Consider the following 288,358-nt stretch of genomic DNA (forward strand, 5'->3'; position numbering starts at 1 on the left):
AGGGAGCTGGCTTTGGAGGAAAGATAATGTGTTCACTGCCACATCTGTTGCTTGTGGTAGGGCCATCCAAATAGAAATGCTAAATTAGAAAAGCCTTAGAAATCAAGGTTGCACCTCATGAGAGGGAGGGATCCAGAGAGACAGATCTGTCTGAATGTACACAGAGGTGCAGGTTGAAGCAATGAGAGATAAGAAGAGCCCTAATGGAAATCAGCTGCTGGGGGAGAGAAAGAATAGAGGGTTTTTAAAGTTCAGATATGAAAAAAAAATGAGAGTTTCAAAAAGGAAAGGAGTGGTCAGTAGAATCAAAAGCTGCAAAGAGTACTAGGATGATACACGTGTTGAATTTGGCAATTAGATCTTTAGCAAGCGTTTTGGAATGACTGGAGCAAGGATCAAAGAGGCAAGATTTCAGAGACTAAGAAAAAGTGAAAGAAGGGGAAGAGGTTTGTGTAGACTGTCATCCAGACAACTATGCTTCAGTGATTGTGTGCAGAGGGAAAGAAAAAGTGTATATTTTACAATGAGAAGGCCAGCTATAAAGGAACCCAAGTCTTTTGTTATCCACTATTCACTCTGTATGAGAATTTAATTTGCTTATAAAGATAAAAACATAAGTAAGAACAAGCAAAGCTTGTCACATTATACAAACTGTATTTTACAATGGACATTTTTGTTTTCCTCTCAACTAGAGTTTTTTTTCCCTTTTTAAAAAAGAAGTTAATCACTGTTTCTTTCTTTGCCAAGAATATTAAACCATGATTTATTTCATTTTCAGCCTGGAATATAGTTTCAAGGGTCTTTGTTAATAGGGGTAATAAAGGAAGAGAAACCTTTAAAAGAAGAACACATTTTGCTTAGCCTTCGTGACTGAATCTTCCTGCATCAGCCAACTTTCACCAAATCTGTAGTTTGCTGCACTGTACTACCATTAAATATCTCCTGTTACAGATTTGGCAAGGAGATGGCAGGTTTTCTTTTCTTTTTTGAGGTGGCTGTATTTTTCTCTCTTTCTTCTGTAACTCATTAGACAAGTAGTTCACATGAGTCAATGAGTCACAAGGCCAAGCTTCCAGAGGTTTGACATGTTTCCAAGTAATGTGGGGGAAAAAATTGGCATCTATAAGAAGAAACGTTTAAAAAAAAAATACTCCCACATTTCTGAGAAGTTGACATATGATTCCAGATGGTTGCTCCTAAACTGTACCAATACAATTTTATTTATTATTTTGTTATAATTATTTAGCACTGCAGGCAAATGGATAGACAGCTAGAGTTCTCTAGTTCTCGTGTCTAAGGGGCAGTGACATGGATCTGGATTCAAGCACACTGGAGTTTGAATTTCTGCTTCATCACTTGCTAACTATGCCAGAGACTACTAACTACCCTAGTGTTCATTGTTACCATATGTTTACTACTTAATAGAATATCCTCAGTTTTAGCTGAGCACATGGCTGCCCAGACATAGGCTACATTTCTAGCCTCTCTTGTAGCTAGATGTGGCCACAAGACTAAGTTCAAGTCAGTTGGATGTGAGTAGAAAGGAGTTCCATGATTTCTAGGCATACTCCTTTAGGACAAAGCTACTTGCCTGGAATATTATCTTTCCTCTTCCCTATAGGCTGGAACTTGGATATGGTAGTGATTTAGCTTTGGCCGTGCAGGAGATGGAAGTGGCAAGAGGAAGGGAATTTGGGTTCCACGATGACCTTATGGAGTAGAGCTGCTCCAACAGCTTGAAATACTCACACAGGCCTGTTAAGAGGGATAGAAACAAGCATTAATTAAGTCACTATCTTTTGTGATCTCTTTATTACTGCAGTTCAGACTGTAACCTTGAAAATACACTTAAGTGTCCTTTGTGTTTAACCCCTCTGAACCTGTTTCCTCTTATGTCAACTGGAGATAATTCCTACGTCACATCCATGTTGTGAAGATTAAATGAGAAAATGCACAGGAGGACCAGAGCCTCACACGTGAGAGGTGCATGATGAACATTTGTTGTCTTCCCTTAGGCTATCTAGGAATATGTGATTCACCTACCTTTTCAATGAATCCAGAAAATAGAGACTGAATATGAATAGCTGAATAAGATGATTTTCACGGTATAAGAGACATTCCAAGTGTCATTTGCCTGGACTCAGGAAATAACCATATTAACCAGATGAAGTCCAGTTTCTCCACCAAGATTTCCCACAAAATAGCCAGTGTCTAGCACAATGCCTGGCACATAGTATGTCCTAAATAAATGTTTACTGAAAGAACAGTTACTCAGCCACAGACCATTTGGAGTGGAGGTTGTGAGTGTCCAGGAATCTTGAGTGATAACACGCCTGTTGTGAGGATTGATTGATGCTATGCATGTGAAATTCCCCAGCAAAAACATGACACATACACAGCAGGCACTCACATGTTTTTATCAGACTATAAGCTCCGTGAGGGCCAGTCTGTGTCCTATTCACTGCTGTATCCCAAGTGTACAGCACAAGGTGAGACTACGTAAATATTTGTTGCTTAAGAAGAACACTGATATAAAATATATCAGCTATTTTTATCTCCATCCCTTCTCTCCTCTCCCACTCAGCCAAAAAAGGAAACTAACATACCAAAATGAAGCAACTTGCCCAAATTGACACAGTGTATAAGTCTCAGAGTCAAGACTTGAGCTAAACCCAGGCCTTACTATAATAGTTCACATTTTGAGGTTGTCTCATTTTCAATCCAGGTAGATACTCTTGTTTCAGAGTGGACTTTGAGACAAGACATTACCAGTGGAAGAAGAGAAGCAACTTGAAAGAGAAAAGGGAAGTTGGGTTGGAATATTTTCTTCTGTTTTACATATTTGCTGATTTGTAACGCCGTTTACACTTTCGTCATAAATACCAGCACAACAGATGAGTCACTGATCCTAAACAAGTACATCACTGCTCTACAGCAACGGAATAAGCAGAACTAGTTCCCCTGTGGCTACAATGGCTGAAGAGTTGACTATGAAGTTTGATTAGGGCTGCCTCAAGATGAAATTCTGAAGGGGGCAAGGTCCTTCTTTCTAGCATATCTTCCCTCCTACCTTATCTACTTTATAAACCATCACTATTTTGCAACTATCTGATAATGAAGATATTGGTAGGTTAGGTTTTAAGGTAAATGCCTTTGCAGAGATATTTATAAATTTTAAAAAGCAGGTAAGGATGAAAAGTTCTAGATGAGAAAAATGGCCCTTTTGTAGCCTTTTTTTCTGTTTAGATTCAAAAATGCTATCTCTGTGGCATCTCTGGAATACTGACTGACTTTTGAAAAGTGGAAACCTACAATTGATCATCCTTCCATATTTCTTATCAGGACCCACTCACCCCCCCCCCCAACAAAATAAATTAACATTTATTTGTATTATATATTACATGTATGTGTGTGTTTGTGTGTGTGTATGTGTTCCCAGGTTTACAAAGTTTTCATAAGTATTATCTGTAACTATTGTATTTGGTCTGAGATGTTTATAAGGATATTTAATATTTTTTCTGCCATCTTTCTTTCCTTTTAACCCCTTTCTTCTCTTACCACTTGTCCTTCTTTTTTTCTGAAGCACAAAAGTGGACACGGTTCAGTGTGGGCATTTGTAAACCATGTTAGCTCCCTTGAATACCCTCTGTTCTGTCCCATAGATATGGAGAAGAAAGAGGCTCTCAAGGTTTGCCATACTGGATCTAAATTTATGGACACTCTTTTGTGAAAAGCTGTAGCCATGAAGGACAGTAGTAGGATCAGCCTTCAATCCAAAGTGACTCTCTGGGGCCATAGCTGCTTCTCTGCATAGATGCTTCACACCTATGAAGAAATCAAGGCCACCCCATATTTACCCCAGTGGTGGTGAAATATACAGGTGAGGAAGACCTCTGCTCCATACAAGCTTCCCTTACCTGAGCTTTCTGTGTCTTCTGAGGTTTGGATTAGATCCTTATAGAAAGAAATCTTTCTCAAATTAGAACATGTAAGGAAAAATAATAGGGAAACAAAAATGCATTTAGAGAGAGAGAGAGAATTTGGAGATGGATCAGGGTTGAAATTGTTGACTTAGTGAACAAAAGGGAAAAATATCATGAAGCCAGGGACATTTTCTGAAATTTCCAGACCTTTTGTAAAAACCCTAAGCCTCTATTCTATGTTCTTGCCACCTCATATATGAGGGACTGGAGGGGAGTCCAGTCCCCTGAAGGGAGGGTAGAGAGGGCAGGTGGATGCAGCCAGGGAGAGAAGAGTGAAGGGGTGCAGACTTAGGTCAGAGAAGTTCCTTGTGGATAAGAAACTATGAAACTTCTTCTCACAGCCAGTTTTTTAAATATAGCCAGTCTTCTATGTCTGTGATCCCCAACCCCCAGGCTGCAGACTGGTACCAGCCTGTGGCATGTTAGAAACCTGGTTGCACAGCAGGAGGTGAGTGGTGGGTGAGCAACCAAAGCTTCATCTGTATTTACAGTCGCTCCCCATCGCTCACATGCTCACATCACCGCCTGAGCTCTGCCTCCTGTCAGATCAGCAGCAGCATTAGTTGCAGGAAAACAAGCTCAGGGCTCCCGCCGATTCTCCATTATGGTGAGTTGTATCATTATTTCATTATATATTACAATGTAATAATAATAGACATAAGGTGCACAATAAATGTAATGGGCTTGAATCATCCCTCCTACCTGTCTGTGGAAAAATTGTCTTCCATGAAACCAGTCCCTGGTGCCAAAAAGGTTGGGGACTGCTGTTCTATGTGGAGGGTGGAGGAACTGTGATAGTACCAATGGCTCGTAAAACCTAACCAGTCTAAACATGGTATAATATGGATTTACAATCAACTTCCTTAGTAGTAATTACAATCCACACATAGAAAAGGAATGGCTATTCTCAAAAGTCATTCAAAAGTATGTTTTTATAACAGCACTTGGGGTAGAAAAATAGTGCATTAGCGGTGACCTCCTGGCTCTCTGCTCCCAGAGAAGGAGGTGAAGAACTTGGATGGCTACACACGAGTGGATTGCTCCCCCCCAAGAATGGCGCTGTGAATCTGCAGAGAAGCAGTGTGGGACAAGCGGCACAGGGTGGGGGGGGGGGTGAAAAATGAGGTGAATAAGAGATACAATCACAAAGCCTGGAGAGTGCGAGATACACAGTAGGGAATAGAGCCTGGGACGCTTGCCCGGACAGCCCGTGCCGTGTGATCTGACCCACAGGAGGACACCCAGTTCCTCCACTGACCTCAACACCCACTCAGACAAGGACAGGCCTGAAGTCAGTGCAAAGTTGTGGCATAGGACAACAGACTCTGTGGAGAAGAGACAATAGCAGGAAACACTTTGAACTCCCTGGTGCCCTGTCCTAGGACAGCACTGGGCGGGAGAGAGGCTGGTCTGAGTGGACACTTCCCGTGACCCTGTGAGGAAGTTTGGAGATAGGCATCTGGCCTCTGGTGGTCAGCAGGACCAGAACAAAGGAGGTGAATGCTGAAAGGGGGCTCTGCCCCTGGAAACTGCCAAAGATTCCAGTAGATTGCGTCTACGAAACAGACGTGAGACAGCAGGACAATGATGCAGGGAGGGCAGCTGGTGGCCTGTTGATTCAGCCTGCCGAACTGGCATCTGCCAACCCCTGAGCAGTCACCCCCAGTGCTAGCTCTCTGTGGGTGGGCAGCCTCTAGGGGGTCCACAGCCCAGAGACGCTGAGGCGCGCTGCAGTTTTGGGCAGCACCCCTCCCCCAGCCCAGGAACTTTCGTGCCAGGGCACTGCGGGCTCTGCCCTTGGAGCTGGGGAGAAACAAGAAAACCCACTTTCTCTGTGCGGTTGGTGTGAATCTGTGGGATATTGGTGCTAAAAAATAGTCCAAGATCTGTATGATTCAGCTAGCGTAGCTGGTGTCAGAGGGCAAAGCTTGAGCTCCTCGCCCCAACACTAGTGCTCCAGGCATGGGAGGCTGCCATCTGTGGGATCCCCAGACTCTGGGGCACTCGCTGGTCTTGGGCAACACCCCTCCCCCAGCTCAGCCACTTTCACACTGGGCGTGGCGGGCTCCGCCCTTAGAGGTGGGGAGAAGCGAGAAAAGCCGCTTTCTCTGTGCAACGGGTGTCAATCTGCGGGGCCTTGATGCTGAGCAATAGTGGGAAACCTGTTGATTCGGCCCACTGGACCGGTTTGGGTCATCTAATAAGAACATAACTCTAGGGCTTGCTCTCCATGTCCGTCTGGATGGCTGCTAGCTTTGGGGTTTATGGACAGGGAAGGAAAATCCTGGCCAGAGACCTCAGCAATTGCAACAATCGACCCCTCCCATCAGGAGCAGCCTCCCAAGTGTGGCAAAAGAATCTGGAAAAACATATTAGCAGTTCGTCGTAGGAGCAAATCAAGCAACCATAGAAGCACACAGACTCAGGTTTGCAGGCACCAGTTGCGATCTGTCTTGCCCCTACCTCCACCTTAAGGGGGAACAGGTTCCAAGTAACCCTCAGGAGGGGCAAGACCCTTCCCAAAGATTGGGACATTCATCTACCCCAACCCGGGTACCAGAGCCCAACACAGAAGCATCAGAATACCATGATAACTGCCTCTTCCATGCAAAGTACAATCAACAACAGGGTAACCACATAGCTTAACACAGTATCTTCCATCTCAAGCTATTAGAGGGCAGTGGAGTCTTACATACAAGTGTGATCAACCAACTGAGAGCTTAAGCTGGGAGACCAAACTCACTAATCTCCATTGGCATGAGGTGAAGACAACAGGTCAGAGGTAACCCAACTTGCTAAAGTACCTCTAAGGCAATACAGAACCAGTGCACCCCTTCTCAGCACTGTCAAGGAACGTCCCTTTGGGGACTTGGAGATAGGGCCATAAACCAGTCCTAGCACCCCCAGTGCTCAACCAAGTAGCCTGATGAGAAAGAATCATCGAAAGAACAAAGGAAATGTGAAAGATGAGAAAGAAAAGCCACCCCCAAAAGAAATCATTAGATCCTCAACAACAAATACTAACTTAACAAAATGATTAAAATGATGGAGGAAGAATTCCAAATATGGATTGTAAGAAAACTCAGTAGAATTGAAGAGAAAATAGAAACCCAATACAAAGAAGCCACAAGAACAATACAGGAAATGAATGAAAAATTCTCTAAAGAAATTGAAATATTGTGAAAGAATCAAACAGAAATACTAGAAATGAAAGAAGTATTTAAGGAACTACAAAACACAGTGGAAAGCCTTAAGAATTGAACGGATCACGCAGAAGATAGAATCTCAGAGCTTGAAGATAATGCCTATGTGCTAAACAAATCAGATGAAGAAAAAGAACACAGAAGCAAGAAATAAGAACAAAACATAAAAGAAATGTGGGATTATGTAAAGAAACCAAATATAAGAATTATAGCTATCCCAGAGAAAGAAGAAGAAAATACACAAGGGCCAGAAAATCTATATCTTGGAATACTGGAGGAAAATTTGCCTGGCCTGGTCAGAAATCTAGATATCCAGATACAAAAAGCACACAGAACTCCTGGGAGACTCAGTGTGAAAAGGCAATCACCATATCACATAGTTATTAGGGTGACCAAAGTAAACACAAAAGAAGCAATCCTTTGAGTAGTAAGATAAAAACAGCAGATAACCTACAATGGAAAACCTGGCAGACTAACTGCAGACTTCTCAACTGAAACCTTACAAGCCAGAAGGGACTGGGCACCTATCCTCAACCATCTAAAACAGAATACTGGCCAGCCTAGAATTCTTTACCTGGCAAAACTAAGCTTCATCTATGAGGGAGAAATAAAGACTTTCCCAGACAAGCAATCACTGATGGAATTTGTGAAGACCAGACCTGCATTATACACTGAACAGTGCAATAGACACCCACCAAAGTAAAATCACTCAAGAGTTAAAGTCCAGAACCAAAATTCCACAATGGCTTGAGCGGTAAAACAAAATAAGAATTTATCCAACAGTATGAACAGAAATCTGCCCAAAATATCAAACCTCACAATAAATGTGAATGGCTTGAATTGTCCTCTGAAGAGACACAGACTGGCTGAGTAGATAAAAATTCATAAGCCAAGTATCTGCTGTCTCCAGGAAATGCATCTACCCCACAAAGACACTTTCAGACTCAGGCTCAAGAGTTGGAAAACATACTTCCAGGTAAATGAAAGCCAAAAGAAAGTGGGGGTAGCTATTCTTATTTCAGATAACATAAATTTTAAAATAGCAAAAGTAAAGAAAGATAAAGATGGTCACCATATAATGGTGAAAGGAAAAATCCAACAAGAAGACTTAATAATTCTTAATATTTATGCACCCAACACAGGAGCACCTAGATACATAAAGCAAACCCTGCTTGATCTAAATAGCATGATAAATAGTAATGCCATAGTAGCTGGGGATTTCAACACCCAACTGACTGAACTGGACAGATTCTCCAAGCAGAAATAAGCAAAGAAACAATGGACTTAAACAGAGCTCTAGAACAAATGGGTCTAACAGACATCTACAGAACATTCCACCCAAATAAAGCCAAATATACATTCTTCTCATCAGCTCATGGAACTTTCTCCAAAATCAATCACATTCTAGGCCACAAATCAGACCTTAACAAATTTTAAAAAATAGAAATTATACCGCATATATTCTCAGACCGCAGTGGTAGAAAATTAGAGATAAATTCCAACAGAAACATTCACCACTTCACAAAGTCATGGAAATTAAACAATCTATTGCTGAACAACTATTGGGTCAAGGAGGAGATCCAGATGGACATCAAAAGATTCTTTGAGCTAAATGATAATGGGGACACAAGTTATCAAAATCTGTGGAATACAGCAAAAGCATTCCTGAGAGGAAAACTAATAGCATTAAATGTTCACATCCAAAAGACAGAAAGCTCACAAATCAACAAACTAATAAACCATCTCAAGGAACTGGAAAAGGAAGAGCAAATTAATTCTAAACCTAGCAGAAGAAAAGAAATAACTAAGATCAGAGCAGAACTAAGTGAAATTGAGAATAAAAGAGCTATACAGAATATCAACAAAACCAAAAGTTGGTTTTTCAAAACGATAAACAAGATTGATAGCCCTCCTGCTACATTGACAAGAACCAGAAAGGAAAGGACTCTAATAAACTTAATTAGAAATGGAAAAGGAGAGGTCACCACAAACATCACAGAAATACAAAACATTATCTTTGAATACTGTAAAAATCTATATGCCCAAAAACTACAAAATGTGGAGGAAATGGACAAATTCTTGGAAACACACAGCCTCCCTAAGCTCAAACAGGAGGAAATAGAATTCCTGAACAGATCAATATCAAGCACAGAAATTGGAGCAGCAGTTAAAAACCTTCCAACAAGAAAAGTCCCAGACCAGATGGATTCACACCCGAATTTTACCAAACCTACAAAGAAGAACTCATACCTATACTGCAAAAATTATTCCACAACATTGAGAAGGATGGTATCCTCCCCAGCTTATTCTATGAAGCCAGTATCACCTTTTTACCAAAGCCATGAAAGGACACAACAAAAAAAAAGAAAAGTACAGACCAATATCCCTCATAAATATAGATGCAAAAATCCTCAACAAAATCTTAGCAAATTGAATCCAACGGCATATCAAAAAAATAATTCATCATGACCAGGTGGGCTTTATCCCAGAGATGCAAGGCTGGTTCAACATATGCAAATCTACAAATGCAATTCACCACATGAATAAAACCAAGAACAAAGACCATATGATTCTCTCAATAGATGCAGAAAAACCATTTAAGAAAATCCAGCGCACTTTTATGATAAAAACTCTTAACAAAACAGGCATAGATGGGACATAGCTTAAAAGTATTAAGACCATATACAATAAACCCACAGCCAACATCATACTCAACAGGGAAAAATTGAAAGCATTCCCATTTAGAACTGAAACCAGACAAGGTTGCCCACTATCTCCACTTCTATTCAACATAGTGCTGGAAGTCCTTGCCAGAGCAATCAGATAAGAAAGGGGAATTAAGGGAATCCGAATGGGGGCAGAAGAGATCAAACTCTCACTCTTTGCTGACGATATGATAGTATATCTAGAAAATCCCAAGGATTCAACCAAGAGACTCCTGGAATTTATAAATGAATTCAGTGAAGTCTCAGGATATAAAATTAATGCATACAAATCAGTGGCATTCATATATGCCAATAACAGTCAAGCCAAAAATCAAATCAAAGACACAACATCTTTCACAATAGCATCAAAGAAAATTAAATATCTAGGAATATATTTATTGAAGGAGGTGAGGGACATATATAGGGAGAACTATGAAACACTGAGAAAAGAAACTGTAGAAGATGTAAACAGATGGAAAAACCTACCGTGCTCATGGATTGGCAGGATCAATGTCTTTAAAATGTCCATACTGCCTAAAGTAATGTACAGAATTGATGCAATCTCTATCAAAATCCTATCATTCTTTACAGATCTAGAAAAAATAATTCTACGCTTTGTATGAAACCAGAGAAGCCTTATATAGCCAAAGCAATCTTAAGTAAAAAGAACAAATTGGGAGGCATCAGTCTACCAGACTGCAATCTTTACTACAAGGCTATCGTAACCAAAACAGCATGATACTGGCACAAGAACAGAGATATAGACCTTTGGAACAGTACTGAGAACCCAGAAATGAAACCATCTGCATATTGTCATCTAACCTTTGACAAAGCAGACAAAAATATACACTGAGGAAAAGAATCTCTATTCAATAAATGGTGCTGGGAAACTGGATAATCACATGCAGAAGATTGAAACTGGATCCCCACCTCTCACCTCTCACCTCTCACAAAAATCAACTCATGATATGGGCAATGGACTTAAACCTAAAGCATGAAACCTTAAGAATTCTAGAAGGAAATGTTGGGAAAACTCCTATAGACATCGGCTTAGGCAAAGAATTTATTAAGAAGACCCCAAAGCAATCATAGCAGCAACAAAAATAAATGGGACCTGATCAAATTAAAAAGCTTCTGCACAGCCAAGGAAACTATCATTAGAGTGAATAGACAGCCTCCAGAATGTGAGAAAATATTTGCTTTCTACACATCTGATAAAGGGCTGATAACAAGATTCTATATAGAACTTAAGAAAATCAACAAGAAAAAAATGAAACAACCCCATCAACAAATGGGCAAAGGATATGGGCTGGGCGCGGTGGCTCACGCCTGTAATCCTAGCACTCTGGGAGGCCGAGGCGGGAGGATTGCTCAAGGTCAGGAGTTCGAGACCCAGCCTGAGCAAGAGTGAGACCCCGTCTCTACTAAAAATAGAAAGAAATTAGCTGGACAGCTATATATAAAAAAACAAACAAAAAAAAAAAAAAAAAAAAACAAAAAACAAACAAACAAACAAAAAAACAAATGGGCAAAGGATATGAACAGAAACTTTTCAAAAGAAGACAGAATTATGGACAGCAAACATATAAAAAAGTGCTCAACATCTCTAATCATTAGGGAAATGCAAATCAAAACCACAGTGAGACATCACCTAACTCCAGTGAGAGTGGCCTTTGTCAAAAAGTCCCAAAACAACAAATGCTGGCAAGGATGTAGAGAGATAGGAACACTCATACACTGCTGGTGGGACTGCAAACTAGTACAACCCCTATGGAATATAATTTGGAGATAACTTCAAAGAGCTAAAAACAGAACTACCATTTGTTTCAGCAATCCCACTACTAGGCATCTACCCAAAGGAAAAAAAGACATTCTATAATAACATCTGCACTTGGATGTTTACGGCAGCACAATTCACAATTGCAAAGATGTGGAAACAACCCAAATGCCCATCAATACATGAGTGGATTAATAAAATGTGGTATATGTATACCATGGAAGACTACTCAATTACAAAAAGCAATGGTGATTTAGCACCTCTTATATTATCCTGGATAGAGCTCGAGCCCATCCTTCAAAGTTAGCTATCACAAGAATGGAAAAACAAGCACCACATGTACTCGCCATCAAATTTAGTCAGTTCATGTCAAAGAACTAGAATTCCAAGCAGGAAACTGAAAGTCTTCTTAGAGGCTCAGTATTTCATTAAGTCAACAAATGTTTATGAAGTCAGACAGACAGACAGCAGTACTTAATAAGCACCTAGTATGCATCAGATGCTGTCCTAGCTGTTGAGTATGGGTGTCAGAAGAGACTGTGAGTCCTTGCCCTCAGTAAGCTCAGATTTACTGAAGAAAGATAGGCAAGAAAGAAGTAAGTAAATAAGAGAGTCTCACAGTGCAATGGAAAAAAAATTAAAAGCCTAACGTGACCCATTTGAGCTGAGAGCTGAATGAGGAGTGAGAGCCTTGTGAAGACTGGGAGGAATCTTTTGAGGAAAGAGGAATGGGAGATGCAAAGAAAGACCTTGAGCTGGAAACCCATTTGGCATGTTCATAGAAGTGAAAATGGATGAGGCTAGCTGGAGAGCTGAGAACAAGAGGAGAGTGAAGGGAAGGGAAGGCAGGAGACAGGAGGGCCAGGAGTGGGTGTCAAGCTAGACCCAGCAGGAGGCCACTGGAACCTATTGCTTTGGCTTTGTTTGTTTTTTACTTTTTATTTTAAAGTACTTTCAACGTTTCAGAGAAGATGCAAGAATATACACACAACTCCCCTATGCCTTCCACCCACATTCCCCAGGTTCTCCTACAAATCCACAGGATAGCCACCCAAACAAGGAAATGGATATTGACATAACCCTATCATCTAAGAGATCCCACTGAATTTCTATAATTATCCTAGTAATATCCTTTGTGGTGATTTTTTTCTTTTGGCCCAGGATCCAATCTAGAATCATGGGTTGCCGGTGTCATATCTCTTCAATCTACTTCAATCTGGAACAGTTCTCAGTCTTTCCTTGTCTTCCAAGACCTAGACATTTTTTTTTAAGATAGCAGGCTAATTATTTTGTAGAATACCCCTCAGTTTGGGTTTCTTTGATGTCTCCTCATGAGTATATTCAGGTTATGCCTTTTTGGTAGAGACAGGTCTCACTATGTTGCTCAGGCTGGTCTCAAACTCCTGGGCTCAAACAATCCTCCCACCTTGGCTTCCCAGAGTGCTGGGATTATAGGCATGAGCCACTGTGCTTGGCCTAATTTATTTAAAAAAAAAAAAATAAAGGAATAAAATAGGAAGAAAAAAAGACAGACACTGAAGGATTCTTTTCCTCTCTTTATTGTGTAAAATTTAAAACATACAAAAATAAAGCTAGTTGTATATAGACCCCTTCCCATCACCTAGAATCAACAATTATTAGCTCCTGACTAGCTTTCTTTGATCAATACCCCTATCCATTCTTCCTCATTGTGGATTATTTTGAAACAATCCAAGGATTCACATCATTCATCTATAAAAGTTTCTGTATGCATATAAAATATTTTAAAAACTATGATAGTATCATCATACATTAAAAATTCACAGCGATTTCTTAAAAAACCATCAGACATCCTCCAGGCAATGTTCAATTGTCCTTAATTGTGAGGGTTTTAACAGAGAAGGGACGGTTCAGATAGATACTTTCAAAGGATCTCTTTGGCCACTGAATGGAGAACGGGCTGTAGAAGACAATAAGGAAAGTCAGGAAGATCAATTAGGAATGTGCTGCTGCTTTAGCCATAGATGGCGGTTACTTGGATCAGGGTGTATCACGGGAAATAAGAAGTGGTTGATGCTTGATGTGTTTTGGAGATAAGTGAACCAGATTTGTTGAAGGGATTAGATGTGGATATGAGAGAAAAAGAGGGATAAAGAATTACCCCTGAATTTTTGGCCCAAGCAACTGACTAGCTGTTATACTATATAAATTACCTAGTACTGTCTAACAGATTACTCCAGAGCATAATCATTCATAATCTCTTCTGGTTTCTGTGGGTCAGGAATTCAAACAGGTTACAGCAGCGATGGCTTGTTTCTGTTCTGTGTCTGGAGCCCCAGCTGGAAGGCTCAAAGGCTGGAGGCTGGAATCCACTAACGGCCCATTCAACTATATGTCTGATGGCTAATGATGACTTAGCCCTTACCTGTGGCTATCAGCTGAAATATGTACAAAGTGGCCTCTCGCTGCGGCCTGAGCGTTTTCACAGCATGGTGACTATTCCAAAGTGAGCATCCAGAGAGAGAGAGAGCCAAGCAGAGGAAGCTTTATCCTTTCTGAGGTCTAGTCTCAGAAGCCACATGATATCACTTCCTCTGTGTTCTGTTAGTCAGGGCAGTCACAAGCCCTGCCTAGATCCAAGGAGAGAGAACACGGATCCCACATTTCAGTGGGGACAGTGTTAGTTACATTGTAAGAAGAGCATGAGGAATGGGGTGAGTGAATTGGTGCAGCCATCCTTAGCAAATACAATCTGGCATAGGTGCTATATGCTAAATGGGGACAATGTGAGTAATGGAGTTTTGGTGATAGTGAAAAATCGGTTTTCACAAAGCAGGAATAGACAGTTGGATATCAGACTCTAGAGCACCCAAGAGATGTCCGTGTTAGAGATATAGGTTTAGGGGTCATGAAGATATTGATGATATTTTACAATCATGAGACTAGACAAAATAAATAAAATAATATTTATAATCTAATAAATAATAGTGGGTAGATAGAAATAGTGGGAGATAGCCACAGGGTGACTTCTCTGGTCACCCAGGCAGTGCATACATGTTGGGGTTTCCTTTACCTTGTTTATAAGTTATACCAAAAACATCCACTTAAGCTCTTTGTACTGTTCCTTCAAATAAAGAAATTTGGTACCCTAAAAAAGAAAAAAAAAGGGCTAGAGGTCTGGTAGAGGAGGACTGGTCATCAGACATGGATAAAATCAGGTGAGTGAGATGTCCTGGAAGCTTAGAGAAGAATTATTTCCAGCAGGAAATAGGATCACTTTCATAAAGCACCTACTATATGCTAGAATTTTACTATTGAAATTAAACACCAGAAACTCTTAGGTGATTCATATATTGGGTGAACAATTCATACAGGGTCCCTCTCCTCAACAGAAAAGGTAATTAAAATATAAGAAACAATTAATGAAGCATTAACAGTAAACTGTGTTACTTGCTAGCATGGAAAAATACAGGATACTTTGTAAGTATGTATCGGGGTATTCAATTTAAACTTGGGAAGATCAAGGGAGGCTTATAGGAGGAAGTAAAATGTAATCTGAGACTTGATGGATAAGTGAAAGCCAAGTCAGAGATGGAGAGAAGCAGTCCAAGCAGAATAACAGCGTGTGCAATATCCTGGAGGTATGATAATGTATAAAGCTCTAAACAACTGCAGGTGCTGGAGGTATTAAAGATGTTGAGGAACGATGAGAATAAGGCTTGGGATAGAGACAGGAGCTCGAGTCTTGAGAAGGTTTAGCCACTATCCACAGTGCAATGGAAGCTACTGAGGAGTTCAAAAGGAGTGATTCCACCTGTTTCCACGTCAGGAGGATCATGCTTACCACAGCAGGGAGAATTGCTTGGAGACAGCAAGAAAATTAGTAAGGTTTCAGCAGTAATCCAGATGAAAAATAACTCCAACAATTCCACAGCACAAGAATATACAATTTACTGATCTTTTTCACTCACGTCCTCACTGTTCTACCTTGTGGATCCTATACTACATCAGTAAAAGCTTTCCTTTGCTTACACCCTCGACTCCCTCCCCCTCTTCCCCTCTGTTGAACTCGCCTAGCCAAACCCAACCCTAGTTATATCCAACTGTTTGTCTACTCAAAACATGCAGAATGTGCTTGGAAAAAAAAAATACATGACCATGCTAACAGGCTTCACTTCAAATTCATGACCGCATGTGGCTCTTTGGTGTGATCCTTTGCCATTTCCTACCCCATTTGCTTTCCAGCTGTCCTAGATATATATTTCACACCTTTTTGCTTAAACCTTCTACCACATTCTCACTCTTGCTAATGATATTATTGTCTATTCTACTGAGAAAATAGAAATTGCCAAAAGATACCTTCTGGGCCTCAAGGACATTATCTAAGTGAAATAAGCCAGTCATAAAAAGACAAATATGTATGATTCCATTTATATGAGGCATCTAAAGTAGTCAAAACTCAGAAACAGAAAGCAGAATGGTAACCGGGGGAAGGGGAAATGGAGAGTGGCTCAATGGGTATAGGGTGTCAGTTTTGCAAGATGAAAAATTCAAGAGATCTGTTGCACAATATGGTAAATTTTTGTTACTTTTTTTACTATAATTTATTTAAAAAAAAATCCAAACCTTCCTGGTCTTCTCTCAGCTAGGTGCATCATGCCCACGCTAGGTCTCTGGTCTTGCCTACGCCCATGGTCATGTGGCATTGGGGATCTGGGCCAAGAAGGGCATTGACTTCATTGATTTCGCCAATGGAGGTGGTGCTCCAGGCCTGGGATGTGGTGTGGGACCAGGTAGCTGAGTAACCGTAGCAGGCCAAAGGCCTGACCCTGTGCTTGCACAGCTGCACATGGACAGCACACTGAACACGACTTCTGCTGCTGAAAGAACCAGGCTCTACATGCCAGTCAACAACGTGAGCATCACCTGCCATTTTGATACCACACCTTGTCATGTTCAAGCAGATATGTCAATGAAAACAAACCAGAAATGTCTACATAGAGTTACTGCCTCCAATAAAACCCAAGGCAGAAAGATGAACATGTCCAGCATGAAGAGTCTCAAAGTTATTGAAGACTGGAGCCGAGAACTGCAGCAGAAGGTTCCAAGTAAGACCATCATTGAGGAGAACAAGTTTGTGGAAGATACAAAGAATGGAATGTACCAGAAGGAGGACTAGCCATTACAGCATATGGAGGGGCAAGGATTGGCATCACTGACCAGAATCTACTCCAGGAAACTGAGTGAGCAGAGGAAAGGTGACAAGATCCTCCTGAATACATGCTGCCCTGGGTGGTGAGAACCAACTTGACAGGACCCAATGCCACCAAAGGCCAGGAAGAAGGAGTGGAGACAGCCAAGTATTTGGCCCTTTTGCCCCGGGATATTGAGGGGGCCTCATGGACTGTTTGTTTGGAAGGAAAAAGTTAATGTTGAGCTCAACTCATCACTCCATTCTTGGGGTGTTTGTTCCTTTTCCTGATTCAACCTAAAGGACATCTAACACTTGTCCAAAACAGCCCACACTTTGAGTTGCCTCCTAATTCTATGAAGTCTTTTTGAGTTCTTTCATGATAATCTATAGGGAAAATGTGTAATTGGTGAAAATAATGAAAGTCAACACATAAATAAGTAGCTCTTTATAAATATTCATTTTTTTCAGATTGTTTACAAGCTGAAACAGCTCAAATGAATAATATACCTTCTAAAAAGTAAGTCAAGGAGAGAGTATAACCCAGGAGTTGACAAACTTTTCTGTAAAGGGCCAGATAGCAGATATTTTCAGATTTGCAGGCCATACAATCTCAGTAAATGAGACAAAAGGTTGCAAGAGGGCTTAGGTAATTCTGTGCGTTGAATATGGTCATAAAAACATGCTCCTTCTGTCAAGTACAAAAAATATCTAGCAATGTTCTAGAAAAGGAAATTTCACTTTGCATTTAACTCACAAAAGTATGTGTGAATTAAATACCAGAGAAAATGAAGACTATATGGCAAGTCGATAAAGTGCCATAGGGAATCAGGCCATCATGTGTTTTTTCCGCTTATCTAAACCATTGCTGTAATTGTTGCAGGGCTTATTTCTGATCTCTTTGTAAGTGTAAGCTCCTCATGTCATTTTTTTCCTGAAATCTTACCTCACATTTCAAAGTATCATATATTTTAAAAATTAATTTAAATCAAAACAATTTTGAGATTGTCTTATATAAACTTCCCCCTCCTCCCAGTGATGACAATGACTTAGCTTGCAAAGTATTAAACCAGGCATGTGGCCTTTTTGGAGTATTTCATATTCTTCATCCTGTATGGCAGTTGAGGACCAGCTATGGACAAAGCTGTGGCCTCCACTCAACTTAAGTAACCCAAAGAACCAAGTAGGAAAGTATCTCCTTAAAACAAGGCATGCTGCCCACTAACCTAGTGGTTCTAATCTAATCCAGTGTAATGAGTAGTTTTAATCCTAATTTTTGTCATGATCCTTCTGTCAAAGCAAGAAGCTAAAGTAGCCTCACATTAGGACTTTTGGGACTGTTGTGGGAAGGGGCACTTTATTTACTTTTTTCCTAAACTCTTCAATTGGAGTTTGTTTGCCAACCTTGCCTAGCAAAACAAGAACAAAAAGACCTAACTCTGAAAATGTAGTAATCAAAAAATTATCTGTATTAGTTCATTATTTATAAGCAAGGTTATGGGTAATCTGGCTGAAATCATCTCCTTCTAAAAAAATTTAAACTCAAATTTCTGCCATCCCAATATTAGAACACTCTCTCCTGAGAACCCAGGTTATCATAGAATCAAAGAGATTAATGCCCACATGAAAGACCACTTCCCCACCTCATTTACTGATTGTTCTGTGCAGAAGAAAGGTGGATCTTGGGGAATTAATTGAAATAGAAACTGGAAAATTAGCTGCAATCTGAGCTATTTCTTTACTGCAACAAATCAGCCCAGTCCTTGGTATTTGGTAAGCAGCTATTAAGTTGATAAATGCATTTTTTTTCTTTCCTAACAGAGAACATGAGAAGAAGGAGTTTGCTTTCACCAGGAAGGTACAACAAATTCCAAGAGTCATTTTTTAAGACCCTAAACTGATAAGGCATTTTCATGTAGTGAGAGGAAGAATTAGCTTTGGGGGGTCCTGCATTTGAATTCTAGCCGAGCTGCTTATGTATGTGCTCTTGGATCTGGAGCCTTGTGCTCTTACCCAAAGAGGCAATATAGCAAAGTGGTTAGAGATCAGCGTAGAAAATTTATTCAAAGAAATAACAGATAACTTCCCAAACCTAGAGAAAGATATCAATATTCAGGTACAAGGTCATAGAATACCATGCAAATTCAACCCAAATAAGACTACCTCAAGGCATTTAATAATTAAACTCTCAAAGGTCAAGGATAAAAAAAGAATCCTAAAAGCAGTAGGAGAAAAGAAACAAGCAACATATAAAGGAGCTCCAATATGCCTGGCAGCAGACTTCTTAAAAGAAACCTTACAGGCCAGGAGAGTGTGGCATGACATATTCAAATTGCTGAAGGAAAAAAAAAAAACAACTTTCACCCTAGAATATTATATCAAGCAAAAACATTCTTCAAATATGACGGAGAAATAATGACTTTTTCAAACAAATGAAAGCTGAGGGACTTCATTAACACCACACCTGCCCTACAAGAATTGCTAAAGGGAATTCTTCAATCTGAAAGAAAAGGATGTTAGTGAACAATAAGAAACCACCTAAAGGTATAAAACACACTGATAATGGTAAGTTCACAGAGAAATGCAGAATCCTCTAACACTAATGGTGGTATCTAAACCACTCTATCTTGAGTTGGAAGACTAAAAGATAAACCTATTAAAAATAATAATTATAATAACTTTTTAAGACATAGTATAAAAAGATATAAGTTGAAACAATAAAAAGTCAAAAAGCAGAAGGGATGGAATTAAAGTGTAGAGTTTTTCTTAGTTTTCTCTTTGCTCATTTGTTTGGTTTTTTGTAATCATAGTTAAGTTGTCATCAGTTTAACATAATTGGTTATAAGATATTACTTGCAAGCCTCATGGTAACCTCAAATCAAAACCTACAACAGATACACACAAAATAAAAAGCAACAAATTAAAACATACGACCAGAGAAAATCACTTTTACACAAAGGAAGACAGGAAGGAAAGAAGAAAGAGAAGACAATAAAACAACCAGAAAACAAACAACAAAATAATAGTAGCAAATCCTTACCTATTGGTAAGGATTTACATTGAATGTAAATGGACTATACTATCCAATCAAAAGCATAGAGTGGCTGAATGGATAAAAAAAACAAGACCCAACTATATGCTTCCTATAAGAAACTCACTTCACCTATAAAGACATGAATAGACTGAAAATCAAGGGATAGAAAAAGATATTCCATGCAAATGGAAACCAAAAAAGAACAGAGTAGCTATACTTGATCAAATAAATTTCAAGATGAAGACTGTAAAAAGAAACAAAGAAGGTCATTATATAATGATAAAGGGGTCAATTCAGCAAGAGGATATAACAATTGTAAATATATATGCACCCAACACAGGAGCACCATGATACATAAAGCAAATATTATTAGAGATAATGAGAGAGATAGACTCCAATAAAAATAATAGCTAGAGACCGCAACACCCAACTTTCAGCACTGGACAAAGAAACAGTGGACTTAGTCTACATTGAAGGGCAACTGTACCTAATAGATATTTACAGAACATTTCACTTAATGGTTACAGTATATGCATTCTTCTCCTCAGCACATGGATCATTCTCAAGCATAGACCATATGTTAGGCCACAGAACAAGCCTTAAAAAATTCAAAAAAATGGAAATCATATCAAGTATTTTTTTAACATAATGAAATAAAACTAGAAATCAATAACAAGAGGAACATTGGAAACTATACAAACACATAGAAATTAAACAAGATGCCCCTGAATGACCACTGAGTCAATGAAAAAATTAAGAAGAAAATGACAAAATTTCTTGAACCACACAAAAATGGAAACACAACATACCAAAACCTATAGGATATGGAAAAAGTAGTACTAAGAGGGAAGTTTGTAGCAACAAACACCTATATGAAGGATGTAGAAAAAACTTGAAGTAAACAACCTAACCATCCATCTTAAAGGCCGGGTGCGATGGCTCATGCCTGTAATCCTAGCACTCTGGGAGGCTGAGGTGGGAGGATTGCTTGAGGTCAGGAGTTCGAGACCAGCCTGAGCAAGAGCAAGACTCCGTCTCTACTAAAAATAGAAAGAAATTATATGAACAACTAAAAATATATATAGAAAAATTAGCCAGGCATGATGACGCATGCCTGTAGTCCCAGCTACTCAGGAGGCTGAGGCAGAAGGATTGCTTGAGCCCAGGAGTTGGAGGTTGCTGTGAGCTAGGCTGATGCCACGGCACTCTAACCAGGGCAAAAGACCAAGACTCTGTCTCCAAAAAAAAAAAAAAGAGCAGAAATACTTGAAATTGAAACAAAAAATATAAAAGATTAATGAAATGAAAAGGTTTTTTTTGAAAAGATAAACGAAATTGATAAAACTTTAGACAGGCTAAGAAAAAAAAGAGAGAAGACCCAAATAAATAAAATAAGATATGAAAAAGAAGACATTACCACTGATGCCACAGAAATTCAAAGGATCATTAGAGAGTATTATGAACAACTATATGCCAATAAATTGGAAAATCTAGAAGAAATCAACAAATTCCTAGATGCATACAACCTACTGAGACTGAACCATGAAGAAATCTAAAACCTGAAGAAACCAATATTAAGTAATGAGATAGAAGCAGTAATAAAGTCTCCCATCAAAAAAAAAAAAAAAAAAAATCCCAGGACCCGATGGCTTCACTGCTGAATTCTACCAAACATTTAAAGAACTAATATCAATCCTACTCAAACTAATCCAAAAAACTGAGGAAGAGGGAGTACTTCTAAATTCATTCTATGAGGCCGGTATCATCCGGAAACCAAACCAGACAAAGACATGACAAAAAAAAGAAAACTACAGGCTAATATCTCTGATGAACAAAAATCCTCAAAAAGATACTAGCAAACCAAACTTGACAAAACATTAAAAAGATTATTATAATCAAGTGGGATTCATACCAGGGATGCAAGGATAGTTGAGCATATGCAAATCAGTGGTGACACATCATATCAACAGATATGATCATTTTAATGGATGCTGAAAAAGCATTTGATAAAATTCAACATCCCTTCATGATAAAAACTCTCAAAAAACCGGGTAGGGAGTTTTCCTTTTGTCAATGTTGTATAGTTTTCATTGTAGAGATCTTTCGCTTCTTTGATTAAGTTTATTTTTAGGTATTTTATTTTATTTGGAGCTATTATAAATGGAATTACTTTCTTTTTCAGATTGTTTGCTGTTGACATATAGATATGTTATTGATTATTGTATGTTGATTTTGTATCATGCAACTTTACTAAATATTTCAATACCATAAAAGCCATATCTGACAGATCCACAAATAGTATAATACTGAACAGGGAAAAACTGAAAGCCTTTCCTCTAAGATCTGGAACAAGACAAGAATGTCCACTTTCACCACTGTTATTCAACTAGTACTGGAAATCCTAGCTAGAGTCCTAGTAAGAGAAATATGTAAAATGCATCCAAATTGAAAAGGAAGAAGTCAAACTATCCTTGTTTGCAGATGATATGATACTATATTTAGAAAAATCTAAAGACTCCACAACAAACTGAGAACTGATAAACAAATTCAGTTAAGTTGCAGGATACACATCTACAGTGAAGTCATTTTTTGACAAAGGTGCTTAGAAAATACAATGGGGAAAGGACTATTTCTTCAATAAATGGTGCTGGGAAAAGTGGACATCCATATGCAGAAGAATGAAACTAAGCTGCTATCTCTTGCCATACATAAGAATCAAAGCAAAATGGATTAAAGACTTAAATCTAAGACCTGAAACTATGAAATTACTAAAAGGAAACTTTGAGGAAACTCTCCAGGACGTTGGTCTGGGCAAAGACTTCTGTAAAACCTCAAAAACACAGGCAACCAAAGCAAAAGTGGACAAATCAGATCACATCAAGCTAAAAAGCTTCTGCACAACAAAGGAAACAATCAACAAAGTGAAGAGACACCCACAGAACAACTCATTTGATGAGGGATTAATAACCAGAATATATAAGAAGCTCAAACAACTCAATAGGAAAAAATAAAATACTTCAATTTAAAAATAGGCAAAAGATATGAATAGACATTTCTCAAAAGGAGACATACAAGTGAATAACAGGTATATGAAAAAATGCTCAACATCATTAGTCATCAGAGAAACACAAATCAAAACTACAATGAGATCATCCCACTCCAGTTAAAATGGCTTTTATCAAAAAGACAGATAATAATGAACACTGGAGAGGATGTGGAGAAAGGGGAACCCTCATACATTGTTGGTGGGAATGTAAATTAGTGCAACCACTATGGAAAACAGTATGGTAGTTCCTCAAAAAACTGAAAATGGAACTACAATATGGTCCAGCAATCCTACTAGCTGGGTATATATCCAAAGGAAAGGCAATCAGTATATTGAAGAGATATCTGCACTCCCATGTTTGTTGCAGCAATATTCACAATAGCCAAGATTTGAAATCAACCTAAGTGCCCATCAACAGATGAATGGATAAAGAAAATAAGGTACGTATACATAATGGGAAGTAGCTACAGGAAAATAGCCACTTTTCACAAAGCTACCCTATCAGCTTCATTTGACACAGGATATCATTTCCTTCTTTTTGGAAGAAATTTTAACTTGGCTTCTAGAACCTCACCCTTTCCTGTTCCTCATTCCTCACTGTCCACTCCTTTTCTGTCTCCTTTGCTGGTTATTCCTCATTTTCCCAAAGCATGTGTTGAAGAGAGTATCCTAGAGCTCAACCCTCAGACATTCTTCCTTTATAGAAACTCATTTTCCAAGTGATCTTATCCAGTCCTAAGTTTGTATCTCCAGTGCAGACCTCTTCTCCCAATTCCAGACTCATGCCTACTGGACACCTCCATGTGGATGTCTAATATCATATTCAAACTTAAGGATCCAAAATCAAACACCTTTTCTCCCATTCCCTTGCTCTCCTGCAGTCTCCACAACTCAGACACGATAACTCCATGCTTCTCATTATGCAGACAAAATTAATCATTCCTGACTCCCTGTTTTTTCCCCTCAAACCCATATCCACTACATCAGACACTCTTTTCAGATCTACTTCAAAACACATCTACCGATACAACACTGTCCAAGACAAACATCTCTTGTCTGAACTATAGAACTAGTCTCCTAACTGGTTTTCCTGCTATTACACTTGCTAGTCTATAGTCTATAGTCTATTTCCCACAAAGCAGTCAGAAAGATCATTTTAAAATACAAGTTAAACCATGCCACCCATCTACTGAAAGCTTTTTATATTATTTAGAGTAAAAGCACAAGTCCTTCTGTTAGCCCATGTGATCCAAAGTGATTTGTAGCACTCCCCTCCCCCACCAGCCTTGATCCCATCTCCTCGCACTCTCCCCTTCCATCACTATGTGCTATGGTTTGAATGTATCCACCAAAGTCATGTGTTGGAAACTTGATCCTCAATGCTGTGGTGTTGGGAGGCGGGGCCTAATGGGAAGTATTAGAGTCATGGGGGCACCTCCCTAATGAATAGATTAATGCCATTATCTCGGGATTGGGTTTATTATAGAAGGATGAGCCGCCCCTCCCCCACCTGTCTTCTCTTGCCCTCCCACCTTCCACCATGGGATAACATAGCAAGAAGGCTCTCAACAGATGCTGGCCCCTCAACCTTGGATTTCTCAACCTCCAAAACCATGAGCCAATAAATTTATGTTCATTATAAATTACCCAATCTTTGGTATTCTGTTATAGCAGCACAAAATGGACTCAGACACTATGCTACAGTCACCGTGGCCTCTCTGCTTTTCTTAAAGACACTAAGCAGGTTTGTCCTCAAGGCTTTTGCCCTTGCATTTCTCTCTTCTTAAAACCCTGTTCCCTCAGGTACTTACATGTCCTTCAGGTCTCTGCTAAAATGCCACCTTACCAGAGAGGCTTCCCTTGACCCCCCAAATAGAGTCCTGCACAAACCATGCTTCTCTGTCATTCTTGCCTGCTTCATTTTTCCCACTACTGTCCATCATCTCCTGGCATGTACTTATTTATTTGTCTCTATCCACTAGAATGGAATGTCATGAGGACAGGGATGTGGTTTGATTTTATTTTTTGTTTTTACTATTGAATCCCCAACACCCAGGAAAGTGGCCAGTGTGTAGTGAGTTCTCAGTAAATATTTGTTGGATGAATAAACACATGGATGAAGAATGACGGCAGTATGTATCACAACAGTGACAGTGGAGATGTGTGGCAGCCAGCCTCCAAGATGGTCCCAGTGGTCCCTGCCTCTGGAATTCATGCTCTTGCATAAGCCCCTCCTACAGTTTACAGGGCTGACCAATATGTGCAACCAATAGCAGAAATGACAATATGTGACTTCCAAGGCAAGGTCACAGAGGTCATTCTGGCTTCTACCTTGCCCACTCTCTTAGATTGCATCATGTCATGAGGACACTTAAGCAGCCTGTGGAGAGGCCCATGCAGGAAGAAACAGGCTCCTGCTAAGGAGCAGCACCATGAGGGTGAATTCCCATGGAAGCAGGTCTTGAATCCTAGCCAAGCCTTCAGGTGAGTGCAGCCCTGGCCAACATCCTGACCATAACTTCATGAGAGAACCCAAGCCAGAACCCTCTGACTGTGCTGCTCCCAAATCCCTGAGCCACAGTAACTGTGTGAGATAAAACAAAACATGTTTATTATTGCTGTAAGCCACTAAATTTCTGGGTATTCTGTTACGCCACAGTCACCATGGCCTCTTTGTTGGTTCTTCTTGGAACTTTTGCACTTGCTTTTCCTTCTGTGTAAATCTTTGTTTCCTTAGACAGTTACATGCCTTAATCTCTTTCTTCAAATCTTTGCTAAAATGTCATGCTATGCAGCAGTAGATAACAAATACAGGATGTATTTGAGATATCCAGGAGGTAGATGCAACAGGATTTAGCAATTGATTGGCTATGAGGGATAAGAGACAGAGGAAAGAGTTAAAATGATTCTTAAATTATTGGCTTGTGTAACTAGCTTGTGACATTCTATGATTTAGGGAAACAGGTTTGGGGCAGAGATTATATTAATAAGTCTGGTTTTGGACCTGCTAAATTTGTAATGTCTAAGACATAACTAAGTCATGTCCAGCATGCAGGCAAATATGCCATCTGTAACACAGAAGAGATCTGGGTGGGAAAAAAAGATCTTGAAATCAGGGCCAGCTATACCATTTTCAGGGTCCAGTGCAAAATGAAAATATAGGGTCTTTTTTGCAAAGAGCACATGAGGCCCACCAGCTGCCAGGTCACTCCGCAGCTAGTTCCAGGATTGACAAACCATGCTCTGGCTGGGGGCAGGAAAGTTGAGCCAGGTATTTCCCCTTCCCACTGGCTTTCTGCTGCAACCCACATTGGAGGGACAACCTCCAACAGATTAGAACTTCTGTGCCAGCATGCACTTGCATAGGGCTTGGGCAAAAGGCTCTCCCCACTGAGTCTCCCACTGGGAGAATTTCAAGATGGCAACCAGACCATTAAAACCCTAAATGTTAGGCCTTCCTGAGTCTAGGACCCTGTGTGAATGCACTGTTTGAATGCCCATGAAACTGGCCCTGATTGGAACAGATGGTAAAAGTTACAGGACTGAATGAGTTCTATATGGAAAGATAAGAAGAAAAGAGACCCAAGGACTGAAGCTAGAGAAGCACCAACATTTACGGGATAAACAGAGTAGCCTGGTGGCCAAAGGTTGTAGTTAATCAGAAGATAAATGAATGAGAAAGTATTTCTTCTGTGACCCCTGACTTCGAAAAGCTTTGCAAATGCAAATAACCTGGCTATACATTGTTAAGAACATTTTATTTCACAAAGTATTTTTGATATGGATGATAATTCTTCAGGGGCAATGGTGTGGTTCTTACACAGGCCAATTACCTTGATTATTTTTGAGGCATATATTGCTCAATTGAAAAGAAAAATGTATGAGAGAAGCTGTAGGGAATTAAATGGATTAGAGGAAAGAATGGAACTTACTAATAATAGACTCATAGCTAACCTAAGTAAATAATTCATTTCCCTTCTAGCAACAGTTACCTTTACATATAAGATCAGCAATGTCTCTTTGTAACATTTATCAAGCAAGAAAAATGTAAACTCTAGTCTTTCTAAATGACTCATTGAAACTTGTTGCAAAATCAACCACAATAATTTTCTAACTACAAATTAACTTTGAGCAAAGGCTTAGTACATAAAAATCAGAACATTTGGTAAGAGAACTGTGGCAGTGAGTTGATGAGACACTCAGAGTTTGAAATCGGTGAAGAAAAATATTTAAAAAATGGATTTGAAATGTCTCTGGAGGGGGTTTACCAAGTGGATAAGAACACAGATTCTGGAACAAGCTGCTTGGGTTTGAATCCCAGCTCTATCACTTACTCTGTCCCCTGTGTGATTTTGGACAAGCTACCCAATCACCTGGTGCCTGAATAAAAGGGTGATAACAACACCAACTCTGAGGGTTGTTATGAAGATTAAATGACTGAATGTAAAAACATTTAGACCTGTACCTAGCACATAAAAAGCACCATATAAGCATTTGTTAAATAAGAATTGTGAAAACTGATCAGGTAACCAAAATACCTCTGGAGTTTCTACTTTAGTAAGTTTCACAAGCTCAGGGAAGAGAGTTCAGTGAAAGAAAACAATCTCCTCTCCTCATCAGAGTACTGTATTGTTTTCTCTTTACAAGTAAAACAATTCTCTTTATTCAAAAAAGTACCTTAAGAAGCAAGTATAGTATTTCCTGGATATTTTCTTAAAAGTAATTTCATCATGTCTTTTAATGCACATTCATGGCTATTTTCCCACTTAATATCGGTCTTAATGTTTTCTTTCTTTCATATAGAACATTAAAATATGTATATAGGGGAGAATAAAATGCACAGATTTCGTGTTACTGTAATAATCGTGGTACTTCAGTGGAAAAAACAATTTCAATGAGCAGTGTTAGACAATAATAAACACAACAAAGATTTCAAACACACCTTTTAGCCACTTTGAGAAGCCAAAATTGACTCAGCTGAATTCACCACCTTTTTTGAAAAAAGTTCTGTAGACACATAATCGAAGGAACCTGCAGTTTAAACTCCGCCAAGGGTCTTAAAAAATATTAAATACCTTTGTATTTGTCCCATTGCTTCTTTTGGTCTCTAGAAATGCATTTTTTAAAAACTCTGCCTTAATTTTGTTTCCTCTTACTATAGTTTTCCACATTGCTTTAGAAAAGAATTTACATCTAACTATACTGGTCTTCCGCTTTTTGCCTCTGACACGGAGGACTGATTTCCATTGTCCAAATGGGCTGCCCGCTCGGCGACTATCTTGCGACCACTCCCTGCGTGTGCCCGCGAGGGCGGGGTAGAGGGCGCTTCTCTCGTCTCCGCAACCTCAATTTATGCGGAAGTCCTGCCTTTGTGCACACGTTTTCTTTACAAGATTCTCTCTCTCTCTCTCCTATCACTAATTCTTTACGAGTTTTGCCTCCTTTTCGCCCCTGTGATCTTTCTCTTCTGTAATCTTACAACCTTGCCCTACAGATTACACTTTACCCCACTCCGGAGTTAGTAATTTACTTAAAGATCCCCTTTTATTAGCTCCAGGTTGCCTCTAAACGCCCTTCAAACGTGGTCGCCTTCAGCGTTCTTCATGCGAGCTGAAACTGCATTTTTCCCTCTCCAGTATCAGATGTCAGAGAAAGCAAGCCCCAGTGTGCGTCCATATGTGACCTTAGAACCCAAAGCTGCCCGGTTTGGGGGCGACGTTTGGGGAACCCCGGCCACCCCAACCCTCGCGCGTGCCCGCCTTCCCCTTGTGCGAGTTCCCCCGCGAGCAGGACGCAATCGCTAACTACTCCCTCTCGCCTCCCGACTTCCTTCTGGGCGCCTAATAAAACCCGGGGAAGTTTAATCATTCCGCAGCGAGCTCCCGGGCTCACTGGGCATGCTCAGTCGCCGGCCGCGCTGGGCGGGCGACAGGCTTTCTCGGGCGCCGGGCGCGGGTCTGCGGCCGCCTTGGCTCGGCTTCCCCGGGCGCGGGCTGGGCAGAGCGGCCCCTGAGCCGAGCGACACGCGCCCCGCCGGCCCCCGCCCCGGTCCCCGGGAGCGGTGTCTCGCTCCGGAGCCCGGGAGCCCCCAACCTCGCGCCAAGTGCGGAGCCGCCTTCTGGGGGAGACATGAAGAAGATAACCAGGAACGTTCTGCTAGACATGGAGGAGGAGGAGGAGGACGAGGACGATGGGGATATTCGTGAGTAAGGGGGTCCCCGCGTCTCCATCCGATCGCCCGAGCCAATGCGGCAAGGAGTTCGGGGACTGCGCGGGGGCGCTAGACTCTCTGCGGGGGAGATTGGCCGGGACCCTCGGCCGCGCCGGGAAGGGGCGCAGGGAACCCGCCAGTGCGGCCCGCCCGGCGGCTCAGGCCAGGCTGCGGCCCCGGGGGGCGCGGGAGCGGATCGCCCCGAGGACAGTCTCTGGACGGGAAAGGGGTACAGCCTCTGAAAAGTCACGGCGGATACGGGGGCGCCTCCGCGGGTGGAAGTCTCCACTCAGAAGCAACTTTTGGGTCATTTCCTCCGCCTCCCTCTAGGCTGGGTATTGCAGAGATTCCGGGCGCAGGGGCGAGCCCATAGGCGGATCTCGGGGAGCGGGCCCGAGTTTGGCGAGCAGGGTGTGACCCACCAGAATCCTCCTTAAAGTAAAAGCAAACCGACGGTCTGGGAGGGTTGGGGCGGGGCGGGCGGCCCTGGAAAGTGATTTGTGTCCGGTAGGCGCGGGCTGGGTACCTTTTTCCCTCTGCAGAGCCTGCAGGAGAAGTGATCAGATAGGAATGCCTCCGGCAAGGTGGACCGCAGAGCATTTTCTACTCCTCCTGACGGGCCCTGGAGCTTGGGGAGCCAGTCTGGGGTACCCCATTTCTAGTTGGAGTTAAAAATGCATAGAAGTGGTAGGCGGAACCCAGGAACAGCTGCTTACGAGTGAAAAAGCAAACAAAAGGGGTGGGAGGAATTGAAGGGGAAACGAATGGGAGGAGTAGGGAGAAAATCGGATCCCTAAAGAGAACACTGACTAGGAATGATGACATATTAGGTCCCTCCAGAAGACTAATTAAATTACCATGCCGGTCTGTTGTGCCGACTCCAGCTCAGTTGCCACAGCTGGATGGCTAATCGATTTTAAAACAGAACAGTTCCTGCCCATGACCTGAGGCCCTGTTCTTCTCTGATAACTTTAAAAGTAACTTAATTTAAGGAGTCGGGTGTGGTTTTTCTTTCACATTTTAGATACTGATCATTTAAATCGGAAGACTTCGATAACTTCCTGGTTGTCCTGGTACGAATTGAACATAGGGGATTACACCCCATGGCTTAGTTTTACCTTTCATTTGTTTGAGAACAATTTCTTAGGTATTCATCCTTAAGGAGGGAGCAAATACTGAAGCTCACGGGTTAATCTGCCTGGCTTCTCACACTTTCAAAGCCAGGTTTTCTGACTTGCAAGACCAGTGCAAATTAATACCCTTTCCACCTGGTCACTCTGGCTGTCAGGTAATAGATAATATATGATACTCCTCTTTAGCAAGATTTAGTAGTAAGGGATGATTATATAAAAATAGAAATCATAGTAAAGTTAAAGTTATAATAAAATTAGTACAGGCTGTTTCCTAGGAAAATATTCTTGTCTGTTATAGTGAGGCGTCACTGTTTATATTGAGAATTGTAAATAAATGAGGGTAAAAGCGCACATGGAAATTGAAGTAAGCAAGAGGTTCTGAGCTTTATTTGTTCCACTGTGCCATCAACAGATCTCAGTTTAGAAAGAACTAATTTGGTCTAGTGTGTGTTTACCCTGATGAGGCATTATAAAAATTCATCTTAAGTTTCCAGCAATAGCTCTTTTTATTTTTAATGACAAATATAATTCATGCTTGTTCTATCAACTCAAACAGTGTGGATATATAAGAAAAACTTAAATATCTCTACCTTTCCTCACCCCACTCCTCAGAAACTACTAATATTAATACTTTAGTGTGTATAGGGTTCAACTCAACATGTTTTATGTCAACCGATATCATTTAAACATATCTCAGCAATTTTTGGTGGTTCATTTTGGGTATAAAAATTTAAAGTGGGTTGCAATGACTTTATATCAGAAAATGTTTTACCATGCCAGTGGAAAGTTATGCCATTATAAAATAATAAGCCTTTTTAAATGTTACCAGAAGTAGGCTGACAGTGGTGCAGAGCCTTTTACAAAATAATTATAATTTCCAACTGGGGAAGAGGCTATTGGGGAAATGAAGATCATAGTTTTAACCTCTGCTCTAGTTTTGTAATACAGGGCTATGTTAAAGCTATTGACTAATACATTTCTCCAACTACTTGATTGTCACTGCCAATAGCGTATAATAGCTTAACACCCACTTGGGTACTGAAGATCTCTGTAAAATCCCTCTGTAAGTATTAACTTTATAATTCAGTGCAGGAGAATTATTTTGACACAGGTTCCTGGATGTACCAACTGACATTATCTTGGCCTAATTTACAAGAGACAAAAGAAAAACTTTTCTGACTAGATGTGGTCCCTGATTACCTCACGGAGATGTTTTATGTACTATATAGAAGTGTGCCTTCTAGTAGGCTGGGATTGAGGGCCTTTTTAATGGTGGGTTCCTGCTTACTTTTGAAGCACTGTTCAGTACATTAAGTGTCAGGGTTGTCTCCTAGTTTAGATAAACTGACCTGGAGAATCAAAGATAGTAAATCTCACCGTGGGTGTCTTTCCCTTGTTTGCTCAAAAGTTTCCTCATGAGGCAACCTGTTGGCATGAAAACATTTTTGCAAACGGCCACTTATTTTCTAATGCAACTCCAACAACCAACCACAGAGGTTACATCCAGGCAGGAGTGTCAGGAAATCTGTGGCTTGTAGCCCTTGTTGTGCTGGTGGAAACCACGAGTCTTTGCCAGCCTCTGGGAGGCAGGCTGTGTACTCCACTGCCTAGTGTGCAGAAGAGTGTCCTTGACTGCTTTGTCTCTAATCCCCCCCCAATTAATCAATGCATTAAATTCATCTCTTCCTGTTGATGTAGAAAGTGATAGAAACATCTTTTATGGCAGAATGTAGAAATCAGATTAGTATGCTGTTTATTTTGTTTCTTGCATTCTCTATGGTTGAACTTTGCTGACGAAGGAAAAGTGGTTCCAAAAAAGAAGGGAACTATCAGGGACTACTCAGATTGTTCAGACAAAAAGGTTTTGTTTACATGGTTGGTTGGTTGCTTTGGGTTCTCAGTCTGTTCATGGTACAGCTTATTCTCTGATTCCTATCACTAATGGTCATGTCATTGGGGGTGGACAGAGGCCATGGTCTATTATCTCTGAGAGGCAGTGGTCCAACTGTAACTCTCAGGTGCATTTATTGGCTCCCTTTTCACTGTCACATTTTGAGATAGACTTATCTTCACGTACCACTTCACTTCATTACCTACTTCACGTTTAATCACCTGCAAATGTGGTCCTAACCCCAGATTTGCCTCATCAACATCAATTAAGCAATCCTTCTGTGTGCTAGGTGTAAGATTAGTTGCTGGGTTAGCTGTTGGAAGACTAAGAATGAGTAAGACATACCTGTGTCCTCCAGGAGGAGAGTTCCTTGGAACCAGACTATGATATTGTGACATACATGTGGTATTTGGTCTTCATTGCAGTTTTCTGGCATACAACTCCTTGGAATTTTCAAAGTGATCAGTGTCATCTTATATGCCAATAAATTGACTGGTGGCTGGCAACCCCTACCTAAGTAGCTTCAGGATTGGCGCTGGTCACTAGAAAGACCAAGGCAGGATTAGAGGGTGGGAACTTTCAGCCCCACCCTCCAAACTCCAGGGAGGGGAGAAAAGAGCTGAAGGTTAAGTTGATCACCAGGGGCCGGCGATTTAATCAATCATGCCTGTGTAAGGAAGCCTCCATAAAAACCCAAAAGTTCTGTGAGCCTCTCTACCAAATCAGTAGAAACTATGGAGAGGGTTATAGAAACCTCGATTTATAGGTGGTTGCTCACAAGCACAGACAAAACAACCTGGGTTTGTAATTAGCATTGGAAGGTGGGGGGCAGTATTTTGGGACTGAGCCCTCAACTTATGGGATCTGATACTACCCTCAGGTAGGTGGGATCAGAATTGAATTGATTTAGGGGACACCCAGCTGGTTTCCATTGCTGATGTCACAGCTTTACCAGGTTCATTGCCCAGTGCTCTAGAGGAAGCCAATGCACCGAGACAGCAGGGCTTACAGCAGAGAAAGAGTTTAATATCACAGGTGCCATTTGAGGAGACGGGAAGAAGTTCTCAAATCCGTCTCCCCAAGAATTTGGGAGAAAGGGTTTTTAAAGATAGTTTGGTGGATAAAAGACTAGGCAATTGGGTTTGCTAATTGGCTTGCTTCTGGGAGGAGCCATAGGGGTGTAGAAATTGTCTTCTTCGCTGAGTCAGTTCTTAGATGGGGATCACAAGACCAGTTGAGTCAGTTCCTTGGTATAGGCCACTGGTCTGGATGGGTCAATCGTCCCACTGGAATGCAAGGCCTGGAAGATATCTCAAAAACTAGCCTCAGGTTTCACAAGGGTGATGTTATCTATGGGAGCAGTGAAGAAAGCTAAGAATCTTTATGACCATTAGCTATATGACTCCTGAGTAGTAAGCAATTACAGGACAGCAAGCTAGGGAAGAATGGCTGGTCGTATATACATTTCCTCTACCACAGTTCCCACCTTGTGGCCCTTTATTTTATAAAGGGCAGTTTCACCAAAGGACTACTTGCTTGATTTATGGGGGGAAAACCCTACACATCTGGTCACAGAAGTATTCAGTGTGGATTGTGTTGCGAGAGTATAGCAGGATAAACTGAATTTGTTTTCTTGTATTAAATATATCATCAGACAGACATTTTCAGTAAGTGCCATTATTGAAGTACACACAACGTGGGAGGAGGATGGGAGAGAGTTTCACAGAAGAGATTGTTGGGCCAAGTGTTGAAGGACCAGGCAGGTACAATGGACGGAGTGCCTGAGGACAGTCGGGAGTTCTGAGCAGTTGCCTATGGTGGAAGGCTGGGGAGAAGGGTGCGGCTACACCATGAAGAATTCTCCACACACTTTAAGGATTTTGAATTTTATCTTGTATATGGTTTGGAGCTCCTGAAAGATTTTAAGGAAAGGGGTGATAGGATTGGCTTTGCTTTTGGAAAGGTCTCCCTGGCAGCGTATTCTAAAATGGATAGGAGAAGGTAGAGGGAAGCCCTTGCAGGAGTTGGGCTGGGGGATGCCCACAGAGGCCAAGGGGATGGAGAGGAATGGGTCTGAGAGTTTTATGAAAGAGGCAGCATCGGTACGGTCTGAGAAACTGATTCTTTCCAGCAGGCAGAGAAGAGCCCACAATGACTCCTGGACTTGAGCTGAGTGATTAGATGGAAAGTGGCAGCTGGAGGGGAGAATTTTCTATTGTTCCAACAACAACAATTCTTACATAATAATTTTCTCCTCTGCTTTGGCTCAGACCATTCCCCTTCTCAGTAATTTCAGCCTTACCTCCTCTTTTTCTCAGTGAGTGGCTGCCTGTGATATTATGAGATATATATATATTCACATATTGGTTTTCATCCATGGTTCCTGACTCATAACTCCCATAGACCTTGTTATAATGTTGAGGTGCTCTAGACTTCGGGAGCAGGCATCAGAAAACAGAATCTGTCTCTGTGACCCTTTCCTGCCTGCCTTTCACCTGCTCCGTTTTCTCCACAAGGCAGACCTTAGAAACTAAAAGTATGATCTCTCTGTACGAGCTGGCCATAATGAAATTCTTTGACCTACCTTGTCTGAGGGGTCCTGCCCCATACCCTGGAGGATGGAATGCTGCACAGAGAGGCCAACCAGAATGTGGACAGACAGACCTTGTCGGGTTTCTCCACTCCGTCTTTTAGTGTTAGATCATGCCCTTTTTGTTCAATCACATTTCCACATGGTTGTTCATGCTTCAGTCATGCCTATCCAATGAAGTCTCCATGAAAGGTCCAAGAGAACAGGGTTTGGGGAGCTTCCGGATAGCTGAACAGTGGAGGTGCTTGAGAGAGGGCATGGAAGCTCCCCACCACTTCTCACATGCCTTGCCCTATGCATCTCTTCATCCATATCCCTTGAAATATCCTTTAGAATAAATTGGTGAGTGGAAGTGTTTCCCTGAGTTCTGTGAGCTGCTTTGGCAAATTGATGGAACCCAAAGAGGGGGTCATGGGATCCTCAGTCTCACTCTGTCACCCCACCTGGAGTGCAGAGGCGTCTTCATAGCTCACAGCAACCTCCAACCCCTGGGCTCAAGCAATCCTTCTGCCTCAGCCTGCTGAGTAGCTAGGACCACAGGCTCATACCACTGCACCCCGCTAATTTTTTCTATTTTTTAGTAGAGACGGAGTTTCGCTCAGGGTGGTCTTAAATTCCTGAGCTCAAGTGATCAATCAAGCTCAATCCTAGCCTCCCAGAGTGCTAGGATTATAGGCTATGAGCTGCTACATCCAGCCCAGAAAATTATTATTGACCCTCCTAGCCCAAAGTGCTCACCAGTGAACTCTCGCACTTATTTTTCTGTTCTATGCAATTAGCGTCAGTTATGTTTTGTCTTTGTTGTTCTTATCTTTTTGTTTATTATTCCCACAATTAGAGTGTAAATTTCTTGGTGACTAGGTCTAGGTCATTTGGGTCTTTTAGAGATCATGCAAAATATTCTAAATGTTGTAGACATTCCATTGTTACAATTTTACAAAATTGCCTGTCTTCCTCACCCTCCTCTAAAGTGTAAGCTCACTGAAGGCAGGTGCCTTGTTGTGTTTTGTGTTTAAACTACAGCCCTCATAGCGCTCTGGTAGGAGCCAACCAAGTAATTGTTGAAAGAATGAAGGTTTATTCTTTTAAAATAATTTGATTAACATAATGCTTAGTTGTTTTATGGCCCTGGTACAATTCTCTTCTTCTCTGGCATTTTGAGATATCCCCGGTTATCTGTTCTAAAAATGTTGAGTGTGCGTGTTCTGCCAGGCACTGTGCTGGGTCCATGGGTCCCTGCCATGCAGTATCTCACTGTGTAGAAAGGAGACAGATATGGAAAGAGGTAATTGCAGTCACTTGTGATTAATGCTGTAATCAAGATGTGTACCAGGTTCAGCGGTGGCATCAAGGAGAAAGTATATAACCTTGCTTAGGAGAATCCAGGACAGGTCTACAGAGGTAGTACTTGAGCCAGCCCTGGAGGGACAAGAAGACAGGTGCAGGAATAGGGCTAAGACAGCACAGTACCGTGGGTATTCTCCTTAAAGGCACGATGGTTTCTCAAAAGATAAACCTTGATACTACCCTCACCTTATTCGGTATGGCAAGGGGATCATATATTATGTACATATCATACATATACACACACTCTCTACCAAGGAGATGATAGATAAAAAAAACAAAGCAAAGCAAACTGTCCTTAAAGTCTCTTTTAGCATAGTCAGTCTTGCCCTTTTCATAAACCTTTTATTAGTTTCAAATCCAGACTCATGATTTATCTTCTGTGTTCTAACTCTCAAGTAAAATAATTGCTTTCCAGAAGGTTCCTCAGTCTCCTCTTATAATACTCATTGTTCTTTGGATCTGAGACAAATATAGCTCTAAAAGAGTAAGAGTTACACACACACTCCTTTCTGTTTTCTCAAGGGGTTGCAACAGTCTTGTTGATTGCACTACACTTATTATTTTTTTCCTTTTAAAAATGTAGAAGTTTAGACCAAAAATGCCTTTGAAGACTTCTATCAGATGTATGATTTTAATTCTGATATTCTTGAGGGGAGACTATAAAGTATTATTAAGAATTGCATAAGCTAGCCATGAGTTAAAGGATGATATTGAATTCTGAAAGTGGTATTTGTAGCAATTCAGATTAAAATGATTATATTTTAATAAGTTTCCACTGTAGCTAGTACTTTAGGTTTTCTTCTGGTATACTGTACTTAGTTTGTATTTTGTAGTCTAGCTGATTCAGTGCATCTTAACCAAAAGCTATAGTCTTATAGGGAGAAGCTCTATCTTACTCATCTTTGGATCCTACAGCCTGAATGTCATAATGTTTATCATATAGTAGATGCTCAACAAAACATTTGTTACAGGACTGTTTTTTAGATTTTAATGGAAGCTTTGTATGCTATATGATTTGAGATGCCTGATCTGCTTTTGATTTATGCGTTCAGGGCTGGGTCTGTGCAAAAATGGCTATTTTTAGAACAGAAAACATCATTTCCAATTACCTTTAACCAAGGAAATGTACTACTTGACTGATTGGTAAATCATATATAAAGATAGAAATTACGGGAATTTAATACAATCAAATGATTGTCTTATGTAACTTTTTTTTTTTACTTTTTGTGTTTTTAGTAGTACAACTAAAATTAATTAGCATCCATCCTAAGAAGCAGCCAGTTTGAAGAATAGTAGATGAATATGTCAACAATAGAATATTTTGGACATGGACCAACGAGCAATTCAGCTACTATTCAGCCAAAGCATATCAGATGGAACATTTGTGTATAAGACAAGTTGAAGGGTTAATAGGCAACTTTCTCTGCCATGGTATTTATTACTGCTCTGGCTACATGTCTGAATACTAATCGAAAGATCTTGCTGCAGTCAGTTATTCAACAGCCAAAAATACAAATGAAAGAAAATATATTCTTTTGTGAAATCCAGATGTTGCTTTTATATTTAATGCTTTCATTCTAGGGCATTAAAATTCTACCATTTCCCACATTATTTTAAAATACAAATACTTGAAATTGGGGGGAAAAAAGGATATTGGTCTTTAAAATTCACTTTTCTATAATGTTTATTCTAACTTTGGCAGGACTTTAGCCGTAGGTCAAAGTCATGTAAATAGATTTTTTTTTTTACAAAGTACAATTATGCAAATTATAGGCTTGTTTATAAAGCTTGTTTTATATAAACTGGGGTTGTGTTTATGTAATTAAATTTGTCATGATTTCTCCAGACATTCTATCTAGATGTTTGAAAAATAATCTTTGGCTTTCCACAGACAAAATGATGGCTCAGTTTTTCTTATGGCATCACATGGACACAATCTTAAGCATGTTTCTTTTTTTCTAAGTTGTACTAAGTTTTAAAGAAAAATTATTTCCCACTAAATTCTAAACAGGGAGAATACATCCTCCCTGAATATAAAACTCAGTCAGATCCTTAACGTTTATTGATTAATTGATTGATTGATTAACAGAGTCTTGCTCTGTTGCCTGGGCTAGAGTGCCATTGTGTCAGCCTAGCTCATAGCAACCTCAAACTCCTGGGCTCAAGCAATCCTTCAGCCTCCTGAGTAAGCTGGGACTATAGGCCAGCACCATCACGCCTGTCTAATTTTTTCTATTTTTAGTAGAGACAAGGTCTTGCTCTTGCTCAGGTTGGTCTTGAACTCCTGAGCCAGAGTGATCCTCCTGCCGTGGCTTCTCAGAGTGCTAGGATTACAGGTGTGAGCCACACTGTGCCCGGCCCCTTAACATTATTTTTAAAGTTTTGTTATAATTTATATTATGATTTGAAATAATTGCATTCATTGTTACTTTGTTTCCTTCTACTGTTACTTACTACGAAAGCCCAGAATGCTTTAGTTGTGTAAGACATTATACTTTCTCTTTTAAAAAAACATGAAAAAGCAAAATCCATCATTATTTTCTGAGTGATAAAAATGGTAAAGAAACAATGTATAATAAATTTACTGATCTTAGATGCTGCTTAGGAAGAAAGAAAAGTGTACTTTAAAGAGGGCTTCTTGGTTTCTTTGAGGGGAAATTAATCCCTGAAAAGGTCAGAAAAATGATCATAAGGAAGAAAGAGGATCCTGTAAAGGTAATTGGCTGTTCATGTAGAGTGGTAAGAAGGGAAGAGAAAAGTCTTGTTGGTCAGATGACCTGAATTTTTGGTCACCTAGAACCTTGTGCTATGTCACCTAGAATCTGTCACCTGGGGCAAGTTTATCAGCCTCTCTAAGCCTGTTTCTTTAGTCCTGAGTCATTGCTGAGAAGATGCCAGTTGGTATGTAGGGTACTGGGAAGGGGCCCTTTTCACTTGGATACTTACAAGTATTAGTTGCAATATCACTCTCAAAGATAATTATTTTTGAAAGCAGTCATGGGAACTGCTACTCTAACCTCAGAGCACTAAGTCCTTTCCCCTCAAACATTGCTGTCTGCTTTGTGCTGCGCGGTGTCGTGTTATGCATGCAGGGACTGCTCAATAAGTGTCCGGTTAAGGATAATCCTGACAGTGGCTGTGCTGCAGACACATGTATTTAAAGATAAAGGAGTTGAAAAACAGCATGTGGTTTCTACAAAGAGATAATTATTGTGTGTGTTTTTCCCTATACTCTCACAGATCATCTGATAATGTTTTCCAAATTCCAGGAAACCTATTTCAGGGGGAATCCCTTTCCGGGAATCTTAGCAAAAGACCCTAGTAGCTGACACATGAGAGGCTCCCAATAAATGGCTCATGAGTGTAGAAATTGTGGTTCCATCAGTGGCCCCTATGGCCTGTCCCCTTCTCCCGTTTGCTGTTAGGCAATTCTAACTAAAGTGAGCATATTCCTTTGTGTCATCATATAATTGAATGCACAAGAAGTGATGAAGGAGTCACTTAGGAAAGAAATAAATAGCTTTTATTACAACTTGAGCCTTTGAAATGTCACAGGAGAACAGAGGAGAGAGAAATTAGCAGTGAGATCCCCAGTGGTCATGGGTCTATGCGATTCCGTTCTTAGTACTGGAAATGCGGAAACAGGGAGGAATTTTTTTGGTGGAGGGAGGGCAGGCAGGCAGGCAGGCAGCACATAATGGGGAAGGGCTTGATGACTTGATGTTTAAAACCTGTTTGATCTCTGCATCTTTCCCACTCTCCACCTTCCCAGTTTATGATCATTGTGTATTCAAGCAGCATCAGTTTCTGCCCCTCATTTCTCTAAATGTCTTTCTTCTAAGATCAGAGACCCTGTTCTCTCTGCACACTTTCAGAGGGCTGTGGGCCTGCCTTGGGAATCTGCATCCACTTGGATGTGGCAGAGAGGAGAGAACAGGCCATGTGCTGGAGGAGATATGCCCTCCTTCCCCCCAAAACCCTGGCTTAAGTGTAGATATTAGAGATCAGGTGAAATGATCCTTACTCAAGGTCTGGATTTGAAGGTGAAAACCTGAATTAGATTACAGGTATCTTTCTGGAGATTAAAAGAAAAGGATGACTCTTCCCTGGGGTGAGAGATTATTTCTTCTGTTTGTTATGGATATAGTAGCCTCACCTTAATTTGGTCAGGGGTGTGGAGTGGCATCCTATTGTACTGCAAGGAAGAAAGGGGCCACCGTGCTGATCTGTGGTCCTTGTGATGACCCCCTGTCAGCTCCTTTTCCTGCTCCTTTGTTGCCCCCCAGGCCCCTCAGAGCCCTTTACCCTACCTCTGACTCAGTATTTTCACCAGACAGCAGCCTGGTTCTGCCCAGAATTGGAGACCCACCACTCCTTAACCTTTAGTTTTAGACAGATGTGTGTTCAAATTCTGACACAGACATTCATCAGCCATGTGACTTTGAATGATTAACACAACTTTCCCCTCCTCTGTAAAACGGAGCTAATATTAGAGCCTACTTCATATAAAATGGTTGTATCAAAGGAAGAATGCCATTTAAAAATATTACTTTCCACGATGGTGGTGCCTGATACCCTAAAAGCCCTCCATAATAATAAGCTAATGTTATTAATATTAACGGGCAGCTGTTTTTACCAAAATCTTAACCCAGATATACTTTTTTTTTTTTTTTTTAGTACGAAACAAGGTTTATTGAGGACAGAAAGAAAGGATTATAGAGCAAGAGCAAGACACATTCACCACAGATAACGATTGGACACTTTGTTGTAACAAAAAGGCCCTCTTTTGTTTTTTTATTAGAGATTTCACCTTTATCCCAAGGCTGCACCTTCCAGTTATACAGCTCATTGTCACTTTTTGTCTTTTTCATTAAACTGGGAGTATCGTGGGAATTTTTGCCTCAGTGAGCAGCATAGTGCCTGACATGTAGTAGGTGATCAATAAGTTTTTGTTGGCCGGGCACGGTGGCTCACGCCTGTAATCCTAGCACTCTGGGAGGCCCAGGCGGGTGGATCGCTCAAGGTCAGGAGTTCTAGACCAGCCTGAGCAAGAGCGAGACCCTGTCTCTACTAAAAATAGAAAGAAATTATATGGACAACTAAAATATATATAGAAAAAATTAGCTGGGTATGGTGGCGCATGCCTGTAGTCCCAGCTACTCGGGAGGCTGAGGCAGTAGGATCGCTTGAGCCCAGGAGTCTGAGGTTGCTGTGAGCTAGGCTGACGCCATGGCACTCACTCTAGCCAGGGCAACAAAGCGACACTCTGTCTCAAAAAAAAAAAATAAATAAGTTTTTGTTAACTGAATAAGTAAATAAATGAAAGATATTGATTATTGAAGAGCTATGTGGTATGACTGGAAAGAAAGGCCCTTTGGATATTGATCAGTCCTTGGGCAGGTTCTTATAACTTTGGAGTCTTGATTTCCATATCAGAAAAATGTAGAGATAATATAGAAGAGGTAATGATACTCACTTTACTGGATTTTTATAAGGGTTAATATGTTAATATATACAAAACATGAGGTACAGTTCCTGGCGCATAGTAGGCTAATCAATAATGAGCCAGGCATGGTGGCTCACGCCTGTAATCCTAGCACTCTGGGAGGCCGAGGTGGGAGGATTGCTTGAGGCCAGGAATTTGAGAGCAGCCTGAGCAAGAGCAAGACCTCATCTCTACTAAAAATAGAAAAATTAGCCGGGCACAGTGGCATGAGCCTATAGTCCCAGCTACTCGGGAGGCTGAGGCAGGGGGATTGCTTGAGCCCAGGAGTTGGAGGTTGCAATGAGCTATGGTGACGCCACTGTACTCTAGCCCAGGCGACAGACTGAGACCCTGTCTCAAAAAAAAAACACCACCAAAAAAATGCAGTAATTATAAAACAACTATGAAACAGAGAAATATCAGTGATTGGAATAATATCAAGTTGCACTTTTCAGTAGATGCATTTCACAACAGAATTGTATCATCACTTCTAATATATAATTTTAGTAAGGAAGGTAAGAGAATATAGTGTAAAAATTCATAATGGAATATCAGATGGCATTTTGACAGCCTTCATTCTAAAGAAAACGTAAAAAGTAGGAGCACTTCTTAATTAAGCAAATGTAAATGTTAGAAGTGTTTTTGATATTGATCATGTGAACTTTCAATAAAGGCATATTTATAGTTTTTACTCATTCAGTGGTTCATTATTTTAAAAGGAAAAATTGTAAAATGTTTATTTTGCCCACAAGATGAAAATTTCTGTTCATTGAGTATTATTGAAAAGTTTAAGGTCAAATAAAACCTGTTAAAATAGATGAATGTGACACAAGGCAAAACGGTAAGACTGAAGACATGAACGCATGAGTAGTTTGAGCCATTTTGAATTTAATGATGTAAATAATCTAATTTGCAAAATAGGATATGAAATGACACTTCTCATTCTGTACTCTTGAAAGTTGAGGGTGATTCAGCCTACAACCAACTGTGAGAACTTGAACACTGGCAGGCCTCTCCACCAGCATCAAACCTAAGAAAAGTTTGAACATTCCATTCCATTTCGGTGGGTGAGAGCAAGAGGAAAGAAAGAAAGCTATTTTTATCCCCAAATAGAGTAGAGTTTAGGATTATTTGCTTTATAATTTAAGCCTTTCGTAGAAGTGACTTTCTCAATAAAAGCCAAAATTCCATCTTTCCATTACTGCACTTAGAATTGCAGTTCTTCTTGTCCACTGGATTTCTGCCTATATCCTGCCAGAAGATTGCCAGACCACCTCATATTTTGTGCTTTCATTTAACTTTAAATAGTATTTAGTGCCCACTGGGTGCATGCTTCTATAACAGGCATAGTGCAGCCTACAAATCATAGAGGAGACGTGAGCATTTCCAAACAGCCCTTTCATCCCTTCTAAGGGTAAGCAAACACAGCAGCAGGCTTTTGAGCAATGGGGTAATCATGGTTTTCCTGAGAGTTACTGTGGCTAGTGGCTTGTTTTATATTTCAAAATACTTATTTTGCAGAGTTCAATCACAATCTTGGATAACTTATTTAGCATAAAAAAAAAATCCCTCTGAAAACTATGTGATTTACTAGCAGTGAGTCTTCTTTATATATCAGGCCCACTGCTTTTTAAAGTCACGTGCATACAGATTTCATTTAGCCCAGAGCACTGGATTGATCTCCGTTTACAATCTTTATTAATTCAGTAAATATTTACCAAAAACCTCCTATGGGTTATGTGCAGAATATTTAGGATGTGGAAATATAGTAGCAGATAGAGGATCCCATCTTTAGTGGCACTTATATTCTTATATGTGATAAAGTAAAAACCAAAAATGCACACAGAAACCCATACATTTACCTAATGTCTATTCAGCACCATCTATTTGCCCGGCATTGTGCGAGGTACTGGGAACTGAGCAACAAAAAAGACAGAAATGTCCCTTGACCTCAGAGTAGGCAGCCTGGCAGGGAAGACAGACATACCAACAGAGTACTAGCAGATTATATTTAAAGATTGTGAAAAAAGAGACCCAGGATAGCTGAGAACAGAACTTGGGTGTATCCAAAGCTAGTGCAAGGGGATGGGCCTCACTGGGGGATGGCTGACAAGTGCAGCTGTTATTTTTATAATTCTAAAAATAACGTGGCCTTAGATTACCATCTCTTTAAAAAGCAGGTCTATGAGAATGCTCAAGATGTGCATTAGATTAATGTGTAAAACATCACAAATGCTTTCAGGCTCACAAGTCCAGATGTACTGGGGGAATTCCCCGGGCAGAGGTTTTGTTTATATTGATTTCTATAGCTGTTAATGCACCTTGCAAGGCAGTGCTGTTGCTCATGGTACTACTATGCCGCTTTATTCCTTGGCAGATTGGCTAAAACAATAGCACTGGTTTGGAAAGTAACAAAACTTGGTAACCCCTAGTTCACTTCATTCTTGCTCTGCAGTTCATTTAGCATAATTGTCTTCCTTCCTTATGTTAAAGCAGACGCTGCTGAGAACTTGGACCTCAACAATTCCGTGTAGCTTCCCTCAGTTGACATAGGACGAGGAAAGAGAGAGAGAGCAGGTACATTTGTTCCCCACACTCCATCTTTTCCTCTCCTGACCTAAAGAGGCAGGGAACTGGAAGACATCTGGCCTGGATTCTCAGCCAGAAACTTGTTCTCTAGGCTTCCTGCCCTGCTAGGTGAGGGGGTGTGACTCATTCCTGCCTGGAGGAAGGGTAGCTTGACTGGGAGTCATAACCAAGCCCTTGGGGCATGGATCAGAATTCTTGTGAGGGTGGAAAATCCCCAGGTAAGGCTGATGTGCTCCTTTCAAGGTTATACCCCTTGAGAAATCCTAATAACTAGAGAATCACTACGCGGAATTTCCCTGTGAATGGCCACAGCACCCTCCTGATAGAGCAGTTATCTAAGAGGCAGATTAAGGCTTTCTTTGTTTTCAGTTCATAAGGCAAAAAGAAATGGATGCAAATCCTGTTTTTATTTGCCATTAAACAGTCCTGTTATTTATTTATTTTTTGTTAGTATCTTTCGTACATGCCTGAAAATATGACTGTATTATTAAATTTATTAGTATATCTAATGGCTCTAATTCCTTCCAAATTGGTAATATTTTCTTTATAAATGCCGTTGAGATCAAGGAAAAAAGATACTGCTATTGCCTTTCCCCATGCTTTTGTCTGAACCCTCTATCCCTAGTAATGTTTACTAGTCACGTGGCATTTTTGTTAACATTTTATAAGCACATCTTACAGTAAAATACACTGTTAACTGCTCAGTTTAAGTTACTTCAGTTGTATAACCACCACCCAAAATGAGAGATGGAGGACGTTCCATTACCCTGTTCCCCTTTAAGCCAACCTCCCCCTCCCTAGTCCAGGCAAACACTTAATGATTTCTACCTTAAATGGGTTTTGCCCATCTTTAAACTTCATGTAAATGGAATCATGTAGAATGCAGTCTTCTGTGCCTGGCTTCTTTCATTTAGCATAACATTTTAGTAGATTCATCCTTGTTGTAGGTATCAGTGGTATTCTAGTATATTTGAACTATAGGAATATCTGGAAAAAGCATTTTGAATTAAATCTTGAAGTATTACATTCTGATAGATAGCAAACTAACAATACTTAACCTTCTAATTCTGTTTTTACTTTAATGTCAAGTATTTTTTTGGTCTTAGTTATTTTTGTAATTTCTTTAGCAGCTCACGCAATGCCTTGCCTATTATGGGAAATTAGCAAATGTTTTCTTACGTTGGAAGGGAATGTGTGAGAAAAATTAACTCATCTCTCATTTTTATAGAAATTCAGATTTTAATTGCCCTGCTGTGACTGTAAAAGCAAACTGCACATTCGTTCTGAGTATTATTCCGCTGATGAGTTTACCGATGAGTATGATACTGGTGCGGAGTGAACTGTTTGTGGACACTTGCCTTCCGTATGAGGAGTTCAAGTGGAGTAAGTCATTTTTCCAGAAGGTCAGCTCTTAATTGATTTTTATTTGTTTTTGTTTTTAACTGGTAAAAATATTTTAAAGAATATTATTAGCCTCATTTGATAACTGAAGAGCTCTGAGGAATGGAAATGTGCGACCTATCCAAAATGAAGGAGCAATTCAGTGTTGGGCAAGATATTAGATTCTAAAATATTTGTTCAACCACATGTGTTCCAAGTTCCCAGAGAAGTTATTGACACTGACGTTGGTTTCCCTTCAGGATGACTCAGGATTTCTTGAGTCATTTCCACTGTTAGTCATTTTCACTGCCTGGGTTGAAGCAGGCTTTGGGCTCTACCTGGATTCCATCCTTCACAGACTCACACTCCCCCCAGCTGCTGCCCCTCCGCCCGCAATTCCTGCTTCCTAGCTCAGCCGCAAGCCAGTCTCCAGAACCAACTCTGACTTCTGGCAGGAAGGATTAAAGCAGTCAGTCACCTTTTACTGTCATCAGTCCAGCTTTAACCTTGTGTTTCAGTTCTGATACTTTGCTTGTCCTTTTCCTCCCTAGTTGTCTAAACTCCTTTCTCAAAAACATGCCTAGGATCCCAGTCTCTTTAATTCTTCAGATTCTGTCTTGTTCTTGTCAATGTCTCCTAATTATCATCTTGCCCTGGAAATAATCCTCCTAGGTTGTGGTGCTCCATGCCTCCTGCCTGTAGCAGATGATGGTGGCCTGCCTGCATCTGTAGATTTCATAACGTGAGCTACATACTTCTCCCTTCTTTAGCTTTTGTACTGGTGGTACCTTAAATCTTGGGTCCTAAATTGTGATCTGAGTGTCGTATTTATTTTCCCTAGACTTCCTTAGTTATACTGTGCTGGCTGTTGTAAGTAGGACTGTGAATAAAAGTGGGGTTCGGTTTCCTGCAGTAAGAGATAGGAGGCTTAACTTTAGCCTGGCACCTGAAAAAGATCAAGTGTTTACTGAAATGTGGGAAAAACCACCTCCTTGGCATAGTGGAAATCCGCCTGGCAGTCAACAGCTCTATTCAGAAGCAGCTCCCCAGTGCTGAGCAGTGACCTAGTTGAGCAGTGTGGTATCTGAGCAGAGGTAGCAAGGAGTGCTCATGGCTTGGTGTTGTGGGGACTTTTAGTCTCACCTGTGACTGGCAAGTACTCTCCCCATTCTTCAGGATGGAAAATGCACATTTTCTCAGTCTTGTGCAAATATAGCTTAGAGGAAAGTCCTCTAGTCAGAAATTCCAGTATCTGAAAATGTACCAGGAATCCAAAAAGTTGAGAATCACTCTTGGCTTTTTCCATCCCTCCCTGATGCTCATGGCATTCCTGAACTGGTATGCCTGTTTGTCTATATGCTTCTTGGTGACCACATCCTCTCAGGTGGCCTTCCTCCTGGCTGTGCACTGGGTTTGTCCCTAGGCACCTGATCTACCATCAGGGCAGCCTTGTTCCTTCCAGGCAGCTTCCAATGCCCCATCCTGGATCCTTGCTGGGCCAGGCTGGCTGTCCTTGGGAGTGAAAGAGGCTGTGTGTGAGGGGAAGAAGCATCTTATCTCTCTTAGGAGGCGGAAATTAGCTATATGCCAGTGCACAGGCAAAGGAGTCCTAACCCTTTGTGATAGAACTTGGAAAATATCTGGTTCAAGTTTTGATTAAAAAAGTGATAAATTCTGTGGACAGGTAAACTGTAGGGTTTATTGTCAGACTTCCACTGGAGCTACTGTGTGTGCCACTGTCATTCGTTTTATGAACTCTCATGTATATAGTTTAAAATGGATTGAGAAAGGCTCTCTTCTGAGTTTTTTTTTCTATAAAATAGGAACCATTACAACTTTTCACATGCCTTTGAAAAGAAGGTGATTGTGATTACTGACTTTAACTAGAATAGAAAAGTATATATCAATCATTATTTTACAAATATATATAGAAAATCTGTCATCGGTAATTTCTGTTGTATACCATGTTAACTTATTTGATACTTTTTTTTGAGTCATGAGAGATTACTTGGATAATGGTAATTGTGATAAATTGCTTTGTAGCTTTTTGAAGTCTAAATGAGTTTATTATACATAGGGGTCACCTTGGCCTTTCATTCTGAACTTTTAAAAGCACCACTTTCTTAGTATTGTCCACCTATGACAATATGGAATAAAGCATTTAGTTTTTCTACCTTTCTCAGTTTCCTGATATATAATGCAGTGATTGAATCTACCTGTTTTTTGGTCTTATGAGAGATGTTTATAGATAAATTTTTTAGTGTAATTACTGCAGAGCAGATTAAATGGGAGAGATTCAGACATAGTACAGATGGCCTTCTCATTTATAGCAAGTTACTTCCTGGTACTGAGCAGTTTGGAAAACATTAAATTGAAGCTCGTTTTCTGATGGGAACAATGTATAAAGGGAAATTATACTAAGGGTCATTTGCCTTGTGTTTTATAGAAATAATACCAAATACTTTAATCAAATATAAATGCTACATAAAACTTTCCCAATAAGTTAAAAATTGTCCATTAGGAAAAGATAGTAATAATATAAAATCATATTTGACTTTTGTTGACAGAATAGTAAAAGTTTTGTTATTGTTCTTATGTTTGTGACTGCTGCCTTGTTGTAACCAATAGAAGATGAATGAATGAAAGCCTTGACAGTTCGGTGGGATTCAGACAGGCTTTTTAAAGGAGAATATCTGCTGGGCATCTTTGCGACTTGGGCAAGTCTCAGGGATGGTGGATAACCTTTCTAAGAAACTGAACAGGAAGATGCTGGTTGCTCCAATACTTCTTGCGTAAGCAACTGGTACTCTCTCCATAGGGGTTCTTAACATGGGGTGATGGATCTACATGAGTGGGCTTGGGGGACAGGAGTTCTTAAACCCCCTAAATTGTTTGGGAAATGTGTTTATTTGCATATTTGCGGATCTCTGGTGAAGGGAATTCATAGCTTTCATCAGATTCTTAAGGGGATCCTTGATCCAAAAGGACTGGATTGCCAGTTCTATAAAACTGGTGTAATTATGATACAAAACTGGTGAGTTAAGGTTTATTAACTACATGATACTAAAAAGTTGTTAGCCAACACTGCTGCCTTTTAAACTGTGAAAGGCTGGTTTTCCTGTGCTGTCATCATCAGCTTCCATATTGCTGTTTCGCAGGGTCCACCTGCTTTAAACTGTGTGCGCTACAGTGGATTCCCTTAGGTAGTGGTATTGGGAAAAGAAGGAATGGAGGATTTTTTTAAACTTCTTAACTTTTGAATTTCTATTTTAATTAGGAACATTTGGTCATGCGGATGGAAAATCCAAATCAAATGGCCTGAAAAATAAAGGAAATTTATTAGCGTAATAATGGAAAGGTTCAGAGATAGCTGTACCTTCAGGAGCCAGCCTTGCTCTCAGGGGGTCCTCAGAGTCCCCATGAAAGGGACTCTCAGAAGCTCCAGCTCTTGCCTTGTGGCAGAGTGGCAGTGGTAGTTTCTCACCAGAAAATACCCTTTCACCATGTCATCCCCTGGAAGAAAAAATTCTGTTAGCTTTTCTTCTCTAGAAATACCAGCAAATGGCTCTGGTGGGATTATGTATCCATTCCTGAAGCCGTCTTTGTGGACCCGCGTTCTCCAGTATGTTAATCAGCATTGGCTGGTGTGGAGTTACTTAAGCCACATAAATAAAAATGGGGAATGGTTTGAATTTTTGTGTTATTTCCTTCTAAAGTACTAAATTTGTGGAGAAATCATTTGCCAATTGAGTATACTGAAATATTTCTAGTATTCATAATAATGTAATAGTTTTATGTTTGTTTTTCTTAATATAAAAATTGGAGGCATAAGACATTTTCTATTCTGTCTTTAAAAAAACCAAAAAATTAAAAACTATTTTTGGAGGGCACCCTCAATAACCCTCCTTGGGTTGGTAGTGTTGAGAGCTCTTTGTAGAAAATTTATTTCCTTGCCTTAATCTGCTTTTTCATTGTTTTACCAGCAAATGTTTTCCAAATCTCTATCTCGTATAAAGCAGTAGAAAAGGCTCATTAGGAGAGGTTTTTCTGATGTTAGAATGCCTGAATTAAAATCATTACTCCACTGTTTACTGGTTGTGCAACCTTAAGTAAATTGTTGAATCTCTCTGGCCTTTTTTTTCTCGTTGTAAAATTAAAATGAGATGATGTACTAAAAGTCTTGGTATCTATCATGTGTGGTGCTAATAGCTGTTTATATTAAGCAAATAATGTAAATCGCATAATTTCACATAAAATTATTGTAATATGTAAAATAACTTAATTACAGGCGTTCATGAATGGGCCCATGGCTAATTCCTATGCCTATACAATGAATGTTAATTGTACTTTTGCATAGATTCTCTTGGGTAGGATTCTAGAAGTTAGATTGACACTTTAGTAAAAAAAAAAAAAAAACCCAAGAAGATTATTAAGTTGACAGAGATAGCATAAGGTACATTATTAATATTATTAATAAGCATTACTTGCATTACTGATTAGGTTCTGCAAATACCAAGAGAGAAATTAGCTTAAAGCACTGAAATTCCAAGTCTGTCTGAGTGTAAGTACACAGTATGTCTTTAATTGATTTTGTTCCTCTGGTGACTTTATTCAGTTTGTACTGGGGTTCATTTTTCATAATATTTTAATAGGAATGAATAAAAATGAATATATTCATTTACCTTCTATAATAAATAATTCTGATCAGAATCATTCATCAGCAAAATAGTTTGGAGCCAATGAGTAAAGACTGAAGCCTAGTGAAAGTTTATTTTGTGGTTTTTGGTTTTCTTGCACTTTTCAGTGTAATCCTTTTTGAGTTCTTCAGGATTTTTATAACCTCGGTCAATAGAGTTCCTGAACTATTTCTACATTTGGGAATTCAAGTCAAAATAAACTTTACTAACTGTGAGGAAAGAGCAATGGAACTGTAGTTGCTGGGATTTGAAAGAGAAAGCTGACCAGTAGCCTATAATAATGCACAGGCTCCAGCTGTAGAAATGGATATAGCCGAATCCTACTGGATTTAGCGAATTAATTTTTAACCTAATGATATAGATTGTTAAACACTTAATGAGGTCCAAATATAGACATTCCCTGAGAATGTTTTCTAGTGAACAAGGGGTAATTGTCGGATCATTTTGATGTATCCCTGCTTCAAAAAGGAGTAGACCAGATGATTTTACATGGGCCAGTTTCATCCTACTTTCTGATGAAATCCATCACCCCAGAATTTTATTAAGTGTCTGGTGTATATCTGGCAGTGTTAAAGACTAAGAAGGTGCATAAAAAGAGCAAATATATATTAAGTGCCAGGCCTAATTGTAAGTATTTTATATGTATTAACACACTGAATAGCCATACCAATGTTATTAAGTAGGTGTTATTATTATAATACCCATTTTATGGATGATAAAATTAAGGATCAGGAAAGTTAAGTAATTTGCTTAAAGTCACACAAGCAAGCAGATGGTTAAGGTAGGATTGGAATTTAGGCTGAATCCCTAAGGGGATTCCTGGTGAGATTGTCTTAGTCTGCTCGGGCTGCGATAACAAAATACCACAGTCTGGGTGGCTTAAACAACAGAAATTTATTTTCTCACAGATCTGGAGGCTGGGAATGTGAGATTAGGGGGCCAGCGTGGTTGTTTTTGGTGAGGGCTCTTTTCCTGGCTTGTAGACGACCACTTTCTCCCCATATTTTCACATAATGGAAAGAGAGAGCACTGTTAAAATAAAGGGACTAATCTTATCATGAGGGTCCCACCTTCATGACCTCATCTAATCCTAATGATCTTCCAGTCCTTCTCCCAGTCCCATCATCACACTGGGGGTTAGAACTTCAACATATCCATTTTGGGGGTAACAATTCAGTCCATAGCATCTAGTTATGGATACAAGCATGAATAAAATAAGAACAGTATAAACATTTGATTAATGTACTGGGGGATTATGAATTTTATTTCTGTTAATTTTGTTTCATTCACTTGAACACCCTGCTAGTATCTCCCTAGGTAGAAGGCTGGTCTGGATATGACAGTGAATCCTTGGAGATAATGGAAGGAAAAACTTTGATAAATACTGCTGTAAAGTCACTGGCATTTCCTGGCATATACATATGTGAGGGTAACAACTCCATTTTGTGTAGCTGTCGCCCTTCACAGTTAACAAAGCACTTGTATCTCACTTGATTCTTAAAAGAGTCACATAAAGTTAGCAGGACATCCATTTTATGGGTGAGGAAACTGAGGTACAAAGTCAGCCTGCGCTTTTGCCATTATGGTGTCCTGCTACTCAGTAAGAAACCTTCCTCCAAGTAGTAAACCTGAATTTTCTTTTGTGTCTATAGGGACTGTAGAGGTAGTAAAGAAAATGTATTTTATGAGAAGTAAACTTTTTTAGAAAAACAAAACAAAAATGGGACTTTGGAGTCAATTGGCCAGAAGGAATATGGAGGAAGAAAGACCCTGCCAAAAGTCATTTTAACAAAGGATTCTGCCACTAAGTAGTAGGTGTGTCCCCGCTGAGTCAATCTTAGAATTCTGCAATTCAAGGATATCTGGTCTGGGCCCATTTGGCCGGCCTTAGGCAAAAGTAAGACTGCCATTTATTATTTAATGCGTTGTCTTTTGAGGATAAATCTGCTGTGGTAATGGAAGCTGTTACCCTGAGTCAGGATTGTGTGCTCCAGTGATGTAGCATGTTACTCAGCCTCTGGTCCTCAAGGTGTCCTAAAAGCATCATATCTATCGGGTGGCACCATGTAGGACCTTTTGTGGGGATGAAATGATAGAGTAAATGTTAAGTTACTTTGAAAGATTTTGAATTGCAAGCTGATCTAGAGCATTGTCCTGACTGCTGTAATGTCCTGGCCAAAATGCCTTGTAAATACAGTAACTTAGTTTGAACTAAAACTGCAGTTTCCACATCAGACATCACAAAATGCATGATTAAAAACTATTATCTAGGAAATAGTGTGTTACACAAGAAATTTAACTAATTGTATCATGTTCATAAAATATTTGCAAATATTTTTTTAAAGTTGTGATTAGTATTTCATCTTGAGTAATTCTTCTGTGATATTTATTCCTTTGGGTTACTGCCTTTTTGAATTTGGTTTATTAAGCTTTTAAACTTTGCAAGTTTAAAAAGGTTTACAAATTCAAAAAATCCTTTTTTGTGTAATAGAACTCTTCTGATTCTCAAAGGCGCTTTCATGCATTCGAAAATCAGTATGTTTAACTGAGAACTAATTCATTGGCAGGGCAAAGTGTTCTGATCTCGAGGCATTGCAGGGATCTCTTTTCTTGTGTTCAGGATAGAATATGGAGGATGCAGGTTTATTGAGGGAAGAAGAGCATATCCATCAGATAATAAACTTGATTTTCAAAAATCTTGATAACATTTCATGTAAATTTAGAAGAAAGTGTCTTTTGGATGAAAATGTTAGACATCGATGATTTCCCAAATCATTCAATCTTTTGTAGGCCTGTGATCTCTAGTTATTTCCAATGTGCTAGTTTCTGCAGAGGCTGATATCTTATCTACCTTTTCTTTTTAAACAGCTGCCAGAACTTGTTTCTTTATCTTTAGAATTGTCTTTTCTTTACTAAGTAGCAGTTTAATGAACACAGTATCCAAAAGACTACAGTACTTAATGAGAAAGCTTCTTACTGAGCAGATCATTAATCTGCAATTTCAGGTTCATATGGAGCCTAAAGAGCACCTGAAATGTTTCCGGTAAACTGTGCCCACTGAAGGCTAACCTTGGGAAGCTCAATATTGCCTTTTAATAAGTATTTCAGCTAACTGAAAAAATAACTCAAGAACTGTGTTACTGCATCTAATAAAATGGTCAGAGATTGTCTTAACTAGTTGGAACAAAATACTGGCTGTGTAAGTACTAGAAAAAAGTAACACTGATGTTGACCTGAAGATATTTCATGTGAAGTGAGAGTGAAGAGGTGAAATTTTAGGTGTACTATTTGAAGCGCTAGCACTGCTATCTGTATTGCTGAGGCAAATTTTGATCAGAAGTTTTATTCCATGCTTTCTAAATAGTAATTCTTTCCCAATTTCACCCAAGGAAAATGTTTAAGATAAAGACATAAGAAAGAAAATATATCAGAGTTATTCTTAACTTTTAAAAATAGAGAGAGGATATGACTTCTAAGAACATGCCCTGGTACTTTTTGAGTTCACATAATAACAAAAAAAATGGTGAACAAGTAGAGATGGGATGTAATGAAACCAAGATGGGCTCTTTGAAAGAACAGAGCTGGGACCCTAGAGACCTGGGTTGTACTTTTAACCTGATACTAACTTGTGTCCTTGGGCATGCACTTAACTAGTCTGGGTCTCAGTTTCCTCAAAAAACAGTATTTCTTTAGCAGATCTTTAAAGTCCCTTCCAAATTCTGTGATTCTCTATTGCTGCATAGCAAACTATCCTAGAGCTTAGTTAGTGACTTAAGACAGCAGCTGTTTTATTGTATCTCATGATTTTGCACAGGGATTCAGCCAGGGTTTGGCTGTGTGGTGTTCAGCTGGCAGGTGGTCTGGTCCAAGATGGCTTCACTCATGTTTCTCTCACCTTGGCAAGGATGTCTGGAAGGCTGGGCTCAGATGGGGCTGTTCATCACAGTGCCTACCCGTGGGCTCTCCAACATGGCAGCCCCAGGGTATTGGGACTTACTGTGTGACTACTCAGGGCCCAGAGACTCCTGTTCCGATGGATGAGATGAGATGCATGGCCTCTTGAGGTTTGGCCTTTCCAGTCACAAGTACCCTTTCCATCATATGCTATTGGATGAAGCAGTCACAAGCCTGCTTAGATTCAAGGGAAGGGGACAGAGTCTCCATCATCTAATGAGAGGAGTTTTATATTTAAAGAATTAATGGCCATGTTTTAAAGTTGATGTTGTATCATTCACTGTGCATGGTAAAGTTTGTTCAACTGTGATAAAACATGCTGTTTTTTAAAATTTTCAAACCTTTATTTTCTGAGACAGGGTCTCACTCTGTCCCCCAAGCTGGGGAGTGTAGTGGCATCATCACAGCTCACTGCAGCCTCAAACTCCTAGGCTCAAGCCATCCTCCTGCCTCAGCCTCCCGAGTAGCTGGGACTACAGGCATGTACCACCACGCCCAGCTAATTTTTCTATTTTTTATAGAGATAGTGTCTTGTGATGTTGCTCAGGCTGGTCTTAAACTCCTGGGCTCAATCAATCTTCCTGCCTCAGCCTCCCAAAGTGCTAGGATTATAGGCATGAGCCGCCGCGCGCAGCCACAACTTGCTATTTTAAACTTAGCCTTCCGGAACCCTTAACCAAGTTAAGAAGCCAGCCTTGTGCCCTATAAGAGAATGCTAATGATCAAAATTAACACCCTGTACTCCACTCCTTCTTTCCTGTCCATTTTTCTGTAGTATTTGTGTATTCATTTAATTTTTTAAACTTACATTTCATTTGTTCAGCCTACATGTCATGGTTCCTTACCACTGCTTAAACTTTTATTTTTTATTGTTGTTATTCAGTGTATGGAATACCTTGATCTTGAAAAGTAGAGTTTGAGAGCATTTACCGTGGGCTTGACTTGGAGTGAAGGACAGAGAATATTCCCAACCTTTTCATTTTCAACAAATAGTTCCTTGAAGTAAAGATCTCATAATAGTGCAGCTTCACCTGGCAGAGCACACAGACAATCACAAGAAATCATTTCAGCAGGTGGGAAACAGCAATTTATGATTAAACCACCAAACTGCCTGATTCGATGCATTGTGTTTCTGCAATTTTGAAGTTAAGTGAAATAATTTGAACTCATCTCTCCTGGAGGTCTGTACCCATCTTGAATATAACAGGTGGTGTTGTAAAGGGTTTAAAGAAATTATTTAAGGAAATATTACAGAAAAGTGGCCAGAAAACTCTAAACACAAACATATCTGTATCTCCAAAGAAGCATGATCATTTTAAAAAGCATAGGTGATTTTTTTTTAACTACTGTTTTTATTACCTACTATTTATAAGAAATGATGTACCTCTGTTGTTTCTTAGACAGGGCACATGCTGAAATTTGGCTGACAATCAGTGTTCTCATTAAATACTCATTTCACCCCTGTGAAGTAGTTTTGTTACCCAGGGCCCATAAAGCTTAGTATTGTTGGAACAGTTTACCCTTCTATTGAGCCAAAACAATTCTCGCATTTTTCTGAGGCTCGAAGTTAACAGCATGGAGGTATTGGGGAGAAGCATTTATTTTAATTTTTGTAGTATTTCATTATATTATATTTTGTTTATAATAATCTGGTCATCAACATACTTAAGTATAAATATAAATATTGGCTCTGTGGAGCAAACTGTGGTAACAATATGTCCTTAAATTAATCTCATTCTCTAAGTCAGCTTTGGGGATTTGTGAAAACCTTCATACAACAAGGAATTGTCATGGTTCCTGGCTCGTTTGGGTGTCGATGTCTTTCTTTTGAGAATTTATCGGGGAGAAAAATCACCCCTGAATTTTTCTTGCTTACTCCTTGCAGATGCCACCATAACACTATTTTGTTAAAGGCTTATTGTATCCACTTTTTAAACTGTCCACCCTTCCTTATTCTGCTGAAGGATTGCTTTGTTGATAGTGAGATATATATCAAGATCCTTGTGGGAACGTTCCATAATTCAGGCTAATATCATGTTTGTTTAATTGTGTAAATATTACATTGTCACTGAAAGAAAATGAGAATACACAGTGGGAGAAAAACTTGATAGTGCTTAATATCTGTTAACATTTAAGTTTTGAGTGAAATAGAGGATATTCAACAGCCAATATGGCGCAGGCACCAACTAATCAGAATGGACCCTGGCCTAACACAACACATAGCTTCTGGTTGAAGTTGCTGTTGGGTTATATCCCTCTGGATATTTTCCCATATGTGTACAGATACGCTGTGTGTTTTGAACAATTAGCTTTATTATCTTGGCCTCTCCTAAAGTATCTGAAAGGTCTCTTAGGCTGGTTCCATTAACTCATTTACGTATGAGACACAGAGGGTTGAGTACACAGATTTAGAAAAGATTATTTACTGGTTTGTTTTTGAATTTATTTTTTACTTAGCTTAGTTTTTTTTTTTGGAGGGGGGCAGTGGGGCAGCAACAGGGTCTTGGTCTCTTGCCCAGGCTAGAGTGCAGGGGCACTATCACAGCTCACTGCAGCCTCGAACTTCTAGACTCAAGTGATCCTCCTGCCTCAGCCTCCTAAGTAGCTAAGACTACAGGTGTGCACCACCATGCCCAGCTAACTGAGCATGTTAAACATATAATAAGACTTCCATGTAGTAAATGTGTCCGTCTTTTTAAAAGAAGAGCACATCCTGGGAAAGAAGTCTAGCCTTAATGATTACCCTCATCTTGCCCGTTCGAACCAGGCTTTCCCATTCAAAGGCCACAGGAGTCCGGAGCTTGCTTTTCTCATCTCTCTCCAAGCCCCCTGCCACAGATCCAGTTACAGAGAAGAGAAAATTGAATTCAGAACTCTTAAACACATAAAGTTATTCATGGTTTTAAATAGGTTAAGAGATGCCATTAATGACAATGAAATGTGAAATCGGGGTCTGTGGAAGCAGCACAGGACTTAAAAATTTTAAATATTATCTCTAAATCTGCACATGGTTATAGATTAGAAGATATATGATATCATTAAGAACCTGGATTTAAATGAATAACCTTTTCCAATAGGGATTTAAGGCCTCTAAACATGAAACTATATACTTAAGATGTTCACTGAAGTTGTAGGTATGTGTTAGGATACTTTGAGTCAGTTATTGTTTTGGATATAGGTGATCACCAGTATCATAGTTCCCTCATCTGTAAAATGAGGAGTTTGGACTACATGCAAGATTCCTCCCAGCTTGTGGATTATAATGAGGCTAGGAATATTGGTTCATGCTTTAGATTTGCAAAAGCTCTTCAGAACTCTCCATGTAGTAATCCCAGAAAGTTCGCCCATCTTTTGAATGAGGAGCTGATGGATGTTGGGTGGTACAGAAAGGAGAATACAATAGGGAAAGACCTTACGAGTTTAGTTTGGAGGGCCAGGGGAAGGTTGCTGTAGGATTCTGAAAGCCAACTTTGTAACCCGGTTGTCCATACCTCCTGCAGGTAGGCCGAGAAAGAGAGGAGGATGGGGGTGTTGTTGGTGAGCATTGCCTGGGGAGGCAGTACCCACTACATCCATGATTTTGGCCCAGTGAGGATAACCTTTCCCGTTGTGATTTTACATGGCTATCACAGACCAAAGAATTTAGGTTACAAAATATGCAATTGGATGTTTTGAATAATATCCCATTTGTTTTTCTTGTGATCTCAGGGCACACTTGGTGGGTTATTTATTGATGGACTATTTTTGTGCCTGTTGCTGTAGTTTACTGAAAACTTGCCAGGATTCAAGGCCACTCTGAGAAGGAAGAATGTCACCATGTGTCAGAAGACTTGAGTCCAGTCCTACTTCTGCCCCTCACTAACTTTTGAGTAGTGATGGGTTTTTATATTTTACCAAAAGCATGTGCAGTTCTTAAATTTTAATTGTGGTATGCTGAAAATATGGTGGTATATGAGCAATTATTAATAGGCCTGAGCACTTAGACCTAAGTTGATTTCTGTTTCATAGAAAGCCCACAAGATAGACGACAGTTATAATGATAATGGTGATAATTATAATAAGCCATTTCTGACTTATTGCCTATGTGCTGTATGCCAGGTGTTCTTTAAGTGCTTAGCATTAAATCATTTACTCCTCACAACAACCTTAGTAGGTAGGTACTAATATGATCCCATTTTTACAGGTGAAAAAACTGAGGCATAGAAAGTCTAAGTAACATGTCAAGGTCAGATAATTAGCAAGAGGCTGAGCTGGGAATCGAACTGAGGCTGTCTGGCTCTATCTAGAGTCCCCGTCCTTAACCACTACACACCACTCTGTTCCAGAAGAGGGGACTGCAGTTTGTTGAAGGGCAGTTTATTGAAGCTTCCTAGATACTAACATCTTGTACTTCTAGGACCAACTGTTTACTCTCACAGTTCAAGTTGGTTTTTGGAAAACAAGTTAAATACAGTTTAGTTTCAGTCATTTGGTTGAATTAATTTATTTTTATTTTATTTTATTTTTTTTGAGACAGAGTCTCGATTTGTTGCCCGGGCTAGAGTGAGTGCTGTGGCGTCAGCCTAGCTCACAGCAACCTCAAACTCCTGGGCTTAAGCAATCCTTCTGCCTCAGCCTGCCGAGTAGCTGGGACTACAGGCATGTGCCACCATACCCGGCTAATTTTTTCTGTATATATTTTAGTTGGCCAGATAATTTCTTTCTATTTATAGTAGAGACGGGGTCTCGCTCTTGCTCAGGCTGGTCTCGAACTCCTGACCTCGAGCGATCCACCCACCTCGGCCTCCCAGAATGCTAGGATTACAGGCGTGAGCCACCGCGCCCGGCCTGGTTGAATTTTTTTAGATTTGGCTAATCAAATGTTTATTACACTTTGGTGGAATGGACATAAAATGGTGATATTTAACTTGTTCACTAGATACACTTGTGATTAAATGTATTGTGAAAATTTCCCAGAATTACAAATATAAAAGATTAGACCTTATTAGTTGAAAATAAATAGAAATATGCATTATGGCCAAGTTCAATAAACAATATATTTGAATGTATAAAAGCAAAGCTCTCTGGGTCTATTGTTTTATTATATACTTTTATCTGAGTGCCAAGCCATGAAATAATCACATTTTTACATAAGCCAAATCAAGATTTGATTCAAATTTTTAATTACCATATATATTTTATAACTGAGAATAAACTAGTTTTTAACTTAAACTTGCTGTATGTATCTCTCTTACACACCAAAAAATTGTTACCATAATTTTTGCATGTCTAGATTATCAAACTCAATAAAACTAGAGGGTTCTTAATTTTATAGCATTTTCTACCATTTACTCATCCCTTCTCTCTTCTTTCTTCACTTCTTTTATTATTCAGTTATTTATGAAGTGTTTAACATGTTGGAAACCCCTAATCTTGGTCTCCTTTGAATACTCAGAGATTAGCCATCATTACAGCATTCTCCCTCTGCCTTGGAATTCTTTCCTCCAATAAAAGCAGGAATGTTGCTAGAGGACGTTGTAGTGGACGTTACTCCTTGGACACTGTTTTTAAAGGAACCATCATGGATTCATAGGATTCTTCTTAATTTCAGACGAATCATCCCAAAGCCATTTTTGTTTTAATAAAACAAAATTTTTGTTCACCCGGAACTCTGGGACTTACAATTAACAGGGACTGTAGTAGAGTTAATGGAACGACCCTAGAGTACATACTTTAAGGGCAGTGGTTGTTAGGAGGGAAATTGTAAATCTATCAGCTCCTCCTGGATGGATAGATCTTGTATCGTCTCTGGCCCCAGGTTTCTCTTCTATAATCTTGAAGTAATTGCATCTCTTCTTGTGAATAGGATGTCATAAAATTGAACGTGTACATGTGTGTACACATACACATGCATATGCACTGTTGACAAAGATGACAAAAGATGAAAAATTCACAGTATTTTTCCTTTCCTGGCTTCATCAAACACTGCCACAGTAATCATTTCAGATTCTAGTGCTTTCCTGGCATCCTAAACCACATTTACCTAAGGCAGTGCAGGTAATTTGTTTTCATATCTGTCTTTTTGTCATTACATTGGTATCTTGGAAAGGCTAGTGTTTTCCATTTATTTGATTGTTACTACTGTTAATCATTACGAAATCTTATTATTACTGCTCGTATATAAATCAGGAAAACCAAATTTGATTTCTAGCGTTCTAATGTGGTAAAAAAAAATTCATGAATAGAAGAAACTTCTTATGCAAATATAGGTAACTGACAGAGAATAAATATAGGCACAAACTCCAGCTGTTATAATCATCTTTTGACCTCAGCCAGCCCAAGTAATGACTGTTTGATATTTATTATAAAGCATATTAAATTCTGTGATTAACTGAACCTTTCATTCCTTTTTTTTTGTTTCATGTAGCAGTGAAAATAGATTTTTCTATTATCATTCTTGCCAGGAAATTTATAAAATGTATAAAATTATTCATAAATGTATTTTAAACTGGAGATATATTAATGTCTTATTGGGTATACTGAGCAGAAAACATTTCTTTTCACATTTGAATGGCAGGCACATGATTACAAATTCACTTCCTACTGAATATTAATCCTCAGCTCCATATGGCTGGCGGATCGAGCTCTGAGAGGCAGCCAGGAGATGTAAATTCTTACCCTCATCGTGGACTTTTTATGTGATTTTATTTAATGTTTAAAATCGACTTTGTGACCTTTGAATTTTTTAAAAAAGTCATTCTTTCTGAGAAGTCCAAGGACAGTGTGGGCCCAGCATGGGTTATTAGGTCTTCTGTTCCTCTCTTGGCTTCTGAGATCTGGGCTCTCTTGGCCTTTTGCTTCCTCTGCTCAACTTAAAACACTGTTTTAATTCAAGTGCTAACCTTGGGCCACTTCTCCTTTCTCTCTGCTGTGCGTGTTTTCTGAGGGCACGGGCTCTTCCACGCTTGCAGTTTTTGAGTTCTGCTTCTCAGGCTCCAGAGCCCTTGTGGGCCATCCCTGCCAGGGTGCCTCCCTCTGCCCGCCCTGCTCGCTCCCCGACTGCTACTCCCGTCCACCTGCCCTGTGACAGCACAGTGTGGTTTGCCAGGGACTCCCAGCACTCAGCCAGGCACCTGGCATAGAGTAGGCACTCGGGATGTGTTCAATGACTTAATGTTCTCGGTTGAACTCATCATTCCCCCTGCACACCCCCCACCCCCACCAAATGCATCCCTTCCATGTTCTCTCTCAGTGAATGGCCTCCCCAATTCCCATCCACTCAGTCTCCCTAGCTGCTTCTCTCTCCTCACAGCACTCTGCCTCCTCTTTTTGCTCCTCTGGTCTGATCAGGTACCACATTCTTTAAATTCTGCCTTCTGTGTTTTCTGAGGCAGTTCCCTGCCCTCCTCCTCCCACCACCGCCCTATATCACTACCTTGGGCCTAGGCTTTTTATCTTGCAGGGACTGTGGCGGTATCTCTTAGTTTGTGTTTCAGCCTCCCAATCGTGTCTCCTCAGATCCACCCTCCTTTGTACTCTTGCCAGATTTGTCTGTCCATGGTACGTATCTGAATGGGCCACCCTCCTAAATTCACAGACCTTCAATGAAGAAAGCTGCAAGCTGTTCCAAGATTGTGAAAAGATTGAAATAAATGCCAGGGTTTTATATGCTCTCTATATGGGAAAACAATGTAGTAAAGTGTTCATTTTTTCCAGGTTTATTTTTTAGGTTTATTAAAATGCTAATCAAAATCCCAAAGGGATTTTTCTGAGAAAATTAGAGAAAGTGATTCATTTATAAATTAAACAAGTGAGAATAAATGAGAAAAAAATGAAGTTTTTGATGTAAGAGAACTTGGTGTTGAAGCTCAGCTATGCTACATATTAGCTGTCTGGCCTTGGAACCTCCACTCACCCCCCAGCTATGTCCTCATATTTAAAATGGGTTATAATTAATAATTATGAATTATTAAGAATGTGGGGATGAAATGATATTGTCTATTCAGCACAGTGTCTGAAGTACCTAGTAAAGGCTTAAAAAATTAAGCAAAATCAAAAAATTTTAGTGAAATCAAAATGAAGAAAACACAAACCACAGTCACACGTGTGTACATATTTACAAAACACATAAAGATGAATGAATAGGAATAGTGGTTGTCTCTCTATGATGGGGTTATGAATTTATTTTCTTGTTTATGCCTTTTCTCTATTTTATGCAATAAGCATTTTTTACTTTTCTAAATAGAAAAGGGAAAAAAAAATTTTTTCAGTGACTTCTTGCCTCTATGGGATAAACCCAAGCTCCCTTACGCCTCATTCGGGGCCCTGATCGCCTCATCCCCCGTTACTTCTCTTACACCCTCTTCCTGTCCACGCTTCCCGTCACCATGAATCCTGAGCACTGTGTTCCCCGTACACACTGTTTTCTGCTGCAGGCCTTGCTGTCCCCTCTGCCTGTAACACCCCTCTGCCCCAATTTTGTCTAATTGACTGCTATTCCATTAAGGTTGAGCTTAAAGTCACTCATCCCATCAGGGTTAAGCATTAGGACACCTGTATTAAAATGATCTGATTTTGTGTTTGTTTTCCCCAAAGGAATGTTTTTCTTCAGAATAGGGACTTTACTAAAAGCTGGAAATAAAAGATAAGGAAGTTTCAGTCTGTGCCCTCAGGTTGCTTACAGTCTGATAGAAAGAGAAAGGCATGTAACTACATGAAAGTAATAAATATTGTAGGATCTCCGATATAAGCACCTGCAGAGTATGGTGGAGCAGAAAGGAGTAATTAATTCTTCCTGGGGTGGGAGTTGAATCAGGGTGATGGGTTTAGAATGTTTTCATTATTTTCATTCAAGAGGCGATACTTAAACTACCATATAGACGTTTCCTGGGCTGAAAACGTGAGGACAGGTGATCCAGGCAGAAGCCTTGCATGGAACAAAGGCAGGGCATTGGAGGATGGTCTGACATTGGAATGGCCGAGAGTTGAGTTTGAGGTGGCATTTCCAAGGGTAGAAGTAGAGAGATATTAGAACTAAACAGTAAGCCCCCTTCTAGTATCTGTGCATGGGGTTCTGGGGTTTGTGGATCTCTAGAAGTTGTATGCAATATTTTGGGTTATGTGCTTTTGAGAATTGTTCTGGGAGGGGTTCTTTGGATTTAACCAGATTGTCCCAAAGGATTACATGAACTATAAAAGGTTAAGAATCATGTTTTGACAAATATACCCTAGAGATGGGTGAGTAGGGGAGCGGATAGAACTCAATTTGAAGATAAACTGTCTCTGGCTGCAGCTGGCAGGGATGCACCTGGGCATCCACAGGACAGTTAATCACCCTCTGAGCCACTGAGGGCTTGGTCACCATGGGGACTTCTGATAATGGCTTCACACACCCTTTTCCAGCTCTTTTCAGCAAGCAGGCTCATTCCTGCCCCTTTATTTGCACCAACTAAGCCATTATATTATTCTTTCCCCGATAGTCAAAGCAACTCTCTAGGGCAGGAAACATTATGGGGTTGAAAGACTGGAGAGAGAATGGGAGCACCATATGTTTTGTTCTGAAAATAAAGTAAGAGGTGAATATGTGAGGAGAGCAGGAAAGCAAGTACAGCAGCCAAAGCACTCCAGTGACAATATCATTAAACAGACCGCATTACAAGGCCGCAACAGCACTGGCCCCCCACGGACTCTGCAGGTCAGCTCATTCATTCCTCTGTGGTCGGTAGAGATGTGTGAATTATCCAACTCTTACAATCCTGCCCAGGCAGATTCAGTGTCCTCCTCCTATGCCCTCTGTGCAGCCGTAAAAACCCTGTGTATACCTTTGTTCTAGAACATATTGCACTGTGGCAGAATTGTTGATATTCTTTTCTTCTGTAAGGCAAAAGTGGCTTATTTTTGAATGCCCAGCACTTAGCTCTGGGCTCAGTATGTGTCTACTAAAAGAATGAAGTCAGGTTTTCTAGCCTAAGGTAGTGGAGTTTGGTTTGCACAGTTCAACCTGCACAAAGGGAACCCCACATGGCCAGAGGTTTCTATTACTCTTTGCTTAGTTACTTTCCTCCTTTGCTGAGTGAGATACTCAAGTAAAAGAGCTCATCAAGGAAGGGAGATCTTTTGCAAAGATAGGGGCTGCTCTTTTGAAGGGAGGGATTTGGGGCAGTGTTGAATCTGATTGCAGTCTCAGGTGCTATCAGCTTGCTAAACAATGTTGGTAACAGCAAGACAAAGCAAAGGACAGAGGGTACGGGAGCAGACTGGAAGGCACTGAGGTCACATTTGGCTCTGTCTCAGGAGCACAGCCCCATTGGTCACGCAGAGTCAAGTAGCCTTCAGAAGCATACACTTTGTTGTATGTTTCAAAGCTTAGCCCTGGGATGCATGAATTAGGTGCTAGCCTTGCTCTGTGTATGTGCAGGGGGATTCAGAGGTTCTTGAGCTAACAGCATATGGGGGGAGTTTGCAGAGGGCTCAGGAGCTGCAGAAGTGTTAGGAATGAAAGGTTTGAAGAAGAAATGAAAGGGTGACTTCATGGTTTCCTCTGTATGTGAAGGACACAGAGAATAGTGATTAATATTTTCCTACTATTGAGGAACAAAGAATAGGAAAATTGTTTTGAACCTTATCATGAGGGCTTCTGAGGGGTGAATTAAAAGAATATTCAGAATATCTGTCCATACTCCTATCTTGTTAACTTTCTTAGTTTACAGGAGTTGGTCATTTTTAGCATTTCACTGTTGCTATCCTGGATTAGACACTTGATCTAAAGAGGGAACGGAAAGTAAACTAATGATATTGGTTGAACACCTGCTGACAGCAGGCTGAGGGTTTTACTTCGTCTCTCATTTGCAGACATCATCCTGTTTAATACCCAAGGGAGAGGTACTATGATCCCCGTTTATTTGTAGGGAAACTGAGGCCAGAAGCACTCACGATGGCATGCATGGTAAGTGGCAATCTTAGCTCTCTGTTACTTCTGTCCTGAGTTTGACGCCAGAGGCCTCGCTTTTATTAATAATTCGTTTATAAATGAGAATCTAGTGGTTACTGAGGCTGCCTGTATGTCTCAGTCTCTGAGGCATTGCAGACTGGCCCATCACAGGTTCCTGAAAGCCTTCACCTCTAAGAACAACTGTGACTTTGATCTAGTTGGTCACTTGTATGTTTAAAACAACCATCGTTACTTCTCGGCCTGGATGAAGCATACTTATGATGCATCAGATCTAAAATGCTTTCTGGCATTGGGAAAAGGTAAAAAATAAATTTCAATTTAATAAAGATAACATTTTCACTTAAATGGTGTGCCTTTGGACTATATGGTGAAGGCAAGCACAAATGGTATGCAGTATACAAGTATTAAATACATCAAGGATCATGGCAAGGTGAATGATTTGAATTTAGATTTGAGCTACTAATAATCAAACCTTCCTATCCCTGACTTCTGCTGTGTGGCATCTTTTTCTGATTGTAAATGTTATATGTGGGCCACTGTGGAGGTTTTGGAAAAAACAGAAAACTGCAAGTAAAACAAAAATCACCCCTCATGGTACCTCCCAAAGATAAACCACTGTGAATAGTGTGCTTCTTTCCTACCTTTTTAAAAAAATCAAGTGTTTTTAATATAGTTTAGACATATGGTTCACTTAAGCTGCCCCATAAGCATTCTCTGTTTTTTATTTCTTTTATTGTGGTAAACTATACATAATATAAAATTAACCATTTTAACCATTTTTAAATGTATAATTCATAGGCATTAAGTACATTCACAATGTTGTGTAACCATCACCACTGTTCATTTCCAGAACTTTTCATCATCAACAGTCTTTATAGTTAAAAATTCTTCACAAACCACATTTATTGGCAAAATAATATGCTACCACATACAATTTACTTGAAAGCATTTTCTAGCAAACATTCAATATATATTTATTTTGTGCTCACTCTGAGCTAGGCTTTATGGCTAAGGCTGTGAACAAAATGTGGTATTTATCCTCCAGGACCTTAAATCTGGTGGAGGAAGTGGCCAGTAAGTAGGCAGTGTGAGTCCAGTAGAGGGGTAAGCACAACAGGGTCTATGGGACCATGTAGGAGGGGAACCTAACTTCAGTTGTAATTTGCATAATCATTTCTTGATTATTGTCGATGTAGCATGGGTGAGATATTTTTCTGTTATGAATAATATTGTGCGATGTTTGTAGATATAAGTATTTGCATTTCGGATTATTTTGTGAAGTTTTCAAAAAGTGAAATTACTGGGCTACTCATTCTAACAGGGGCCAGTACAAGATGTTCTTTTCGAACTCTAGTGTCATCTACTGTGCCATTCTCCAGGTTAGGAGCTGCACCAACCATTTCCATTTTCTGTTTCACCTTATAAATTCTAACTTTTTATCAATGTACACATAACTTGCCTCTGGCAGGATAGTGTGAAGAATTGGGGTTGAGAAATGAGTGTATCCGACTGGGAAGAGCTGGGGAAGGTCAGTGGCCGAGGGGCTCGTGGCTGAGGATGATGTTACGGCTCAGGTAACATGCACTCCGTCCAGCTGTTTGTACTCATTTCAGAGGCCTTGGTTTGACGAATGCTTGAGGGCTGTGTTCCCTGGGCATGCTGACAGAGCTTGGCTCCCTTCTGTGAAATCTCAGTCTTGTGAACTTGAAGCCCACTGTGAAATAAAAGTAGACTATTTTTTTTTTAAGTATCTGTTCATCTTCTACACAGACTCCTAGTCTATTATCAGAGCTGGAGGAGACCTTTGGATATCATATAATCTTCCCTGCTTAGACTACAGATGAAGAGTCTGAGACTTAGAAAAGTTAAGGAACATTTGGAAGGAAACCTAGGAAATCGGTTGGGTAGATGTAGCAGTGGGATTCAAGTTCATGTCTCTTGATTTATCTGGTGGTCACTCCATTACCTGCCACATGCTGTCTTTAGGCTTTGTTCTCTCCTTAAAGGCATTTTTTTTTCCTTCTTCTCGTTTTTTAATTCCTGATTTTATTCTCTGCTGTTTCTTTCTAAGATGTTATTCATTTTCAGTGTTGAATACATGTATGCATTGGCTAATGTCTATCAACATTCAGCAAATTGTGCTGGTGAGTTTCTATTCCTTATTCTTACTTTGGTCCTTAGCCTATTAATTTGTTTGCTGACTGCTCTCTTCATCTTGTCCTCTTTGTTTATTGGGAAGTTTCTGTTGACTCCAGCAAAAGGAATCAGTTATGTCTTATTTTGCTCATTTAGTCCTTTTGGCCAATTTTCTTGGGCTTTGGTTTTTATTTTAAGACATAATACACCCTCCAGTGATACAGAAGATGTAGCAACCTGATCCTGGGCCAAAGAGTAAAAAGTTTTTAAATAGACTATTAATATGGAGAGTAGGAATGTTAGCACAGACCTCTGATATGTTAATTTTGCCAACAGTTAGTTGGAAAAGCTTTACTGTTTATACACATGTATTTATGTAAATGTACATATACTTTTTTTTGTGTCTAGTAAATCTTCCTTCTAAGGTCAAATTTACCAAAAAAGCTAGCATTTTTTTGTGTTAGACAAAGTGCCATTATCTTCATTTGAGCTTAATATTTATATGACACTAAACATAGGACCATGGGAGCCTTGATAATAATAGTTAGAAAAAAGAACTTAAAAAGCCAGAACCCTAAATTTGGTCTGAGGCCGTGAGCCCCAATATCAAGTGATTATTGTGCAGTTGGAAAATGCTATAGCTCAGATTCTCAACAATTCCTGATAATCAGAACCTCAAAAACAATTCGCAGAGTTAGCAGGCCCTTTCATTTATGAGCGAGAGGAGCAGTTCCTCATCTATTGGTCTTTCATGTTGGCAATTCCATCCTTCATTGAAAAGGCATTGGCATGTTCATTATGAAAACGGTTTTCCCAGGGTTTATAGCTGAGTCTATTAATTTAGTGTCTCAAAACTGATTGGCATTAGCCTGTATAGTTACGTTTATATAAAAGCAACTTAAAAATGATCTCTTGATTTTAAAGATTATTTCAGACATCTGTTCCTCCTGTGTTGGATCTATTGTCTCCATGTATTAAGTTCTGGAGAACTAAAGAGTAAATGTGTCATACTTCATGTCAGAAAACAGATAGCCACTACAATTTTCTGTTTTAGGGACTTGAAGAGACCCTGAGGTGACACGTACTCAGGTACCTTGGCTCCACACCTCACACTTGGTCTCTCACTCATTTTTTTCCTATATTTTGCCATGTGGAATAATAACTGATTATGATAGCAATTATATTTTCTTAAGTGCTTACTGTCAGGCCTTGTGTTATGTATTTTACCATCATTATCCCATTTAATAGTGACAGCAGCCCTATGAAGGTAGGTAGTATGATGCCCATTTTCAGATTAGGCAGCTGAGAATATCCCCAGCTGATCACCCAGTTGACTTCTTGATGCCCCGATTCTTGTCATTTCCCTGCCACCTCTAGGCCCATCATGTGCTTTTCTCCTTTAGAAACATCTTTAAAGGCTCTACATAGGATAAAGCCCTAACTTCAATGTATCTACAGGTTGGCCCCAACTTCTTTAATCATATATCCCACAACTTCCTTACAAATACCCTGTGGTACAGCCCTCCCTAACATCAACATACTGTATGATTTTCCCTGCCCCGGATGAATAAATGCCTATTATTTGCCAGGTACTCTGTTAGGATCTTAAGGACACAGTTCTTTCCTTCAAAAACTATTAATATATATTTAGTGGCGAGACAGACCTGGACATAAATCACTTCTCCTTAACCTTTATATCCCAGATGGGTTTGGACCCCATGCTCTAGGAGAAACTTCCCCTAATTCAAGGCAAAAATGATTCTACCTTCCTCTGACTACCTATAGCCTAAACTGACTGTACCAAATATTTATCTTCAAGTTTTGATCTTTTTGTGTGCTTGGATCTTAACACACTTAAAGGTCTTCATAAACTAAAGACTAAGTTTATAGGTTAAGTTTATATAGGTAAAAGATTAGATAGGCAAAGTCTGTGGTTTTATGTATCTTTGATCTCTAAACTCCAATTTCTAAAGAAAGGATTGATTAATTTGTAAAAATCTATAAAATTTCATAAATTTTAGCTCTAAATTACCACACTTTTGATATATTGCATTGTGGTCTGAGACCATATGTATTAAAGTATAGGAAATTAGGTTGGCATGTAAATATGGCATATCATCTGTTCTTCTAGTTTTTCTAAACCTGTTGCCAAGCCTTTTTTTGTTTTTAATTAAATTAATACTACTGTGACACCTTCCTTTTTCATTAGTTATCAGCACAGGAAGAAAGCCTTTTGAACATAAGCCAAGCCTTAAAAAGTCACTAATAAATAACGTATCTTAGGCTCTAGTTCCATGAGTTATGGGATTGGTTAAAAATACTATCAAAGATAAATAGTATGAGCAGAAGGAGTCCTGAATGAGGAGGTAAGAAACCTCTTCCAGTCCTAGCTCAAGCCACTTAACAGGGTGAAGCTGATCCAGTCAGAAGCACCATGAGCCCCAATTTCTTCCCATGCCAAAAGAGGCCTTCAGCTTCAGCATCATAGCAGACTTAGTGGTTTTGACCCACTGAAGAAGACTTTTATGGGTGCCTGGCTCCATGTTGTGATAGTTGAACTGCATCCTTCTATTTGTTTGTTGTGTTACTTTGCTAGGGCTGCCATGACAGAACACCTCAGGATCATTAAACAACAGATGTTTTCTCACAGCTCTGGAGGCCAGAAGTCAAGATCAAGGTGTCAACACATTTGGTTTCTTCTGAGGCCTCTTTCCTTGCTTGCAGACGGCTTCCTTCTCTGTGCATGGCCTTTCTAGTGTGTGCGTGCACCCTGGTGTCTCTTTCTGTGTCCAGATTTCCTCTTATAAGGACACCAGACTGATGGCCTCATTTTAACTTGATCACCTATTCACAGGCCCCACCTCCAAAAACAGTCACATTCTGAGGTACTGAGGGCCAGGGCTTCAACAGATGGATTTTTGGGGAGTCACAATTCTGTAACATCTATTTAAAATAGCACTGGTTTTGTTTTAAATTTTATATGGAGAGACTACCATAAAGAAGAAACCAAAAATAGTCCTCCGTCTAGTTAATTAATGTCTGGTATTAAAAAGGGAAGGGGGCAGGTACATGAAAAGATAACTCAAACTGTATTGAACGGAATAAAAGAAAAATAACTCTCTCCTAACCCTCTCCTACACTAGGCAACTTCTTTAAAAACATTTACCCAAATGTTTACAGAGGTCAGGTGTATTTTTTCATGCATTAATTTATCATAGGGAGTACAGATCTCTTTTTATCTGCACACCGATTGGTCTTTTAAATGGCTACGTAGTATTCCATTGTGTATGTACTAGATTTTAATTTAATTAGTCACCTCTTAAAATGGTTGTTTCCAGGTTGCAAATAGATTATTTCCAGGTTGCATGCCCCCTACCCCCATACAAACAGTGGTGTTGGAGTCCTTTCTTTGTGTTGTGTTCCCCCCCCCCCCCCCGAGACAGAGTCTTGCTCTGTTGCCCGTGCTAGAGTGCCGTGACTTCAGCCTAGCTCAGAGCAACCTCAAACTCCTGGGCTCAAGTAATCCTTCTGCCTCAGCTTCCGTAGTAGCTGGGACTACAGGCATGTACCACCACGTCTAGCTAATTTTTTCTATTTTTTTTTTTTTTTTTCCAGTTGCCTGGCTAAATTTTTTTTTCCTATTTTTTAGTAGAGACGGGGTCTCGCTCTTGCTCAGGCTGGTCTTAAACTCCTGGCTTCAAGTGATCCTCTGGTCTTGCCCTCCCAGAATGCTGGGATTACAGGTGTGAGCCACTGCACCGGCTGGGCCTGGATTCCTTTTAAAAACCCTTTTAAAGACGAAAAGAATAGTGATGAGCCATCTAATAGAAATAACTGGCCTCTGATTTTGGTGAAGACAGTCTTTGTTTTTCACCTTACTGTTTACTGGTCTTTGCTAGAGTTGTTGAGAAAGGTATTTCAGTCTTTCTCACCTCCAGTACTGACGCGTGCCTCCTTCCTGCATAATATAAAGGGAGAGGATTTCCTTGCAGGCATTAGGTCATCTCTACACTGTAGTCCTCAGGAAGAAAAGCCTGTCTGAATCATTAACAGGCATAGACTATTTTTAGTTAAGGTAAACAGTTTTTCTTATAAGGTTTGAGTGCTCACGATGGCATAAGAATCCTTCCTGGCTGCTTCCAGCGGTTGGCTAGGGGCCGGCTCTCTAATGGAATGTGAGCAGTCTCACTGCTAATCAAGATTTACAGTGGAGACCAGGGTGCCTGGCTGCTCATTGGACTTGCAGACCCTCCAAGCTAACAGCGGCAGCTCTGAGATTAAGTGCAGTGCAGAGGCTCTGGTCCTGTTTCCAGGCCCAACCTCTTAGCCACAGGTATCATCTGGCATTATTTTATAAGCTGTGCCACGGTGCAGATGTTCTTTTCTGAAGAATTACTTTCATTTCTCTGACTCATTTCAGGAAATGAGACAGTCTATCAGAGGGGTTCTTCATTTCCAGACCCCTGGAGAGTTCATTTTCACCTGGGCTTTCTAACCACATGTGGGTAGTGCTTTATTTACCCAGATGTGAGAAATAACAGTAATGAATGGTCCTCTTCTAAAGCAGCCCTTACTGCTTATGCCCTTATTAATGTAAATATTTCCGAGGCTTTGGTTTTGTGATGCTTGTGGACATGCTGTGTGTATGGGCTTTGGTGCAGGAAAAATATAATTTAGCAACAGATTTAAAAGGTAGTCTGGAGTGTTTCTAATTACTGTTTGTTTAGTTCACCATTGCCTAATAAGTGGATTTAAGTAACCTCAGGGGTAGGGAATGTAATGTTCATATTATAGTCAACCATGCAAATCAAATTCTGACTAAGTATTGCAGGGAACACACCATGGAACCATTTTATAGAAGTATGCCATTGAATTTTAAATTTAAAACTGATAACATTTTGGAATGGGCATTTCTCACCTGCATGCATGAACATGAATGATGCACACATCTGTGTGTGGTACACACCTATTTAAAACCCATCAGTGGCCTTTGGCATTCATTTCTCTTTTTAATTTGACATAGGAATGAGGGAGAAACTTATGAGCTCTTCTTTTTCCTTTTCCCATCCTTCATTGGCTGTAATAGGGAACTGAAGTATTAAGAGGGCCTAGAACAGTGGTTGTCAACTTTGGTTGTATCTTAGATTCAGCCTGGAAACTTTAAAACTACTGATGCCTGAGGCCCACTCCCAAGAGATTCTCATTTAATTATCTGGAATGCAGTCTTCACTGGTATTTCTGAAAGCTTCCGGGAGGATGTTATTATGCACCAAACGTCGAGAGCTGCAGACCTAAGATGTCCAGGACTTAAGAGAGCATCTCATCCAGGGGTTCTCAGCCCTTGGCCACAGCTTAGTGTCATCTGGAGAGCTTTCGAAAGATATACTGCCCGGCCAACTGAAACCACATTTCTGGAGGAAGGAGCCAGGATTTTTAGAAAGCCCCCAGGTGATTTTGATGCACAGTGAGAGTTAAGGTCAACTGACATGATCTAGCCATTCCATATTGCAGATAAGGAAAGGTGAGAACAAGAAAGGTCACGTGGCTTGCTCAAGGTCAGATCCTCACTGTTACAGATGTATGACCCGGGCTCAGGTTTGATGCCTCCTACTGGCCTTTGCTGCCTAACACCGTCCCTCATATTTGTCTATTGTATTTATTGATGCCTCCTCATCCTTCAGGTGATGTTCCTGCCTCCAGGAGGCCTTTTCTGACTCCTCACAGTCACCTTCTGTGCGGCCTGGGTAAGATCCCCTTCCTCGTATTTGAACGGCACCCTTGCTTTTCCCCTCAGCCAGTTACTTGTAGGAGGACAGACCTGTATCTTCTTGTCCTTTCTGTAACTTGCTTTGTTGTAGTGGGGTTCCAGATACTATTTGTTGAGTTGAAGGTCCCTAACTTTTTATTCATCTGTTAGTCCACATGGATTGCTAAAAATAATCCATTCCTGTATGCTTGCTTCAGAAAATAGTTTCTGAAAGCGAAAGTTATTTCTTACCTGTGTATGGCCCACTGTACTGTGGGGTCAGGATCTTAATAAATAAAAAGGACTTCCCACCCTGCCTTCCAGGAGAGAGAGTTTAGCAAAAAACGTTTGGCAAGGGGATTTTGATGACAAAATAATGAAAACAAGATTTCAGTGACCTTACATGTTGCTCAAGGTACTTACAACATCCAGGAACTTTTGAATAACATACTTACAAGCGTATGTGTCATAACATAAGGGAGCATGTGGCATTACCTAGAAACTAAAAGTTGTTGGAAGAAAATAATGCTATTTTATGAAAATATATTTTGAGGACAATTATTTTCTCTGTCATACTGAATCATAACTCTGAACAGCCACATTCTATTAGTAGAGCTGAATTAAATTCTTTGGCTTCTTTGGATTAATATGTTCAAATCTTTTCAAATGATTTGAAAAAAATCCATCTGTTGTCTTCTGTCATTCCAGTTGACTTAGGATCATGCTTGGCCAGTATCTTATTTTTAATGGAAAAATATTTTCAGATTTGCAGTATTTATGTTTACTCTTGTAGGTGTGACAAAGGTTTGTCTCAGAAAGCAAGATTGCAGCTAGTATCTCTTCAGCCTACAGGTTGATCAGGAGGCTCCATATAGAGGTAATAGAAAGTAATAATTTTCTTGGATGGAAAAGTCATCGTTAAAATTCTTTGGTGGCCGGGTGCAGTGGCTCACGCCTGTAATACTAGCACTCTGGGAGGCTGAGGCGGGTGGATCGTTTGAGCTCAGGAGTTCGAGACCAGCCGGAGCAAGAGCGATATCCCGTCTCTACTAAAAATAGAAAGAAATTATATGGACAACTAAAAATATATACAGAAAAAATTAGCCAGGCATGGTGGCACATGCCTGTAGTCCCAGCTACTCGGGAGGCTGAGGCAGGAGGATTGCTTGAGCCCAGGAGTTTGAGGTTGCTGTGAGCGAGGCTGATGCCACTGCACTCTAGCCTGGGCAACAGAGCGAGACTGTCTCAAAAAAAAAAAAAAAAAAATTCTTTGGAGCCCAAACTGCAAACTGGGCTGTCGTAGGGTAGGCAGCAAGATGTTAAGCTGGTGCTGACAGGAGAGAATAATGGTGGAAGTATGTAGAACCACTTTGAAATCTTAATAAGACTTTATACATTCATGCGTTATTGTTAGAAGTCATCATATCCCAGGGTAAATGGAAGTGTAGCCGTGTGGAAAGTCACTGTAGCCAAAGTCACTGTATGTAGGAAAAATCTTCCTAAAACAAATATTCCTAAAACTTTCAGGAGAAAGCAAAGTAATTTACCTGGAGGGAAATGTAAAACAGATTTATATTAAGTAATTTTTATTCTGCAAAAATGCAAATTTTTCATGAAGATAAAACATGAAAATTTGAAGAATCATCTCCTTCCAGTCTTTTTTTTTTTTTTTTTTTTTTTTTTTGCTGCTACTTGGATGAAAAATTTAACAGACATAAAAGCTATTGATGAGTAACCGACTTCTATATCAGACCGACTTCAGAGACCCAGCAGTGCATTCTGGAAGTGAAGAGAAAAGGAAGGAAGGAAAGAAGGGTTTTTTAAATATGTAAGGCTCAGTGTTTTTACCTATGCTGTGCCAACAAATCTTTCTAGTACCCTGAAAATTAGGACTTATTCACACCAATTTGTGCATTCACCTGTTCACTCGGGAGCAGAGCCAGAATTGGAATCCAAGTCTGCCTGACATCGAAGTCCCTGAGCTTTTGCACTGAATGTGGCCTCTTGTGTCATCAGAATGGAGAGGTCTCTAGAAGAGACTTGTTACTAACTATGGTGGTGGAAGAGGGCTGGCTTTAGCTTCCCTTGTTCTTACTAAACACCAATAAGTTGAGAAGAGATAACAAATGTTGGTGATGGTGTGGAGAAAAGGGAAGCCTTGTACACTGTTGGTGGGGATGTAAATTGTACAGCCATTATGGAAAATAGTATGGGGTTCCTAAAAAAAAACAAAAATTAAAAATACAACTACCATATGATCCAACAACGCCGCTTCTGAGTATATACCTAAAGGAAATGAAATCAGTATCTTGAAGAGATATCCACACTTCCACGTTCATTGCAGCATTATTCACAATAGGCAAGATACAGAAACAACCTATGTCCGTTGATGGCTGAGTGGATAAAGAAACTGTGGTACGTATAGACAATGGAATTTCATCCCACCGCATAAAAGAAAGAAATCCTGCCACTTGTGACAACATGGATGAGCCTGGAGAACATTATGCTGAGTGAAATAAGCAGACACAGAAAGACCAATGCTGTGTGATCATGCACTTATATGTGGAATCTGTAAAAGTCTGGAAGCTGAGGTAAAACAGTCATTGCCAGGGGTTGGGGGAAATGGGGAGATGTGAGTCAAAGGGTACAGAGTTTTAGTAAAAGATGAACAAGTTCTGGGGATCTGATGTACAGCATGAGTGGTGATGAGATGTAATACTTAATTTGATTGTAGTAATCATTATGCAGTGTATATGTCTATCAAATCACCACGTTGTATACCACCTTGTGTATATTCAGTGTTTGTCAAACATTTCAAAAGGGAAGAACGAATGGCCAATTTTGGTCAAAAGTTACATAGTTCAGGTAGTATTTTGTGATCTCACTCTCAGAAATCACACGTTTGCTTTGAGGGAGGCAGCAAAACCAATGGTTGATAATTTATGCTTTTTCATGAGATTCCTGGGTTTGAGAATCCTGGCTTTACTTCCCACTGACTGTGTGATCTTGGGCAAATCACTTAACCTCTCTATGCCTTAGTTTCCTCATCAGTAAAATGGGAACAAGAATATCTTGATTGCTGTTTATTTTTCTCTCAGAGGCTGTGAGTTAGAAAAATGTAGAAACTTGGAGGATGGTTCTGTGCTGCCCCAACAAATCTGGTTCTCTGCTGTGAGCATTGTTGGCTTCCCAGTTGCTAAGCCTACGCATTACAGCTGTTTCTGTTCATAGGCACAGGGACCTCCTGGGTTGCTTCCTGGGAGAGTCCTGAAGGAGGCTTGCCATGGGATGAGGCATCCTTGGGAACTGAGCGCTGGTGTTCTAAATGAGCTGAGGGTTACTATTCCAGATTACTAAGTAGTCTGGATATGCTTATGGGTAAGGAATGTTATCTCAGAGCATTGTTCACTGACTGTGAGTCACAGAGGTTCTTGGGACTTTCTCATGGAGCTCATGCTTATCTTAGCAGCACTGCGCTCAGCTGACCGCTCCCTCTCCCTCCTTCTTGAAATTCTTTCTTCCCTTTTTTTTTTTTTTTTTTTTGAGACGGAGTGTGCAGTGGCGTCATTATAAATCACTACAACCTCAAACTCCTGAGCTCAAGGGATCCTCCTGCCTCAGCCTGCCGAGTAGCTGGGACTACAGGAGTGTGCCACTATGCCCAGCTAATTTTTCTATTTTTAGTAGAGACGGGGGTCTTGCTCTTGCTGAAGCTGGTCTCGAACTCCTGAGCTCAAGGGATCCTCCCTCCTCAGCCTCCCAAGGTGCTAGGATTACAGGTGTGAGCCACGGCATCCAGCTGCTGAAATTCTTTCTTTACTTGGCCCCATGGTGCTACTCCATCTTGATTCTGCTCACAACTCACTTGTTCTTTTTCAGTCTCCCTTGCTGGATCCCTCTCTTCTTCCTCTGGCCTTTGAACTTTGGAGTGCTCTGGGCTTAGTGCTCTGACCTCTTCCCCATCTCAGCGCCTTAGGTGATCTCATTCATTTGCATGACCTTAAATCAAAACCAAATCCTTGGTTTGTCTTCTGATGAAACCTCCCTTTTTCCTCATCTCTGCAGTGACTTCACCTAGCTGCTCAGGCCCCACACCTGAAATCATCCTCGATTCCTGCCTTTCTCTCATACCTCATATTCCATCCATTAGCATCTGTCCAAATCCAAGCACTCCCCATCCCTGCCCTCACACCTAAACCCAAGCCCAGGCCACCACCACTTCTTGCTGGGACATCTGTAATTGCTTCTTAAAACCTCTTCTTGCCTCCATTCACACACCTCATGGTCTTGAGTTCACAGCGATGCTGTTATTTTAGACCTTTATACTCTCCCTGGCGGCTTCTCTACAAACAGTGTAAAATCCAAACTCTTAGCCCTGTACTGTAACACCCCTGCCACCTCTCTGTGCTCATCTCTTCCTGCTGTGCCCGTCTCTCTTTCTGCCCCAGCCTCACTGGCCTCCTGCTGTCCCTTGACATGGCACCCCCTGCCTGGCCATTGTCCTCATCATCCTCTCACTCCTCTTGCCTTCCTCATCTAGGTGCTTGCTCCTGCACTTCATTCACTTCTCACGCGAATGTCACCTACTCAGAGCTGGCATCCCTGTCTCACCTATCTGAAATATCACTGTTGCTCTTTGTCCCCTTAACCTGCTTTGTCTTCAGAGCATTTCTCTCCACCTGAAATTAGTATATGTGTATTTGTTTATCGTCTCCATCCCAGTAGGTTGCAAGCTCCGTAAGGACGTTGTTCTGGTGCTCAATAAGCGTTTGTTGAACAACTGAAGGAATGAGTGAATTAATGCCTTGGTACCCATGTGCTAAAAAACTGAAGAACCAGACACCTTTCTAGATCCTTATATACTTCTCCATCTCTTACCCCATTTCTCTGTCTCACTTTACGTGGACTATAGCCTCTTCATTATTTGTTTACTCTTCATTCTGTTACAGGCTGTTGTCTTTTCCTATCACTCTTCTGAAACCAATTTTGTCAAGGTCATTCAAGATCTATGTGTTCTGCTTCCAATAGATACATCCCTATCTTACTGGAACTCTGAGTAGCTTTAAGGACAGTTTTCCATTCCCATCTTGAAACTACCTTCCAGCTTGGCCTCACTCTTCCCTGATAGCCACTTCTTTGTCCTTTGCTCGCCTTTCCTTCATTACGGAACCTCAGAATGTTGAGAATTCTTTGTGGTGTGGTTGAAGCCCTCTTCTCTCTCTTCATGCTCATCTATTTCCAGGGTTTCGAACACCATTAATTCACAGATGACTCCCCAAGGCACGTCTCCAATGCTGAGCGCCCCTGAGTTGCAGACCCTACACCCTATTGCCGCCTTGACTTCTCTCCCCGATGTCTCCTGCCCGAGGAGGAATGCTTGATTTGCTTCCATGCCCCATGTACCCCATCCTGCCTCTCCACCGGTGTCTTTGCCATCCCAGCAAATGGCATCACCATCCTGCCAGTTCCCAAAGTTGGAAACCTGGACATCACCCTTGGTTTCTCTTTCATCGTCTTCCCTCCCCCTGGTACTTTCAATTCTACCCTCAGAATGATTTTGCATTTGTCTTCTGTATTTCCATTACTACCATGTTAGGCCAACTTTGCCACCTGGACTTCGACAGTAGCCTAATAACTGGTCTGCTGTTTCTGCTCTTGCCGCAGCAGTGTGTTCTGTGATGCTGAGGTGCCAGGCTGTCACGGTCCTGGCAGTGCATCGTGTGATACAGCTCCTGCCTCCTGCTCAGCCTCACCTGTTCCCCCGCCTCTCACATCTTCCCCACCCTGCAGTCACACTGGCCTTCTCTGATCCTTGGGCTCACTGAGACACTTTCTGCTTCAGAACCATCGGCTGGCTTTTCCCCCCTCCCTCAAATGGGCCGTTCTTAGCTCTGTCTGGTCAACTCCTTCTCACCCTTCAGGTCTCAACTTAAATATCAACCCCCGCCCCCCCAGGGAGCCTCCTCTGACCACCCTGCCCAAAATACTTCCCTCTTATTCTCTGTCGTAGCAACCTATTTATTTCCTTCTTATCACTAAGCAGAGTCAGTTATTTTAAAAGTATTTATATTTAGTTTTTATCATGGAATATAAGCTTCCTGAAAAGGGATGGTTTCTGTTTTATTCACTGTTGTATGTTCTGCATCCAGCACGGTGCCTGGCATATAGTAGGTGCCAGAGCAGTGATTCTTACTTTTATATATGTTCATGCTATGAGGTGTTTGACATGAGTCCCCAACTTTTTTTTTTTTTTTTTTTTGAGACAAGAGTCTCGCTCTGTCACCTGGGCTAGAGTGCCATGGCATCGGCCTAGCTCACAGCAACCTCCAACTTCTGGGCTCAAGGGATCCTGCTGCCTCAGCCTCCCGAGTAGCTGGAATTATAGGTGCTCACCATGTCCGGCTAATTTTTTCTATTTTTTAGTAGAGACGGGGTCTCACTCTAGCTTAGGCTGGTTTCGAACTCCTGACCTCAGACAATCCTCCCGCCTCAGTCTCCCAGAGTGCTAGGATTACAGCTGTGAGCCACCATACCTGGCCCCCACTTTTTTTTAAAGGGAAAAACATGAAAAGTTTTTATTTTTGTCAAAGTTTTACATAATTGGTTTACAGGGTTTACATAATTAGAAAATGAAATAATATAAGTTTTGTTATAAAAAACAGCTATATCTCCTTTTCTTTTTTTTTTTTTTTTTTTTTTGAGACAGAGTCTAACTCTGTTGCCCAGGCTAGAGTGCCATGGCATCAGCCTCGCTCACAGCAACCTCAAACTCCTGGGCTCAAGCAATCCTTCTGCCTCAGCCTCCCAAGTAGCTGGGACTACAGGTATGTGTCACCATGCCCGGCTAATTTTTTCTATATATATTTTTAGCTGTCCATATAATTTCTTTCTATTTTTATTAGAGACAGGGTCTCACTCTTGCTCAGGCTGGTCTCGAACTCCTGAGCTCAAGCGATCCTCCCGCCTTGGCCTCCCAGAGTGCTAGGATTACAGGTGTGAGCCACCGCGCCTGGCTCTTTTCTATTCTCTGTTCCCCAGAGACCAGTGTTTTTAACTTTAACTGATTGTTTTAGTAACTACCTCTATATCTCTAATTAACATCCTTAAATGGCAATTTATGTGTTTTTCAGTTTTAGACATTATCTGTTGATACAAAGTAAGTACTTAGCTCTTTTTCATCTCCCCATCCCCCTCTCTCCTTCTCACACAAACTTTCCCAGGGCCCACTCTCCCAACTGTAATTGTGTTATAATTTTGGTAAGATCAATATGCAATGTTTTACTTTATTATAACTATGTAATTCTTTCTACAGATGAGCTATGTAATATAGTTTAATTGCTTTTCCTCTGGAGACTCTACAACAGACATTGATTTTTTTTTATTTCTTAATTTTTTATGTAGCTATGAATAATTCAACCTCAAACTCTTACCGACTTGTAAATAAATCTCTCAATATAATCAACCACACAGGAAATCTGTCAAATGCATCCTTTCGGGGAAATTCCTCCCAGAGCCGTCTGATCTTCTCCTCTGTCTAGGTTGCTCTCTAGGTCCCCGGCACAGCTGGGAATTCCCTTCCACCACCGTCCTGAGGACTCTTTTGCCTCTCCTGTATTGGAGCCCTAGATTTATGTCTTATTCTTTGTTTATTACTTTGTTCTGGGGGAGCACATTTTCCGGTGCCTTACAGAGAAAGAGAGGTAATTTTTTGAGACTTGCAGGTCTGACAATGCCTGTATTCTCTGGTCTTTAATTGATGGCTTGACTAAGTATATGCTTCTAGGGTGGAAATCATCTGCTATCCGAATTTTGAAGCCTTCTTCTTATAAAAGTTGTTCTTGATAAGTTCCTGCCGTTCTGACCTGGGGTCCTTTGTATGAAAACTCTTTCCGCTCTGGAATTTTGTAGGCTTTTTTCTCTTTGAACCCAGTGTTTGGACATTCCATAATGATAAATTTGCTGGAAACTTGGCAGACCCTTTCACTTGGGCAAAGTCCCTTCTTCCCAGTTCTTTTTTTCTAAAGGGGAAAAAGTATCCATCAGTTCTGAGAGAAAAATGTTCTTCAGTTCTGGAAAAATGCCCTTTAATTCTAGGAAATTTCTTTCATTGACAATTACCCTCCATTTTGTTTAATCATCAATAGTTCTGTTATTTGGATTTTTATATTGACTATCCTGATTGGCCCTCACATTTTCCATGTTTCCTGTTTTGCATCTCTGTCTTTTTGCTTAGCTTTATTGGACATCTTCTGAATTTTATCTTGCAAGCCTCCTGTTGAATTTTTTTTTTTTTTTTTTGAGACAGAGTCTCACTCTGTTGCCCGGGCTCGAGTGAGTGCCGTGGCGTCAGTCTAGCTCACAGCAACCTCAAACTCCTGGGCTTAAGCGATCCTACTGCCTCAGCCTCCCGAGTAGCTGGGACTACAGGCATGTGCCACCATGCCCGGCTAATTTTTTGTATATATATATTTTAGTTGTCCATATAATTTCTTTCTATTTTTAGTAGAGACGGGGTCTCACTCTTGCTCAGGCTGGTCTTGAACTCCTGACCTCGAGCGATCCACCCGCCTCGGCCTCCCAGAGTGCTAGGATTACAGGCGTGAGCCACCGCGCCCGGCCTGAATTTTTAATTTATGTCATCATTTTAATTTCCAAAAGCTCTTTTTTATTCTCTGAATATTTCTCTCTCTTTCCCCTCTTTCTCTTTTTGTCTCTCTCTTTGGTAACATCTTGTCCTTATTTTGTGGATATACTTTTTTCAGATCTCTGCAGATGCTGGAGTTTTTTTTTTTTTTTTTTTTTATTTCTTCTTGTGATTTTCTCTCTTCTCCAAGTTGCCTTGCTGTTTCTCGGTTAGGTGCTTCCTTAATGTCTGGAAAGTCTTGTCGCCTCCTGTTGTACAGTAGTGTCAACAGAAAAGAACCCAAACTCTGTAAAAGAATTTGAAGAGGTTTATTCTGAGTTGAATATAACTGACCATGGCCCAGAGCCACACCCAAGAAGCCTTGAGCAAGTGATCTCCTGGTGGTTGGGTTACGGTTTGGTTTTATACATTTCAGGGAGACAGAAATTACGTGTAAAGTCATAAATCAATACATGGGAGGCATGCACTGAAGCAGGGGATTACAGTTGATAGGTGGATTTAAAGATTCTTTGATTTGTAATTGGTTAAAGAAATGAAGCTTTGTCGAAAGGCTTGGAATGTTTTAAGATAAGAAAGTCTGCTAATCATAGAGAAGCCACAGGACATATTAATATACCAAGGTTCAAGTGATTTGTTAAGTAAATTGAGGACCTGCAGGTGTGGTTTAAGCTTTGTCTTTGCATAGCTTTAGGCCTGTTAATGAGTTATACAGGCTATCTCCAAGAAGGGAAGGAAGAGGCATGTCTGACCTCCCTTCTCATGGCCAGCAACTCAGCTTTAAGGTCTTTCTAGGGTCCCCTTGGCCAAGAGGAGGTCCATTCAGTCAGCTGGGGGGCTTAAGATTTTATTTTAGTTCACAGTAGCTGTCTAAAAGATGACTGTAGTCTGTGATAGTGGATAGAGTTTGGCAATTCTGGGACTTTAGGGTGACCTGAGTGGGCTGTTTATTTATTTTTATTGGTTTTTTAGGAAACCCTGATATTAGTAATTTCAGGCCTCTTTTTTAGCTGATCAGACCCAAGAACAAATATTAACCAGTCAGAAAGCTAAGTAGAAGTCTAGGAGTCTCAACATTCAGCAGTAATCTTCTGTGTGATGTCTTTCCAGTGTGGAATCCCCACCTTCAACTATGCCTGGTGTCCTCCCGTGCAAAGGTCGTCTGTGGACTCTTCCCAGAGCGTACATTTCCAGTCTTCTCCTGGGCAGGGGCTAGGGGTTGGGAGGCAGTCACTCGTCTTCAGGCTGTGAGGGAGTGAGACTCGGGGTGTAAGTCCTCCGTATACAGACTTTCCACCCGCCTGCCCCAGCTGCACCCTGACTTCCAGAGGAACCTGTGCTACCAGTTCCTCAGCCTGAGGGCTTGGAATTTAGATGAAATTGCTTCTAAGCTTTCCTAGTTTAAGGTTGCGCTTTCTCCAGTCTGCTGAGCCAGTTGCCACTTGCCTATTTGTTCTCCATCTTCCAAAATTGTGTTACTGTCTCTCCACTTCTATTCTCTTTGTGTTTGTTGGTTCAGGTTCTAGGAGTATTTGGGGAGGGAGCAGAACTAAATGCGAGTGTTTAGCCCTTCATCTTTAAAGTCTCACTGACATGAGGTTTTAATTGCTGTTTTGAGGCATTTGATCACACTTGTGAAACAGATTTCTGTGCCAGCTGTGAATCTCTATTTCACCAGCCTCAGTTCTTTTGCTACGTTGAGTGGGGGATGGGGGATGGTGGGAAGTCCCTGGACCCAGGGTCAGGAGACTTGGGTTCCGTTTCCAGATTTCTACCAACTCTTTAATCCTGGGCGTTCTCGCTTGTCATTATTTCCTGATTTATAAGGCCAAGGAATTGAAATAGGTGGTTTTAAGGTCTCTTTTCACCCATAGATTTATTTTATTTCCAAGCAGTTGAGGTAATCACGTGTAACTGAACACCAGAATAGGAAATAGAGTTGCAGCAGCCAATCAAATGTGAAATTTAAGTTTCGCCTTGTATTTGTCAGTCAGTCTCAGTAATTCTGACATCTTTAAAGTCTCAAGTAGACTTGCAGTACACATTTCATGAACAAGAAACTGTTAAAAGGTTAAAAATTCTGAATTTTTTTTTTCCTCTGGGCTATTTTGAGCTACTAGCAGTTCAGCTCCAAAGCATTCTTGGATTCATGTTCTCAATAGCTAGAAAAAATGTTAGTTTTGAACAGAAGAACAGGAAAGATAATAGAGAAAGAGGTCTATTTTTTTCTCCTTTTTGCCCTATGGCAGGGATGGCCATGCTGTTAGCATCCACCAGGAAACATGTCCTCCCCTCAAAGCCATGTGTGGGGAGATAACAGCTCCATCTCTATTTTTTTCTCTCCTCTAAGTTGCTGCCTCTCAGATGGGTGGGAAGACAGAGTGGACGTTGCATGTCAGGCTTTGGCTGGAAGGCTTGACCACTAACCCAGTGTGCTCAGCTGTGGTCAGTGCGACTGAGGAGCAAATGTGATCGTGAGGCCTGTGGCCCAGAAGCGAAGGTGGGGTTTCTTAGGCCAGTGCTTCCCAAATTGCACTGTACATCAGACACACCCCTACTCGCAGTTACTGGCACACAATATCCATGGGGCAAGGGGTAGGAGTCATTTTGCACAGTTCCCCAGGTTACTGTGATACCCTTGATTTTTGCCCTGACTCTGGGGAGCCATTGTCTTGGGGACAGAAGGCCAAAGAGAAAGTCAGAGTCTTGAGCATGTGCAGAGCTCGAGTGGAAAAAACCCAGCAGAATGGAAACTTGAGCCCAGCGCACCTCGTCTGCTGACGCTCTCCTGTCGATCACAAAACTATTGCAAACTCTCGCCGCTTTCCTCAAGCCTCTGCTCCACACACTCTTCTCTCCTCCTCGGTAGATCATCTTGCTTCTTAAATCAGGGAGGAAAGGAAACCTGCAGGGGGTTCTGCCTCAGCTTTCTTTCTCTTCCTCTCTCCAAAATATTAATGGATGTACATTATTTATCTCTCTGTCTATATAATTATATAGATATATGTTTATAATAATTTGTATAACACAGTTATATGTATTATATTTCATTTATATACATGCCTATAGAAATGTATGCTTGCATTCATCTTTGTTTCCCCCTTCTCACGTCTTTCTGATTAATGTTAACACCTTCACCTACGCCGCTCTCCATCAGCGATCCCTCCTATGTGCTCTTCTTTCACTCCTTTCCAGTGTGTGTGTGAATATGTAATAGGAATACATGTTTCATCTTACAAGGCACAACGAAGAAACAAAAATATATATTCCTCAACCCTATGGCCATCCTAGGTTCTGCTGTACCTCATTCATTCAGTACTTATTAGGATCAACTGCATGCTAAGACCTTGAGCAGGCACTGAGATTCTAGAGGCTCCTAAAGAGATATAGCTCCTTTTCTCATGTGGCTTATAGTCTCTTTTTAACAAGTCTCCTTTAAAAATTACTGCTCTTATTTTTCCCCATTACAGAAATAACACATGCTTCCTATCATAAATTTGGAAGTGGTTTCCTAAAGGGAAGCCATTAAAGAGTTAAAAGCAGAAAAGTACTAGGTCAAAATTCTATTTTCAAAGGTCACTTTGGCTGCTGAAAGGAGAAGGGGTTGGAAAGGGGTGGAAGTTGCTAGCAGATGACCAGTCAGGAGACCAATCAGGAGATTAGTGCAGTAGTGCATATAACAGCTGTTGGGGGCTTGGCAGATGGAGAGAGGAAGACACAGTCAGGAAATCTTCAGCACCCCGGGAGAGTGAATGTTCGGCTGTGGGGAATGAGGGAGAGGGGAATCAAGGATGGCAACCGGGTTTCTGGTTTGCCCAGCTGAGTAGCTGGTGGTGCCATTTACTGAGACAAGAAATAATGGAGAAACCAGCTTGGGTGGGTGCGTGGGTGTGGGGAGGGAACCATAAACTCCGTGTGAACACTGAGTCTGAGATGCCTGGGGTGTTTCCAAGAAGAGTTGTTGCCCAGACAGTTGAATAAATGTATCCGGAGTTCAGAAGAGACATCTGAAATAGAGCCAAGCATTTAGAACCTTTAGCCTAGATGTGTTAACAAATGCCGTGGTATTGATTATAGAGGAGCAAGGTTGCATAGAACCCTGAATGTTTTCAGAAGTAAAGGTCCAGCCAGGGAGGCACCAATAGAATAAACCAGAGCAATGGAAGAACCTCTGAGAAAATAAAACCAAGAGGAGAAGTCTTTAAAAGAAGTCATGGTCAGCTGTGTCAAAGACTGCTGAGATATCAAGTAAGGCAAAAATATAAAATGGGCATTAGGTTTAGCAGTGTGCAAGTCATTGTTGACCTGAGCCGAAGCCAGGTGGTAGGTGGCAGGGGCCGAATTCATGGTGGAGGGGTGCCGGTGTACTTCGAGCCTCGTTGGTGCAGGATTTTGGACTATGTTACAAGGCAGTAGATGCAGTGGAGAGGGCTGATTAAAGTTGTTTTAACTTTTTATGATAACCTCTAATCTTTATTGTTTTATTCTGATTACAAAACAGTATACCCTCATTGTAAAAGTTGTAAACGTTAAAAAATATGGCTGAGAATAATCTGCATAATCACATTCCCCCATATGGATCCACTGTTAATAATGTGAGATATTATATCCTTCAAGATTTTTCTGTGTCCATGCTACCACACCTACACATTTATACAAAAATTTGGTTTATTGTTATGTGGTCTGCTAAAGTTTATATTTTTGTTTGGTACATTTCAGACATGTTACTACGGAAAGCAGATGGATAGTATTCTATTGTGCTGTAGTATTATCTGGATATTGGAGTTTTACTTAGAAATTTTGGTCTCTCGGATGTTACGTTGAACATCTGAACCCGTGTGCCTATTTATATCTTTTTGTATGTGTGCAGGAATTTCTGTGGAACAAGTTCCTGAAGTGGAATTGTGGGGTCAAAGGGTATGCACATTTGACATTTCGATAGTGCTACATTGCCCACAAGGGGGCTTTTTTTTTTTTCTTTAGAGGGAAGAAATTCGAGCATGAAAATGTTGATGAGGAGGAAAATAAAGAATAGGATGAAATCATAGTGAAGCGATCTATAGTGAGAAGGCCAGTGGGAATGGGAGCCAGGGCATAGGAGGCGACTTTGGGCTAAGATCAGAGGGGAGAGGCCACCTCTCCCATGCTGAGTAGGGGAGTGGGAAGGATGGGCTGAGGGAGGCAGGATCCTCAGCTACTGCTACATCTCCAGAGCTTGCTCAGTGCTAGCATATAGCAGGAATGCAACAAATATTTATTGGTTAAATGAATAAACAAATATAATTAGCTTGATTCAGTGGTGGAACTTTGTTTCCATGCTATAGCATCTATTTTTCTACTTTCTCTACAAAATAGCAGGTAAGATTTCCTACTGACACTGGTGAAGAAGGAATTGGAGATTTGAAAAGCTCCTGACTTAGTGAACCCAGTTGCTCAGATCAGACAGGACTCCTACTCTAGGCATTCCTTATCTTTTTCAATCAGCCTGCAAGGCCTGTTAATGCTAATACCTTAATATCACTGGACTACCATCTATTCCTGTTCATCCCCACTACCACCATCACTATGTTAGTTCCAGCCTGGGTTTTCTTATCAGAGCAGCCTGTTAGATGGACTTCTCTTTCCTCTTATGCATCTGTCAGGACTTGGTTTAAGAGTATCCAACTTCCAGCCACGTCGGTTTAGGATTCTCTTCCTGGGCTCCCCTACCCCTATGCAGGCATCTGCTCTCCAGGGATGGTCCTTGGATGTTTATTTACCTAAAACCTTCACATGTAAATGTCTTAGTGACTGTTTTTATATCTCTAAGACCTGTTGTAATCCCCAGCTCATACTGCATGCCAAGTCAATGATAGTTATTTTACGTGTGAAAGTCTGGTGCCTGTATAAACTTGGTACATGAAAAGAAAGGGCAAGAACAAAAGCAGGCATTAAAAGAACTCAAAAAAGACCAGTAACTTAAGACATTTGATCCTGGAACAAGCCTCAGGATTATTACACTCCCTAGGAAGGGGCAAGCTGAGTTAAATGGCATTTGTATCACTTCTGTAATTAACATGTTAAATGCATATTTAAGAAATTTTAAATAGTTGAATCTCTAAGGTGATTTAACTGTATTCAAGATAATCTGTTTATTTAGTAAAATCTTAGTCAAAGAACTACATCGTGATATTTTCAAGAGTAAAAAATGTTTGAATCTCCTTAGCCGTGTCTGGCCAGCTGGAGGATAATCACATGATTGAAGTCCCTGTGGAATTCTAGAAGAAATGGCCTTTGAACCCATTAAGCAAAGAGCTTCCAAATTAGGATACAGCGTTCCTGTTTGGGTCTGCCTGGCTCCCTTCCATCACCAAGCCATTACCACTACCCCCTCTGCTGGGGAGAGTGGTAGGAAGTAGTTACCAACTGGCACTTGAACGATAATTTCAAGTTAGAGATCCAGTTACCAAATAAAGGGTAATGAAAGAAGAAACACAAGAAGCTGATTATTTGTGGAGAAAACAGCATAGTTTCAAGCCTTCTAAAAGCATAATGTTCAGAATTGAGAAATGCAGTAGTTAAATGACTGCAGGAGCAATTGCCAAGAGTCATCTCAGCACTGACACAGTCTGGAGAAGAGGTTATGAGCGTTCACAGGCTGACGAGATCAGCCCTCTATGGCACAGGGCCAGATGCCTCTTGCCAAGGTTCCTCCCTCCCCACCCGAGGTCTGAGTCTCCCTGAGAGCAGCCTCCTTGTTCAGATCACACTTAGTGACGTCTTTAGCAGTTAGGATGGCCATCGCCATCGCCACTCCTTCAGCAAAAGAGAATGACTGGGGCCGGATCTGGGTGCCCTCGTTCTGAAAAGTCCCCCGGGGCTACTGAGCTATGAAAGGGTGAACGAGATCCCGCTTTTGCTGCTGGGATTGCACTCCACTCTTTCACTGTGTTCCCTCTGAGCAGGGGCAGCATGATGAGCGGTAGCTGAATATGAATTTTTAAAATTTTTTACTTTTTTTTTTTTAAAGACAGGGCTCGCTGTGTTGCTCAGGCTGGACTCTAATTCCTGGGCTCAAGTGATCCTCCCATTTCAGCCTCCTGAGAAGCTGGGACTGTGGGACTACAGGCACAAGTCACCGTGCCCAGCTTGAATATGAATTTAAATCATCTTAACCATAAAGGCATTCACTTATATTTAGCCAAAAGTAATACCCTGAACTAATAAAACTGATCCCTTCAGAAGGAATTTTTGTTGTCTCAGTCTACTATTTAACTGATGGCTTGAAAATGGTATCCATACATTCAAAATTTAAGTAGTGCATATGATTTAGAAATACAGCAGAGAATGCATAAAAATGGAATTTAGATAGAGCTAACAGTTCTTGAGTTTCCTCTTTTTCAGTGTTAGACTGAATTTATGTATACTTTTCTAATTTTTTATGTAACAGAACATTTAATAAACTATCATCAGCATATTTATTTCTCAACATACTCCAAAAGCTATGCCCCTCTTAAAAAAATGAATAGAACTTCAAGAAAGTTTAAATGTAATATCCCCCCACTCATTTGCAATACAAGTGGCTAATACTTGTTGAGTATTTACTGTGTGTAGATGACTGTGCTAAATATTTAACATGCCACAACTCATTTTATTTTTAAAACAAGCCTGATGGCTAGTACTGTTCCCATTTTTCAGGTGCAGACATTGAGGCATAGGAAGGTCAAATGTGCTGCCCAAGCTCACACAGTTAGGGAGCAGTAAGTCTGGGATTTTCATTCAGGCCTCCCTGACTCCAGCAGCCAGCCTTACAGAAGTTAAGCCCTCATTTGGTCATTCATTCAGCAGATAATTATGAAGCGCCTGACATGGCACAGACACTGTCCTAGGCACTTGGGATTCATCAGCTATGAACAAGGTGAAATCTCTGCCCTCATGGAACTCACATACTCAATATGTAATTATTAATTAAGTGCTAAAGAAAAGTATAGCAGGGCAAGGTGACAGAGAATAGTGGCTCTACTGTGGGGCTGTTTAAATTAGGATTTCAGGGACAGCCTCTCTAAGGCAGGGGTAGTAATGGGAGAGAACAAGCTACCTAAGCCCAAGGGGCGGGGTGATATAGTGGTTAAAGCATAACCTATGCGCTCCTGGGTTCAAGTTCTGATTCTACTGCTTATTAGCTGTGTGATCTTGGGCAAAATCCTTTACTTCTCTGTGCCTCTTCATCAATGGTGTAAAGGTAAATATAGTACTTAACTTTATTAGGGCTACTGTGAGGATGAAGTAAGTTCATATATGGAAAGAACATAAATATAAAACAGGCACTGGAATGTATTAAGTACTCGTTGAGTGTTAGCTATTATTATCTAGGCCCATGGGAGTGGTGAGAAGTAGCTGGTTTCTGGTAGATTTGGAAAATTCAGCTGCTAGGACTTACTGAGGAACTGGATGTGGGGGGAGAAGGGAAAGGAGTCAGGGATGACTCAAGTAGTTTGGGACTGACTGATTTGGTGGATTTGGGAGTATTTACCACAGTGGGGAAGACTTGAGGTATAGCAAGCCTTTTTTCGGAGGAAAGACACAGTGGAGGGCAGATATTGATGTATTTGTGTTTTGTTCATTTTAGAAAATTTAGAAAACATAGACAAGTGTTAAGAAAATGAAAATCACCTGACATTCCACTGTGCATTATCCTTTTGCCTAAATTTATTTTCACTTCCACACAAGTCTTAGATCGTAAAATAATACAGGTTTTGTTTTGTTTCATTTTGTTTAAATTATATACTCTTCAGTTTATTGGAAAATGGCTCATGGCAAAGGGAACAGTTAAAACGTAGGCCAGGTGATAAAAGCCCTGGCATCATGAGAGTCCTTTCTGCCTCACCACGGACAGCAGTTTGGACTAAAGGCTTTGGAGAGCTCTCTACCCAAGCTGGGTGGAGCATGTAATAGATTTTGTTCCTTCTCATCTGTCTAGTTCTTAGAAAGCCCCTGCTACCTGGTACAGCCTAACCCATAACAATTAGCACATTTAAGCTATGCTTTTTTTTTTCGTTGCGGTAAAACATTAATACACATAACCTAAAATTTACCACTTTAACCATTAAGTATACAATTCAGTGGCATAACGTGCATTCACACTGTTGTGCAGTCATCACCACTATCCATCTCTAGAACCTTTTCTATCTTGCAAAACTGAAACGGTACCCATTAAACAGTAACTCCCCATTCCTCCCTCTCCTGGCAACCATTATTCTACTTTCTGTCTCTATGAATGCGACTCTTCTAGGTACCTCACATAAATGGAATCGTACATTTGTCCTTTTGTAACTGGCTTATTTTACCTAGTGTAATGCCCTCAAGATTAATCCATGTTGGAGCATATGTCAGAATTTTCTTCCTTTTTAAGGCTGAATAATAATCTGTTGTGTGGTTGTTTCATCCATTCATCTGTCACTGGACACTTGGTTTGTGTCCAGCTTTGGTTATTGTAAATAATAATGCTATGAATGTGGGTGTGCAAATATCTGTTTGAGTTCCTGCTTTTAATTCTTTTGGATATATGCTATATAAAGTTGTATAATCTATTTTTTTTCACATTGAGATATATTGCTGAAATTTTCTGTGTCATGAATATCCTTTCATAAATTATTTTAAATATTTGCATTATATGCTATCATATAGCTATGTCCTAATTGACTTAAGCAATCAAGTATAATTTCCTAGAAGGAGAACTATAAGATCAAAGGGTAAGACTAATTTTAAAGCTTTTGCTATGTTTACCAAATTGTCACCCAGAAAGCTCATACCACCTGACACTGCCAATAGGTGTGTGTATTTCCAGCACCTTTGCTAATATTAGGTATTAATAAGTTTATTGTTAATTTGATAATTAAAAATAGTATATCAATTCTGATTTTCCTTTCATCCAAATTTAGGATTCACTTTCTCAGCGTTTGTTTGTAGCCGATTACTGGGGGGAAATATTGATTTGGTAAATATTCAACTCGTGAGATAATGAAAGAAGATGACAATCCATGGGGTCCTTCCTTCTTCCAGTCGATTAGTCTTTTGTTCTGAGGTAATTGGCTGGTCCTTTGCTCTGTGTGTATATGACGAGCCGCTGTAGTGGGGTTTTGAGTTCTTCTGTTATCGGGAGTTAAATACATTCTTAGTTGTTACAGGTTCACAATTCCTTACAATTCAGACATCCAAAGAAGCCTGGAAAAAAATTTTTTTGGTAATTCATTTGGTTATAAAACCTGATAGAACTGAACCCTTTGATGAAGAAATCTGACTTCAGCCAACACAAAACTATTTATATTTTTTATTTATCCCCCTCAGAGTGAATATTCATATGTTTGGCTGCAAAATCTGAATGTGTTTGAGTAATCTGAATGTGTTTCCAGACCCCATGGGGAGTGCATTAGTAAGGGAAACAATATATATGTGTAAGAGTTATTTTTTTTTTTGTAATTCTGAAAAATTCTGAAACACAAGGTTTTGGCATCAAAGGGATAAGAAGAGAATGTGGATGTATAGTGTTCTTTTCCTTTTATTTCTACGTTCTCATTCCTCATAGGCTGCAAAAACTGGTTTTGAAGTCAGGTCTGCTCTGGTAGGTTAAGCATGGAGTTATGACTCATGTGCTTTGAATTTAAAGACAATAAGAATTTAAGAGTGGTGTCTTCTTTCATCCCCAGGATATGTACAATCATTACAGTCTGGGAACTGACAGGTCGGTGATTACAGCCAAGTTTCAACTAAGCCATAGCCAATTACAAACCCAGGATAATGTTCAACGGGGAAGCCTGAGGGTCTTAGGAAACCTGAACCAGTTGGACTGTGAAGTGATAGTGATAGCTTTCCAAGATGTTGTTGGGACATATTTCTAAAATTAGTACCATTTGTCCTTCATAGAATATCAACTGTCTAAGCCAAGCTTTTAAAATCAATACCAAACTGGAAAAATTAAATGACAGCATTCTTCTGGTATGTGATTGATTGTTCTTAATATTAAATCTAAATTTTTAAACATCTGTTTATTAAATGGTAAAGGTTGCAGAAATGAAAAAGCTGATCCTCAATTTGATATGAAATTGCAAGGGGCCCCAAATAGCCAAAACAACTTTGAAAAATAACAAAGTTGGAGGACTTATGTTCTGATGTCAAAACTTAACTGTAAAGCTACAGTAATCAAAAAGTGTGGTCCTGGCATATGGATAGATATATAGACCAATGGAATAGAATTGAGAGTCCAGAAATAAATCCATACGTCTATGACCAGTTGATTTTTTGAGAAGGGTGGCAAGTACAGTCAATGAGGAAAGAAGAGTCTCATCTGGAAATGGTGCTCTGACAACTGGATTTCCACATACCAAAAGAATGAAATTGAATCTCTACCTCACATCATATACAAAACTTAACCCAAAATGGATCAACAACCTAAATACAAGAGCTAAGACCATAAAATTCTTAGAAGAAAACATAAAGGTGCATCTTCGTGGCCTTGGTTTGTCAGTGGGTTCTTAGCTGTCACACCAAAAGCCTGGGCAAGAAAAGAATTAAAAATAGATAAAGTTAACTTTATCAAAATTAAAACCTTTTGTACATCAAGGGATATTATCAAGAAAGTGAAAATATAACTTACAGGATGGGAGAAATATTTGGAAATCATGTATCTGATAAGTCTCTAATATCCAGAATATATAAAGAACTCACCAACAAAAAAAGACAGACAACTCATTTGAAAAATGGACAAAGGACTCGAATAGATATTTCTCCAGAGAAGGTATACAGATGGCCAGTAGCACATGAAGGAGTGCTCAACATCATTCATCATTAGAGAAATGTAAATCAAACCACAATACCACTTCACACCTACCAGAATCAGGATGGCTGTTAAAAAAAAAAAAAGCAAACAACAACAAATAGAAAATAGCAAGTTGTTGGTGAGGATGTGGAGAAATTGGAACCCTCATACGCTGCTGCTGATGTATGATGCAGCTGCTGTGGAAAACATTTTACTAGTTCCTTAAAAAGCTAAACAGGGAATTACCATATGACCCAATAGTTCCACTTCTAGGTATATACCCAAAGAGTTGAAAACAGGGACTCAGATTCTTGTATGCCAGTGTTCATCATAGCATTCATTATTCATGATAACCAAAAGGTGGAAATAACCCAGGCATCCATCAACAGATGAATGGAAAAGCATAGTATGGTATAATTTATACAATGAAATATTATTCAGTTATAAAAAGTAACAAAGTTCTGATACATGCTACAATGTGGATGTATCTTGAAAACATTATGCTAAGTGAAGTAAGCCAGAAACAAAAGGACACATATTTTATGATTCTACTTATGTGAAATATCTAGAATAGGCAAATTCATAGAGATAGAAAAAAGATTGGATTACCAGGAACTGGGAGCAAGGGGAAATGGGGAATTATGCTTGATGGTTAGAGTCTCTAGGGTAATCAAAAAAGTTTTGGAAGTAGTAGTGATGCTTGTACAACATTGTGAATGAAATTAATGCCACTAAACTGTACACTTAAAAATGGTTAAAATGGCAAATTTTGTTATATATGTGTTACTGCAATAAAACATTTTTTAAGATGGTAAATGAATTAATGAATTCAATGTGAGTCCAATAGGTTTAAAATATACATTGGGTTTTTCTATGAAAGTATTAGCTAACCTGGTTGGGGAATGAATAATGTGATGGTTGCTTTCAGCAATTCAAAAGGAGATATGTTTAACTTCTAGTTATATTTTTAGAACTGAATTGTTGGGGCAGAGGAGGATTGTGGGAACAGGGAAAGACAGTTTATAAGAGGAGCTGAAATAACACTAAACATGGAAATGAAACAAGGCAGAGAAATTGTGCTTACTAAAGCTCTTCTCAGGAATATTGCTATTTGTGGATGAAAGAAATCCTCAGAGTTGTCACTTAAGGTAGGGCTAGAAGGGTTAGATGCCCAAGGGACGCACCAAAACTGTCCGTCTCTCTTTTGTTCTGCTGTGGAATGTTTTGTGCTGCCGGTAGGAGCATGTTTCTGCTCGGTGAGTTGCTGGAGCAATGGGCACAGTGGAGTGGAGGCTGAGCCCTCTTTATATTAATAGATATTGTTCTAATATTTGAAGAGTATTGTCTTGAAGGGATACTATATCATTAGCCTGCTTTATGTATGTGCCTATCTCAGGTTGGCCCAATGCAGTATGTTTCTGGAAATAGAAAAACTCTCTTTTTATGTAGGCAATTAATTTGCATTTGAGGAATTAAGAGCATTAGTGACTTTACTAGAATGACAAAGAATTTATAATTCATTCTATCATTTGTTCATTTACTCATTCTTTTATTGAGCATCTATAATATGCAAGGTATTGTTTCAGGTGCTGGGGGTACAAAGTTGGGTAAGATGATGGCTTGCCCTCTGAGAGCTCATGGGCAAGTGGAAAAGAAATACAAATAATGACCATACAGCATGATAAGAGGGATCAACACCTATCTTTTTCCCAGATTTTATCTTCTGGAGTGGTGGGCAATTATGAAAAAGTAACTACTTTGTGGTAATTTGGGACTGTGTTCACTGTAAGCTGCAAATTTTGCTTATAATAATCAGTCTTTTTTTCTTTCTTACACTCTGAGTGGAAGACCAAAACTGAAAAATACCATTTTAATAGCTAATAATGAATAATTGAGTTTTTGGACCCTGCCTGTAGCGATGTGGGAGGTTTGACTAGATATGCAAAGTGTCGTAGGAGCAAGAAGCTGAGGCAAGTAACTTAGCCTGGCACATAAACAGTGATATTGAAATAAAAATTTGAAGAAAGGGGGGTACATTTCAGATATAAGATACTTAGGATGAGGTTGAAAGTAAAAAGGATAAAATCAGATGACTGACCAAATGGCGAGCATGAAGGAAAGAGAAAAGGTAAGAATGGCTCCAGCTTCTGGCTTGGGGGATTGAATTGATGATAATACGTTATTCGGGAAGGGAAGCACAACAAGGGGAACCTTTAGGGAAAGGCAGTTTTTACCATAATACAAGGAGAATATTTATTAATTTTCTAAATTGCTGAATGTATAGTACTGAGTCCCACCCATGAATCCAAAATTTCCTGACCCTGACAAAGTTTGTGTCTTCATGAATGACCTGTTTTCCTTCTTCCTTTCAGAAACAGTAGCTGAAGTGGGAATGATAATTGTAGAATTATCTCTGCTGAGAAAAGGGGGAGGATAGGGAGGGAGGGAAAGCTCTCATCTTAAAATGGGAAAGACAGCTGTAATAGAAACTACCAATTTGAATTTGGAATTTGCATTCCAGAAATGATTAGAGGAGATGCCACGTTTTTTCATTTAAATATTACAGTCACTGAGTTTACATGCCAGTAACTGGGATAAGAGATTGATCCACTCAGATTGAGAAAAGTGAGGAAACACATTTCCTGATTTACATTTCTTTTCATTAAAAAGAAGTAGCCAACATTGCTTAGGACATCACAGTCATTCAAAAATATTTGTTGAATTAATATTAACCGTTTTATGCTTAAATTTATTTTCATATTTGAAATGGAATCAGCCAGACGTGATGGCTCATGCCTGATATCCTAGCACTCTGGGAGGCCAAGGCAAGAGGATCTCTTGAGCCCAGGAGTTCAAGACCAGCCTCAGCAAGAGCTAGACCCTGTCTTTACAAAAATAGAAAAATTAGCCGGGTGTGATAATGGGCTCCTGTATTCCCAGCTACCTGGTAGGCTGAGGCAAGAAGATGGCTTGAGCCTAGGAATTTGAGGTCACAGTGATTTATGACGATGCCACTGCACTTTAGCTGGGGTGATAGAGTGAGACTCCAGCTCCTTGCCCCCCCCCGCCCCCACCAAAAAAAGGAAAAGAATGAATGAGAGATAGTCAAGTAAAAGTCAGAAGGAAAAATTGATGCCTAACAAGGGTAAGGGCACCAAAACTTATTAAAGGGTGAAGTAAAAATAATGATGGACAGTATTTATATAGTATTTAATAGTTTTCCAGTTCTTGTTATATATGCATCTGTTAGTTTATTCTCATTTATCGTCACTCTACGTTTTATTGATGGGGAAACTGAGATTTAGGGTTAAGCGATGTGCCTAAGCCACAGGGGAGACTGTGTCATGGTCTTAAGATTCAAGTCCAGTGCCCTGTGTGGTAAAACACAGCTGTCAGTCATACCCTGATAGAAATGCTCCTGTCTTTGTGTTTTGTTTTATTAATAACTTTCTTTGCATTAGTAATGACTCTGAATGGCTCTATCTCAAAATCTCATCGTAATATCACAAGGCCTATAATCTGTAGGCTTGTAACCTCTTGATAATATGGAAAGTAGGATTTCTCTCACCTAATTGTCACCAAAATGTAGTAAATCCTATTAAACCAGGGCCAGAGAATGAGATATTGGAACCTGGAGACCAAATATGACTATCACAGGATGATGCGGGGGGTGAGGGGGAGCTGGGGTGAGGGGGCTCAGCTGCAAGTGATGTTGGGAATGAGACTGGGCAGGCCCAGCATGACATCTGGGAAGCATAGAGTGACAGGAAATTCTGGCCCCAGTGTGTGGCTGCTTTGAGAATAGTGACTGGTAAGTGCTAGTATTCAGGCCAAACATCAAATGTATGCTGAGATCCAGATTTCAGAGGCTTCTGCCAAATGGGAGAAGAGAGTTTCAGGTACAAGGCAGCCTGGCAGATCACTAAACATCCTGCCCAGTCTGGATATGTGAACATATCCTCGTTCCCAAGGTGATATGGGCCATTCTTTTGACATTCCTTTAGTTGGGCATTCACTAGATCATGGAATTCCCGAGGATAGTTTCTGTGCCTTCTTCATCTTGCTATTTATACTCACCTCATCTAGCTCCATCCCTGGCACATGAATGTCTTTAGCCACTTGCCAGGATATTTTATCTGTTTATTTATTTTGAGGAGCTTTTCCATTAGTTCTTCTAATTGTGATTGCTATATCAACAAGTTCCACTGCATCGTTTTTTTTATTCTGTGTTTTCTAAAATGTGTTAGGCTGTTATATCTCTGTCACACTATATGCTGAAGCAGTTATTTGTTAATTTTTTTGATTTTTACTTACAATGCTATTTTAATTTCTTATCAACTTGTATTTAACATCAGGGGGCCCTTGTATTATTCACAGCAGCTCAGGAGACAAATTAACATATTCAAAAATGTTCAATTTTGGAATCAGACAGGTTCAGATTCTCATTGTCACTTCTAGTAGTTGACTTCAGGCAACTAACAACCTTGAATTATTCATCACCTGTGAAAACAGGGACAAAAATGGGATTAAATAAGATCAGATGTTTAGAAGTACCAGACACAAAATAATACACTCAGTAAATTTCCATTTATATTTCTTCACATCATTGAATCTGTGTACATGAACTTAATTTGTATGTATATAGTGCTTTATTTTTTTACATCATACTTTTGAATTGTCATTTGTATCTTTGCTTAACTTTGTGAGGTAATCAGGGAAAGTAATGTTATCACCAGCTTTATATAAAGAAAATGAGAATATATGTTGCCCATGATCATGTAGCTAAGAAATCACAGAATCAGAACTTGAACCCAGTCGATCCCCTCAGTCCGTACTCACTGCCCTTTGTACAAGGCCCTGGTATGTTTTTACCCACTCTCTTCCATATATTCACTTTGTCTCTGATAATTTCAATGACAGCCAATCACCATAATAAATGAGTCAGTTGGACCCAACCACCTGCCCATGCTGGTGCTGTAAATTAGATAAAGGGTATGCCTGATTTGATTATCTTTATTCCTAGGGTACTACTTATCAGACATTTTGGTTTTGACCTATGAATTTCCTGAGAGGTTATTTTGTATTTTCTGATAGATTGTTTAAGTTATGAAATTGTAGATAACGGTTATTTTTATTGGCCAGTTTATATGTCTCAATCAACTTAAGTTGGGATAGTAAGTGTTAGTTACTCCATTTCTAAATGCTAAGCAAGTAATCACGTGAACTGCACCTCTCTGGTGAGGCTTCCTGTGTGCCGTTATTAACTGTATGTGCTGTTTCTATATGACTGAGCCTCTAGATATCTCTTTTGGGCCCTTCGTTTTGGACTGCCGTAGAAATCAGAATTAGTACCACCAAGGACTTTATTGCTTCAATTTCACTATACTGACTATCTTGATAGTTTTACAAAACATGCTGTTTCTTTCATTTTTTTTTTTTACTAATAGTTATATGATAACTATGGTAATCCAGTTGATAGTATTCTTATAGTGTTCCATGAATCTATCTAGCTTGGCATTTACAAATGATACCACAATTAACATTAATCATGTCTTGAATTCCTTTCCTCAAAAAGAGGGAATTTCATCTGGTTGTCCTCAGTATCCCTAGAGTCTTACAGCGCAATGTCTGTGCAAAATATAAAGTAGGATTTGAATGTTTGTTGAACCTGACTTTCAACTGCCCTTTCATTTTGCATCCATACAAAATTCCATTGACATGTCAAGATCAAGGTTTTTTTCATCAGATTAAATAACTAGTTTTCAGTTCTCTGCTCAGCCTTTTGATGAACAGATAATATAGAGGTCCCAAATACTTTTTATGTTTCAAGTGCCAAAATTAAATGAATTAATCATGGTGCCATTCAGGGTAGCACCTTTGTTGTATAAAGCGAGGCCCAGTGACAGTACTAAAAGTACATTTCAAAATAGTACATTAAGAAAAACATGATTTTTATAAAGAAAGAAAATTAACATTTTTGCCCTTTCAGAATTTTTCCCCCAATTCTGCCCATTTTAATGCAAAAGGCTGCAAAGTGTTGCCTTGATTTTGACTATTTTATTTTTGCTCAGAAATGAACTTTTTCAGCTGTGTGAGCTTACCAGAAATGAGAACATCAAAATGATATAGCTGGATCCCCTCAGTAGTGGAAGTATAATTACCACATTAGCATCATAAATCATTTGCTTCTCAGTACTGTATTAGGTCATGAGAGCAACAGCTGCGGCTTTGTTCTACCTAGATGATGTTTCAAAAAAAGCCATTTCTGTTTTTATTCACTCAAATTTACAGTGTCTCCTTTGTATTGACATTAACCAGTGTATCTATTAGTTTCCATTACCAGCACAATAACCAAAACTATAAATAGTTCTGTATTTTCTCTCAAAACCCTTTCAAGCTGCATAAATACCTTTAATTTGATAGAACATCTGGGTAAATACATCTTGCTTCTCTTCTGTCTTTAGGCAAAATGCACACTATCTTAAGCCTGTTTTTTCATTAAAAAAAAAAAAATCAACTATACCAGCTCAGTCCCATCTGTTGTCCTCAGATTTATCATAATAGATAAATTGGGCATCAGATTTATTGTAATAGATAAACCAGGCATCTAATCATATATGAATCTAGATAAGACATCAAAGTCAAGTCACTCCATCAGATTTATAATACTCATGTAAAAAAAAATGCACTATTAAGTTTCATTGTTTGCTGGTTCTGCCAAAAAACAATATATCGTAAATACAATAGATATAATTTCTTCAGTATTGATCTCAATATCATAAAAAGGTTAGGTCTTTTCTTCCAGATGTAAACCGATCTGCGCAACAGCGCAACCAGAGAGCAATCTTCTCACACATCTTAGCACGTTTTAAAGGCAGTCTGCAGGAATGTAATTATCTTGGACAACTGTTGTTCTGCTATTGGAATAACCAGTTTATTCCATTACAGCTCTCTAAGTGTAACAGACCCGCAGTGATTGCCGTAGCCCTCCTGGAGTTCTCAGAGGCAAGCACCTTAATTTCGACTTTTGTTGCAGCTCTGCAAGGCTTTTCTCACCTCATCTGTTTCCTGTTCCTGCTTTGGGTCACAGTCCTCTGATGAACCCAGTTTTTCAGAAGAGTTAGAATCACTTGCTTGTGCTGTCATTTCTACTGGCATTTCTTTTCAGGTCATAAGTGTACAAAGATGTGAGTTAAGTGGAAAAATGAAGGTATTTTTTTTTCCCCCAGATTCTGTGTGAACCTAAAATCTAATCTAGATATTGGGAGATTTCTTAGTGAAGTATCCAACCAATTTGGTAACTAAATTGGCTGAATTGTTGGCTGATGTTTTCGTTTTATAAATGATCACTTAGAGAGCTCTTATGAATCTCCCCTATATTTTTTGAGATTTTTTTCTTTTGGGCCACTGAAAGGAATTTTTGGGGATCGAAAGGAACCAGCCTTCTCTTTCACAAAAGCCTTTAATGGATTTAAAAAAAAAATTAGTATGCATTTCAAAACTCACTATAAATCCAAGATAACATCACAATAAAATCAAAAGTAATTTCTTGTAATTTAATAATTGTTCCACAGTCAACCTCTCCAGTTTGAAAAATAAGTCCTATACAGCTGGTTTATCCAAGTTAGGATCCAGTTGAGGACCATATATTGCTAATAGTTTACGTCCCTTGGGGCTCTTTACATCTTTAAGGTCTACCTTTTTCATGTCATTGACTTGTTGAAGAGGCTGTACCTGTAGATAAATAAGGGTATTTATTTAAAATTATTTAAACATTAAATAATCTTTATCTAAACTTATTTAAATATTTAAGACTCTCTATATATTTGTTTAATTAAGAATATTTTCCTACATAGCAAAAATTATACTCAAATTTCCCCAATTTGAATTAGGGAAACAATCCTTTATATCTGATTTGTTTAAACCGGGATCCAACCCAGAACCACACACTACAAATGATTGTTTGGTTCTCTCAGTGTCTTTTAACCTGGAACAGTTCCTTTCATTCATGTCAATAACTTGTTGACAAGACAGGACTAGCATCTTGCAGAATGTCCCACCTTCTGGATTTGGTTTCTCTGTCCCTCTAACACTGCACTTGTCCAATATAATAGCCACTAGTCACATATGACTGTTGAGCTTCTAAAATGTAGCTAGTCTGAATTGAGATGTACTGTGAGTTTAAAATATATACTAGATTTCTAAGACTAAATACAAAACAAAATATTTCACTAATTCTTTTATAGTGAGTACATGTGCAAGCGATAATTTGGGCATTATAGGTTAAATAAATTGTTATTACAATCAATTTTACCTGTTTCCTTTTTTAAATGAAGCTACTAGAAAATTTTATGTGGCTTTCCATTATATTCTATCAGATACTACTGTTCTAACAGATTCAAAAACAGAAAATTGCTACCTCCAAATGACTCCACATCAGTACCCTGAGATGTAACAGAAAGAAGAACATCAGTAAGCTAAAGTGTAACTTAGCCTGACTTTTATAACATTTAGTTGCTGTGTAAAAGCTAAATGATTTTCCATGGTAGACCTAGCCTAGAGAATTTTAAGACCTAATATCCTACAAGCATGACATTATCCAATAGGTGAAACAACTGCTGAAGATTTTGAGTACCCTGATAGCTGACAGTGTTAAATAATGTAAACCTGTAAATGTGCCGCAAATGCTGTATGAGTTGTTTGTTGACCCAGTGCTGCTGATTTAAAAGCAGAGGAGTATATGAGCCAATGAAAGTTTGTGCTTTATTCATTTATTTATTCGTTTATTTTTAGTGTTGGAAAATCTTGAACAGACAATCGTCCCCAATTGTGGATCACTGGAAAGTCAGCATGATTTTCGAACCCCGGAATTTGTGAGTACTACTGCTTTTTCTTAAATTTGTATTGATTAGTTGAGAGATTTTCACAAAATGGGGGAAAAAGATTTTTCATGAATTCATTCCTTCTGTGGCTCTAGATCTGGCGTAGATCCTGTGGCAGTGACTGTGTGCTCAAAGCTCTGGTGTCTCTCGGGAACAGGTTACTGAACTTCAGTGTCTCAGCATCATGCTCCATATGCTTATTCTTCATACTGCTCGTGTAATTGCAAATGGGAACTCATTCAGCAGTAAAATAGCAACGTGTTTCCAAAACTCCTGCTTCATTCTTTGATACTGTTGCTATCAGTTTCTGCTGTTAGTAATTCTTGAAATGAGTCTTTACTGAGCACATATAGGTACACAGACAAGTGCCAGTCGTTGGTGGTGGACACAGCTTACTTTCCCTTTCATTCTGGAGCTGTCAGTCATATAACCTGCATATATCTTGTAGAGCTAGGAATATTCTATTGGTTATTCCAAGAAGAGGGGAACTAAATGCTCCCACTAAATTAGACTCATTAAAGATCAGCCATGGTTCCTGCCCTTAAGGAATTAAAAATCTTATTAGATGTTACTCTGATTTTATTAGTGCCTTGTTTTAAAGAAAATTAAGCACATAGGATGCCTTGTGCAAAATGTCCTTACTAAATAGATTTTATATTAGGCTCATTTGGAGAGAGGGGGATGGGAAGAAGTGTTTCTCTGACTCATGTACCATATTATTGTACCAGATGTGTGGGAAAAACATGCCAGGATCCACTTAGATTTACTGGTTTTTGTTCCTGTTGCAAATGGCCTGTTTACCACTTTCGGAATGCAAAAGTCTTTTTTGGTTTATTTTCAAAATGTGATATACAGTTTCTACTCTAGTAATTGGCAGAGCACAATTGTATTATTGATAAAGACAAAAAAAAAAAAAAAAAGGACTTTTTATGTGCTTTTTCTCTTCTCACTCTTTATGGACTGCCCACTCAGTTCAACCAAGAGTAAGGAAACTAGACAGTGCTCTGGACTGAAAAAGGATAGCTCATAAAACTATATCCACGATACCATTTTATTTCAAAGCGTGGGACTCCTGTGGTGCACTAGCAGATTGCCTACTGTGAAAATCACCTGGATATAATAGAAAGGCATAGTATTCACTGACTTTCCTATTATAGTCAGTACAATTTTCAGTAAAGGAAAATTGTGAATGCCCGCCAATATTCCTGCATCTTAAAGTAGCAAAGCACTTTTGTGATTTTTCTGATTTTTTTTGCAGTTAGAGCCCAAAAGCAGAATTGATACACACATTTCACATTTGAGCCTGATACTGATACAAACTCATGGAGCCACCCCTTTTTTTGTTTTATTTTTTTAACTGCTTTTTGTTAAAAGCAACATATCTTTCAGCAACATAACTAATCTAAAAAAAAGTGTGTGCAGCAAGGTGTTGGTGTGCCTGCTAAGCACATACATAGTTCACACCAAATCCCTATATGAAAATAACAGTATTTTCCTCACGAACAGATTTTGGTATATTGTGATGGAGATGGGCATTCCTCAGCAGTGTCTTTGCCACAGACAGTGCAGATGCGCTGGTAATCTTCCTCCACCTTCAGCATTAACTTCTTGACTACCACGTTTTCATTTTCAGCATTTGAAGACTGACTAGTCTCAGAATGACTGGGGTAGAGCTCAGGCTCACAGAATACACTTACCCTGTTCAGAGACTGGTTTTTAACAATGAATCTTGAGAGTACCCAAGCTGGAAGGAGACTCTTAGGCTAAATCCCCACCTTTTTTTTTTTTTTTTTTGACGTCACGCTTTAAGAATTATTGAGAGTCATTTTATTAGACCACATTGGCTGGAGTTGAAAACTGTTAATCATAATTTCTCTTTATGTGTAGTTGATACCAGATTTCTATGGCCTGGCTATTATCTTTCTGTGATTATGTGTTCATACCATGTTCAGGAGGGAACCTGTGATTTTCTTGTGCCTTATAGATTTCACACATCTGATGCTCATTACATGCCACTTCTTTGTGGAGCATGTAAATAGCTGCTTGTGTTTTCTCCTGAGCATCACCATAGCCAGTGTTCTCCCGGCTCCAGAGTAAACAGATATTACCCAAACTGCTGTCTCCATGGTAAACAAACAGAAGGTGTGAAAGTGGTGCCTTGAGAATAGGGTGCTTGAGGGAACCAGGCATTATATTTAAGGGCAGCCCTTTTAGTAGGCAGAAGTTTACAGCGTCAGTGAAAACGGGTGGCTCCCATCGTATAGGCAGGCAGACTGGGCAAATGCCAGGACAAAATCGGGTAAGTTGATCCAAACCACATTTTAAAATCAGAAACGGGAGAGACAATACAAACCTGGGAGCAAAAAGCACCCAAAGGCAAAGCAAAAGTGAAAACAGAAAGAAGACTGAGAAGAAAAATAAAAGGAGCTGAAAAATCAGTATTCTGTTTTTTTTTCCATCTGGCATTTCGGAAGGTCCAACTGCAGTTTGCTGAATTGAACTGAAATGAAGCAAAGCATAGTCTGTGTTTACTCAGGCCTTACCCTCAAATAGTTCAGATTTTAGAAGGATCAAGAGCCTAGTGTTTTTATACAACAGAGTGTATTTATAGAGTTTGGCCAACAGAGAGAATAAAATGCTTATCATTATTAGTTCATTTCCTTCAGAATTTCTGTTTTTCTTTCATTTGAAGCAAGGCCTGAAAAAGAGCCATGCTCGTTGAGTAGCCTTGGCCACTGGCATCACAAGCCCCTCGCAGTTTTCCTTCGCAGCTCCGGTGTCTATAAGGTGGCAGTCGGGTAAAGCCAGCACTGCTGTGTAGTCTGCATGCATCAGGGGTAAATAAATGCTGGTGTGAACTGCCCATGTGGCCTGGAGACAGCAGCCCACCTTGTTCTTGGGCAGCACCCCCAGTGGCTTCTCTAGCTCCCCCCCAGAGCTTGTGCATTGAACACCTGTCACCTGTGCACCTGTGTTGCTCCTTTCCAGCTCCTCCCCCACCTCGCAGACTGAGGCAAATGAGTTTAGCCAGACTATGCGGAAATGGTAAGGGGTGAACAGAGATGTGGACATAGGTACGTGTGTTCTTGTTAGCCCAAAGCTTGTGAGGAGCTGGGAACATGTTGAAACTAGAAACTATGACGCAGACCCACCCCAAGGTAAGGTGGATGTGTGGGTGGGAGTGAAGGTGAAGGGGTCTGGCTACATGCTGGCATTATGGAGAGTAACTGGTGGTCTTGCTAGGGTGGGAAACCGTCTCAGTCCTGGTTCAGCTTTTTTGTTTAAGCACAATGATTATCTGTTTCATAACCTGTTCGTTAACTTAACATTTTATCATGAACATTTTTTCATGCTGTTTTTTTCCTTTAACATTATTGTTATTCTCTCTAACAGTATCTGTTCTGCTATATTGATAAGTATAGTTCATCACACTGTAATTTTCAAAGCAGGTAGTTCAAGGGAGATCTAGTCAGGGAAGTAAATGGTGGCATGCTCTGGAACATAAATGGCCAGATGCTCTGGAACTATGTGAATGGTGACCATCATTTTGGGATATGAATGAAAATAGACTAGGTGCACGATGATTCTGGGGAAGGTAATCCGTCAAAGTGAGGCTGGGAACTGAATATCAGAAACCAAGATAACCTTATAGAGTTCAGTCTTGGAAGTAGGGACTACAGAAAGTGGCTGTGGGATTAGCACTGAGGATGGTGAGCCATCCACATGGCGATGCAGCAGATAAATGTTCTGCAACATGGTTGCATGCAGGATATCACAGACAGCCCCCCCCCTCCACACCCCCCAATCCCGGGTCTGGTTAAGAGTAAGGAGATCTACGGGCCAGTCATGACTGGCCCAGCAGACACAGGTTGATTTCAAGCCCTAGGGAGTTGGAAAAAACTGGGGATTGAGGGGCTGGGGGCGGGGGAGGTCGTGGACAAGGCTATTTGTAGAAACCACAACTCTGTTGGCACTAAGCCAGGAACTCAGATGAGCCTGATTGTCTGAGTATACATGGGGTGAGGGAAAGGATTCTGAGCCAGCAGCGGCCAGTCTGCTTGCAGCAAGCTGGGAGATCCTGCCGGATAGAAATCAGGCTGCGGTCAACATGAAATACATGGAAGGAAAGGGAAGGCTAAGGAATTATGTTTTATGATCTGAGACTCACTAGTAATACTCCCTTTTCCGGCCTTTTCAGAACTTGAGGTTTTTGTGTGACTCCCTGGCTTTTTAGAAGCTGGGAGACTCTTATCACCTCTGATCTCATGCCAATTGGGGATGTTTTTCGTTGTTTAGCTTCTACCAAATTTGGAGTAAGTAATAAGAAAGAATTTGGGCTGGCAGAAGAGTATTAGGGTTACAATAGGATAAATCAGGGAAGATGATGAGAAACCACAGGCTTTAGAAGGACTAAATAGAAAAATAGACTCAGGAAGATGAGCATTAAACTGGAACAAGTATATGTTCCGTTAATTAAGCATCATGGTTACACAGAGAGAAGGAAGTCTGAAGAGTATCCTCGTTTGGGATTTCATGTAACTGACTCCCTTTTTGAAGGAAGATGCTGCTTTGTAGAAAATACTTTTGGTTCCTTGAAACTCAGATTTGATTATCCTCAACCATTGGAAAATACATGTGATCCCAAGGATGAGTTGACATTAATTCACTGAAATATTTATTAATATTTGATGTCTACTATTGTAGACACTATAGTGAACAAACAGAAAAAATATCCCTGCATTTGAGGAGCCAGTATTTTTGGCGGGGGGAGACATAAAACACAAAATAAATGTACAACATGTTAGATAATCAATCCCTTAGAGAAAACTAAAGCAGGGATTGTGTGGGGCTTGTGGGGTGGAGTATGTGTAAATAGGGTGTTTAGGGCATAGCTCACTGAGAAGGTGCCAAGTGAAAAGACCTGAAAGTACTGCTGGAGCTCTTTGGAAATGTGGAGGAGGAGCCTCCAGGCAGCGTAAACAAAGGTGTCCAGGTGGGAGAGTTTGTGATATGTTTGAGGAAATGGAAGGAGGCCAGCACAGCTGGCGTGGAATGAAAGATGGGGTGCATAGTACCCGTGTGGACTCCAGAGGCCACTGTGAAGACTGGTTTTACTCTGAGTGAGCTGGGAAGTCATTTAAGGGTGGGCCTTTGGAGGGCGAACTGGCAGATGGTGAGCAGAGAAGCAACCTGAACTGACCCATGTTTTCATGGGATCACTTTGGCTGTGCTGAGAATAGATCACAGAAGAGCAGGGCAGAAGCAGGGGGCCTGGTCAACATTTTGAGGAATCCAATTGAGAGCCAGTGGTGGGTTGTCCTGAGTGTGAGTTACGGTGGTGAACGTACTCAAAGTCTGGCTGTGTCGTGAAGGTAGAAACAGTAGGATTTGCTGACAGATCAGATGTGAGATGTGCCTGAAAGAGAAGTCAAGGATTGACTCCAAGGTCTTTAATCTGGAAGACTGTGGAAGGAGCAGTCTGAGGAGAGCATATGCAGAAGAAAATCAAAATTCTGTTACGGGGGTGTAAAGTTTGTGACAGCCAAGTGGAGATGTCATTTTACAGTGGGATATATGAGTCTGGGGTTGAAGAGCTAAAGAGGGGGTTCCGGCTAGAGATCTGGGAGTTGTCAGCGCACAGGTGGTGTCTAAAGCCATGGGACTAAAGGACAGCAGAATTGAGAGGGACAGAGTCAAAAAGAGATGCTGGGCTGAGCCGGGCACTGCAGTGCTTACAGCTCTGGGAGATGAGGAAGAATCTGCAGAGGCGGCTAAGGAGGAGGAGCCAGGGGCTGGGGGAGTGGGGTGAAGAAAGGCCTGGAAGTCAAATGAGGAAAGTATAAAGTGGGAAGGAATGACCAAATGCTGCTGCCGATGGTGGAGAACGGACTGCTGGATTTAGCGTGAAGGAGAAAACCTTGACAGTTGAGTAGTCTCAGTTGAGTGGTTGGATCCAAAACCTTATTAAGAAAGGATTCAAAACAGAATGGGAGAAAAGGAATTGGATACATGGAAGTTAGATAACACTTGCAACTTTTTTTTTTTTTTTTTTCCTGAACAAGAATGCAGAGAAAGGAGATAGTATCTGTAAGGGGTATTAAGGTGAAGAGGGTTTAGTCAGTCTTATGATGGCAGGAATTACCATTTGTAAGGTGGTGGGAACAATCCAGTAGGGAGACAAAATCTGATGCAGGAGTAAGAGGGAAGAATTTCTGGAATGACTCCTTGAGAGGGCAAGAAGAGAATGGAATCTGGTCTGTAAATGGAGGTCTTGGCCATAGCTGCAGGGACTGCTCATTCTTAGAAGTAGGGGGGAAACCAGCGTATTGGGGCACAGGTGGAATGAGTTCAGGAAATTTGCTAGTAAGAAATTGCTGACTTTTTTTCTTGACTGCTTTTCATTTACCAGTGGAATGGGAAGCAAGGCATTAGCTAAAATTGAGGAAGAAAAAGTGGATGAAGAGATCAAAAGAGAGGGGAGAAGGGATGAGACAGTTATCTGAAAGAGTGGGAGAGGGAATGCACTGGGGAATGTAATTTGATTGCCTGCAATAAGAGCCAGGTCAAGGTTAGTGGTCGTAATGGCTGTGCGCTTTTCCCATTCAAGTCCAGCTTCGGGGAGCAGGTGTGGAGTAGGCAAAGAGTTTGATTTTGCCAATTCTGGGTTTCCTTCAAGTCAGTTCTGCAAAGCAAGACAGGGGTAAGAGAGTTACAGGGTGTTTGCAAGAGAGAGGAGGATCATGGACATGAGGTGGTGGGGCCATAGGATCAGTGCTTATAGATCCTAGTGGGGTTTGATACTTTTTAAAGTTGGAATATTGGAGAAAGTGAATTGGAAAAAATAGGAGGTGGTAGTTGAAGCATCAGATATTTATAATTAAGGGGGAGGTATAGTAACTGGTAAGGATGGAGCCTGGGATGTGAGTATTGGCATGAGGGGCCGATGCAGAGTGCAGCTGCAAGGAAAGGGTGATGGAAGGATAACATATGTGGATATGGACAGGCCCAAGAATTATGTCAGTGGTAATATATTGGAGGAGTAACAGTGAAGGCTTAAATCTCTAAGGAACGAGGACAGTGACTCAGGGGTCAGTAGATGGCTGCAAAAGGAGATGAGCAGAGACATACGAGAGAAATCTGGAGAGTGGCAGGACAGAACTAGCTCAGATGAAGCAGGGCATAGTTTCAAGTGTTGCAGAAAGATCCATTTAGATCAGGATTTCTCACCCTCAGTGCTACTGACATTTTGGGCCAGATTCCTTGTTGTTGTGGGGAGGCGGCCCCTCACATTGTAGGATGTTTAGCAGCATCCTTGGCCTCTACTGCTGATGTCAATAGAACCCCTTCCCCAGTAGTGACAGACAACCAAATATCTCTAGACACTGCCAAATGTCCCCTGGGGGCAAAATTGCCTTTATTTGAGGACCACTAAGTTAGATGAATACAGAAAAAGCATTGAGGTCACAGGTGTCCGTAGATAGATATGTTTCTAGGGAGTATTGGGGATGCTTTGCTAATCCAGTGGTTTATGAAACAGCTAGAGAAAAGAAAGTAGACAAGGCTGACCTCTCTTACAAGGAGTTTGACTATGAAGGGCTGGAGAAGGACAGGACATAACCGGAGGAGAAGATGAGAGGCAGGGATGGTTTCCTTTTGTCAGATGGAGAGACACGAACAAGTTTAAATGTTGATAAGAAGGATCCATTTAAGAGGAACAATTAAATCTAGAGAAAAGAGTGGCTTTGAAAAGGGCTGTGGGATGGTTTGCAGGTGGAGGAGTCAGCATTATGGAGGAAGAATGGTATTGCTAAGACACGGGAGTGGGGAGTCCATGCCAGTGGTTTGTGGGTTTCATAGAAGTTGATGGAGTGCCCATCTTCAATTTTCAGCTGCTGAGAAGTGAAGAGAACACAGGGGAAAGAGTTGGCACTTTGAGGTAGTTGTGGAGAGTGGAAGAGCAGGCTAGAAGTAGAGCAGGTCTCCTTGCAGGGACCTAAAAGGAATTTTCTCCCAAGAACATTGGGGAGTCATGGTTTGAAAGCGGCACCTGGAAAAAGGAGAACATTAGTCTTACTTCCTTTGCACTGAGGTGTGAAAGGTGTGAGAGAATCAGAGCCAGCTGCCCACAGGTCTGCTGATTTTTGTTGGCAAGTTTTATTTCAAAGTGTGTTCAAGGATATATTTTCATCTTTTTCCCCCCCGCAAAGTCCAGACATTTTCATTTTGGATATTCCTGAAGTAACTGAATTGGTGCTGGGGCTATCAAAAAATATTTTGGTTTATTTTGTGGTCAATCCAAGGTCTTTCTGGCTAATCCCAGAAACCCAACTAAAGTCCCAAGGTCTGCCTCAAACAACCAGGTCTTGAGGGTCGGGAAGTCTGAAAGTAAGGCAGGTCCCTTCCTGTCAAGCATTTCTGCACTTAGATTTACACTCTTTTACCTTCTGTAAACAGAGAAATATAACTTTGCCCGTGTCCTTGTTACTAAGTTTGCCAAATCAAAAGAGAAAAGAAACTCAACCAAAAAAGGAAATCAAACACAGAAACGTTAAGTTGGCAACAGGTCTCTCAAAAGGGGAAATGAGATCAAAGATAGCCAGCTAGTAAGACTTGCTAAATTGGCCCATTTGCTGTGGTAGGAATTTATATGACATTTTTGTGGAAAGCTTTTTGTGCATTCCAGAACAAAAGGTGATAGAATGTATATTTTGTCTGAATATGGGGAAATAGTTTTTTTGTCCTATGTGGCTGATTCAGAAGCTAAATTCTTAGATTTGTTAGGAGGAAGGGGGAGTGGTATGAGCAAAAGTAGGCAGTCCAACATGCAAAAATGTCATGTAGAAATTTCTTTCTGAGTCACTTCTTTAGAATGCAGAATGCATTTTTCTAGAGAAACAGTCATAAATGGTGATTAAGCTCGTAGGCCCAGCCAGGCCAGACCTGCTAAAACCAATTTAACTCCCAGGGCTGACAGATAATTATTCTGTACTAATAATCCTCTGGAATGCTCCAATCCTTTATTTTTTTCCATTATTAACTTAAAAATGTGAGAGTAAAACTAAAGTCCTGAGTGAATTAAACCTTGTGAAAAAATGCTTACTGTGATGAGAGAGAGATTGGTTGATTCTCAAGCTTTGTCAGATGATGGATGAAGCAGTTGACTGGCCCACAATTTAAGGAAGTCAGTTTAAAGGTAAGAGATGACAGAGAAAACAGCTCACTAGCTTCTGCATAATTCTTGTCTTTTCTGCTAATGAAGGGGAACTTTAGATTAAAATGTTTTAAGCCTTGGTGAGGGTCTATTGAAGCCCGTGCTGGTCAAGAATATTTTAGAGAGGAATGTAATTGTTCCAAATGAGTTTAAATTTCCTTGTTAGAAAAATTATATATCAACCAGGTTATTAAAAGAGCTAGCAGATTTACTTGTGGAACCACAGTAGGTGATCTTGAAGGGACATGGGAACTGGGACAAGTGCCAGAACCTAGAGGGACAAATGTGACACTTTTGTCACTTTTGAAAAAGGGGTACAGTGAGTAGAAGTTGAGCATAAACTAAATTCTGTTAAATGGAGACATTGGAGCTGGAGCATTAATCTCCAGTAATATTACAGAATGATATTTTTAAGTAGATGGTTTGTGAATATTAGAAAAAGGTCTGGCCGGATGCGGTGACTCACACCTGTAATCCTAGCACTCTGGGAGGCCAGGGCGGGAGGATCGCTCGAGGTCAGGAGTTCGAGACCAGCCTGAGCAAGACTGAGACCCTGTCTCTAATAAAAAAATAGAAATTATCTGGACAACTAAAATATATATAGAAAAAATTAGCCGAGCATGGTGGCACATGCCTGTAGTTCCAGCTACTTGGGAGGCTGAGGCAGAAGGATTGCTTGAGCCCAGGAGTTTGAGGTTGCTGTGAGCGAGGCTGATGCCATGGCACTCTAGCCCAGGCAACAGAGTGAGACTCTATCTCAAGGAAAAAAAAAAAGAAAAAGATCATTAGGAACCAACATGAATTCAATAAAATAAGTCATCCCTAACTGAGCACATTACTTTTTTTATTTTTTAATGGGAGTTATTAGACTGATAGAACAGGAGAAAGCCCCAGACATTTTTGTGTGATTTGATTTTCACAAGGTGTGTGGGAAAACTGCATTTAAATACAAAATGAAGAAATGTGTGCCTGATGAGAGTGTGCTTATCTGGGCAATTGATCTTAAGGCTGTGGAATAATGGGTGGAAATCAATTTCTAGAGGAGACAAAAATCAATATGAATTAAAGTAAATTCCTGCCCCTAAATCATAAATATCAGCTGGTTAAGTAAAGAGCATAAGAGCAGAGGCTAATGACAGATCACATGGATCATGTGAAATGGCTAGGTATTTGGCTGATGAAGCTCAGTATGAATTGAGCATGTGATAACAATGTCAAAAAGTTAATGCAGGCCAGGTGCTATGGCTCATGCCTGCAATCTTAGCATTTTGGGAGGCTAAGGTGGCAGGATCGCTTGAGCTCAGGTATTCAAGACCAGTCTGGACAATAGTGACATATTCTATATCAACAAAAAAATTGAAAAAAAATATTAGCCAGGCATGGTTGTGCACACCTGTAGTCCCAGCTACTCGAGAGGCTGAGGCAGGAGGATCGCTTGAGCCCAGGAGTTTGAGGTTGCAGTGAGCTATGATGATGCCACTGCACTCTAACCCAGGCAACAGAGTTAAACTGTGTCTCAAAACAAACAAACCAAAAAAACAAAAGTTAATGCAAATCTAGGTTGCATTTGTACCCAGGGGTCCAGAACAAAGAAAGTAGTAGGCTTCTCCTGCTTAGTACTGGTAAAGCCACCTCCTGTTCTGAGTGCTCCCTTGTAAGGGGAAGCATTTTGAGAGGGACAGAACATGGTAGAGGATCCTGACACTGGACAAGAACATGACAACACGATTTAAATATTTGACAATAGTAATTGGTGAATGAAGTTGCAAAATGTACTATTAAGGCCCATGAATAGAAGGTATATATAGCCAGATCTCATTTCAGTAGAAAGACATTCTCTTATAATTAAAATACCTAACACCCTGGAGGAGGAGTTCAGATACAGGCAGACTGAACAGATAACAATCTAGGCAGGAGATAATGAATGCTTGAACCAGACATGTCAATGAGGGGTGGAAAGAAACATATTTTCTATGTAGTGGGACTTGGTAATTGATGGAAAGTGGGGAATGAAGGAAAGGGGAGTTGTTTCTGTGACTACATCACCCCAGTGAGTTATATGTGGCTTGTTGATGCATCTGAATTGCTTGCTTCTAGTTTATGTTTTTTTCCTCACTTATTAGCAGCAGCAGCCAAATTATGTAAGTAATTAAAATCCTTTTCTACATATGACAGTGTTCATTCTGGTTTTAGTTCACTATTTTCAGAAATCCTTGACTGTAAAATGCCTTGTGAATTCCTGCCCCACAAAGTATCGCATTTGAAATTCAGTGAGCTATCTGTTATCTGGGGAATGTCAAAATTAATTTGACAAAAACATGGGTGAGGGAAGCAGGGAGCCTTGGGCATTCTGAACAAAGATGTGATATCAGTATTTACCGTGGAACTCATTTGATTATAAGTCATCTAGAAGCATAATCATAATAATGGCCGGGAAAACCTGCAGAAGCGAAAGAATTGAGTTAAAGTTGAGGATCTGCTGGCAAATAACCTCACCGTGCCGTGACCCAGAAAACAGCATGAATGTAAAGAGTTGTAATAAAAATTTAAAGAGAAAGACAGAACTTGGTGGAAATGTACATACAATATGAATTTACAGGACTCCCAGAAAATTGAAAAGGGGAGACAGACTAATGGGATTTCCACTGCAGCCATCCCTCCCATATTTTGAACTCTCAATTAATCTGGAAGGCTGAAGGGCTTTGGAAAGATAATTTGAAATCCTTATATCTGACGTCCCACTAGTTAACTGTAGTTTTCTTTATTTCAACAAATAATAATAAAAAGTACATCCTCACCATAAGTCTCAAATGCATTCCTTAAGTCTCTCTGGTAGGAAACTGTAAATACGCTTTTACTAGTTAACCCCTAATGGCTTCTTCAACAGGAAAATGCATTTACAGCTCCTTCTCCCAAGTCACTTTTTGAAATGTAGATTAATGTGACCTGACAGATTGTAATAACTACGAAAAGGCATCTTCATTAATTATAATGGGCAAACCAATAATATGGATCTTTAAGATGTTAACGTGTTAGAATATCTCAAGCCAGGACCGTACTTACAGCTGGAATAAAATTCAAATCCCTCAAACTAAAAACAGGTAATAAAAATTTTGAGAGGTCATTCAGCAGTTCTAATGGATTCATTACCATTTCATGTACTTTCTTCAGCCTTCAGTGTTTTTAAAAAGTAAATATACTGTCTTGTGAAATAGGAAGGAAGAAAGTTGAAAAGAGCTGAATGAGATAAGGTACTTCTGAGACTCTGAAAAGTGTTTTTGCTTCTTATTTTTGGTTTTTCTTTTTTGTACATGAAAGTCATTCTACACGTCCCCCTGGGAAGCTAAACATAAGGTGGAATTCCAGGGGATTAGTCCTTTCTTCCTACGCGGCTGTGCTCTCAGGCCTCTGGGTCAGTCACTTTTCCTTTTAGGACTTCAGTTTCCTTGTGTATAAAAAGCAGAAAAATCAGCAATAGATTTCCTCACTGGAGTGGTGTTCAGTGACTGCACAGTGATTGAGAAACATTTTAGCTGTCTTAAAAGCATAGTCATAAAATAATAATCTAGTGAGTGGCCTTATCTAACATTTATGGATGCTTATGGTTGGCTAAGGACATTGCAGGCAAAGGGCCAGCCAGCACTGGAATGGCTACAGTCCTACATTGCTCAACCTTTTCAAATGAAATCAGACCATGCTGGTATCAGGAATTGGTTCTGTTCTTAAAAGAGCAGGCAAGAGCCTTGGTGACTTGTGCCCCTGAGAATGTTCTGTTGGACAGTGCTGCTGCAGCATTGCTTTGGCTGTTCAGCTCAAAAGGCCAAACTCTTTAGTCTAACATTTCTATATCCACATTGTCTTTCCAGCTTCATCTCATCCCCCTCCCCAAGATCAACTCTGTGCTTAATACAAACTGGGCACACCTCACTCATTTCTGCTTTCCTGATATGTTCACGTAATGCTATTTGGACACCCTCCTGTAAGATATCCACTGTGGCAGTTAGGTATCAGGTTGGCTAGGCTGTAGTACTTGTGCAATCAAATGCTAATCTAGGTGTTGCTGTGAAGATATTTTGTAGAAGTGGTTTACATCTATAATCTGTTGACTTTTAAGTAAAAGATTATTTTCCATGATCTGTGTGGTCCTCATCCAATCAGGAGGGAAATAACTTTGTTTAATGATGTACCATGTAGCCATTAAATGGAATGGCGTCTGAATTATCTAAGCCATCTAGACTGGCCTTAGTCTGTTGCAACCTAATTATAAAACTTGGATAAAATAGTCATATTAAATACTTTGTCTCGAATTGTTACCTCAAATCAATAAGTATCTGTTCGCTTATTTTCCTAGGTATTATAGGTTAAAAAAATAGTTTTTCCCTTTCAATGTTATATTCCAATTAAGATGATAGTATACATAAAATATATGAAATTATATATATTATATATGTATTGTGTTATACTGTTATAATTTATATAATGCAAAATTAAGAGCCAAATGCATAGTATAGAATAGCAGTTCTAAACTTTTTAAGTTTTTACACTTTATACTCTTAACAAAATATTGATCCCAAAGAGCTTTTTCTTTTTTAAATGTGGGTATATCTATCAATATTTATAATATTAGAATGTAAAACTGAGAAATTTTAAAAATATTTAAGCATAATCAATACTAAAACCAATATAAAATAAGATATTTGTATATAGAATAATTGTTTTCTAAAACAAAACAGACGAATGGCATTTTTTTAAATGTATTTTGTAGATCTCTTTAAGAGAAGACAATGGGATTCTTGTATCTTTTTCTGCAGTTGAAAGTTGCAGTATGTTGTTTTGGTTGAAGTATATGAAGGTAAAGCCTTACACAGATAGATATGGAGGAGCATTTTAAAGCCTTTTGAGATAACTGTGGGGATTCTTCTTTGATTCCACATTAAAACTCCACAAGTGGTAGTCTCTTAAAGATTGGTTGTAATGTGAAATGTGAAACTATATCAATGAATTTTTTTATGCATTAAAAACCTGTCTTGCATTTTAAATGGATGTTTACCCAAGCATGACTTTTACCACCATGCATGGGTCAGTTGGAAAATATTGGTTCACTGAGTTAGTAGACCTTCTAAATGTTTACTCATTTCATTATACAATATGAAAAAAATCACATTTGTTTACTAACATGACTTTTAGTCTCAACAGAAAAGTCATTTGACTATTGGGAAGCTGTAAAGTTCACAAAAGTGAATCCAGTTGTCCTAAGTTCTAATACTTGGTTGAAAACTTGAATTTTATTATTAACAATAAATGTGTCTGTTGTTTTCTTTGAAATGACAGTTTCACTTTGTTCATTTTTGGAAAAGTATCTACCAGATATTCAGGTTCTGTATAACCAAATTTTGTGTCAGTTATCTGTTGCGTAAAAATGATGTTCTGTGGAGGGAAAACGGGCTATTTCAGCATACGACTCAAAAAGTGTACAAGCACTTTTCCTTGAGACCATCATCATACTTTGAGGTTCAATAGAAATGCTTTATGGAAAGTTCCATTTCTTCTATTAAAAAGATATGTACTTAAAGCTCAAGATTTAGTAAAGTGAGTAATTGTTATTGCTCCATGGAGAACATTCTTAAGTGACTTTTTTTTCCCCCACTATATGTCATGAAAAATGACTACTGGCACAGTCTGGTGCCACTGCTGAGTTGTGCTAAGGTGCTAGCAGTTTTACCGACCAGACCATGGCTTTTGCACCATCATTGCATATGTTAATACAGAAAGGCAACAACATCTTAGTATTATAAAAATGGTTTTGACTGTGCAGTCCCCCACAAAGGGTCAGGATCCCCAGAGATCCACAGAACACACATCCACTGGCATAGATAGTAGTACAGTGAGGGAGAAGGGAAGGAACATACACCCAGGTTGGCAGGAAGGCTTCCAAGTGAGGAGCTGAGCTGTACCTTAAAGGAGAATTAAGCTTTGGGTAGGTGGTAAGGAGAGGGGAGGGGATTCCAGCAGGGAAAATAAGTGAGCAAAGAAGAGGCAGGAAGAAGCATGATATTGTCAATACACTGATGAGAAAGGTGGTTGGGTTGGTGGGTTAGGAATGGAGCATAACCATTTATAAAATGTAGCATGTAATCAGATTATGAGGTACCTGGAATACCCACCTGAAAAGTTTGGACTTTCTCTAGAGGTCACTGGGAGTAACTAAAGGTTTTCAAACCCTTCTGTGGCTTGCTGAGCTTGTAGGTTTGGGAGCATGAATCCAGTGGCAATGTATAAGGTGAATTGGTGAGCAGGAGAACTGAATGCAAGGAGGCCAGTAAGGTATTAATTGTAATTTCATTAATAAGCGTTAAGAGCCCGAACTACAGTGATGGCAATAGATGGATGGACAGTGTGAAATATAGATGAATTGTGCCAGAGGTAGAACTGATATGAGAACTAAAGATGAAAAAGTCAAAGGTTACCTGAGTGTTATGTTTTATAAACCCACTTCCTTGCCAAGGACATTGTCTGTTAGGCAAATGGATAAAAATTGGGTGTTTCTACATAAGGTCCCACGTAAGACTTCGTCCTTTCAAAAAAGAAAAATCAGAACACTTCCTCTTTTCTTACGATAACGGGACTATGTCATTGAACACATTTCCTTTTTGCCCTGCTGCCAGGAGGCTGTATGCCAGTTTTCATGTTAAGATCACAACAATTACAACCATCCCAATGGTTAGTATGTTTTCTTCCTCCTGCATTCTCTGGCCCTGATTCTCTCTCTACTTATAATTCATTAATCTTACTATATTCATTCATTTGGCTTGACACCAAATGTCATAGTCTTCTTTTGGAAGAGGTTAAAGGGAGGGGTAGAATACAATTTAATGATGATATTTATAGCCCTTAACATATTTTATTCTTTTGTGGACTGGAGCCCTCCACTTTTATCACATTTTACTCAGAATCTAATGAAAGCTAAAAAGTCTCTGACATCCAAAACCAAAACACTAAGACTTAATTTCAAAGAAATTCAGCAAATTCAGTTACTCTGGTTGCCCAATTGAAAGCAGTTTAGAAGCTGCAAATAATAGGGTAGTACAAGGCCTATTAAAATAGGTAAATTGATAAATAAATGATCCCTGATAATCTGAGTAATGGCAGAGAAAAAGCAAAATGCACATAGAAGTTCCCAATGTTTATAAGATATGTTAATGCACTCAACACAGCTATAATCAGTAAAGAATTGTTACCTCTTAAGATAGAGTACACCGCCAACTCACATTTACTGAACTATGTTCTAGGCTTTGTGTTATTGCCTTGCATGTATCATCTCACTTAATCTTCACAACAATCCTGTCTGTCTTTTTGTGATTTTCCCCATTTTACAAATGAGGGAACTTAATTGTTTGTTTATTTGCGTTTTAGAGATAGGGTCTTGCTCTGTTGCCCAGGCTGGAGCACAGTGGTGTGACCATAGCTCACTGCAACCTTGAACTCCCAGGCTCCAGTGATCTTTCTGCCTCAGCCTCCAGAGTAGCTGGGACTACAGCCATATGCCACCATGCCTGGCTAATTTTTAAATTATTTTTTTTATAGAGATAAGAGTATTAGTATGTTGCCTAGGCTGGTCTCCAACTCTTGGCCTTAATTGATCCTTCTATCTTGGCCTCCCAAAGTGCCAGGATTACAGGCATGAGCCACTGCACCTGACCAAGTAAATTTAGTTTTAAAGAGGTAAAATGCACACATAGAGGCAGATGGCTAGATGTACATGACACAGTTGAGGTTTGAACCCCCCTCTGCCAGATACCAAAATCTGTGTCCTTTATTCTCATTTTGAACTCCCTTCATTTTTACCTCCTAAATAATAGTTTACAATATGTTCAATATCTTCTTTTAAGATATCAAAAAATACTATGCGCTATATTTAAGAAAATTTTAAGCACAAAAAGGTTGAAGTAACCATTTTTGTTGGTATAAAGTTTAATTATCTGAAAACTCATTTCCTCAGAGCATTTTTATTTCTTGAAAATTTCCAATAATTGGTGGGAGGAGGGTTTTGTAAGATTTTATTTATTTATTATCTACAGTCAGTTTAAAACATTTTTGCACTGCTGTTTTCATGAGACATTGGGGTTTTTAATTGTGTTTTGGAAACGTGTGCATCCCCAGTTTTATACTAGGAAGAACAACCATTCTTGTAAACTGCTTTTTGACTTAAAGGAGGAAAAGTAATATCTGTATAAAACATTAACCAATTGATAGGAATTGTCATGATCCTTTGCTTTGCTGGGTACTCTGATTTGTTTTTCTTCCTAGATTTGAATGAGGTTGCAAACATCGATTCCCAGAGCAGTAGTCCAAGATCATGGCTAAGGGGTACATGGGACATGACAATTTCACAAGGGAGTTACAGATCATGACAGCCCTCTTGCGCAGCTGAAAAACTAAAAATAACTCAGGGCAGTTCTAACACTGGAAGTGGAAACCTCCTGTGAACGATGAGTAGTTCACCAAAGAATTCATACCAGGAAGACCCTTAGATGACTGTCAAACATGTGTCACCATGGGAGTGATGGATTGTAACATTAAGAGAATGTGTGGAAGAAGAATTATATGGGAACATAGTAAAGAATCTAAGACTAGCTACCTTGGTTACACCCTCAGTTACAACTGATTTATCTTCTTCAGCTCACCAGTTTGAATAGCTACAGCACGAAACTCCCTTTTCTGTTCATTCTCAGATCATAGTTACCTCTGAGATTGTCGTTTTATTCAAAAGCATACAATTTCAGGGACTACTGACTACTAAATCCCAATCACATGTGACACAGGTGCCTCAGAAACGGTGGGAGGCAGCTCACAGCTACAGAGTTGGTGAATGGGAAATACCAGCAAGTATTTTCTAAGAACAAAAAATAGATCAGCTAAGGGCAGTCGAAATACGGTTAACTAAGAAGGAATAAGAAGGTAGTTGGAGGGGAACATGCGGTTATGAAGTCAAGCTAAACTTATTGTTCCTTAAGATTAAGGATCTTAAAGTTGTAGATAGAATATTGTGGCAGCCCACTAAGTCATGAAGAATCTGGTTGTAACAATATTATTTTGGTTCCAGCTGATTCCAGAATGTAGATTGGGAGCTATTTCTTTAAAAGTCCAGAAATGTAATTTAGAACAATCATCTTGCCTAGGTGGAAAACCTACAGAACATTTTTTCTCAGGAGATGGTGCAAACTGAATGTGCTGATAGATTCAAAAAAGTTCTATGTAAATGGATGGATATTAAATCCATAACGGATATTAAAGCAAAGCAAGACGTCTTGAGGATATTGAAACCTTAGGAGGTGAGCCTCCAGGAAGATAGTCCTTCGGTCTCACAAATGTCCTTTTTTACCACTTGTCTTGTTTTATTACATCTGTCACTTTGTCTTTCCCGACATTTTATTGGGGATGTCTTACAGTTTAATCTCTCTTATATTTCTTTTACCAATGCTACCATGGATGATGGTTTCTTCTAGAAAAGGAAAATATAAAAATAACAACTATAGGCATTTTCACATTTTTCCTTTCACTTTTGGACTTTTCTTCACTGTTACCTTCTTTTCTACAGATCACCTTTAAGGAAGGCTAAACTGAGATTTTTAAGTGGCGGAAAGTTGGTGGGAAAACAGGAAGAAAAAAAAATCATGCTAATGAAAATCCCAATCACAACTCTGTGAGTTTAAGGAAAAAGATTCAATAAGTGTTCCCTGCCCCCGAGAAGGCTTCTAACTTATCATCTCTCAGCAATAGAAAGCTTATTTATTACCTGCCTTTTTAAAAGGAGTTAACTCCTTTCAAAGTTATATTTTCATATTTCCTCTACCCTATGTCAGAGATTTTAAGAATATTTAAAATCATATGAGAACTCCATTTGATAAAACTACTTCTTCCTTGGCATGGACTAGAGAGAAATATTTAATAATTATGCTTCAGGCTTTGTGTCTTATTCTCATTAGGCTTCTGAAATGTGGTATTCTAGTAATAGAACTTTAGAGTTTATGTTATTACAGGCAAAGGGAAACAAAGGCAAAATGTGCATGCCAAATCAGGAGCGCGTTGGCCTGCAAATGTTCCCTCCTGTATACAACAACAACAACAAAAAGACATTTTCATGGCACAATCTAATGATATTTATAACTGAACTATCAAATACATCTGTCCCTGATGAGAAAGGACTGAAACTAACAAGTTCAGCTATTTGGGAACTAGTTATATAGTTTACCACTGTAAAATAGCAAGGTTATGTTTTAAGGATTTGTACATCAATTTTAACTTGCAGCAGAAATCATTTATAAACCAACTAAGTAAGTAGGTTCTAAATATGAGTCAGAATACATAATTGATATTTGGTAGTTACGCAGGTGGCATGTAAACTATAATGGAAAGCCAGTCAACAGGGAGTGGTGACCTTCTAAAATTAGCATGCCACGTTCCAGTTAAATGTCCACATTGCAGAAAACATGTCAACATTGCTGAACCCAAGGCTAGCTGACAGTGCCCTGGAATTTTTCTACTTTTTCCTTTTGGGACTTATTTGGTAAAAATGAACTCTTTTAGGGTCAATATATACATCATTCCCTGTCCTCTTTTTTATGACAACAGCCCCAGAGAGCTCTGGGACACTTCCTCCTCCCAGCAGCAGCTGCCTCTTCTAATACTGTCTTATCCAGCAGCACATTCTGCCTGTTCAAATGGAGACTACAGAATCCACAGTGGTTTTAAATCACACCATTTCTGCATTTAGATAGCTTGGTACATGCACCATCTAGGGATACATAGGGATCCTCTTCTAACCAGCCCCTCCACATCTCAGATTGAGTGTTTAACCTTTGAAGAGGTATCTGGCCACCCGCCCACCTCAGCAGTCTTCTCTTAGTAGCCAAGGGTCCCAGAATGAACCACATGGAATCCTATAGGCCTGTTCTATACTGCCCTTTACCCACTTGCCCTTTTCTTGTGGTGTTTTTAGGATCTCATCAGTAAGACCCAAGAGAATCTATTGAAAAATGATTAAATAATTCAGTTATGTCAAGGATAGTAATAAGCACTTCACAAAAAAGCAGTCATTCATTTGAGCAGTACCCATAACAATGTTAGAGCTCACTAGTAAAAAGGTGCAAATGAAAAAAACAATATATATTTTGAGTATCATATTGGGAAAAATGTAAAAGACTGAAATCTAGTGAGGGCAAAACAAAGCATTCTCATACTCTGCTAATGGATATGTTGATTTTGTAAATATTTTGGATGACTGAAGTTTAACAACCTATATATCAAAAGCTTTTAAAAGGCTATGCCAGTTAAAATCTGCTTCCAGAATTTAAGGACTTAGTAATTAAACATGTGCACAAATACATATGTACAAGGAGGCTCATTGCAGCAGTGTTTATAAAAGCAGAAAATTGGAAACAACTTCTGTGTTCATCAGTGGAGGGACTGTTTAACTAAATTATATTGCAGCTATTAAACATGCGCTGCTTTATATAAAGCTAGAAAAGTATCTGTGATAGATGTTTATAAACAGTATTATAGTATGGTATCATTTTGGTTAATGTGTGTGTGCATGCTCACACATGTATGTACATGTAAGTCTGAAAGGCTATAATTCAAAATTTTAAGAAATTCAGTTCATCTCTGAGAGATGGGATTACATATATATGACTTTTATTGTTTCCTTTATACTTTTCTGTATTTTCAGAATTGTCTTATGTTGAGTATATATTAACTTTTATCATCAGGGAAAAAAAGCTCTTTTTATTCTAAGAAAAAAGTAAACCTGAGTTCTTTCTACATGCAAAGGCTCAGCAGAGAACTCAAAGTGAGCAAGAACTGGCCAGTGGCCTTTAGAGGTTAATAGTGTGGTTAACGGAGCAGCGAAGGAGACAGTGTGATTTGTACAAACATCATTCTGGTTCACTCCTGAGTACACTTTGATCATCATAGGGTCACCACCAAGGGACGTTCTTAGAACATCCGGACACACTTGACTCTAGAACAGACTTGGAGTCCTTGCTTCTGAATACACCCTGCTCCTTGAATGGACTCCTTTTCTACCGGGCTTCTTTGCTGTCAACACATTCCTGAATGCCTGGTCTGGTCAAAAACAAGCTCACTCATCCCCTACAGCACACGCCATTTACCAAACTGCCTTCCTGTGTGGCTCCCCTGTTTGTTCAAGTACTTTTTCTTATCCCTGTTACTAATATGTTACTTCCTACCCCCTGCCCCATACTGGTCTTTCCACATTCAGCCTTCCATACCTGCAGTTCTTGGCACTTTGTAATTTTCATTTTGATCTAAATAAAAGGAATAAAATGTAACCTGGTTTCCTCTATCACTGCAGTATTTTTACACAGTTGTGTAAAGGGGGAAAAAAACTCCACTCATTACTAATACCTTGAATCTGATGCCTGAGCTCTGCTACGTTAGGAAAAACACTTAGGGATATATGTCATTCTTAACTGCGTGGAATGTAAATACAATTTCATTATGTTTCATATTTTGTGAGATCTAAATATTTACATAAAGGCCTTTGCTTCTAAACTTTTGATTTGTTTCCCTAGAACTTGCTGTGTGTATGGATTCAGGATTTACTGAAAAATAGAAGGTCCTATATTTTCACTTTCGTTCTCTATTATGATGAAAGTTTGGTTTTTTTCCCTTGTTCTTTTTGGAATTACTTTGTATTACTAGTCTTAAAAACTGTACAGACCCCATGTTTTCTCCATGCTTGCACTTCAAATTATGTGAGCATTTTGATATTATTTTTCATATGTAATCCCTCAATTATCATTAGACAAATATTTCTTGCATTCTGCTTTCCAATCTCATAGTAAATGACAATCATGTTAGGGCAGGAAGAGGCTATTTGAAAATTCAGGTACAATCAGACAATATCATTTGCTGTCCAAGGCAAGTTTCAAATGCCCTTACACATAAACAAGAGTTTGAGCAAAGATCCCAATCTGACTGCTTTTTATCTAGACCTGGAACAAATAGTTTAGATTCAGCATTTTTAACATGGAAGCTGATTCCTCTATAGTGAGATGGAACTTAGTTACAGTCAGGGTTGTTTGAGGACCTGTTTTGTGGACACTTGAGAAGTGAGACTGGAGAAATGTTAAGCAGCAAGTTATTTTAAGGACTCACAAAGTACTGATCTCAGGGATCCCAGGAGAGCGTTTATCAGCAAGGTGGGCTGCTCAACCACAACCTGAGTGCCACACAGCAGTGACACTCAGGCAGCCAATTCCCCAGGCCGTCTCGTACTCCAGCCTGCTTCTTCCTCTGCCCCAAAGACAGACCTCCCCATCATGTAATCTCCCCTTCATGTAACTAAAGCATCGTATTCAAGGATAAAGGCCAATGCTATATTTCAATCAGAAACTACTTGTGAGAAATTTTCCTACCAGCATATTGGAAAAGGCTCATCTTTGGACTTATTTTTCTGTCCAATAGGACACCTTTTCTAAACCACTGTCATATAGTACTAGAAGTCTCAACTGCCTCTGGGGATGGGACTGGTACCCACATGTACTTCCTTACCAATGGCAAAAAAAAAAAAAAATGTTTTTCATGTTCTCAAATTCACAACTGCAGCTTGAAAGCAGTGGGTGGAGTAATTTTGCTGTTTGCATTTTTGTCCTGATTTGGTTAAGGAGGATCCTGCCCATTTGGGTTCTTTTGTTGAAGGAGCTGTCCCACAAATAAAAGAAGGCAAGAAGCCTTCTTTTGAGAGGAGGGAGGCCTGGAAAACATCACTTGGGTAGATCACACCTGACCTCCCTTATTCGCTGTCTCTCCTACATTACTCAGCCAATCTCTGATTTCTCAGATCTCCCCTTGCTCAGACCAAGCATGTCTCCTGTTCATCTCAAGTGCGAAATGTCAAAGCCAAGTAGCCCAAGACACAGAGGGTGGCAGTGTTGTTTTGATGCTGATAGAATTACAATTGGATACAGGATGTCCTTTTAACTGCTGCAGCCCTTAACTTTTAGCACAGCATCAGGTCAGGTTGCCCCAAGCGAGTAATGATGCTAGATTAGTGGGACCTGGAGTCCTGAGGACCAGGAAGGGCAACGGGCATAAACAGATATTAGTGTTGACTCCAAACTGTAATTAGAAATTTGCTTGATATTTTTCAGGAAGAGAATTGTTAATTAATGACTCTGTTTACTGTCTTGGCATTGAAGACATTTGCCTAAGACCCTCAGGGTAACAATTAGTAAGTTACCCTGATGAGCAGAAGAATTAATGAATTTCCCAACAGGAAAGTCAGTAACCGTGTATAAAGCTCTGATCTCTAAAATTATTTTACCTGATAAATTATAAACCTTTTCTTCAAGTGTTTTTGAACTTAAGCTGAAAAAATTGGATTTCAATTTCTTTTGTGTTTTCTATTTTCATTGTGGTGGCATTTGACCTGATAGAAAAACTAAAGATCAAGATTTTGGTAGATACCAAGAGAAGGCATAGAGGTCAGGACCTGAATAATCCATCTCTGATTAACCAGTCATTTAAAGAAGATTATCAGCATTTATTCTGAAAAATTAATGAACTTTTACTTCATGCAGACAAAGCAAAACGTTAAAAGAGGATTTTTGTTTGTTTGTTTGTTTGTTTTTTTTTTTGTTTTCTGCCATTTTAATGTCCTGTTGTGATGAATTAGGCCTGTACTGGGACTTACCACTGAAAACTCCAGCCTTTTTTTAAAAAACAAACAAACAAAAGCACCTTTTTGCTCACAAATCAGTCTTTTTAAAACATTGCTTTATTTTTTATTTTATTTTTATTTTATTTTTTTGAGACAGGGTCTTACTCTGTCACCTTGGGTAGAGTGCAGTGGTGTCATCATAGCTCACTGCAACCTCAAACTCCTGAGCTCAAGAGATTCTCCTGCCTCAGCTTTCTCCATAGCTGGGACTATAGGTGTGCGCCATGATGCCGGCTAATTTTTCTATTTTTTAGTAGAGACAGGGTCAGGCTGGTACTGAATTCCTGGCCTCAAGCAATCCTCCCACCTCAGCCTCCCAGAGTACTAGGATTACAGGCATGAGCCACCGCGCCCGACCAAAATCAGCCTTTTTATTTAGACCAGTTCCCATCGTTACATACATTTCCAGGCCAGTGTTTAGTTTCTCCCTTCTTCCCAGTTGCCCAGTAGAGTGTGCTGCCAAGAGATGGGAAACCCGGGTCTCACAGCAGTTGAAAATTGGCACTCTTTACTCTGGCATTGCATTGTAGTAGTACCATATCAGAGTTTGACCTACTTATTTCACACAGGCAACTACTGCCAAGTCAGTGGGGTTTTCCTCCAAAGGGCCGTGGTCTTCCATCACGCACGGGAGGCGTGTGTGCAGAACACATTATGTGGGAACTCGCTGCCAACCTGTGCTCCCGTGCTAGGAAGAGTGCCTGGAGCCATGTACAGATGTGGTTCTCATTCCAGGCCTCATTCTTCAGAACGTGACGTCAGCGAACCCCTGCTGGACTCCCGAAGGCCACTGAATGTGGGCTACAGAGAACAGGTTGCTTTTTGTACACTTTTCAGACTTCTGCAATGATGACCAGGTTTTCCTGATTATATTCCACCCTACTCCACTTCCCCTTTGCCATTCTGAGAAATATTTTTTCTCCACACACAATTTTCCTCTAGCAACTGCTCTGATCGTCACCAATAGTATGGTTCTCACTGAAAGAAAGAGAAATTTAAGGGCGTAAAGGATTCTGTGGCTGAAATGAAAAAGATAGGGTTTAGCATTTTTATATTGCTTTAAATACTCTTAAAGTTTATGGATTTTAAATAACTGAAATTGCAAATAAAAGAATTGGATAGTGATATCAGCCTAAGACATTGATGTGTCTTTTCTTTCTTGGCCCTTTAGTGCCCTGGGTAGGAAAGGTCTCAAGGCAGGGTCACACTGTGGTTAGAATCCCTGGTTAAATGCACTGGGATGAAGGTGCATTGGAATGGGTTACGTCTGCAGGTGCAATAACCTGCTAAATGGGAAGAGCTTTGAATACTAGTAATAAATCTTCACATGCTCCCTGGCGGGAAAGAGGAAAGGAATGATAAATATCAGGCTTTTTAGGTGTAGCAGAAAATATATCTTCTTGAAATTGTAAAGAAAAGGAGAAAGTTGGTGTGCTGGTGGTAAAATTAGGTGATTTTTGTGCTAATTGTTGAATGCCGAGGAAAATTAATCACATTTAATGATCTTAACATATAAGTGCTTCCACCAAATGACTGCAAAATGCAATCTCTCCTTCATTTTTTATTAAAAATATCGAAACTTTAAAAATAGTATCAGTTAAAAAGCAATTTGATTCTTAAACAACAATAACAAAATTAACAAGCTATGTGAGAACGCAAGCTCAAATCTTTCCTCAGTGTAAATTAGATCAATTCTATCCAAATCTGTATGGTAATAAGGATTGTTTTAAACTATATTAGGCCTGTGTTTGGCCATTATTTCTTTGTTTTTAAGCCATAAGCTTTTAAGCCCTAAATTAAAGGCTCATTTATTTTGTCATTGTTGCTGGGTTTTTGGTTTTGTTTTTTTTTGTATGTTAAAAAATCAACTTTATTGAGAGACATCAAAAAAATGCACCCATTTTGAATGTACTTTTTGATGTTTTCTAAAAAGTCCATATGCATCTGTGTAAACAACTACCACAATCAAAATTCAGATCATATCCACAACATAAAAAGTTCCCTTATACCCCATCCCATTCAGTCTTTCCCCTATTTCCCCATTTCCAAGACCCAGGCAACCACTGATCTACTTTCTGTAATGTATACTAAGTTCTTATTTTCTAGAATACACTCTTTTATGTCTGGCTTCTTTCAGTTAGCATATTTTTGAAATGTTGCATAGTTCTTTTTATTACCTTATTCCGCTGGCTATAACCTCCAGTAAAGTGTTGAAGTAGCAAGAAGCTGCCTTGCCTTGTTTATAATATTAGGAGTGAAGAATCCTGTTTTTAATCAGTAAGTGTGATGTTTAATGTAAGTTTTTGATACATGCCTATTTTCAAGATGAGAAACTTTTCTTATTATTATCATTTGCTGAGAGAGTTTATTATAAATGTGCTCTGAATTTTCTCAAGTATTTTTTCAGCATCTTTTGGGGTACTGAAATTGATTTTCCTTTTCGTCTATTAATATGATGTTGATTGATTCAAATTCCTGGGAGACTCAAAAGCAATGGATGAGAATTCTATTAACATTTGTGTTATCAGTTTTTCAGAAAAATAATTTTAGCTATTTTGGTGTGTCTGTAATGGTATTTTACTATGGATTTAATTTGCTTGTTTCTGGTTTGCTTAAAACATGTTAGCCATTTTTTCTCAGCAGTGTACTGGCATTTCTATATATTCCTTTTTGAAGTGTCTGTTGAGTCTTTACCATTTTTTAAAATTGGGTTGTCTTTTTACTGTAGTTTTGTAGGAGTTAATTATATCTTCTGGCCACCATACCACTATTGCAGTGGTCCCCAACCTTTCTTGGCACCAGGAACTGATTTTATGGAAGACAATTTTTCCATGGACAGTGGTGGGAGGAGGCAGACTCAGGCCATGATGCAGAACAATGGGGAGCAGGAGCAGGGAGCAGCTGTAAATACAGATGAATCTTCCATCCTCGCTGCTTAACTCCTGCTATGAGTGTTAACTTTCCTTCCTAGGAAGACAGTTTTTCCATGGATGGGGTTGGGGTGGGGTGTAGTGGAGCAACCCAGTCCCTAACAGACCACAGACCCATCCCCTCCTGCCCCCTCCCACCTGCATGATTTCCATTGAGTTTTACTAACATCTGTGCACATGAGTTCTGATCGGTTAGTTCCAATTTAACAGTGAGTACATGTGGTGTTTGTTTTTCCATTCTTGTGATACTTCACTTAGGAGGATAGTCTCCAGTTCCATCCAGATTGTTGCAAAAGGTATTAATTAACATTTTATGGCTGATTAGTACTCCATGGTGTATACCACAGTTTATTAATCTACTCATGAATTGATGGGCACTTGGGTTGATTCTACATCTTCCACAATTGTGAATTGTGCTACAGTAAATATTCCAGTGCAGGTGACTTTTTGATAAAATGACTTTTTTTCCTTTGGTAACTACCCAGTAGTGGGATTGCTAGATCAAATGGTAGGTCTACTTTTAGTTCTTTGAGGAATCTCCATACTATTTTCTATAGAGGTTGCACTAATTTGCAGTCCCACCAACAGTGTGTGAATGTTCCTTTCCATATCCACACCAGCATCTATTGTTTTGGGTCTTTTTAATAGAAGCCATTCTCACTGGGGTTAGGGGATATCTCATTGTGGTTTTGATTTGCATTTCTCAGATGGTTAGTGATGTTGTTGTGGAGCATTTTTTCATATGTTTATTGGCCATTAGTATATCTTCTTTGGAAAAGCTTCTATTAGTGTCCTTTGCCCATTTTTTAATGGAATTGTTTGATTTTTTTCTTGCTGATTTACTTGAGTTCTTTGTAGATTCTGATTATTAGCCGTTTATCAGATGTACGGCATGGGAATATTTTTTCCCCTTCTGTAAGTTGTCTGTTTGTTCTGTTGATTGTTTCCCTGTCTGCAGAAGCTTTCTAATTTAATCAAGTCCCATTTATTTTGGTTGTTGCTGTGATTGCCTTTGGGGTCTTCTTCATAGATTCTTTGCCTAGGCTGATATTTAGAAGGGTTTTTCCAACATTTTTTTCTAGAATTCTTATGATTTCGTGTTTTAGGTTTAAGTCTGTTATCCATCATGAATTAATTTTTTGAGTGGTGAGGGAGATGAATCCTGATTCAATCTTCTACATGTGGTTATCCAATTTTCCCAGCACCATTTATGGAGTAGGGATTCCTTTCCCCAGTGTGTATTGTGGTCTACGTTGTTAAAGATCAGATGACAATATGTGAATGGTTGGGTTCTCTGTTCTGTTCCATTGGTGTGTGTCTTTATTTTTGTGCTAATAGCATGCTGTTTTGGTTACTCTAGCCTTGTAGTATAGCTTAAAATAAGGTAAAGTGATGCTTCCAGATTTGTTCCTTTTGCTTAAGGTTGCTTTGGCTATTTGGTTTCAAACAAAGCATAGAATTATTTTTTCTAGATCTGAGAAAAATGATGTTGGTGTTTTGATGGGGATTGCATTGCATCTTTAGATCACTTTCAGTAATATGGACATCAACAGTGTTGATTCTGCTGATCTATGAGCATAATATGTCTTTCTATTTGTGTACATCATCTGCAGTTTCCTTTCTCAGTGATTTGTAGTTCTCTTTGTAGAGATCTTTTAGCAGCTTGGTTAAACATTTTCTTTGTAATTATTGTGAAATTTACTCTTTGATTTGTGTCTCAGCTTGACTGTTGTTCATGTATAGGAATGCTACTGATTTGTGTATATTGATTTTTAACCCGAGACTTTCCTGAGTTTATTTATCAATTCCAGAAGTCTCTTGGTGGAATCTTTGGGATTTTCTAGATATAAGGTCATATCATCAGTAAAGAGCAATAGTTTGACCTGCTCTTTCCATGTTTGGATAACCTTAATTTCCTTCTCTTGCCTCATTGCTCTGGCTAGGACTTCCGGTACTCTGTTGAATAGAAGTAGTGACAGTGGGCATCCTTGTCTTGTTCCAGTTCTGAGTTGGAATGCTTTCAACTTTTCCCCATTCAGTATGATGTTGGCTATGGGTTTGTCGTGTATGGTTTTTATAATTTTGAGGTATGATCCATTTATGCCTAGTTTGTTAAGAGTTTTTATCATAAAAGGGTGCTGAATTTTGTTGAATGCTTTTTCTGCCTCTATTGAGATGATCATATGATCTTATATTGTTTTTGCTTCTGTTTATGTGGTGAATCACATTTATGGATTTACATATGCTGAACCATCCTTACATCCCTGGGATGAAGCCCACTTAGTTATGGTGGATTATTTTTTTGATGTACTGTGGAATTTGGTTTGCTAGGATTTTATTGAGGATTTTTGCATCTATATTCATAAAAGATATTGGTCTATAGTTTTTTTTTTGTTGTTGTTGTGTCCTTTCCTGGCTTTGGTATCAAGGTGATACTGGCTTCACAGAATGAGTTGGGGAGGATTCCTTCCTTCTTGATGTTATAAAATAATTACTGCAGAATGGGTACCAATTCTTCTTTGTAGGTCTAATAAAATTAAGCTGTGAAATCATCTCATCCAGGACTGTTTTTTGTTGGAAGATTTTTTATTGCTGCTTCAGTTTCGTTGCTCGTAATTGGTATGTTCAGGAGTTCTGCTTCTTCCTGATTGAGCCTTGAGAGGTTGTGTGTTACCAGGAATTTGTTCATTTCCTCAATGTTTTCAAGTTTATGCGCATATAGATTTTTATAGTATTCACAGATGATATTTTGTATTTCTGTGGTATCAGTTGTTATGTTGCTGGTTTTTAAAAGGTTTTTTTTTTTTTTTTCTTGTTTGCAAGGGGTGATGGACATTCGTTTGTAGATTTGGGGACAAACAACTACTGTGATTTTTGTGTATATGGAAATATCTTCTGGCATTTGTTTATTTAAGGTTATCACATGATACATTCTATAAAGTGGTGAGGTCCAAAGAGAAGTCATGAAAAATGATTAAAAGGTTAGAAGATAAGACATAGGAAAAGTGAGATTTTCATCAATAGCGCTTTGTCTTAGATTTTTCTGGCTATTAAATAAATGTCAGTTCTGAGGATAGGCAGTTCTTTTTACTGTATTCATTTTCAAACTTGATACCCCTTTGCTGTTTGAAGTGGGAATAATGCTGTGATGATTGTGTTATATACATAATACTAATGTATTCCTATAAATTTATAGAATAATATGGAACTGCTCAATTCAGAGACTTCCTTTCACCAAGAGCTCATAGTGACTGTGACTGCTTGGTCAAATAACTAGTAATGGATGTATTTCTCTTATGTGATGAGCACATCAATGAACCTATTAAAGCTAGAAAGTAAACACTTATAAACCAGCACTTTTTCAAAAAATTATATTACAGTTTGTTTTTCTAATCCACACAGGAAGAATTTAATGGAAAATCTGACTCCCTCTTTTTTAATGATGGCCAGCGAAGAATTGACTTTGTTCTAGTATATGAAGATGAAAGTAAAAAAGAGACCAATAAAAAGGGTACAAATGAAAAACAAAGGGTAAGTTTTTTATGCTATTTTCCTTTCTTTTTATTCTTTATAATATTGTAAAATGAAAAATGTTATTTTTATGTAAGTAATAAAGTGAAATTCATGTTGAAATATCATATACCAAACATACTTTAATATTTTCTCTGCTCATGTTCCCTCAAGGCATGTTAACAAAAATTTTTTAAATTTGAAACAAAAACTTCCTAAGGCTCTTAACCTCAGTTGGTTTCACAGCTGAAAGCAGGTTTTCTTTCAAGAAATTGGACTTTCTGTTGTGTAGAAGAGATTTACATTAAAAGCACTCCTGGTTATTTTCAGCTAGGTGGAAAAGGAAGCTAATGAGTAATAATGACAACCCGTATTATAGCAACTAGCATTCCATGTGTGCTCACTCAGGTTTTATACACGTATTTTGCATACATTTTCTCATCTAATTCTTGTAACAGGAGGTAGATTCTATAATCACACCATTTTATGGATGACAGAGTTGAGCCTTAGGCTAGATGATTGATTGTCCAAGGTCATGGACTCTCATCTAGCAAGTAGTAGAGCCGTGGTTCAATCTCTGGTCTTGCAGCTGGAACCTGTGCTCTTGACTTCTCATTTTTTCTGTCACCTCCCTTTCTCCCCTTTCATCCATTGCCTGTGAAGCTGCTCTTTCCTCCCTTTCCTTTGTTTCAGGCTCTTTTAGGTGACAGGGAAATCTTTATGTCAAGATACTAAAAGAGTAGGGCAGGGTTATAACAACTGCCTGGAACTTTTTCTTACCAGTACCCAAACTGCGTTAAACTAAAACAGGACAAAAAAAAAAAGTGTATATGTATGTCACTTTTACCCACTTTGGAAATCATTCCTCATTCTTTCTTCCCCCCCCACCCCCCCGCCTCATATATGTGCTATCACAAACTGACAACTTTAATTGTTCCTCTCTGGACTGTCTCCCTGAAATATACCAATCTTAAATCTATTGATTTCTGCCCATTAGCTCAAACCAAGTGATGAAACCTTTTTAAAAATGAAACAATCAGTACTGTTTTATTTGTTTATGTATTTTGGAGGGGGTTAAGTGTGGAGTTTTATATTTTCATGATGTAGCAGAATGAGCCCAGGCTTTGGAACCTGTCCTTCAAATTCTAATTCTGCCAGTGTATTGGAGTAATTCTAGTTGTAACAAACAAGTCCCCAGATTACAGTGGCATAACACAATAAAAGTGTGTTTATTGTTTATGTCAAAGTCAAATGTGGCATCCCTGTTTGGCACATGGTTTGGGGCTGGGCCTCTGTTCCTCACAGGCATTAAGAATCCCAGGCTGACACAGAGGCTCCGCCATGTTAGAAAGGTGGTTTCCAGGGTCATCCTGATGAGAGAGAGGAGGAAGAAAGTGCTCATGCTGTACCACTTCCACCTGAAAGTAACTGCATCAGTTATCCTCACGTGCTGTTGGTCAGAACTCAGAAAGGTGGAAAGTGTAGTTTCTGGCTGGGAAGCCATTTCTCAGCAGGAACTCCACACTATGGAAGGGGTTCACAATACTCCGAGGTGAACAGCTAACTTGTCTTTGCCATAGCTCTAACTGGCTGTGTGACTTATGCAAATTTTCTTTTCAATATTGTATGTTTTTGAAGTGTATTTTTTCTCACATGTGACATCTCTGAAATCAAGTTGCGTCTTAAAAAATGGCATATCATAATTTCATTGGCTGAGTTTTTTCTTATTTGTACATAAAATATTGCCCCCCCCCATACAATCAGTAGCTTCTTAAATTCAAGAAAATGGGATCCTAGTACCTAGTCCATAGAATTATGGTTAAGATTAAGTAAAATAGCATAGAGAGATATTACATAAATTTTTAGCACATATAGTAAATGTTAATTCATGTATCTTCCTTTTTAATTTGAGGTTTTCCAAAAAAACAGTGCCCTGATATGAAAAGGCATGACTGTGTTATACAGTTTTATCACTAGAATAAAATAGCTTGGAGTACTTTATCATTTTTCGTGGACACTGAGATATATTATTTGCCATGATAGTCACCATCATCAAATATTCATTAAGTGTCCATATGCCAATAAAGCTGGATTGAGTACTATATAAAGTAAGTTAAACAGATCTAATCCATTAAAGCATAAAGGAAACAGTTCTGGTTTTAGATAAGAGCTTTGCTGCTGTGGCGAAGGGGCCCTAGAGCTGCTTACATTATTAATAATTTCTGCATTTGCTTTAGGCAGAAACATAGGTCCCAGGGTAAATCTCATAAATCAGGAGAAAAAAAATCATCATTAATTTTGGCAGTCTTTGAACTTATGGATTGATATACCTTGACGTTGGTTTTTATAAGCTGTGCTCTGAAGTGTTTTCAGTCTGCATTTGTACATATTACTTAATTTATATTCCACCAAAAGCCAAAGTTCAGCTTTGGAATCACATTTTTATTAATTGTAAAAATATCCGTGAATTCCATCATACCCCTTGTCAGGCCTTATTGAGGATCTAGGACAATATCAAGGAAAGGCAATTTCAAAATCCTGTTTTCTTTGAAAGAAAACATTTATGTGTAACATATTGACTTTTTAAAGCAGCCAAGGTTGACTTTGCCAGAGGTTATCTGAAGAGTGCTATTAAACCCTTTTTAGGGCTGCAGAAAGATAGAAGTGACAGGGCCACCAACACCAAAAATATAGAAAATTAAAAAGGCTGTATCATCCCTTGAGCAAAAGAGAAAACACTTTTCTAGCCAGATCTCCAAATAGCATGTTACTTTGTCCCCTTCTATTAGTGAAAACACTTTAGAAACTTTACACTTTCCTTTAAAAAGCATGAACCACTTAGATTTGGGTTGTACAAGGGGATAATTATAAGCTGTTTCAACAATAAGTACTCTTTCAGCCTGTACTGGGCTTGGCACACAATCAGTTTGAACGTTTTGTGATGCAAATAACAGGAAAACCAAACTCAAAATGGCTTCAATGCTAAAAGGAAATTATTTTCTCATTTAACAAGTAGTCTGGAGATAGAGCCCTTTCTGAGTTAGGTAATTTATTAGCTTAATGAGGAGGTCATTTTGTCCTTATGCCCTGCCATCCTCAATATGTTGGCTCTCTTAAATTGGCTTCACGGGTTTGAAGGTGGCTGCTGCAACTCCAGGTAGCCAAAGGCAGAAAGAGGAAATGCCCCTTCTCTGGGCTCTTTCTTAAGAGAGAAGAAAGCTCCTCTAGAACGGCCCTTAGCAGACTTCCGGTCACAATTCATTGTCTATCACAAGTCTATTCCCAAAATAATTACTGGCAAGATGAATGGAATTACCGTCATTAGCTTAGACTGATCAAGATTGGTCTTTCATCTCATCTCATCTCATCTCATCTCATCTCTTCTCTTCTCTTCTCTTTTCTTTTCTTTCTTTTTTTTTTTTTTTTTTTTGAGACAGAGTGTCAGTCTGTTGCCCTGGCTAGAGTGCTGTAGCATCAGCCTAGCTCACAGCAACCTCAAACTCCTGGGCTCAAGCAATCCTCCTGTCTCAGCCTCCCGAGTAGCTGAGGCTACAGGCATGTGCCACCATGCCCGGCTAATTTTTCTATATATATTTTTAGCTGTCCATATAATTTCTTTCTATTTTTAGTAGAGATGGGGTCTCACTCTTGCTCATACTGGTCTCGATCTCCTGAGCTCAAACAATCCGCCTGCCTCGTCCTCCCAGAGTACAGGCATGAGCCACTGCACCCGGCCAGTCTTTCATCTCTTGAATCACCCAATTCCTGAAAAACAATCAGGCTTTTCTTAGTGATAAAGAAGAGGAGAATGGCTGTTCGGTAGGCAGCCGGCAGTCTGGCACAGTATGTGATTAAATACATCTAAAGAGTTTGATCCATATTATGAAGAGCAAAGATTTTTTACATAAAACAATTCCCATGTATTTCTCCAACTCCCCTCTTACAGTTTTGTTAGTAATTGCTTTTTCCTTCCTAATTCTTTTTGCTAGACTGCTAACAGTTGGCAAAATTGATCTTTTGACTTTTATTTTGTTTTATGCGTGCCTCCCTTCAGACAGATGTGTTCATGACCAAGTAATGGGTGTAACTCAGGTGGTGAAGAGGGTGGAGAGGTCTAGATAGCTTACACAGAAACAGTGTAAGCAATCTTGAACACGTTTTATTGATTGATTGATTTGTTTACTTTTTAAAGAATTTTTTTTATCCATTCCTAAAAGATGATGGAAAACTTATGTTCTTGAAGTTGGTGAAAAATGTATGTATAGAAGTATAAATGTGTATTTCATGTCTGACCTTAAGAATTCTTTAGTATGTGGCAGAAGGATCTGGCCAGTGGAGACTGTAGAATAAGGGATTTTAAAATTAATGATCAAACTTAATTTATATAATTTTATTCAAACTTTCAAATACTGTGAGATGACTAATTGGTTATATGAACTTTTAATACTATTATCCATGGGTTCAGAGGAGTCAGCATGATACCAGACCCTGTTTGCTTAGAATTGAGTTGAGATCTCCAGAAACGTTTAAAAGTTCATCAAAAAGTTTTGGTTTAGTACATCACTTCACTTATTGAGGTCTTCTATCCTTTAATAAAGTTTTATAATACATCTTGAGTGAACATCCCAAATCTAAAAATCTAATATCTGAGATGCTCCAAAATCTGAAACTTTTCAAGCGCCAACTTGACTCTCAAAGGAAATGCTCATTGGAACAATTTGGATTTGTAGGTTTGGGATGCTCAACCAGTAAATATAAATGCAAATATTCCAATTTCCGAAGAAATCCAAAATTGGAAACACTTCTGGTCCCAAGCATTTTGGACAAGGGATATTCAATATGTTATGTCTGTGAAGATCTTGTACATTTTTATTAACTTTTCTCAGTTATTTTAAAATGCTTGTGCTGTTGTCAGAAGCATTTTAAATTGCAGTTTGTGATTTATTGTGTATAAAAGAAGAAGTCTATTGATTTTTATAAGTTCTATCTAGGAAACTTGCTAAGCTCTTTTTAGTTTTAACAGTTTCCAATGCTGTTTTTAAGTTTTCTCAAATGGAGACCATATTGTTTGCAAATGATGACAATTTTGCTTTTTCTTTATGCTTCTTTCTTTTTCTTGTCTAAGTGCAGTGTAAGACTTCTTAAATAAAAACCAGTAACCCACAGTAGTCACCAGTGTGTTGTTCCTGATTTTAATGGGAATGTTTCTAAAATTTCACCATTAAATATTACACTTCCTACGAATTTTTGGTAGGTTTCTTTAAAAAAGTTGAAGGAGTTACCTTTTAGTCCTAGATTGATAAACATTTTTGCAGTAACTGGGTTTTAAACTTTACCAAATGCTTTCTTTTTTTGTATTGAGGTGATCACATGGCTTGATTCCTCATTAAGTCTTATGTACATGAAGTATTTGGTTATTTGCGTCTAATAAGATGGTAACTGACAGTATAGATAAAAATCATTCACTATTGGCTTTAACATGCAATGTATAATTTTTACAGTTATTAGTTCTCTACATATCTATGCTGATACTCATTAAATAATTTATTTACAGTCACAAGTTGCCCAATGACATTTTGGTCAACAGTGGACCACATATTTGACAGTGGTCCCACAAGATTATAAAGGAGCTGAAAAATTTCTATTGCCTAGTGATGTTGTAGCCGTCTTAACACCATAGTGCAATGCATTACTCACGTGTTTGTGGTGATGCTGGTGCTGCCAGTCATAGAAAGATATAGCACATACAGGTATGGACAGCACATAAAACTTGAGAATGGTAATAAATGACTTACTGGTTTATGTATTTATTATATTATACTTTTAATCATTATTTTAAAGCATATTCCTTCTACTTAATAGAAAACATTATAAAACAGCCTCAGGCAGGTCCTTCAGGAGGTACTCCAGAAGGCGGCATTGTTGTCACAGGCAATGACAGCTTCATGTGTGTTATTGCCCCTGAAGACCTTCGGATAAGATGTGGAAGTGGAAGCCAGTAATATTTATGATCCTGACCCTGTGTAGGCCTAAGCTAATGTGTTTATGTCTTAGTTTTTAGCAAAAAAGTTGAAAAAGTTAGAAAAAAAATTAAAAACACTTAGAGTAAGGATATAAAGAAAGAAAATATTTTTGTAGAGCTATACAATGTGTTTGTGTTATCATCTAAGTGTACAGTGTTTATAAGTGTACAATAGTGCATGGTAATACTTCTCATTCACTCACCGTTCACTTGCTAATTCTCCCAGCTTCCGGGCCTGAATGCTGCATTTATGCTAAGTGCCATATACAGATGTATTATTTTATCTTTATATGGCTCTATTACTGTACCTTTTCTATGGTTAGATACACAAATGCTTAACCATTGTGTTACAGTTCTCTATAATATTCAGTGCAATAACATGCTGTATAGGTTTGTAGCTTAGGAGCAGTAGGCTATGCCATGTAGCCTAGATGTATAGTAGCCTAGACCAGTGGTCCCCAACCTTTTTGGCACCAGGGACTGGTTTCATGGAAGACGATTTTTCCACGATGTGTGTGTGTACAGGGGGAGGGTGGTGTGGAGCTCAGGCAGTGATGCAAGCCGTGGGGAGCGGCTGTAAATACAGATGGAGCTTGGCTCCCTCACCTGCTGCTGACCTCCTGCTGTGCAGTGCCCAGCTCCTAAGTTTCATGGAAGACAATTTTTCCATGGACAGGGTTGGGGGTAGTGTGGACGCGGCGGAGCTCAGGCAGTGATGCACAGCCCACTTCCTAACAGGCCAGGCACTGGGACCAGCCATGGCTTGGGGGTTGGGGACTGCAGGACTAGACCACCTAGGTTTGTGTAAGGATACTCTATGGTATTCGCACATGACAAAATCACCCGAGGACCCATTTCTCAGAACATGTACCTGTCGTTAACCCAGGCATGACTGGATTTAAGATTTATTATTTGATGCTTATATGTGGAGTGTAAGAAAGTTGAACTCACACAAGTTGATAATAGAATGGTGATCTCCAGGGGTTAGGTGTGGGGAGATGTTGGTCAAAGGATACAAAATTTCAATTAGATAAAAAAAAGTTCAAGAGAACTATTGTACAACATGGTGACGATAGTTAATAGGGATGTGTTCTTCAAAATTGCTAGAGAGTAGATTTTAAGTGTTCTCACCACAAAAACATAAGTGTGTAAGGTAATGCATTATGTTAATCAGCTGGATTTAGGTTTCCACAATGCTTGCATATTTTAAAACAACATCTAAATGATAAAAACATTTAGTTTTTACTTGTCAATTTAAATGAAATAATAGGAGAAAATGGGAAAAACATATTTGAGGTCGCTTACAGAAATATGTCAAGAATAAAGTAATTAATGAGTAAATCAGGGTGAAAGAAATAGAAAGGCCAGAAAAATAAAATGAAGCCGTGTGTCAGAGTAATACAGTGATTTATAATAAACCATCATGTCTTGTTCAGAAGTTAGAGATCAGCTGCAAATTTGCCTTTCAACTTCCTAGTTGCCAAAGAAAATAAGAGAATACTATCAATAACAAGATTTAAAGTTTCAACGCAAGAAAAACAAAACTTGTTGTTCAAAAGAAAGTGTTCTAGGCCGGGCGCGGTGGCTCACGCCTGTAATCCTGGCACTCTGGGAGGCCGAGGCAGGTGGATCGCTCAAGGTCAGGAGTTCGAGACCAGCCTGAGCAAGAGCGAGACCCCGTTTCTACTAAAAATAGAAAGAAACTATATGGACAACTAAAATATATATAGAAAAAATTAGCCGGGCATGGCGGCGCATGCCTGTAGTCCCAGCTACTTGGGAGGCTGAGGCAGAAGGATCGCTTAAGCCCAGGAGTTTGAGGTTGCTGTGAGCTAGGCTGACGCCACGGCACTCTAGCCAGGGCAACAAAGCAAGACTCTGTCTCAAAAAAAAAAAAAAAAAAAGAAAGTGTTCTGATAGGAGGGTCTTCTGGAGAGAAATTTATCCCATTAAGCCTCAGAAAGGGGAAGGAATGATTGCATTAGACTGAAAATTGGTTTACTGTCTCCAAATTGAAGAAATAAAAGGGATGGCAGAAGTTGGCGGGATTATGAGCAATCAGAACAGTGTAAAAGGTTCCTTGGGAATGACGTATTTGCCGCAGATAGTCCATGAGTTGGAAACTTAATCTCATGTTAGGATAAGTTTGTAAGAGTTATGGCAACCAGTGTTGGGTGGTTTCACCTTCTCAGAAAACTTATGGTAAGTATGTTCTGTCTTTTGTTTTAGAGAGTGAAATCAGGTCTGTCTTCAGCTCCTTAATATTTTGTTTTATTTTATTTTATTTATTTTTTTTGAGACACAGTCTCACTCTGTTGCCCAGGCTAGAGTGCCGTGGCGTCTGCCTAGCTCACCGCAGCCTCAAACTCCTGGGCTCAAGCCATCCTCCTGCCTCAGCCTTCCAAGTAGCTGGGACTACAAGCATGTGCCACCATGCCTGGCTAATTTTTTCTGTATATATATATTTTTTTAGCTGTCTAAATCATTTCTTTCTATTTTTAGTAGAAATGGGGTCTCGCTCTTGCTCAGGCTGGTCTCGAACTCCTGACCTCAAGCGGTCCTCCCTCCTCGGCCTCCCAGAGTGCTAGGATTACAAGCATGAGCCACCGCGCCTGGCCTCCTTAATATTTTAGACCAAAGCAGGGAGGTCTTCTTTATATTTTTATCTTTTTCCTTACTTAACGCTCTACTTGCTTACACTAAGATTGTAGGTAAAAAGATAAATTAGAACCAGCAGTTTCAAATTTACAGCTACAAAAGGTGTTGCTGGTATAAGCATGTTTGATTTTTGAGTACTCAGCACAAGAGCAATAAATCCAAATCTTGCTGCTTATTTCTAACACGGGAAATATCCTTGGGCTCAAACCTTGAAAATAGACAAACAAAGAGGTCAATGAAGTCCTGAAAAGTAAAAGCTGATTATTCCATTTCGTCTTACTGAGGGCCTTAGCAACGTATTCACAAAGATATGAAGAAGAGAAAACCCTTTTTCTGAGTGCTCCCCCTGAGGTCTGGCCTTAGGTTTGAATGAAGAGGATGTCATTTGCCCTGGTACCAGCAGTCACCTGTGTCTCACCTTTGTAAACAGTCATCTGTATAACGGTAGTGTTGGCAAAAATCCACTATACCAAATTCTCATACTGAACAGGCTTGAAGGGGATAAATAATCACAAAAGAATAGCTGCTTATGTGCACCTGTACATGTACGTGCGTGCACATACGCACAGAAAGTGGTGTCCTAGAAAACAGTATTTCTTAAACTGTCTGGGAGAGGGGCCCAAGAATCTACATTTTAAATAAACTCTGCAACTTGTTCCTGTAAGCTAATAAGTTTGGAAAGCACTTGACTAAAATATTTACAGTAGTTATCTCGGCAGTGAGTTATGGGTGATTTATTTTTTTCTGAAAATTTCTGTTTTCTAAGTTACCCACAATGAATATTTATTTCTTTTGTAATTATGCTTAAAAATGTTAATTTAAAAGTTACATTTGGAAGTGAACTTCAGCCAAGTCTTCGCTTCCATTTTATGTTTATCATTTAAACTGCTCATCTGTTTTCTGTCCCCTGGTGAACGTACATTACCCACTTGAGCAAACTCCTCATCAGATTGGTCCACCGACATTAAATGTTTTATTGCAAACATGTGAATTTAAATTAAGTCCTGATTAAATAATTTATTCTGCTTACCAAACCTTCTGGAACAAAAATATAACTAATAAATAGTACTTATTAGAGTAATTAGTAAATTTTTTCGCAAATTAAGTCCCTTTGACTTGTTCCTCATGCATCTTTGTAAGCTTAAAGGAGATTGGCAAGTTGAAAATACCATGTCAGCACCATCAGTCCTTTGCCTAACAAAGGTATAAGAATATTTGAAATCAATCTATTCATATGTTTCATTAATCCCAACTGATTTGTACTTTATCATCACAGTATATTCATTAATTTTACTTCTTAGACATTGTAATCTCTGCTTTTTATACTGAAAAGGCTGGGTAACATAAAGAAAATGGTAGATAATTTTGGTGTTTACAATCAGTATTATTATTGTATAATTCACAAGTAAGTCTTTCACAACAATGACTTTATTAAGCCAAATGAGATGTGTAACGTGTAATCAAAGGTGCTTAGGGACAGAAGGCTTCCTTAATTAAGCCAGTCTGTCCTTTGTGATTTCTATTGCTTTATTCTTTATTTCTCTGACGGCTTTATTACCCTCTCAAAAGAGGTATGCATAAAATCCCAGTTTCTGGAGCATGGTAGGTGCTCTTGTCCTTTCTCACTTCCAACCCCCTGCATCATTCTCCCCCAGCAGCAATAGAAGCACATACATCTTTTAGTGATGTATACAGGTCCTCAGTGATTACAGTCATTTTGGTTTTACTGGAATTCTAGTGGGTAAAAAAGAGATCTGGTTGCAATGCAGATGAAATGTGTTGTCCTAGAGATATAGGAATTTACAGAACAATTCAATTTATGACTAGGCTTTTTTTTTTTTTTTTATGAGCCAGTGAGTTTAGTTTAATCATTTTGTACGGCCAAATACAGATCATAGACTATAGTCTAGGTTTAGGTTCTTAGAGGTTTCCAAACAGACACATAGAAAATTTTTAGTTAAAAATTGTATGGCCTCAGAAATTTATTCATTCAGCAAATATTTATTGAGCAATGGCTATGTAAGCCAACATGCGATTTAATTATCTTCCATTTTTAACATAGAAGTCGGCTCTACCCTAATTTTTTAAATGTCAAGAACACTGTTACTTATCCAAGTGTAAATTCTATGGTGAAGTAAAGATGCTGATTTCATGTTAAAGAGACTTAAACAATCTTTTCTTAAGTAAGCAATCTTTTCCTGATATATGCCCATTTGACAAATATAGCACATATGCTAATTTACGTTAGCTACCTGACAAACCAAGAAAACTGGTTTGATCAATTTTTAAAATATTCCTCTGGTTCTTTGTGAATTGCCATGCCAAAGAAAAATAGTAAGAACTGTCTTATTAAAGTAATGCCAAGATGATATATTAACATGTTGAAGCGAATAAAAATGTCCTATGCTTGATTCAACTGTTTAAATATTTATAGTTAGTGGTAAAATAGATGACATTATAAACCAACTCCAAGGTCTACCAATTATCCTAAGAGAAATCAGGTAAATATCTCAAGAGTTCTTTGTAAAGAACTAGGTAAGAACTAAAATAGTATAAATTAGTACCACCTTTCTAGAGGGCAGTACATCAATACCTATTAAAGAACTTAGACTTTAATATACTCTTGGATTTAACAATTTTACTTTTAGGACTTTATCCTGAGGAAATAATAATGGACGCACAAAAATTTTTCATAATAGTGAAAAATTAGAAACCACCTAAATATCCAACTATTTGAGATTGGTTAAATAAGTCACTGTACATCTCTCTGAGAGACTGTTATCAGGCCCTGAAAATGAGATGGAAGAGAAGTATTTCTGCTGTTTTCTGCATCTGTGATATTCACATGTGCCATACACTCTCATCAGCAACCTCACTTATTACATGCAGAAATGGGGCAAAAGAGAAGAGACATAACGATGTGTTCGTATCCTTCAGAGAGGATGTCCATCGGATATCAAAGAAGGTAGTCCAGGACCAGGACGGCCAAGTGTGTGGAAGAGTTAAGAAGGAGAGGGCTGGGTGACTCGGCAGTAAGGTCAGTTTTCTAGAGTTCCAGTAAAATGGTGTCAGTGGTGTCCCACTGGAGGGATTAAGGAGTCGCTGGGTGTACAACGTGGAGGCAGAGTGGGTTGGGGATGCCTATTTTGTCAGGTGTTTGGTATTAAAAAGGAGAAGTGAGCCCCTAAGGCCTGCAGGAGAGAGAAGATTTTTTTTTTTTTTTTTTTAAAGGAATAAGGGAAGTTGAGCATGTTGGAAGACAGAGAAAGAGGGTAATGACAATGGCTAGCATATCTGCAGGGCTTATTATGTGCCAGACATCATGGTGAGTACTTTACACCCATGATCACATTTAATCCTTAAAAGAACCTCAAGATGAAGCTATTTCTTCCCGAGGTTTTGAGATGAAGCAGTGGCTGATGCTCATAGAGTTTGTTTGCCTGATGTCGCAGGGCTAGTAAATGGCCGTGCCAGGGTTTGAATTTTGACTCTGTGAATCTAACCACTGGCCAGAAGTAAGAGGAAAGCTAAAACTGCAAGAGCTAAAAGGGGCTATTTGGTAGAGCCCTCTGAGAAGAGAGAGTCTGATGGAGATGATGGGAAGTTGCAACCTCAAGTTAGAAATTCCAAAGGAAAGGAACCGTGTCTGACTTGTAATGTTCTCCGTGATGCAGTCATGATGATATAGCTGGTACAACCAAGACAGGAGTAGTTTGTGTTTGGTATGTTTAATGACAGAGCTGCCCTCCTGTGGGGCTGGTTCAGTCTGGGCTCTCTGAACCTTGCCCCTTTGGTCATCTAATGATTCAGACTCTGAAGTGTCTAGGAATCACTCGGCTCTGGATGTCGCTGTGCTATCTATTTGGTGCTAGTGCACTTGAGAATTAAACTGCATCTGTCCTTCTCCCCTGTATTCTGTGATACCCATAAGCGAAAGTTCATGGAAAAATTGGGGGCGGAGGTGGCTCAGGACAAGGGAGGCTGGTTGCTACACTGCAGTAATTTGTATCCACAGTCTATTTCTGCATAACAGGCAGACATCAATCCACCATCCACTCAGTTTATTCATTCGTCAGACATTGATTGATTGCACGCTTACTCTGTGATAGGCCTGTTCTAAGTGCTAATGATATCAAGATTAAAAGACACACATCTCTGGGGTGGAAGTGGTGATTGAACAGCAGGCAGGGCCATGGAAGGATTTAACATTCCTAAGAATGGGAAATACTTGAGGTCTTCACATTCTCCTGAGGAGTTGAACAAATAAGCCTGGAGACCAGGCAGTCAGAAACTGTATCCCAAATCCTGATGCAGGCCCAGTCTGGGAGAAAAAAGCATGGTTGCTGCCCTGGGGACAGGGCTGCTGCCAGCACTGCTGGCACCATTGACCAGCAGGGGTCATCAAAAGCTTCTGCCTCTGGAAAAACAAGCACCACGTGTTCTCACCATTAAATTGGTACTGACTGATCGACGCTTATGTGCACATATGGAAGTAACATCAGGTGTCGGGCAGGTGGGAGGGGGAGGAGGGGATAGGTAAGCTCATACCTAATGGGTGCAGTACTCGCTGTCTGGGATATGAGCACACTTATAGCTCTGACTTGGTCCGTGCAAAGGCAATTGATGTAACCAAAGCATTTGTACCCCTGTAATACTCTGAAATAAACAAAATAAATAAAAATGTTTAAAAAAATTAAAAAAGAATATATACATATGTTTGTATATGCATTAAGAAACACTAGAAAAATAGTAAGAGACTGAGTGAAATGATTACTTATTAAGGGCAGAAAGAAACAGGGAGAGAAGTATGGACACAACATATCTCAAACTAGATTTTTTTATTTCATTTTTATTTTGACCTCTTAAGATATAATACATATCAAAAAATAAATTTTAAAAAGCAAAAAACAGCTTCTGCCATAACCTCTGCCTCTGCCGTCTCTGGAACTGACATTCACTCCCAACCACCCAGCATGGGTTCTGCTTGGCTTGGCTTCTTTGCATTGCTAGCTTTCAACACAGAGTCTGGGGTGGGTGGTCTGGTTGGCAAGGCCGAGCTCACGTGCCAATAGCTGAACTTCACAGGAGTCTGGGAAAAGGAGTATCTGCATTTTTATCTGCTGTAGTGGATGTGGGCCCTGGTAGCAGTTTAAATGTTCAGTGGCCATGAAGAATGGTAGGTGTCCATTGCAGTGCCATGAAACACAGGAATAAATGGTGCCAGTCATTTTGCATCAGAGGACAGTCTTAGAAGTCACTGAGTTTCTCTATAGTTCTTCTATAGAGAACTATTTTAAATTCATCTTTGAATCTTCTGCACTTTGCAGTTTTCCTGGAAAATAGTGGGCTTTCAGGAAATGTTTGTGGAATGGATTAATAAATGCTCATTGAGTATATTCTTTCAATAAACATGTATCAGTCTTATGCTTTGTGTCAAACACTGTGTTGAACACCGTTTGCAGAGTCGAAATGCTTTACCTGATAGTAAAGAAAGAAGTAATCAGGAATAAGGACTGGGCTACCATGCAAGAATCGAAATATGAGGATAGAATGTAGAGTGAGGAAATATTGCTCAGATAAGAAGTAGAGTGAATCTGAATCAGCTTTCTAAGTTGAAGTTGGGAATGTGGTGGTCAGGGGTAGAAAGCACTGAAAAACTTCCCAGGACAAATTGCAGAGATGGTGGGGGTGGGACCAGTTAGAGGGGACAGTCACCTGCTAGAAGCAGAGTGGGCAAGCTGTACCTCAAGCTCTTCCCATTCTTATCTGGCTGGCTGGGGCATTTCTAGGCCATTTTCTTGCTTGTTTTTAGGGAAGTTACAGCACTTGCTGTTTTTTCTCTAAGTTACTAATTGTATGGCTCAAATTGTAGCAAGCTGTTAAATGTGCTATATCTGCAAAGCTCTTAGGACCATGTCTACCATGTTGTAAGTGCTATATAACCACATATTAAAAAACAAAAATATAGAAATATTCTGTTTCTGATGCTTTCATACAACATATCGGGGATCCCACTTGGACTCAAATTTAGTCAAATACCAGGAATATTCTTTCACCTTTTGAGCTTTGGCCTTTTTCATGCAGCAGCATCTACTTCCCAAGTATGATGTGCTTCCCATGTTGCAGGTTTTGCCTGTAGCAGAGCAGCTCAGCCCCTCCTCTGCCCCCTTCACAGGGACAAGTCATGAGTGCCACCCTCTGGGTAAAGTGGCCTGACTCTGGACCCAGCAGTTCCTCTCTATCTTGTTAACTGCTGAAGTTTTAAAAATATATTCCATCCGGCCTTTTCAGTTGTCCTCAGAGGAAGGGTTGGTCCAGTTTACCTCCTATCACTGTTGAAAATGGAAATTCTGGTTCATGTGCTTTATGCAGTTTCAACCATATCCTCACAAGAACCTATAAAGGAAACTAGTAAGGTTTTGTTCATGACACAGATGAAGAAAATGAGGCATGGAGAGTTTACGTTTGCTGTCGTGGACCTTGGAGCTGGTAAGGATGGAACCAGAATTTGAACTCTGGCAGTCTGGGTTTAGAGCTTGTCTTAGCCCATTTTTGTGCTGCTGTAACAGAACACCACGGACTGAGTTAATTTATAAAGAATAAAAATGTATTGGCTCCCAGTTCTAGAAGCTGGGAAGTCTAAGGTCCAGGGGGCCAGCTTCTGTTGAGGGCCTTCTTACTGCATCATCCCAGGGCTGAAGGGCAAGAAAGAAGAAAGAAACAAACAAAAGGGAACTGATCTTTCATTACCTTTCCAGTGGCAATGCATTCACTCTGGAGATAAGGAACCCATTCTGTGATAATGGTGTTAATCTATTAACCCCACCCTCATGGCCTAATCACCTCTCATTGGGTCTCACCTCCCAACATTGTAACATTGGGGATTAAGCTACCAACACGTGCTTTTTGGGGGACACATTCAAACTATAGCAGAGCTTGTGTTCTTAACTTCTGTGTCCATTCATTTTCTTTATTTCATAAAGCAGGATAATCACTTCATCATCCAAAGCATTCTTTTAAAAGGTCAAACAAGTCTCTGCCTGTACATGCTTCCCTTATAACTTTGGGGACAGCTTGGCAAAAGCCTAGCCATTTAGAATTTAATACCAGTAAATACAGTATATTCTGTATCTTTTTAAAATGGGCATGTAACATGAACAGATATATTATCAAATAATTCCCTATTTTTGTGGATTTAGATAGTTCTAGCTTCATGAATATTTCAGTCTTGCAGAGAGAACAGAATCCTTTGAATTTTGCCAAAATTGTGTCATTTTATTGAATTTGGTCAAGGGATGCAACAGACACATCCGGTGATTGAACCATTGGAATGTCTGATAAAATTTTTAAAATCTGGAATCTTCAATTCTAGAAAATGACATCAGTGAATGGGACTCAAAAAGCTCGATTTATGTACACTTATGAGCCAAAAGGTCCTTGGGATTGTGCCAAAGCGGGACACTTCTATGTACCTCAAATGGCCAAAACCCCCCTGGGACAGCCAAGGGCCTCCCATAGTGCTGAGGGACTCCAAGTACACTCTGCAGCTCACTGTCTCTCGGGGATCCAGGGCTCGAAAGGCAGTGGAAGCAGACCTGCCCCATTGCTTCTGTTCCATTTGGAGCAGATGTGTCTCTTTGTCAGGTCCAAACTAGTTTGGTTTTGTTATTTTTTTCTTAAGGAAAAAACGCCTTTTTCTACCTTCCATAAAATGAAAGGTCTAACATTATATTCCGATTCTTTTTGACAGAGAAAAAGACAAGCATATGAATCTAACCTTATCTGTCATGGCCTGCATCTAGAAGCAACAAGATCGGTAAGTGTTGGTCCCTTTTCCACCCTTGGCTGACCCCTGTTCTTGGGAACCTGTGTGGTACTTAGCATACTGTGTTGGCATTAGAATTATACAGCCCCGGCTATATCTTAGTCATAGACTGTAAGGAGAGTCAACCAAAATCTGTATTGAATAAAGTGTATTGTTTTTTTCTGATTGAAGCTGGCAGATCTTTTTTAGTAGCCAAATAATTTTATGAAGAATGCATGTATGAATGATTATTGTCTTCCTTTAAGAATCTTTTAAAAGCTTTTTTATTATACAAACAATAGTTTATGTTAAAAAACTAAAAAATGTAAAACTAGGGAAAATAAAAATCATCTGTATCTTATCCAGAAATAACCTTATATTCCTTCTAAACATTTTTCCCCTTAAATATATGTATTTTCCCTTTCAAAAGGGGATTATCATTTCACATTTTTATAATTTGCTTTTTTCTTTTAATATATAGTAAATGTATTTCTATCTCAAAAGGTAGAATCCATTTATATTACTAAAAAGTGTAATCATTTTTAATGGCCACATAACGTGATGTTGAACACATATACAGTAAACCATTCCAGGCTTAAGAAATTAAAATTTTTTTCATTTCTATAGCACTGCAATGAATATTCTAGTGTTTTTATTTTAAGTCACTGATGTGGATGGAGTGATGGGCAAATTAACTAGTTTTTTTTGCTTGATTTGAAATATTAGTTTTATGAAAGAACCATGATAATTTGAATTACTTTATTAATAATTTGAACCAAGAAATTATGTTTAAGACAATTTATGATGGTTTGCAAATCTATTTTTATTATATCTCTACTTTTACTGATGAACTCTGGGGGAGGGTTTCTTTTGGTTGTTTTGGGGGGTTTTTTTTTATTTGTTTGTTTTCCCTAACTACCAGCAACATAAGAAAAATCTTATGTTTTAAAATTGTGAAAATTGGCCAGGCGTGGTGGCTCACGCCTATAATCCTAGCACTCTGGGAGGCCGAGGTGGGTGGATCGTTTGAGGTCAGGAGTTCGAGACCAGCCTGAGCAAGAGCGAGACCCTGTCTCTACTAAAAATAGAAAGAAATTAGCTGGACAACTAAAAATATATATATATAAAAAAAAAATTAGCCAGGCATGGTGGCGCATGGCTGTAGTCCCAGCTACTGGGGAGGCTGAGGCAGGAAGATTGCTTGAGCCTAGGAGTTTGAGGTTGCTGTGAGCTAGGCGGACGCCACAGCACTCTAGCCTGGGCAACAGAGTGAGACTCTGTCTCAAAAAAAAAAAAAAAAAAATCATTAAAATTGTGAAAATATTTGGTTTGGTGTTGTGGTCTGTGTTTTCATTCTTCCAACATAGGTTTTGGATGACAAGCTTGTGTTTGTGAAAGTACACGCGCCGTGGGAGGTGTTATGTACGTACGCTGAGGTAATGCACATCAAATTGCCTCTGAAACCCAACGATCTGAAAACCCGGGGCTCAGCCTTTGGTAGACTCAACTGGTTCACCAAATTCCTCAGTGTGGACGAAAGTATCATCAAGCCAGAACAAGAGTTTTTCACTGCCCCATTTGAGAAGAACCGAATGAATGATTTTTACATTGTTGACAGAGATACGTTCTTCAATCCAGCCACCAGAAGCCGCATTGTAAGTCTACACCAAATTTAGTTGCTCTCTTAGAGTGATTTGGAACCTACTATTGGATAATTAGTTGTATGGTTGGTTTAGTTTTGTTTTCAAAAGCTACAAAAAAAAAAAAAAAAAAAAGAAATATGCCTACAGATTCCTGTTATAGTAGTAAACAACGATTGAATTGGTTAGTTACACTATATAAATCACACACTCTATTTTGGAATCTTTTTTAGGTTTACTTCATCCTCTCTCGGGTCAAGTATCAAGTGATGAACAATGTTAACAAGTTTGGGATTAACAGACTTGTAAACTCTGGGATCTACAAGGCAGCTTTCCCTCTCCATGATGTAAGTTAAATGGCATAAATGAAATAAACATCTTAATGTAAAATCCAGTGTGGACAATAAAGAAAGGCTAACTACCTTGACCTTAAGTTTCTTCCTTAATAAAATGAAGATAAAATACTGCAAGTCTACAAGCTCATTTAGGACAAGAACCAGGTTGTTTTGTTCACAAATGGACCCCAGGCATAGAGAAGGTACCCACTTTAAAGGAGTGAGTTAATGAATGAAGTGTGTCTCCCACAGTTAACGTATAAAGCAGTACAGATTAGCAGTCAATCTGTATTAGCATTTCTGAGACTGAAATACCTGCTCTGCCACTTGCTAGCTGGATGACTTTGTGAAAATTACCTAGTCTCTCTGTCCCTTAATTTCTTCATCTATAAAATGGGGATAATAACAGTTACCTTCCTCATAGAATTGTTGTGAGGATTAATTAAATTAATCCATGTCAAATGTTAGTCCCTGACATATAATAAGTACTATATAAGTGTTAGCTATTTTCATAATTACTGACAAATGTTATTATCAACCAGAAAATATTAGTTCTTTGCAAGCAAAATACATGTTAGACCTTCTCATTTATCATTCTTTGGTAACATAGACTTTTCTCCCTGATTTGAAATACTGTTTTCAAACTGTGCCCTGGAATATCCCAGGGCCTTTTAAAAGACATCTGCCAGGGTTGTTGTCACAATGACAGTACCCCAGATTGTTGACATTTTTTTAAGGACTACATTCTGAGACTACACAACCCCTCAAATTCAAGAGAACTTCTCTAGCTGATAACATCACTCATGAAATGAAATTTTTAAAATGTGACCACCCCAGACCCTTAATGACTCCATGAATGCAAGAACATTATGTCTAAAGCTGCTTAAATAAATTCTGTCATTGAAATAAATATCATACTTTATTACATTGTTACTTTGTTACATTCACTATCAATTTATCTGAATCTCTAAAACTCTGAACAAGGACTAAGATTGATAATTGCTACTGTGTAGTACATTTATTTGTGGAAGAAAACAATATTGAAATATACAATACAGGATAATAAAACTAGGACACCAAACAGCTACCTCCTGCACATGGGTAAGTAGAGAACAGGGGGCTCGGTGGAGAAGCAGATGCTGAGCTCCAGCCTGGCAGTCCTTGTATTTTATGTCTGTGCCCAGCTAAATTAGCAATTATATCATGACATGAACTTTGGGGTTACATACAGATAGTTGCCATGAATATTTATAGTATTCAATTGACATTTGCCTATGCCCAGGTCTTTTCTATTAAAGCCTCTTCTAAGTGCAGTGTTCCCAGATCCAGGCTAAAGAATGATCCCATTTGGCATTTGGAAGGGATGTGGGTGGAGGTCAGGGCCCCTGCTAAGGTTTGACTGGATGATAATGTGGTTCTAGTACAGGAAGAAGGAAAATAGGCAGGGAAAAGGGCAATTGAATTTAAGCAGAGGTAGGAGGTTTTGTTTCTTGAAAAAGCTAAGTGTATAACATGATGTCAAGCTTCTTTGTTTATTTTCTGCATGTTGTCACAGAATAACTGCTGGACTCAGGGCAAAGAAGCCTGGGTTGTAGAATTGACCCTGCTGCTACCCAGCTCAGGCCCTGGTTTCCCCATTGTCCAAGGAGGGGGAGTGGGCTATGAGGTGTTTCTTCAGCGTGGTGATTTTGGTACTTAGGTGGCCCAATTTTTCATTGTTCAAGACTGCCCCACTTATAGGACATTAAACCTCTCTGGGGCTCCCACCCAGTGCCTGCAGTGCCCCCCAGGATTGCAACATCCAAGCATTCATCCCCACCCACATTTGCAAATGACCCCCAAGGGAGGTATTAATAGTTACAACCCTGATTACAACCTGATTGAGAATCACTTAGATTAGATGTTATTTCCATCCCTTCCGGCAAGCTTGGGCCCCTTATTCACAAATGACTATCAAGTGTTAGTACCACATTTAATAAACAGATTTGGGAAAACATGACTGTGATGCTCACTTGTTTCCTTCTGCTTCACAGTGCAAATTCCGCCATCGGTCAGAGGATCCCAGCTGCCCTAATGAACGGTACCTTCTGTACAGGGAATGGGCTCATCCTCGAAGCATATACAAAAAGCAGCCCTTGGATCTTATCAGGTGAGTTGTAGAAGGGATTTCAGTGGGAAGAACTCAGGGGTTGCCCTCAGAGCATCTGGGTGTGACAGTACTCAAGGACTATTGATTGCCACTCAGGGAAGCTCACCCAGAGCATTGAGTTTCATTGTCCAGACTTTGCATTGCAGCTTCGTTATGTAGGCATGGTTAACTGAATCATTGCTCCTATGGCTCGAAGCTCCAGTTCTCTAATCCCATGGTGGCTCTTTCTGGCATGGCTATCTAGGGGCCCACCATGCGTCACCTCAGTGGCATAAACTATCAGGTGTGGTCCCAGAGATCCACCATGAATAAAAAGGCACTCCTATCTCTCAGGAGATTCCAAAGGTTTAGAGGTTACCTCCTAGGAACTGGAAATAAAGATCCACTTGATTGCACAGAAGTAAACTTTAGATGTAGGTACGACATATACATTTTGACCCTTTTCGTGTTTCATTGTATCTAATGAGATATATAGACTGGCCCTCAAGGTTTGTCTTCTCAAAGCTGCCCTCCAGAAGCTTACCTTATTTGGGCAAGGCTAAGGATACTAGCTGTTGGTGGGAGGCCAAGAACAACCAATAAACAGAAAATATGAGAATAACAAACAAACATAAAATTTCTGAATGCAATGAAGAAGATAATGGAGATGAGATGGGAGGGCGGAGTGGGGAAGCGAGTTGAGAAAGTTATCTCTGAGTTGGTGACATTTAAGCTGAGACCAGATAGTGAAAAGGAGCTGGTAGTTTGAAGACTTGGAAGATGTCATTCCAGGAGTGGGAATAGCCTGTGCAATGGCCCTGAGGCACAAGTACACCTGGCAAGTTTGAGGAAGTACGGTACTGAAGACCAGTGCTAATGAGAAAGAGAATGATAAGACATGAAGTTAGAGGGCTAACAGGGGCACAGAGAGGTTTTTAGATTTTAAGTGCACTGAAAAGTGATTGTAATATTTTAAGCATTTAAGTAATTTTGTCTTGTTGGCGAGTGTTTTATAGGGGGCACAGGAAGCAGAAAGACCAGGTAGGAGGCTGTTCTCACTTGTTTGTGATAATAGTGGGCCAAGCAAGAGATTGTGGGAGCAGATTTGGAACATATTTTTGGAGTAGAGTTGATAGGACTTGGTTATGGATTGGATGTGGAGGGTGAGGAAGAGAGGAGAGTCACATGATCCTCATGTCTGCCTGGGGCCAAGTGCCTGTTCTTTCTGTGGCATCTCAGTGCCTCATGCAGGTGCCCACCTGCTTGGGAAAACTACTTGACCTCAAAGGTGAGAGTTTTAAAACATGCAAATGGTTTGTTCTATTTTACATTTATTATGGAAAATTTAAACATATATAAAAGTAGAGAGAATGGTATAGCAAGCCTACATTCATCTGTCACCCAACTTCAAAAATTACAAACTCATAGCCACTCTTGTTTCACTTTTATTCCCACCTCTTCCTCCACTGCATCATTTTGAAGCAATCTCAAATACCATTTTATTAGCATCTATTTCTAAATGACAAGGTCTCTTCTAAATATGACCAGAATACCCTTTTTTAAAAAGCAACAGTTCCCTAATATCATCAAATAATCAGTGTTCAGATTTCCCTGATTGTCAAAAAAAAAAAAAAAACCTACTTAGTAGTTTTTTGGTTCAAATTAGGATCCAAACAAGGTCCAGATGTTACAATTAGTATAATCTCTCAAATTTCTTCCACTCTGTGTTTCACTATATGTTTCTTGTTTTCCTTGCAGTTGTTGCAAGAATTCCTTGCATTCTCTATTTTGAACATTTTATTCTCCCCTGCAGTGTTGTTAAACATGTTTCTCTATATTTGCTTTAGCTAAGTAATATTTTTATTTGTGTACCTAATTTGATCCTCATCTAGAAGGTTGATCTGATTGAAGTTTGATTTTGTATAGGAATACTTGATATGTAGAGTTGAATACTTCTATGAGAAATTACATATTGTACAGTTGTCTCTCTTTTTTGTGGTGATAACAGCCATTAAACATTGCTTAGACTCATCATGTCGTAAGGGATTTCATTTCATTATTTCATTTGGTCATCCTTTTTAATTCCCTCCTCCTTCATTTTGATTAGCTGGATTACAATCATGAAGAGGCACTTTCATTAACTCTGATTACCTTGTAGAATAAGATTTTAAAAGAGGATGTTTGTACATATGTAAATATTTGAGGTTGACATTCATGTAAAGTTTCCATTTTATTTAATTTACTTTTATGTTAAACCTACAGCATCTGATGGCAGGGTGTTAGGTTTGAGGGTTCTTAATCATTCTTTATGTGTTTCTTTTTTCCCCTTTGGTAAAGAAAACAATTTCCCCAGTATTTTAAATGTATTTTGATAAGGGAAATACATTTAACTATCCCCTGTACCTGGTCCACATGTTCCTGCCCTTCATTGCTTCCCACTAGTAACCCCTTGAGCATGCAGGCTATTAAACCTTCATCTGTAATTCTCAGGGCTTGCCAGAAAGAAAAATGAGCTCTTTTCCAAAAAGCAAACCAAACAAACTGGAAAGAGCAACCTGTAGGAAACAGACTTTGACCAGGAAAAAAAAAAAAAGCTTCCCCCAAAACTCCCATTGTTACACTCAGAGTGACAAAAAAAAAACAAAAAAAAGCTATGATATCTACAAGATGAGGACATGACTCTACTAAAAAGGATCGTTGTGAGATAAAATCTAGCTCTTAGAAACTGATAATGTGATAAAACAGACCCCCCCCCCCCGTATAAGGTGTTAGAAAATGAAGTTCAAGAAATTATGCAGAGCATAGAACAAAAAATATGAAGAGAGAGAAAATAAAAGACAGAAAAGATAAAAATTAGAAGTTCAGTCCAGGAGGTATAAATAATAGGAGTATCAGAAACCAGAACAGAGAAAATGTAGGGAAGAAATCTGAGAAGTACGTCCAGAGAAGTAGCCGAAAAACTGTACTGAAGAGCTAACTAGCATGAGCCTCCAGATGGAAAGAGCCGCTGAGGACTCAGCCTAGAGCCACCGTGTCACCATAACATGACGTTTCAGAACACTGGCGACAAAGAGAAGGTCCTGCCACCCTCCAGAAAGCAAAATGGAAAGAAAATGATACGAAGGGCTGAGACTCAGAATAGGGCTGTACTTCTCAAAAACCACACCGCAAACTAGAGAACAATAGCTTCAGAGCTCTGAGGGAAGTAATTTTTTCCAACTTACAGTTCCATGTGTGGCCAAACTGTTAGGTGTGAGGAGTTTTCACAGTTGAGATGTGCAAGGTAATGGAGGAGGTGCTTCACCAAGAAAGAGGAGGACATGAGGTTTAGCAAACAGGGAATCCCAACGGAAGAGAAATGGGAAGAGAGCCCCTAGGCGACAGCTCTGTGGCAGGTCTGCAGAGTCAGTAAGCCAGGTTGGAGGAGGTCTGAAGGGATTTGTTCAAAGAGTTGAAATTGATAGACTGCCTCATGGTTTGAACGTACTGCGAAAGTTAGACGTCAGGGGTGAGTCTGGGGTTGAATTGCTGATAAGTATACACAGAAAACTAAGCAATGAACCATCAAGACAATTACTAACTCCAAGGAAAACAAAATATCGGGCAGGAAGGAAAAGGTAATCATAGCAGGTGACTTGATTCAGCTGTCATAATAATGGAAAGCAAGGGTATTGACCTAACCAAAAATTATAATGTCAAGAGAATGGGAACAGAGATGTGGATATATAGGTGAGACAGGGGGTTGAAAGCTTGTCATCCTCATCTTCCAGAGTAGAAAGTCGATAGGTGATACACAAAACTGAAAAATCAACGAGCAGCACTTCACGCAAACTATTTAGAGATATGGAAGTAAATATCCAAAGAATTGGCTATAAGAGTTGAAAGTGGCTGCTTCTGGGCAGCAGGAAACAGGAGAGGTGTTTGGGGCCTGCTCCTTTTTATAATCAGCCCTCTAGAGCTATTTGACTGTATAATGACTATGTACTTACAACTTTGATTAAAAAAAATCAAAGCTGACTTTTTTAAAAAAAAATTGACCGGGTGCAGTGGCTCATGCCTGTAATCCTAGCACTCTGGGAGGCCGAGGTAGGAGGATCACTCTAGGTCAGGAGTTCGAGACCAGCCTGAGCAAGAGCGAGACCCTGCCTCTACTAAAAATAGAAAGAAATTATCTGGCGAACTAAAAATATATATAGAAAAACTTAGCCGGGCATGGTGGCGCATGCCTGTAGTCCCAGCTACTCAGGAGGCTGAGGCAGAAGGATTGCTTGAGCCCAGGAGTTTGAGGTTGCTGTGAGCTAGGCTGATGCCACTGCACTCTAGCCTGGGCAACAGAGTGAGACTCTGTCTCAAAAAAAAAAAAAAAAAAAAAATTAACATTAGAAGTTGGGATGTTTTTGGCAGAGAGAGCCAGTGACCAGAGGAATCACGTGAACAGATCCTCATTATTCCCCCACCTTTCAGCAAGAACAAGGAGACAGGTTTCCATTTAAGAGTTGACATTTTTTGGGGCCGGGCGCAGTGGCTCACGCCTGTAATCCTAGCACTCTGGGAGGCCGAGGCGAGTGGATCGCTCAAGGTCAGGAGTTCGAGACCAGCCTGAGCAAGAGTGAGACCTCGTCTCTACTAAAAATAGAAAAAAATTATATGGACAACTAAAAATATATATAGAAAAATTAGCCGGGCACAGTGGCGCATGCCTGTAGTCCCAGCTACTCGGGAGGCTGAGGCAGTAGGATCGCTTAAGCCGAGGAGTCTGAGGTTGCTGTGAGCTAAGCTGACGCCACGGCACTCACTCTAGCCTGGGCGACAAAGTGAGACTCTGTCTCAAAAAAAAAAACAAACAAACAAAAAAAAAAGTTGACATTTTTTCTGACCTTGCCTACATTGTAACGGGGGTGCCTTAGAAAGCAATGAACTCCCTGTCCCTGTAAATATTCGAGCAGAGACTATCTGACCAGCTCTCTAAATGCAGCAGGATATTTTTACTGTTGGAGGTTGGACCAGGCAACTTCCAAGATTCTTTCCAATTTTAAAGATGGCATTTCCAGAATGGATGACTGAGAGCATATTCCAGAAAGCATAATAGAAAAGAGGCCAAGACGTCTCAAACCTGTTGCCAGGCTTTTTTTTCCCAGGCTCTGTCCCAAGCGTGCCATTTGCCTGCCATCCATAAGCCAGATAACAAAGCTCCAATCACGAGACAATGAGCACATGTGTTCCTCCCATGTCCTGTCTCGGCCCTTCCTTTTCCCTGTAGCTGTGGCCTGCGCCCAGCACTGTGAGCTATGGAGCTGGTCCAGCCCAGGGCGTGGCTGTGGGAAGTCTCCCGGGACTCCAGGTTGTGTTCAGAGTTGAGTCCCCACTAGGCTAAGCCCAAGGAGTCGGGCCAGGCTCCATACTGAGCATAAAGCCTCACATAGGCCTCAGGGCTGAGTAAATCTTCTGCAGGTCCACAGATCAATACTGAGGCAGTAAATAATCAGTCTAGGAAAATATTAGCAACCACAGTCACCTAAACAATCACTTCATTGTTTCCTTCTCATCCCTAAACCCTTTCTTTCTGCCAGCTGTATTTGGCCTCCCTTTCAGGAACAATTCTGGCACTGCTTCTTACTCAACTGGCCCTCTTCTAATCTTACCCACCTGGCCTCTTCCCTGTTAACCCCAGAACATACCAGTAATCAATTGTGAAAACTTACAAAAAATAGAAGTGCTAGATATAAGGAGTTTAGGGTAGTGGATTCCTCAATCGTATCTGTCTTGCATTCTCCCATTCTCATTTACAATGAGTTTTGCAAAAATTTTGGTCAGAGAGAGATTCCACTATAGTATTATTATTAGTTTTGTTTTTTTAATTATTACTACCGTTGACCTTTGAACAACACAGGGGTTTTGAAAACACATGTATAACTTTGACTCCCCAAAAACTTAACTACTAATAGCCTACCATTGACCAGAAGCCTTACCAATGACAGCCAATTATCACGTATTTTGCATGTTATATGTATTATATACTGTATTCTTACAGTGAAGTAAGCTACAGAAAAGAAAAATGTTAATTAAGAAAATCATAAAGGAGAAAAAATATATTTACTGTTCACTAAGTGGAAGTGGATCATCATATAAAGGTCTTCATCCTCATCGTCTTCACGTTGAATAGGTGGAGGAAGTGGAAGGGTTGGTCTTGCTGCCTCAGGGGTGGCCGAAGAGGTAGAAGGGAGGCAGGGGAGGAAGGCACACTCGGTGTAACTTCTATTGAAAAAAATACACGTGTGTATAAATGGACCCACGCAGTTCAAACCCATGTTTGTTCAAGGGTCAACCGTCTTTGTGATTTATGTTACGTTTCCTCCAAGGAAGCTCCCTAGTTAGGTAAAAGCAAGTAACTTCGAGCAGATTGTTCGTGTTCATTTGTTCCATGCATGTTAACAATAATCTTTTGGAGGTTGTGTAAAATAGTGCTATCTTTGTAAAGAATGATAGTGATGCTCTGTATTTGCCTCATAATTCAGCATTTTCCCCACCCTTACTCTGTTTTAAAACACTCTGCCTCAGCAGGCAAACCAGTGCTAGTGGTCAGGACTTCTATGATGTGCAATATAGTTTTTGTTTCCTCATAGCATTCAAGGTCTGCTGTGAGTTACAGGTATGTTTTAAGGATGAATTGAGTGAGAGGGTTAAGCCAAAAACCTCCTTTATTAAAAAGCAAAAATTAATATTAAGCTGAGAGGAGTCAGAGTGATTATTTTATTTGTTTCTTTTAAAAATAATTTCTTTCTTTCTTCAGAAAATATTACGGAGAGAAGATTGGAATCTACTTTGCTTGGCTGGGCTACTATACGCAGATGCTCCTCCTGGCAGCCATCGTGGGAGTGGCTTGCTTTCTCTATGGATATCTTAATCAAGATAACTGTACCTGGAGGTAACCCCTGTTTGTTCCTCGCTGCTACGCTGAAAAGTGGATTCGACATAAAATTATTTTCATGGTCTTAAACTGTTTTAGTAAAAGCCGACTCATCGCAGAACACTCATTGCTTTGGATGATATATCCTTTTGTTCTGAGTATAATAACTAAGTGAAATGGAAAAAATTTTTTCTTAGATAATCCAACCCAGTCTCTGACAGGAATATTACCCTTCGGAAACACTCCAATATTTTAAAACAATGTTTTGTTTGAAAAAGAAAGGAGGCCTGGAGGGAGGATTGCCCTTGAACTTTTGGCCCCCAGAGGAATGTTCTCTCAGCCCTGCAGATGTGGGCCAAGAGCAGCTCTGATTTCTTCAGGGTTTCAAAGGAAAACTAGGAAAACTGGTATTTTTTTTTTTTTCTTTTTTCTTTTAGAAATGATTTCTTAATATAAAGAAATGCATGTTTAAAGACTCAGGTAGACAATGCTTGGTTTGGTTTTTACTTTAAAAAAAAAACTAGTCCTTACAATGTTAAGGGGGGAAAAAAGTAACAGAGAATTACTTTGTGCTTGATGTTGAAATTCAAACACCAGCTGCACTGTCTAAAGGGACGTATGTGGGTGCCAGAGCACTCTGAATTTCACCATCGCTATTCTGAATTGTGTTATTATTCCTCTGCTTTTGGTGGTCTCAACCTCCAGAAGGGATGCAGCACTGAACCAGGCATTTTCTCTTGATCATCTGGCCCCTGTCCAGGTGTGACAGCCAGATCAAAATTTCTGGGCACCGGCAATGAGCTGATGACCAAATTTTTCAAGCCCCGAGCATATTAGCCTGCTCCCGAGGCAGGATGCTTACATGGCAGCCCTGATGTAAAGACATAATTACCCATTCTATTTAACAGAGGATTCTGAGCATTTTGTACCCATTATGGCTTTTTAGCTAGAAAGCTGCAGATGGTTTCTGAAGTACTTTCCCCTCTTCACTGAAAAAGAGTTTTGGGCCAGAGGCTGAATGTTGATGCCTTTCCCCTAAATTTGTCTTTGGCTTCTCCATTGTTTTGTATATTGTTCCCGACCAAAAAAAGAAAAAAAGGCATCTCAAAAATACATTTTCATGGTGCAAAAGCTGCATTTGTGTAACTTGTGGTTCTTCTCATTGTAACTCATTTTATGAAATCCCTGCGATAGTCACCCACATATTCCTACCGTTTCCCACAGATTAGTTTACAGAAAACTGAAGGAAGGTCTTGAAGAAATACTCCCTGTGCGCAAAACCACTTGGCTTTAATTATTTAATTATTAAATTATCTTTAAAATGTTTAGAATATATCAATTTTAAATATTTTCCACTTTATTATACATTAAACAGATTCATAAGAATAGAAATTATATTTAAGGTGTAAGGAATAATGATCCATCACCCACGTTAAGAAAAAAAAGTTACTGTTACCTTTGAAGTAACAGTACTTTGATCACATCTCCTCCACTTTGAAATAACAGCTGTACTAAATTTTGTGTTTATCATTTCTTTACATATATTGTATTTTTAATTACATATATTTGTAGCCCAACAAAATATATTTAATTTTGTGTTTTTGAAAATATGTATACATAAGTGGAGGATATTATAGGTATTTCTTCTTCTATAAAATGCCTGTTTAAAGCTTGTGCCTCTCTTTTTTTTTTTTTTTTTTTTATTTCATCTTATTGTTATGGGGGATACAGAATTGCAGGTTACATACGTTGCCCATGTACCGCCTTTCCCCCCAAGTCAGAGCTCCAGGCGTGTCTGTTCCCCAGGTAGTGCGCGTTGCACCCATCATGTAGGTATATATCCCTCCCTTCTCCACCCCCCCCTTCCCGAGTCAGCACCTTCAAGCGTTACCATTCCCCAAACGGTGCGCAATGCACTCATTGTGTAGGCATACCCCCATCCCCTCCCCCATGCCCCACCTCAGTCTGATATCCAATCGGTGTCGTTCCCAGATGTGTATTTAGGTGATGTTCAGGGAATCCAATTTTCTGGTGAGTACATGTGACGCTTGTTTTTCCATTCTTGGGATACTTCCTTAATATAATGGGCTCCAACTCTCTCCAGGAGAACCATAGAGATGTCGTATCTTCATTATTCCTTATAGCTGAGTAATATTCCATGGTCTACATATACCACAGCTTACTAATCCAATCATGTATTGATGGGCATTTGGGTGGTTCTCCCTTTTTAAATAGCAGCTTTATTGAGATATAATTTGTATACTCTAACATGCATTCCTTGAAAGTGTATAATTCAGATGTTTTGAGTTTTGAGTACATTGACAGAGTTGTGCCGCCATCACCACCATCTAATTTTAGAACATTTTCATTGCCTCCAAAAGAAACCAATGCCCATTAGCAGTCACTTTCTAACCCCCCTTTCCCTTAGCTCCTGGCAACCACTAATCTACTTTCTGTTTTTATGGATTTGCCTATTCCAGACACTTCATAAAAGTGGAAAAATACAGTATGAAGCCTTTTGTGACTGTCTTCTTTCACTTAGCATGTTGTTTTCTAGGTTTATCCATGTTGTAGCATGTATCAGTTCTTCATTCCTTTTTATAGCCAAGTAATATTCCATTGTATGTGTATACCACATTGTTCATCTGTTCATCAGCTGATGGACATTTGGGTTGTTTCTACTTTTTGGCCATTGGGAATAATTCTGCTATGAACATTCATGGACAAGTTTTTGTGGGGATATATGTTTCAGATCTCTTGAGAATATAACAAAGAATGGAATTGCTGGGATATATGGTAACTCTAGGTTTATCATTTTGAGGAACTGCCAAAGTACTTTCTGAATTGGCCGCCAGCAATGTATGAGGATTTCAGTTTCTCCACATCCTCATCAACACTTTTTTTTTAATATTAGCCATACTAGTTGGTATGAAGTAGTATGTCATTGCAGTTTTGATTTTTATTTCCCTAATGCCTACTGATGTTGAGCATCTTTTTATGTGTATATTTGTCATTTGTATAGTTCATTTAGAAAAACATCTGTTCAAATCCTTTGCTTATTATGTTGTCTTTTTATGGCTGTAAGTGTTCTTTATATATTTGGGATAGAAGTCCCTTAGTGGATATTGTCTTAGTCCATTTGTGCTATGACAGAATACCACAGACGGGGTAATTTGTAAAGCACAGACATTTATTTCTCACAGTTATGGAGACTGGAAGTCCAAGATCAAGGCTTCAGTATTTGATGTCTAGGGTGGGCTGCATGCTCTGGAGAGGAGGGATGCTGTGTCTACATGGTAGAAAACAGAAGGGCAGGAGGGGCAAACTCCCTTTATAAACCTCTTTTCTAGGGGCACCTGATCCCATTCACAAGCAAAGAGCTCCCAAGGCCTAATTACCTTTTAAAGGCTCCACCTCTTAATACTTTCACACTGACAACACCTGAATTTTGGAGGAGACACAGTCAAACCATAGCAGATGTATTGAAAATATTTTTTCTCATTCTTTGGATTGTTTTTTCCCTTTCTTAATGATATCTTTTGAAACAAAATAATTGTTAATTTTGATGGCACCCAAGTTACTTACTTTCTCATTTGTGCTTTTGGTGTCATATCTAAAAAAACAACATATAATCCAAAGTCATGAAGATTTTTTCAATGTTTATCTTCTAAGAGTTTAATAGTTTTAGGTCTGTGATTTAGTTTGAGTTAATTTTTATAAATGGTATGAGGTAGGGGCCCAACTCTATCATTTCCCACATCTGTATCGAGGTGCACCGTTTTGAAGAGACTGTTCTTTTGCTGTGGATTATCATGGTGCCCTTACTGAAAATCAGTTGAGGCCGGGCGTGGTGGCTCATGCCTGTAATCCCAGCACTCTGGGAGGCCGAGACGGGCAGATTGTTTGAGCTCAGGAGTTTGAGACCAGCCTGAGCAAGAGTGAGACCCTGTCTCTACTAAAAATAGAAAGAAAGTATATGGACAGCTAAAAATATATATAGAAAAAATTAGTCGGGCATGGTGGTGCATGCCTGTAGTCCCAGCTACTCGGGAGGCTGAGGCAGGAGGATTGCTTGAGCCCAGGAGTTTGAGGTTGCTGTGAGCTAGGCTGATGCCATGGCACTCTAGCCCGGGCAACAGAGTGAGACTCTGTCTCAAAACAAACAAACAAAAACATCAGTTGACCATAAGTGTAAGTTTGCTTACTTGCAATTCTTTTCCATTGATCTACATGTCTGTACTGTATGCAAGTACCACACCGTATTGATTACTGTAGCTTTATATTAATAGTGAGTTTAGAAACTGGAAACTTGTTCTTCTTTTTTGAGATTGTTTTAGCTATCCTGGGTCCCTTGCATTTCCATATGAATTTTAGGATCAGATTGTCTGTTGCTGCAAAACATCCAGCTGGGATTTTGATAGGAATTGTGTTGACTCCAAAGGTCAGTTTGGACGGTATTGATATCTTAACAGTATTAAGTCTTCTAATCCATGAACATGGGTTGTCTTTCCATTTCTTTAGGTCTTTTTTAGTTTCTATCAACAATATTTTGTAGTTTTTAGTATATAGGTCCTATACTTCTTTTTTTAATGTTTATTCAAAGTGTTTTATTCTTTTTAATGGTATTATAAATGAAATCGTTTCCTCAATTTTTGGATTATTTATTGCTAGTGTATAGAAATATAATTGTTTTTTGTATATTGAATTTTTTTGTACTGCAACCTGGCTGAACTGGCTTATTTGCTCTATAGTTTTTTGGTAGATTCCTTAGGATTTTTATGTACAATGTCATGCCATCTGTGAATAGAAGTGGTTTTATTTCTTCCTTCCCATTCTGGAGGCCGTTTATTTATTTTTGTTGCCTAGTTGTCCTGACTAGATCCTCTAGTACAATGTTGATCTTATGAGGAAAGCATTCGGTCTTTCACCATTAAGTATGATTTTTGCTATGGAGTTTTCATTAATGCTCTTTATCAAGTTGGGAAAATTTTCTTCTATTCCTATTTATTGAGTGTTTTTATTATGAAAGGATGTTGGATTTTACAAGATGCTCTTTATTGACTTTATCCTGTGTGTGATTTTTGTTCATTATTCTATAAATATGGTGTACTATATGGATTGATTTGTTTTGTTGTTGAATCACACTTGCATTCCTGGATACATCCTACTTTATCATGGTGTATAATACTTTTTATATGTTGCTGGATCTTGTTTGCTAGTGTTTTCTTGAGGATTTTAGTATCCGTATTCATAAGAGATAATGAGTCTGTAGTTTTCTCATGTTGTCTTTGTTTGGTTTTGGTATCAGTGTAATACTAGTCCCATAGAATGAGTTGAGAAGTATTTCCTTCTCTTTAATTTTAGAAGAGTTTATGAAGCATTGGTGTTAATTCTTCTCTAATGGTTGATAGAATTCACCAGTGAAGGCATCTGGGCCTGGGATTTTCTTTGCAGGAATTTTTCCTACCAGTTCAGTCTCTCTGTTTGTTACAGGTTTATTCAGGTTTTCTGTTTCTTCTTAAGTCAGCTTCAGTAGTTCATGTCTTTCTAGAAATTTATCTGTTGTGTATTGGCAACACTAATGTCCCCCTTTTCATTTCTGATTTTAATAATTTGAGTTTTCTCTCCTTTTTTCTTAATGGTTCTAGCTAAAAGTTTGCCAATTGCATTGATCTTTTCAAAGAACCAAATTTGTTTTGTTGATTTTCTGTTTTTCTATTCTTTATTTGATTTAGTCTACTTTTTGCCTTTTGATTGGAGTGTTTAGTTCATTTACTTTAATTATTCATAAAGTAGGAGTTGCATGTGCCATTTTGCTGTTTGTTTTCCATTTTTTTTTTTTGTCTTTTGTTTCACTGTTTCTCCAATAACACTTTTTTTGTGTGTTAAATATTTCTAGTGTACCATTTTAATTCCAGTGCTGCTATTGTCCTATTTTTTTTTATGGTTGCCCTGGGTTTTTTTTAAACAATCTAGTCTGGATTAATGCAAATTTAATTTCAATAGTATACAAAAACTTTACTTTGGTATATTCCATTCCTTCTCCCTTCCTTTGTGCTATTATTGTCATGCAAATTACAACTTTATGCATTATAAACCCATAAACACAGTTTTATAACTGTTGCTTTGTGCAAGTTATCTTTTAAATCAAATAGAATAGTTACATACGAAAATATATTCATACTATTTTTTTTATATTTACCTTTGTAGTCACATCTACTAGTGCTTTTTATTTCTTTAGGTGGATTTGAGTTACTCTCAAGTGTGTATGTAAGCCTGAAGGACTCTCCTTAGTATAGGTTAAGTATCTATACAATGAATATTCTCTTTGAACATAATGTCAACACTCAAAAAGTTTCAAATTTTGGATTTCAGGCTTTTGGATTAGAACATTCAACTTGTATTTTTAGTAGAGCAGGTGTCTGCTAGCAACAGATTCTTTCAGATTTTGTTTACCTGGGGATGTCTTAATATCTCCATTTTTGGGTTTTTTTGTTTGTTTGTTTGTTTGTTTTTATTTTTTATTTTTCTCTGCAACAACTGAAGGAAAATATCTCCATTTTTGAAAGTTGGTTTTACTGAATATAGAATAGTTGTCTTGCTTTCAGCACTTTGAATATATCATCCCACTGCCTCTGCCCTCTGTAGTTTCTGATAAGAAGTCAATTATAAATCTTACTGAGGACATGTTTGTATGTGATGAGTCACTTTTTACTTTCTGCTGTTGTGATTCTTTGCCATAACTCTTTGTCTTTGTCTTTCGACACTTTCAGTATGATGTTAGGTTTGGATCTCTTTGAGTTTATACTACTTGGAATTTGTTGAGCTTCCTGGATGTGCAGATTAGTGTTTTCATCAAATTTGTGATGTTTTCAGCCATTCATTCTTCAAATATTTTTTCTGTTTCTTTCTCTCCTTTTCTTCCGGGACTTCTATAATGTATATGTTGGTATGTTTGATGGTGTTCCACTAATCTCTGAGGCTGTGTTCATTAGTCTTCATTCCTTTTACTTTCCATTTCTCAGACTGGATAATCTTAATAGATCTAGCTTTAAGTTTGCCAATTCTTTTGCCATTTCCTATCTGCAGAGGGAGGCCCTCTAGTGCATTTTTTCATTTCAGTTATTGTATTTTGCTTCTCTAGAATTTCTAATTGGTTCTTTTTAATAATTTCTATCTCTTTATTGATATTCTCAATATGGTGAGACATTATTCACATACTATCCTTTTTTTTTTTTTTTTTTTTTTTTTTTTTTGAGACAGAGTCTCATTCTGTTGCCCGGGCTAGAATGCCGTGGCGTCAGCCTAGCTCACAGCAACCTCAAACTCCTGGGCTCAAGCGATCCCTGCCTCAGCCTCCCGAGTAGCTGGGACTACAGGCATGTGCCACCATGCCCGGCTAATTTTTTCTATGTATTTTTAGTTGGCCTGCTAATTTTTCTATTTTTTAGTAAAGACGGGGTCTTGTTCTTGCTCAGGCTGGTCTCGAACTCCTGACCTCGAGAGATTCACCTGCCTCGGCCTCCCAGAGTGCTAGGATTACAGGCATGAGCCACCATGCCTGGCCTGTCCTTTAATTCTTTAGATATGGTTTCCTTTAGTTCATGAAATATGTATAATTGCTAATTTAAAGTCTTTGTCTAATAAGTGCAATATCTGGGTGTCCTCAGGAACAGTTTTTATTGACTGCTTTTCCCCCCTGTATTAGGGCCATACTTTTCTGTTTCTTGGTGTATCTAGGGATCTTATGTTGAGAAATGGACATTTTAAATATTATAATTTAGCATAAATGGAAATCAGATTTTCCCTTCTTCAGGGTTTGTTGTTGCTTGTGTTTGCAGTTGTCACTGCTGCTGCTGCTGCTCTTTGCTCAGTTACTTTCCTGAACTAATTCTGTAAAATCTATATTCTTTGTCATGTGTGGCCTGGCCACTGAAGTCTGTGTTCAGTAAGTTGGGGGTTATGAGCTAATGATTGAATTAGCTAGTGATTTCATTTAATGCCTGATACCAGTAATTTTCTTTTTTCTGCCTTTGCCATGTGTCTCTGTGTGAGTGTGTGGGGGGAATGTATTTAGCACCCCAGCAGGAAGTTCTCAGCTCTTCCTTAGCCTTTTCTTCTTGTTTATACAAAACCTCAAGGTCAGTGAGAGGTGAGGCATTAAGGTGTTCTCAGGTCTTTCCTGGCCATCTGCACTATCCTACACATGCACATGGCCTTCTACAAGCTCAGGAATGTATTGGAGATTTTTAAGGCCCCTGTGGACATCTCATTTCCTAATTTTTTCTTTTAAGTCTTTTGGTTAACCTCTTGTTAACCTCTACTGGTATCACTGCCTCTGGCAGCTACAATGTTAAATAATTCCTGCCAGTTGCTTTCAACAGATGCTTTGGTGAGAGGACTGTTTGCATAGTATGAGCTTTGAGTGTGAGGTTAAAAAATGACAAATCCTGAGCATAGAGCTTTTCCAAGGAGCTAGATAGTCCTTTAATTTTGTCTTTTAACGCCATTCTCACTTTTAAAACATCTTAAATGTATCAATATTTTTCTTTATGGTTTGTGCTTTTTAATTTTTTATTTATGGAATTTCTCCTTACTCTGAGGCTATCTAGATATTTCTTTTCCTGATAAGTTGGTACTGTTGGCATTTTCACTTTCCACCTGGAATTGATTTGCATATGGTACAATTAGGGGTTCAATTTTATGTTTTTCCATATGAATAGCCTGTTGTACCAGCCTCATTTATTGATATTCTCACCTTACTAATTTGCATGTCCAGCTCTGTCAGAAGTCTGTTTTTGAATAGGCAAAGGTCTGTTTCTAAACTCTTTATTTTGTTCTGTTGGTCAGTTTTTTTTAACCTATGCCATAATGCCTTATTCTTCAAGTGTTTTGACTGTTCCAAGCCTTTGTTCTCCCATTGAATTTATAGCTCAAACGGGAGAGAACTGACATCTTTAAATACTGATTCTTCCAAATTATGAATATGATAGTGTAGGTCTTCTTTACTGTCTTTCAGAAAAGTTCTATAATTTTTCTCCATGTAAATCTTAACATATCTTAAATCAGATTTATTCATAGAAATATTACTTTTAAGCTATTGAAAATGGTATTTTTAAAGAATTATTTCCTAATTGTTATAGGTGGTTGAGGACACAATTTCTTTTTGCGTTCCTGTGTATATTTTGTATATTGATTTTGTGTCCGGCAAACTTTACTAAACTCATTAATTCTAATAATTTATCTTTTAGGTCCTGTTGAGTCATCTGCAGAATCATGTAATCTGCCAGTAATAACAGTTTTCTTTCTTCCTAGCCAATCCTCATGGATTTATTTTTCTTTCTTTTTTTTGAGACAGAGTCTCACTTTGTTGCCCGGGCTAGAGTGCCGTGGCGTCAGCCTTGCTCACAGCAACCTCAAACTCCTGGGCTCAAGCGATCCTCCTACCTCAGCCTCCCTAGTAGCTGGCACTACAGGCATGTGCCACTATGCCCGGCTAATTTTTTCTATATGTATTTTTAGTTGTCCAGCTAATTTCTTTCTATTTTTAGTAGAGATGGGATCTCGCTCTTGCTCAGGCTGGTCTCGAACTCCTGAGCTCAAATGATCCACCCACCTCAGCCTTCCAGAGTGCTAGGATTATAGGTGTGAGCCACCACGCCCAGCCCATGGATTTATTTTTCTTGACTTACTATGTTGGCAAGGACCTCCCACTAAAAAGTAGTGGTGATAGTAGCACCCTTTGTCTTATTCCTGATCTAAGGGAAACACTTTTAGCATTTTATCATTAAGTATGACTTTTTATAGGTTCTATGTAGCAATCCTTTATCAGGTTAATGAAGTTCACTTATATTCCTAGTATCATGAGAATTTAGTTTTTTTTTATCATGCGTAGATATTGGATTTTTATCATGCTGTTTTAAATTAATTTAATCTTTTTAAAATTAAGTTTTATTTCTCTCTTTAGCAAAGAAGTTTGTAATCCTGATATTGGCGGCAAGATTATAATGTGTCCTCAGTGTGACAGGCTTTGTCCATTCTGGAAACTCAATATTACTTGCGAGTCCTCAAAGGTAATTTTTGTTATTCCAAATTGTTACACTAATAATAAAAGCTTTTTTTTCTTCTGATAATGTAGGTATAACATAGAAATTGCATCTTATTTCCTCCAAGAAATTGAGAAAGGTATTTTTCAACTAAACTACCAAACATTCTGGATGGCAGTTATACAATGAAGGTGTTTATTCCTTTTATAAATAATGAATTGAGATTAAAAGCCTTATTTAAAATCTCATGGAGGGTCACTGAGGAAAGGGTAGAATTGAAACTTTTTATTTCAAGTAATCAAAGCAGAAATCTCAAGCCCAGTTTAATTTATGAATACTTCTTAATAGATTTACTATTAATGTTACAGGTCGAGTATCCCTTAATCTGAAATGCTTAGGACCAGAAGTGTTTCGGAATTTTGGGTTTTTTCAGATTTTGAAACGTTTGTATTATACTTATCAGTTGGGCATCTCTAATCCAAAGGTCTGGAATTTGAAATGCTCCTACAAACGTTTCTTTTGAACATTATGTCAGTGCTCAAAAAGTTTTGGGTGATTTTGGAGCATTTTGGATTTCCGATTTTGGGGTTGTGGACACTCAACCTGTGTAAGTGTTTTCCTTAATTCAAGTGAGTAGAAATTTGTGTTTTCCCCCTTTCAAAGTGTGCTGAAACTATGTTTGGATTTTTAAAGACCCTGCTGGTCAGATTTAAACTATATCTATAAATATGCATAAGAAAGACTTTGTATGTAAGTGATAAAAGGTATTTGTCTCAAAACATTCCCACAAAACACATCTGGCTTTCCTTATACAAGCAGATGGTCTTGAGCTCTATGACTTCTTAAAATCCAGGGGGTTTAGAATAAGCATTGAAAAGGGAGGGGAGCTTACTGAAAGCAGGCTAGAAACTACAGACAGGAAGAAGGATGATCAGCTTATTTCAGAGCATTTTCCTGACAACTCAGACATACTATTCCCTTTTGTTATTAATATGGTCTTCTCTCTACACCCTTGTTCTGCCATGAGAGTTTAGGAATCATTATATGGCCCTAGAACATTCTGATCTACTCCATGTAAGTCTCATTTTTAACAGAATGTATTGCTGTTATAGTGATGCCACTTTATATGTTATACTTTGCAAAGTTCTTGTCATTACCAGTTTTGACATACAACTCTGTGAGATAGATGGAACAGGCATTTTCTCTGTTTTACAGATTAAAATACTGAAGCTCTGAGAGGTTAAATAATGTTATCAAGGTCACCTACCTAGTAATTGGCAAAGCTAGAAATTTACCACAAATCCGCATTCCTTGGCATTACCGTTCTCCTCACTGGCTGACGGTGGTACCAGGCACTACATTCTCAAATCCAGCTCTATGTTTGAAAAATTGTTCCACCACTTAGTTAAGCTGATTGCAGGGTGTTGTCAACACATGGATGTTTATACTTAGTTTATGAATTAAAATAGATTTCATTGCCTCCTCCCCCAATCCAACAGATTCTACACTATAAATATCTGTTGTAGATCACACAAAGTAAAAGACTTGAAGTTAGTTAAGAGGGAAGCCGCCTTCCGGCAATGTTGGCTCATAGATTAAAGATTACCAGTGAGCACACGTCCCTGAGGCATTGGATTTAGGGCAAATGCCAATGATAATACCAAAGGCAAATTTTACTCCACAAAAGTACAAGTGGAGATCCCATTTTCCTTAAGAAGGTCTCTCCCTGGCACTCCCTAGCCCCATCTCATCTCTCTCTCATTTCTTCTGCTGCACCTACCCATCCTCAAGCACATGACTTTCAAATATGTCCCGGTGTACATTTCATTTTGGTAAAAATGAATCTTTGATTCTATTCTAGTTTCCTGAAGGATCCCTTGAGTCTTGTCAGAGTGATTTACAAAGGGAAGGGAACATAGAGTATGAGTAAAAGGATGAAATGGAAAAAAAAAGTTTAAGAGAAAAAGAGTATTTTTTCTGGCTTTTTCTATTTGTTGGTTAATTCAATTATTTCTTCCTTCATTCATACATTTACATATATATTCATTTCTACCTTTTTCTTTTGGAAAGAGGTACAGTACTCACTAATTGGCATGTATGCTAAAAGAGTTAAAAAATTAGAAAGAGAAATATGATATCAGGACCAAGGAAATGAAGAAACAATTATGCAAATAATGGGGATTGATATTGTTTTGTGATTGAGAATTGAATAAGGTTCTTAGCTTTCTGAATGGGAAGATAAAAGGGAAACATGATAAGTTCTAATATTTTGTTCTTAAAAACACATTAAGTTATAAAATTTTGATTTTGCTTCTTTGCAGGAAGAAAGCATAACAAATGGTCTTTTTTTTTTTTTTTCCAAGATTCTGATTGGTTTCTCTGCTTGAAATCATCATGCCTACATATGCAGCTTTCTCTTTTCTTTCCTGCACCATGTGACTAAAGCAGTATGCTAACTCAGGGCTGCTCTTAACACAGCTAGCTGCTTGTCCTCTCTCTGCCATCCTGCCAAGCAAGCCAAGCTAGGCTTCTTACCAAGAAAGCCCCTTGCTTACCTTCTCCCCTAATTGCTACTTCCACGTAGCTCATGGAACACAGAGCAGAGAAGCCAGCCGTATTTATTCTTTCTCTTGGGATCTTGACTCTCACACATGTGGCAAGAATGCTGACTTCATCCAGGCCTAACTTCTCATAGGAGTATAAGGCATGACCTTTGCATTGAGATAGGCATTTGCGGTGATCTCGTCATTGGCAGTAAACCTACTCTTTCTTGCTGCTTCTGTTTTCTTTCTAGCACTGACAGATGTGTTTCCATTGACTTTTTCTCAAAAGAGTAGAACTAAGAATACACAGGTAGGATTCTTTCTGTCTCTGGAGGGTGGGCAGAGGCATTAGCACAAGTAGGATGGTATCAGGGAGAGAGGCTTGCATTGATTCCTAAAACGGGAGTGGCATTGGACAGAATCTTCAATAATAATAGCATTATAACATGCAGAACTATTTTTCATAGGACTTTTCTTATAATAACTTGCAATAAAGGCTAAGGTGTAACATTAAAAGATAACTTGGTGAAGATGGTTCCATAGGAGTCAAAGCTAAAAGATTGGAAATACGTGATCTGTGGAGTCCCAGGACTAGAGGAGTAGGTGGAGAGCATTGTTCCCCAGAGCAGTCACACATTTATTAATTCTGTCTCCCTTGAACAGGATTTTTGAGAAGAATAATTGGATGACAGACAATTTGGGGTTGTGCTTTCTGATCAAGGTCCGTGTGGATGATTGAGGGGGATATCTATATGCTTTGGAAACAGATGGATAACAAGGTGGCTAGGTGGATATTCTTTCATAAAAATAACATAACTGAAGTTATTACATAGATGAAAGTTCACCCACTTTACATGAGTCTAAAGGCCAAACCCAAAAAATTACTTAAAACAAAGTAGACTTCCTACTTAGAAGTAGCTTTGCAATTTTTTTAGCATTTGAAGTTTGCTTTTTCGATCTATAGCCTCTTTTTCTACCTCATCCTTGTCTTCTTTATATTTCATATGACCTATCCTAAAGTTAGACATTATATGCTTGCCACTTTTTCCATTATCTTTATGGATCTCTTTTTAGGAAATTAAAAATGCTCACTAACAAAAAATTAGTATTAATTTTTTCCTGAAAGAGTTTCCAGGAAATCATAGAGATAGGCCACTTACATACTAGCAAAGAGATAAAAACTTAGTAGAACTAGTGAATGGAGCCTTCTTTGGCCAGATATATTATTTGTCATTCATGATCATTGTACTAATTGTGATATTAGCAAAAGCACCTGTGCATGCTTTATTCCAATGGAAGCATCTGTCAGGGACAGTAGAAAAGCCATCATTGGGTTTGGAGAAACAGAGCTCTCCTGGAGTCTTAGGGTTGAACTTCTCTTAACAGGAAAAGCAGGAATTCTGGAATTTACCCTCTGACCTGGGGAAGTGATGATAAGATGCAAATCTTAAATCTAGAAGTTACCTTGAGGTCATCGTATTTTTAGAGCCACACTGCTTCCTCCAATTCACTGTGACAGCTCGTAAAAAGAGGCTGTTATTCAAGCCTGATAGAGGCTTTAAACTGAGTGGAATTTTAGCAGCTACACCTATTTCTTTATCCCAATATGTAAAGTTCCGTTGGAAAATGCACCCTGGTTAATACAGCACAGGCTGTTTGCTTTAAAAGAATGAGAAATGCCATCTGTGAGTATGTAGTAGATATGGTGATTGTTAAACTGGGTATCAGCTTTAAAAAGAATTTCAGACGTAGAATATACAAAGCATTTAGTATTTACCGAATTCTGATAAGTGGAGAACATGATTCATTCACATGTCATTATTGTATTTTCCAGAAATTGTGCATCTTTGATAGTTTTGGAACCCTGGTCTTTGCAGTATTTATGGGGATATGGGGTAAGTTATTTTTATTTTTTTCATGGACTCAATTGAATAGTATTATACAGTTTTATGTAAGATATCAAAGTAACCCACTTTTAGGGCCTTGGATTGCCCAAGTTTCAACTCCCCTAGAACTCCATTTATAACTCTGAGGACATTGGATCAGTTAGCTTTTACTAGCTAACTAGGGAATGAATATAAAAACCTAGCTCACAATATAATGGCTTCAAACAACAAACCTGATTTCTCATATTTATTATTTCTCATCGTTCTCTGGGTCAGTGGAGAGGTTCTTCAGGCACGGGCTGGCTCACTGATCTCTGCAGCAAGCTGGCAGCCCCCCTGGGGCTAGGTGGTCCGGCAGTTAAAAGCCTGGTTTGGTCTGTGGGGCTCAGCTGGGCAGACTTTCCTTTGCTCCATGTAGGCTCTCGTCCTCCAGTAGGCCAGCCCAAGATTCTCACGTGGTTTCAGGGTTCCAAAGAGAAGCAAGAGAGGACAAGCTCCGGTGCACAAACGTTTTTTAAGCCTGTGGTTGCATCAAGTTCGCTAATGTCCCATCAGCTAAAGTCAGTCATATGGCCAAGCCAGCATCAGTGTGGAGAGGTGGGAGTACTGCCCAATGGCTTGGATCTAGGAGACATGATTCATCGGAAGCCATTATTGCAACAATCCCCCTAGCTGTGATCCAACCTAACTTTTATGGGGGTGGGGGTGGGGAGGAAGCAGCAACACAATGATTCTGGGTGAGCTTTCTTCTTTATACACTTTGATATGAGTGAATATTTAATAAGTATGTGCTACTCTTATGATAACTTGTATTTACTAAGTAGAGCACATATAATTCCTATATAGGAGCTTTAACATTATACATATTATTGTATAGCATCATTAATGTAATGAAGCAATTATCATTTTCTTTAAATGCAGCCCTTTAAAGGTTTAATTGATGTAAATGTTCTAACACCAAAGAAAAAATTTCCATTTTCAAAAATAAGTATATTCTCAATTTCATTGTGTAAGTCTGGGCAAGAACAGAGTTCAGGTTATAGGAAGGTGGAGGAAGAAACTGAATCAAGCCTCTTGTTCTTGAGAAGACGACACATCAGCACATGTAACTCACAGAGACAGTTACTGTTTTTCTTTGGGTGTGGTTGTGCCTATGGGTCACCACGTGGATCACAGAACAGACGATCCAATTATTTCATACAGTTTTTTAGAGATATTAGTTGCCACTCCTGGATAAAGTGTGCTGTAAGGTGGCCAGACTTTCTGATAAGTTACATTGGCATTTAGCACTGAGCGTACATTGGCTGGAGACCAAACTGGCTAATACCTGACACACACAAGAATAAAGATCAAATGTATGTATTAAGATCCTCTGTACTCTTCCATTGTAAAATACATCATTTTTTTTTTCCGGTAAGAGCTTAGGTGCTGAACTCATGAGTCAGCACTTTTAACTATTGACTGTACTCCTAGCACTGATTCGTAAAATTCGAATAACACTCAGCACTGATCGGTAAAATTCTGTAATAACACATCTATTGAACTCTGTATTCTAATGGATGCTGATAGCTCGAATTGAAGAAGACATTTGAAATAAAGCAAATACATATATATATATATATATATATATATATAAAATTTCTGACACTGGAAAGGCAGACCTCAAATTTCCTAGCTAACCTTCCTTTCTCTGATCATAACACCATGTTTAGAGAACTGACATATGCATTGGCAGCTGATTTTATTTCATTTGATTTTAGAATGCAGAAAACATTTCGTTACTGCTTGTGGCATCATATGTATATCTTTAAGGATATGTATGTATGAGAAACATTTTATTTTAAGTGCTTTATGTTGCCTTCCTTGTTACTTCTGCCTTATGAGAGCTACTGCTGGGAACCAAGTTACAGAAGGTAGGAAATTGCAAAACTGAACAAGCAGAAGGCTCGTGTGAAATTATTCATATCACCATCATCATATGCCTGTAGCATCTCTTTTGTGTCCAGATGCATATGGCACTTATTTTTCTGCTTCCTAGAAATTATAAAAGTTGACATGTTGAGAGTAGAAAACCTTTTATAATAAATATAATACAAATCATAAACTTATCTGAAAAATATCTACTCTTTTAGGCCAAGGCAGCCCACCCGTTCAAACTGACTCACAGAGTCATAAATACCAACCCGTGGTTGAAGTAAAGGTTCTGAACGCATCCTACCGTCCTTGTTCCTTAACTACTTCCATCTGATTCTCTCTGGCTCAGACGGTTGGCTGCATGACTGCAATTTTTAATTTGCACCTTTATGGGTGAATTTTAAACTAGGTCTAGTGATTTCCATGAAAACACTAGTCACCTGGCCCACTAAGGAGTGGGGTTCCGGAAGCCTGTCAAGCTGTAATTAGGGAATCGGGAAACAGCTATTGCAACTGTTACTTGTAGACCTCCGCTGCTCCTGCCGGATCTGCACCAGCAAAATAATGCAGCGCCTACTACCACCACCCTTGCCTCCATTCAACTCGGTTTCTGACTTAATGACACACAGATGCATCTGATGGGCATTCTAAAAATCACATCTGGAACCCTAGCTGCAAGAGAGTCTGAGAAATAGTTTTTAACCTTCTAGCCTTTGAGTTAGGAAGTTGTAATAAAGGTTGAGCGAGATAATCTATCTTATCTTCCTTTGTGAGTAAAGAGGTCTGAATAGTTTCAAAGCCTATGAAAACATCCCAGACCTTCAACAGCAAACTCTTATAGCAACCAGAATGCTCCCATCTACCAGAGTGTGTCTCTTGTCTCTAGACATTGCAGGATATACCACCACCAGTGCTTTACTGCTCTGAGCCCCCTTTTCTGTATACAGGCATCTCCTTCATCTGATGCATGGTTGTTTCTTTAGATGTAATAATATCATGATTAAGAGGAGATGCTGTTCTTGATTCCTAAGTCCCAGGCAAGCTTCCCTTTTCTCATATATGTTGATGTGAGTGTTTTAACTGTCTAATCAACTGGATCCTTGCAGTGTGTGATTTGCCAGAAAACAGAAGTGCAGTGCTCTCCACTAAAGCTCTATCTGTTGTCTTCTTACAGGGAGAGACAGCAAAAAATACAGGATAGGAATTCCTGTCTGTGATCATACGCAGTCACCCCAGTTCCCGCTGCCCTCAATCTGTAACACACAGCATTGCGAGCAGCACTAATGTGGCCCAGGAGTACTCCAAAACACTGGGTCATTGCACTAGGTTACCAGTGCCTGCCTTATTCCCTGCAGAGTCTGTGGCTACGTGAAATAAGGAGCTAAAACTCCTGCCCATTCCCACAGCTCCCAGATGCCTGGGAGGATTTTCTACCAACTCATTATTTTTTTACCAGGCCATTTCTTGCTTACATTGCGATCCTATCACTTCCTAGGCAGAACTGCTTCCTCAAGTTCAGGACTTGGTAAACAGAAGCCTTTTTACCCCTTATGTTCAAGTTCAAGGAGGAGAGTAGAGGGTATCCATCGTTCTTCCCTTATAGCACTAATTGGAATTATATTGCCCGTTATGAGAAAAGTAAAGTTTATTTTCATGAATCACCTCCTATTGATACTGTTGCTAGAAAGATACTGATTAAATGAATGGCTATCATATACCGATTTTAAAGGTGAGGCAAATGACATTCAGGGAGATTAAGCAAATTACCTAAGACCCCATTGGCAGAAAGTGACAAGCATAGAATAAGAGTTCTGCAAATAGGCCGGGCGTGGTGGTTCACACCTGTAATCCTAGCACTCGGGGAGGCCGAGGCAGGAGGATTGTTTGAGCTCAGGAGTTTGAGACCAGCCTGAGCAAGAGCGAGACCCCGTCTCTACTAAAAATAGAAAAAAATTAGCTGGACAACTAAAAATATATAGAAAAAATTAGCCGGGCATGATGGCAGATGCCTGTAGTCCCAGCTACTCAGGAGGCTGAAGCAGGAGGATTGCTTAAGCCCAGGAGTTTGAAGTTGCTGTGAGCTAGGCTGATGCCACAGCACTCTAGCCCGGGCAACAGTGTGAGACTCTGTCTCAAAAAAAAAAAAAAAAAAAAAAAGAGCTCTGCAAATAATTTGGCTATCAGCCTTTAGATCAATGACAAAATGCATTGTATATTAATAAAGTTGTAGCAAGCTTTTAGAAAGATGCAGAAATATTTATTTTGACTCCTATAATTGCAGTACTTTCTTTGGTCCTCTGAAAAATAAGAATGGGTTAGAAAATGTCTCCTTGGTTCTACCTCACAAGACATAAGTACAGACCCTTCCTTCTATAACAGGAATAAGAAACCACCAGAGCTAATTTTAATAGGCTTCTTAAAGCTTATTAAAGTGAGATTCATTTATGCCTGGTTCATTTTATTTATGCCTATAGGTGCCAAAGTACAACAGAATTTTAATGTCCTTAATCACAATTTCCTTTAAAAAATATTTATGTTGGAAGAGTCTGTTCGAAGTCATGAGGTAGGAGAGTGCACATGATGATTCCTTCTGTCAACCGTGGGTTTCTCTCTGCAGTGAAGGTGCTAGAGCTGACTATGACCTCACCCATAGACTGTCAAATTCTTCATGGTATATTCTCCATCTTGGGTTATCCAGGGCTCTTGCTGGGTACAGGAATACCTTGGAGATACTGCGACCATTCCAGACCACCACAATAAAATTCACATGAATTTTTTGGTTTCTCAGTGCATGTAAAAGTTTTATTTGTACTGTAGTCTTTTAGTGTGCAATAGCATTGTGTCTAAAAAAGGACATACCTTAATTAAAAAATACTTTATTGCCAATAATGCTAATGATCATCTATGCCTTCAGCAAGTCCTAATCTTTTTGGTGGTGGAGGGTCTTGCCTTGATCTTGATGGCTGCTGAATGATCGGGGTGGTGGTTGCTGAAGGTTGGGGTAGCTGTTCCAATTTCTTAAAATAAGACAACAATGAATATTGCCACATGGATGAACTCTTCCTTTTACAAAAGATTCCTCTATCCAATATAATGTGATGCTGTTTTGATAGCATTTTACCCACAGAACTTCTTTCATAATTGGAATCAGTCCTCTCAAACCTTGCCATTGCTTTATCAACTAATTTTATGTAATATTCTAAATTCTTTGTTGTTATTTCAACATTGTTCACAGCATCTTCACTAGGAGTAGATTCCGTCTCAGGAAACCACTTCCTTTGCTCATCTAGAAGAAGCAACTCATCCTTTTAAGTTTAATCATGAGATTGCACCAATTCAGTCACATCTTCAGGCTCCACTTCTCATTCTAGTTCTCTTACTATTTGTTCCACATCTGCAGTCACCTCCTCCATGGCAGTCTTGAATTCCTCAAAGTCATTCATGAGGTTTGGAATCAACTTTCTTCCAGAGTCCTGTTAATGTTGATATCTTGACCTCCTCTCATGAATCACAAATGTTCTCAACAGCATCTAGAATAATGAATCCTTTCCAGAAGGTTTTCAATTTACTTTGCTGAGATCCATCAGAGCAATCACTATCTATAGCAGCTATAGGCTTGCAAAATATATTTCTTAAATAATAAGACTTGAAAATTGAAATGACTCCTTGATCCACGAGCTAGCATGGATATTCTGTTTGCAGCATGAAAAAACTTTCATCTCCTTGTATATCTCCATCAGAGCTCTTGGGTTTCTAGGTGCATTGTCAATGAACAGTAATATTTTGAAAGGAATGTTTTTTTTCTGAGCAGTTGGTCTCAACAGTGGGCTTCAAATATTCTGTACACCACGATGTAAACAGATGTGCTGTCACCCAGGCTTGGTTGTGCCCTTTATACAGCACAGGTGGAGTAGATTTAGCATAATTCTTAAGGGCGTTGGGATTTTGGGAATGGCACATGAGTATTGACTTCAACATAAAATCACCAGCTGCATTAGCCCCTAACAAGAGAGTCAGCCTGTCCTTCGAAGCTTTGAAGCCAGGCATTGACTTATCCTGTCTAGCTATTAAAGTCCTAGATGGCATCTTATTCCAATAGAAGGCTGTTTTGTTTACGCCGAAAATCTGTTGTTTACTGTAGCCATCTTCTTAGCTAGATCTTCTGGATAACTTGCTACAACTTCATCAGCACTTCCTACTTCACCTTGTACTTTTATGTTATAGAGTTGGCTTCTTTCCTTAAACCTCATGCATCAATCTCTGCTAGCTTCATCCTTTTCTTTTGAAGCTTTCTCACTTCTCTCAGCCTTTATAGAATTGAAGAGACTTAGGGCCTTGCTCTGGATTAGGCTTTGGCTTAACGGAATGTTGTAGCTGGTTTGATCTTCTATCCAGACCACTAATACTTTCTCCATATCAATTATAAAGTTGTTTTGCTTTCTTATCATTCACGTGTTCACTGGAATAGCACTTTTACTTTCCTTCAAGAACTTTCCCTTTGCATTGACAGCTTGGCTATTTGGTGCAAGAGGCCTAGTTTCGTCCTCTCTTGGCTTTCAACATGCCTTCCGTACTAAATCATTCAAATTTTGATTTAAAGTGAGAGATGTGCAACTCTTCTTTTCACTTGAACACTTTGAGGCTATTATAGGATACTTATTTGGCCTAATTCCAATATTATTGTGTCTGAGGGAATAGGAAGGCCTGAGGAGAGGGAGAGATATATATAGGGGAATGGCTGGTCATTAGAGCAGTCAGAACATACACACATTTATCAATTAAGTTCACGGTCTTATATGGGTAAGCTTCATGGTGCTCCAAAGGAATTACAATAGTAACATCAAAGGTCACAGATCACCAAAACAGAGATAATAATGAAAATAATGAGAATTACCAAAATGTGACACAGAGACATGAAGTGAGCATATGCTGTTGGAAAAATGGCTCCAGTAGATTTGCTCAACACAGGATTGCCACAAATCTTCAATCTGCAAAAAATAAACAAATGAAAACACAGTATCTGCAGAGTGCAATGAAACAGGGTGTGCCTGTACAGAGTCCTGAGGGCCCAAGTAGATGGTGTAGCAGAGAGTGGTGGAGAGTGGAGGGTCATGCAGAGAGGGGAGCAGTTGGAGCTAGCCGGGACCTCTGAGTGGTTGATTCCCCAGGTGGTGGGGGTCCTCCAGGTTCTGGCATGGTGTCCTTCAATTCAGTTATTCAGTGCATTTATTCATTAAGTGCCTGCTATGTGCTAGTCTTCAGCTGTGAATAAAACAAAATCCTGGCCCTCGTGAAGATGACATTCTGGTGCACATGATAGATAGTAAGCCTAGAAGCAAATATAGATCAGGAGGCTTGAGTCCTACACATTCTGAAGAGCAGAAGAGGGGCAGGCATAGGGAGTACAATGCGCCGTTTCTGAGAGAATATGCACTGCCACTGCTTTAGGGGTGGGGGTATATGCCATGCCCACGGTGGAATTCTCTGGTAAGTTAAAAAGTGGGGTCCTGTTGGATGGCAGTATATGGATGTTTATCATAGAGATGCAGAGCCTAGGGTGCTTTAGTAAGTGGGTGGCATATGTTATGCTGCTTCATATGTGACCCAAGGAGGGTTGGCTCGTGGGTGGCTCATCCCCCCCCACCCGAACCCCCAGCAGGGGTCTCTCTTGGGAGTATCTGCTACATGAGGCCAGCATGGGTCCAGTGCCAGCAAGACCAGTCAGTCACAGCTTGGTCTGCAAAATTACCTGATGTTCTCTAGATTTTCATCCCATTGACAGAGGCAGATTAATTTCCTCACGGGCAGGGACAAGTACACAAATGGCTGGGTAGTTTCTTAGTAGTAGAACCATCGTTTTCCATACTCAACACTCAGCAATTTGAACCTGGTTCCCATATCCAGGTTATTACTACTCTAACTTACTGTTATTGGAAAAGCAGCATTCAAAATAAACACTGCTGGGAAGCAGATGCTTTTAAACATTCTAGTTGTCTTCACCACTGGGGGTATCGAGTTCATGCTCCTCACAGCTGCATCTCAGGCTGCCTACTGCAGAGTCTGCAAGGATTTCATTCCGGCTCTCTTCACTCTCTACTCCAGTGATTCAGTGACTCTCAACCCTGACTGCTTGTAAGAGCTTTAAAAAAGAAATAACCAATTAACTCAGAATCTCAGGGGTGGTGCCCAGGCTCAGTATTTTTTGAAAGCTCCTTGATGCTTTTTATGAACTACCACTCTGCACCTCATTTAGTGATCTCATCTGCTCATGGCCCCAGTTGCCACTTAAAATAATAAAAATCTGGTTCAGCCCAGATCTTCCTCCTGCATTCTAGAGTTTTATCTGCCTACTGGCAGTTCTCCTTGAGTAGTCTATATGTACCTGACCATAACGAAACCGGTCATCTCTCTCCTCTTCCTGCATTTCTTATTCCAGGAAATGGCCCTAGAATTTAGGATATTTTCCAGGCCAGAAACCCAGCTGGCACCCTTGACTTCTTCCTGCCCCTTCTATCATACCTGCCTCCAATCCGTCCACCTGCCCCACATCCCTCAAGTATACCGCCACCTCCTGTACCCGCCAGTCGGGCTCCCTGCTCTAGTCTCACTCTAGACCCCTTCAGTGTCTCCTCCACCTGTAAGTTGAACTCCGAACTCCTTTCAAGGCGCAGAGTCCTTTGTGATGTTCCCCTGTGGCTCTTTCACCCAGCTGCCCCTCCCTCGTCACACCCCACACTCACTACCTGACTATTTGCAGTTTTTGGAAAGTACCTGGCCCTCTGGCCACCTTGCCGTTGTGTGTGCAACTCCATGGGAGGAGTGGCCTTAACATCCCACCTACTACCGTCTTCACCTGATAAGCTGTGAGTCATCTCAAGAGTCATCACAGTGGTCCCCTCCTCTGGGGAGGCCTGCCTTGCAACATCCGGTTAGATGTTCTGGCTGTACCAGAACAGCCCGTGCTTACCTTTATCATAGCCGCCTTACTCATCTACTAGACTGGTCGCTTCCAGTACAGCATAATTCCCATGTACCTAAAAGCTCCTTGAAGTGGGGACTATGTCTTCTTTCTCTTTATTCTCAGCACATGGTAGACAATCAAAAAATATTTGTAGATTCCACAGAGGTAATTCCAGAATTTCTATGTAGGAAGGGCTCAGGGGCAACAGTTTGATGGGAAGAGGGGTATAAGGGGATTTACCCTCAAACTGCACTTTTCAATTAACATTTAATGTTTTTATTTAGTATTTGAAGTTACAAATTCTGAAAAATAATGATTCCTAAAAATTATTTCATTCATTCTTTACACAAGATTGAGAAAAATATCATTTTTCTATATGAAAGACTATTTTTTTTTTATTTCAGCTTATTATGGGGGTACAAAAGTTCAGGTTACATACGTTGCTCATGTACTGCCCATCCCCCTGAGTCAGAGCTCCAAGCGTGCCCATTCCCCAAACAGTGCGCATCGCACTCATCATGTAGTTATACCCCCATCCCCTCCCCCCACCCTCCACCTCAATCTGATATCCAATTGGTGTTATTCCCAAATGTGCATTTAGGTGATGATCAGGGAAACCAATTTTCTGGTGAGTACATGTGATGCTTGTTTTTCCATTCTTGGGATACTTCACTTAATATAATGGGTTCCAACTCTCTCCAGGAGAACCAAAGAGATGTCATATCACCGTTATTTCTTATAGCTAGGTAATACTCCATGGTATATATATATATACACCACAATTTACTAATCCATTCATGAATTGATGGGCATTTGGGTTGTTTCCACATCTTTGCAATTGTGAATTGTGCTGCTATAAACATTCGGGTACAGGTGTCTTTGTCACAGAATGACTTCTGTTCCTTTGGGTAGATGCCCAATAATGGGATTGCTGGATCGAATGGTAGGTCTACTTGAATCTGTTTAAGGTATCTCCATAATGCTTTCCACAGGGGTTGCACTAGTTTGCAGTCCCACCAGCAGTGTATGAGTGTTCCTGTCTCTCTGCATCCACGCCAACATGTGTTGTTTTGGGACTTTTTGATAAAGGCCATTCTCACTGGAGTTAAGTGATATCTCATTGTGGTTTTGATTTGCATTTCCCTAATGATTAGGGATGAAAGACTATTAATTCATTTGGGGAGTTCTAAAGCATTTTCCCTCTCACACCCAGCCCCTTAGGAAGGAAGGGAGTAAGGGCAAGAGGGATGCAGGGGAGAGCAGACAGAAGGATGGACCATGAGCCACTTTGGAGTTACGATACTCATTTGTGTTTTTAGTTGGCTGTAAAGTGCAGGAGCAGATGCTTCAGCGTCAGACATATGTGCCTTCTGACCATCCTGTTACTGCTTTCCCATAAGCTATAGTCTGTTTCATAATATTTTAAACTATCAACGTTTTCTTTTAAGATCATTTTTCTCTCTTTTAAATATTAGTATCAGCTATAAATTTGGTTTTATTTACTATGTACAAAAACGTTATTGATAGGCCAGGCACGGTGGCTCACGCCTGTAATCCTAGCACTCTGGGAGGCCAAGGCAGGAGGATGGCTCGAGGTCAGGAATTCGAGACCAGCCTGAGCAAGAGGGAGACCCCATCTCTACTAAAAATAGAAAGAAATTAGCTGGACAACTAAAAATATATATAGAAAAAATTAGCCGGGCATGGTGGTGCATGCCTGTAGTCCCAGCTACTCGGGAGGCTGAGGCAGGAGGATTGCTTGAGCCTAGGAGTTTGAGGTTGCTGTGAGCTAGGCTGACGCCACGGCACTCTAGCCTGGGCAACAGAGTGAGACTCTGTCTCAAAAAAAATAAATAAATAAAAGTTATGGATAACTAAAATTATTCAGCACAGATTTCCATCATTATTGAAGATCCATATGATCCTGTTGTTGTCTCTCTCTGTTAGTTACCTTGTTTTTGGAGTTTTGGAAACGGCGCCAGGCAGAACTTGAGTATGAATGGGACACTGTTGAGTTACAGCAGGAAGAACAAGCTCGGCCAGAATATGAAGCACGGTGTACTCACGTGGTGATAAATGAGATTACTCAGGTAAGGAAAATGCTATCGAGATGTAATTTAGTTGTTTCCTGCAGTGGTTCTCATCCTTGGCTGTACGTTGGAATCACCTGGGCAGCATAAAAAATATCGATGCCTAGATTCCATCAGTACATACACTGACGGTATATGGTAGCCTGGAGTGTGTTCTGACCATAGGGATTTTTTAAAGCTCCTCTGGTTATTCTAATGTACAGCCAAGGTGAAGAAGCATTGCTTAGAACAGTGGACTTAGGAGATAAATGTGGTCCCTTTCATAATAATACTAAAAATTAAAAAAAAAAAAGTAAGACCGTGATATGGATGTATAAGGAAAGATACTTTGGTTTTATAGTTGACTGTCAATTTTTCACATGCTCCTTTCATTATTGCCACCCCTTCTTCATCCTAGACTAGCTGCCCCTTTATCTTGCACTCAGGCTCAGTCACTGCTCCACCTTCTGGTTGGGATGTGCACAAAAAAATTGTGTCTCTTATCCTAAAGTCACAAAAAGGATGGAAGAGGAAGGGACTATGTATTGAAGTCCCTCTATGTTCAGGCACTGTGCTAGGCATTTTGTGTCACTGGAAAGGTAGATTTGCTGCTGCTAATACTGCTGCAAAAATAAAATATGAAACTATATATCTCTCTATATAAATATTCCAAAGCCCCTGAAAGATGATTTTTGAATCATCTGCATTGTAGCTTCTTTCCATCAACACAGAAAACTTAGAGCTGATTATACTTGTAGTCATCAGTGTAAGAACAGTAGGTTCTGAATATGAACAGCTCTTAGAAAGAAAATACTTTTACCAAGAGCATCTGAAAATGTCCCCAACCATAGATTTTATAAATTAAATCACAGATTTACAAAATGTTGGCACTAAAAGGGACTGGAGGGAGCAATTCAACCTCCTTTTAAAAATGGAAAGAAATGAGGTTCAATTATCAGTGCAAGGTGACATTTGTCTTTTGCAATGTTAACAACCTTCAAATAATCCCCATCATGAATAGTTTCTGCTGTTTATTAGAGAACATGGGGTCAAAGCATGTGTTGTTGAAAGATTATATATTCAGAAATGAAAGCTGAAGTTTAAACAAAAGTAAGTGTTCATAAAGTCTTTTGAGTACTAAAAAAAAAAAATAAAAGCTGATAATATCAGCAACATAGGAAAAATACTGAAGAAAAGACTATTAGGTCATTTAAGCCTGCCAATTTTATATTTAAAATTGCCAACTAATAAGTTTCCATTGAAATGTTGCTTATTAAAAAATTGCAGGTGAAGATTCACTTTTCTTTATCTTTCTTCCTCGTTTCACTTTTGTTGCTATTAATATTATATCCTCCATTGATTTAGAAAGGCCTATAGTGTGAGTGTGAAGTCTTGGGAATGAGACTGCCAGAATTCAAGTCTGAACAGAGCAACTTGCCAATTAGGTGATCTTAGACAAATTATTTAAGTTCTCTATGTCTCAATCTCCTTATCTATAAAATGGGAATAGTTGCTTCCTCATGATTGTGGTTGGGATTAAGTGCGTTAATGTATAGAACTACTTAGAATAGTACCTGGCACGGAGTAAATACTATGTAAGTATTTGCAGCTATTATTATGCTATAGCTACTCTTATAATCCAGGTAAATCATGAGAAGCATTGATTTCTTCTCTTAAGAATTTAAATATATTCTTATAAACTATAAAATAGAAACTCTAAAAATTCGTTATACCAAATTAATATAATATATAAAACTCAACCAAGAAACACATAGTGGATACCTAGTAGTTGCAGACATTTGTGAAACTTTTTGTCCTGCCATTTGTCCAATCATTTCTAGAACCTAAGACAAACCTAGAAGTGTAGCTTTATAGCATTGTACCATGAGATACCCAAACTCCTGAGCTCAGCTCTTGGCAAATAAACAGTTCATTACTCATGCTTGCGTTTTCCAAAACTGTTTTTAAAATGAACACTACACATGTTTTGTTATGTCTGTATTTGAAATTATTTTAAAAATTTACAATTATGAGTAAGGAGACTATGCTTGCAAACTATTTTTTCAATTAAGTTAAGCCTAAGATTTATTGACAGATCAGGAGAAAAATAATTTCAGTGGAGCAATCCCTTGACTGACTAAACTTTTTTTTTTAAATCAGGAAGAAGAGCGCATTCCCTTTACTACTTGTGGAAAATGCATACGGATAACCCTCTGTGCAAGTGCTGTCTTTTTCTGGGTAAGACTAATATAATTTTATATTTTAAAAATTATGCAATTTTATAGTTTGTTACATAACAAGCTTTTTAATATCTAATTTTAAATATTGAGGAAACTAAATGCTGAGCCTGGAAACTATATGGTCTCAGAGATGTTTCCAGAGAACTATTTGGCCACCACATGGAGCAACTCTCAAGGTTCAAAACATCTTTATCTGTTCACAGTGGTTCTTCCAGTTCCTTTCACCCCACCTGTTTAGATCAGGTCAGTGGTTCAGGATTTTCTAGTTCCTGGTGAGGAGACCAAATGAGAGGCACTAACAATTCTAAAATTTTCCAAAAGCAACAACCAAACTAAAACATCCAGGAATACCCTTAAGAAGATAATAGGAGCTATCAAAGGAAACATAAAAACTACTGAAAGATATAAAAGAAGGCTTAAATGAATGATTCTTGAGAAAAAGACATTATTTCCAAAATATCAGAATTTATTAATTGAGCTTATTAGTAATAAAATCATATTCATACTAATAAAATTGTGATAATTTTATTGGCTCAAGAACAGCTGGAGTAGAGAATAGGATGTGAAGCTCAAAAATAGGCCCTGATGTTAATAGATTAACATATGAGAAGGGAGGCATTATAAATCCATAGCAAAAGTAGAGATTATTCCATAAATGGTCATGGAATACTTGTTGGCTATTCAGAGGGAAAAAATAAAGGTTAAAGCCATCCTTGGGACCACATACTGTAAGCTTCAGAAACATTAAAAAAAGCAAAACCATGAAAAACTAGACATAAATAGATTGATGAATATATGATCTCTAGATGTAAAAAACTTTCTAAACTTACTAGCAATGGAAGAAGTTTCAGAGGAAAATATTTAAAGATTTCCATACATCAAAAGAATCCTAAGTTTAAACAAAACAGCAGAAGAATTATTTATTAACAAGTAGGCAAAGAGTTAGAGAATTCACATCACCTGGAAGATAACACCAAAGATCTCAGTAGCTAGAATAGAGAACATAAATATGCATGTATAAAAGAAAAAATATAATGTCTAATAAGTGTGAAAAAATGCCAAACCTTAATAGTAATTAAACCCATGCACATTTAAATAAGATAGCTTTTCACCTGTCAGGTGATAGGGCTCAGTGTTTGTGAGGATGAAGTGCAGCAATCAGTTACACTCATACTAGGCTGTTGGAACTTTGCATTACTCCAGCCTTCCTAGAAAGCAGTTTGGCAGTATGTATCAGGAGTCTCAAAAATATTCACATTCTTTAATCTATTAATTTAACTTTTAGAAACATTCAATCTCAAAATATTTCAAAACGATAAAGGTCAGTAAGATTTATTCAGTTACCACATTATGTATATGTATGGATGGATATATACACACACAGACACATATATATCTACATAAATATCTATCTCAGTGAAAACATCCTACTTTCAGCCCTCCATACAGTGGAATATTGTGCATGCCATGGAAAAAAGTATGCTCCTGAAAATATTTTATGGCATATAGAAATGCTTATGGTTTATGATAGGTTTAAGGGAAGGATGAATTAATACGTAAAGTGGTTTTAAATATGCAAACAATGCATAGTTCTGAAGGAATTACACTTACCTATAGACAATAGTAAATTTTTTCCTATTTTTATTTATTTTTATATTATTTTTGAAGTTAGGAGTCTTTCAATTGTAGGTATCAGAAAATCAATCTCTAGTTGGTTTAAACAACAGCAAAACGGGGCAGGTGGGATTTACTGGTTCCTGAAACTGAAAATTCCAGATCTGAGGTGTGACTTCAGTCAAGGCTAGGATACTGCAGACCAGATAACATAAAGGGCTATGTTTTGTTCTGTCTTCATTCTGCCTCAGGTGGGCAGGCACTCCCTTATGGTAGCAAAACGGCTGCAGCATTCCAGATCTCACATCATATTCAAGCAAACAGAGGCTCTTTTTACTGGCTTCATCTAGTGATAGGGAAAGCTTGTCTTTCCCATAGGCACTAACATTTGTCTCCTCAGATCTTACTGGGTTATATGTCAGTCCCTGAATCAGTTGCTGAGGCCAGGGAGATAAGATACTTTTTTGTCTCAAAGCAATAATGATTTACCTCTGGAGCACAGTGGGGGCACTCCCACCCAAACCCCAGGGCTGAAAATAGAGGGGTTAATTCCCCCCGGTGCAAAATCTGGGTTCTCTTCTACGATGGGGACAGATCCAGGCCAGATCCAAATTTTCCACAGTGAATATATACTAAAGTTCTTATCGGAAAAGTATTAAAGTTAGAATCAGAAAAGATAAGTAAAAAAAAAACTTGAAAAAAAAGAATGAAAAGCTTCCCTGCTTCTGTAAAGAAATACTGAATATATCAAGCACTCTGAAGCATGGGAGCTTTCCAAGTCTGTAAAAGCTCTGGAATGAATTAGAGTTCGTTTCCTTAACGTGGGAGGCAGTGCCATGTAGAGGTTAGTGTGTCTTTGGAGATCCCAGTTCTTTTACTTACTAGTTGCTTAATATTGGGCAAATTGCTTAATCTCTTTGAGCCTCTATTTCCTCATTGGTAAAAGAGATTATATAATACTACCTACCTTGCCTGTTATGAGGATTGAACATACATATGTGTGCTGAGGAGAACAGTAACCATTTAAGGAATGTTTAGCTATTACCATTACTTAATAATTATAATATTTAAAAACTCTCTGTGTTGTGCCGAGAGAGGAAGACTTGCTACATCTTGTTATTTTTCTCAGCCTTAGCTAATTTTTACGTATACGCACACAAAAATCTTATTCATTTCACAAGTGTTAAGACTTAACTGTGAAGGAAAGGAGATAATGAGGGGGGAATGTAATACCTTCTCTATAAGGAGATTGCTTCAAAGGTAAGAAAAATATCTTTTTAATGCTCTGATCACCATAATCATAGATAATATTTATATACTGCTTTTCATGGACCCAGGCTTAATGTTCTACGTGTTTTCACAAGTAACTCATTGAATCTTCAGCAGTTCCATAAGTTAGGTGCTATAGTATCCCCATATGGGTGCAGGTGAGGCTACTGAAGCCCCAGTAGCTTAGCAGCAGAACCGGGATTCTGCAGGAGCCTAGCCCCAGGACTGTCCTGGAATCACTCCCTTTACTGCACACCGCAGTTGAAAACCGGCCTCTTCTCTGTTATTGTCAACAACAGGACATGTTTTGTTTGACCCACAATTTCCCATTCTCTATAGCTCTTCTCTCTCGTGTCAGTCATCACAAGCAGTCAAACAAATTGAGCACATGGTTCTGGAAAAAGCAGATGGCGAGGAAAACTGTTAGAGATGCCTCTTCAACAGTGTCCAATACTGTGTATCAAATAAGGAAAAATTCATGGTACCTTTTAATGTGCATTGTTTAGTGGCCAAAGAAAATCTGCTTACTGAGAAAGTGAAATCCTGCCGTGCGCAAACTGTGCTTCAGACCCCCTCACTGACACTGGGGACCATGCAGCCAAAAATACAGTGGACTGGGGGCATGGCTCTTGTGGAAGTGCAGGTACAAATGACCGCCAGTTTAAGATTGTAAGATATGAGTGTGAAAAGTATGTGAAGATTTTATCAGCAGGGACCTGCTGCCAGTACCAATGGTTAGCCCAGGGCCCCTCCCTGCCAGCTTCGCTGGCTATGTTCAGAATCTCCTCTGCTACAGTGATTGAGACAAAAGCTAGGCCGGGCACGGTGGCTCATGCCTGTAATCCTAGCACTCTGGGAGGCCAAGGCAGGAGGATCGCTCGAGGTCAGGAGTTCGAGACCAGCCTGAGCAAGAGTGAGACCCCGTCTCTCCAAAAAAAAAAAATAGAAAGAAATGATCTGGACAGCTAAAATTATGTATACAGAAAAAAATTAGCTGGGCATGGTGGCGCATGCCTGTAGTCCCAGCTACTCAGAAGGCTGAGGCAGAAGAATTGCTTAAGCCCAGGAGTTTGAGGTTGCTGTGAGCTTGATGCCACGGCACTCCAACCCGGGCAACAGAGTGAGACTCTGTCTCAAACAAACAAAAAAAAAAGACAAAAGCTAGCACCTGCTGACACTTGAGTTGGTGATAGCTCCTCTGTTACAAGGAAACATATCTCCTTAATGGAGTAAAAATGAGCAAACAACACTAATTTATAACTTAAATAATTCAGTAATTGTAAACAGGATGTTTACTTTGGTTCCACATGCATACTTTTTCCTTCTACCAGAACATGCTACTAGTTATTCCATTTTTATGCTGTCTGAAGATTCACTTATCTTTTAGCAGATTTTCTTTTTTAGAGCAATTTTAGGATTATAAAAAACATTGCGGCCAGGTGCAGTGGCTCACACCTGTAATCCCAGCACTTTGGGAGGCCAAGGCAAGAGGCCAGAAATTTGAGACCAGTCTGGGTAACATAGTGAGACCCTGTCTATACAAAAAAAATTTTCAGTATTAGCTGGGCATGGTGATATATGCTTGTAGTCCTAGCTACTCGGGAGGCTAAGGCAGGAGGATCACTTAAGCTCAGTAGTTCAAGGCTGCGTGAGCTGTGATCACACCACTGCACTCCAGCCTGGGCAACAGAGCAAGACCCTATCTCAAAAGAAAAAAAAAAAAATTGCGCAGAAAGTGCAGAGTCCCACTGTCACCCCTGCACACAGTTTCTCTTATCATTAACATCTTACATAAGTAGATACACTCTCTTTTGACTTCCATCATCCCTTTTCCGTGTTTTAAAATTTAACATGTGGATTTTCTACCTTTCAGGTGGCGGTTATGTGAGATTTACATCACTTTACGCATGTACCTTGTTAATTTAAGCTTGGGTCAATTTTTAACAGTACAGGTATGATTACTGGTGAGTCTCATGCTCCCATGTTCATTGTGTTTTCAGATCCTTTTGATCATCGCTTCAGTTATTGGGATTATTGTCTATAGGCTCTCAGTGTTCATCGTATTTTCTGCAAAACTTCCCAAGAACCTTAATGGGACAGACCCAATCCAGAAGTACCTGACTCCACAGACAGCCACGTCCATCACTGCTTCCATCATCAGCTTTATCATCATCATGATTCTGAACACCATATATGAAAGAGTGGCCATTATGATTACTAACTTTGGTAAGGTTCTACTGTAGCTTAGGTAATTTCTGAGATATTTTTAGAGCCTGTTAAAAATAAGAGACTGTATCTTTTAGACATTTCAATTCCAGTAGGTAACAATTTTTAGAAATTTTCAAGTGTAAACATTTTTTCTCTAGGCTGCATGGGAAATGAATTATCTACAGCTTTGCATTAGTAAAAAGGAACAAAGCAAAGACAATCATTATAATGTCCAAGCTCTGTGTAAACAGATCAGTGCTGAATAATATTTTCAATTACATTAGATCATGTACTCTACTGTCGAAAGTAAATAGTCTCTTTATTGCAAATAAGTGGAGTAGGGTCACGGTTCCAGTGGCAGATATGCCCCTCTGTTGTAGAGAGGACAAGCAGTCACACTGCTGCGTGTCTCTCCCCGTGCTGTTCGTATTAATATCATTCTCATCAGCTCTGGCTTTTGTGACGTGCTGCTTCTCCCTGGCTTGCGTCCCAGGCAGCTGCTGAGTGGCCAAAGTTAAGTGCATCCCACACCCTGCCTACAACTGGGTCATTCTCCAAACGGCCTGCTCAGTGATCTTGTAAAAATGACCAGACTGATTCAGATTCCAAACTAAGAGGATGACCAAATGCCTCTTGCAAGTCACCCCTTGTTTTGTTGTTTTCTTCAACAGCCCTACCTTATTGCAATTCAGGAAGACAAGACAATATCATTTAGCGGGCAGTTCAAAAGTAATTTTCTGTGAATTATACCCATGACAGTTCTTGCTTATTTGATAGCACTATACTTGTAAATTTTAAAGAACGGTTGCAATTTTTTTTTTTTTTTTTGGGGCCATGTGGGATATTGTTCCCATGTTGGGGGAGAACTCTTATAACAATGTGTAAACTTGGAATTAACACACTGGCTATATTAAGCAATTCATACCCGCTTAAATGAAAACAGTGTGAATTGTATTTTTTTTTTTAAACATGTTAACTCATGTATCAGTGTCTTTGATTAGGGTCTCAAAGCTGTTCACAATTTTAAAATCTTAATTTTCTTTCTTTTAACTACAGAACTCCCAAGGACCCAGACTGATTATGAGAACAGCTTAACCATGAAGATGTTCTTATTCCAGTTTGTCAACTACTACTCTTCGTGTTTCTACATAGCATTCTTTAAGGGCAAATTTGTAGGCTATCCAGGAGACCCAGTGTATTGGTTGGGAAAATACAGAAATGAAGAGGTATGCATACAGAATTGTTTTCCCTTGCAAATTTAAGTTGTTTTATGTTTTCTCTCAGTTGCCCAATGAATAGTTTCTTCATTATAGATTTCATTTTAGCCTAAACAGAATATCATAAAAGTAAAATTAATGACTGTTTTCCAAGTTAGACCCACTGAAAATTTAAATGAATTTTCTTTTGAACATTCCAGTGTGACCCAGGCGGCTGTCTTCTTGAACTGACAACTCAGTTGACAATAATCATGGGAGGAAAAGCAATCTGGAATAACATACAAGAAGTATTATTGCCGTGAGTATCAAATTGTATAATCTTGGGTAACAGGACCGGGGATAGAACAGCCCACCTGTCCAGATCATTTGCCTACATTATCCACATAGCTGCATGTCCACCTCTAAAATGGATAAGAATCTATTGTTTTTAAAGGTCCCCAGACAAGATAGTACAATTAACAGCATAAATGTGTCCAGTGTTTGTGTTTAAAAACCTTCTTTTCTTTATGTTTCCCCACCCACTGTAGTTTACGCCTATTAGGCTGTTGATGGTGGTTGACTAATCACAGCCCTTGGAGAGGTGACTTTTGTTAGAGCTGTGAACTGTGTATTTCCACAACTTTTCACAGCACCTTCCTCTTCTCCTTTTGTATTATGCAGTCAGTAATAGGCTGGGCACGCTGGCACTCACCTGTAATACTGGCACTTTGGGAGGCCGAGGCAGGAGGATCATTTGAGGCCAGGATTTCGAGACCAGCATGAGCAACATAGAAAGACCCTGTCTCTATAACAAATAGGAAAATTAGCAGAGCTTGGTGGCACATGCCTGCAATCCCAGCTGCTCAGGAGGCTGAGGCAGGAGGGTCGCTTGAGCCCCCGAGTTTGAGGTTGCTGTGAGCTATGATGATACATTTAGCCCAGGCAACATAGCAAGACCCTGTCTCAAAAAAAAAAAATAGAAAAATAAAAGTCATTAATAGTACTTTGTTGAATTCTTAACATGTACCATAACTATATTAAGTCCTTTACATCTCTCTCGTTTAATCTTCCAAATGATCCTTATCTCCCTTTTGCAAATGAAGATCTGTGGCCTAAAGAGGTTTAAATGACTTACCCAAGTTCACACTGGCAATAAGAGGCTACTGTGAGATTCAAAGCCAAGATCCTATGACACCAAATCCATGTGCTTTCACGAATAGAGGTTCTCTTGTGATCCTAAGGCACTGGGATACATTATGTTCTAAGAGATAAATTGTCTAAAATAATTACCACAAAGGTTTTGACATATTGTTTCGTAGCTGAAAAAAACAAGAATAACAGAAGATACAGCTGTACTTCAGATGTTAGCTGGGATCCCTCTATCCTTTTAAATTTTCACTTAAGCCCCTTGCAGTATCAAAGTGGAAAGTCCACCACTATCTGGAATTTCTGCAAATTTCAGGGAGACCATTTGTATTAGTTTTCTATTGCTGCTGTAACAAATTACTACAAAATTAATAGGCTAAAACAATGCAAATGTAATATTTTACAGGCCTGGAGGTCAGCAGTTCCACTGGGTTAAAATCAGAGTGTTGGCAGGGTTGTGTTTCTTTTTGAAGGATCGAGGGTGAATCTCATTGTCTTTTCTAGCTGTTGGAGGCCACATTCCCTGGATTGTGACCTCTGTTCTCCGTCTCAGAGCCAGCAGTTTCATGTCTCTGATCCTTTTTCTGTAATCACCTCTCCCTCTCTCCCCACTCTTTTCTGTCTCCTTCTTCCCGTCCTCTTCCCTCTCCTCTCATTTTGAAACAAAAACGTCCGCTCTTTTAAAGTCTTTTGCCCACTCTACAACTGGGATTGTTTTTAACTTACCACCCTCTTTATAGGCTCCAGCCTCCTGCCTCTTTGCCCTGTCTTCCTCCATCACGTTCACTGTCCCCCTCTTTCTTCCCCTCCCTCCCCTAACCTCTCATCTTTCTCTCTTCCCTCACCAAGTTTCTGTTCCTTCTCTTTGTAGAGCAGTTAACTGACTCTGGGTTCCAGGGTGTCATCCTCTGACTTCAATGAGAACTGTTGGGGTCTTTCTCTAAACAAAGCTCTCTCTCCTTCCCCATCTCCCCTCCTACCCTGCCCCCCAGCCCCCCCAAAAAAGGATTCTGGCTTTGGCTGTGAAATTAACTTTTTATCCTACTGTGCAGAAAATAACCCTTACTTTCATTGAACTCATATTAAGATTTTTCCAGATAAGTAAAAGTAGGTCATGCACAAAGAGTACTATGTTTGTTTCTCCATGAAAACAAATACATAAAATAGAGGAAAATCTTAACTCATTCTTTGGTTACTAAAAAATATTTTCTGAAACCAAGAAGGTTAACTATTTAACACTAAGTTTTGATAGATAACTGGTTGCCAGCAAGCTATTTTCTGATTTAAAAAATTAAGGGGAGGGTATATTCCTAAACTGGTACTGAGAAATTCATATGAAATGAAATTTGTTCATGTATTTTAAAATAAAAGGTGAATTCTAGTATCCATGACCTGTTTATACTTCAAGTAAGCACATTGTTAAAAATTATAGTGACATGAACTCTGCCTTCAGATATTTTTCCTCCTAGCCTAAAATATTTAGGCAGTATGCTTTAAATTATATATCCCTTATTTGAAAACTGGGAATCCTAAGTGTTAGCCAAATTAGAGAGTGACTTGGACTTCTTTTCTTTGTATAGGTGCCAGTTTCCTTTTTTGCATATAAAATCCTAAGATATCAAAGATATCAGGTACCCTTGCTACCCAAAACTATACCCATCCCTTAAATAGATAGGGCAAGAAAAGCTGTAGAGTACACGGATTAAATATAAGAGTCTAAGAGAAAATGAGATGTAAAGTGCTTCTCACCATGCTTTGCACATAGGACTTAGTAAAGCGTAACTTATTATGATGTGGTTATGCTAACATATATGGTAAATTCCTAAGGAAATTATATTGTAACCCCTGCTTTTAGCCTGGGCCAGGGGAGAAAGTCATCTAGTGTCTGTATTTTTAAAAAGTTCTATGGGTGATTCACATGTGCAGTCAAGATTGAGATCCCTGCACTAGAATCACAGCCCAGTAGAAAACCCAAAAGACCAAGGGCAACGTAGATGGATGAGGATGACCACCCAGGATTTCCTACTGCAGATGAGTGGTTCAACTCGGGAAAACTGAGTAAGAGGCTCAGGAAGCTAAGGAAAGCAAGCTAGTGAGAAAGACTGCTAATGTGATCCACTGTGAGTGGGAGAGTAAGAACAGGACGAAGGGGAAGCACCAGGTGAGTGGGTGATACAAGCAGTTGCCAGGACAGAAGTTTCATCCAGAATCCACACTGTGATGTGATTTGGGGTCCAGATAGAAAAATACCTGCTGCACTGGGGGCCTGGAGAGGATTCAGCAAGAGGCTGAGGCTGGAAGTGTAGGAGACAGAGCAAAAAATAAACCAATAGAAACCAAACTGGGTCATCTCGAGTTAGGTGTCATGAAGGGTGATGGACATGCACGGTCCCTGGTGCCACCTGGGTCACAAGCCCCCTGGAATGGCTGCAGACTACAGGGCTCACCTCAGCTCTTTTTCCTCGGGCCTAGGAAGCTGCACTGTGAACGAGCATTTCACATCATGCTTGTTAAGTGCTGAAGTGAGAACCACTGAGCCAGGTGGCCTGTAGCCCTGAGCCAAGACGCTGCACAATGCAGGCCGTGTTTTCAGCTGGCTCCAGCCAGTGTGGCCTGCACTGGTCAACAGAGAACCCCATGCAGGGCGTTTTGAAGTGTTAGGAAATGTGCTAGATCCTTTACCTGTTTTGAATCCTCGAATTCCAACAGCAGCCCTGGGCAGTATAGGTTTTACCATTCCCATTTTACTTTTTCTTTCCCAAGGTTAAGCAGCTATTAGGCAATGGAGTGTGGATTGAACTCCCATCTCATGCCAGCTGGGTGCGCACGTGTGGCACCTGTCCACGTGATGGAGACGATGAGTCTGCTGGGTTTTCTTACAGAAACTGTCCTTATAGTCGTGTGATGCCTTCTCATTGTCAGAATTTGAAATCCATACAAACATGCTGTTTAATCAGCGAAAACTTAACCGGATGTTGTATCTGTATTTGGAATCCTTTGTTGTTATTGTGCCTTTTCTGATGAACGCCACGGATAAACCACAAGCCGACTGCTGCTGGAGGGAACAACAGTTCTTTGTGCTGTAGGTGCACACGTCATTCTACTGCCAACTCCGATTTCTTTTCGAGACAAACTGCCATAAAAAGGGGGAAGCAGTTTTCCAAGCCACGAGGCTTTGAGAGAGAAAAAACACGGCATGAAAGAAGAGACGACAGACAGGCCTATCGGGGCAGGGTCCAGTGGTGGCAGAGCACGGGGCACCCATCAAGGCTGCGTTTTCTCCTAGCTCTGCACTGTGACCTGGGAGAGATGATTCGCTTCTCTGATCTTGAATATATTTTTTTCTAATGTGAGATTATGTCACTCTTCTGCTTAGTGCTCTCTGATGGCCTCTCACGATGGTCTCTGACCATCCCCACCCCACCAAACCACCAAACTTGTTTCCTAATAGCCTTGGACCACAAGAGCCCCTGCTGTCTGTCGGGCGTGGGAGGCCTGCTCCTGCCTCAGGCTCTGCAGGCACCGTCCCCCTGCCTGGAACCTTGTCCCCCTGCCTGGAAACTTGTCCCCATGGTGTGGCCCCTCCGCCTCTTGCACACTCTTCTTGTTTGATGTCTCTCGGAGTGCGGCCTTCCCTGGCCTCTGTGCTCCCTCCTCCCCAGACACAAACGCAAACATTCCCTGCCCTACTTTATTTTTCTCCACGGCGCTTATCACCAGCTCACATACTGTGCCTTCATTTTGTTTATTTTCTCTGGTGATTTTCATACTGGCAAGACTGTTTTGAATGATGGTGGGGGAGGGGTATAAAAAAAAGAACAACTAAAGTTAATCAAATGAGAGAAAATATCTTTTAAAAATTAAACTGTGTACAGGAAAAAGAGGTAAGAGACAAAAAGTAGTACAGTTGCAATTTTGATAAGCCCAGGTATATAGTACTATTTTTCAAAATATTTTGATAGGGATAGGAAGACAGAAATAAAAAGAAATTTAGCATGCAAACAAATTAATATCTTTGGAAAATTGTGTGTTCAGCTTTGAAATAGCAGCAAAATACTTTTATGACCTTGGTCTGGTAATATTCATTCTAATTTGTAATTTGGTCTTTTTGGCAGCTGGATCATGAATCTAATTGGACGGTTTCACAGAGTTTCAAGATCAGAAAAGATAACCCCACGATGGGAACAGGACTACCATCTGCAGCCCATGGGCAAACTGGGATTATTTTATGAATATCTTGAAATGAGTAAGTTGTCAGTGAAATTTTAGATGATACAAAATATGCTGGAATATGCTTTGGATCCCAAAAGCATCTGTTATTGAGTCAAATTAATATTTAACATCTTGAAATGAAGAAGATTATGTTTCTCTCCAATAGATAAAATTATACTGTCATGCTTCCAAATGAGGTGGCTGTCTTTGTCAATATTTATGTTTTACAAAGCTCAGATTTATTACTATGCAATAAAATGGAATATTCATTGAGGTATATCTTTACCGTTAATTCTCAAAGCATTCTAACCATGCTGTCCGAGAATGAACTCAGCAACTATTATTAGATATGATTCAGCGTGGGCTGGAGTCCATGCAGGCACAGCTGTTGGCCAGTACACTTCTGAACCGAGTCATTTAAGGCAGGCAATAGGACATGCTGCGTTGTGACAGGAATGATCTCAGGGTCCCCTTCTTCACACCTCATGCCTGCCTTTGACAGCGTATCTATTTCTCCTGGCCAGTGGTTTCTGCCGGGTTCCTTGAGTGACCTCATGGCTAATCACTGGCTTGAATTTGGAACCATTGTGCTGGTCTAGAATTAAGATTTAGCACAAGTTCTCTCCTTCCTAAATGTCTTTGTCCATTTGTGTATTATTTGCTTCGGCTCCGTTTCTATTCAGTTGAACTTGATTTTGAGCTCTCAGTTGCTTTTTAAATAGATGCTTCTCAAAATGGATTTCCATAGGAAACACCATCTTTTCTATTATGCATGCCATGCTTCTATCTAATAGACAGCCAACAATTTACTTGTTTTGTATCTGTGCCCTTTTAGCTAACCATTGGAGTGGTTTATGATTTTTTTTTTTTTATCTTAGGAGACTAGAAAAAGCAGCGCAGCATTTTGGTTGACAGGCCTTGGATTTATGCATAGGAGTTTGCGTGTTTGCAAAGATACCCCTTTGTGGTTCCCGTTTACAATTCTTTAGATAGAAGATGACTTTTTATTAAATCACTTCTATATATATAAAATAATTGCTTTTAAAAGTACACATTATACGTGGAAACACATCTGCTTTCTTCAGTGAGTAAAAGGTTCATCTTGTGGCTTCTCCAGGCAACAATACTTTGCAGCAGGCTGGAGTCTGATTTGAATTTCATTTTTCCTTTTGTTACATTTTGTGATCAGGATTTATTAAGGGTGTAGTTGCAGTATATAATGTAGAAGTTATATTCACTTATTTTCAAAAGGACTGTAAGACAATTACCTGTTATTCAAAAATGAGTCATAATTGTAAATATTTCTTATGGGAGTTATTATCAGCATTAACAATAACAGCATCCTGGGGCAGAATATCATTCGTTATTTCAGCACCCCAAAAAAAAAAAAAAAAAAACTTAGAGAAAAGTTATTTTTCTGTGGTTGATTTGTCAAATGATGTTGAAAGGAAAAGCTATGTGGTCATGCTTTCGGGAGAAGTTGATATGACTTTAAAGTTTCATAGGCTCACTAAAATAGTTATCAACTAAATAATTCTGCCTCATCCTGTTCTACAAGAAAGAATGACAGCTGTTACAGACAGATTTGTAGATTTATTAAATTGTTTCCTTATTATCCAGATAATACCTCATGACTTAGAAGACTTAATTTCTCAGAGTAGGTAGTCTATTATTCTGTATTCACCAGCACAGTGAAATCTCTTTTTCTAGTCTGTGGAAGATGGAATTGTCCAAGTGCCTTTTGAATTATTTTTGTTCTGCTAAAAATAAATATGGAGTGCCTTTGGCACACACCGCCACAGAGTCCCCTCCTTCCCATTTTTCCCATATTCGTTAATGACAATCACCATTCTAATTACAACTCCTACTGCTCAAAGGAAACATCTTCCAGCAGACAACCCTGGGGCCTCCACTCTTGCTTGGTTCTGCCTCCAGCCACGGCTCTTCCCTGCTTTCCCGACAAGTCCTGAGCCTCAGCAAGGCCCCTCCACTTTTCCCACGGCTTTGCTTCTCTTTTCTTCTGAGCACTGACACACTTGATACCTGCCTTGGTGGCATGTGACGGAATGCATGCCTCTTTCCTGCTGCACCAGGCCTGTTGGGTGTGGCTACCAAGTCCTAGGCGGCTCCTTCCCATCCTCAGCTGGAGCACCGAGGCCTGGAACCTAGTCCTCATGAACATTTAAGTGACTGAACTTGGATCTTCAACGCACATGTATAACTATTAGTACAAAGGCATAAAACAGCTTGTTCAAAGAATGGCAGGTAAACACAATTGCTACAACTGTGGTTGGGGAAAAGTGGAAGAAAAACTATAGGTAGGTTTTTTATTTTTATTTTTTTTAGTTTCTTTAATATATAATGACTCTTTAAAAATTATTTAAATAAAACAAAATCAAGGGGTAAAAAAAATTCAATGGAGAAGGGACTGTTTGGCCATGTCAAAAGTTGCCTAGTGACCAAATAAATCAAGACTGAAAATGAGCATTGGCTCTCCAATATGCAATCGGTCACCGGCAAAGTGAGCAAGAGTAGGTTCAGTGCCATGGGGAGGCCTCAGCAGGCTTCAAGGAGGGCAAGCATGTTGGGGAAATAATTGGGCACACTTCCTCCAAGGAACTTGACTGTAAAAGTATATAAGAAAGCATAAAAAGTATTAGATAGCAATAGAGGATGATGAAAAAGTTTCAGGCAAGGGTTTTTTTTACAATAGGTATTTTTTTTCTTTTATCTTTTTTGGTTTCAAAAGTGGTTTATAAAGTTCTCAATTGAATATCAGATCAAATTATACCATGCTGGGGTTTTTCTGGTGCTTTATTTTTTAATATAAATTTTTTAATCCATCTGGAATTTATTCTGGTGTCAAAAGTGATGGTCCGATGCCAATTTTCCCAGTGACTTAGTTGTTCCAATGCATGAATCCACTGATTTAAAGTATCACTTTATAAAAATACAAAAATCCCATGAATTTGTATCTCTTCTTAAACTCCATCCTGTTTAATTCATACTATCTATTCATGTACTAGTTCTGTTTCAATTACCATAGCATTATAATATACTTTAACATCTCCTAGAGCTAGTCTCATTTTATTATTCTTTCTCAGAATGTTCCTAATACTGTGAGTGCAAACCATCCCTCCTCATTATTATACCTGTTTGTTTATATTCCTTGACAAACTTTAGCATTACCTTTCAGCTTTTTTTTCCTAAATCTACTTGGGATGATTAACTGAATTTGCATTAGAATTCTAAATTATTTTGCGGAAAAAAATTTGATACGTTCCCAAATTTGCGCCTGCCGAATTAAGTGTGGCACATCCTACCATTCGTTTATTCATCATCATTTGTTTTTCTTAAGTCAGTTATAGCAGTCTTGTCTGTGTTTTTGTTGTCATTATAAATGTTATCTTTTCTCTATGGGATTTTTTAACTGGGTTTATTGCTAATATGACCCTAACATCTAGCTTCTCTTGAACAATCAGAAAATCTGGCAACGTTGGGCCCTCATTCCTACATGTGACTGTGAGCTGTCCCTTTCAGCAGGACGTGCACTTGCCAGTCTACCACAGTGGACTCTGACCCACTCCACGCATATTACTTGCCTTGCCCCTTTAGGCTGATGAGTTTATTTAGGGTTAGGTGAGTCAGAGACACTGACATCTTTGCTCGTTGCTGCTGACTCTGTGGCATCATCAGCTCTTATCCTTGCCTGTCTGACGTCTCTGAATGTGAGCACTTTGGCCTGGCCTGTCTGCTCTTCTGCAGTATTCCCTTATCCTCTCAGACCAGAAGCAAATGCCAGCTCCTCCCACCTAGCCACACCCTCCACAGCCTTGCCCTTGCTGGCCGGAGTCGTCCCTGCCCCTTATCTGAACAAGAGGCCTAACTGGCTGTAGATTTTCCTCTCATTCACAGTCATAGTTACATATCTGCACATGTTTTGTCTGAAGGTCTGCCAGTTGGGAAGGCAGGGTCTAAAAACTGAAAGTTTCCTTTTTTAGATCTTTGGCCTTATTTCCTAGTTCTTCCTCACTATAGGATAGCTTAACCAAAATCTCTGCTGCCCTATTTATAGTAAGGCCATGTTTATTACGGAAAAGGAGAAAAGAACTTCTAAGGTACCACTTGCATTTTGATTTAAGAACTTCAGGATAAAGATTCTTAAAGAAGGACTATGACTTACTAAGACACTTTTATCACATACTTCTGTGATTTTTAATAATATCGTAAATTCTCTGAGTGCACTGCCCCTCATTCGCAGACTCGGGCGAGCTCACTCCTTGGCTTATTTTCAGCATATTTCCTCCAGCGTTCCCTAAGCATAGCCTTCCCAGTGGTACGTTTATTTCCTTTTAACTTGTTAGATATGTCCACAATATACTTTTTCTTTTTCTTAAAATCCTAAATCACAAAGCATCTCCTAACATTCTATGATTTCAACACTGAGAATAATATGCTTAGAATGTCTCAAGTTTATTACCAGCAAATAATTCTGGTTGATTAAAGATTTTGTAATATATTGTTCCTATTAAGTATATACATGTGAAAGAAATAGGCTGTAATTAGTCTTCTTTCCAGGGAGCTCATATTTATGTTTTGTTTGAATTCTTTCACTGTTGAGCGTTAAATTATTTACCATGGATGTGTTTTCTCTTTGGAATTTAGTTCTTTGTTTGCCTTTCTCTTTCAAGAGTAAAGGAAAATACGTTGTCCTTCCATTCGTTCACCACTCCATGACGTGTGTCCATTCCATTGACAGTTATTCAGTTTGGGTTCGTCACCTTATTTGTGGCCTCTTTTCCACTGGCCCCCCTGTTGGCTCTGGTGAACAATATATTGGAAATAAGAGTGGACGCATGGAAACTGACCACCCAGTTTAGACGTCTGGTGCCCGAGAAAGCCCAAGACATTGGAGCCTGGCAGCCCATCATGCAAGGAATAGCAATTCTGGCTGTGGTGACCAATGTGAGTAGACCTAGGCTTTGCAGGGTAAAGACCTTGAAAAGTCCAAAAACGCTTTAGAGTTGCTACCTAAGGAATCAAATGTTTGGTGTTTTATAAAATGAGAAGAAGATGCTAACACTATCATCCATATAAATTACATAGTAGTTATATAACTAACTGTTATAACCTGTTTTAATTTTGTTTATAATTATTATTCTTGACTTAAAACGTCAAGACCTCCTATGTAGATACTGTTATTGCTCATTTGCTAAGCTTTTATTCAATAGAAATATGGTAATGATAGTAAGTGCTAACACTTTTAATCCTCACATAACTAAAAGGAGTTATCAGAAAGTGCTTTTATAATATGGATAGAAATCTGTTCATTCACAGTTGGAGGGCCCTAAAATAAGACCATTTTACTATATATTACAAGTATTAACTTAAAATAATTAACTTTGATGAAGTATAAACACTTTATGTATTCCTAAGTATGCATTACCATACGCATAGGTTTAGGGTGGGTTTCACCCTCTTCCCACTCCAGCCCGAGGTCTTTGCCAGCCACACTCTGCTCACTGGCTGAAGCAGCCTCATGCCCTGCATGTATCCCAACTGTGAGGGCAGAAGTCAGTTGTTCACCACTTGTGTTAAGTGATTATGGACCAGTCTGAACAGTCTTTTTTTTTTTTTCTTTCTTTGCACGGGCCAACAGAAAGCTCTCAGGCTGAGCAATTTTCATGTCAGCCCATCAGAGGACCTCTTTCCCTAGAAACATCCTTAAAACCAGGGCCATTTCCTCCCATATTTCAATTCCAGCATCCTAGATAAGCTTCTCCCAACAGTGATTTCCCAGTTTTAATTTCTTAAGCCACACTTGCCATGAGTCCCTAGCCTTTTCCCACAAGCACCTATGAAAACAGAATAGAATTCAGCAGTACCTGTAGGTCCTGGATGAGGAAGTTACTGAGCACTACAGGCATTAGAATCAGGTAGACCTGAGCTCCAGTTCCCAACACTGCAGCTCTGAGCTGCGTGATCTTGAGCCAGGCCTTAACCCTCCAGAGCCTCATTTTATTCGTAAAATGAACAATAGCCTACCACATATTGTAAGACTAGCACATACCACAAGAGTTGTTAGGGAATTCAATGAGTGAATGCATGGAGCCTCGTTCTTATTGAATGTTAGCTGCTGCCATTTTATCATCTTCATTACTCATCATAGTTATTAAGAGTGACTCTGTGAGGACTCTGACAGCTACCTCAACTAGAGGCACAAGAATTTCAAAACTCAGTCACTGTCTGGCCTATGGTTACAGTTTTATACAATAAAAGAAATTATCTGTAATCCAGCCATCACCCCCACACACCCCAGAACCCTCAATTTATCTGAATTGCATGCTATCTCTACTTTTTGGAGAAAGTTGCAAATCACACACAAAAAAACAACTGCTAGGGTATGTCAGTTTCCATTCCCCCAAATAGCCTGCACCTTCAGTATCTACTGTGCTACAAAATGAAGACTGATGTTCAGAAATATGACAGCAAGGCCTTTCAAGTTCCACAGTCATAAAAGAATGAATCTGTCATATTCAATATGCTATAGTACACTAAGCAGAGCAGAAACACGGACTTGTGTGCTTTAAGAAAATTTTTAGCAAGGAGTTTTGAAACTAAAAGGGTTTTTGACCTTCAGCTAACCAGAAAATTCAATTGACTCAAACTCTCCATTCCTCAAGCATTCTGGTTTGATTGTGTTAGGTACCTTTTCCCAGTATCCATGCCGTGGCTTCCCCCCATTAGCACAGATGCAGGATTGGCTGTGTTTCCAAGGCTACTCCCTGTGTGTGTCTGTGTACAGACACACACGCCGGCTAATTGGTGCTATTGGTTCTTACTCAATAGTAGTTTTATAACTTACCCCAGGAAAACTGCTTATTAGATTTGTGACACTGATTAAACTATGGACAATCCTTTTTTCTGTATTATTAGGATTTGTCATACTTCCAAGATGCAGTATGCAAACGCATACGTGAGTATGAGTGGAGGCAAGCGTTAAACACGTGTCTATTATCCCCTCAAACACCTAATGTGTCTCCCCACAACCCACTGTGTGCCAAAGGAAGAAGAGAACAGCCACCAGGGATAAGAGTGGGCCTCCAAGCAGGAGTTTGGTATAAAATCATTCATTTTAAAGCTGCTGGCTCAATAAATAAGCTGAATTGACACCGTTGTATCATGCCAGAGCATCTGCTATTGAAGACCAATTTTAATTTATTTTGATATAAATGGAAAATTGTGTGCAGAACAGCATGGGAAATGAAGCACACTGCACTTACTTGCACCCTTGCAGCATGTCTCTCCACGCAGCTCAGTTCAGGAGGAAAAGTATTAATATCTTGTCAGAAGACAACAGAATTATCTTCCTTGTTGGAATTTTTGTAGCTTCCTGACGCACATCTGCAGGTGATTCTATAAAGAGATATAGTTGAGTTAAATGATAACAGGAAAATCTAATCTATTGAAATCTGGGAAAAGGTAAAATGTTCTTAGAGCCTCACCCCCAATACCAGCAGGCAGATACACACACGGAGATCTTATCCATCAGAGGAAATGACAGAGCTGGGTCTAGTGGGGAAATTTTGCAATAGAAAAGCCCCTTAATTGTTTGTGTTGCTTTGCCTGAGATGTTGTTTGTTGGTTTGTGGTCTCACTGTGTCTAAACCATATGTTCAGATGAATACTATTAAAAATCATGTTGAGCCAAAAACATGTCTGTTTTTCTCCTTAAATTAATGACTGAATCATTTAGCTTTGTTTAGTCACATAGAATCTGGTTTAATTTTAACACATTGGAGAGTTTAAAGCCCAAATTAAAGAATTTTAGAAAATAATTTTTGTAATTCACAATAGCTTGGCATCTTGATAGATGTCTCCCTAACACAGACACAGGTGTACGATTGACCATATTTATTCCTTTTATATAGGAACATACTAAATTTTCTGTATCTTACACTCAGTAATTTATAACTTTTATAACTTTGTCCATTTAATCTTTTGGAAGTATAGAGGCTTAGGCACTAGATCTAACAAAACAGACATCATTGCTTAACTGTGTGAATGGAACAACCCGATATAATTTCTTGCTACCCACTTTTTATTAAAATTAATTAAAATTCTTGCTCTCTAACGAAGCAACAAACGTAAGTATATACTGAGAGTTTAAGATAAATCAAACTGTGGGGCTGACTTGTGTAAACAAGATACCGTAGGGGGGGAAAAGTGTGAATTTGAAGGTCATTATTTAAATTTAGATCAAGGAAAATATATTTTAGCTAGTTTACACTCTATTTTTATAAGAAGCAAGTGATAAATTAGTTTTGTTTCGATTTATTCTACAAAAGAATTATATAAAGGTGAATTATTTTTATAATACTGACCTTAGTATTACATCTATAAAAGAGTCTTCTAAATCTAAAACATGAAAGATTAACATTTTATCAAGTAGAGTTCTAACGTTGAGTGAATTTTATTCTAATTTTCTGAAAAATACTAATTTACATAAACACATGCAAGCAACCTCTTGAATTATCCACAATACCCTAGTATACAATTATTCTGAATAAACTGGTGTTTGTTGTATTTAAGAAACATAACAGGCAACTATGAGGCCTTTGCATTTGAACAGTATGTGGACTTCTAAACATTCTCTTATAAGAGAAGACCAAAAGGACAGGAATATTCTACTTTAAAACTGTTGCTTCAAGATTGTGGGACATTCACTATCTATATACATTTCACAGTTAAGAAAGAAGGTTTCTGAATCTTTAATTTTTTAAAAACATTAATTTGGTAAAAACAGTAATTCTGGCATATTTGTTAACCATCATTATAAAAGCCCTAAATTAATGCTGCCCTTATTCTTGTCTCCCCAACATAGGCCATGATCATTGCTTTCACATCAGACATGATCCCCCGCCTGGTGTATTACTGGTCCTTCTCCGTCCCGCCCTATGGGGACCACGCTGACTATACCATGGAGGGGTACATCAACAACACTCTCTCCTTCTTCAACATCGCAGACTTCAGAAACAAAAGCCAGGGAAACCCATACTCTGGGCTTGGCAACCATACTACCTGCAGGCAAGTTCTCCTCCACCTGCTTAAAAATGCACTTTAAAAGGGCTTTCTTTGTGATGTAATTCTATTTGGTGTTATTTAAATCAAACTGCTAGAGACATTCTTTCCCATAGCTTGCTTTTCAGTGAAAGTCTAATAAAGACTAGGGCTAGAACTTTTCCAAACCATAAAGCAAGATTTAAAGATGAGAGTTTAAAAATGGTTACAGGGAGACTGACCCAGGAGAAAAGTCTTATATCTTAGAAATGGAGAAACTCCACAAGTTCCAAAAACCAAGATATTTCAGGTGTTAGGACTAGTGTGTTAAACAAGCACAACCTTAGGATTCTGAATGATGACAAACTAGCACCCTCAACTTAAAGACATAAGGATAAGAGATGTAAATACCTCACTTGAACAGTATTCTCTAAAAATATTCCAAAGCTCTCTGCATTGATTTTAATGGCTGGTGAGTCCAATTGTGGATGGTATACACCAGCTAATTTACAAGTTGATAAAGTTTGTTGACTACAGGGGCATAGAATTTTTTTCCCTCAATCATGGAGTCTTAACTGAAAAGGAGCCTTTAAAACTCATTTAGTGCAACTCTTCAAAGCCTTCACTGATTCAAATTCTCAATAACACAACCAAGAAACCAGAAATAAGCCAAAAATAAATGTTTCAAAGTTACACATAATAGTCTCTTGAGAATACTACATTGAATCTGCTTATTCTTACTTTACATAATTCTAATCAGAAATTAAACTCTTCTAGGCTTAATAAATTACAGGCAGAAAATTAGAAATATGCTACCTGAGGAAGATACTCTAACAGCAGTAACATGTATCTGACCATTAGAATTAGGTAAAAAATTATATCAGGCAGGTAGTACTCTGTATAGGGAGAGAGAGCCCCTTGGCTGAGTGAACCTTGATGATAACATTATATAAATAAATTTGTAAACATGATCCCCCAAACAGAAATTGTTTTAGCTATATTCCTTTGAGAAAGCAGGGATAAAGCTCTAGAGGAAAAAAGTTAAGAACTTTAGTTCTTTTATAAAGATGGATTCTTTTTTACAAAGATGGAATCTGTCATTACCATCATTTTCTGATTACCTGTTAAATGAGGTATTAATGTAGTTAATTTTGGGGTTTTTTTACCAAATTGAACTCTAGGAGAAAATTTATGTGATGTCCAACTTAACAGAGCATTGAATCAAAGATGACCTCTTTTTAAATGGGGCCCTGGTTTACAGTATTTGATCAAAAAGATTTGCCTCCTAATACCTCTCCATTTTGTTTCCAGGTATCGTGATTTCCGATACCCACCTGGACACCCACAGGAGTATAAACACAACATCTACTATTGGCATGTGATCGCAGCCAAGCTGGCTTTTATCATTGTCATGGAGGTAGGAAAAGTATACTGTGAAATAGTTTACAAGGCTGTATGTTTGCAGAACTTCTATTAAGTGTTGCCAACTCTGTACTTAAGATGTATGGTACTTTCTTCCTTATTATTTGCTATCAATAATTTTAGATTATATATTAATTAAATGAAGTTAGTTATCTACTTTAAAAGTTAAAAAACATGCTATGTATAAGGGGGATTCAATTCTAGATAATTCAATGTTAACTAAATGCCTTTTTAAAATTTGGGGCCCTGGGCAACATGTTGGGCTGTGAAAGGGCTTATTCAAGATGGGTCTGATGGCATCTCTGCCCGTGAGGAACCTTTATTGCTGTGATAGTTTATTTGTATTATGTCTTATTATTGTGTTACCCTAATAAACCAACTTCTTACAATAGTTTGTTATATCCCTAAAATTGACCAGTTCTGAAAAATGACTAAGGCAACTATGAATTTACAATCAATCTATCCAACTCTACTTTTTATTCCCAATGAATAACTACTCCCAAATTACAAAGCTCCACAAGTTGCTTGGTGTGGTACATTAGGATTACATTTAAGCTGCCAGAAAGCCCATCTATAGTGGCTTACACAAATAAGGAGTTTTTCATCCAACATAGTTCACTAGAAGGAGGTGGTTGCTCCTGAATCAATACATTGATTCATTGATGTAAGGACCATTTCTGATTCTCTAGGTTTCTCTCACATGTACCCTATGGCTGCAGTATGGCTGCTGCAATTGCAGATAACACATTTACATTTGAGGCAGGAAGAAGGAGGGTGACACTAGCCATATCGGTTTCTTTTTGTCAGGAAAGAATGCTTTGCCAGAAGCCCTCCCAGCGGACTTGCACCTACATCTCACTGGCTAGAACTGTAACACCTGGCTCCCCCTAGCAGCCGTGGAGGCTGAGCCAGGGGGTATTTCATTTGCTCTTAAAATCTGAATCAGTTAGTGAGAAGAAGGTGGGTAGGCTACCTGGCTTTGATACTTCTACTAATATATTTTTTTAAATAGCTACCAAACATTAACAGGAAAAGAAAAATAATTCATGGTTCGTTTACCATCATAAGTAGATTTCTGAAGTACGGTATCTAGTATATCAGCCAGAGTCACTAGTGTCTATTCAGATATGTAGTTATTGGACTTCTGCTTTTGATATTAAGGTGGACGAGATACTGTAAGGGGCCATCCCCCTGAAAACATCTAGAACCAGCTTGAAACACAATTCCTTTGGCATTTCCAGCCTGCTGGAAGGGATGGGACTGTACAAAGAGGGAGAACTAGGTGATGGGTTTAAATAGAGCAGAGAGCAGGAAGCTCCCCTGAGGTGCAGCAGGACTCTGAGGGCAAGTGCCACTTTTTGTCAGTACCTTCGTCTCTGAGCTCAGGGAGACCAGGCTTCAGGGAAGTGGGAGAGCTGAGCTCAAGACTTCCAGATTAAGCGAGAGACCCCAAAAGAGGCTAAATTTGTCTCAGAGTGGAAGGAAATGCATATCTTCTCTGGAGAAAAGTGTCCTCAATTTAGATCCCAAGATTTTCCTCAGATCAAGATAATCAAACATGAGCTCACAGTCAAAGATTAATAATGAAAGGGGAAATTTTAAAAATGAATGAGATTCAGCAGGAAAAAACAACTGATTTGAACACTTGATAACTTCAAGAGCTTGAGTTATCAAATAAGGAATATAAGTTAACTATATGAAAATATTTAAACAAATGGCAAAGTAAAAAAATGAGCAAATAAGAAACTATAAAAAATTATAGGACAATTTTGAAAAAGCTAAATGGAACTTAGAAGTAAAAATATATAAATAGGGAAATGAAAAAAATTAACACAGATTAAACAGAAATTTAGGCAAATCTGAAGAGAGAATTAGTGAACTAGAAGATAGGTCTAAAAAAATTACCTCTGATATATCACAGGCAGATAGGAAAATGGGACGTATGAAACAGAAGTTATATGGAAGACAGAAGGAAAAGTGTTACCTTAAAAAAAAAAAAATCATAGAAGCAGAAAACAGATAATAGAGGAGAGGTAATGTTTGAAGCATTAATAGCTAAAGTTTTTCCAGAATAAATGAAAGACAGTTTACAGGGCAGAAAGCACGACATGTATCAGGCAGAATAAATAACAAAGAAATTCACACACATATTGTAAGAAAAATGCAACACAGCAAAAACTTAAAAGTAACCAAAGAGACAAATAACTGACAAAGAAAATTAAAATTAGAATGAGAGTAGGCTTTTTAACAGTGGAAGCCAGAAAAGAGTGGTCTAATATCTTCAGAACGCTAAAGAGGGTAACTGTAAACCTAGAATTACAGCAAAACTTTGAATAATTGAAGCCTTTCCTCAATGAAAACATCAGGTCACGTGGCTTTATAGAATGGTGCCAAGCTTTTTAGAACAGACCATTTCAACCTTATACAAACTCCCGCAGAGATCAAAAAAAGAGCAAATACGCTCTGACTCATTTGGTGAGGTTAACAGTGGCACAGATCCTAAAATCAGACAAGAAGAGAAAGGAAAGGAAAATTAAAGCCAATCTTGCTCATTACATAGAGGCAAAGATCTTTCTAAAATGTGCAAACTGAGATAATGGATATGTTAATCTGTTCCACTATACAGTAAGTCCTCACTTAACATCATCCATAGGTTCTTGGAAACTGTGACTTTAAGATAACATGTAACAAATCATTTTTTTCCCTCATCAACGTTATAACAAAACACTGAAGGAAATGACGTTATTCTAGGACCTGCTATTGTCATTCTATTCAAAGTCGCAGTTTCCAAGAACCTATCAGCAACATTAAGTGAGGACTTAGTGTAGTAATCATTTTACTATATATGTATCTTCTAACATCATGCTGTATACCTTAACTACACACAACGAATTTGTTAAAAAAAATATAAAATGTGCAAACTGAATCTAGCAATATATTTTTAAAAGATCACACCACATTGGCTTTAATCCAGAAATGTAAGGGTGGCATAACATAGAAATTCCATACATCCATAATGTTATCTCAGAAATAGAGGAAAGAAAAATAACCTCTTCCCTACATCCACCTTTGTTGCTTTACTATATAATTTCCATCATCAAACACACTAATATCTCATCTCAACATAAAATCCTCTCCACCCTTATTGCACCTGTTCTGCTCCATCCTCTTCTCAAACTGTTTGTGGCCAGTGCCCTTGACTGAGTTGTCAGTGTTCTCTGTCCACCGTTCCTCTCTCCCTCTTTCTTCTTTGCCTACTCCAGGCATGCTTGCACCTCCTCATCACTGTAACCACTCTTGCCAAAGTCACCGGTGGCCATCATGTTGGCAGGCTCCTGTGGTCACCTCTCGACCCTCACATTACCTAACTTAGCAGCATTTGACAGCCGATCACTCACTCTTCCTTGACGCTCTTCCTCACTTAGCTCCCAGGAAAACACTTTTTCTTTTCCTTCCCTCCTACCTCACTGGCCACTTCTTTTAATGATCCTGGGACTCATTCCTTGGTTGTCTTCTTTTGTCTGTCTTCACTTTCTTGGTGCCAAATGGATATTTCCAGAGCACCTCTCTCCTGAACTCAACCCACGAATCCGGCTACCTACCTGACCTTTCTGCTTGATTATCTAATATATTCAAATGTGTACTGCCCCAAATTCCTATGTTTTCCTATATTGTCCTACATCTACTCCCTTCTCTCCCAGCCTGGCCCTAAACCTGTTCCATCCACAGGCTTTTCTCTTTTGATTATGGCAACTCCATCTCACCAGGTGCTCACACCAGAGTCCTTGGAACCTTTTTTGTTTATTTTCTCTCACCCTACATCCAACCTGATTGGCTTTTCCCTTGAAAGTATATCACTGACTGCTTCTTACCAACTCTGCTGCTACCACCAGGTCAGAGCTACCATCGTTTCTTGCCTGGATTAGGACCCATAGTCTCCTGTTGTCTTCCTTTCAGTCGGAGTCAAAGCCTGAGAGTCCTCACAGTGGCACACAGCCTCCCGTGGTCCAGCCATGCTTCCTTGCCTCGTGGACGTCACTTGTTCTCTCTCACTGCACTCCAGCCTTCCCCTTCCAGAGATGCATCTGGAGGCTTCTGCCAAACAGACTCTGCACTGACTTTCTCTTTACCTAGAATGCCTTTCCTCCTGGTATCCGCACGGCTCATTCCCCTACGTCCTTAAAGTCTTTGCCCAGTTAGGCATATCCAGACCAAGCTATATAAAATCGGGGGGAGGAGGGGAAGCCCTTCATGGCACTCACAGTAAGTCTTACACTGCTTTACTGTTCTCCTGTAGCTCTTAACACTTTTTAATACCATGCGTAGCTTGATTTTAATTATGTTTTTTGTATATTGTCTTTATTTACCTCACTAGGTCAGGGATTTTTGAATAGTGAATAAAAAAATAAAAAGGTGTTTAATCTCATTAGTAATCAGGAAAATGCAAAGTAAGACCAAAGTGAAAGTTCGTTTCATAATCACGAAGTTGGTTTTTAAAAACAAGTATGCTCAGAGGCCGAGGCGGGAAGATCACTCGAGGTCACAGGGGTTCAAGACCAGCCTGAGCAAGAGTGAGACCCTGTCTCTACTACAAATAGAAAGAAATTAACCAGACAACTAAAAATATATAGAAAAAATTAGCCGGGCATGGTGGCACATGCCTGTAGTCCCAGCTACTCGGGAGGCTGAGGCAGTAGGATCGCTTGAGCCCAGGAGTTTGAGGTTGCTATGAGCTAGGCTGACGCCACAGCACTCTAACCCGGGCAACAGAGACTCTGTCTGGAAAAAAAAAATTAAAAAAAAACAAGTCTGATGATACCAAGTTCTGGCAGAGGTGCAGAGCATCACACTGCTGGTAAGAGTGTAAGCTGGTGTAACTGCTTCGGAAAATATTTTGGTATCATCTTGTAAAACTGAACATTCATGTGACATAGAGTCTCAGCAGTTCCACTCCTGGGTCTACACTGTTGAGAAACTCTTGCAGATAATGCTCCAGGATCCAAACATAAGAATGTACAATGGCACTACTCCTAATACAAAAACTGGAAACAAGCCCAGTGCCTGTTGCTGGGGCTTGTAACATGTAGAGTGTCCACTGCCTTGTCCACATCCACTGCCATAATGACAAGCAAATACGAATGAAAGGAACTTGGGGTTCTCCTCCATTTCTTTGTGACTGACATTTCTCTTCTTCTCTCCCTCAGCATGTCATCTACTCTGTGAAATTTATCATTTCATATGCAATCCCGGATGTATCAAAGCTCACGAAGAGCAAGATCAAGAGAGAGAAATACCTAACCCAGAAGCTTCTTCACGAGAGTCACCTCAAAGATATGACAAAAAACATGGGGGTGATAGCCGAGAGGATGATAGAGGTGGTAGATAACAATTTACGGCCAAAATTAGATTAAGAGCTTTATGTTCTGAGAAGCACTTTAAGGAATTTAGCTCTGTCAAAATGTATTATGAATCACTAATGAGAATGTTTAAGTTAAATCACTATGGCAAATATGAGTCTTAACTATTGCCATTTCCGTGCATATTATTTTTCAGTTTCAGCGAGCGATGCAGGAACAGGAAGATGTAAAACTTAGATCAAGAAGGGCATAAAATTAATCACCTGGAAAACCTAAAATGTTCCTTTTTTGATAAATTGGAATTTTAGTAACACAGGAAAAGTCTCTTAGTGTGCTTAAAAACTGCCCCTTCTAAAACAGAATGGATTTTTTTTTTTTCCTGTTTGATTACTTTCATTTCTTTCTGTCTTGGGCACATGATCTTTATTTTTAGGCGGTGTTCCATTTCTTCACTTTGCCAGATCTGTTCCAGAGTTATCTTTTCCTTATAGTACCATCACTAAAGATCAGACATGCTCCCACCTTAATAGCTTTCATGTGATTGAAAATAACCAACTTGGAATTCAGTTGGAATGAATGCTGTTATTAAGTGGCAAATAGACTCCAGAATTCACAATGTTTAGGTGTATAATCACATACCCCCCAGAAAGGGAACCTCAGTTCGTCAGAGGAACTGGTTTTGGTCTTCATTTTGGCCTGTCTTTCCATCTCAAAGAAATACTCTTAGTGGATTGGAATGAAGATAGCAAGGTTTTAAAGCATATTTGTCCTAATCTATAGTGACACCTTTTATCTTCCAGGAGCCCTCCTAGAATATCCTGTGCCTAATCAATGTTGACTGCTTTGCAGATCTCAAGGGAGTAAGATGACAAAAGTAGGGAAGGTTAGAGATTCCAACAGAACTGTAACTCATGTTGACCTGGATAATTAACTTATCTCTTCTAAAGATGTGTCATTTCTTGGGGGAAAAATGATATCACATGATTAAAATTATACTTTTATCAACATAATTGTCTGGAAAAGATAAGCCCATCAGTTTCCCAGCAGATGACTTATTCATTAGATGCAGGAGGTACAGTATTACACATCACCAAGCGCCTTCACAAACGGCTCACTACATAGCCATCGTGGCATGACGATGTTGTACATGGTCAGCAACAGCAAGTGCCCTAATTACGAGCCATGCAAATTATGCTCCTTGTGCGGGGCGTGCCTTTCATCAGGGAGTCTGCAGGACTTGGCTTATTTCTATATGTCCAAGTGGTCAGCGTACCAAAACATCTGTCATAGCGAATGTGGCTTCCCTGTACCCTTCATCTGCTTATTCTGGGCCCAGTAACTCGTCTGTAACTGTATGATTGCCCAAGAGACAGGAGTACACCCAGATTATTTCTGATCAAAAAGAGACTCTGGATTTGACTTGAGCTTACACCCTCTTCTAGGGCCAATCAGGCAGTTAAGGGTAATAAAGGAAAATGGTTTGGCCACAGACTGTACCGGTATCTGAAGACGGTAACTTCCTGCTGAACTCCTGTCCTAGCACAGATCTCGCCCCCTCAGCTTGCTCAGCCTAGCAGTCTCCTCAGCTTCACTGCCTTTGAAGCATCAGGCCCTCTGGGAGCTCTGGAGAAGACACGGAGCCAGCACCTCTCCCCCTAGACTGGTGACGGGTCAGTGCTGGGTGCAGGAGGAGGAGGCCGACTGTTCCCGCGGGATGGGCCTCCCCCCGCTGGGATGCTGGTAAGCGCTCAGGTGCCAGAGGAGCCAACCTGTCAGCATCCCAGCAGCTAAGGAAAGTGAAACATGTTTCAGTAATCAGGTTTTACCGTCTTGTTATAATAAAGTAGCTTAACTCTAGATCACAGTTTTAAATGCCTGCCATAAATGTTTAAAAAAAAAAAAACAAAAAAAACCAGTATTTATATAGGATTCATCAAAGCAGTATTTCTGGGCTTTGAAATTGTCCTGGTGGATCGGGGACAACATTTTGCTTATCTTTCTTAATCATGTTAATGGTGTGGTCAGAGAGTGTTCAAGACAGGCCACGTAAGGTCTGACCGCACTAGGCTGGAGAAATGAATTTCTTCCCGCTGGAAGCAACCGTTTTTCCTTCGGCACAGCCCAGATGGCAGTGCCACAGTTCCTTTCCTCGCTCCCCTGTGATACTGCCCCTGGCGGGGGTGTCACTTCCTCTCTATTTTTACCTCTTTTCTCTGAAGTGTGTGACTATCTCCTGGTGTTTGAATTATGGCAATTAATCACTGTTTATGTCAGCATGGAAAAGAAAGTATTTTTACCTTATCTCCTTGTATATATCATAGAACTGCAGAAGAAACATACATTTATGTTTTCATAGTCCCAGCTGAGAGAATCCTCTTCATAGTTTAAAATGTGCTGCTGTGGACAGGAGGGAAAACGCTCTACATTTTTAAAGGCAGCAAATGTGATGTCTGACACTGCTAAGATGCCCAAAAGAGTAAAATAGTGGAGCCCCAGGGTCCCTCATGCCATCCACAATGTTATGGTGAGTCCAGGGATGACTTGTGGTGCAGAACATGGGGCAGGGGCTGCAGACCACAGCGGCGGCATCTGCAAGTGGGAACGGAGGCAGCAGCCCCAGGGGAACCTGTGGCCGTGGACCCACGAAGGGACAGTCTGCCCTCAACCTGTCCAGTGTTAACCACTAAAGAAATTTTAGCTTTATATCTTTTTTTGTAATGCCTGTGAATTTTAATGAATTGAAGCGTTAGACCAAATACTCAGGGAATTTTTCTTTAAACATCCCTCAGATATTTTAGCTATGTTATTAGAAAGGGAAAGCAATCATTTTTGTTTTAAAACTAAACAAGGCCGTCTTATATACTGTCACCAAAGTGTTCCCTTTTTAATGCACATGTGTCTTGAATTTCACGAAACATTGATTCACAAGGGGTCAGAATGTGCTCTTTCATTGAAACACTTCTTGTACCATTTTCTTATGTCCATAAGATGTGTGAGAAGTTAAAATGTATGAGCAGCTTAAGTAGAAGTGAAATATTCATGATGCTTTTCCTACACTGTAGCATAAGATGTAAAGTTTGTAATTAATGTTTGTTAATTTCTGTGCATTTTAATATTCTTTTATAATTATGAGCATTTTAATAAATTTGTTTTTTCAAACAATACAGTGGTCTCTATATTTAATTGTCTTAATGTTTTTTTAAGGAAGAGAACAAATATATATCTGCTATTAACTAGTGACCAGTTATGTATCACTTGAATAACAAATGTGCACTTTTGTGTAAATGTATCTAAAATGATATATTTTAACAGCCACCACTTGGTTTTTCTAGGAAAATGTAGGGACAAGGTTTCAGCCAAGGCTGCTGCATGCAGTTGTTGGAATTGAGCCCTGCACAAGGCACCAAGCGTGGAGACCCAGTAGGAGCTGACGACCAGCCTACCATGCCAGGTGGCCCAGTGTGGGCACTGGCTAGGAGGAAAGAGTGCTTTCCTCTAATCGCATGAAGATGTCTTCCACTTGCTAAACCAGGATTGCAGGGGACAGTGCCACCCAGAAAGGACAAGTCTCTGTACGGACAGCAGGCCTAGGTGCAGAAAGGGGAATTATAGATAAAGCATACTCTCATTACAAAAATCAATCTTTTCTTTATCCTGAGAAACATATAATCTAGATTTTACTCATCCTATCCTTGGATTTTCTTGAACAGCTTAAATCTCAATAGGTTTACAATAAAACTATAACTTAAATATATTCCATAACTGGGCCAACAGGAGAGTCTTGTCTGATCACTGAATTATGCACGTGGGACCAAGTCTAATAATGTTCTTCCCCTTCAAGCATTATACGCCCAGCAGAGGGCCAATTCGAAGTTCATTTCTGAAGGAAAATACCCCCATCTCATTTGGGGGAATGAAGGTATTCCTCTGACAACCACCAGACGCTGGGCCACATGTTTCCTTAGATGTTACCTCACTGTCAACATAGCTTTATGCTGGGACTTTAAGTAGCTTTTTTTTTTTAAAAAAGATTATAGGCCGGGCGCGGTGGCTCACGCCTGTAATCCTAGCACTCTGGGAGGCCGAGGCGGGTGGATCGCTCGAGGTCAGGAGTTCGAGACCAGCCTGAGCAAGAGTGAGACCCCGTCTCTACTAAAAATAGAAAGAAATTATATGGACAACTAAAATATATATATACAAAAAAAAATTAGCCGGGCATGGTGGTGCATGCCTGTAGTCCCAGCTACTCGGGAGGCTGAGGCAGGAGGATCGCTTGAGCCCAGGAGTTTGAGGTTGCTGTGAGCTAGGCTGAAGCCACGGCACTCACTCTAGCCCGGGCAACAGAGTGAGACTCTGTCTCAAAAAAAAAAAAAAAAAAAAAAGATTATAAAATTAAGTATGTGATTATAAAAGAAAAACAATATGTCATTTAAAAATCCCAAGCTGTAGAGAAAGGCTGTGCAGGGAATCCCCAGGCTCAGCTCACTCCCCAGAGGTCCCAGCAAATGTGAGTTGGGGCCATCAGGCAGACTCTGTGCCCAAAAGAAACTTCAGAGATTTGCTTTGGATTTTTTAAAAATTACATTCAGTGCATTAAGGTTGCAGATCAGAAAGCTAGTTATTTCCTAAAGCTCAGCTCAAATCCTATTCATAAATCTAGCAAATTTCACCAGTCACTTTTTATAAGACTTTTGAATAATGTTTGGTTCCACTTGCAAATTTAATGAAATGTTAAAATATCTGCAATAGCATTTACAAATATAGTGTATTCCCTTTTCTTTTTAAATACTTCCAATTACCTGACCAGTAGTGACCAAGGGGATATAACTGGTGAAACACCAGTTTCTCTTGCCGCCTTCTCTCTAGAGGACCCCTTTTGCAAAACCATTTGGGCCGTGTTCCCCCTTGTCAGCCTTCATTACTGAGACACTGAATATACAAATACGTGATGGCCAGACTATATATAGACACAGAACTCTGACCCACAACCTGCAGCAACCTGCCCAGGAAACCAATTCTTTATGTACAATCATCAGCCCAGGAAGCCAAACTGCTATTAAGTTAGACTTACAGAAAGTCAGACTGCTATCTCTAGGGGCAAGCCAGGAAGCTGAACAATAACTTATGTAACAATTGGCCCAGTATGGCCAAGACTTGATTAATAACTGACAGCTTCCCTAATTTGGGTCCTTGCTTGCACCTTAGGACCACCAGAGACAATTGTGCAAAGGGGCAAATCTCTCAGGAGACTCCACCAATCAGTGGACGGTTTCCTGTCCCTCATCTCTGCTGTGCAGATATAACTAAAGATAAATAAATAAATACTCCATCTGGTTGCTCCCCAAAATACTGAAAAGCAAACATGTAAGGAGCAGCTCCCAGGAAATTGTTAAAATTGCCCTTTTCATGGGTGATGGTGGGGCAAATACAACCCCAGGAGCTCCCACAGGAGCCCAGAGAGAACCTACCACGTTAACACTAACCCTTCATTAATAATGAGGCAGGCTAATGCATTCTTGAGACCTCCTCTTCAATTTCCTTCATGAGGATAAATCATTTCGTTACCTTCCTCATTTCAATGTAGGAAATTGCACTGAAAGCCTAAAATAAAACTTCCCTGACAATATTCTTCCACATCACCTTCTGAAGCTCTATTACCTGTTCCGTGTGAACAGTGTAATTCCTGATACTTGATCATGGCACTCCGTGTTACAAGAGGAACGGTCCCTGGATGTCTCTTGAGAGCTCACTCCTGGGTTTCCCATTGTATTCAGGGATCCATCCCTTTGCAGTTTGCCAGCCTGGATAATATCACAATATCTTTTTTTCTAAATCGTGTCCCACTTAACATCTCCTTTCATTCCTGGGCACCTAATTGCTTAATATTAGTCCCCCTGATTAGGAAAGACAGCAGCCCAGTGTCCTGCTCACAAACCAGCCCACAATGCAGCCCAGTTTCTGCCTGGATGGCCAGCCTGTTACAAACATATCAGTCCTCCAAACATTTCCTTAGCAACTCTGACCTGCTGGCTCCAGCCAAACTAAACCAAATCTTTGTCAGCTGTGAATCAGTGCCTGGGGCAAATGTTCTCCCTTCCCACCCACTAGCATGTTATAAATGATGAGAGAAAGGAACAGAAACTTTGCCTGGGGTAAAAAGTGAGAGTTTTAATGTACTGATCCAAGCAACTCGAGAATATAGTTGGCTTCACCAAAAATATATCATGTTTTAATTCGGGTCGACAAGTACATTTAGAGTATAACAGAAAGTCACTGGGGAAAAAATGAGGGCAATGGTTGGGCAGAAGACAGCGTTGTGGTTATTTTACCTGGGTGCAAGGCAGCCTGCCAGCTATAAGAAAGGAGATAAGATTTAGAAACAGAGGACCTTGACTCAAAGTCTTGGATCTGCCACTGCTTAGATTCATAACCTTTAGAAAGTTGAGAGACTAAATATACAAACAGATGATGGTCAGACAATATATAAAAGTAGAACTCTGATCCACAACCTGCCCAGGAAACAGCCCTTATCTACAATCAGCCTAGGAGGCCACCCTGCTATATGTCAGACTTGTAGGAAGTTAGACTGCTATCTCTAGGGACAATCCAGGAAGCTAAACAATGACTTATATAACAATTGGCCCAATATGGCCAAAACTTCCCTAATAACTTCCCTAATTTTGGTCCCTGCTTACACCTTAGGACCAACCAGAGAAAGCCAAATATGCCTCCTAACCAATCACATGGGATGTCCCCCTTCTGGCTAGCCTGCCTGCGGCTTCCCCACACCGGCAGCCTCCACTCACCTGGGGCCTTCCCTCTTATCCCCTATAAAGCTTTCCTACTCCTCTGCCTGCCTGTGAGTCCCTGGCAAAACACAAGTGACAGTGGTGGACTCCTTTGCTATAGCAAGATCTGAGTAAATAGACTTTGCCTGTTCTCATTTGGTTGAACTTTACTTCCACAAAGTTACTAAACCTTTCTAGGCTCCAGCTTCCTAAAATGGGGCTAAATAGTTTCCTCCAATGACGTCCCCAATGTCAATGGTTTTCACACTGGATTCAGTGTGCCAGGGGGTATAAGAAACCACAGGATAAACATGAGGTGTCTTCTTGGAGGGGAGGGTTTCAATGATTAAGGGAGAAATGGTCCTATTAAAATAAACAGGTATTTTGAAAGTGAATGTAAAATTTAAATGAGTTTTTAATATAAAATAACAGCCTTTAAAGAAATTCCATGCTTACAGTGAGCTGCTTCATGTAGGTCCCAGGTTATACCTTCACCTTCCTCTGTCTTCAGTGGGACTTGGTGGAAAAGACTGATAAGTGTTGACATATGTTGAAAGCACCTTGTCGGCCATGAGATTCTGGAATACCGGTTCTCAAAGTGTCATCTAGGTTCCCCTGAGGGCCTACGACCTTCTCAGGAGGTCCACAAAGGCAACACTATTTTCACAATATCACGGAGACATTCTTGGCCTTTTTCACTGTCATTCTCTCATGAGCGTACCGGTGGAGTTTCCAGGGCCTCTATGACATAAGCTATGGCCACAGATTGAATGCAGGAGCGGTTATGAGCAGCTTAGCTGTTTTCTATTAAGTCAGACATTAAAAATATAAACCAATGTCACTCTTCGCACTACATTATTTTGGAAAAATAGGGTTTTTTGTTGTTGTTGTTGTTAAAACATTTTGTTTTACATGTTATGGGTTTATTTTTGTTATTTTAAAATTTTCTCAGATTTAGTTTCTAACACAGTAAATTTTATAATAAATATGATTCACCCAAACAAAAATTTTTGTTTTCTCAAAACTTGAAGAGTATAAAAGGGTCCTGAGGCCAAAAAACTTTGAGAACAACTGCTTTATAAAAATTGGAACCAGAGCCACCATGGCATTTATGTTTAAGTTGGAGAATAAACTCCATGTGTGGAGGGCAACAAAAAAAGACCAATGCACCCCTTCCGCTGTCCGTGCATGTGAAATCCATCTTCTGGTTAATGTCAATGACCTCTAGTAAAACTCTGTCTCCAACGCAAGGTCTGCATTGGTGCTTTGGCTCAGACAAGCTGCCTCATCCTGCTCAATACCTGCTGAGCTCTTGGTCTTCATTCCCCAGCTGTCTGTCCTAGGCTACATAGTGTGATGAGGCCTGCTGTGGTTTGTGTAGCCAGCCACATTCAGCATATATTTGTGTACGTATATTGCATTCTAGGCTATTTTTCTTGGATATTCTGGGATCCAGGGGAGGAACTATGACCAGCAATATAGATCGAGCATCCCTAATCTGAAAACCTGGAATTTGAAATGCCCCAAAATCCAAAACTTTTTCTGACCCCACAAGTGGAAAATTCCACACCTGATCTCGTGACAGGTTGCAGTCAAAATTCAGGCACACCACACACAGTTTATGCGGCATCTCCAAGGGGAAAATCAAATTATCTACAGGCTATGCATATAAGGCATATATGAAACATAAATAAGTTTTATCCCCAAGATATCTCATTATGTATGTGCAAATATTCCAAAATCTGAAAAACATCCAAACTTCAAAACATTTGTGGCCCCAAGCATTTTGAATAAGAAATACTCGAACTGTATTAGTGTGACTAATGTGCAAAAAGTGGTCAGAACTACAAATCCTGGTGTCATTTAAAGGCCCCCTGCAAAACCATGGTCACACATTGATCCTGTAAGCCGTATTCAGGAAGTGATCTCATTAAAAATATTTCTTTCAAACAAGGAAGATGGTATATTTATTCACTATTTTATTTCTAGCAGACCTGACAGAGTAAATGTTAATAAATATTAGTATTTGTTGGATTCATCAGTGAATGCCTCATCTGCCTTCTCAATCTGATATCAGATTTTTCCAACCAAAAGATTTAGGAAGCACATCCAGGAAAGTAGGATAATGTTAAGATGGAAATGACAGTTGATTGCTCAAGACACCAAATTAAGATGGGTAAAGCAAGACTGTTGGTTTGGTACAATGGCTGAGTGGTCAGAAGTCCTAATGGTAAACTGTGAGAGAGCATCACCTAGGTGTCTTGTATAAGAGGTACTGCTACTTCTCCAGCCAGCAGCCCCCACCACTGGAATGAGTCACAGCCAAATGCAGTTACAATATCCTTCTGAGGTAGGCTGATGCCAACATTTTAGACACAGGTCAGATTCAGGCCAATATGAAATCCAAAAAAAGTAAGCAACAGCTCCTCCAGATGAGAAGGAATCAGTGAAAGAACTCTGGAAGTATGAAGAATCAGAACAAAAGATCTCCCCCAAAAGGGAACATCAGCCCTGTAGCAATGGATACTAATCAAAATGAAAATAATGAAATTACAGATAAAGAATTCCAAATATGGATTATGAGGAAGCTCAATGTAATCCATGAGAAAATGGAAAACCAACTCAAAGAAACCAGAAAAACAATTCAGGAAATGAATTAAAAATTCACTAAAGAACTCAACATATTAAACAAAACCCAGAAAGAACTTCTGGAAATGAAAAATTCATTTAAGGAAATACAAAACACAGTGGAAATTTTAAGAATAAAGTAAGCCAGGCAGAAGAAAGAATCTCATCTCAGAGCTTGAAGACAACTCTTTTATATTAAATCAGTCAAAAATAATGAATAAGAATTAAGAGGCATGAACAAAGCCTATGAGAAATAGTGGATTATGTAAAAGACCCAAATATAGGAATCATAGGCATCCCAGAAGGTAAAGAAGAAAATGCACAAAGGCTGGAAAACCTACCCTGCTCTTGCTAGAGAAGACCAGGGAATATAAGGGAATAACAGAGGAAAACTACCCTGGTCTTGGCTAGAGATTTAGATATCCAGGTACCAGAAGCTCAACAGACACCTGGGAAATTAATTACAAAGAGGCAATCAGCAAGACACATAGTCATCAGACTGGCCAAAGTCAACATGAAGGAGGAACTCCTGTAAGCCATAAGACAAACATGTCAAGTAACTTACAAAGAAAAATCCATCAGGCTAACTCCAGACTTCTCAACAGAGACCTTACCAGCCAGAAGGCATTCGGGCCCCATCTTCAGTCCTCTTAGACAGAACAACTGCCAGCCTAGAATTTTGTATCCTGAAAAACTAAGTTTCATAAATGGAGGAGAAATAAAGACTTCTCCAAACAAGCAAACATTGAGGGAATTTGTCAAGACCAGACCTGGCCTGCATGAAATACTGAGAACTGCATTATACATGGAGCAACACGATGGGCATCTTCCAATGTAAAACTACCCAAAAGCTAAAGTTCAGAGGTCAAATAAAGCAGTAATACAAGCAGTAAAATAAAGCAATAAGGTACTAACCAACAGGATGAACAGAATAGCATCCCACATATAATTCTATCAATCAATTTAATTGGCTTACATTCCCTACACTCAAGAGACATAAGCTGGATGAATGGATAAAAAAATATGAGCCAAGTATTTGCTGGCTCCAGGAAACACATAAAACCCACAAGGACTCTGACAAACTCTAGGTGAAGGTGAAGGGATGGAAAAAAATTATTCCATGCAAATGGAAACCAAAAGAAAGCAGGTGTAGCCATTCTTGTATCAGTTCAAATTGACTTTAAATCAACAATAGTAAAGAAAAACAAAGATGGTTATTATATAATGGTAAAGGGAACAATTCAAAAAGAAGACATAACATTCCTAAATATCTATGCACCTAACACAGGAGTGCCCAGATTCATAAAGCAAACCCTATTAGACCTAAGTAGGGAGATAAACAGCAACACTGTAATTGCTGGGGACTTCAACACCCCACTGATAGATCTGGACAGATCACCCAAGTAGAAAGGCTACAGTAACTAAATCAGCATGGTATTGGTGCAAAAATAGACACATAGACCAATGGAACAGAGTCCCACATATAAAACCATCCATATATAGCCAACTTATCTTTGACAAAGCAGACAACAATATACCCTGGGAAAAAGAATCCCTATTCAATAAATGGTGCTGGGAAAATTGGATAGCCACATGCAGAAGAATGAAATGGGATCCATCTCTCTCACCATTTACAAAAATTTATTCAAGATGAATAAAAGACTTAAATATAAGGCATGAAACCATAAGAATTCTAGAAGAAAATTTTTGAAAACTTTCTAGATATTGGCCTAGGCAAATAATTTATGAAGATGACCTCAATGGCAATCACAGCAACAATAAAAATAAAAAATGAGACTTTATTAAATTAAAAAGCTTCTAAACAGCCAAGGATATAATTAACAGAACAGACAACCTACAAATTGGGAGAAAATATTCACAAGCTATAAATCTGATATAATACTAACAAACAGAATCTAAAAGAACTCAAGCAAATCAGCAAGAAAAAAAAAACAATCCCATTAAAAAGACATGAACAGAAGCTTTTCAAAAGAAGGCAGACAAATGGCCAATAAACATATGAAAAAATGCTCAACATCACTAATCATCAGGAAAATGCAAATTAAATCCACAATGAGATATCACCTTACCCTAGTCAGAATGGCTTTCATTAAAAAGTCCAAAAACAATAGATGCTGGTGTGGATGCAGAGAGAAAGGATTGCGTATAAACTGTTGGTGGGACTGCAAATTTGTACAACCTCTATGGAAAGCAGTACGGAGATGCCTCAAAGAACTATTAACAAAAGTAGACCTACCATTTGATCCCACTACTGGGTATTTACTCAAAGGAAAATTCATTATATCAAAAAGACACCTGCACTCAAATGTTTATTGTAGCACAATTCACAATTACAAAGATATGGAATTAATCCAAATGCCCATTAGTTCATGAGTGGATTAACAAAAGTGTGGTACACGTACATCGTGGAATATCATATAGCCATAAAGAAGGATGACTTAATGAGTTTTGCAACAATTTGGATGGAACTGGAGACCACTATCCTAAGTGAAGTATCCCAAGAATGGAAAAACAAACACCACATGTACTCACTATTAAATTGGAACTAACAGATGAGCATACATGTGCATAGAGGGAAGTAAAACTCAATGGAAATTAAGTAGGGGGAAGGAGGAAGGAGAGGACAGGTAAAAACCTACCTAATAGGTACAATGAGCAATATCTGGGTGACAGCCACTCTTATAACCATGACTCAAGCATTACAAAAGTGATTCATATAACCAAATTTATTCGTACCTTGTAATACTTTGAAATAAAATTTAAAAAAATAGATTATTATAACCTTAGGATATTTTATGTAATCCCCCATGGTTATAAGAAAATATCTGTAGAATATACACAAAAGAAAATAAGAAGGGAATCAAAATATATCACTACAAAAATTCAACAAAACACAAAAGAAGGCAGTAAGGGAGGAAATTAGGAATAAAAAAACTGTATGACACACAGAAAAAAAATAAAATAGTAAGTCTTGCCTTATCAGCAATTACTTTAACTATAAATGTATTAAACTCCCCAAGCAAAGGACATGGATTGGCATAATGAAATTTTATAAAAGCAAGATCTATCTATATGCTGTCTACAATAGATTCACTTTAGACCTAAGGGCATACATAAGTTGAAAGTGAAAGGATGGAAAAAGATCCTCTGTGCAAATAATAACCAAATGAAACAGGTGTAGCTACAATAATATCAGACAAAATAGGCTTTCAGTAAAAAAACTGTTACAAGACACAAAGACTAACATTATAGAATGATAAAAGAGTCAAATCATCCTGAAGATATAACAATTATAAACATATATGCAACAAGCTTCAGGGATCCTAAATATTAATATATGAAGCAAACTTTGACAGAATTAAAGGGAAAAATAGACAGCTCTATAATAATAGGACACTTTAATATCCCACTTACAATTGATGATAGAACAACCAGACAGAAGATCAATGAGGATATAGAGGACTGGAACAAAAGTGTAGAGCAATTGGACCTACCAGGCATATACAGAGCATTTTATCTGACAATAGCATAATACACATTTTACTCAAGTATGCTTGGAACATTCTCCAGGATAACCCATATGTTAAGGCCACAAAATAAATCTTAATAAACTTTAAAAGACTGAAATCATACAAATTATCTTTTCCAGTTACTATGGAATAAAACTAGAAATCAATAGCAGAAAAAAGTGGAAAATCCCCAAATACATGGAAATTAAATGACCCACTTATCCAACAATTGAGTCAAAAAATAAACCAAAAGAGAAATTAGAAAATCTTGAGAAAAACGAAACCGAAAACATAACATACCAAAACTTAGGGGATGTAGCAAAAGCAGTGCTGACAGGGAGATTTATAGCTACAAAAGTTTACATTAAAAAATGAAGAAAGGGAAGATGGCAGCCTCTACTGGGTGCACACAGCCATGGTTCTGCTTTGTGCCTCTGGCCTCTTCCTGCTGCTGCTGCTGCTGCTAGGGCTTATACAGCCAACGGCCTGGCCAGGATACCAGGCAAGGCTACCCTGCTTCCCTAGAAGAAGATGATTCATGATTACAATGATGTGGACATGGCATGTCTTCTGGGAGAAAGATAATGACATAGAAGGAGGAGAGATTCCAGAACACAGGAGACCTTCAGTACCTGCCAACTTCTTAGGGATAGACCCAAGCAAGCCTGAAACTATATTGAAAATGGCAAAAAAAGGGGAAGACTCTTATGATGTTTGTCACTGTATCAGGAAGCCCCACTGAGAAGGAGACAGAAGAAACCACGTGCCTCTGACAGGGCAGTCTTTTCAATGCCAACTATGCCATCCATTGTGGGATTGAACTATACTATCTTCATGCTTCACAATGAGAGCTATGCCTGGGAGATCAAGGAGGTTTTGGCAGCCAAGGCAAGTGTGCTGATAGATCTCTGGAGAAACAGGTACAAACAGGTAAAACAAAGCAAGATAAAATCAAAAAAGAAGAAACGAGTTACAAAATTTTGAGCTTCCAAGGAAGACAATCAAGCTGGGAATGAAAGAGAAGACCTATAATGAGTCAGCCACAGTGCTCTGCAGAGGAGCAGGCAGACACGGAGAGCTCCTTCCTGGGCTCATGGGATAGGGGTTAGAGAGGGGTGGTGAAAAACTGCACACCAGATTACATTCTAGTTTCTTCTAGAAAGGGTCTGCCACATGACCATTTTGTGGTCAGTATAAAAATTACTGTTTAAAAGGCTTCAAATAAGAAGACAGAGGTTTTATAATTAATATTGGACACTGATAAATTCATGTTTATTATCAAATCACCTTACATAGAAAAAAAAGAAGAAGAAGATAGATTTCAAACACACTACCTAAAATTATACCTTAAGGAACTAGTTTTCAATTAGCAATAATCATGTCTCAGATAAACCTCATTGACTACAATACTACCACTGCACAAAGCTACCTTAAAGAACCAGAAAAAAGACCAAACTAAACTGAAGGCTAGGCCAGGCACGGTGGCTCACTCCTGTAATCCTAGCACTCTGGGAGGCCAATGCGGGAGGATCGCTCGAGGCCAGGAGTTCTAGACCAGCCTGAGCAAGAGCGAGACCCTGTCTCTACTAAAAATAGAAATAAATTAGCTGGACAACTAAAAACATATAGAAAATATTAGCCCGGCATGGTGGCGCATGCCTGTAGTCTCAGCTACTCAGGAAGCTGAGGCAGGAGGATTGCTTGAGCCCAGGAATTTGAGGTTGCTGTGAGCTAGGCTGACGCCATGGCACTCACTCTAGCCTGGGCAACAAAGCAAGACTCTGTCTCAAAAAAATTTAAAAAAAATTAAAAACAAATAAACTCAATGCTAGTAGAAGGAAAGAAATAGTAAAGAGCAGAAATAAACAAAACAGAATAGAAAAGCAATAGAGAAAAATCAACAAAACCCAGAGTTGGGTCTTCAAAAAGAGCAACACAATTAACAAAACATTAACTAGATTGACTAAGATGAAAGAAGACTCAAAATCAGAAATGAAAGAGATGTTACCACCAATTTTTTTTAAAAAAAAAAAACAAAAAGATTGTGAGAGAGTACTATGAAAAATAGTATGCCAACAAGTTGGATATCCCAGATGAAATGGTCAAATTTCAGAAACATATAACCTACCAAGACTGAATTGTTAAGAAGTAGAAAATCTTAACATATTTATGACTAGTAAGGAGATTGATTCAGTAATCAAAAACCTCTCGACAAAGAGCACCAGCACCAGAAGATTTTACTAGTGAATTCTACCAAGCATTTAAGGAGAAATTAATGCCAATTCTCCTCAAACCCTTCCAGAAAACTGAAGAGGAAGGAACACTTCCAAACTCATTCTAGGATGCCAGGATAATCCTGAGACCATAATCCAAAGACACTACAAGAAAAGAAAACTGCAGACCAACATCTTATTGATGAAAAATCTTCAAGAAAATACTAGAAACAGAATTTCAGCAGCACATCATGATCAAGTGGTATTTATTCCTGGAATGTAAAAGAAGTTTCCACATATGAAAATCAATCAGTATAATACAAAACATTAACAAAATGAAGACCAAAAAACTCCCACGTGATCATCTCAATTGATGGTGAAAGTGCATCTGACAAAATTCAACACCATTTTATGATAAAAATACTCAACAAACTAGGAATAGAAGGAAACTACTTCAGCATAATAAAGGTCATATATTAAAAGCCCACAGCTACATCACAGTCTATGCCAAAAGGCTACAAGCTTTTCCTCTCATGAACAAGACAAGAAGGCTCACTTTTGCCACTTCTATTCAACATAGTCCTGGAAGTCCTAGGTAGAGCAATTAGGCAAGAAAGAGAACAAAGAGGTATCCAAGTTGGAAAGGAAGATGTGAAATTATCTCTGTTTACAGACAGTCTGATTTTTTTTTTTTTTTTTTTTTTTTTTTTTGAGACAGAGTCTCACTCTGTTGCCCAGGCTAGAGTGCCATGGCATCAGCCTAGCTCACAGCAACCTCAAACTCCTGTGCTCAAGCAATCCTTCTGCCTCAGCCTCCCGAGTAGCTGGGACTACAGGCATGTGCCACCATGCCCGGCAAATTTTTTTCTATATATATTTTTAGCTGTCCAAATCATTTCTTTCTATATTTTTAGTAGAGATGGAGTCTCGTTCTTGCTCAGGCTGGTCTCAAACTCCCAACCTTGAGCAATCCTCCTGCCTCGGCCTCCCAGAGTGCTAGAATTACAGGCATGAGCCACCGCACCCGGCCTGACAGTCTGATCTTATATATATAAAACCCTAAAGATTCCACACACCCTCAAAAATAGAACTAATAAATTCAGCAAAGTTGCAGGATACAAAATCAAAACACAACAATTAGTTGTTTTTCTACATACTAACAATGAGCAATCCAAAAACAGAATTAACAAAACAATTTCACTTATAATAGCATCAAAAAGAATAAAATACTTAGGAATAAACTTAACTGAGCAGGCAAAATATTTTTACACTGAAAAACTACAAAATGTTGCCAAACTAAATTAAAGAAGACATCAGTAAATGGAAAGACATCTCGTGCTCATGAATTGAAAGACTTAATATTGTGGAGATGTCAATACGGCCCAACACCCAACATACTCTATAAATACAATGTAACTCCTATCAAAGCCCCAATGATTTTTTCAGAAATAGAAAAATCCATCCTAAAATTCGTATGGAATTTCAGTAGACTCCAAATAGTCAAGACAGTCTTAAAAAAGAATGAAATTGGCGGTCTCATACTTTCTGATTTTAAAAATCACTACAAACCTAAAGTAATCAAAACAGACATATAGATTAATGGCATAGAGAGAGCCAGAAATAACCCCTCAAACATATGGTCAAATGATTTTCAACAAAAGGCCAATTCCCCATTCAATGGGGGAAAAGACAGTCTTTTCAACAAATGGTGTTATGAAAACTGGATATCTAAATGCAAAAGAATGAAGTTGTACCCTTAAATAACACCATATACAAAATTAACTCATAATGGATTAAAAACTTAAGCATGTGAACTAAAACTATGAAACTTAGAAAAAAATAGGAAAAAAGTCTCATAACATTGACTCCGACAATGATTTCATGAATTTGACACCAAAAAGCACAGGAAACAAAAGAAAATATAAATTAAATGGATTACATCAAAATTTAAAACTTTTCTACACCAAAGAACACTACAAGCAGTATAAAAAGGCAACCCACAGGATTCAAGAAAATATTTGCAAATCATATACCTGATAAGGGATTAATATCCAGAATATATAAAGAACTCCTACAATTTCACAACCAAAAAACTCAATTAAAAATAGGCACAAGACTTGACTAGATATTTCTACAAAGAAAATATACTAATTGCCTGTAAACACATAAAAATGCTCAATATCACTAAACATTAGGAAAATTCAAATCAAAACCATAATGAGATGCCACCTAAGACAACCATCAGGATAGCTACTATTAAAAAAAAAAACCCAATAACAAATGTTAACAAGGATGTGAAGAAACTGAAATCTTTATCCACTGCTAGTAGGAATGTAAAATGTTCCAGCCACTATGGAAAACAGTATGGTCATTCCTTAAAAAATTAAAAATAGAATTACCATATGATCCACCAATTTCACTTCTAAGTATATACATAAAAGAATTGAAAACAGGGACTCAAACATATGTTTACACACCCATGTTCATAGCAGCATTATTTACAATAGCCAAAAGGTAGAAGGAACCCAAGGATCCATCAATGATGAATGAATGAACAAAATGTAGTAAATACATTCAATGGAATATTATTCAGCCTTAAAAAGGAAGGAAATTCTGACACATGCTACAACATGGATGAAACTTGAAGACATTAAGCTAAATGGAATAAGCCAGTTACAAAAAGTACAAATTATACAGTAGTATGATTCCATTTATATGATGTGCCTAGAGTAGTCAAAATCATAGAGACAGAAAGTAGAATGTTGGTTGCCAGGGCCTAGGGGAGGGGAAATGGTGGGAGTTGGGGATTTTTTGTTGTTGTTTTGTTTGTTTCAGGCTGTCTTTGATCTCCTGGGCTCATGGCTGGGACTAGAGGTGTACGCCATTGTGCCTGGCTTGGAATTTTTTAAATGGCTGTAAGAGTTTCAGTTTTGCAAGAGACTGATTGCATAACAATGTAAAGGTACTTTAAACAACTACATGGTACATTTAAAAATGGTTAAGATGGTAAATTTTATGTGATGTGTATTTTATTATAATAAAAATTTTAATATATCTCCGTAATCGTTGCATACAAGCTTCTATATATGTGCAATAGCTCAACCTTATTCAATTTACAGTTTGACTCTTTTATGATCTTGCTAATCTTGGTCTACACGGTCTAACAGGTACTGAGAGATTTGTGTGAAAGTCTTTCACTTGGTAGTGGATATTTCCATTTCTACTTCAGTTCCTTGAAAGTTTTCTTTATGTTTTTGACCTATTTTATTAGGTGCATATGAGTTTAGAATTGTGTCTTCTCAATTAATTGAATCTTTTACTGCATGTAACAATACTCTATGCCACTTATAATAGTTTTTATTTTCAGCCTATATTGTTTTTAGTCTATATTGTTGCATATTAGCAGAATTATACCAGCTTTCCTTTGGTTAATATTTATGTCTGTGTCTACATTCTCTTGTCTGTCGTATTAAATTTTCTTGGATTATTTGGATTTTTGTATGTTTTAATCTGAAATTGCCTTTATAAACTTTTATTCTTAAATTATAGTTCAAACAAACAATTCTAGGTAGAGAGTTGTTTTCTCTCAGCACTTTGCATATATTATTCTTTTGTCTTCTGGTTGCTGTTAGTATGGTTGACAAGTTTTCTATCAGTCTAATTGGCATCCTTTGTAAGATATCTGCCATTTATTTCTGAATACTTTTAAAATACTCTTTTCCTTTGATGTACTATAGTTTTTCCTGATATAAAACTAGGATGGGTTTTATTTATTTGGTTTAGTGATTCATTGTATTTCCTGATTATGAAGATTCATGTCTTGGCTGAGTGTGGTGGCTCACGCTTGTAATCCTAGCACTCTGGGAGGCCGAGACGAGAGGATTGCTCTAGGTCAGGAGTTCGAGACCAGCCTAAGCAAAAGTGAGACCCTGTCTACTAAAAATAGAAAGAAATGATTTGGACAGCTAAATATATATATATATAGAGAGAGAGAGAGAGAGAGAGAGAAAATTAGCTGGGCATGGTGGCGTATGCCTGTATTCCAGCTACTCAGGAGGCTGAGGCAGTAGTATCACTGGAGCCTAGGAGTTTGAGGTTGCTGTGAGCTAGGCAGACAGATGCCATGGCACTCTAGCCCAGGCAACAGAGTGAGACTCTGTCTCAAAAAAATAAATTAATTAAAAAAAAATCTGGAAATAAAATAAAATCTGGAAATAAAATCTGGAAAATCAGCAGCCAATATCTTTTCCTTAATTCTCTTCTTCAGGAACTCCAATTACACATATCAGCCCTACTTATTCTTATCCTGCATTTATTTACAATATTTTCTTTATATTTTACATCATTTACTGTGTCCTGTTTTATATATAATTTCTATAAATCTATTTTCCACTTTACCAATTTTCTCATGAGCAGTATCCTATTTTCTATTTAATTCATCCATTAAGCTCTTAATTTTGATGATTACTTTCTTATGTTTAGAAGGTCTACTTGGTTCTTTTTCAGATTTGCCTTGTTTTTCTTTATAATATCCTGTTCCATTCACCTATTTGTCACATCTTCCATCTCTTTCAACATATTAAACCTTAATTTATATTCTATATCTAATAGCTCCTATATCAGAAGGTCTTGTGTATCTAATTTTGCTTTTGCTTCTGTTAACACTGTCACATATAATGGTTCATTTCCTGTGTGTTTCAAAATTTTGAACTCAGAAGTCATATTTGGGGTTTCATCTACAAGAATCCTGCAGAGACTGAGTATGGGACAAGCCTCCATGGGAGATGTGCATATGCTTCTCACAGGTGTCCTGGGGTCCTCCAAACAAGGACCACTTTAGTTTCTCAAACTAGGATTTCCTAGAGATTCAGGTACTGTCAATTCTAATCCAAAATCCACACATGGGAAAGGCCTTGATAACATCAGAGAAGGCCTTTTTTCCAACCCAGAGCATAGGCCATAAGGGACAAGTGTCTCTGTCATCTCTTTGCCAACAGCCGGAATTTTTCTAGTCTATTCTTTTACTCAAGATGTATCTATCCCTTGAGGTCCTTCCTGGCTTTAGGGGGGTCTCTAAATTCCAACTCTCTGTGGATCTAAAGCCTCATCTCCTACCTCCTGTTCAGCCATTCGAAGGAAGGCCTCTTGGTTATTAAAATTGACAAATGTCCCTTGGAAACCAGTGCTTCAGGATGAACTTGAACACAAGTTTCCAGCTCCCTCCCTAATTTTGGCCTCTGGATATTTCTCTTATATTCTTATAATTTCAGCTATGTGTTTATAGGATGTTTGTTATATTTTATCTAGCATTCCTAGGAGTTTTGTATTAGGTGCATTTCCAGGATATTTATTCTGCCATATTGCCAAAACAGAGGCCCATCTGTTACTGTAATAAGGAAAAAAATAAGGTTTTCTTCCTTAGAAAATCAAGACATGGAGGAGTAGACCAGAATCGCTATTATAAAATCTTTATCAGACATATAATTAACTCACGTGTTCATTTCTGTTATCTCTTTATTCCGAGTTGCTTTGGTAGGAAACTACTTAAAAGTAGATGGGTGTGGGCTCACAAGGACATTGCCACTAAGGGCTGGAGGGTGGGGCTGATGAGAAGCTCCATTATGTTCTGAACTAACACCAAAGAAGTCCAGACCTGAGAAAAGAAGAACTCCCAGGCTCCCAGGACCAGAGTGGGACAGAAAAGATAGTAAGAAGGCGGGGGGCGGGGGGGGCGGGTACCGAGTGAGTCCTTAAGGAGAAAATACAAGAAACTCATCAAAGGCTGATAAAGGACACAAGGATTGCAAGTTGAAAATACAATTTAAATGTTTAGGTAATTGGGAAGAATTCTTCAGCACTCCTAAATAGGCTACTCTTACCTTGCTCATTTATAAACTATTTTATCCAGATTATCTCTAAGGTGGACTATGTCATAGATAAGTAAGATTTGTTTTCTGACCTTATCAGGAGAGAAAAGTCACAGAGAATTGGAATAACTGGCACCAATGCCAGATGTTTTTCCATCCCTGGAAATGAGCCAGGAATGAAACGCTGGATTGACAGGTTCTACACCTCTGTCCCTTTGATCTCTCCGCTCCTCCCACCTTACTGAAGAAATAAGCTCACATTTCAGCACGAGGTGTCAGAGAAGAATATCCCAGAGGAGAGAACATTTTAGAGTGGTCCCCAACCTTTTTGATACCAGGGACCCATTTCATGGAACACAATTTTTCCACACATGAGGGTTGAGGGGATGGGGCAGAGCCCAGGCAGTGATACATAGCCTGGTACCGGGCCATGGCCTGGGGGTTGGGGACTGCAGTTCTAGAGGACATCATCTTGGGTATCTCTTAGTCTTTGAGTACAGTTCTATCCAAAACAGGGAAGTAAATGCTGCCCATGGCAAAGACAGCAGGTCAGCACAGTTTTTCTAAATTCACAAAATTAATTTACATTTAGGAAAACAAAGAGTATCAAAGTGAAAAGGTCATTAACCCAGGCTTTCAGCAAACTATACCCCATAAGGTAAATCTGGCTAGCCATCAACACTTGTAAATATAGGCACACCCCATTTTATTGCCCTTCACTTTATTGAGGTTCACAGATGTTTCTTTTTTTTCTTTTTTTTTTTAACAAATTGAAAGTTTGTGGAAACCCTGCATTGATCAAGTCTATTGGTGCCAATTTTTCCAACAGCATGTGTTCACTTTGTGCCTTTGTGTCACATTTTGGTAATTCTTACATTTCAAATTTTTTCATTATTATTATTTCTCATGGTGATCAGCGATCAGTGATCTTCGATGTTAGTATTGTAATTGTTTTGAGGTACCACAAACCACACCCATATAAGACAGCAAACTTAATCAATGTTGTGTTCCAACTGCTCCATCAACTGGCTGTTCTCCCATTTCTCTTCCTCTCCTAGCACCTTTCTATTTCATGACACAATATTGAAATTAGGCCAATTATTAATAACCCTACAATGGCTTTTAAGTGTTCAAGTGAAAAGAAGAGTCACATGTCTTTCACTTTAAATCAAAAGCTAGATACGATTAAGTTTAGTAAGGAAGGCATGTCGAAACCCAACATAGAAAGCTAAGACCTCAGGCACTAAACTGTTAGCCAAGTTGTGAATGAAAAGAAAAAGTTCTTGAAGGAAATTAAAAGTACTATTCCAGTGAGCACACAAATGATAAGAAAGAAGAACAGCCTAATTGCTGATATGGGCAAAGTTTTCGTGATCTGGATAGAAGATCAAAACAGCCACGACATTCCTGTAAGCCAAAGCCGAATCCAGAGCAAGGCCCTAACTCTTTTCGATTTTATAAAGGCTGTGAGAGATGAGGAAGCTACAGAAGAAAAGGTAGATGCTAGCAGAGGTTGGCTGATTGGGTCTAAGAAGCCATTTTCATAACATAAAAGTGTAAGGTGAAGCAGCAAGTGCTGCTATAGAAGCTGCAACAAGTGATCCAAAAGATCTAGCTAAGGTCATGGATGAAGGTGGCTTACACTAAATAACAGATTTTCCACATAGACAAAGCAGCTTTCTATTACAAGAAGAAACCATCTAGAACTTCCATAGCTAGAGAGGGGTCCACGCCTGGCTTCAAAGCTTCAAAGAACAGGCTGACTCTCTTGTTAAGGGCTAATGCAGCTGGTGACTTTAAGTTGAAGCCAATGTTCATTGACCAGTCCAAAAATCCTAGGGCCCTTAAGAATTATGCTAAATCTACTCTTTCTATGCTCTAGAAATGGAACAACCAAGCCTGAATGACAACACATCTGTTTATAGCATAGTTTACTAAATATTTTAAGCCCACTGTTGAGAACTACTGCTCAGATAAAAAGGTTCCTTTTGATATACTATTGCTTATTGATAATGTACCTGGTCACCCAAGGGCTCTGATGGAAATTTACAAGGAAATGAATGCTGTTGCTTTCGTGCCTGCTAACACAACATCCACTCTGCTGCCCAAGGGTCAAGGAGTCATTTTGACTTTCAAGTCCTATAAATGAAGAAATACATTTTATAAGGCTATAGCTGCCATAGACAGCGATTGCCCTGATGGATCTGGACAAAGTAAATCGAAAATCTTCTGGAAAGGATTCACCATTCTAGATGCCATTAAGAATATTCATGATTCATGGGAGGAGGTCAAAATATCAATGTTAACAGGAGTTTGGAAAAAGTTGATTCCAACCCTCATGGATGACTTTGAGGGGTTCAAGACTTCAGTGGAGGAGGTAACTGTGGATGTGGAGGAAATAACAAGAGAACTAGAAGTGAAGCCTGAAGATATGACTGACCTGCTGCAATCTCATGAACAAACTTGAACAGATGAGGAGTTACTTCATATGGATGAGCAAAGAAAGTGGTTTTTTGAGATAGAACCTAAGCCTAAGGAAGACCCTGTGAACATTGCTAAAATGACAACAAAGTATTTAGAATAGTTCATAAACTTAGTTGATAAAGCAACAGCAGGATTTGAAAAGATTGACTCCAATTTTGAAAGAAGTTCTACTGTGGGTAAAATGCTATCAAACAGCAACACATGCTACAGAGAAATCTTTCATGAAAGAAAGAGTCAATCAATGTGACAAACTTCATCGTTGTCTTAAGAAATTGCCACAGCCACCGCAACCCTCAACAACCACCACCCTGATCATTCAGCAGCCACCAACATTGAGGTGAAACCCTCCACCAGCAAAAAAGATTACAACTTGCTGAAGGCTCAGATAATTGTTCACAATTCTTAGCAATAAAGTATTTTAAAAATTAAGGTGTGCACATTTTTGAGATATAATGCTATTACACATTTAACAGATTGCAGTATAGTGTACACATAACTTATAAAACTTATACGCACTGGGAAACCAAAAATTTGATGTGACTCGTTTTATTGCAATGTTTGTTTTATTGCAGTGGTCTGGAACTAAATTCACAATATCTCAGAGGTATACCGATAAAGTTTTATCGGAACACAATCATAGTCATTATTACCTATGGCTGCTTCCCCACTACACTGGCAGAGTTGAGTAGTTGTGACCATGTGACTTGGACACCTAAAATATGTACTATCTGGCTCTTTATAGAAAAGAGTTTGCCAACTCTGTCATGACTCTATTTCAGTCTTGTTGTCTCATCATTCGATATGACAAATCAAAGACAATAAAGCTGTCTCAAAGAACATTTCCCCATTGTTTTGCTGGAGACATCCCAGCCTTTATTGTCTTTCTTGCCTCCAGTATACTACTATCCTGCTCTCTCTGCACCATGATTCTACTCACTTTATGTTGAGTTAGGTTTCCTCATTTGTAAAAGGGAATATACATATACCTACTTCATTGGGTTATTGTGAGGATTAAAGGAGATAGGATAAAGCGCATCATGTGGCATTTGGCACACTGTAAACACTCAGTGCACGGTGGCTGTGATTAAAATTCATCCATTCATCCAGCACACATTTACCGAGTTTGTTATGCAGTTGTGCCCTTCCCCCCCAATTCATGTTTTGAAATGCTAACCACAGTACCTCAGAATGAGACCTTATTTGGGCATAGGGTCTATATAGAGGTAATCAAATTAAAAAGAGGTCATTAATGTGGACCCTCTTATGAGAGGAGAGAATTTGGACACGGAAACTGACAGAAGGAAGACAAACCATGTACAAGCCGGGGAGAGAGGCCTGGAACAGATCCTTCCTTTGCAGCTCTCGTAAGGTACCAACCCTGCGAACACCTTGATCTCAGACTTTTAGCCTCCTGAACTGTGAAACAACACATTTCGGTTAAGCCACCCAGTTTGTAATACTTTGTTATAAAAGCCCTAGCAAACTAATACAAATTTCTATAAGAAAAACAAAAACAAAAACAAAAAACAGGTAGTGATGGAGAAACAAGAAGGTACTAGTTTGGATTAATAACTCGCTTCTCTGAAATGACATTTGTGCTGTGAACTGAATAGTTACACGGGGCAAACTGTATGACTTCCGGGGGAAACACAGTCCAGCTGGAAGAAATGATAAGTGAAAAGGCGCTGGAACAGGAATGAGTTTGCTAGTACAGCTCTTATCTTTTCTACCTTTTTGTTTTCTTGAACACAGATGATGTAGATGTGATGTCTGGAGCTTTAAGAGCCATCCTGGGGTAATGAGGCAACAAGCATAAGGTAAAATGCCAACATGCTAAGAGAAAACAGGAAGACTCTGAGCACCTTGTGGAATCACGAAACAGCTACACCAATACCACCGACTGCCTACTCAGAATTTCTTGTTCTGTGAGAAAAATAAATCGCTTTTTGTTTAAGGCACCATTAGTCAGTTTTTCCATTACTTGGAGCCAAAAATATTCTTAACAGATATAACATTGTCCAATGTGGTAAAAATTACTAGACTTTGACAGTTTTTAATCTGAGGAACAACAAAATCTAATTAGGTTTTTAAAAGAACATTCTGTGAGATTAAGAATTGTAGAAATGTGGTCATATAATTTAGAAAGAGGTCTTTTAAGGCTTTGTAGCCTGTGATAATTTTGAATTTTGTTCTAAATTAATAGGAAGCTATTACAGAAATTGTCAAATCTGATTTATTTATTTTTTGGAGACAACGTTGGGCTGGAGTGCAGTGGTGATGCAACCTCAAATTCCTGGGCTCAAGCAGCGTTCCTGCCTCAGACTCCTGAGTAGCTGGGACTACAGGTGCACACCACCATGCCTGGCTAATGTTTTTGTTATTTTTTGTAGAGATGGGTTCTTGCTTTGATGCCCAGACTGGTCTCAAACTCCTGGCCTCAAGTGATCCTCCTGCCTCAGCCTCCCAAAGTGCTAGGATTATAGGCATGAGCCATGGCACCCAGCCTTGATTTGTATTTTTAGAGGATGCCCTTGGTTGCTGAGTTAGGAGATCAGCTGAGAGACAACTATAGAAGCCAGGAAAAATACAATGGTGGATTGACAAGGGTGATGTCAGTAAAGAGAGGGAAAATTGGAGGAAAAAAATATTGTACTACTGGAAGCAGAGAAACCTGTTAGCTAGCAAAGTCATCAAGGTGAGGGATGATGGTGGTTGGCACCTGATGGATTTGGGAAACATTTTGGATGCAGTCTTGAGTAGACTTGTTAATGAACTGGATTTGGATGTGGGGTGAAGAGAAGGAAAGACAGGAGATGAGAAGAGCTCATTTTTTGTCTGAGCAACTAGGTAGATGGAGATGATACTATAAGTAGAAGAGGTCAGTGTGAAATTAAGAGTGTTTTCACCATGTTAAGTCTCAGATATTTATAAGTCTTTCAAATGAGGACATCAAGTATGCACTGGATATACAAACATGGAGTTCAGGGATGCTGTGAGACGTGGATATATAAATTCGGATTCATCTGCATACATATGCAAGACTGGATGTGATCACCTAAAGAGAGAAAAGAAGCCAGCCCATCCAAAACCAAGCTCTGGCATTTGCCAGTCATTTAGACATTAATCAGGGAAGGAGGAGATGCACACAGGTCAAGAAAGTCAAGACATTTGGATTTGGCAAGATGATAAACTTTGAAAAACACAGTATCAGTGGCTTGATGGGGTCAGAACCCACTCAAGTGGGTTATAAAAATCATTAAGTATTTTCAAAAACAGAAGCAAAAACAAAGAGCAGACAGTGACCACATCATAATGGGTGAGGTGGGAGAAATACAGGCACTTACCCTGAGGACTACATTCTCTCTTTTCACTTGCTTTTTTTTTTAACTGTTTTTCCCTCCTGTTTCCCTTTATGCAACATGGTCCTTTGGGCTAGTGCCCAAAGCCCAGCATGAAATGAATGGTCTAGGGGCCCGGAGAGTGGTGGTCCAAGGCAGAGGGTAGACATCATCCTTCCTGTTGCTGCTTTTCTAATTGCACAGTAGGACTGAAAGCTATTTGATCACGGTCAAAGACATAATTCTGAATTTTCTGACTCTTTTGTATGTCAAATCTTCAGCTAACATCACCTTCATTTCATTTAATTTACGTAGTTTCTCAAAAGCAGCAGAGAACGAGTTGTGTTTGTGTCAGTTTATTTTAATGTATAATGAGCTATTCAAATGATTGCACATCACACATTCAAATCTGGTTGAATGTGTAATCATTTAAATGAACACAGGTGCCACGTGCCCACGTGTGCCTGGAAAAACCACCCTCTGTGCCTCATGAGGAAGGAGGTCGATGTACTGGCTGTACAAACCTCGTGTCTTAATTTCTTTCTCATTTCATTCTTCCTCAACTGCTTTGTTTTTTCTACACAATAAAACATGCTGAACCGTGGGATTTCGGAAGAGGTATTTGTCCCAACAGCAAACCTGAAACTATTCTGAAGCAGACCTGAAACAGCAAGCTTGCAAATGTGGAGAGTATTTTTAACTTTGGGGATGAAAAACTACAAATCTGTGCTCTTTAAAATTAGCATTTCCAGCAAGGTATGAAACCTTGGAAACAAAGATGAAAGAAGTTAAATTATCTCCTGTGATGATGCCCCTGTGAGGTAGGTCTAATAGCACTGAAATTTCTTTCATGTCACTCCTGACAGTTCAGTATCAATCCTCCCAGGCAAGCTAATGTAATCAATCCTGGCATGTTTCACTGTAGTGCTGACTGTTGTGGCATTACTAGTACGACCGTGTTATTTTATAATTAACTTACCTTTCATTTTACAGACAGCAACTACACCGAGGGAAACGAAAACACGTGGGGATTCTTTGAACAGGCTCCTCCACTGTTTATACCTGCGTGTCACTAAATCCCAGTCAAAGCTTACACATGGGAAGGAATTCATTCTTGCTACCTAAGCTGTCCCAGTCACTATGGGGGAGCCAGAAGTCCTTGTCACATAACTAAGTACCATCAAAGAAATTCTTCACCACTGATCATTTATTACACTTGAACACATTTTAAGAATCAGCTAAGAAACCAACGCTCCTCAAAGAGAGGTATGTGGACCACTTTCATTGAACTCACCTGCAGGGCTTATTAAGCAGTACCGATACCTGTTTGCTATCCCACTCAATCAGGGTCTCTGAATGGAGCCCTGACATCTGCATTTTTAACAGGCTTTCCAAGGATATTTACGTCCTCTAATGCTTATGAACCATCGAATTAAACTATTTTACATTAGCCATTTTTCACAAAGGATAATACCTGTCATTAAGCCATTTCCATACATATAAACACACATATATACATACACAGATATACATATTTGCATTATGTAAAGCCTTGTGTCCCACCATATCACAATTAGGATGGGCGCCTGGGTGACCAGCCCACACTCTCTTCTTTGCCAATGCCACTCTCATAGACTCTGCAAAAGTAACATATCTAGTGGTCATGGTGCTGCCACGGCCATCAAAACTGATTTGACAGGGCTGGACATCTGACCCAAGCTGAGTAAGAGCCTCTCTTGTTAATTTAAACTGAAACCACAAAACCAGAACTGAAGAGTCATATAGACTTTCAAGGTTGGGACAGTTTGGGGACCATGTGGACAGGTAAACCAGGCCACAGCAACAAGCAGAGGGTAAAGCAGATGCCTAAGAAGCAGCAGAAATGAAATAATACACTGTGGAGAGACAGAGAAGCAGCTAACTGTGGGCAAGAGAGACATGAAAAGAACAGGAATCTTGGTTCTGAAGACTTCCCAGCTTACCATTGCAAATTCTCATTAGGTTCCAGCTCTTACGTTCCATTTACTTAAGCTGGTGTCCACTAGTTTCTGCTCTTTGAAACCAAATGGCCCCTGAATTCAACAGGGATTCTCTTGCTTCTCAGTGTTCAGGGTAAGCCGAAAGAGTTCCTAATCTATTACCAAGACCTTCCCGGTAAACTAAAAGGTAACCTCTCCTGTTTTTTCTTTGGAAAACTGCTCTTTCATGCACCTAGATAGAGTTCAATAAAAACTCACAAAGCAGAAATGTCAAATAACTGAGTTGCAAGGCCACTAACTAGAGTGGTATCAATTAATGTCTCCTGCCTTCCCCTTTGGAAAGTTGAGGGGACAAGCAGGCAGGAAAAAGTCCAAGTTGCCTTCAAGGGTCATCCATCTACTTCTACACCAACAAATACATGCACATCTTGAAACCCCGCAGCTGAGATCAACTAAAAACAAATCCCTGAAATCTTTGCTTTAAAAATAAAAAACAAAGGAAAAAGGATGCCAGTGTTGACAGCGGCCAACACCTGGCTGGCTTGCTAATGGAGTGCTGGGAACCGGGCCTCCATCCACTCACCAAGTTCATTAGGCAGAGAGGAATTTTCACATCCCCTCCAGATAGAGTCCAGCGATTGCTGCAAAAGCTCGGAGAAAGGGAGGGCACTCCGCTCTCCCCATCATCCATCCTCCTTGTTCTTCCTCTCTTCCACTCCTCACTCCCCTGGCAGCTGTTCCAGAAAAAGGAGCCGGGAGCTACAGGGGGGCCCCCAGGCCGGTCTGTGTAAGAACAGGTTGTGCCAGGTTTTCAGATGCAATTAATTTTGCAGATAAGCTCTAAACCTCTAAAACGCATTTGCAATTGAAATGCTGATGCAGTCGTCAACCACCGTAGTACACAACCATAAATCTTGAGTGCAGATAGTTTTTGTTGGTAATAATGAAGTACAATATACATTTAATTAGTGTGAGATTTAGGAAATGTGCAGTGTAATAAAACAATATTCTAATTAGGGTTGAGGAAACTTGTTTGAAAACAATTCGTGCAGTCCTGTTCAAAGGAGTTCTTACAAATGACACAGAAATCTGCTTTTGCTAAGAAAAAAAAAAAATCAAAACAGCAAAGACAAGGTCTTTATGCCCTTGAATGTTAGTCCCAGGGACAGCACTAGAGTAAAAACCAATGGTTGGTGGTCATCTGGAGTGGCCAGCTCAAGGGAAACACGGAATCCCAGTGCGAGCGTCCTAGCTGGATTGTTAGTAACGGTGCAGGCTGTCCTCATACCTTCGTTCATTTTTCTATGAACTTGTGCTCTAAGCTCCCCAATTTCCTGTTCAAAACTCATCATCTCTTACCTGGGAATGCCACCTGTGCCCATGTCCAGGGACACTGTGATTCTCAGTGATGCATTTCCTGAGAGGCCCCACGTCCTTCAGGAGAATGGGCGATCTCAACTGACACTGTGAAAGAACAGCCGCCTAATGAAAGAAAGTACGAGTCAGGCAACCCGGAGTCTAATCCTGGCCTTAATTGTAATTTCCTGTGTTGACCTTGAGAAAGTCAATTAACACTTCTGTGCTTCTAATCTCCTGATCTGAAAACTAAGGATAGCAGGATTTCATTTGGGCAACATTTTACAGACCTGAGAGAATTCCTATGTTACAAGGAATGTGAGTAAAAAGTGATAGAAGAAAACAAGATCATGTACTAATAACCTCTTCCTCTCGCTCACACATACACGGGCACAGAGAGTAACTGTGAAAAAAACAAGGAGTGCAGTTTCTAAACTTATTCAATTGGTTTCTGTTTATCTTTTACAGGGAAGATTCAACGATTTTTTTCAACTCAGGGTGATTAGTGTTTCAATCTAGTTCGTTTTAATTACAGATGAAAAAATTTCTCCTGAGTTTTAACAATCCACTTTTAAAAGCTAAAAATAATTTTAATATTTACTTAAAGTAAACATCTAGAAAATGGGAAATTCTTGAAACTGCGTTTTGAAAAAAAAAATATATGGAGTTTTTTTTTAAGTTCTAGATTCAAAATATCAAGTGTAAAGTGTTTGTATAATTTGGGGCAAATAAATGAACCCTTCTGTGGGTCTGTTTCCTCAGTCACGAAGCATTGCCTTACCAAGAAAGTGGTGAGCAATAACTTGTCCAAACTCACCTCATTTTTTCGTCTTTCATCTGGAGATGTTTTTATATGAATGTGTTAATAACTAATATTAAAGAATTTTAGATCTGGTAAAATACTTAAAAACCACCTAATCTGAACCCTTCCTTTTCTCAGATAAACTGAGGCCCAGAAAGATTAAATGACTTGTCCAAGGTCACACAGGTGTCCAGAGACAAAGCCAAGGTTAACCCAGGCTTTGCCGGCCCCTGTGCAAGGTGCTTTCTGCCACCCACAGCTGCCTCATGGGCTGGAGGGAGTTAATGCCCATCCCAACAACACACAGGGCCATCTATTCATGGCCAATTTGTCTCAATTTTGCAGTACTGCGTATTTGTGAAGATGTTGCCAATCTTTTTTTCAATATTGAAAAGCTATCAGGTGATATTACCATTATTTTGACAGTTAGCTAGAAATCCCAGAAAGAGGAATTAACAGCTTATTTTAGAACACTCCATAACACTAACTATTACGAAGAGTGATTTTGACATTTTTATATGATTAGGTGTGGTTTGCTGTAAACACTGCATTTGCTTAGCTAAAATATATTTTATCCATCTTCAACTTCTGCAGAGAAGTCTCACCGACTTAAAATGCAGTTCACAACAAAAATGGATGGCAAAATATGGCCCCAAGGTATAGCACCTAATTTGCATGGGTTTCTTTGAAGGCATATTTTCCTTATGTTACCAGACACTGGGGAAAGACCCTTGGTTACAGGTTGGTTTAATCCTCAGCTAATATTCTCCTATGTTTGATTGATCAGCACTGAATGAAGTTAAAAGATTATAAGGTGGCTCCCTAGCCTTTGCATTCTTACACTGTGAACATTCTGCACATACTGCTGTACCCTACCAAAATTAGGAACACACATAAGATTTCCAACTTTTATTTTTCCCAAATAAGAAAAAAAAAATAGCTAACCACTGTCACCATCACTCCATGAGAGAAATAACAATTTAAACAAAAACAACAAAAGAAGGAAAAAAGAGATATTACACTCTCAAAGAAAAAGTTTCTATAATGGAATACTTTATGAAAAACTCACCACAATGTTCTTATTTCACAATGAAACAGTGACAATTTCATCACAGTAATCATCAGATGAGAAGGTGTATTCTAGATGTTTAACTGATTACAGAAACTTAAAAGTATTGGACAAAATGGACCTACATTATCTGTTTGACTTTCTAGTCCTTGAAACCAGGAGGTGAGTGAATTATCTGTGCTTAATATTTAACAAATGCAGATGCCTGAGCTGTACCCCAGATCTCTTGAATCAGAACCTCTGCTACCTGGGTGTGATCTTGCTGTGGAACGGCAGCAGCACCAGAAGCCAAGCAAAATCAACGCAAGAACGTTTAAAGCCTCCGCTTGCCTTGGCATTCCACCGGCCCAGCCTAACATCAGCGAGACAAGGAAACCTACTTCCCCTGCTCTGTGGGAGCCACTGCAAAGCCACTTAGCGAGGGCATGGATGTCCTGTAATTCTTTATTCTCTTCTGAATAAAGAATTAGAGCAATAATCCAACTTACTACAGCTTAATTTCTGAACATGTCCATTACTGCTGGAATAAAGATGGCTTGCCTAATCACCCGGGTTACTAGGCAAGAGTTTCTAGTCTCCTTCTAAACAACAACTTTTTTAGACACATGAGTGTTTCCAGAGAAAGGTACACCCAGGAGCCGGCCTACTCTTTGGTTTCCATCTTAAGAAGTAGGTGGTTTGTCATATTGGATATCAAAATCAAGGTTTGTTTTTTGTTTTCCTTTTTTAATAATTTTAATATTAAATCCTCTTCGCATGCATTGTACCATCTTATCACTGAGATAAAACTTCTCAAGGACAGACTTGTCCTAGATTTGCTGTGTAGAACCTAACAGTAATTTATGTACCTGTTTTAATTCATTGCCTAGGTCACTGGTTCATTAAACCCAACTCTCGGAGAGTGGAGCCCAGGCAGTGCTAGTTCCTTTATGCACCTCCAGGTGAATCAAATGTGGAGCCAGAGCACAGAACCACTGGCTCTAGGGCCTCTTGACCCAGGCATGGATACAAATACAACAAACAAGTTGTACCGCACACTAAGTCCCCCTGTGCTAGAAGCAGCCACAAAGTTAGTCTGCAGGAAGAGAGGCGGTTTCTAAAATTTCCTCTGGTGCCCACTCAGACCAGCAGCATCAGCATCACCTGGGAGCCCTGAGAAATGCAGACTCTCAGGTCCCTCCACATACTTACCCAGGAAAATACAGTTTAAAAAGACCCCCAAGTGATTTATATTTACATCAAAGTCTGAGAAGTTCTACTGTAAATCCTAAATCCAAACTGGGCAAGTAGTTTCACAAATCAGTCTACCTTTAGAACACTTCTTACCAAGTTCCTGAGATTTAAGTCCAGGATTCATCATCAAGCATGTTGCAGATGAATTAATTACTACAGTGATATATATCACATCTCTTCCTTTCCAAATAAATAAGAAAAATGTATTTGAGAGGAGGAACCTTCAATTATGTTAGGAATAGAAAGAGTGGCATTGGCCACCCGGCACACTAGTACTTCATTGCCTCTTTATTTCACTGTGGTGGAGATGAAATAGCTAAGATCTGGTTCTTGCCTCCAGGCTACTTACATTCTAATAAGGGATGCTGACAAGTAAACAACTAACCAAAACTTAATGTGGTCTAAAATCCTAAAGTAGAAATGCAGCAATAAACCATGGCATTGACTCTCAAACTAGTAGGCATTAGAATCACCTACAAGGCTCGTTCAACCACTGCCTGCTCCAGCCCCAGAGTCCTTGAGTCCATCTGTGGTGGGACCTAGAATGTCCCTATCTAACAAGTATTAGGGACCACACTTTGAGAACCACTGGGTGATGGAAACAGACAGTAAAGGATAGAATTCTGGGACTCAGGTGGCTGACAAAGGATGAGTCCATTGCTGACAAGCAGAGAAGAGAGGGAAGTGCATCCCTGGCTGGCCCAGTAAGCAGAGTGGGGTCTATCCGAGGATCTGCAGGAAGACTGCTGAGATTGGTGCCCAGGGTATGTGAAATGAGAAGTAGATAAGCCTAGACAGATAAGGACCAAGTCATGGAGAGTCTAGGACAGCAAAAAAAGGAGTTTGAATTTTACGCTGTGGACACTGAGAAGCGATGGTGTTTGAGGATACAAAGATCTTCAAATAGATGGACTAGAGAGGCAGGAGAATGGAAGTCAGGAGAGCCCGTGGGAGGCTATGGCAATGATCAAGGGGAATGATCCATAAATAAGGCCCTTTCTGGGAGCACTAGGGGAGTCTATGATTGGACAGTGACAGAAAGGAAAGAGGTTCACTCATCCATTCAACACACATTTATTGAGCACCTATTAGATTCCAAGCACTGTGCTAGGCACAGAAGAAATAGTGATGAACAAGACAAGGTTTTTACTCTTACGGAACTCGTGGACTATCAGGGAAAACCGACAAGGCTGTAAGGCCAGCAGAGAAGGAGAGGAGAGACGATGGAACAATGTGTGTGTGATGGCAGAGCTGGGCATGGGGCCTGGTTCCCTCATCTAGCTGGGAGAGTAAAGGAAGCCTTCCTGGAGGAAAGGACACTTAGGCCTAGGTTCCTCAATGGCCAAAATGTTTAACAGGGCCTATGAGACCCTACATGATCTGGGACCCCCACTCTGTCTTCAGCTTATTGTAAACCGTTGTCTCTCTCTTTATGCTCTAGAACTGGACCTCTTTCAATTCTTTGCAGCCTCAGAACCTTTGTGCATGGTTTTCCATCAGCTTAGAATTATTTTAGCTCTCTTAACTAGGGAACTACTACTTAAGTACTAGTTCAGCTTAAAACATTGCTTCCACAAAGGTTTCCTTATGCCCCCAAGATGAGGTCATTACCCCTGTTTTGCTCTGTGAAATCTCCCTGTATTTCAGCTTCCTAGCATTTATCACAATAGTAATTATTTGAGGATTATTTGATTAATGCCTGTATACTCTATTAGATAATAAGGTTCATAAGATAGGACTATGTCTGTCTTCTCTATACTTGTATTCTAAGTTCTTCACACAGTATCTGGAAGATAACATGTATTCAGTATTTCATTTCATAAATGAAAACAAAAACATAAAGAATAAAAAGGAAGGTCAAGAAGATGGGAAGGGAAGGAATAGCGTGCATGGAGACCCTGAAGTAGGACTGATGGGAGACCACGTGGTTAGGGTCTGGCAGAGAGAGAAGTAAGAAATGGGCCAGAAGAGACAGTCATTGGGAAGGCACTGGAGGGTTGGAAACCAGGGAATCTCATAGCAGATCTGTGTTTTAAAAGACTACCCTGGCTGCTTTATGGACAGTGGTTTGGGAAGATCAAGAGTGACTAGTGATATCTTTGGGAGGTTTTCCTAGGAGTCTGGGTGCTAGTAACATTGGGCAGGGAGGTGGCAGTGGGAAGGGAAAGGTAAGGACACTTGGGTGAGATGTTTAGGAAATGGAACTAACAGAGCTTGGTGGGGGATTGAAAGTGGGGATAAAGGAGAATAGTTGTCAAGGTTGACATGGAAGTTATTGGTTTGTGGAGGTGATTAGAGCCATTTATGGAGATGGAAACAATAAACCTGCTGGATCCTGTAGACCCTTCTGGCAGTAGCAGAGTCCTTCTAACTAAGCGCTCAGACCGTGAGGGGGCTGGGACCGCAGATGCCATCCCAGAGCCACAGAACATTAGAGACCACTAGAGGGACCGTAGAAACCAACCTAGAAGACAGTCCAGAATATAAGTGTACATATATATATGCGCTTCACATTGAATAAATGAAATAAAAAATTATTTGAAAAAAGTCTGCTGTTAAAAATGTTTGCTCACCACTGTGCTGTGTCATGGTGTGAATCCCCCTACACTTTAGTATATCAGCCGGTGATATACGATCCCAGTTTTGTTAGTGCAGGATATTGACGCAATTATAGTTTTCATTTTTATATCCACAGGTGATGACTCTTCTTCTAAATCAGAGGTTGGAAAATTTTTTCTTTAAAAGGACAGATGGTAAATATTTTAGGCTTTGCAGATGATACAGTCTCTGTTGCAACTACTCAATTCTACTGTTGTAGCTCAAAAGCAGCCATAGACAATATGTAAACAAACAAGCATGACTATATTTCAATAAAAGTTTATTTATAGACACTGAAATTTGAATTTCATATAATTTTCACATGTCAAAAAATAATATCCTCCTTTTGATTTTTTCAACCAATTAAAAATGTAAAAATTATACTTAGCTCACAGACCAGACAACTACAATATTTGGCCCGTGTGCTGGAGTTTGTGGACTTCTTTCCTAAATGAGAAAGCTTTTCCACAAAGACATGGAGTCACAAAGTACAGGTAAAGAAAAGCTTTAATGCCATGTCCTGGCATTATGTAATCCAGTGAAGAAAAAGGGAGAAGATTCCCAGCCAAGAAGAGGAATTAAAGTTTCTCATGATTCCAGGCGTTTTGTAATCTGCTAGAAGCAGAAAAGTGAAAGGGAAATCATTACATGTTGTCTGATTGGGAGCAGCTGATCTCAGTGGCCCTAAAATGAGGTGCCTCCGGCTGCCTTTTTTATGGTGGAAGCCAGGTGCAGTTCTGATTCTTATTCTTATTCTTATTCAGAGCTCAGGCACATCAAGTGTACCAGGTGCAGAAACTCACCAATTCCTTTAAGATATAAGGCTAAATGCCAATCACATTCTTAGCTTTCAAGTATAGCACTGGTACTTAAATTGAAACTGCTATATTATCGTCAAGCTGGGTAAGCTCACCTTATATTAAAGACCTACAGGCTTCAACTACTTCAGGGACAATGCAGAGATCAAAGAAAGGTAGTGTCATTACAAAGTGAAGTTTGCTTAAGGAGCTTTGAGTTATCTCTAAACCAATCTTACTGGATCTTTTATCAAGACCCACAAACTCAAAAGATTGCCCCAGACTAAGGATATGTATACCTTCAGAGCTCAATATACAAATCACTATATATGCTCTTCAATGGTGTTTGATAAATAATCATTGTATGTGCATAATTGTTTATGTCAAAGTATTTAACCCCTGGACTATGAACTACTTGAAGCTAGGGATCTTTATTCATCTCTGAATTTTCAATGTCAACTACAGTTACTATCACACAGATAATGCATAATAAATGTTGGTTGAATGAATTAATAACAATGTCATAAAGTTATTAATAGGGAAAAAGGTAATGTTTGCTTTTGTTCCAAAATATGAAACATTATCTTAAAATATACACTGAGAAATATACTTTGTGTATGTGCCTATCTCTCAGAATACTCTGGAAAGTAAAGATGTCTGTGATAAGGTAAAGGCATAGAATTTCTTGTTTACTTACCTGAGAACCAAGTGGGATTTTATTTATTAAATACCCTTGGAGTAAACGCTATTGGATCTGCTTAGTCAAAGCTGTTCCCACCCCACTTCTCTCTTGCCATCTTCCCACAGCACAGCCTGTAAAATGTAAAGATGCACCTTCCCAGTCTCCACTGCAGCTAACGAAGGCCACGTGGCAGTGCCATGGCCAATGAACTGTAACCAGAAGTCTCCCGGAGATTCCTGGGAAATATGTGCTTTTCTGATGAAGGGTCTGATAACTGGTACCAACTTTCCCTCTTCTCCCTACTTTGATTGTGGAGCAGCAGGAAGCAATTTGCAACCATGAGGGAAAGGCTAGAAGAATGCTGACACCCTGGCCCTGGCATCACTGAGCTTCTGATCCAGTGCGCAAATCTTTCTACCTCCAGACTTCCTATATGAGAAAAAGTAACCAGATTTATTTAAGCCATTATTAGATGATATTCTTTTTCTTGCAAAAGAGCATACTCCTAACTGATGCAAAGCCTATTTAGCAAATCTCCAAATGTTACAACATGGTCACTAAATATTATCTTATTACTTTCTGTTTAACTAAGGGTTATCAGGAAGTCCTTTTTAAACTTCTATTCCCCCAGGTCTCTAGCTACTTAAATCTCTGCCATTCACTGCTTCTTTAACACCTCTTTGCACTTATTCTGAGCACTAATCTTTTCAAGAAAATCTTAGTTTCTTCCACTCAAGTCTCTGAAGCACAAATACATTAATATTCCATACTCTGTTTTCCTCTTAAGTGATGTGATTTTATTTATTCAATTTCTTTATGACATATTTTCAAGAAAGATATGAGTTTACTTACATCAAAAGACTCACATAGACGAGTGATATCAGCAAGATGGTGGACAAGTAAGCTCCAGGCCCTTGTTCCCCCATGAAAATGCCAAATCAATAACAACATAAGGACCAAAGTAGCTTTGTGAAAACTCTAGAAGCCAGTTGAGAAGTTGCAGCAAACAAGCAAATGCTAAACCGAGAAAAAGCCACACTCAAGAGGGTAGGAAATTTCATGGCATTTTTGCTCATCCTTGCCCCACTCTCTCCCCCATGCCATGTAGCTTGGTTAGGAAGAAGCCACCCAATTCCTAGTTCTTCCCTTGGGACTGAATAAAAAGAGAACATGGTTGCAGCATTCTGGATTGACTGAGGGATGTACAAGAAACTGGTTTTTGTCTTGCCTGACTTGGAAAGTTAATGGAAACAGCGCCATCATTTAGATATCAGTTTGTAGGTCCTCTGAAGCAATAATGAGCACTGTGGTACATGAGAGCTGCAGGAGGAGTAAAGCCCTTCAGGCACCTGGGGAAAGAGATTGTGGGCAGATAAATATAACAGACCACCTGAGGCCCAAAGAAGAAGCAGGGGTGAGACTTATGGAAATTAAGACATTAAAAGCAGCCACATATGTGTAGGAGTTGGGGGCGGGGCAAGGGGGGAGAACAGACAGAAGACTAGGGAAGACACAACCCCAGAAAAGGTTCAGTCTTCATGCTGGACTGATTATTGAAGGTCTTACTCTGCATGGAGCCAGTCTGCAAAGACTGGGAGAGGTGGCTGTATTGTCAAATGTATAATTTTCAACAAAAGATTACAGGACACACAAACAAACAGGTGAACATGGCCAATTCAGAAGAAAAATAATAAATCTTCAGAAACTGTCCCTAAGGAATCAGGCCTCAGATTTACCTGACAAAAACTTTAAAACAAATTATGTATGGCCGATGAGCTAAAGGAGAACATGAACAGAAAGCTAAACAAAATCAAGAAAATAATAACTGAACAAAGTGAGAATATCAACATAAAGATAGAAATGATAAAAAACAACCAAACAGAAATTCTGGAGCTGAAAAACACAATACCTGAATTAAAAAATTCACTAGAAGGGTTCATTAAAAGACTTAAATAGACAGAAGAAAAAAAAATCAGTGAACTTGAAGACAAATCATTTGAAATTACAAAGTCTGAGGAGCATAAAGAAAAAAGAATGAAGAAAAGTGAACAGAGCCTAAGGGACTATGGGATATCATCAAACTGATCCAAATATACATTATGGAAATCTCAGAAGGAGTAGAGAGAGAAAGAAAGGAACAGTTTCTTTGAAGAGAGAATGGCTAAAAACTTCCCAAATTTGAGGAAATACATGGATACAAAAATACAAGAAGCTAAACGAACTCCCAGTAGGGTAACCCCAAAGATACTTATGCTGAGACACATTATAATCAGGCTGTCAAAAGGCAAAGAGAGAATTTTGAAAGTAGCAAGAAAAAAGCAATTTTTCACATACAAGGTTATCCTCAATAAGATTACGAGTGGATTTCTCAGCTGAAACCATGACAGCCAAAAGGCAGTAGGATGATATATTTAAAGTGCTGAAAGAGAGATAACCATCAACCAATAATTCTATATCTGGCAAAACTGTTCTTCAAAAATATGGGAGAAATTAAGCCATTTCTAGATAGAGAAATGAGGGAGTTCATTTCCACTAGGCTTGGTCTGCAAGAAATGCTAAAGTGATTCCTTCAAGTTGAAATGAAAGCATGCCAGAGAGTAACTCAAAGCCACATAACAATATATAGGTTTTTGATAAAGGTAAATACATGGACAGATACAAAAAAATTCAGTATTACCATAATTTGGTTCATAACTTCACTTTTTATTCTTCTACAGGAGTTAAAAGCAAAAGCATAATAAAATTATAAATGGTAAATAATATACAAAGTATTATGGTAGCCACAGAGATGAGAACAGGGAGTCTCAGCCACAAAGACAAACACACAACTAAGAATCACTAAATATTTAAGAAAAGTAACACCTTGAAAGGGACACATCAAATAACCTCATAAGTAAACACCTGAGTAAAAAGAGTTAACAGGGCACACTAAGCCTTTTAAAATGTCATAATTAATATCTTTACAGGGACAAGAAAAGACATTGTAGTCACAAAATGAGAAGACTTTGACATTTAAAAAAATGAGTTAAGGATCTTATAATATAAACATAAACTTTAAATCATCAAGATAGATAGATAAATAAGATATAAATTGTCAGTAGAATAATTAGATAACTAAAGACCCAATTAGAAAGTGGCAGTATTAAAAATTATTAAGAAATTCTTTCATCATATAAAGCAGAAGAAAGAGAGTAAAGAGATGCGGAAAATAGCTCCATAAACTCCAAAATAATTATGGTAGATGTTGCAGAAGCTGCAGAATAGAAGGACAAAAAAAATTAAGAAGTGGAAATATCAAAAGAATAGCAGAAGAAAATTCCGTTCTGAGACATACAGGTTTGGACTGATAGTGCCCAGTAAAGGCTGGGTAAATGAAGAAAAGACTCATACTAGATACAACATAGAAAGATTTTGTATATCAAAGACAGAGAAAAATCATAAAAGTTTTCAGTGAACAGTGAAAACAATACAAACTGATGCTACCTACAAAGATATGAGAATAAGGATTTCATACTGAGGAAAATTATACCTCTTCCAAAGAACTACATTTTTCCCCTTTTAGTAAAAGTTATGAAATCTATCATATTTCCCTTTTTGCCATGGATGACAGGAAGCTATGATGCTTGTGCACCAGAGCCACATTAACTAATATGCTAGAATATTTGAATTCTATTTTATTTCTTGTTCCTAGTTGTCACTTTGTCTATTTAACTTTTTGTATTTCTCTTTAAATTTTTAATTATAGTAAAATACATATAAAATGTATCATCTTAACTGTTTTTAAGTGCAAGTTTAATAGTGTTAAATACATTCACATTGTTGTGCAACCAGTCTTCAGAACTCTTTTCATCTTGTAAACTTGGAACTCTATATCCATTAAAAAAAAAAAAAGTTCCCATTTCCACTCCCCCACCTCCTGCAATGAACATGCTACTTTCTGTCTCTATGATTTTGATTATTCTAGGTACCTCATATAAGTGAAATCATTAAATAAAAGTAATTATACTTTTATAAATGGCTTATTTTGCTCAGAATAATGTCCTCAAGATTTATCCTTGCAACATGTGTCAGAATTTCCTTCCTAAGGCCAAATATTATTCCATTGTATGAATATTCCACATTTTGTTTATCCATTCATCTGTCAATGGACACTTGGGTTGCTTCCATCTTTTGGCTGTTATGAATAATGCTGCTATGAATCTGGGCATGTAAATATCTGTTTGAGTCTCTGCTTTTAATTCTTTTGTGTATATACACAGAAGTGGAATTGCTTGATATGGGAATTCTATTTTTAATTTTTTGAAGGACTGCCATACTGTTTTCAACAGTGGCTGCACCATTTTACATTCCCACCAGCAATGCACAAGGGTTCCAACTTATTCACATCCTCATCGACACTCATCGACTACACAGATGTTCTTCAACTTATGATGGTGTCATATCCTGATAAACCTATCACAGGCTGAAAATATCACAAGTGGAAACCTGCCAAACATCATACCTGGTCTACCTTAAACATGCTCATAACACTTACATTAGCCTACAAGTGCGCAAAATCATCTAACACAAAGCCTATTTTATGATAAAGTATTACACTTTACATATCTCATGTGATTTATTGAATATTATACTGAGAATGAAAAATAGAATGATTATGAGTCCTCACCATTAACGCACACATCTGAAAGCACAATGGGCCTCAAGAATGTTTGAAGCATTGAATCAAAATTAATTGCTGGATGATGGGGATGCTACCGCAACAGGCTCACCAATTTCTCTCTCTTCTGATGGGGCTCAAGAATAGCTGGCAGAAGGCACTGGGACATTGACATTTGTCGATGGTTTAGAAGGAATGGAGTTCTTCAAGAAGATAGCAAGTTTTGACAAATTGTTTCTTCTTTTTATTATATATTTCTCTATACAAGCAAGGGCATCCTGTATCTGTCTGTCAGCTCTCATGAATCTCTTATAACTAACATCCATTTCTTCTAATATTTATACACCAGTGCTAATAGTAGCAAATACCTCTGCCAGTTTCTTTGCTGTAAACTTTCTTGGTCCCTTGAGTATAACTTCTTTCTCTGCCTCAACTTCTTTCTTGCCCCAGTTCAATCAGCTCCTCACTGGAAAGCTCATCAGCTTCAATGCCAACAAGATCATGAATATCCTTTTCATCAATATCTGATTCTAGCTGTTTCCCAAGCATTAATATCTTATTACTTCCTGTTTCATCAACAGCAGAATCTTTGTTAAAGCCTTTGAGTGTGTTAACATATGTCTTCAAAATTCTCTTCCAAATACTGTTCATGCATTGCCATGTGACTTCTTCCCATGCTGCAGCAATGTTCCAGATAGCGTTTAGAATGTTCAAACCATTCCAAACTCTTAGAGCGTTTGGCCAGATTTAATCCCTTCTACTATTTACGTCTACTATTTCTGCTATTTGCACTATTTACATCAAATGTGCAAATGTAATGTTAGGTTAAGAGTTAGGTTAAATGTGCAAACATTTGACGTAACTAGTATGCTTTGAATACAAAATTAGTAGAAATCATATCACTTTCACACCATCATAAAGTCTAAAAATCTTGGGACTGTCTGTGTGTACAGATATATATATATATTTTACATATATATTTATAAATATGTGTTAGCTATTAATATAATATGCTTTGATTATATTTTTATATGTTTATAGATTATATCATATAATTATAATATAATAAATACATATATATTTATTTTTTTTGGATACTAGCCATCTTAATGGATGTGAGATGGTACCTTATTGTGGTTTTGATTTCCAGTTCCCTAATGACTAGTGATGTTGAACATCTTTTCATATGCTTATTGGCCATTTGTTTATCTTTTTTGGAAAAATGTCAATTCAAGTTATTTGCCTATTTTTAATTAAGTTGTTTGTTTTTGTTGTTGTTGAGTTGTAGGAGTTCTTTATATATTTAGGAAATTAATCCCTGTTCAAATATATGATTTGCAAACATCTCCCATTTTGTGGTTTATCTTTATACTGTTGATTGTGTCCTTTGATGCACAGAAGTTTTTAATTTTTATGAAGTCCAATTTATTTATTTATTTATTTTTCTTTCATTGCCTGTCAGTTGGTGTCAAAGCCAAGAAATCATTGTCAAATACAATGTCATGAACCTTTTCTCCTATGTTTTTCCTAAGAGTTTTCTAAGGGTTTTATAGTTTTAGTTCTTATATTTAGGTCTTTGATCCATTTTGAGTTAATTTTTATATATGGTTTAAGGCAGCAATCCCCAACCTTCTTGGTACCAGGAATCGGTTTCATGGAAGACAATTTTTCCAAGGCTGGGGGGGTTGCAGGGGGAGCAGAGCCCAGGTGGTGATGTGCAGCCCAGTTCCTAACAGGCCACGGACCAGTACTGGGCTGTGGCCCAGGGGTTGTGGACTGCAGGTGTAAGGTAAGGGTCCAATTTTCATCCTTTTGCATGTAGGTAACCTGTATAACACTATAATTGATTTTTACATGTTGATCTTGTATCCTGCAACTTTGCTGAACTCACTTATTAGTTCTAGGATGGTTTTTATAGATTCCAGGAGAGTATATAGGTTTTGAGCACTGACATGATGCCACAAGCGGAAAATTCCACATATAAATACTTAACACAAGCTTTATTTCGTGCACAAAATTATTAAAAATAATGTATAAAATTAAGTTCAGGCTATGTGTATAAGATACACCAGATCTGTCCAGAAAGTATCCAGCCATTGTTAATATAACGAGAATAGTTAGCACGACGACATTGATGTAACCTGGCAGCCGAACGAGAGTAGACTAGAATGCACATGTGCAAACAATGACAACTTGGCTCTACTAGTCAGTGGGGTGCTAGATGCTGTTGAGTGAGCATGTGTAGTGTGGCCGACCCATTCAAAATGACTAAGCGAGTAGAGCAACGAATCCGCATCAAGTTTTGCATTAAGCTTAAACATTCCTCTGCAGAAACTACTCGGATGATTCAGAAGCTTTTGGGGGATGATGCAATGAGTGCAGCACAAATAAAAGTGTGGCACAAACGCTTCACAGATGGTTGAGAATCTGTTGAAAGTGAGCCACATTCTGAAAGCAGAACACCTGAGAATGTTGAATGTGTACGTGTTATGTTAAGAGACGCTGGGAGAACCGTGTGAGGTTCCAAGGGTGTCTACTTTGAAGGGGACAGAGTCGTCATTGTCCTGTGTACAATGTCCATTGTGTACAATGTTTTTCGTATCTTGTATCTTCTTCAATAAATGTCTCTATCTTTCATATTACATGGCTGGATATTTTCTGGACAGAACTCATATATGAAACAGAAATGAATGTCATGTTTAGACTTGGGTCCCATTTCTAGGATATCTCATATGTAAATGCAAATATTCTAAAATCTGAAAAGAAAATCCAAAATCTGAAATACGTCTGGTCCCAAGCATTTCAGATAAAGAATATTCAACCTATGTTTTCAAAGACTTGCTATGAACACACAGAAACCAAAATTAAAAATACAGTACCATTTACAAATGCTCAGAAGTTGATACTTAGGTGAAAATCTAGCAAAACATGCACGTACTTGTATTCTGAAAACTTAAAAATGCTTAGTCAAGTTGCATATAACATTAACTATCCCACAGATTTAACACAATTGCTATCAAAATTCCAGCAAGACTTTTTGTAGATATAGACTATTTTTAAATGGATATAGAAAGGCAAAGGAAATCAAATAGTTAAAAAAAATTTAAAAAAGAAGAAAGTAGAAACAATAAATCTACCTAATTTCAAGAGTTACTATATAGCTACAATAATCGAGGCTACGCGACATCAGTGGAGGGACAGAAACACAGATTAATGGAAAAGAATAGAGAACTTGGAAATAACCCCACACAGGAACAGCCGACTGATTTTAGACAAAGTTTCAAAAACAATTCAATGAAGGATAGACAGTCTTTTCAACCAAAGGTCCTGGGGCAATTGAATATGCATAGAAAAAGTGAACTCTGACCTAAGTCTCATACTTTATGCAAAAATTAACTCAAAATGAATCATAAACTTAAATGAAAACATAAAACTATAAAAATTTTAGAAGATAACATAGGAGAAATCTTTGGGATTTAAGACTTCATTATGACTTCTTAGATATGACATAAAAAACATGATCTATAAAAGAAAAAAAACAATAAATTAGAGTTCATCACAATTAAAAACATTTGCTATGAGAAAGAGCCTGTTAAAAGGCCCTCTCAAGCTTTAGCCTCAGAGAAAATATTTGCAAACCACATATCTGACAAAGGACTCACATCTGCAGGGTGTCCCAAAAGTCTCCATACAAAGGCAAAGTTTTGTAAAATTCTGTAATGAAAATTTTGTAAATAAAGGTACATTTAACTATAATTTCCCATTTTCCCTATGTATGGTGACTTTTGGGGCACCCTATAGAATATCTAAAGACCCCTCAAAATTCCATAGTAAAAAGAACAAAAAACCAAACAATCTAATCAGAAAATGGGCAAAAGACATGAAGAGATGTCTCACTGATGATATATGGATGGGATATAAGCACATGAAAAGATATTAAACATTACCAGTCATTTACGAAGGAAGTCTTAAGCCAGGCCTCAAGTAAGCAGAATTTTATAAATTAACAGGAGCTGTGTAAAACATAAGCTCAAGAGTCCCACTGGATTCCAACAACTTCTTTGGTATAATACTTTTTAAAAAAATTATGGGTCCATAATAGTTGTATATATTTATAGGGTACATGTGATGTTTTGATACAGGCATTCAATGTATATTAATCAAATCAGGATAATTGGGGTATCCATAACCTCAAGCCTTTATCATTCCCTTTTGTTAGGAACATTCCAATTCCACTCTTTTACTTATTTTAAAGTATACCCTAACTTATTGTTGATTATAGTCACTTTGTCACTTCGTTGTGCTATGTATTATTCATTCTATCTAACTATCTAACTATATTTTTGTACCCATTAACCATCCCCACTTTATCCCTTTCCCCTCCCACTACCCTTCCTAACCTCTGGTAACCATCATTCTACTCTCTGTCTCCATGAGACTGATTGTTTTTAATATTTAGCTCCCACATATGAATGAGACCATATGAGATTTGTCCTTCTGTGCTTGACTTATTTCACTTAACATAATGTTCTCCAGCTCTATTCATGTTGTTGCAAATGGCAGGATTCATTCTTACGTATGGCTATATAATACTCCATCGTGTATATGTACCACAATTTCTTTTTTTCTTTTTTTTTCAAGCATGAAACTAATTTTATTTAGGAAGGACAAGACAGATTTACAGAGCAAGAGAAAGATATAGGTTCACAGAGTAAGAGCAAGATACATTTGCCACAGAATGACAAATGGACCCCTCTGTCATAACAAAAGGGATTGCAATTTCTTAAAGTTTAAATTTTTCTGCAAGTTATATAGCATATGTCTAGTATAGTTCCAGTTTGTTTTATATGTATATATATATATACACATACACACGTAAATTGGAAAAATTTAAACACTGGGTATTTGATGTTATTTAAGAGGTTTTTTTTTTTTAATTTAGGTGTACCTAAAGGGTACAATGCATACTATATGGGTGATGGGCACACTTATAACTCTAACTCAAACTGTACAAAAGCAATTCATTCAATCAAAACATTTGTAACCCTGTAACATTCTGAAATTTAAAAAATTAAAATAAAATAAAATTTAGGTGTGGCAATGATTTTTAAATATCCTTATGTGTTAGAGATAAATATAAAGTTATTTACTAATTAATTGTTATTATGTCTTAGATTTGCTCACAAATAATCCAGTGAGGCATGGAAGAAAGAAGGTATGTATAAAACAGGATTGACCATAAATGAGCTACAGCTGAAGCTACGTGACAGGTAGATGCTGGCTCTTATCATATTATTCTATTTTTAAAGTTTGAAATTTTTCATAATAAAGATTAAAATAAAATATATTTGCATACGTGTTTCTATATGCATAGGAAAACAAAATCTGAATGGATATATATCAAATTGTTAATCATAGGTATCTTCGGAGTGTAGAATTGGAGTGAAAGAAAAGGAAATCTCTATGTTTTACTTGATATACTTTGAAATTTTTAGAAGGAACATATATGTTTTTTAATTAGAAAGAATCAAAATACAAAAAAAAATCTTAAATGTATAAGATTAGTTTTTAAAAATTAATCCTTTTAAAACTTAGTTGATTATACATTAAAGAGAGTTTTCAAATGTATTCAATTTTAAAGAGTCTTAAATATTGCTAGAAATTTACAGAAGCAGCATGTAATACATACTGTGAAGCTAAACTTGAGAATCTTCTTGTACACAGCTTGATCTAGATCTTATGGCTTTTTAAAGCAAATAAAATCATCCAATTGTACAGATCCATCCACTGGATTTACATTTATTCCTTTAAGACATCAGAAGAGAATTGGGCAAGTTACCTACTGGAAATACAGTCATGCGCCACATAACATTTTGGTCAATGACAGACCACATATGTGACAGTTGTCCCATGAGATTATAATACCACATTTTTACTGTACCTTTTCTATGTTTAGATACACAAACGCTTACCATTGTGTTTCAATCGCCAACAGTATTCAAAGTACAGTAACGCGCTGGGCAGGTTTGTAGCCTAGGAGCACTAGGCCATCCCTAGGTATGTAGAAGGCAGACAACTAGGTTTGTATAAATACACTCTGTAATGTTCACACAACAATGAAATCACCTAAGGACACATTTCTCAGAATATGCCCCTGTCGTTAAGCAACGTGTGACTGTATTAAACAATGATCCAGGAGAGTGAATTTACCTCAGGCTCAGTTCTTGAAGTTGAAGTCTTTGGAAAATACACTTAAATTCTATTCATAGCCACTAGGGCTCAGTCTCCTCTTTAAAATGTGAAATTAATGCATTTTAGAAAACAAAAGAATCACAAAACATTCTAAGTTAGTGCCGAATAAAAAAGAGTCTGTCTTTGCAATAGTCTGTGGTCTTATTTAAAAGCAAATTCCAGGAAAATTTGTGAAAGATGGGAGAGGGTCTTGCTTAAAACACTTCTTTTATTTTCTTTTCTCCTGACATAATTGAAGGGAATTTTGTCTGCGATATTAAAAAAGAAAATAATGTTGCCATTAGAGATGGATTTAAATTTTTAGTCATTATTTGAATTTCTTCTCCTAGAGTCTTCTATATTGTGATCGGTGAATTCAGTTTGAGAAGAACCAAGTACAATTGAGACGCTGTTGTACGTTACGGGTAAACTGAGACACGGAGCTTGGGGCTCTGCATATGGACGGCTAGCAACCTCCGTTTGCCTACAGATGGGCAGCCTTTCAACATGGAACTTTCTATTTTAAGATTCTAAGAGACTTCAAGGTAAACACAACTCTTAGCGTGTGCTTTATTGGGTCTTCAAACAGTTCTGCTGCCCAGCGGAAACCTTTTGGGCTCACACTGAATCTCTCCTGTTGGCAGGCTTAAAGCTTGGTCACAGCTATCAATAGTACTGGCAACTTTGTTCCGTAAATACTTGCTTTCTCCTGAAACACCACTTTAGGGAGAAACAATGATGTTCCTCTTTTCCTATTCCTACCTTGACCCAAAGAGAAGCGAACATTCACACTTTCTCTGTGACAGGGCAGTACTAAAGAGGGAGTGTCCACTCTTCTAACCCCTGACTTCACCTCCCCATGGGAAGAGGTCTGGCTAATGAGACCTCACAGTTAGGGGGCCACATTCTCTATTGGTGGATGTGGCAGGCTAAGAGCCACTGTACCCGGATGTATAGTCTCTTGTTCTCATGGCACAGTGTGACTCCTCTGGTCTCTCACAGCGGGAAGGGTCTTACCCTGCCAGGGCCACGAGCCCTCAATTTCCCCTCTCAGCATGTGACCCAGTGGGGATGTGCTCCACAGGTCTGCTGTCTTCCATTGGGATGGGTGGTAAGAGGCCCCAATCAACAAAGTGGCCATTACCAGAAAGCCCTAATGGTATTTCATCCACCCTAAGTATTAATAAAAGGATGCATGCACACAATCTTATCCCAAACTCCCCCAAAAAGAATCAAAACATGCTTCAAATACTCGTATTGCCTTCACATACATAAACAGTTCCACTATGTAGAACCTATCTATGCCCGATTGTGGCATCATGTGTAGAGATTCACACGTGGAACTGTTCAGGCTTGCGACTAACACAGCAGGTACCTTCGTTTCCCGGGGTGATGTGAGTACATAAATGTATCTTCTTAAGTTTTCCTTCAAAGGGAGGAGGATGAACTTACTGATAATGTATATGGCTCTAAGATTTGAAGAATAATTACATGACAAAAGACTTTCAAAGAAAGGGTTTGTTTGTTTCTTTATCCTCTCATCTCCTGATAGGATAACAATCTCTGTTTATGACAGACAGACAGCTAGAGTGTTCTACTGTTAGGGTGGCCAGATTTAGGGGAAATAAAACCAACCTAGGATAACCAGATACATTTTAATTTCATATTTTTAAAAATTTTAATATAAGTATATCCCACGCAATATTTGGTGGAACATATTTATTTTGTGAGACACACTTAAACTAAAAATTATTTACATTTATCTGAAATTGAGTTTAACTGGGCACCTTGTATTTTACGCTATAGGGTTGAATATAGCCAACCCTATCTGTAGATGAAGACATTCATCATAGAAGCCAAAATTTCCCAAAGCTCAGATGTTTATTAAATATTTTTCTTTATCACCAGGCAATTAGTAATATTTTTTCCTTCCTTCCTCCAACAAATATTTAGTAAGCGTCTAGTATGTGTCAGCAACTTCTATATGCTGGAATAAGATAATAAGTCAAAGAAAAAATAAATATAAATAATTTCCAAAAAAGATGGAAAGAAAAAACTCCGTGATGTGATAGTGTCGGGGTGGAGTGAGCTACCTTAGCTCCAGTGTAGGGAAGCTCTCCTTGAAGAGGTGATATTTGAGCTGAATCCTAAAGAACAAGAATGAGGCAGAGATTTCACAGAAATAAGTTGCAGGTAGAAGGAACCATAAAAGCCCTAAGATGGTATATTAGTCTCCTTTGGCTGCTGAAACAAATGATCACGAACTTGGTGGTTCAAAACAACAGAAATGTATTCTGTCATAGTTCATAGTTCTGTCATGGAGGCCGGAAGTTGGAAATCAAGGTGCTGGCAGAGCCACATGCTCTCCGGAGGCTCTAGCGGAGAATTCGTTCCTTGCCTCTCCCAGCTTCTGGTGGCTCCAGCATTTCTTGGCTTATGGCAGGATCACTCTAATTTTCAAGGCCAGCATCTTCCAGTCTCCTGTGCATGTCTGAATAATCTCCATCTGCCTCTCTCTTACAGGGACACTTGTGGTAGCATTTAGGACCAGATAATTCCTGATAATCAATCTCCCCATCTCATGCTTAATTTAACAACAGCTGCACACCTTTTTTTGCCATACCAGGTTCCAGGGATTAGAACGTGGATAGATTGGCGGGGGTGGGGGGCATTTTCAGCCTACCACGGATGGGAAGGAGAGTTCCACGCACGTGTGTGTGGCTGCAGCAGCATGCACCAAGGAAGGAGCAGAGGCCACAAGGGCTGGAGGTGCACACAGCCAATGGCCCAAGTAAGGAATCCAGATTTTATTTTAAGGTCAATGGGAAAACCAGTGAAATTTTAAACAGGGAAGTGACCTGATTTACAATTTTAAAAGCATTTCTCTGGTCACTGTGTGGAGGCTGGACAGTCACGGAGGCCAGAGAAAGGAAACAGGGAACTGTTAGGAGCTATGGCTGCTACCAGAGTAGGACAGGCGAAAAGTATTGGTATCTCGGATTCAGGGAGTACCAAGGGGGAACGAAAGACAAGGATGGGCAGAGGGGACAGATTTTGCCCATAGAGCCATGAGGACTTGCAGATGGATTAGATAAGGGAGTAGAAAAAAAGAGTATCATGGATTTCTACATTTGAAATTTTTGTTCTTTCAGTCAGACAGACCCACCCAACCGCTCACCTTTGGAAATAATGGCTACTTCTTTTCAAGCCCTAATGCTAATCTGTGAGTGCCCTTTGTTAATAATTTGATATTTTAGTAATCAAATACGATAAATGCTAATAAGAAGCTAAATGCTAATAAGAAACTAAACACTGAAGCTCAATGGAATTGGGTAAGACTCTCCAGTCTGGTCAGGGAGGGAATTTTGCACAAACTTAAGGAAAGAGTGGGTTTTGCCTTGTCCTAAGATGCAGTTGATAAAGTAAGCATGCTCTTCAGGAGGGAAATATTATTTTTCTTCCATCCAGAATCGAGTGATAACAAAGGCATCACACTTCGGAAAAAGGTTAAAAACAATGAAACAGCACCGTTACAATGATTGATGACAACTTGACGGGCACCTGTTAATGCTATAAACCTCTCGCATCCTGGGTCAGGTTTACTTGGCAGGCAGCATCTTTCATGTCCAGTGTTAAGAGTGGCTCAGCAGCCAGGAAATCCTTTGTACGCCAACGTCCTCCACCACATGGTGTTCATCAATAAAGAATGGATGGCAACAAATCAATTGCTATGTTGCAAGCTGGGCAGAGATAAGAGTAATGGAGAGAACTCTGATTGGACGGTGTGGGAGTTAGACTCTACTTTAGGTTCTGTGACCAACAACCTGTGTAAACTCCTGAATCATGTGACCCCCTGGATCTCAGTTTCCTAGATGCAAGGGGTAAGAGTTGTTGAGAAGGTCAAATGAAATATGAATACGCCAGTAGGTTGAAAACAATGAAAACCTACCAACCAAGTTGTCATTATTATATTATGCTATATTAGCTGGGCATGGTGGCATGCACCTGTACACCCAGCTACTTGGGAGGCTGAGCTGGGAGGGTCCCATTAGCCCAGGAATTTGAGTCTAGCCTGGGCAACATAGTAAGACCCCATCTCTAAAAAATGAAAATAATTTAAAAAAAATTTTTAATTATACTCTATTGTATGTTTTATTATATTTGCATTTTCCACAGTACGTTACAGTTAGTATAAGCTAAATAATTTTTTGTCAGATTTCATTAACGTAGTATAACCAACATGGCCAGAAAATAGGCAGATTTATTTGGCAAGTGCTAATGGATTGATCATTGGAGATTAGTACAAGGTTCTCTGATTCAGATGTCCTTTATCAGGAAAAGAAAATGGACAACTCCATCTCTCCTTGGTCTGACACAAAGGATTCCAGACTAAAACATGATGTACCAGGGTCATTCAACCTTAAATATCTTGCAGATAACTTCATTAAAATATCAGACTATTAACAAAGGACACGCCCAGCCCAGCATTAGAACTTGAGAGAAGTAGCCATTATTTCTAAAAGTCAGTAGTTGGGTAGTCTGTCTGACTGAAAGAATAAAATATTTCATATAGTTCTTGAATATTTACTTTATGCAAAATAACTTATTATTTGAAGTTTCTATCAAGTATATTTGAAAAGATATTAACTGTGACCTACTGGATCCAGGCATCAGCCATGTCGATGGCTACCCTGAGATCACATCGGTTTGATGTTGGAGAGAAAACAGTGGAATTTGATGTCCTCTCATACACAGCATTGTCTAAGGACAATGAAACCAAATGACAAATTATAAATGCAACTTGGTTTTTTCCACAACTGTCTCATCAGCTAAGATTGTTCACCAAAAATGTTAGATTTATATGCTAATATTTTAAAAGATCTAAATTCCCTAATTCATGAATAGGTTATTTTTCAAATATCAACCAGTTTTATCTGAGTTACTCTCACATCTTTATTCATTTCTTTTCAGAAAGTCCAACCTCTATCTTCCTTTTGTTTTCATATGGTCTTTTGTTTTGATAGAAAAGATTAAATGCCATACTTAATTTAAAATCAATATTTTCTGAGGCTGAGTTGCAAACAGATCTGGATCTGGACTTGTAGTACAGCATTTAACCATAGAGCATCCCTCTATATGCATCATTGAAAATAATTTATCACAACTATGACTATAATAACAGTTTTATTAGTGTCTGTGAATATTACATGTCAAAGTCCATCAATTTTGTTAGCCAAGCAAGGATAGAATGTTGCTGAAGAATAGATGAAGATATTTGTAATAACTGCAACTGGTAGAAATGGCAAAGCTCTGATTCAGGTAATCATGTAATCATAGAAAGTATGATTGTCTATTTCCATAGTATCAAGGGTAACTGGACATTATCTGTTATCCTTTGTACTTACCATAAGAGTAAGGTAGATCAGGTCATACAAGAGAATAGCACTGACCAGCAGTTTTTAAAAAATTCTGTCAAATAACCTAGCTTCAAGAGAAGGTGTCTAACCTGGTTCACAGACATCATCACATCCTACTTGATAAACCAGTAAGGATAAAAATATATCTACATTTGACATTAAATACTTATTTATCTACACATTCCCAGGCCTTAAGAGAAAATCAGAAAGGTCTTCATGATAATCACATACTATAAAAAGAAATGTAGCCTTACTTTCTACAACTTTCACAGAAAGCCATATTGGGGAAAAAACTCTTGAGCATTTCCTATAGTTGGCAATCCCTGCCTGAGGCCCCCACAGAATGTTTTCTGAGAAGCGTGGAATCCATGAAGTCTGTGTCTATAGGTCTGTAATCCCTGGGCCACATCCTTAATCCCACGCATAGATGTGTGTGACTAGAGGACATCATTATCTCTGATCTTATAAGTCAGTTCAGATGTTCCCCGGGTAGAATGACAGATCTGTGCTATGGTTTGAATGTTTGTGTCTGCTCCAAAATTCACAGGAATTTTGAAGCATTGTGATACCTACTCCCCATTGTGATAGTGTTGACAGTGAGACTTTAAGAGGTAATTAAGTCATGAGGGCAGCGGCCTTAGGAATGGATTAATGCCATTATAAAAAGGGATCACAGAAGTGGGTTTGCTCTGTCTTTGCTCTTCTGCCTTTTGCCGTGGGATGGTGTGGCAAGAAGGCTTTGGCCAGATGCCAACACACTGATCTTGGACTTCCCATCCTCTGGAACTGTGAGCCAATACATTTCTGTTCGTTATAAATTACCCAGTTACAGGGATTCTGTTATAGAAACACAAGTGGACAAAGATAAGGTGCTTTTCCAGAAGTTTCTCATTTTTCCAAAAGCTCAGCTCCTTATTTACACCAACATACTCTCAAGAGTAAATGACCTTCCCCTTACAAATGCTGATGCTTTTAAATTTCCATTTTCCCCAATGATCTCTATCTCCTCAAACCCCAGAACTAACCTGCTCACACCCCTCCCCAGGCTCATTCTCTCCTCCATCTTCTATAAAGTCTTCAGTCAGGTAGATTTTGTCCCCTAAGCCAGTGCTTCTCCAACTGCAGTGAGCACACAAATCACCTGGAGCATGGAGACCCCACCAACAGAGACTCTGATTCATTAGTTCTGGCTTTGGGCCTGGGAACGTGCATTTCCATCAAGCCCACAAATCACACTTTGAGTGTGATTTGCTTTAAGTCGCAGGGAGCACATCTGAATTGCCGAGCTTTGAATTTCCATCCCCTTAGCCACTATTTTACTTTGCCACAGCAGAGGAGCCTTTTCTGATCCACAATGATTCCTGCCTCTCCTGGGTAGTAATGGTCTGATTCACCATGATGCTGCCATCGTCCATCACCCCCACTTGAATATTACAGCTGTGCCTGCAGCTAGTGAAGGGAAGCCTTGTCCAAGCTTTGAAACTGGGTACTTGAATTGCCCTCATTCCTCAAGCCCCACACAGGGCTATACCAGCAACATTCTCCACCAGTTATAACCCTGGAAGGGCAAATGCCCTTTAACTGCAGCTAGACTCAGAGTGGTCACCTTGCTCAAGCTTCCTCCTGTGCCATTCCATCCTGCTTTACCCATAACTGTGGCAGAGGGGCAGTGGGTTCCATGACTCCTCCCATCCCAATTGACTGGGTCACAAGTGAACACCTGACCCAAAGAGAGGGGGATCCACAGAGGAATCTAAGCCAATCAGATCCCTTCACTCTGTTGTTGAACAAAGAAACACAGAAGAAAGTCCAAGTCGGTAGGAACTGGAGCAAATCAGTTACAAAGATCATCTGAGGGAGCCATGCTGGTCAATCCACAAGATAAGTAACAACAGAAGTAGAGGAAGGCGGCCAATCAGAAGGATGGATCAGACAGTGAGGCTCCCAGCAGCCACTGAGAAACTAGATTGCAAGTGCTCTTGGCCAGGCATCCTTGACCAGGACCCAGCCAAGTCAGCAGCCCTGCCAACACAAGGTTTTTTTTTGACAGTATTACAGCAATGGGGTTGGAATAGTTTGTAAGTCAATACATACTGAGATATTATGGAATCAACCTAAGTGCCTAACAACTGATGAATGGGTGAAGAAAATGTGATACACACACTCCCCCAATGGAATACTACTCAGCAATATGAAAGAATGAAATAAGATATTTTGCAGCAACTTGGATAGAACTGGAAGCCATTATACTAAGTGAAGTAACTTAGGACCAGAAAAATCAACACTGAATGTTCCCGCTCATAAGTGGGAGCTAAACTATGGCTACACAAGGGCACACAGAGTGATATAATGGACATTGGAGACTCACAAAGGGAGAGAGTGGGGGAAGGGGATGAAAAATTACCTATGGGGTACAATGCACACTACTTGGGTGACGGGTACACCAAAAGCCCAGACTCCACCACTATACAATATATGTATTGTCACAGAATTCAACTTGTAACACCTTAACCTATTTAAAAAAAAAAAAAAAAAGGAGAAAAAAGAATGAAGTCACTAAAAATAAATAAATAAACAAATAAATACTGAGATATAACATACTACTGAGTTCAGAACAATGCTCTAAAACAAAAAGTTAAGAACTTCACAAGAAGGAGAAATTCTACAGTTTTCCACAGAATCATGGATGAGGATGTTCATTTTGTGAACCTCATAGGTTTGGGACACAAACCAAGCCAATATACCACATCACTAAATTCAGAATATTTTTTAAAAAGCATTCTAAGTTATCTCAATGTTTAATAGTGTATATAGCCTTGATCTGTCCCTCACAAAAATGACTATACTCACTTATGTATGTGTGTGTACATTTGTGTGTCTAAAAGTCACTTTTAATTTATTTTTCTATGCTACTGAGTGCCTATTATGTGTTAGTTTCTACTTTCTGCTAAGGATATAATGGAAATTAATCTAATTCCAATTTTGTGAATTCAATTATTCATCACTATGTAAATAAGAACAGTAGGAACACACTAATATTAGAAGTTTCATTCCATAGAGTATGAGCTGCAAATATGATGTGTTTTTTATTTATTTATACATTTTTCCCCCCGATCTATGTCTTGCTTTCATTTCCTTGTTGTCCTCCATTGCCTAATTATTCTAATTTTATGTCAGCTATTTGAGAGTAAATCTAAAAAAGAAGGCAAAGCAAATGCAAACCTAGCTTTTAGGTGAACACCATGACCATATATGGTTTTTCTTATAATATCCTAGAGTACTCACAAACTAAAGTACTTAGGGTGTTCAAAAAATAAGGCAATGGCCCAGTGACGTTTATAGTAGTCATTGCATGCCATCTTTTAAATCTTAAAAATCAGGTAGTTCAGAAACTTTTCTTCTTTTACCACAAAGAGGAAGGGAATACCTTGTAAAAAGTAAGTTTTAAAATCCTTAAGAAAACAAGGTCTAAGAGTATTAAGTATATATTTACAGTGGGGTGATCCAGAAGTTACATCATCCCACTCTGCTCATTGTAAATTGTGCGGGTCTTCTGGATTTTAGAAATAAGCTGTTTATGTGGATTAGGCTACAAAAAACCCTCTTTACAGTCAGAGCAAATGGATAATTAATGCAATTGTTTGTATCTTATATTTTTAAGAGTCACAAATGCAAATGCTTCCAGGGACCAGGTGAGTAATGTAGAAATGTGACAAGGGCCATGCAGAATTCTAGCACACTGGAGAGCACATGCCCTGTTTAAAGGCTCAGGGTATCCTATTTTTTCAACAAAAGATATGGATGCTAATGTGTAGTTTCATAATTTTTAGTGTTGCAAACTATTAAAAAACACTTTAAATCCTTTGCAGTGCAAACAACAATATTCTGCAGATCAAACATATACCACAGTCACCATGACCATCTAGTTGCTACATCTGATCTAGTTAATTACATCAATTCTCTACTTCATCTGACCAAATTTTTATATTGCTTCCTCTACTCTTAAGAGAAAATGTACCCTGGAGAGGGAAAAGTAGAGAAGTAGAAAGTGGAGAGTTGCATTATTAAAAAAAAAAAAAAAGATTAAAAAAATCCACCATGCCTTCAGAAATGATATAAAAAGCAAAGAGCTTTGACATCCTGTTAGGATAGTGGAGCCTTCTTGACAGGGAATTGTCTGCTGTTCTGTGGTACTTCAGTTATGTTAAGTTACTCATTTGACATCCTCTATCTTTTTAAAAATTTGAAATCTGGGCACTCTTTCCAGAATATGCAGAGCTCAAGTCTAATTTTAACTAATCCAGTGTATAGATGCTTATTCTTTAAGGATTCTTTCCTAATAATAAACATCTAAAGAAGATTAATATTGTGTCATGTCTTTATAATTAAATTTTTATAAAAAATTGTTAGAAGAAAAGCAAGTCAAAATTTCCCTTTCTATGTACAATCTGAAAAGATCTTCACACAGACCGCCTTTCCTCATCTTCCCGGAGGAGTCAGCCATAAAACATGCCATCGGCCATTAAGAGCAATTCCCAGACGATCCTCTTGAGAAGGGAAAAAACTTCCACGTATTTATGCTTTTTCAAAATCTATTTCCTTCATGTTCCAAATCATGTCAGATGTCTTATTGCCGTGACACACGATGCCCAGTAGAGACAGTTTGGTACGGCTCCCATCACTTCTGATAACACATCACTCAGAGCAATTACACATCAACCTGGAGCATTTTTTAAAAGGCATGCTCAGAAAAAAACATTTCTGTTTTTCCAACTCGGTCTTTAAATTGCAGATATTGCCTATATCCTAAACCAAGACTGGCATTTATTCACTCATTTGACACATGTTTATTGAAGGCTTTCCTATTTATTGAGGCACTCAGCTAGGAATCAGGAACATAGCGTGAGTCAAGAGCACACAGTCCTGCCTTCATGGGTCCCTGGCAGCAGAAATGAGTCCCGTGAATAAGCACAGACTCACAAACTCTGATAACTACACTGAAGGAGCATCATGAAATGCTATGAAAGCCTTAAACAGAGTCTAAGACATGATGTGGGCTGGCAATTGAGGAGGAGACTTCCCCAAGGAAGCTGATAATTTCAGAGAGGTCGGGTACCACCCTGGGGAAGAGGAAGTGGGGAAGAATGTTCCACTGAGTGATACCGCATGTGAAGAGCCCTAGGGAGGTAACATGCACATTTAAAGAACTCAATGCAAACTAGTGTGGCTGGGGTTCATAAAGGGAAGAAGGTGCACGATGAGGTTCTCTAGGCAGGTGGGGACCAGATCATTCAGGGCCTTCTAGGAAGAGCAATAGGAAGCTATTGAGAGATTGGGGGCCGAGGAGTCACGTTTTCATATTTGTATTTTTAAAGGCTCTCTCATTCTGGTGCTGAGTAGATTTGAGGAGACTGGTTAAAAGGTATATTAACCATGTGTTTCTGATATTTTAACATTTGGGGCCTTGCTGACCCTGGAAGGACTGCCCGTCCCAGGGCTAGCCAATTTCTAGAGATGGTAAAGGACTTTTCTGAAAGTGTAACTTTCATATGTCAACAAACCAACCCAAAGCTCACAGCACCCAACTACCTCCTTTCTCTCTTACACTCTAGGCCACTATCCCCTTACCCTCATCACCCCAGGTCTAGGTACCAGAGAACTAGGGACAGCCCCTATGCTGCAGAGCCTGCCCAAATTATTCGAACTAGCCAATCCCTACCCTGCCTCACCCTTTCCTTCCCACAGACACCACAATACAGTCTCTTGCCCACATTTTTCTCCTCGCTCCCCCACCTCCCAACCAACTGCGGTGCTCCTCTTTGGGGCTCCCCTGCAGGATGTGCCGTGCCTCCTGTTGCTAGGGATCTGTGAGCGTAAACTTCTTCCTTTTTGACAGGCATTTCTGGGTCTGCATGTCTTACCATACCTGATTAAAATAATCCCAGGTACATTTTAAAACACAAGACCACTGTGGTAAATCAGGTGACTTCTGATGATGTCTTAGACACATATGGCCACAGTGAAGTGGAATAAAAACAGACAGGCCGGGCGCGGTGGCTCACACCTGTAATCCTAGCACTCTGGGAGGCCGACGTGGGCAGATTGTTTGAGGTCAGGAGTTCGAGACCAGCCTGAGCAAGAGTGAGATCCCGTCTCTACTAAAAATAGAAAGAAATTACATGGACAACTAAAAATATATATATGGAAAAATTAGCCGGGCATGGTGGTCCAGCCTGTAGTCCCAGCTACTCGAGAGGCTGAGGCAGGAGGCTCGCTTGAGCCCAGGAGTTTGAGGTTGCTGTGAGCTAGGCTGACGCCATGGCACTCTAGCCTGGGCAACAGAGTGAGACTCTGTCTCAAAAAAAAAAAAAAAAACCCGGACAGTTAAAGAAGAGGCAAGATGAATTTGATGAGAGGGTGAGGAAGAGAGAGGTGTTCAGAATGATTCTTGGATTTATGCTTTGTTCAATTAAATGGATGATGGTGCCATGTACAAAGACAGGAAATGCAGAAAGAGGACCAAGTTTGGGGGAGAGGATGATGAGTAAAATGTGCTTTCAAGACAACAAAATGTAAATGTGCATGGACAGTTGGATTTAAGCTCAGATTCAAAGACAGGAATCCTCACCACCTTTGCCCAACTACTCAAAGATGAGGACTCCAAGACAGTATAAATATAAAGTATAAATCTACTATTTATAGAGTGTGATTTTTCCCCCAATATATCACATTTCTGGATGATGTAAATGACACTTTAAAATGAGAAACACTACTATATTTATATCTTACTGGTTGTGAAAAATTAACTTTCATATGCTGCAGATGCTATTTGATACACATCTGTCTGCCTACCATCCACGTCAAACTAAAATCCATTCTCAGAGTGAAATGTTCTCCGAACTTGAGGCAAATTGCCTTAAAGTACCCTTCATTCCATACACCACAAAGGTAGTACTTCCTATAATGTGACAAGAAATCACATTGTCAGGTACTCCTGATTCACCCCCAATAATTGTACTTACTTGAATCACACTGCAACACAAGTTGTTTTCAGATTGATCTATAAATTTATACGATGAAGAAGATAACGGGAAAAATTCCAGCTTTGCTGTTATTCTTGTAATTTGCCAGTCTTTTCATAGTTTGAGGATAAAAATAGGGAGACCCTCAGGGTGACACAGAAATTTTCACCCTCCCTTGCAACTCAAACTACAGAGGTGCTAAAATAATGACTCTGCTACTATTGTTATTACCAAGGAGGTTTGAAGATTGTTTTCTCTCTTTATCTGTGTTTTGAAAAGTCTTAACAAAAGTAACCTGCAGTCTTTGTTAACTAGCTCAATTTTGCCTAAGGTGCTGAGGAAATGAAAGAAGTCCACATAATTTCAGAAAGAGGCAAGACTATTTCGTGGTAACTGTCATACTTAGGATTCTGCTCTAGGATTGTGTGAGAAGTCCGAACTGCCTCCAAGAAGCAGTTGTGACTTAAGAAATATAGCTGTCTAAATCTGTCAAGATAAGTAAGAACATAACCCAGTGTTTACAGTTTCCTAATGGGATGCAGATGAATGCCACTGGTGGTCATATCCAGGATGCATTATAGACCCCAGTGAAATCTTCCTTGAGGAAGGTGCCTAGTCAGAACAAGCCTGGCATCTAAACCACAAATGAAGAAAGCAGAAAAAGAAGGATTCCAAGCCCATTTTAGCTTATTTCCCACTTGCTATGGCAATAAAAGGGAACATCTATAACATAGTGTTACATTGTTTATTAATTACAATAATAGTCGAGGTGGGTGGATAGCTCAAGGTCAGGAGTTCGAGACCAGCCTGAGCAAGAGCGAGACCCTGTCTCTACTAAAAATAGAAAGAAATTATCTGGCCAACTAAAAATATATATAGAAAAAATTAGCCAGGCATGGTGACACATGCTGTAGTCCCAGGTACTCGGGAGGCTGAGGCAGAAGGATTGCTTGAGCCCAGGAGTTTGAGGTTGCTGTAAGCTAGGCTGATGCCATGGCACTCACTCTAGCCCGGGCAACAGAGCAAGACTCTGTCTCAAAAAAAAAAAAAAAAAAAACAATAATAATTAAACTTTTAGAGCTCTTACAATATATTGGGTACTGTACTAGGGACTTGACTTAAATTATCTCATTTAATCTTCATTACAACTCAATGGGGTAATTATTGGCATTATCCCCATAAAAGAAAAATAAATACCATATATTCTAAAATATAAGCTATGTGTGTGGGGAGGGGGAGGGGGAGGGGGTGTTTTCCTAAAATTATCCAGCAGAAAAAAGTTGTTTCATACTCAATTCTTCAGAATGTCCTCCAAGTATGATAGGACACTGCTTTAGTTACTACATTTTGAAAATCAGAATAGTTTGAGAAAATCATATTTTCCTCAAATGACCACAACTGGTGCTAGCTTTAGATGCTCATGAAAGTAGTCCGGTAGAATTGATTTAAAAAAGAGAGATAAAGGTAAAGAAATTTAACACAGATTTATTAATTATTTCTGGGAGGCAACTGATAAAGCTCATGAGGCAAGTCTTTTTAAATTACTCTAAGAGGTCATAATGAACATGATGAACATAATGAATGTTCACCTATGAATTTAAAAATTCACTTCCCTAAGATTATGCAAATGTATACTTATGGGTGGGATAAAATTTCTAATGACAGCATCAAATACAGATTCAAAAAATTTGGATTTTCACAGAATTTAAATGGATATGAAGATATCCTCTGAACAACCATGTGTGGCAGCTCAGAAAGTGACTCCCAAAATGGCAAAGACATCAATGTCAAAGTTGCTTGGGAATAGTTTGGATCAAAGTATTTCATGAAGTGTAAGACAGAAAAAAAACAAGCAATACTTCTAAATTAATGTTATTTCACATATAATAGAATCTTTAATGTAACTAAATGTGTAAACATTACAAATTGTATGTTTCTGGTTTCTAATAAATCCAATGGAGTGTCCTAAAGTAGAGAGAGTAAGCTAGAAGAAGGTAGGCAAGTTGAATGAGAAGATAGGAATGAACTTTCAGAAGTTCAACATTGGGATTTAACTGTGTTCCACTCAATTAACTCTTATGGAATTCCTCTGATGGGCAAGGTGCTGGGTAGACCTATACAGGAGACATAGATGAATATTCATGGCATTATTCCAGTCAGTCCCTTAAGTTAGAAATTTTGGAGATTTAGTAATAAAAATAATAGCAATTGCATACTTGATGCCAGGCACCATTCTAAGTGCTTTTTATTTTTTAATATTCTTTAACTTTCAGAACCCTATGATGTATGAATGATTATTATTATCATTCCCATTTTACAAATGAAGAAACTGGGGTTAAGTAATTTATAAAAGGCTACACAGTTAGTAAATGGCCATTGCAGGGTTCAAAATCCAGGGAATCTAATGCCTAAGTCCCTGTTCTTAACCACTAAGCTACACTGCCTCTCTTCACTGCCTTTCTCTCCTCCCTCCTGCCCATATCTAACCTGTCCTTATGTTTTATAGAGAAGAGCCACACCTCTATGAGTTCTAATTAATACATTTGTAAGATGGCAAATAGGAATGGAAATAACTGGAGTATTAATTCTTATCTTTTCAAAAAATACAAATTCCTTTCAATATTTGATGAAAGCTACATACTCTCTGCATATAGTCACAGATTTTACATATAACTTTAAGAGATTCACAGCCTATCCAGAGATCCCAAGCATAAATTCTTGAACCAGACAAATGTGAACACAACTGATGAATGGTCTCAGTTAAGGACTAGACTTTGAACAACTACGGCCACAGAGATTGATAATTCTCCCTGTGGGGGAAAGTGATTAGCCTTGTATAGACCAGCATGGAATGCTAAACAAATCCCTGAATGAGGCAGAGCCAGTACAATGTGGGAAGAAGAGAATGAAGGCAGAATCAGTACAATGTAAAAAGAAGAGACTCTAAGCAACACCAAGACCAACATGCCTGTAGTATTCCTGGCCCACGCTGCAGTTATAAATGTAGCATGATCAGCTGCCAGTGAAACAGGGTGGCAAAAAAGCACTGATTCCTCCTCTGACTCTAACTCTAGATATGCCACAAAAGCAAGAGGCTGGTTAATGGATCCCAGGACAGTAAGAAATCTTTAGGGAGACATAGTTGAATCCCAGTTTGGGGAAGAAATGATAGCTTAGCATAGGGGAGAGCCAGATAGAGGGGATAAGGGTAGTTTGGCATTTTCTATTTGTGTTTTTTTCCTATGGCCCACATTTCCCTAGGCCTGTCCTATGGCCACCATGAGAGAGGCAAACAATAGTACCAGCCCAACTCTAGGCAGAGGAGGAAGTAAGATTAGGGCAGCATGAGATCCTGGATGCGGTGGAAGGTGGGTGACAACAGGTACAGTTGAGCTAACTGGCCATGAGCATCTTCTCTTCTCTTCTCCCCATCCCACTATAGGTCAGGAAATTATAACAGGGGAAGGTAGTCTTGCGAAATGAGCACTGGCAAGATTTTAAGGAGCACGTGTGTGGGGGTGAGGGTGGGTGCAGGATGAGATAAATGGATGTGATTGCCATCCCCAAAGCTCTACACACTAATTCATGTCTTTCCCCATTCGTTTAGGTGAATACAAGCTGAGGCCTATGCTTTCTACCTGTCCCCCCAAGTATGCATTATCATCAAAGGTATCTGGTAAACCACAGTGAATGTGAATTTCCAGGAGGAAAAAATATGACACTTGAGAAACACAAGCATTATAAGAGAAAAAAAATAAGCAATTTATATAAGAGAAAGTACAATTAATTTATCAGATAGAACAAGAATTTAAAATATGTAAAATATAATTCACAAAGGGATAGGGGAGAAAATTAGAAACATGAAATGGAAAAGTCAATTTGAAGAAAAACCAATTGGAGATAATGAATATAAAAAATGTCATTATTTAAATAAAGAACTCAATTAGTTGAATAGCAGAATAGATAGAACCAAACAAAAAATTGGTGAACTAAAAAATTAGGTTGAAGGATTCTATGGAAAAATACCAGAAAGGACTAAAGAGAGAAAACATAAGAGAAAAATTTCAAAGATAGGGAGGGAAGCAGTAAAAATGTCAAGTTCTATATAACAGAATTCCCAGAAGAACATAAAAGTAGATTGGGGTGGAGGGAGCAGAACAGGAAATATTTGAAGAAATAATGACCAAGTATAAAAGAAAGATATAAGACGCCAAATTTAAAGGACTCACAGAGACTAGAACTCATGTAAAACACAAGAAAAAAATATAACCAAATTCATTATGGTGAAATTTGAGAACATCAAAAACAAAGGGAAAACTCTTAAGGCCTCCCAGTGAGAAAAGCAAATCACTTGCATAGGAATGAGAATCAGATTAATGTAAGACTTCTCAAAAGTAACACTCAATGCGAGAGGATAATGGAGTAATGTTTTCAGAGTTTTGATGGAAAACAGCATTTATTGAAGCTAAAATTTTATATCTAGCTAAACTTTTGTTTGCAAATGAGCCTACAATAAAGGCATTCTCAAACATAATCTAAAGGTTTGTGGGAAGAGGGCCAAAAAATGTTAGTAAATGAAGACCCACTTTAAAAGTACCGTAAGGGGAAATAGTTTAATAAGAATATAAATAAATCCAGGAGAAAGCATTAAAATATGGGAAGAAATATTGATAACTGTCTCAGTTTGTTTTCTGTTGCTATAACAGGATACCACTGAGTAATTTATAAAGCAAAGAAGTTTATTTGTCTCAAAGATCTAGAGGCTGGGGAGTCCAAGAGTATGGTGCCAGCATTTAGCAAAGGCCTTCGTGTTATACAATAACATAGGAGAAAGTGTCGTATGGTGAGAGGGCAAGAGTAAGACAGCAAGAGAGAGCTTGGTTTTATAACAAAGCCACTACCCCCAAAACAAACCTACTCTTGTGTTAGCAACATTAATCCATTTATGAGGGCAGAGGTGACATTAACCCACTCATGAAGGCAAAGAGAATAAGTTTTCAATGCATGAACTTCTGGGGGACATGTTCAAATCATAGCATTCTACGCCTACCCCCAAATTCATGTTCTGACATGCAAAATGAACTCATTCTACCCCAATATCCTCAGAGTCTTATCTCATTCCAGCACCAACTTAAAAGTCTGAAGTCCAGAGCCTCATCTAAATCAGATATGGGTGAGACTCAAAGCACAATTCATCCTATGGTAAATTTCCTCTAGCTATGAGCCTGAGAAATCAAAACAAGTTACCTACTTCCAAAATATAATGGTAGGATAGGCATAGGATAGACATTCCCATCCCAGGAGGGAGAAAAAGGCAAGGACAAAAGGGGTAACTGTCTCAAGTAAATCTAAAACCCAAAAGAGAAAACAATGAAATTAATTAATTTCATTTTCATTTGTTTCAAGAAATTTTAAAATTTCTTTATCTTTTCATAGATCCACTGGACATTCAGGAGCATATTTTTTTTTTTTTTTTGAGACAGAGTCTCACTCTGTTGCCCAGGCTAGAGTGAGTGCCGTGGCGTCAGCCTAGCTCACAGCAACCTCAAACTCCTGAGCTCAAGTGATACTCCTGTCTCAGCCTCCCGACTAGCTGGGACTACAGGCATGCGCCACCATGCCCGGCTAATTTTTTCTATATATATTTTTAGCTGTCCATATAATTTCTTTCTATTTTTAGTAGAGGTGGGGTCTCGCTCTTGCTCAGGCTGGTCTCGAACTCCTGAGCTCAAACGATCCGCCCACCTCGGCCTCCCAGAGAGCTAGGATTACAGGCGTGAGCCACCGCGCCCGGCCAGGAGCATATTTTTTAAAATTCCCAAACATGAAAATCATATCAAATATTTTCTCTGACCATAATGGAATAAAACTAGAAATCAATAACAAGAGAAGCACTGGAAACTATATAAACACATAGAAGTTTTGAAATATGTGAAAACACAACATACCAAAACCTATGGCATGCAGCAATAGCAATATTAAGAGGAAAGTTTATAGCTATAAGTGCCTACATCAAGAGCAGAAAAACTTCAAATAAACAACCCAATGATGCATCTTAAAGAACTAGAAAAGCAAGAGCAAATCAAACCCAAAATTAGTAAAAGAAAAGCAATAATAAAGATCAGAGCAGAAATAAATGAAATCAAAGTAAAAACGTAATAACACAACAAAGTTAGTTTTTTGAAAAGATAAACAAAATTGACAAACTTCCGGCCAGACTAAGGAAAAAAAAGAGAGAAGACCCAAATAAATAAAATCAGAGATGGCAAAGGAGACATTACAACTGATATTGCAGAAACCCAAAGGATTATCAAAGAGTACTACAACTATATGCCCAATATATTGGAAAACCTAGAAGAAACAGAAAAATTCCTAGACACATATAACCTACCAAGATTGAACCAGGATGAAATCCAAAATCTGAATAGACCAGTAACAAGTAATGAGATGAAAGCAGTAAAAAAATGTCTCCCATCAAAGAAAAGCCCAGGACCCCATGGCTTCACTGATGAATTCTACCAAATATTTGAAGAACTAATACAAATCCTAATTAAACTACTCCAAAAAATCAAGTATGAGAGAATACTCCGAAACTCATTCTACAAGGTCTGTATCACCCTGAGACCAAAATCAGACAAGGATGTGACCAAAAAAAAAAAAAAGAAAGAAAACTATAGGACAATATCTCTGGTGAACATAGAATGCAAAAATCCTCAACAAAATACCAGCAAACCAAATTCAGCAAAACATTAAAAAGATTATTCATCATGATCAAGTGGGATTCATCCCACGGATGCAAGGATGGTTCAACATATGCAAATCAATCAATGTGATACATCATATCAACACAACAAAGGACAAAAACCATATGATCATTTCAGTTGAAGCTGAAAAAGCATTCAATAAAATTCAACATCCCTTCATGACAAAACCTCTCAATAAACTGGGTATAAAAGGAACTTATCTCAACATGATAAAAGCCATATATGACAGACCCACAGCCAGTATCATACTCAACGGGGAAAAACTGAAAGCCTTTCTTTTAAGATCTGGAACAAGACAAGGCTGCCCACTTTCACCACTGTTATTCAGCATAGTACTGGAAGTTCCAGCTAGAGCAATCAGACAAGAGAAAGAAATGAAGGACATCCAAATTGGAAAGGAAGAAGTCAAATTATCCTTGTTTGCAGGATAAAATGATCTTATATCTAGAGAAACCTAAAGTCTCCACCAAAAACACTACTAAAACTGATAAACAAATTCAGCAAAGTTACAGGATACAAAATCAACCAACAAAAATTCAGTAGCATTTCTATATACCAATAGCAAACAATCGGAAGAAGAAACCAAGAAAGTACTAGGTTGTGTAAATGGCTTAGTACTAGTATACTAGGTCATACAGCTAGGTTAAAGTACTCCTTTCACACACATAGATACATGGCATTCTTATTTAAAGAAGAGCTTTCTTTTCTCCCATCCTACCCTCTTTATGACTCGTGGATTTTTTTTTTAATTTAATGTATTACAGCCCATTACCAGCATTATTCTTCATGGAGCTCAAAATGTCACAAACTTGATTCTGTTATTGAATCTCAAAGGGTCTAGATATTATGCCAAGGGAGAAGGCAAAATGTAGTGGGCATAACATAGGCTTTACTAACATTGTGGCAAGAAGCAAGGTTTTCAAATCTGTGAAGAGTCAGTTTCTTCACCTGCGAAAGAATGCTAATAATACCTGCTTCGTAGACAGTAACCAAGTCTTTTGGTTCACTGTTGCATCCCCAATATCTCAGTCACCCAGAAGGCACTTAGTGAATACCTCTTGACTATGGAAAGTACCTAGAATAGTGCCTGCTACCTAAATGAATTATTGTTATTGTTCATATTAATATAACGCAATATGGCTTTATTAGTTAACTATAATTGGGACTTTTTTATGTGTGAACCTTTGTACTGACCATCAAGAAAGAACTGAAGGGTGAGACTACACCCAATTCAACTTAGCAATAAAAATAATGATTATTAGTATTCTTGTTATGATGATGACAAACATTGTATAGTATTTACCATGTGACAAGCAATGTGTTAAGCTCTTAATTAACTCATTTATTCCTCTCAGCAATCCTATGAGGTAAGTGCTAATATTACTCCCATTTTAAGATTAAGAAACTGAGGCTCAGAAAGGATAAGTAACTTTCCACACAGCCAGTATTCATACAATGGCAATCTGGTTTCAGAAGTGTTCTTGTACACATCGTGCTATGCTAAAGAAAGGAAAGCTCTTTAAAATAAGGTAAATGAAAGCAGAAGGTATTCTTTATACAGAAGAGTGTATGGTGCAGCATGTGACATTTATTCAAAGAAAGACACACATACTTCACTGGCACAGGGTTGACAATGAAGATGTAAGGTTCTTGTCCTGAAGTGTGCTAACATCGTAATTTGTTTTAAAAGATCACATTTTGGAAGATGCTGAGACCACTGCAAACGAAGTCCTTATTTCCAGAACTGAAGGAACTAAAGCGATTTAAACCTTGGAAAATTAGAAGTAGATGCCAGCTCTTATCTTCTTCTGGTGCTTTATGGCAGCCACTCAGTGATATATACAGCTATGTCTGAATAACCCACCAGATGGTCCAGCTGTGAGAATGTTATTGTTTTCTACCAATTTGTCTTATTCCCACGGCTTCACAAGTTCTAGTTCTTGAACCTTCAAAAGATACCATAGTTTTTTCCTTAAGCTATGAGAAAATAATAGGTTTCTCCAATCCATCACGAAAGATTCGTCAGATTTGTAGGTGAATTCACAGGCAAATGTCAATGCCTTTTATAATCTCCTTTAAAAGGCTTCATCTTTAGTTTATATAGGCCCTTTTCCTTACAAGAGGGACTAAAAGTTTGAGAGAAAGTTTTCATACGAGCAGGCTGTGGGCCATTGTTACCACTGTCAATTTGTTAATGCACTTTGTGAAAAATGATCCCTGTCTCTCAAAAGCCATTTTGTTATTTCTTTTTACACTCTTACCTTCTTCAATGTTACATGGAATTGCTTGCCTGATGTTATTTGAGTGAACATACTGGTCATTCACCGGCACTATATGTTCCCGGCTATCTGTATCCTACAAGAAAGATAAGCAATAAGAACTCACACAGTGTGAATTATAGCCTAATAATTAGTATCTTGTGCGTTAGGAGATGCAAGGCTCAGGGCTATGCAGCCATTAAAACAGTTAAGCATGAATTACCACACTATAATTCAGGGCCCAAAGCCTCTTCTATACATAGAAACAGATGTCTGTTTTACCAGAAGAGGGAAGCCAGTAGTAATCTGGAGGCAGGGGGAGTGATTTTTTTTTTTTTTAAATGGCAGAGTGACCTCATTACTGCTATTGCAACCCAGAACTAAGGCATATAATACTCATCTAAATTCCCCTGAAGCAGCCTCGCATTGATCCCAGCCTTCATCAGCCTTCCTGTGGGCACTGGCAGGACCAGCAGTGGATCCCTGCACTAATCTAGCTTGCGTGATTTCCCCTTACGCGAAGGAGCCCGTTTCACAATGAAAACAATAACCGCACCCCCACCCCCAAGACTCTACCGGAAGCTACATTTGAGTGCATTCCTGTGTGTGTAAGTCCCCTGTGATATTTCAAGGAAAATAGGCACTCTAGAAACTTCTTACTATGAGGTCCTCACCACTCGGCCCCTCGTATGTCTGACTTGATCAGCCTGAACTCACTTCTTCTATCATTGTTCCAGCGGCACCTTCTGCGTTGGTCCTCCTCATGCAAGCCAAGTACACACACGGCAGGGTATTTGTCCTTCCTTCTGCCCGAATAATCTTCAACCAGACGTCTGCATGGCTAAAGGAATAGGGAAAAAGGAAAGGCAGGAAATAAGGTATAAAATGAGGGCATAAAAAGAAAGCCTTAGAGAGTCCTTTCTAGACCATAATTCATAGTAGCATCTCATGTCATTTTTTATTTTTGTTTCTTTACCTGACATTGTTTTTCTTCCAAGCACGCATCACTACCTGGTATTAAATTATGTATTTATGTATTTGGGTCTGTCTCTCTCACTACGCTGTAAGCTCCATAAAGCCGATTCTTTTAGTGTTTGTTCACTGCTTTTTAGCCTCATATGCTCAGCCCCTTAGAAAAGTACCTGACACATCGTAGCCCCTAAAATGTTTGTTGAATGAAAGAATGAATTAATGAACTCTCAGTTTAAAGAAATGAAAGAACTAGTATTTCCATTCTTTGTCTTGCAGAAATGGAAACACTAGTCTTTCAACTCAGGCCTGTGAGTCCTTTCCTCACGTAGACCCTCCTCTTTTCTGCCAGAAATGACTAACCAGCTTGCGATGCAATAGTGGGGGCATACCTCCAAGGATTTGTTCTGGAAATGAATGAAATCTTTCGGCGCCCTTTCCACTTAAAGAGACTATAGGTTGAGTTGAAAAGCAAAGGTTCACTGACCTGAGCCCTTACTAAAATGTGAATTTTAAAGCATTAAAGAAAATCTGTCATTTCAAAGTTTCTACTGGTTCTTTGTAGAGCTTAAAAAGGAAACCCAAAGAAACTCATTAATGGAATTTTGACTATGAAGGACAATGTACTGGATTTATCCTGGAATGAGATTTTTGAGGGTAAGGAAACTAAATTTCTCAGCATAGTGACTAATACGAATTTTCTGTTTGCACCAAAATTCCCAAAGGAGAGCCTTCTAGAATTGAGGAAGAAGGAAGATGGGGAAGCAACTTTGTTGGGAGAAAGTGGGCACAACAAAGTGGGTAACACCTAAAGGTGTTACCTCCCCTAAAGGGGGAGACAGGAGAATACAAAAAAGAATTATAGTCTCACTTTACCTATGCATGTAGATTCAAAAATCCTGAGTAAAATATTAGTGAGCCAATTCTATGTTAAATATATTTAATATATAAAATATATTAAGTTAGTTGTTTCAGTCAGGGATCTCCAGAGAGAGTCTCTGAGAATCCCTCCAGAATTGATAGGATATATATATAGAGAGAGAGAGAGAGAGAGAGATATGAGAAAAGGTTTATTAGGGTAATTACTTCACTTGATTATGGAGGATGAGATAAGCCATCTGCAAGAACCAGGGAAGCTAGTAGCATGGCTCCATCCAAGTCCAACAGCCTTGGAATCAAAGCCAGTAGCATAGTTCTCAGTCTGAGGCTCAAAAGCCAGGGCTGGGGGGCCACACTGGTGCGAGCCCTGACACCCAAGGACATAGGAGAAGGGTGTCCTTGCTCTAGAAGAGAGAGAGCAAGAATTTGCCCTTCATCCATTTTTTGTTCCATCTGGGCCCCAAGACGATTGGATGGTTCCTGTTCATACTGAGGGCAGATCTTCCCCACTCAGTCCACTGACTCACACAGCAATCGCCACTGAAAACTCCCTCACACACACACCTGAGGCAGCCCAATCATTCAATCATCTCAATGCCAAACCACCTGGATTCCCTTTCCACAGAAGAGGGATGGGCTCAGTGCCTACTGAAGCACTAAGAATAATTAGTGCGATGATCTTGAATAAGAATGCTTTATCAGCTATCTGGGTATCCCTTAATTCAGTCAAATTGACACCCAAAATCAACCATCACATTAATTAATTAATTGTAGTAAATAAACTTATAAACTAATTAGAAATGATACATCACAATCAAGAATATAAGGAACAGCATCAAAAAGTATCAGAAAATATAATTTGAGACATTAATACACTAAAGGAGAAAAATTATATGATTATCTCAATTGATGAAGAAAAACATTTGATGAGGTTCAATGCCTGTGAAGAAAAAAAAAAACCAAGCTAGGAATAGTAAAGTGTGTGTGTCTTCTTTCTTCCTGCTTTGTAACTCCATGATTAGATTTTTTATTTAAATTATTTTTAATAATTTTAATAATAAAAATGTATATATATGGAGTACAATGTGTTGTTTTGACGTATGTATATGTAGTGGAATGATTATATCAAGATAATTAATATATCCATCACCTCACATATTTATTTTTTTATAGTGAGAATATTTAAAATCTATTCTCTTAGGATTTTGAAATATACATTACTATTAACTATGGTCACCTTGGTATGCAAAAGATCTTAAAAACTTATTTCTCCCATTTAACTGGAACTTTGTACCCTTTAACCCCATTCTTCACTCTATCCTCTCAATATCTGGTAACCAGCATTCTACTCTCTACTTCTATTTTGACTTGTTCACAATTGAATTTTTTATGTCTTTTTAATTTTTTTAGTAGTTAGCCTAGGGTTTAAAATATATAACTTC

The 288,358-nt window shown here is 39.1% G+C and overlaps 1 protein-coding gene and 2 pseudogenes across 4 annotated transcripts; 2 read left to right on the forward strand and 1 right to left on the reverse strand.

Moving 5' to 3' along the window:
• Positions 1–28,993: 28,993 nt before the first annotated feature.
• ANO6 (anoctamin 6) lies at positions 28,994–218,462 on the forward strand. Of its 4 annotated transcripts, none has more exons than XM_069489270.1 (20): positions 28,994–29,120; positions 102,236–102,315; positions 132,611–132,739; positions 149,149–149,214; positions 150,570–150,857; positions 151,076–151,189; positions 153,211–153,326; positions 160,096–160,230; positions 170,180–170,285; positions 174,636–174,696; positions 185,510–185,652; positions 187,792–187,869; positions 192,755–192,980; positions 194,019–194,188; positions 194,380–194,477; positions 199,420–199,550; positions 204,276–204,481; positions 208,401–208,603; positions 209,888–209,993; positions 215,203–218,462. In XM_069489270.1, exons 1-20 carry the CDS (start codon positions 29,048–29,050, stop codon positions 215,407–215,409), a joined length of 2,736 nt encoding a protein of 911 aa, XP_069345371.1. In that variant the 5' UTR covers positions 28,994–29,047; the 3' UTR covers positions 215,410–218,462. The 4 variants fall into 4 exon arrangements, with proteins under 4 accessions (XP_069345371.1, XP_069345373.1, XP_069345372.1 ...); XM_069489272.1 differs by lacking the exon at positions 28,994–29,120 and adding an exon at positions 85,783–85,896; XM_069489271.1 differs by lacking the exon at positions 28,994–29,120 and adding an exon at positions 94,662–94,698.
• A 10,370-nt stretch (positions 218,463–228,832) lies between these two features.
• LOC138397260 (LRP chaperone MESD pseudogene) lies at positions 228,833–229,333 on the forward strand (annotated as a pseudogene).
• A 288-nt stretch (positions 229,334–229,621) lies between these two features.
• On the reverse strand, positions 229,622–229,728 carry LOC138397644 (U4 spliceosomal RNA; annotated as a pseudogene).
• Between the last annotated feature and the right edge of the window lie 58,630 nt (positions 229,729–288,358).

This window comes from Eulemur rufifrons, chromosome 16, assembly GCF_041146395.1.
Source record: "Eulemur rufifrons isolate Redbay chromosome 16, OSU_ERuf_1, whole genome shotgun sequence".
NCBI classification, from domain to species: Eukaryota; Metazoa; Chordata; class Mammalia; order Primates; family Lemuridae; genus Eulemur; species Eulemur rufifrons.

Bases quoted from the DNA above. Each gene is read 5' to 3' on its own strand.
- ANO6 (XM_069489270.1), top strand. From the start codon at position 29,048: ATGAAGAAGATAACCAGGAACGTTCTGCTAGACATGGAGGAGGAGGAG. The intron at 132,740-149,148 runs GTAAGTTTTTTA...TCTTTTTGACAG, and splicing joins GTACAAATGAAAAACAAAGG to AGAAAAAGACAAGCATATGA. The intron at 199,551-204,275 runs GTAAGTTGTCAG...TTCCATTGACAG, and splicing joins TTATGAATATCTTGAAATGA to TTATTCAGTTTGGGTTCGTC.